Source organism: Pectinophora gossypiella, chromosome 3 (genome assembly GCF_024362695.1).
Source record: "Pectinophora gossypiella chromosome 3, ilPecGoss1.1, whole genome shotgun sequence".
In the NCBI taxonomy this organism is placed as follows: Eukaryota; Metazoa; Arthropoda; class Insecta; order Lepidoptera; family Gelechiidae; genus Pectinophora; species Pectinophora gossypiella.
In genome coordinates, this window is record NC_065406.1 from 7,301,793 (window position 1) to 7,590,150 (window position 288,358).

Here is a 288,358-nt window from a genome sequence, read left to right on the forward strand (position 1 = left end):
CAGTGGTTTCCCTATTGCCTTCCGCCCCGCAGTACTCTGTCTGACGCGAGCGGGAAGGCGCCCAGAGTAGTCTATTTCAAAACCGGACTCCTGTCCTCCGCCTCTGAATAGTACTGACAGTTACTAGTGCCCTCTGTCAGACATATAAGTCTATATATAAGGCACTTGAAAATAGTAACCAGACGCCTATAAATTAAAGAAAATCATCGTAAAATTATGAATTCACTTTTTTTAAATAAGTACGTATTTCAGGTTCTCTAGCACAAGGCGGAACCGCCACTGTGAATATTACTCTCAATACGAAATGGAGTTTCGATGGTTTGAATTACGAGTATATGTATGAATACGCTGATGTTCATAGCAAACGTGAATTACGCACATGCGCTGGTGAGTGGATCAGGTGCACACTCAGAATGTAAGTTTGTATCACTACAGTAACTCTGTCTTGATTGGAGCTTAGATAGATATGAGACCTAGGCAAGAACAATAAATTTATCCCGGGGATGGAAGAAGAAACTTACGTGTCGTACAAGTTTACAGAAGTGGCGTGTGAGAATCGCCTCACAGGAACCGTTTATAATGTCGCGGGAATTAGACCTAGGCTTACATAAGCGACTAAACGCAATCTATAATTGTTCTCCCCTTCTACTCAAGCAGTGGCTATAATATTTTCATTCACAAAAATATTTTTTTAGACCTTATCTGCAAAAAGTATGCGCCATCGACTATTATGATAGAACGTACAGAAATTACTACAGTATATGCGAAATCGAGTACGTGAACTGCTACGATATCATCCGAAATTGGTACAGTTACCCTAACAGATATACTTTAAGTAAGTATTATTTTATTATAAGTATTTATAAACGAGTAATTATAATCCACGCAGTTTTATACAAATACATAGACTCGTGCTAGTGGTCCAGGAGTCGAGTCATAACTTCATATGTAAGTAATCAGGATGACAACTTACAACTAATGGACCGATAGGTAGCTCATTTAGAGGAACGTTTGATTCTCACTGTAAGGTCGCAGGTTCCAATCCTAAGTGTTGGCCTAAACCAATTGTTTTCGAATTCATTTTTGGATACATGATTAAAACGTTCTCAGCGGCGAAGGAAAACATCGTGAAGAAATGTAAACTGTATTGGGCTTGTACGGCCTCCGTGGTCCAGTGGTTGAGCGTTGGGCTCACGATCCGGAGGCCCCGGGTTCGAATCCCGGTGGGGACATATCGCAAAAATCACTTTGTGATCCCTAGTTTGGTTAGGACATTACAGGCTGATCACCTGATTGTCCGAAAGTAAGATGATCCGTACTTCGGAAGGCACGTTAAGCCGTTGGTCCCGGTTACTACTTACCGATGTAAGTATGTAGTCGTTACATGAGTCATGTCAGGGGCCTTTGGTGGCTTAATAATAACCCTGACACCAGGGTTGATGAGGCTGGTATTCCACCTCACAATCCACACGATAAGAAGATTGGGCTTGTGGTTGTCACTTCGCGAGTGGAAGGACAAACAGTCGCTTCTGTAAAAACATGGACCTGTCGAATCTTCGGGGCCTGATGATTTGACAGCAGAACTGGGAAGCTAATGCTCCATAATAAGGAAATAACGGGTGACGTAGAATTAAAAACAGCTGAACCAAGTCTTAGATAATTGATCGAAAAGTTTGTCTATAAGTAGACAAAAATACACGCTTAATGTGTTGGTAAGTACTTACGTTACAATTTTTCTACGTGTGTGTTTTATTTTTGTCTACAATTGGGCTCAGGGTTCTTCAGGTGGGTGACTGAATAAAGGGTTATGGATCATACTCCACCAAAACGTCTGTGTGTTGAGTAATTATTTTATTATTTTAAATATTAACCTTTTTTCAGACACCCGGTTATTTGAAGGATATGGCAATAATTGCGCTGAAGGATGGGCAATGAACAGCGGTCGCCCCGCTGCCAATGGCTGAACTCTATCGAAGCTTCCTTATTACATTCTATTGAAAAGAAATCGGTGCTAATTAAACATACATCATTTAAATATATTACTGTCCCCTAAAAATCCACATTGTCGTTAGAAATACTTACTAAGTCAGCCGCCAACAATAAAATGAAAAAACTATAATCAACTACTTACATACCTTGAATGAGATCGACAAACATTATATTTACATAATTCAATTCAGTTATTATTTGACTTCTACACATGTAACATAGATGTAACATAGATTCAAGGAGTAAGCTTCTAAGCCGGTAATCGGTAACTGGCGTATAAGCTGTATGTCCATTTCACTGCCATGTGTATTCCCGCCTTTATTATTTTTCGCGAATCGTCACATTAGGTGTGGGTGTGATCGCGATGGCTGTTCGTGTAATCAATTATTTAGCTTTTGTAATGTGCATAGAAAATATGATACCAATTTATTTATGAAATCACTAGATGGCGCCATCAAACGTTACGTGTATGTACAGTCATAAGCAGTATCATGTATCCACTTTAGAACCCTGTCGCACTGTCATATTTGACATTTAATGAGACTTACGGTTTAATTTGTCAAAAAAGTTAATGTGACATGGTGTCAAAGTGTACACATATTAGTACTCGTGACCGTAACATGACATCCATCTAACCTAGAACCAAACAGGATCTTTGTTTCGGTGATGTGATTTAAGTCTTATTCACAGACTTTTAATATAACAACATGAATTACCTACGCTAAAATCTAAAAATAATATTTGCATTCTCTCACATCACTTAAAATACCTACATAATGAACACCTACCGTAGTATCTTGTAGTATTTGGGCAACCAGGTAAAATAAATAAGAAAATAAACAATGTACAAGTATATTTCATTAAATCATTGTATAAATTAGAACTAATAGTGAAAAATAAATACGTATGTCCATATTTATTTTTAATACTATGTAAAATAGAAGTCTCAAGTTGGGTTTAGAGAAACATTCACAGACAGGGCTAGGTAGATAGCCAATTATTAATTTCTTGCATGTAATATCGACTTCTTATGATATTAAACATTTCTGCAAAACCCAACTGAAAGTTCAGAAGACATGCACAGAGTAATTAAAGAATTCGGCGCCGTATAAAAAGTAATACAAAGTATTTACAATAATACGCATAGAACAAGCTGACACGTAAGTCTAAAATAAATAAATTATAAGTTATATTGTATTCATTAGTAATATACCTAGGGCTACATTACAAAAGATTTTATACTTCGTCAAAACCTGATTCAGAATAATCCCACGAAATGACCCAGCAATGGGCTCGAGGGAGCATTTGTAGGGAGTATTCCAAAAGTAAATATTATTTTAGATGAGTATCGACTCAATAATTGTACAAAACACTGGTACCTATTATAATAAATAACCTATAAACTACAATTAATAAATGCATTACATTTTATTTCTAGAATTACACTTAATTGTCTGCCTATTATTTTATTAGACTTATTGTAACTTAAAGTGTGGAAAATCTCCAAACATATCAGCGTCAATTGGCAATGATAGCAGATACTATTATAAAATACATAAGAGTTTGATATTCAGTCCATCATTATTATTATTCTGGGAAAAATAAATAAATGAGGGTATCATCGAATTTCGTCATCGATTGAATGAATGCGATGAGATGACCATTATAAAAGTTTACAAAACATATTGCAGGAGTAAAACCTTATTTTCCTACTACCTGCGCATTTTCAAACTTCATATTACCTTCTGCTGAACGACTTGTAGACATGCACGTTCGTATATTATTATCTACTTTAATATTAATAAATGCAATCAATAAATGCAGTCAATTATACCTATATAAATGCATAAGACGCGGTGGTTATACGGCAATCAGTGCCATAGCCGCATTTGTACAGAACACACCACGGCAAGTGTGTATAGATCTTAGTGTGATAATGTTGAACGGAAGGTTATGTTTCCATGGAATATTTTAATAAACATCATTCATTATCACAAAAAGGACGGAAGGGTTATATTGATACAGACTTGAGGCGGGAAGGCGATAAATGGTCCTTGGCTTCTGATACTTGAAAATTCTTAAAGTTTGACAAATTGGATTTGTTGTTGAATCACTAACTATAACTATAGCATGAAATTATACTGACCCACATAATAATAGATGGAAGCAACGAACTGTCAAAAACTGTTTTACGAGCTTGGTCAATCTTAAACTTGATTTTAGCGGTATTGTTTTCAGTAACTTTAAAAAAACAAAGTTGAGTTTAAATAGAAGAGAAGGGCCACACGTCGCCTTAAAAGTATTGGTGGTACAATCGCCTCTTGAGTGAGAATGTTTACGACAAATGCTTGGGTGGTGCCAGCCACTTGCGCATGTAGTAGCAGAAGATGGTCGCGATGTACATCAGGACCAGCAGCGCACACGCAACTCCCAGCAGTAGCACCGACGCCTTGCTCGGACACGGCTCCACAATAGTCACTGTTTTTTCTGAAAAAAAATAAAATAAAATATGTTTAAGTTGTATGAATATAATGGAAATTCAGGAAACAATAATAAATTATAATTTATTTATATTTTAAAGCAAGCAGTGGCTGCAGTCGTCTTTGATTACTTGTGGCTCTGCCCACCCCATTAGGGATTACGGGCGTGAGTTTATGTATGTATGTATGTTATATTTTAAAATATAAATAATTGCAATGTGGCTCTTTATACACTGCACAGTATTATATATATATAAAAAATACAATATAAGTGTGTCTTTTTTTATTTTCTGTGAATAGTTGATGCAGAGATCACTCATGATATTATAATGAATATAGAATACATTTTGTTAAGTCTGTGTGTAAAAGTAACGGCAATTAGTTGATAAAAATATAAAAAAAAACTCGCATTGGCTTAGGCTTACACAGTAGTCGTCGGCCCTGTGTGCGATTTTTGTAAATGAGTGTATAAGGTCTCTTACTCACGACCATCACTCTTCTTACTGGCAGTTAGTATAAAATGAATTAACGGCCTTGGATTATTAATGGCCGGGATTGGATTGGACGGCCTCTGTGGTCCAGTGGTTGAGCGGTCGGACCACAATCCGGAGGTCTTGGGTTCGAATTCCGATGGAGACATATCACAAGAAACACTTTGTGATCCATGCAGTGCCCTATTGCGTGCTGATCACCCGATTGTCCGAAAATAATATGATCCATGCTTCTGAGGGCACGTTTAGCAGTCGGTCCCAGCGACAATTTCAGTAAATAAGTAGTCGTTACATGAGTCATGTTAGGGACTTTTGGCAGCTCAATAGGAGCTCTGAGGCCAGGGTTGATGAGGTCGATCACTGACCGCACAACCCATGCGAGAGAAGTATAAATTGAAAAAAAACTGATCAAAGGCTTTTATATTTTACCTTAGTAAGTTTTTCTTTTTAGAAGTACTTAATTAACATGAATGAAATGAGAATGTTTGTAACCGACAGAGGGATTGTGTCATCTAACATGATGGACTAATGTTATGGGCGATAGGCTGATCCCTTATCACCATAAGGTTCATCATATCCAGCTTACGACATCGTATCAACAGTGGCTGCAAGTTGTCTTTGATTACTTGTGGCTCTGCCCACCCCATTAGGGATTACGGGCGTGAGTTTATGTATGTATGTATGTATGTTAATTAACAACTTACCACCAAAGCTAGTTTCGGAAGCGGTGCCACCCGGTTTATCAGAGCGAAGGAAGTCAGTGCTCTGGCGCTCGTCGCCGAAATCAAGCACGATGATCTCTTGCGAGATATTCATGTCTTCCTCTTGCGCGTGTGCCTCGCCGGCCTCTGCACGCGGCACTGAACGCTTCCTCCTACCCCATGACTCCACAGACTCTCTGCCCCATTCGCACACCGCCTGGAAATCAAGAGTAAAATCGTCTTGTCAAATAAAGTCCATTTGTTATAAAATCTTTTTGTCGAAGAAAGTAGACTTTTTAGCCTTAACTCAAAAAAGAAATAAAAAATACTGTCATTAGATAATTAATGAAAACACGTGTTCAATACCAGCTAAATTTTATAAGATCATCCAAGTTTCGCAACTCTTAAGGCGCGCTGGAGCAGCATAATTATGAAGAAGAAGAAAACAAACGAGATGGAAATCGATAAATACTTGAAGCTCCACAACTCGTTATTATATACGAGTGGTAAATAACCAAAACTCGATATCTATATAAATAAATTAAACGCATGCTGTGGGATAATATTGCAGAATGTTTGTAATCGTCTATCAGTAACAAAATATAGAACACAGGTACCTACTTAAATATTTCAATCAACGTAAGGTGTTCCATGTCTGCTCAGGATACTTCAATAATAATGAATCCAAATTAAGATGTGTAACTAATAAGCAGGTTTCTTTTAATTTGTAATTAGTATAGTAAGTCTTGGAATGTTATTTAAAACTACTATATGAAAGTGATTGTTTCTCAATAAGCGAATCAAACGTATTCTTTTGAGAAATAAAGTATCTTAAACCTTAAAATAGAATTGACGATTCAAAGTGTAACCTACTGAATAAAGATATTTTTGAATTTGAATGAGTAACAAAATATAACCCCCGTAGTCAGGTTACATTAATTACATTGCGAGGTTTCCAGATAATTCGTTTAGGATAGATACTTACAGGCTCACAAGGCCCAAGACAGTACTTGACGTTGCACTGGAAGATGACGCCGTAGGACTCCGTGAATCTGAAGGCTTCGTATACCGACTGTAGGGCGTTCCCGTCCGGAGTGAAGGCCGGGAATATGGATGGGTCCACAGGACAACTGCGAAACAATATTTTAATTAGTACCTTATCGATAAATGAACTCACGCAAGGCCCTATCAACCCCAATAGGAAAGTTATATTTTAAATGGCATAATTATTTTATTTTTTTTTACTTAAAATGCGCCAACGTATAGGTATATAATACTCGTAATGATCAGCATGTTCAAAAGTCAACTTTTATAACAACCTCATCGAATATTCAAAGGCTTTTTCTTCTGCCTATGACTGTATATCTGTTTATTGTATAAAATAAATAAGGAACATAATAATATTTAAACAGTATTATCTCATAGCCATTTTCCACACTTACCCCTCATCATCAATAATCTGGAATGTACTCTTGGAGTCCTTAGCCATCGCCACACAGCTGCGGGCGAAGATGCCATATGGAGCTGTGGAAGATAACAAGTTTCTAATAAGTACCTAGATAAGTAGGTTAACAGATAGCACATCTTTTTCTTACTTACATCTCGGGATATTACCGGATAAGTTATAACGACCATCTCAATAGGTAATCGGTAGTTAAAAGAGTTGTACTCACTGTCCTCTGGGATCTCGATGCGGAAGGTGAGCCGGTCCCCAATGCGCACTGTCTCCACCTCGCGCTGGCGACCATCCAGGATGCGGATCCTCGGAGGAGGTGCCTCCGGAGCCGCTGTGATCGAGATCATCTCCGGGTCCCTGGGGGTAAACACTTCGTTAGTATACGTCCATTAAGAAATGCCCAATATCTCAAATTAGCTTCTAAACGTTTCTCCAGTTCTGCTCCACAATGTCCAAATCCTCTGGTAGTTGCGGCTACTGAATACTGGATTAGGGACAGTACTTAAATATCGGCGCCCGAAGAACGTAATAATCTTGGATCCTGATGACTAGGTCCATAGACGCGACCAACCAGCTTACGACAGCAAAAAATAACTTCAGGACCCCAATAAAGACCCCGCCGCAGCGGTCGAAGTTTTCGTACTTTCGGAGCCTTCTGGACGCCCAATAGTTAAATAACCCGGATTTCTAGGACTTACAACACACATAACAGAACAAGAATGCCAACAACTTCGATTACCTGATGGGCACCATTCCGAAGGTAATGTTCTTGGAGCTCATGTCGTAAGTGCACTTGACCTTGTAGATTTTGTCCGCCTTGGTCATTACCACGCTGTGGTGTTGCAGCACCACTGTGTTGGAGTATACTCCAGTCTGAAATGAAATTACTAGTCAGTGAAATTAGTAGTCAGGCTAGTTACTCCCATAGTACTTGGAAAGTTAGGATAATTCCTGCAAACGCATGACGACGTAAAACAAGTGACACTCCTCATGAAAAACTTAGCATCACCAACGTGTGTCAATGTGCAACGTTTCCTAAGACTGAATCGACAAAGAACACAGATGTTCTGCGTCATCGCGCCATATTGTAACAGCAAGGACATGGAAACACATCCGTCAAATGTTTGGTTGTTATTATAATAGTTATGGACTAGAACTTCCATTTCATCTTAAACCGCGTTGAGGTCCAGTCGGAGGAGGTTGCTCCTGCACGTCTCTAAGCGACCCTACGTGTATACACGTCCGTTGGATTGAAGGGCTTTTTTGTAAATGATGACATAAAACTTACAACACTCTGCATGGTACAGTCTTGGCCCGTTATCTTGAGATACAAGTGGAAGTAGTCGCTCCATTATCCAGGTTTGCTATAATAATAATTAAAACTTACAACACTCTGCGTGTTACAGTCCTGTCCAGCCATGGTCAGGTCCAGTCGGAAGAGGTCGCTGTTGACCACGTCAATGTTGCACGTCTCGGAACGCCCCAACGCGTATATACGTCCGTTAAACGGCTTGTTTGTTCGCACTTGCACTGCGATTCGCGTATCCTTGCAGTGGACCGACACTGGAATAATATTATTTTATTGGATCATACTCAATCATATTATATGAGCAGTAATTAATATCATAAATCTTGCATATACCTAACGAAACAAACACATGTAAACCTACAGATTTTAAAGTAAGTAATTTATAAATGAATGAGATATTCTACAAAATTGTAGTTACGCATCGTAATTAAGTAGTGTTGTTTCATGTCGATTTTAAGCATTACATTTTGTAACAATAGTTTTTATTACCATCGTAACAAGTGCCAGTTTTATCACAGTTGGCATCATTCCTCGTAAGGTTGCTGGAAGTGGAAGTGTCTTGCTGATGCTCAATGGTCACAGGCAGCTCGCCACTCGGGTTGCTATTACTAGCCGGCTCTGGAACAAAAACACTAAATTACACCCTCCATCAAATTAGTCACATTACCTCACTAATGAAACACAATTACAAGTCGTAAATCCAAAGTAATCCACACTTTAAAATACGGATTACTATTTATAGGTTTCTGATTAGACAGTAGAGTCGGTACGTGGTGCGTGCATCGTCATAATCGATACAAGATTGCAGAGATGCAGCCGAGGGTTCGACGCGCAACCAACTGCAATTACGGCCCACTGCCGCTCCGAGCAATCCCAGATTTTCACACGCAATTGATAAGTACTAGACTTCGACCAACCGCCCTCTATTTTCCCGAACGAGAGTAAACTCGCATTATCATTAACTTGGCAACCGCGTTCCCTACGTACATAAACAGGCTTTACTTCTAAACTTTCGCGTAGACGTTAATTTACTGCAATTAATTACCCGGTAGAATCTAAACACGCTTGAAAGTTCCTAATGGCAATTATTATGAGAACATTCTAGCTAAATAAAAATACTATAAAAAAGTTTATAAAAGCTAATCTTATTATGAACTGATTATTATAATAACACAGGTTTTAGCCTCACCTTATGGTTGTCTAAAAGATAACCTTTATGCGATAATATTATTTGCCATGTACTTATATTTTCCTATATCTCTTCTTTTGGTATACTTAATAAAGTTATTTTTATCGTACTTGTTTTGCTGGGTCTTTCTAATAAGTCGTCGTCATACAGCTCTGACTCTAACAATGGTGACGTCACAAAGTGCTGCGATTTAGGCCGTTGACCGTCAGGCATCTCTGGACAAAGGACTGGTCGTTTTCGCCTACGATTGGTCTGTGCTTGAGTTTGTTCAGATATAGCACACAATAGCCTTAAACGGTCATTATGTGATGCTGGAGACAGTTGACCGTTGCGATGTTATCACTGTGTTGTGCTTTTCAAAATTCGCTCTAAAAGAAGGAACTATATGAAGTATATAAGTAGTTGACCTTATAGTTTATAATACTCAGTTATAGTGTGTGATATTGATAATAGTCCGTAAATATCACAAGAAACTACAAACATAATTTTCGTTAAAAACGAATCCCGTAATAACCGTAACGGCTGGAACAATGAACAAAGATTACGTATTATTAGCTGTATATTTACCGTACTAATCATTCCTAATCTTACATATTGTAAACAATAGTTCAGAAACTCTCACAATTAGCATACTACTTTTTTTCATTAGCAACTTAATGTAAACCTCGTGAAGTCGTTGAGATAACTGAATTAGTAGCCAGGCGTATGTGCAACGCTTCAACGAGTCACAGGAAGCTATTGACCATCAGATTCTCACACTCACATTGCTTTAAAAACTATAAGTACTCGGAAATGCCACGAGAACAAACTGTCCAATTAAAATATCTCAACTAAGCTGATGTGTGAAAAACTAGCGTACTAGAATAGAAACTTCTCACGTAATACAATTTATCGTCTTTTAATTTGAAATTAGACAAATATGGAAGGACTGACGCATGCCACGATGGTTGCGCTTCAAAGAGAGCGGCGGAATAAAATAACTTAGGAAAAACTATATAAGTAGGAACATAGTGACACTCACTTTGCGACGAGACACTGACCTAAACTGTAGCGGTTCTTTATGCGTATTTAGTTTCTCTTATCCGCCTTTTTATCTCAATCGTCCCTGCAAATATCCAATACCTACAATAATTCCAACGCTCAATTTCTTCGTGTCAAAGAAGATAACAATAATACACAATAAAATACGAAACATTCAATACACATTAACCCCATTCTCGCTTGTACATATCACTGTTTATCACGTCCGGCTGTGACAGCAGTTTAAGCTTAATTGCATCATAAATTGAACTATAACAGCCTCCGTGGTCTAGTGGTAAGAGCGTTAGGCTCACGATCTGGAGGTCCTGGTTCGATTCCCGATGGGGACATTGTCGAAATCACTTTGCGAGACTGTCCTTTGTTTGGTAAGGACTTTTTCAGGCTTGAATCACCTGATTGTCCGAAAAAGTAAGTTGATTCCGTGCTTCAGAGGGCACGTTAAGCCGTTGGTCCCGGCTATTAGCCGTAAAAACACCTCCACCAACCCGCAGTGGAGCAGCGTGGTGGAGTATGCTCCATACCCTCTTCGGTTGATTGAGAGGAGGCCTGTGCCCAGCAGTGGGGCGTATATAGGCTATTTATGTTATGTGTGTGTAAATTTAACTATAATCTTAGCGCTAAGATGACGAAGTGCTGGAAAAATGAACAGTGCACCAAATACGGTGGCATGACTTCGTGGTCGGAAGTGTCCGGTGCTGTATAACGGTCGACGGGATCGGCTATCGAGGGTCTATACTCAATTACTAAGACACAGCCCGTTACCGCCTGACTGGGTTCCACGGTAATAGATAAAATGCTCTTGCCTGCCTATTTATAAACTCGACGTAACCTAAGTAGGCAACAACAACGGATAGGTAATCAATTATGTGCTCCATTTTGTATTGACACATATCTTACTTAACTACCTAATCGTATACGTTTGTACCTAATATCAAATTATAACCAAGACAAAAAACGAATATTTATCGATGAACAACCGTTGTTCTGTCGAAGAATTTCTATTTGTTCCTGCTACAAGATAAAAACTTGGGAAAGGCTCGTTATAAAAAACGCTTACGTTTACTACCTAATACAGATTTATTAGGTACGGTCGTGGTAAGTAAAAGAAGTTATTGTAACGAATTGGCGAATAGAAAAACGTGGGTGTACCTACTGTGAAGATGCAAATGAATCGACAGTCGATTAACAACAATCTTGCGGCGGGCAGTGACCCGCGCGACGGGCAAGGCCAACCAAGGCCGTTATACAATCGCGATTACCCACACCACATGCATACTATTAAAGCCACTATTAATATCCACATCCAATCTCGCTTAACGATGTGTGAATCGATGGACTTTTTAAGCAATCTGCAATGATTATTACACGTTGATAGGGTAGGGTAATTAAGAGCTCGCGCCTTGTTTAACAACGAAAGCGAATTTGGTTAAAATGGAAATTGCATAATTTATCTTCTTTTTGTATCAGGTGAAGTTTTTTGAAAAAGTTCTGTTCTTGTGTTTATTTTTACATAATTTATATAAATACCTACAGCATTACACGGACACGGCTATTATGTACCGTGATTCGATTACAGGCAAATTAGTAGTGGAGCACGACGAAACCGATCTCACGGGGGCTGCAAAAACCCTATTGAATTTGTGTACGACCACCGTTAGGAAACTCTAGGCCGACGGTAGCGCCGATTCTTATTTTTTTTTTTCAACTAAATACATTTACTTCTTTCGGACTTTAAATGCGTTTCGTCTTTAAAACAGAAAATAATTTAATCCACTTCTTATTTCACAAAGAAATTCATTTATTTTCAAATCAGATTTTGAAGCGATCCTGTGTAAATACATGGAATAAGTAACTATAATATCGCGAACGATTTTATCTGACTGTTCATATTTACGATATAATTGCATTACATTGTGCGAACATTGAAGCTCTAAACAATCAGATCCAGCACGATTGCTGAATGGATTCCCACATTTCAATATTCGCGACGCGTAGATTAGATCGAGCCACTACTGTTTATTTGATCATTTGATAACCGTGTATGTTGAGGTAATTACGTTTCTCCATTACTGCGAGGAAATGCAAGGAATTGGATTTGTGCGTAACGGTACTTGGGAAGGAAATATCTGAGTAGATTGAGCTGTGTAACATTCCGTATGGATTACGCACTGTTTTGATCTGCCTAGAGAAAGCACCGCACATTGAGAGATAGGTCTTAAGCTACTCTACTTTTGTAACTGCTTTATTCATTCAAAGTCAAGTTGTAATCTAAAGAACACTGAAGCTCATTGTTAAAGCTTAAGATCTTTCATCAATTATTACCCTCAATATAATGTTATTACTTGATTAGTTTTATCAACGGCATCTGAACTGTTTAAATATGTATATGTAGCTGCAAAAGAATAAATGTAGGGAATAATTAAAATATATTCTAACAAAAAAGATTACAGGGTTGAAAAACGTAGGTAGGACGGTTTTCAACACACTCAATAAAATGACAGATGTGATGTCAATCAGTCGCCGTTCGGGGAGTCGCTGTCAACGCTAGAATTATAGGTCAGTAATGGCCAGTAATTAGATAAAAGACAGAATTTTAGGCTCTTAATACATTACATTACATTTTATACTTCCAAGTTTCATATTTATCCACAACTATGTAGATTGCCCTGCCGCTAGCTATGCAATATAGTGTCTCGCATCCTGCTAGTCTCGCCGGAACAGCTAAGCTAGATAGTGTTATAAGCTAGATAGCTAGAAGAAGCCTCCCAGCTGCCATGTTGTATTAACATTCCTCCTCGGCCTCTCATACAGTGCATTAAAAACTCGACTCATGTCATATGACTTCCTTGTCTTGCGTTTCCGCTTTCCTCGTTCTTTTAGATAAACCTTTTATACTTTGTAGTTCATTTATAGAGTGCAGTGTGCGTGTTTTAACTTTACAAATAATCTTGATGGAGACGTTATACGATCTTCTTAAACTTGTGCCATTTAGTAGAAAAAGTAAACGAATTAAATTAAAGATCAGTTTGTTATTTTTGTGGGTTATTGTGAACACATTTTTTTTTCTTATACGTCATTTTGAGGAAATATAATTCATAAGAAAAAGAGATGTTTTATGGTCGTGACTTGCTGCGTTTACTTAGTTACTAACTAGCGAAACATTTTCCTAATGTATAAGAAAGAAGTCGGAGGAGCAAAAACTGTTTACTTACATAAAGCAGTTCTCACGGACACGTTAGATGGGAATTATTCATAACCACATAGAAACGTCTAGCTACTACTAGAATACCGTTCTGTGTGGAATAATTACTAAGAAGATTACTCTTTATTGTGTTAATTGGGTTTTAAGAAAATAGGTGTATCGCACGTTGCAAGTAAGAGGCGATAAAAGACGAAATGCAAAAGAGTAAAATAGATTACTGAATGCAATAAAACATCACCCGAACCTAATTAATTGTTACTTTTACCGATACCTTTACGTGCCGTAAAAAAAAAGTATTGAGACGCGCGGAACCCAGACCACCAACAACGGTCAATGGCGCAACCTTCATTGTGCAACCCACAATACACAATCAATATATGTATTACGTTTCGACTGTAACTTAATTGTAGTGGCCACGACTTTGACTTTTATAATAATATAGTTATCTACGACTGATCGTGAATAATCGTGATTGATATGAAATGGTTTCCAGGATTTGTGCCGGGTTAATGGCAATAGGCTCGCCGGTATTACTAGCACTTAAACATAACTGGCTAGAAGTGCGTATGTATACTATACACCTCTGCCTTCCCTGTCCCTTCGAGGATACAAGCGTGAAGCTATTTTATTATATATTTGTTATGTTGGCTAACCGTGTCAAGAACTGAAGAAAAGGGAAGCAACTGCGGCTTTTGAAGTACTCAGTTGAATCTTCACGTTATGAGGACTTGATTTTTTTTATTAGAATCCTAGCAAAAACGTTGTGTTCCCGAGTAAATTGCCCACCTACTCGGCATCTTATCCAGCCACCGAGGCATTAAACCAGCTAAAGCCCACGACGTAACTGTATTCTGCGTTGCGCTGATTGCAGCTGCGCAAAAACTGCGCGGCGCATGCGTCGCCAATCCAATGTACGCGGCTCAGCACTCAGCTCAGCACATGGCCATTCCTGCAGACGACAAGAATGCCTTCACGTCCATCTTATAGATTAAAACTGTTTCTACGACGAGTAATTTTCAAAATAGACTAACTTTCTTCATAATGTTTCATTACAGCTTTCAGATTATGACACAAATTCTTTTCAGCTATGTAGAAAGTTGATAAACTTTTCCGTTTTTGTAGTTCTCGTATAAAACGGACGTTTATTTTGTTTTCGTTTCGGGCTGTACGTGACAAAAACCTTGAAAAAACCATCACAAATTTAGACTATTTTTATTCGAATTTGTGTCTTCATTCAAAATGTAGGACGTCGATCGTAAACATCGCAATGTAGCGCTGTAAAATATTGCGATTAATTTATTTTATCTCCGACGTGTATGGCTTCTAATGATAAAATTGACGTTGAAAGATTCACTGGGTAGAAACGAAGTCATGACATTACTAATCGAGAAGAATGTTGGTAATGGGTCCGATATCGGTCGACAAGCGCACATAAGGTACGTATCTCCGGTTCTCACTGCGAGCCGCGGCCGCATCCCTCAAATGATATGGCAATAGAAACCATATACGGTGACAAGTTATCTGATAAGTTCTTCTAATAAGTTCTCTGAAAAACACAGCATTAAATTGCTTTCACGTTCTATGGACGTCCCGCCCACATAACGTACGTGTGTGAGAAATATAAAGTGTAGTATCCCTTATGTAAATACCTGCTTCAAATTCAATAGTCGTTCTCGATTCATTTAAATGATAACAATGACAGGGTCGCTTCTGCCAACTAACTGTGGGGAATGTAGATAACTACGAGTACTTATTGGTTACGTTCTCACACCTTTTAAAAATAGAACTATGACGATTATCTCTACTTATCTAAGTAAGAACAAGAATAATAAGAATGTACGCAACTTTACAACTCACGCATGCAAACATTGTAATAATTTTCAACCACATAAAGATGGGATTCATGTACACAACGTCACTCAAACCAAAACAAAGTATCTGTAGAACTCGTTATAGAAGTTAATAATTATATGGGGACCCCCTAGGGTGTCATTAGGAAGGTTGGACGTTTCTGTTTTTGTACGTGGTCGAGGTAAGAATGACAATGTTCTCTACTTCCACGCCGCGGCCGCATAATTATTACCCTCCGCTAATTCGAAAGTTACGTGAATAATTTATATAATTATATGCTGCCGCATTAACCCTCAAAGAACGTAAAACTGTCTCTATTAAAAACAATAACTCGATACTTGTCACCGTTCCACGCTAGATAACATTGTATTCCATACTAAGAGTACACTTATACACTGATTCTTTAGACCATAACAGATATTGCGTAATTGTATGGTAATTAAATGAACCACGTAAGGGAAAACGTCAAACTTACAAGCAGCCATTATCGTTATTACAGAGCCATACTCTGACAAAATATATTGTGCTATCATGGCGAAACACAGGCAATAAATAGTCTTACATCCCAATAATGCACCGATCACGATCTCTTCCGTAATTTAGTCCCGCCTGCCCGCAGTCAGCTATAAACTGCCTGGCTAGGTCTACTTAGATACCTCTATGCAGCTACAACCACGACAAAAATACTTGCTTTATTGTTGATCTTTGAACTGTGTGTATCGATTAGAGAAAGGAGTATTTAAAGTTCTGATATTCAATACTTTACCTAGAACATCATTATTTAGTTTTGATGCGTCAAAGACTTAAGTAAGGGCCTGTTCACATTTTGATGTTCATGGCGTCGTAGCGCTGAACTCTTATTTATGTAAATATCAATTATCTTTTAATATTTTTAACACCTAGTCATACAAAAAATATTCAGGCGGAAGTTTTTTTTAATTTCTGTAAAATTGGCCCGATTGCACATAATAGTTTTACTTATCTATAAAGTTCATAGAGCTACACGCACTTTTTGCGGGCCGAATAAAGTTGCTAGTCAAAAACAATAAGTATAAAAAAATCAGTCAGTACTCACTCTCGCAGAAGTTCTCGAAGTATTTGCCGATAGGTTCACCATCGTCGATGAGTGGTCGTTCCGCGTTCAGATAAGCTGACGGCCCATCCGGCAGGGTGTGGTGGTCCAAGTGGTACAGCCTGCAGTTGTAGGCTGCCGAATGAGGGGCGCCCATGTACAAGAACGAACGACAGAGGAACTCTGATTCGATCTCGCAGGCCAGACGACAAGCTGCTTCTGACGTCACCTACAAATCCCAGAAGTGAATAGGCGTATGACAATAGATACCAAATTAAATCCTTTCTGATAGTAAACAATAATATAGTATCTTATAACAACTTAGTTTTGAAGTATTTATATCCAATCCAGAGATAAACGGTGAAATGTGATACTCGTAGATAAATATGTTGTAGGTATAGACAGGTTATAACTTTATAAGTCCATCGCCTAATAAGCCTATCCCGTGAATACATCACTATTCCTTATTCCACTTTTACGACATGTCTGGTGTGATAAACATAATAGAACATTTTAAATATGGAACAAGTATTTCTTCTAATCCCTTGAATGAATTGTCAACAATCAATTAGTAGTTCGTTTACTGTGTTGTTTTGCAGGAATGCAAGGGTGATTCGATTGCCGGTTAGACAAACATTTACGCAGGGCCCGGGAGTGTTTGTGTTCGTCTTTAGTACCTCTGAGCCATAACAGAGAGAATCCGAAAGTGCCATTAACGTACGCCGCTGGTACTTAAACTCCATACAAACTTAATGTAGATAGGACTAAAATAGTGTAAACACTTTTGCTCTTGCTTTTTGAAAGATACGGGCATGTATTATTATTATTATATTATATTATTATATTTGTTTATGTACACTAGCAGCTCAGAGCTGATGCGTGTACTTCACTGCACTTGTTTTTAAGATTGTTATTTTCATTAACTACATCAATTTCTAAAGAATATCCTACGTAAAAGTCTACATAATCTGCAAGCAATTTGCAATTTGAAACTATTTTAGCCGGTAATGGAATACATTTTCTAAAAATAGTACCCTTATGTTATGAATTCACGAAGCTAATAATGAATTTCCATGTTCGGCTTTATCAATTCAAACTTTAATTCTGGACTGTCATCGGTGCACTTTTCTTGAGTTGTTACAAAATAAACGCAGCGAATGTTGATTGCATTCACGGTCACGCCACAGAGCTATGTTTAATCTGTATGTTAAAAGATGGAATAAAAGCTGCAAGGTTACATATAAATGATAGGATGCGATGTAATTGTCTAGTACTGACTGGGAGGACCCATAACTCTGTTAGTGTTTTGCTTTCTATCGTAAGTGCAAAGCTGACAACAATACGCTCGCTTCTAAAATTGAATGAGCAATGTAACTTACAATAGACGCCCGAGGGTTGAACGATGAATAGATATCATTATCGTCATAAGTAAGTACTATTTATAAGTCACTGAGGACTTTGCAAATGTGGTATAATATGAGACCAAGTAAAACTTTCAAGTAAAAATATCATATTTTCAGTACAGGCCCCCATTTTATTTCTATCTTTTGTTATCTTTCCGAGTATACGCGCGTTGAAGGAGTGTTTAAAGAACCTCAACTGAGATCTGAGTGACCAACTTATACTGGAAAACGTATCGCTTAAGGCGAGTTAAAATCATCACTGGTGGTATCATTTCTCGCGAATAAAACCATGATTCTCTAGTGTAACATACCTGGAGCTCCTTGTCGGTGTAGTAGTGAAGGCCAGCATATTGCGCCACCTTGTCTTCAGCCACGCCCACGCGCGGCGCAGTGAACACCCTCTGTCCCTTGCACGCCTGAGACGCCTTCAGGCACAGGTTCTGCACGACCACACACATTCACCATCAAATAACGCAATACAACCATTATAATGGACTTGTTTTACACGACTGTTCAGTTCCGAGAACGAAATTGTTAGTCCGTTTCCATTTTGTCATTTAGTTACCCACTTTTCTAAACCCCGAGGGCATAGTGACCCGTTTAGTGGTGAAAATGAATGATGTTTAATCTACTTCATCAAATGTTATAATGTTTTTGCGTAAACATCTATATAAGATATAAGAATAGATAGAACCTATCCTTTCTGTAAGTATATGAAACATATCTACAGAGCTGAAAAGTTACAGTATCGCTTGCGGCTTTAAAATAACGGAGAATCTTCCAAGTTTGTGAATTCCAACACGTACTCGGTACTAAAGTGAAAGGTGATAAGGGAAACCAACAATACCATTCTTTATAATGACAGCTAAGTAGGTATTTTCTGATTGTGATTTACAAAAATGATATTTATTATCCCTTTGAGAAGGTTCGGCCAATCTTGTAAGACATGTTTTTTGTTGTCTCGCTACTGAGCATCGGCTCCCTTAGTTTATTCAACTATAAAAAGAAATGCCAGAATGCACATTAAAGCGTCTGCGAGTCCCAAGATGACAAACGAGACACATTTATATCGAATTAAAACTTAACTATTTATTTTTTCTATACCAAATATACATACCTACAACACGCGCGCATTCTCTAAATTCTTAGCGTCAAAGGTTGCAAAGGCATTTAATTAGCCATTATTTACCGTCCGCCTGATAACCGACTGTATCTTGTTGATTCGCAAAGAAAGAAGTTATATACGTAATATTTAAATACTTACTACTAAGGAGTATCGCCGTGTATAATGGTCGAGCCAACTGTTTTAAGATAAATTAATAAGTGTAAAAAAAAATAATAACGAAAAAAGATTTATAATTTTACCTCAAAGTAGTCAGTGCCAGGCGTATCGACGAGCTGTACGAAGTGTTGAGCGGTGCGACGGTCAGAGTCGCTGAGGGCACATCGCATGCTGCCGTACTCGTACTCTGCTGACCGACAGGGGAACCGTTTCTGTACAAAAAATAAAACATCAGTTTCAATATTAAGAATCAGAATCATTTATTCAACGTAATTATCATGGATAAACTTGTTGAAAGTCAATGTAACATTTTTGAATGTTAGTCATTTCGCAAGGTGTTATGGCTGAGGAGCAGAAATGACAAGAAACTGCAACAACAACACAACTTTTAAATCAATGAGGGTACATTACAAGTTATTTAATAATTAGAGGAACACATTAAATACCAGACATTTTTATCATTTAGGTAATCATTAATCTAATAAGATTTTTTACAAAGTAAGCTTGACATGATCTTTAAATTTATTATCTGTCAAATTTAAAATATTATCTGGTATTTTATTGTAAAAACGTATACATAACCCCAAAAAAGATAGGATATATTACACTCGTAAGTGCAGGTAATGTCATTTGCGGAAAATGTACAATAAGCAAAGTAAAAAATAAATAAAATAGCACCTTAGGGTGAATCTCAAAATTTCAAGTTTGGTGGCGAAGTTTCATATTATTTTTTCGTGAAAAATTGGGTTGGACATGAAAAAGATCCAAAAGGATCTTCTGTTCCGACATGAAAAAGGAATTTTTCAATTCCCAATTTTCCCAATTTCCCCAATTTTTCACGAAAAAATTATATGTCAGTCGCCACTAAACTTGACACATTTTGATATTCGCCCCTTACATAAAACCAGTATAAGTAATCATAGGCATAATAACGTAACACATAGCATAAGCCCACGACCATCTTCTCAATTGGGCTGGTCAGACCGACATCCATCGCAAAGTGAACTGAGTACCCACTCTTCACCGAGTAGGTATTATTATTTATTCTATGACCGAGATTTCCGTTAGACCAACAACATGTAATTGTGAAAAGAAATACACAAATAAATCTCTTTTTAATTTACTGTCTATTGTTTGTTTAAGTAAAATTTAATCTGCAGTGCAAATGATAAATCTACTTGCAATTAAACTAGGTACTAGGTGTGAATTGGCAATAGTGCGCGGCAGTATAAGGGGCACCTTTTAACCAGATACTAGAGGGGGCGGTATTATAAATTGACCTGCATTGTTTGTGCAATAATTTAATGTTTTCATTAAGTAATTTTAATTTTGAGTGACTGAATTTTATTTACTTTATTATAAACTAGCTTTTGCCCGCGACTTCGTCCGCGTGGCGTGTTATATAAGAGAGAGATCTTTGTGTGTGTGGGAGTGCATACTTATGCAGTTTAGATTTTTTCATACAATTTTTTTCCTAATAACTCCCATTTTTCAAAATATTACAGCCAAAAATAAACTTTATATTTACTAAGGTATGCATGCATGCTAGATTGAATTAATTGATTGAATTGATTTTTTTTTTTAATTGATTGTTCATTGAGTTTTAATTTTAATACACACTTCCTCTCTTCCCTTCAACTATGCTGTGCCCTACAGGGTCCATGTTTTAGTTCCTATGCCTATGTAACACCCCATTGTACTACATGGAATGCAATAAATAATTTAATTGAATTGAAAACATCTATCTTACGCGGTTTCGATTTTTTCATACAAATGTTTTTTTCCCGCTAACTCCCGTTTCCGTGGGAATTTTGCAATAACCTGTTGCAACTAAGCTTTAAGTTAACTAAGGTACCTGCATGCCAAATTTCAAGCGTCTAACTTAAGCGGTTTAGATTTTTCATACAAAAGGATTTTCCCGCTAATTTCCGTTCCCGTGGGAATTCCGGGAATTCCTTTCTTAGTGTACCTCTACGGTACCTAAGCTATGTCCCTTCCAAATTTCAAATGCCTACGTTTAGCCGTTCAGGCTGTGCGTTGATATGTCAGTCACTGAGTCAGTCAGTTTCTCCTTTTATTTAGATTTGATTTTTTTCATACAAATGTTTTTTCCCGCTAACTACCGTTCCCGTGGGAATTTTGTAATATCCTGTTGCAACTAAGCTTTAAGTTTACTAAAGTACCTGCATGCCAAATTTCAAACGTCTAACTTGAGTGGTTTAGATTTTTCATACAAAAGGATTTTCCCGCTAATTCCCGTTCCCATGAGAATTTCGGGAATTTCTTTCTTAGTGCACCTCTACGGTATCTAAGGTACCTGCGAGCCAAATTTCAAACATCTAACTTGAATGGTTTAGATTTTTCATACAAAAGGATTTTCCCGTTAATTCCCGTTCCCGTGGGAATTTCGGGAATTCCTTTCTTAGTGTACCTCTACGGTACCTAAGGTACCTGCATGACAAATTTCAAACGTCTAACTTGAGTGGCTTAGATTTTTCATACAAAAGGATTTTCCCGCTAATTCCCGTTCTCGTGGGAATTTCGGGAATTCCTGTCTTAATGCACCTCCTCGGTACCTAAGGTACCTGCATGACAAATTTCAAACGTCTAACTTGAGTGGTTTACATTTTTCATACAAAAGTATTTTCCCGCTAATTCCCGTTCCCGTGGGAATTTCGGGAATTCCTTTCTTAGTGTACCTCTACGGTATCTAAGGTACCTGCATGCCAAATTTCAAACGTCTAACTTGAGTGGTTTAGATTTTTCATACAAAAGGATTTCCCTTCACTACTCTGCTCCTATTGATTGTAGCGTGATGAAAAGTATACTATAACCTGTCCAGGAGTGTGAAGAATAATTGTACCAAGTTTCATTAAAATCCGTCCAGTAGTTTTTGTTTCTATAAGGAACATACAGACAGACAGACAGACAGACAGACAGACAGACAGACAAAAATTTTACTGATTGCATTTTTGGCATCAGTATCGACCACTTATCACCCCCTGATAGTTATTTTGAAAAAATATTTAATGTACAGAATTGACCTCTCTACAGATTTATTATAAGTATAGATTATAAATACACAAGATCTTTCACTCATAGAATGTATCAGTTTACGTTAGGCCGGGTTTCCACTGACGCGAAGATGAGCGGAGAAGAGCGGAGATATGCGGATTTGACCAATCGAAGACGCTCTGTCACTCTCTCCCTCGGGGAGATTGGTCGATTCCTGCACATCTCCGCTCCTCTCCGCCTAGCTCCGCGTCAATGGAAACGCAGCCTTATACTCAGCTATCCCTGAAATAAACATACCCCTATCATTTTGCCTATATCTTGCATACCACTGCAACTGGGGCAAAACCATAAAATATAAATTGAATAGATAACTGGGAGATTGTTGCGCAGGCATTCCCACACTTAGTGCTTAAGTCCAACAGAAACCTGCATAATAGACCGTGTATTTGTAACTATAAGATATATTATACATTGTGCAGAATAGCAAGACAGTGGTGTCTGTTCCCTATGCTTTCGAACATGAATAATGGAATTGAAAAGTCTCTTTCACATGAAAATAAGGACGGCAATAACTTTGAACGACCAAGGAATTTATCACGTAATTAATTCGTCCAAATAGCTTGTTTAAATCACATCAATTTTCGTTTACCTTCACGATCTTACATCCACTTAATATTTATCATTCTGTAGAATAACTATAGATGGGATTCCATATTTAACCAAAAAATGCCATGATAATCTTCGGGCGCAAAACCTAGAAAATCTATATAGAAAGCATATACTTATAGAAAGTTAGACGTTATGAAAATGTAAGTAAGTAACTAAAAAATGTACGCAAACACAAAAAAAAATCACTAGATATGTTAAAGTGTCTTAAAATAAACCGTAGCACACACCTCATTAAGACAGGCTGCAAGACAAGCTTCCTTGGTGGAGGTGTAGATGATGGTGTTGTCTAGTCCACGTAGTGCCTTGCCAGGTACACGCTCGAAAGCCCACGGGCGTAGGCAGACGCTCTCCGTCCTCACTTGCAGCTTCACCATGTAGTACGTGTTCACTGAACGCTAGGATAAAAAAAAATGTTTATTAGTAAACAGCCTCTATCGTCTAGTGGTTAGAGCGTTGATAGTTTGCGAACTGGAAATCCGGGTTCAATTCCCGAGTGATGGGGACATTGAAATCATTGTGAGACTCTTCTTTGTTTGGCTAGGACATTACAAGCTGAATCACCTGATTGACCGAAAAAGTAAGATTTTTCCGTGCTTCGGAAGGCACGTTATATTGGTCCCGGGATTGCCAGCTTAAACATCTCCATCAACTGTCAGTGGAGCAGCGTGATGAAGTGTGTTCAATGTTCCCTCCGGTCACACCACACGGTTGATAAGAAGAAGCTTGTGCCCAACACTGGGAGTATATAAGCTATTTATGTTATGTTTTATTAACATAGATCATTTCAGCACGCAAATGTTAAGTATAATTTTCCCATGTTAAGTTCAGTAGGCAGGTATCCAAGTGTAGCGGGATTACGTTTCGGGATTTCAGATTTCTGTCACTGTAAAGAAGACACAAACCGGTGCCCTCGACCCATTGTGTCAGTTCATTAGGTCTGAAAGCGATTAATCTCACCGGGCGTGCCTGAACAGTTAGAACGCAGGCTAGATTTACTAGATTTACCTGCCAGTGACCGATTTAATCTGAATTGTTAATCCTATCGTGGCATCGCGCAGCTAATTGGCAGTATGGAGGGAGGCTGGATGCTATCTAACGAGAGATTTATTTGGCTATTAGCAACTCCAACATCAGAAGTCGCGTGTCCAGACACGCGCATTACAGAAACCCACGCTGAATGTGATTTTAAAGGCATTGATCTTCCTCCTACTTAATATGCTCACTTAGTACAGCGGTGCATAGATTTATAAAATGTTTAGAATATAAACACATCACAAGTCGAGTTTTTACGCGATCGTTAACGATCTGAGATATTAAAATGCATTCGTTACGCATCATAAGACAATTGTAATTAAAAAATCAGAGCAGAAAATAGCTCGGGTATATATTTCTATTTTAATCTTCAAGTTTAATGGATCTTCTATAAATTCTTTGTTGCCTAAAATAAACCATATTTTTATACTGAATTCATACTACCATAATTTTGTTAAACACCAAATATTTTCAAACATTATTTGGACGTGTAGACTTACTATTTTAAGGGTATTTAGAACTTTATGTGTTACCTGTGGTGTAGCCATAGGGTTATTGGCCTGCGTGTCATTCTGCAGCAAGCACCGTGTCTCCTGCACTGGTGTCAGTGGATTCAGCACGAAACTGCAACAAAATATACATTGCATTATACGGTACTACTTGCAACGTTTTAAGGGTTCAATTACAAATTATACTTTCGCCGCCGTCCTAATTCTAAAATCGTAAACATGTCCATCGTACACACGGCAATCTGCGATGCGATAAGCCCTTCACGAAGTCTAGAATGCTTAATTGCATTACTGCTATCTACTCGTTAAGTATTCAATTTGAACGTAGCGATTATCGAGTCGGTATTACCATCTGACTACAGCTATATAACTGTCGAAGTCTGTAAGTAGTTGATTGGGGTGGTAGGCTTAGACGCTTGTCCACGAGACTAGTGCTTAGTTTGCAGATAACGGGTCGTTTACCGTACGCCCTGATATTTCGCGTTTTATTTCAAGTTAGCTTGACGGAAGTACGTCTTTAAACCATTAACTTGTTGCAGCGATGCAAAATGTTGCTCTATTAGGTAACGCGGTAGCCGCCTGGTAAGGTAAGCTTTACGTAATCAAGGCCGTCTGATAGCGTGTATACTTAATGATGGTTGATATTCATATGATTACTACATTATGTTAAACAAACAGTTCAACTATGGTATTTATCTATGAATTCAGTGAGCTTTTCGCCGAATAACATTCTAAAAATATAGGTAAGACTGGAACGGTAACATTTATTTTTTGACGTGACTTATTGTAAATTTGCCGCAGATGGCATTAACTACTTGGCCGGACAAATGGGGAGCGCTGAAGGCTCTCACCCGGTACAAAGTTTAAAACAACAGGCCTGAGGGTGCCCAGTTGGGCGCGAATCTCGGCTCAGGGCTTCGTCTGAGAGGAAAAAATATTTGAAAGAATTAATCGACCCTGGCGGGTCGATAGTGATAAGCGATGATTGAGGGAAATCGTCGACCACGCTGGCGGGGTCGGTATCGGGGTCCTGAAGTGTTTGGTGTCGCGAGTTGATTGGCCGCCTCTATGGCTAAAGTGAACGGTAACAACATCTCTATATTTAAGCACTACCAACAGTTTAGGTAATGAGAGACGTATAGTTGTTTATAATCTGCCTTTGTACGGTCACGAGCATTAATATGTTGCATATTGAGTATACACTTTGGTACCATGTCACATTAACTTTTTTGACACATTGATCTGTTAGTCTCACTAAATGTCAAATATGTTAGCGCGACAGAGTCCTAAAGTGGGTACATTATATTGCTCATGACTGTACATAAATTCACACTATTGGATGAATGATACCAATGTTACTAAAAAGTAATGAAAAGTCAACGTGTGTACTGTGTTTCTGAATCGGATAGCCAAATGGTCCGTGTGTACGTGCCAAAACTTCATATCGCTACCACGTTAATATCATACAAAATAAATCAAACACACTTTTACTTTTGAATGTTCTCTTTCAGAAAACAGTATTTAACCCTGATTGCTTTGGAAGATATAAACATTTCTTCTCGATAGTACATAGGCAGGTACTACTAACAAAAAATGTATGATTAATGCACTGATAAAACCCTTTTATACTAATGACATCGCATTTCGTTTCGGTTTCCCAACCTACATATGTAATAAATCTTTCGAACCGTGTTATGTTATTAAAGTAATAATTAAACGCTCGGTAGGCAGGGCTTCTATGTGATACGCAACAAATTCAGATACGCCGAAGATAAATAATTGTAAGTAGCTTCAAGGTACGATGTGATAGCTCGCGATCAATCATCGAAAGAAATGCTCCCACCGTGAAGTGGGCGACGTAAAACAAATTAAGTATGAGTAGCTTCTGATGATGCGAACCACTGAAGCTACCCGTTGGAATGCCAAAGACTTGTCGTCAACAGAAGCCTGTGGAAAAGTACGTTTCACTAGGTGGTCAAGGTTTACTCTGTCAACTAGAGGAATCTCGGTGAATACTCCTCGGCGCTACTCTAACTATAATAGAGAAATGCAGACTAATAAATACCGTCGAAGATCTTTGAAATGCTATCCATCATCATCAGCCATTAACGTCCCCACTGCTGGGGCACGGGCCTTCCCTATGGATAGATAAGAAGATCGGGCCATAAACCATCACGCGGGCCCAGTGCGGATTGATAGTTATTAACGACTGCTAATGCAGCCGGGACCAACGGCTTAACGGGCCTTCCGAAGCACGGAGGAGCTCGAGATGAAAACTTTCTATTTTTTTGTGGTCACCCATCCTATGACCGGCCTTTGCGAAAGTTTCTTAACTTCAACAATCGCAGACCGAACGCGTTTACCGCTGCGCCACCGAGCTCCTCAACCGAGCTTTGAAATGCTATCCATCGCCTTTAAAACACATAAATACTTCCTTATTATTTAATCGGAAATCCTCCTAAGGATTAACGAAAAAAATATAGACAAACTTTCTCAAGCATTAAGGAAACGAAAACGGCTATTAGTTACTACTAAACTGTTAGTAGTGAATCGCATTCTTGTTTACATCCGGCGCCTGATTCACCAGCATTATCAATCACGCAACGGGCCGAGAAGATCGTTAAGTAGCCCGTGAATCATATCGCTGCATTTAATCTCGCTAACCCAAAGCTCATAAATATTTCGATCAATAAATTAATGACTGGTTACACAAAATGAAAGATTGCAGATAATATCGTAAACAGAATTTACTTACATGAATTTATTTAAAACGGAAACTATCTGTGGACATAGAAAAGGCTGATTCCGACCTAACCCAAAAAATACTAAACATTCTTAACGGAGCGCTACGTTCATAAAGATTTTATCATTCTGACAGCATCTGATACGAAAGATCATGATCCTTTCGAGAATTTAAGATAATTATTTTCTGTGATTTATTGCTACGAACATTTTCAGGCTATTGTTGCGTGCAGCAATTTTGTCAGTACCGTAAACTTTTGCAGGTAGATATGATAACTGCTCAGTCTTTTGAATTGATTTTAATAATCCATCTATATTGGGTTCAACGACCATTATCAAAAAAAAATAATTTGGTATTTTCCGAAGTACTCGGAGTTATTGATAATGCATTGAGCGATTTTATTAAAACCACAAAAAAGTTTATTGGTGAGGAATATCTGTTTTCTCAGCGCTATTATGGCGAAGATCACGGATTGAGCACAGGCCAGTTGCAATATGAAGCTAATCGGAGTATTTCGAAGCAATGCGAAGCACTCACAGGCACTCATTTGTCTTCCAATACCGCTAATGTTTTCAATCCACTCGCTCTCGATGGTACCACCGCGGTAAACAGTTAGCGATTGTTATAGTATGTAATATCGATTCCATCCCATTCTTTTGTTGGATTGCTTTTCTTTGGACAGATTGGTTCGAGAAACGAAGCCGTGTTAATACAGTACAATGCTAGATTAGAAACGCGGGAGTATCCTCGCTGCTTAATTGCGTATTGAATTGAATGATCAAATCCGTTGGAATTGATAAGAGGTTGATAACTAGGGCTCACAAAAGAGCAATTGACTAGGTATCATAGGTCACTAATGACTGTTGAGTGTGGAAACTTAATTATTTGTTCTTTTCCATACTCAAATACATTAGCTAGTGAGGAAAATAATTATATATTTTCTCTCAACCAACACCTTTATAACAGAACCTGTCATCATAGTAATATTATTTATTTAGATTTGAATAAGTTTATTCGAAATTGTATAATAACGACAGATAGAATATATCTATCTAAGTACTTTAAAAAAATTATATGTTCAGTACTAGTTTTTTATATTACAGACACTTCTGCCAGACCAGGCAGTAAACTTATTGACTGTACTGTCTTTTACAGTACAAAACTTTTTATTGACGGTAGTCAGCCATGTACCACGAATGGTACTTCATCTTTAAACTAGACAATAAGACAAAAGAGAAGCTTGGAATATTAAAACTAGTTCACCAAAATATTCAAGGCTTCTCTGGCAAAGAATTAGACGTAGAATTATTTTTAGAGACATTTTTTATTGACATTTTATGTATTACAGAGCATTGGTTGAAGGATTATGAATTGTTATTCGGTTTTAAAAATTATCATTTCGCTAGCGCTTTCTGTCGAAAGATCAAATTACGTGGTGGCTCCCTTATTTTTATCAGAAATAGTTTAAAATATAAAGAACGCAAAGATATTACTGGACTTTCGATAGAGGGCACTATGGAGATTTCATGTATAGAAACAGAGAAACATATTGTTGTAGCCGTATACAGACCCCCATACAGTGTTAACTTCACAGTTTTTGAATCAGTGATGGAAAATGTACTGAAGGTCATATCTAAAAGTAATAAAGCCATTATAGTGTGTGGAGATTTTAACGTTGATTTATATGAAGTAGATTCAATTACAACTAGATTTCTAAGTTTGTTTACATCTTTTAACCTTGTTAATATATTTATGGAGCCAACTAGAATTACAGAAACAACTGCCTCATGTTTAGATAACGTTTTTTGCAATTGTGACTTTCAAGACAACAGTATCCTTAACTGTTTTAAGTCAGATCACAGTGGGCAGCTGGTCAGTTTTCCAGTACTTAAAAATGTTCAGAAAATTAAATTTCGTACACGACCCATCACTGATACTCGGATAGAGAAATATCGAAATAGTCTTATAAGTAACTTACCTTGTCCAAACTTTGATACAGACAATCCTGACGATTTTTACAGGGATTTCTTTACTATTATCCATAAAGAATTTGAAAATAATTTTCCTCAAAAGGTAGTTACCAACAGTCAATCATTCAAGTTCAGTGACTGGGCTACCGTAGGCATTCGCAAAAGTAGAAATACTCTTTATTCTTTATATGAGGAAAAAACGTATACACACACTGATAGTTTTAAAAGCTACGTCAAAAATTATTCTAAAATATTTCGAAAAGTGTGTTATACAGCCAAACAGATGCATATTAGTAGTAAAATAAAGACCGCGGATAATAAAATAAAGGCAGTTTGGCAAGTAATAAATAGCGAAACAAAGGCTTCGAAACCGCGTGAATTAGAATATAATATAGAATCGAGCACTGGGTTAGTTAAACAAGATAAAGATGTAGCTGAAGTTTTTGATAAATTCTTTACGAACATCCCTGTAAAAACTACAGAATCTCTCAGGTCCTCTCCTGTTCAAGCTGATATATTGTTGAAAAGTAATGTTACTGCTTGCACTGAATTATTTGATTTTAAACGCGTTGATCCGAGTAGTATTGTTAAAGTATTCAAACAGCTGAAACTTAAAACCTCGAAAGATTTATGGGGATTGTCTGTAAAATTGATGAGCTCTGTTATTGATATCTTAGCACCATATCTAGCTTACATTTTTAATATGAGTGTTGAAAATAGCACTTTTCCAAATTTAATGAAAATCAGTAAAGTTATACCTCTTTTTAAATCGGGCACAAAATCAGACCCCACGAATTATAGACCGGTTTCTATTCTACCAGTACTTAGTAAAATTTTCGAGAAAATTATTCTCGACCAACTGCTATGTCATTTTAATTTAAATAACTTACTTCACAGCCAGCAGTTTGGTTTTACTAAGGGTCGGTCTACAACAGACGCGAGTGTCACATTTGTTCGACACATTTTCGATGCTTGGGAGAAGTCGCAGAATGCCGTAGGAGTATTCTGTGACTTGTCTAAGGCATTCGACTGCGTGGATCACGAGACCTTGCTTTTGAAATTGAGGCACTATGGATTAAATAATGGAGCTCTCAGTTTGTTAAATTCATATCTAGGTGATAGGATACAAAAGGTACAAATCAATAGTACGACTTCTTCGGGCTCTCATGTTCAAATGGGAGTTCCTCAAGGATCCATTTTGGGGCCGTTCCTTTTTTTAGTGTACATAAATGATTTACCTTATGTAGTACAGAACCAAGCTGACATTGTACTGTTCGCGGATGATACTTCTCTTATATTTAAAATCGATAGAAAGTTAGAGGAACTTGACGAAGCAAACAGCGCTGTGTCGCAGGTTCTAAGCTGGTTTACAGTAAATAACCTAGTTCTAAATGCTAAGAAAACGAAGTGTATTAAATTTGTTCTACCAAACGTAAAGAAAGTAAATAATAACATTAAAATTAACGACGAGAAACTAGATTTTGTTGAACACACCGTTTTCTTAGGAATTACTGTAGATTCAAAACTTCAATGGGGCCCACATATTGTATCACTAGCGGGCAAGCTAAGTTCAGCAGCATATGCCGTCAGAAGAATCCGACAACTCACAGATGTACCCACTGCTAGACTTGTCTACTTCAGCTACTTCCACAGCATAATGTCTTACGGTATTTTATTGTGGGGTCGAGCCGCTGATGTAGAAACTATTTTCATTATTCAAAAAAGGGCAGTTCGCGCTATTTATAATCTGCGTTGTCGGGACTCTTTAAGGGAGCTGTTTAAAGAAATAAATATACTGACGGTCGCAAGTCAATATATTTATGAAAACATTATGTATGTGCGTAAAAATGTATCTCTCCTTCCGAGAAACTGTGAAAGGCATACTTACAATACAAGGAATAAAAATAAAATTGTTGTTCAAAATTCTAGATTAAGTAAATTAAATTCATCTTTTTTGGGGTTATGTATACGTTTTTACAATAAAATACCAGATAATATTTTAAATTTGTCAGAGAACAAATTTAAAGCTCACGTGAAGCTTACTTTATGTAAAAAAGCCTATTATAAGATTAATGATTACCTAAATGATAAAAATGTCTGGTATTGAATGTGTTCCTCTAGTTATTAAATAACTTGTAATGTACCCTCATTGATTTAAAAGATGTGTTGCTGTTGCAGTTTCTTGTCATTTCTTCTCCTCAGCCATAACACCTTGCGAAATGACGTAAATTCAAAAATGTTACATTGACCTTCAACAAGTTTATCCATGATAATTACGTTGAATAAATGATTCTGATTCTGATTCTGATACTAATAATAGGTAAGTCTCGGAATTGTATGAATAAAACAATATTTTCGCTTCTTCTTCTATCGTGTGGATTATGAGGTGAATTAGCAACCCCATCAACCCTGGTGTCAGGGTTATTACTGAGCCGCCATAGGCCCCTGACATGACTCATGTAATGACTACGTACTTACATCAGTAAGTAATAACCGGGACCAACGGCTTAACGTGCCTTCCAAACTAGGGATCAAAAAGTGATTTTTGTGATTTGTCCCCACCGGGATACGAACCCTGGACCTCCAGATCGTGAGCACAACGCTCAACCACTGGACTACGGAGGCTGTTAATATTTTCGCTGATTAACCGTAAATCTAACATCGTAACTTTAATGTCTTCTTTTATGGATAAAAATTTAGATTAGAATCTAGACTTCTCTTTTCGCACGTCTAGTCGTTAACTTTTTTGATTCTTAACCTTTATATTTCATGTTGTGACTCATATTCGTTCTTAGAGATTCAAACTAAGTAGGTACAACAAGAGCTGTGAGGCACTAAAAAAGAAAGTTATTCAATTTCCTAAACAGCATGACTCGAAAAATATGCAACATTCAACCTGCGCGATACTTTGTTTATACATAGACGAGCAAGTTCAAAGTCACTGCCACCATAAACATATTAATATTGGTTTCGCGTCGAAATTAAATTGCATTCAAAACCGCCAATAGTCATGAAAGTCGATGGTAGAATGTTCCGCGGCAATAATCTATTGAAGATGTATGCGATCACTTTTACTGTTATCCAATTTGGAGCGAGTCGAGGTTGGTTTCCGCTTTTACACGGTTTGTGGCTCTCGAGACACATTGTTATTAGCCGAGAGCGTGTCATTGGAATGCCTGAACCGCGAAGTGAGGACGTGTGGCAGACTGACACACTTCTACTTGACCTTACGAGCCACATGCGTCCACACTAGGTACACCTAATTCCACGAAAACGTTCCAATCTACTGCAAAGTACGAGTAGCAGAAAAAAGAAATAAATGATCGACTTTTCAAGTAAGCTATCATCTTCATTTTTACGATCCTATTTATGACTACCCGGTAATCTTTCTGCCGAGTGTAATTGCATCGTAACTGCATGGAGATCTTATTTTCATGGAAAGTTGCGCCTGTAGCAGTAGTTATCGTAATCAATAAGACTTTAGGATCATAGGTGGTTTTTATTTGATTTCTTTGACATTTTCGCATTCTGTTTTAGATAGTGGTGGCTTCGACATTAACATTATCACAGTCATTGAACGATTCGTAGTAAGTATATCAAAGAATTATAAAGGATGTGTCTGCACATCTAACAGCTGGTATTTTTATAGTGAATAAAAGCTTGTAAAAACCAGACCACATCTATAAAATTGTACTTGCACACTTTAAAACTTTAATTACGAAAGATTAAATAAAACTCGATGTATCTGATTAATTATTTTGTTTGGGATGCCGATTTTGTGACATAATCGTGTATCAAGTGATAATGCCTTTTGTATTATAACTATTTGTAATTTTAATATATTCCTCTGATACTGTTTTATCCGTCTGATATTGCAAAACGCAGACTGTGTAAATAATTGATGTTACTAGAAACGTTGTGGTAGTAAGTGACGATTTGATCCAGCCATTTAGCAGTAAGTGTTAGGGCTGCTGTTACAGCACCAGTACAAGTGACAATTTCAGTCTTCCTCTAAATTAATGGATCTTCACGTCAATCCGATCTGTTATCTGAGACATTTGGGTTAGGAACGTCGTCGTGACCACAGATACGACATGTTGATTTTTATTTATTTCGTGATCAGTCAAAGAATGACGAATCATGGCTTTGATTAGACGTGATTCGATGTCCGAGAACAAATTCGATTTTGTAGGTCAGATCAGAAAGGTTATGTGTAGATCTATTTTATCTTTGTTACATCTATAACTGCATTTCACCCCTGAGCTATTATAATTCCCGATTTGGTCTTTTGATATTTATTAATTTATATGATCTATTACTGTTGTTATATATTATCACGAATGTAGTGTATTTTTATTAATGTTTTTGAAGAAGAAAATGTGGTTCCCCCTTAAAAAAAATGGTTATTCTTCAAATCAATATCTTGGACTATTTTCAAGTAATATACACAATTAATAATCATTATTATTACATACAGCAGTGGACCAGCGTGGTGGAGTATGCTCCATACCACTTACGGTTGATCGAGAGGAGGCTTGTGCTCAGCATTGGGACGTACATTGGCTGTTTATGTTATGTAATTCAAGCTATATCCGCCCAAAATTAAAAATATTCGTGGTTCTCCTCACTTTTCGAGCCGCACGTGAGTATAGATGCTCTACAGGCTATGCAAATAACTAGGAAATCAGGAGTAATCAGATATTGGGGGTGTTTATTACCTACACTTTATAAAATATGGAAGCTATGAAAGTATAAAATTTATATTTAAAGTATAAAAAGAAAATCTCAATAATGGTTTAAATTTTTATAGGTTTCCTTAAAACAAACGAATTAAAGCTAGGCACGTTAAGCCGTTGGTCCCGGTTACTACTTACTGATGTAAGTAAGTAGTCGTCAATAGTAACCCTGCCACCAGGGTTGATTAGGTTGGTACTCCACCTCACAACCCACACGATAGAAGAGGACGAATTAAAGCTGTCGGTACTTGTCAATCCCTGTTTCGCGGGTTGTATTTTAATACAAGAGTGCTATCCATAGCAACTTAAGGCAAATAAGCGCCCCAATATTCAATCACTGGTAGTCATTTAAGTTATGAGCTCACCTGAAAGCAGCGGCCTGGCAGTCAGGCTCTTCTCGACACCAGCCCTGACACTCGTACAGTGACAGGTTCCGCACTGTGTAGTACGCTGTGCCAGAGAAGTCCACATCCGTCAATTTCTCGAACGCGATCCGGCCTGAAACATAATAGTCACTCAGTTAAAAGTTCAATTACCTATAATCACTAGAACGGCAAGCCTTTTATGAAGACGCTTCAAGTTGCTGTTTAAATTTCCTAGAACAATGACAAAGAGAAAAATATAATGTTCAGTTTCTTAATTCATTTCCAGTAAAAATAATGAAATAAGACCTTATCTATATAGACACGTGTATTATTTCATTAAAATTAATGTAACAGCCTCCGTGGTCTAGTGATCAGAGTATTAGGCTCACGATCTGGAGGTCCGGGTTCAATTACCGATGGGGACATTGTCGAAATCACTTTGTAAGAATGTCCTTTGGATTGTCATTTGTTTGCTAAGGACTTTGCTGGCTTGAATCCCCTGATTGTCTGAAAAAGTAAGATAATACCGTGCTTCGGAGAGCACGTTAAGCTATTGATCCCGGCCGTAAAAACACCGCTACCAACCGGCAGTGAAGCAACGTGGTGGAGTATGTACTACTATCTACATACCTCATCCGATTGATTGAGTGGGGGCCTGTGCCTAGCAGTGGGAAATATATAGGCTGTTTATATTTTTAATATTAATTCACTGTTTATCTCCAGAACGAGTTTAATCGTCCTTGTGACTGGCTATTCATAATATCCAATCTATTCAAACACACTTTCTAATTTAAAAGTAATATTTAATCCTTACAATTATTTGCTGTTTCACTTTGCCGTCTTTTGTATACGTTTCTCTTCCTCCATAGCTTTTATTTACTACGAACTACGTACAATAAAACCTGATACGAATATCTACCTATAGTTTATGATAGCTTGCCACGCTATCAAGGAAGTCATATCCTTAAAGCTGTGATGACAAAATAATGATATTTAAGTAATAGTAAAATAGTACTTCATATATTTCTTTAAAGAAAATTATGGAATAAAAGGAAAGAGTTAAAAACTTACCAAAGGCAACTGATATGTGCAGTAGTAGTAGCGCTATCCGCGCCAAGCGCAGCGCTTCGCCCCTCATACCGACGGAGCCACCTGCAGACAACAACGGTCATAACTCAAGTGCACAGCACTGACATAATGAACACCACTTGAAAGAGGTTACTTCAGAAAATACAGAATTTTACTATTGTTCTCTATAATTAACAGTAAAACAGCAAGAATTGAAATAGCCTGTCATGTAAGCTTTTACAAATATGCGTTGGCTAACTCGGACAATAATGCGTGTTAACTGATGAGTACGCTTTTATTCCTAGGTGCAAGCGACTGTGAGTTATCAGCCGCTATTTATTTTCACGTCCTAGCCTCGATGAGGGTCACAGCGCTTAGTTCAGGCCCAAGAAAGCAGCAGGAAAGTCAGTGACACGAATTTTCATTTACTTTTTTGCATCGCAATATCGCTTTCACTTGAATCTTTTTATGAAGCAGAATGAATGACCATTTGTAAACGTGAAAGTACAACGATTGTTGTATAGAACTCTCTATATAGAATGACGAAATCGCTCTGTCTACATATTTAATGAATGAAACGTTTTCAATTACCATTTTTTAACGTATTCACGGTTACAATGAGAAACGTGTATTATTTAAATTGGAGCGAACAAGTAAAAGAATGTCACGTTCGATGAGTCTGGTATATAAGTAAATTAAAGCTGCACTCCCGTGTACCGCTACAGTAATTCAGGTTGCTTTCTCAAAAGACACAGAAAGTAGTTAATTCCAAATCAGAATCCGTTCGATTTCGGTACCAGCAATTTGTACAGCAATATGGAAATGTGAGGCGTGTCGTGCATCAGTTTCGGAATCACATACTTTATCAGCTGCCAACTATTACCGTTTTAAAACAAGCCTAAGCTATTATTCTCAGTGAGTTTACAAATTGACGGGGAACTTTGCGGTGTTTACTTCTCAACTTTTTAACGTACCACAAACTGCACAACTGTCTTGTGGCGACAACAAATTTGAAAACGTCTATCTCTTTCTAAACGGTTATTACCGTAGGCTGCAGTACATTTGAGTGGTATCAAAGTGAGCTCGCAACGGTAGAAACAGAATCGTTTTCTAAACTAGATGCAAGAAACTAGCGGCAGCTAGTGACATTTGAATCCGTTGGCATTTTCTCACCTTGTATGGTAAAAGAGCGGAAGGAGCGAAACAGTTAGTTCACCTATAGCACGAACTGAGTTGGCACGGCGCCGACACCTTAGCCGCGATAGCCCCCCAGCGGAACCTTTGGTCCGATCTGCTGCACAACACGGACATTCTGACATTGTATTCTAATACGATCGGAAGCAGAGGTCACTAGACCACAAACTGGATACACACAATGCTTACAATTCGTATAAATTGGAGATTATTGAACTATTACTCTCGTTTAAACTCGGACTTTTCATTTAAATGTCCTACTCTATTGTTAACGTTACCGAGTCCTTATAATTTAACTACATAATATTAAAATAACTGATAAATAATAATAACTTTAACAGATAACACTTGCTGTCAAGAGCATGTGAAGTTTTCACGATAAAATACAAAATATTACGGCGACAAAATGTAGATTCTGTTATCAAAGCCATTAATGCAAATAGAATATAAATGTATGCAAAGAATGTGTGTGAAGAGCAAGATGCATGCATCTGTAAACAGTCTGATATAAATCATGAGCGAGTTACTGTAATGTGGAAGCCGTTAAGTTGTGCGCAAGTGAAAACTAAACGGGATGTGACAAGAGCGAGTCTGTGCTGTAATTAAACGGTGACGCGATTCATATGTCACTTCTCAAACATAATGATTGTAACAGTTATATCACGATGCGCAAGAGCGTGACGCCGCGAGTGCGCCGGCGCAGCCACCGTGCCATATGCGTTCACAAATTGTCCAATTTAACGGTGAAGCTTACACGTTCAAGTTCTGCGATTCTATCATCCTAAGACTTTCCAAGAATGATTCACGTACACATGGTAATGAAAACTCTACGCTTCCGTAGCAATTGTTTCAACTAACGAGCACCACATCATCGGTTCTCGACCTTACATAGTTGCGGCGCGGTGTGTCATTTTCTTGTTCGATATGGAACTAGAGCGTCAAACATAACTGTTGTGACGTGTTTTACGTCAATTGTGCGTTACACATACACTATACGGAAGTGCTAAAACCTAAAATGTTGTAAATAACTTTGTAACAAAAGCATAAACCCATTTCTTAACGTTGAACTTATTGTCAACGCCACAAAAGCACCTAAATTATAGAGCGTTTACAATGACTCATTAATGTAATTTTCTTTTGAATCGAGTACGCATTGATGAGTGGTGAAACGTATGCAATTATTAATTATCATTTAATAGAGCGTGGTGGTCTTTGAAGGAATTCCCATTGGTACACAATAGCTCTCTCGAGCTCCCATGCCGGTGCACGAATTAGTACCCGTCAATTCATGCACCGGACCTGTGTAATTATTTACATCGAGGCTCTATACTGTGAAATTACTCTATGTGTGTAATATTTCCTGTTCTTTGTTCAACTAACGCCAAAGGCGTATAATTGACTTGTATAAGTAACCCCTTGCGCTGTAAAGGTCTAAATTAGTGCACCTGCTGAAAGAGTCATTAAAGTTATTTTTTGAGGTATTTATCGATTGCAATTGACTAAGATGACAAGCGTCTGTCTGCCAAGCTTATATAACATAACATAAACAAGCCATCACATGAGGCGGGCTATCCTGAGGGGAGGCTCATTCTGGAGGGGATATGAAGCAAACTACACGGCGAAAGAATTTGTGGAGATGTTGTGCCTACTATGCTTAAAATATATAATTCTATTATTAAACATAGAAGCAGACAAAAATTGCATATAAAGTCCGGTTTTTAGTTTTTACTTATCATAGGAGCATTTTGTTCCTAAATTGAATTAAAGCGTTTCAACATGTTATAATGAACATAATATAAATGTAAAACGAGATATGATCTGATCGCGTCAAATCATTTTGTTAATTAACAAGCGTGACAACCGGGAGTAGCGTGTAGTGCTACGTCATTGCACAGAACAATGAATGGCTTAGTGGTCATTAGAGATGGCAGGCAAAAACTGCAAACGAGTTTAGAGAGCGACTTCATGTCATACGCACTACATCTCTTCTGGGCGAACGTTGACATACACTTAAAAAACACACAATTCAAGCCCTAGCAAGGTAAGTACGACCACTAGTCACCAAGAGCTAACTATCAGCTTTTGGTACTAAAGTCTCAATTCGGATAGAATGCCCCATTCTGGTGACAGATTACCCACCACCTTTATAAACACTTCAACAGAGGGCGTGTTTAATAACATTACATTTGTAAAATACAATTACATTTTAATGGTCATTGCTTCACCACCATGAAGGTACAAAATATTTATGATCAAACTACAGACTCACTCTGCAATGTGCAATAAAATTGAATTATATTTTACCCTTGTAATGTTTACTGAACAGACCCAAGTATATAAGTCTCTTTTGCTACATGCCAAGTATGCTAGAACAGCACAAAGCAGATTTTTCTCAAAACTAGACAAAACTCTCCCAAAAAGTTTATGTTGACATTTTGAAAAGGTAAAATGACCAGAGGGGTTAAAAACGCAACATCAAAGCAATTCATCTAAAAAAGCAATATTGCTATTTGACATTTGTGTGCATTGCAACTAGCAATATTGCAAAACTAAGTGCTACTTTTATATGCGCAAATGTCAAATTGCTATTTTTAGATGAATTGCTTCGATTTGGCCTTTTTAACCCCCCTGATATAACTTAGATTTTCAATGTAAGTAAGTACAGCACATTCCTAACCATACATACAAAACGTATGCATTTCCTTTAATGGAAGTCAGTGAATTTGTGTTAATGTTAAAGCTCCGAAGTAAGTACGAACCACCTTTACAAGTGGCTAAACAGTTAAGGATACTAAGTTGTCCAACCTTTAAAACTCTATATGGATAACCTGGCCATAACTCAAGACCATAGACAGAGCAATCAGTGTAGGTAGTCTAGAGAACTGAAGCCTGGCTATGTTACTGTTAATGATGTCAGTTGTACAGGAACAACGATATTAATCATCTATTTAGGTTTCCGGGATGCCGAAGCCAGAAACATATATTATTGTTGCTATTACGAACAAAAGATCTGCCAATCATTGCAAATGCTCATTCATATTACAAGGCAATAAAGCTTAGAAGGCGTTAACTTCACTAATGATTATTCGACTTACCTAGCTTCTCTATTATATTACTGTTCATGAGAAAAATGCATGAGTAATGACTATCAAATGCCTCTGACGAGGGCATAATGTCCACTTACAATGCAATATAAAGAAGTCTGCTTGTAATATCTGTGTCAGACACGAACAAAGAACAGCCACACAAGTGGAAGTTATGCGTAGGCATTAAGATCTTTGATGTTCCTCCGCGGGTCAAAGGCGCACGCGCTTATCCACTCACCGTCGCCATCGTAAATAAGAAGATCTAGCCGCCCCGTGTCATAAAATCATGTTTGCATGTTTCAACACTAATGTACAACGACCACTGTATCTGATTTCCATCTCGAGATGAATAGACTTTATGAGCAGTTGAGATTAGCCATAAAACTCGTAAATCATTACACAAACACGGTCAACGAGTTACGCTGAATCTTTTGGCCGTGTCTACAAGCGGAGTATAAATCAGTACGTAACAGGCTGTCATTTCATCCATAACTTTCCTAATGACGTGTAAATATATTTATTATCATAGGTTGCCTACCAATATTCAAATGTATGATAGTAAAAGTACTCATCAGTTAGCAATGGGATTACACTTAGCCACTCAACAAAAAGATAGACTCTGTGAAACCTAACCGTATTGCTATGTCGTATTCGCACAATTTCTTAAGGCGAACATGCCGCGTCGTTGTTTCTAATGGATAGTTGTTAAATCCGTATATCACAAAGCAAGTAGCAGTCACGTCATAATGGGCCGAACTTGACCGAGCGCTAACGGTACCGAGCGGCGCGGGCGCACCGCCACGCGAGACAATGCGTGTGAGTCGACAGGTTGCTCGCCTGACCCAATTATCTGCCACAACTGGGCCATCTCTTTTCGAATGCGTGTGAATTTGTTTGTAACTTTCTCACATCGTGTATGTATTACTCTCGGACGATCGACTCTTAATTGCAATGGACGACGCAGGGAAGTGATTGTTGGTGTCAATCAACACCTTTGTTTAAAACTGGTGACTTCATTCTTTAATCATAGGCTTCACGTTACATAAAAGTGGACTAGATAATCGTATTAAAATACCCCAACGGAGAAAACTGAAGAAAAGGAACATGAAATACTAAAGCATTGTTCAGATAGTAGTTCAAGAATATTGTCTATTCTATAGTTCAAGTTCAAGCGCCCGCGTTAATCTATCAATCCATCACAAAAGGCGAAGCGTTGACAATTGTGAGTTCATTGTAACCAACATTACGTACTGCCATTTCACACTATTTTACGACCTCTAAATTCTAATGCAATCGTAAAATATTTGCCACACGGAACGATGCGATTAAGATGCTTGTCAAAATTCAGTAGTGAAATATTGCTGTCTCGTAAATCAAAAAGAGGGTTCACATTAACACAGTTTGTTACTTATGGCGTTTATAGAGGTAAATTATTTGCCCAGCAGATGGACTGATATCATTAAGAGAATCAGCTCTGTCCAAACAGGTATATCTGATACTACATAGCTTCTAAGTTACTTGAATAAATCCAGAGCTACTCTTACAAACAGCGAGTAAATCTGCATTTAAGTCACTAACGAGGATTCAAGGTAGTGTTTGTTTAAATAAATTCACTGGATTAAATAAGGTGCGAGGTTTGCGTGTCTGTTTATCTCAGAGCAACCGCGGGTGGAATGCAGAGGTCTTGTCTTGTCGGGTTGGAGTCCACTACATCGAAATGACCCAAGGGTTTCTTTAAGCAAGAGTCGGAAGCGTTTCACATAAGTAAGTACATTTTGTTTTTAATGTGGCGGGCTTAATACAGCCAGCAAAGGTCTATCAAATAAGTAATTTAAGTTTTGGCTTTTTGATATGTTTACTGCAACAACCCTAAATTTAAAATAATTATAATATACGAGTAAATGGCTGAATGTCTAGATTTGTGATATACTTTATTATCTACTTTTCACGACTTTTACTAGTTATGTGTGCCAAATAAATAAATAACAAAAAATAAGTCATAGCATTAAAAACTTAGCAAATATGTCTATTACTTTATTATTATTTTTAAACAACGTATTTTTCTAGCAGGGGAACATAAAATATAGGTCGAATTACCTAAATATAGGTATCTATTATTCCGCAGTAGTAATTCATAGTATAATGTGAATTATAAATATGTGCTGCAGTTTATGCCTTGCTCCGTATGGTAATAAATGCAGCTAGACGTGGTCGCAAGCGGTCGTGAAACCCGCAATACAAACACGCTGCCTACCCGGGTACAATCAACTGACAAGCTAACTCTTGGATAATCTTCAAAGTAAGTACTAAGTCATGGAATTTTATAGCACATAGTTGACGTCATGCGTGGACGCCTGTATTATAAATTATTCGCGCAAGTGTAGATGATGAAGATAGACGAAGCGACAGAAAATAAGGAGTAAGTATGTGTCTTCAAGTTTTTTTTTTTGACGTGACTTATTGTAGATTTGCCGCAGATGGCATTAACTACTTGGCCGGACAAATGGGGAGCGCTGAAGGCTCTCACCCGGTACAACGTTTAAGACAACAGGCCTGAGGGTGCCCAGTTGGGCGCGAACCTCGGCTCAGGGCGTCGTCTGAGAGGAAAAATATTTGAAAGAATTAATCGACCCTAGTGGGTCGATAGCGATAAGCGCTGAATGGGGGAAATCGTCGACCACGCCGGCGGGGTCGGTATCGGGGTCCTGAAGTGTTTGGTGTCGCGAGCTGATTGGCTGCCTCTATGGCTAGAGTAATCGGGTCATCGGGATCGTATATTACGTCCTTCGGACGCCGATACTTTTCAGTACCGTCCCTAAGCGGGATGTATTCGGAAGCCGCAACTACCAGGGGATTTGGGTGGTGCGGAGCAGAATCGAAAAAACGTTTGGAAGCTAATTTGAGCCATTGGGCAATGGTTGGCAGACCTAGATCAATGTGCAGATTTTCATTGCGAAGGAACCACGGAGCTCCCGTGGCTTTCCGCATGAAACGATTTTGTATTACCTATAGACGATGGATTTGAGAGGGACTCGCATGAGCGAAAACTACCCCTGCATAGGTCATGATCGGACGGGTGTGTCTTCAAGCATAGTTACTATTATAAACGAAATAAGTAACCAATACAATTTCACTTGTAGAAATCGCTATAACATAATATGCAAATTTTACGACCTTAGCCGTTAAATCAGAATTGTGTTCCCACATATCAGTGGCTGTTTCAGACTACCATAAATCGCAGCTAAAAACAATAAAGTTTAACAACATCTACAAATGAAATCTACCAAGTAGCATGCAAAGCCTTACTCAGAAGAGACATGATAGGCACGATTATGGCCTACAAAAAATAGCGCCATGTATTTTCCAAGTGTTTAATACACTAACGCCACCGAAATTGCGTGTGTTCCGATGTGGTAAATTCAGCCTAACAAAGAAAAAAACTACAAAATGCAACCCAATTTGAATCGGAAAAAAGAAGAATAAGCGAGCTAAAGAACCGAAGACACTCCTTATACGATAAAACAACAAACTTGGAAAACGATACTTCTCTGAGTCAGCGATCAAGTTGGGTGGCCTCGAACTAATATTTCATTGAAATTCGCAGCCTTTGATAGAAAATTCAACACTCATGAATTCACGGAGGAAAGCCGGCCACCGAGTATTACGGCCAATCATAATTTACCCTCAGATTATAGCCTATAAGTACGTGACTTTAATCCACAAGAACTCTAAGCATCATTCGCATGTCAACAAGTTTCACTGGGTATTTCCTATATTAATGAATCATAAAAACTTTATGTTGCATATGTTGGGAATATAATATTGTGAATTGGTAATTAATACGAGAAGGAAATCTCAAAAAGCTGTGTATATTACAACTACTAAAGCTGCTCATGCATTTCAGCAGACCCAAACATCTAATGAAGCTATTTAAATACTTTCCATTGAAATTCATTTTGGTTCAGTTTCGCAATTTAGGTCACATATGGAATGTACTTTCTTTATTCACGATTTCCTGATAAATAAATACGCGTATTAATAAAGTTAATATCGAAAAAAAATCGGTCAAGTTGATTTCAAAATCCTCTTTTCTTTTAAGTTCCGTTACAGGATTTTTTAGTGAAGAAACGTCACACAGTTTTTTCTACTCCTTGAAAAAACATCGTTCTCGGAAATCGCCAGGTTTACTGGCTGTAACATAAGCCCGCGTTGTTCTTGTTACACGTTTAGAGCTTTATAAATTACCCTAACAGACATGAGAGCAACGAGGAAGCGTGGAGAAATGTGAGAAATGCCACCGACTCAACCACATCTTACACCTGGTTATTTGATCAAGGCGACCACGACGTACGGTACAACCCTACTTAATTACCCTTCACATCATACTGATTGCATCTTCCATTACTTAGAAGTTGACTGTTAAAGTCCATATAAGAACATAAATGGTGCTATGAATCGTATGACGAGATGGCGTGTTTGATTACTGACAGATTTGGTCAACATTAGCTAAAATAAAAAGTAGGTAATTAAGTAGCATTTTTGTTACAAACGATTCGAGATAGCAATATTGATAAAGGTGGAAAGACGCAGCTGTGTTTTAGCAGACACGTCTTAATAAATATAAGTAATAGGGACAATCCGTGACAAGCACAATATCTGCAATACGCTTATGATAATCTTCCTGTGATCATATCAACGAAAGAAATAGCAAGAAACATTTCAATGCGAAGTTGTCACTCCTATGTAGAGCCGCCGTGTAACGTTCAATTTAACGTTCCCTCAACATCTTAGCACGAAGCATTCCGTCCCGTTTGAACCGTTTTATTCAACAAGAAACTGTCAAGCTATATTAAATTATCTGTTATATAATGAGGCATCGACGAAGTAAACTCAAAAGTGTACCATGAATTCAGGGCGAAATTAAAAAAAATTGCTTCAGCTTTTGAGAACAAAAATCGGGTTCGTACTTTCCAGAATTGAAAAAGCTATTTGTAAATACATCCGTGAACTTAGCACGCTAAGGCATATTGTCACCTCTGAAGCGTTGATAACCAAAAGTAACGGCTTGGTAGCTCCACAAAAAAGTGGAGTTCCGTACTGCTGTTGGTTATTGACGACTAGGAACTTAGAATAGCTAGAACTAATCACAGACACGCAATTGGTCGCGCTCGAGCACAAGTCGAACGTTCGACAGAACAAAAAGGGTGCCGGGCAGAGTTCACCGTGGTCCCACGGACTCGCTATTATTGCACTCGTGTCAACTACCGCACACAACTCTCTAATCATGGTAGGTATGCGCCTCTGTATCTATACGTATTTATGTATAATTGTATACATTGCTGAGATGCAAATTGTAGCAGAATATTTTCCAGCTCCGTCAGACTTCAATCTCTGCCTGGCCGAACGCTGATCCCCAAGACACAGGCCTATAAGCTTAGTTTGGAGATCAGAGTTCAACAAATAATTTGTACACCTTCTATATAGGCACTTAACTTAATTGCACATCTGTACAAATTCTTGATAATAAATACATTATTATTAAAAATATTATTATTATTTGTGCTTTTAATTTTTTTCAAATATTCAGAAACCAATAAACGGAACTGATTACATTTCTTCACAAAAACTAACCGTGTTCCACATATAAATTAATATTTAAACATATAAATGAATAAAAACGATTCGTACCTGGCAATGTAGTGTGAATTTTGAGTCAATGCGGACTCGGATACCCAATCCTGTAACAAAAACAGATGATTTAAAAAAAAAATTCTATCCTCTAAACACCGTAGCAGAGCACCTTAGTGGTTTACATAATTCACAATACCGCACCAACAACCGTTAAAAGTAAGCATTAAGCAGGCTAGCGATATTGACATTCAGCATCGATACGAATAGCAATTGGTGCAAACGATTTGACATTACTTTCTACTGCTCTCAATAGTGTGGTCAAATAAAATCGTTTGTAAACCAAATATTTGAACGAATAAATCGAAAAAAACAAGTGAGCGCATCAATATTCATAGCGAAATTGCAACCGGCTGTCGCGGACGAGTTCGTGTGGAAGTAATCTAGTCGTGCCACTGCTGGCGCCAGCTACTCGCCCCACTGATATTGCCATTTTTTGGACACCCACAAACAAACACGCTGGTCACTCTCTCCGATTGCACACAAACACAAATTCTACAAAACTTTATTTCTACCTACCTTGATATTCTTTTTTTCAATAAAATAACTGAGTTGTATAAATAAATGAGATTCTTCCGAATGAAGACACCTATCACATTACCATAAAGCAAGATTAGAAGCCAAAACATGGGACATTATGAGACATGATAACGGAATGCGCGAATTAATTTGTCACATGTCGTGCCAGTTTATATCGATGTGGTGAACAGTTTTTGCAAATCAGTCGTAATCTTCTCAATTTATTACATTTTAAAATGTGGTTTTGGCGCGTTAACCTTACCACATGGTCGCCGTTAATTCCGTCGTTAGTAGGAAAAATTATAACGGTCTGGTGTGAAAGTGCGTATTTATGACCATTTAAATCGTGCTATAAACTTGATGTTTCAATATTAATCTTCACGAGTAGAAACTTGAGAAGTAAATTGCAGTACGACGGAGGCGGTGCCGGGTAGATATGGCGAGGGATAAACGCTAGTCAGAGTCGGCAACTTAAATAAACCAAGACTGAGTTCGGGTTCGTCTTTTTCTTCGTGTCGGACCTTAGAAAATGGCGTTAGAGCAAGGAACAATATCGCCGCCGGCGCTCGTGCATTGCTTGAGAGCGGACGGGTTAAATGGAAAAATAAAAGATGAATTCGCATTGAAATGGTTCCTATCGCCTTTTGGCTCGGTCGCTTCCCCTTTATCCGCAGCTGATCGCGCTAGACAATGTGGTGGTCGCGGGCGCGGGCGTGGGGCGGGGCGAGGGTGCGGCGAGGTGAGGGAGGTGCATGTGCATGACCGCGGCGGGCGCAATGACCTTGCGCGCACATTCCGCCGTCTTCCGAGCGCTCCCGCTCACCTCCTGCTCTCCCGGCCATCCCGACCCGACTCTAGCCTCCAGCCGCCCGCGCCGCCTCTCTAGCGCCGCGCCGCCGCCATCCTTCCAACATGCAAATTGCCTATACACGCATTTATCTGAATCGCTTTCTCGACTGCTGTCTGTTTTAAAGCATTTATCCTTAAGATTAAGACGTTGCACACATGCCTGGAGTACGTGCGCTAACGCAGCTAACTCGTTAAAGCATTACTTTAACTATTTTTCTTCCAACAGACAAATGAAAAGCAAAGAATATTATAATTTATCTTCATTATGTGCGTTTCATTTAACTTCATATCTACAGTTACGAACGTGAAACATGTTTAACATAAACTGAGTTTACGGAAATGTTATGCAACAGAACAAAAATCGAGATTTGAAGTTAAACATGCATCGTACCATACTTGTGTTCTTAAAAATGCACTTAGTAAAGTTGGTCAATAACCTTTGAGAGCACCATAATGAACATTGTAGAGCAAACAAGCCGGGTAAATAGTGAAACATTCACTATGTTACCATGCAGCGAGCGCTGCGAACGACCAACTAAACGGCGCATAAAGGGAACACCTAATTCTACATTGTAAATTACCAATCGTATCGCGATCAAACGTTTCCACTTTAACAAACGCGAGAAAGTAACAAAGAACAGTCGGTATAAATGAATGAAAAAGTCGCTGGACATGGTTCATGAGTCTCCCGGCAGCTAATGGTCTCCCTCCTCAGTCCTCGGCAAGCGGCGCGCGAGCGACCTTGTTCTACACCTACTAGGGAAATAACGGGCCTCGGACCAAATTATCGGAAAACCGCGAGCGAACGTCACGAAAACCGTTTTTAGTAACTCCAAATCGGCATTATACCCACGCTGGGAGCTCTCTGCCCACAGAGCGTAACATTACACACATAACGAGTTCATTTCTTCACTTATTTGCCTTTATTCCGCCTACGTTGTTCCATACAAGGCTCGTTATTTACCTTTTTACTCCAGTGAGCGGGTTTTTCTTCAACTTTTAGCGAAACTGCCATATCTGTTGTAGTATAATAAGCACAATGACGTCACGTTACACTAGAATTCAAAGTCAGTCTTTGTTCAATTCGTCCAGCAAAGTTTTGAAACTTTAAGCACGACCGCAGTACACGTGCACAGTGTGTACCTTACCAGAAACCTTACTCATAATTTCAAAGAGCATTGACATAGCAAATCGTGGCTTTTCAAAATATTAAACTACGCTTGAATTGATAGATACTTTATGGATGAGTTCCGCTTTGCTATTTTTATACTTTGATGCTATGCTTTTGTTAATTTAAATAAATGTGCAAACTCCCGCGTACTGTGAAGCTCAAACCGATAAGTCGATAAGTTATTTGTTTTTATTTTTATGACGCACATTAAATATGTGTACTTACACATTAGTACTATGTCACATCAACTATATATGTTATGCGACCAGGTTCTAAGGTGGGTACGTGATAATTATCTAGCTTTTAATTAAAGCCTTCCGATCTTCAGCCTATTCTAAAATATGACATCGTATTTTAAAGAGCCTAATCGAAAATAGAAAAAATAGCTTGTTGTTGGATTATTTTCTAACTACTACTGCTGTTTCTATATAATGAACTTAGCATTTAAAGTGGCAAAATGGAAAAAATACGTAAGTATTCATAGTTAGTTGATAAATAAAATAGGAACAAGACATTTCCTGCGTGGAGCCACTTGAATGTACCAGTCACGTCGGGTTGTGTCCATTACGTCAATTATGCCGATATAATTGCCAGACTACTGCTGCACACTCTACCTGGACTAGTAACACCTTATTTAGAACAGCGTACAAAGTTACTCCCGACACTATTTCAAATGGAGTTGTCGAGTAGAAAAATAAAGAATAAGTAAGGATGAAACCTAGTCGTGATTCTTACACTGGCAATGAAAAAATAATCTTTATTATTCAAAAGAAAACTTCACTCAAATTAAGTTGCAATGAAAGTTCTATCAGAAAAAGTTTTAATTCATTCCTCATAACAATTAACCCTGGCCGTAGCTGACAAAAAAATCGAATGACGTTTGCGGCTATAATAAAAAATAAAAACATTATTTTTTCATAACATTACGGCTTTTAACAATAAATTTATTGACATTTCGGCCAGTATTCCCCAAAGAGAAAATAAAATTAAAATCTCTTTTGTCACTAGAGGGAGAAGATAACAAAAAATATGTTATTTAATCACTCCAAATAAACATTCAATTATGAAACGAAATCCTCCAACGTAGTCGTGAAACAATCTTTATAATTTTCTCACATATTTCACTTTTCACCGAAATGCCGTTCGTTATACACGGGATGCGTATTTGCTTTTATCTAATTAAAAGCAGTGTTATAGCGACCGTTAGCTTAATGAATTCATTCCCGCGTTGCTATAAAGCTGGTATAAAACATGCGCTGGCGCCGTCTCCGTGAGAAATGTAGACCTCCCTGGTACGGTAACGAAATTATACTATTATCTATGGGTCATAAAATATGTATCATTAGAGAAACTGTAAAAGTAAATCCTATTCATTGTTAAAGAAAGACCTTCTCCGTCAAACTGCCGTGGCTCAACGTTTGTCGCTATCGGGGAGGTGAAGTGTTTGCTCCCATGAGCTGATTGGCTCTCTATGACTAGAGTAATTGGTTCCCCGGTATCGCATATTACATCCTTCGGGGGCTAAGTCGGCGTCAATTGTCATATTCCAATAAAAGATTCATGGGAAAGTAGTTCCTATACAGTCATTCTTTAATAAATTGTTTTTTTGTATTACTTGCTTCAAGTTATGATACTAACTCTAACCACTTTCAGTACTAAAGAGTTCTGCAAAGCTTGCAAGTATACATAGAGCAAATATCTTTAAGTTAGTTTTATAACAGAGAGCGATCAATAAATAATTTGATATTCGTAATATTCATAACATAAACGGCCTATATACGTCCCACTGCTGGGCACAGGCCTCCCCTCAATCAACCGGAGGGGATAATATTCATAATTACCTAGTAAATGTAAATTGTTACTGGCAATAAATTTATTTGATTTTTATTCTTAAATGTAATGAATTCTACTACCTTAAATGTTATGCCATGTTTATGATCACTCTATAGAATTAACCTCCCAAGTTCTGCGAAGAGATGCCAGTTTGCGCTGACTGTGTGTCTTGGTGAAAAACTTAAATTATGTTTCATTTAAACATTATTTTGTATTAAGTTTCTGTAGTTGACAATGTCAGTGTGTAAACCTGAGGTCTAAACCAATCTAAACTGTACATTTTTACAAATAAATAGACAAAAATACGTAGGTATGTATATATAAATATCATAAAAGTACAAACTGGCAGTTCAGCAGTGTTTAAGTGAAGAAATTACCTTGAGCGATAGTATCTGTATACATTAGTAAAGTTCTGTATTTGTTATCCCCTTTACCAGCACCGGCGCCATAAAATATAACGCATTGTATCCCATTTTCATAACACCTGTTTTATAACACATTACGCGTACGTAAATGACTCAACAACGCCATCATAATGCACCGTACACACCACCAACTGAGTGCATAGGAATGATCTACACTCGAATAAACGTAGCTGGAACGGTGATAAGATCATGTGATATAAACTTCTTTTATACGCCATTAACAACAGTTACCTACTACGTGGTTGTTTAATGTCACAGCGGCTTGCATTGCTTTTAATGAAACCACAGTTCTAAGAACGGGGAGCGTTTAGAAGCGCACGCGCCAGTGGTGACTGCTAAGCCTACATGCTTCGCAATACTCCCTGGACAGAGTAGCTAATGGTGCGTCCCTTGGCATGGTTTCTGTTTACATAGTACTTACACATATTCTAACAATAATGTTCCTAGCTAGGTGGTCTAATTGCTTTATATTATTTAAATGATTTTTTTTATTTTATGTAGTAATATACTACTCTGGGCGCCATCCCACTTGCGTCAGACAGAGTACTGCGGGGCGGAAGGCAAGAGGGAAACCACTGCCCTATTTTTCCCTAAACAAGTAGCATAGAAAATGCTGCACCAAGAGCGTGGCTCTTAAATTGATGATGACGATGAAAGTAATATAAATAATAATTTTCCGGCTCTACAACAATTAGATCAATGGTAGTTTCGTACGTATGTTATGTCAGTGAATCAGGTCAACTTAACATGTATTTTTATTACCTGTGACAGGTCGCAGATTGTGATCACCACCAACCGTCATAAACGTAACGTAATACAAATAAGTTCCTTAACAAAATAAAAAATAATATTATATATCAAATAATTCCATATTGTTAATGAAAACTGTAAGTGTATTCTACATTGTAATGAGAGTTTAAACAACCGTTTCAAAGTCGAAGCAGTATTCTTATTCTATTAGTTCAATCTAGACGGGAATTAAGTGCTATAATTGCTTCTCTGAGAATGTGTAACGGATTTTTCTTTGTTCCAAAAAGTCAATGAAGTCACTGCCTTTATGCAATCAGCCTCTTCACACGCTTTTATTTGGTTACGAGCTGTTTAAAAATAATGTTACTTAATTAATGAATACTTGTTGCATTCTTCATATTCCAGAGGCAATAATTTAATTAATATAAAGCATTCCGAGCTGCGCTCGCGGTAAATATCTGAATAATCTAAAGCGACATGGCAGTTAAGTTAATAAAAAGGTAACTTGCTGATCTAGTAAATAATCAGCATTATCAGTGAGGTCTCACGCACATAGAGCGGCTGTACAGCGGCCACAAAGTCGTTATCATACGACGAAATACTAAACTCTAGCGGTTTCAGCTTTTCGTATGAGAGTGACCGACATTGGTGTGATTATTATCATGATGCCGCGCTTTTTCCCCGCGATCTTATCTGCCGCCAATAAACCGTCCAACATGGAAGTGGTCCGTTAGCATTCTTTTTGCAAACAACTGGCGACGACACGCCTCGATACGCTATTATACCAAATTTTACGCCTATAATTGCAAATTAGATGTAGATAGGTATGTAACACAATAGTAAGCTGCAGTAGGTTAACGATACCCCATTTTCCTTATAAGGTTTCCTGCTTTTTTGGAACGCTAAGTCGGATCTGGTCGTTTAAAATGCTACGTTTTTATACTTATACGCGACTACAGTAAGAATAAGAAGCTGTGAGAAAGTCTTCTTTCAAAGACAAACAATAGTATCTACAAAGATGGCAAAATGTAGGTAACAGGATTATGAAAGTTAGAATATTGCGACCCACATATAGGTAAAGTGTGTATTGTGCGCGTAGCAAGTAACGCGTTGATGTCTAAAGTACGCATGCGCGTTGCGTAGACCGCGCTTCACAGTAAAATTATAAAAAGTTTTAAAGCTTTCTATTTCAACTAAAATCGCTATTTAATACTCTTACTTTCTATAAAATCTCCCCAAGTTTACGTGTCTATTTTTATTGATTCCACAACACAATGATAGAAAGTTTGTGTGCAATTTGGCAATTCCGCATCTAGACTCGAATTAAAAATAAACAAAGATTTCACCAATAAATGCGGAGAACAATGCTCAATTTTATAAATAGTACGAAACTTAAGTATTATTATTTCCGATATTATAATGCACATTTATAATGCGAACTTGAATCTGTGTTTAAGCTATGAACATTTTACCTCGGATGGAATTTCAATACACAGAAGCAGCTATCTACGAGTACATTTCAATTTCAGTAACACTGAACCCCACCTATGTAAGCCTAGGGAGCTAACGGACTCTACCATTTACTAATACAATTTCGAAACTGCTCCAAAAATTCAATTGTACGACAAATTCGTGCTATAGAGAGTGGCGTTCGTCTAAAAAATGTCCAAAAATGAGTTGGCAAAGCGTGACTGTTGAGAACAGCGCGACCGTTGACTGCGTGGATAATGTCGTCTCATTGTCTCCTCTTGAGAACGACTTAGCCTTAGCTCCCAACCGTTCGCAGCCACGGTCACTAGTACCAGGATCACATAGACAAGAGACTATTAATAAGAACTCTTGTCAAAGTTACTTATTAGTAAAGTATTAGTACTTCCATCCTTAGAATACCCAATTCTTAGTAAAGAGAGTAGTGAAATTGTAAACTAAGTAGGTATGTTAATTTACACATAATGTTTATAGACTATAGACGTTTTAAACTTTCATTGGACATGAGATAATAATAAAAAGTTCAATCAACTAACAACAATGTATCTTTAGAAGCTTTTCACGTACTTCCAGACGTAACGTGTACGAGCATTAATAGGTATGTATACACTTTGGTACCATATCACATTAACTTTTTTGACAAATTGAACTGCAAGTCTCACTATATGTCAAATATATTTTAAATATATTTATTAGTGCGACAGAGTCCTAAAGTGGGTACATTATATTGCTCGTGACTGTACCCAGACGTCCTTTACAAAGAAAATATTTGATCGACAGGGTTTTTGTCAAGATTTGAAAGTCGAACAATGTAGGTTGAGCGTATCCTAGTTAGGATAGTGAAGGGCGGAAGCGGGATCAGTGAGGCAATCCCAATAGCAGAGGGAGGGGGGTCCGAGGTCGCCGACCGACGCGCACGACGTCCACACAATTATTATGCAATAAAAAATAAACAACGACTAGACCCAACCGCGGACAGGACTACTTCATCCAACACCGACTGTAAATTCCCCCGCTTAGTGTTATACGTCTTACAGATTTATAACTCACAGCTCCATAAACATTAATCTAAGTTTTTTATTGTCTACCGTTTTGTTTATCGACAGAAACAATGACGGTCACGATGTAAAACTGTTATTAATTGGACTCAATGAATGAAAGCAGACAACGTGTCTTATTCATTCACTACATTTGACAGCTATTTAGCGAACACCGTGTGCTATTTTATCAGCAACACCTGTTTAAAAACTTGTTACACGTTCTAGATATCCGTATCTAATATAGTATTGGCAATAACACTTCGCGACCGCTCGCGGCCGATGCCGCGCCGCGCCGGTGAGACGAAACAAAAGCATAACGGACACCCGTCACCGGTTCCACCTTATTTGCATCTCAAACAAAACAAACACGGCTATTATCTGTTACATCACCGGACTCGGCCCATCAACAAGCATTACGACGATTATCATACGTGATACAGATGTCAATGTCAACATACATCAAACCCGATTTGGCTGTGTAATAATTGTACCTCCGTGCACTTGACCGGATATAAACGCGTTTGAACACAGCTACCGATCTAGCTGAGTGTACCTAATAATGACATAATAATGACTTCAGCGTTGAGCCTCTTTCCTACGTTTTATATTGTTTGCAGATTAAAACATGCGCATCGCTTGTATCTACTACGCAATTCAATAACATTTTCAATAATATCTTAATTATTGTAACGAGCATGCCCATTGAATTTTATGATAGTCGTAGTTGCCTTTAATAGCGAGTTCACTTTAACAAATGCAGTTTGATCTGATCGCACTGCAATATTGGCGTATTTATAACTGCTCAAAGTACATGTATCATCCGACTATTGTAATTTTTTAACAATCAATTACATTTATACACTTTCAAGGGATCTATACTTTATTCTGAAAAGGGCAAATTCCGATAATATCCGAATCCAAAGCGGAATCATTTAAATTAAATTGTACGTACTTCATGACAAATATTTCTCTACGCTTATTACAGTACAGTTAAAATATAGCGTTACGTTGACTTTACTTTTCAAACAAGTATGAAATAACTATTGGGGTAAACGTGTTCTTAAGCGGACATCGTGGCTCGGTAAACATGTATGAGTAATCTGTGTCCTCTTCGCATAGAGCGATTGATAGCAACTGGATAGCGAATTACGATAAGGTATATCGTTTTTGTAGCGTCTGGAAGTGATCAAATAATATTTTTTTTCTACGACTGATGACAAAAAGTTCAAAGCAGAATATTCCTAGTTACTATTGTTGATAAATGTGACAGGTATCACGGTGAGTTTGTAGTGTGAGAAGTTCCGGATGGCTGAAGTCGTCGACTTTCACGGTCTACCTGCTTCGGTCTGAGGACTTCTAAAGTGATAGACATAAGTCCCTAGAATAGGGCGCTTCTAGCTTTAAAGTACAAATATTTTCCATACAGTCTTACTGTACAGTAAGACCGTACGGTCACGAGCATTAATATGTATACACTTTAGTACCATGTCACATTAACTTTTTTAACAAGTTGAACCGTAAGTCTCATTAAATGTCAAATATGATAGTGCGACAGGGTTCTAAAGTAGGTACATGATATTGCTCATGACTGTACAGATACCATAAATAAGGTAGCATTATTATACATGGTCAGAAAGCGTTTGTTGATCGAAATTGATATAACAGTAGTCTTAAAAGACTACATACACATACCATAGAGTTTTGTTGTTTCTGCCAAACTCAAAGGAGATTCAACTTGACTATTGTGAGTCGCTAACGCCAATTGGCAGTCACGTTCACCTGCCGCAGAGCACCCAGCCGATGGAATCCGAGGGCTGAACGTCACGCGTCAATGTACCGACATCGTTCTCATACGCGATGCACCAACGCCTCTCCCGCATGCGCTCACACGAGCGTCACACTACCCTACATATTGTGACACTGATCGCATTGAAACGCACTTAATGCTCATTACTAATAAACACGCACCAGGAAATAGCCGTAATATAAGCTTAAAAGCACAATTTGCATTAACTTCGAAACATTGATACAGCCGATCGAATGGCTTTTAACTTTCTTTGCAAATAAAAGCAAAGGCACTCGCGGTCAAGAATTGCTCCGATAAAAACACCTCGATACTACTGACCCAGTATCGGATTAAAACAGACATGTAAAACTTTTTATGGCCTAATAATGTTTATTGCCTCACCGGAAGTAATGTCGACGCGTGAGGAGTGCGGACTTTCTCGCTTATTCACAATTTTAGTGGGTCGCGGCAGACGTGCGAGCACGGCGCACGCGCAGAACCTGGACCCGCCAGTGGTAAATCCATTGTACTCCACAATGCGCCCCTGCCTCTCCTAACTACGTGATCTAAACTGTCAGTGAAAGTTACATTCGCCAAGTTTTTGTTTCCCTGTGAAACGGTCAAAGCGTTGCTTGTAAACAACCTCTTGTTTTTACAAAGAAGATGTTGCACCTATTTGCTTAATGCGAACAAATAAAGCACCATACGTAACGGGCGACGCCCACGCGCATGCGTTTTGACGTAAGTACTTCACGGGCTCTTATGTCGTCGGCCGAATCGGGCGGAATGTCAAAAATTTCGTCTAACTGTAGTTGCACGAGCGAGGTCGGCTGATGCAAACGATAATGTTCTCGTCGCTTCTTTAAGCGAAGACAACGGAGACAGCACATAAATAAATGCATTAAACATTCATGCACCGGATTTGTACAGTTATACCGTAGGTCTTCCAGTTAGTTAGGACTTAGCATGCGTAAATAGTGAATTTATTTGCGTCGTAAACAATATTTCATTACTCTAGCAGTGACTGCTGGGGAAATTTGATTGGAGTGCTTTCTACAGTTTTACCACCGCCACTGCTCCAACATACTCCACTGACATACTCTTCGGTTATTGTATCCGCACTCTTCGCTAATATCCATTTGCAAAGCAAAGAAGCACGCACGAAGAATATTAGATAGACAGTTTTACTTAAGTTTAGCTGAAAATTATACTGCAAACAAACATGTTTAAATAATATACTTAAACCTGTAAGTAAATAGGTACCTAAATTGAAAATACCACAATAACATACAAATAAAATTAAACGTAATGTTATTATATTATTACGACAACAAGAACGGTAATCATTTTTATTATTATTACTAAACACGAAATAGCAATATAGTAAAAAGCAATCCATCATACTAACGTTGCGGATGCAGTTTTGTTTATCGTAGCGGGAAAATAAACCATTTTTTCCTGTTAGCGGTCCAGTGGCGGGCAAGAGAAGCGTGATTGAATTACACGGTTATTAGATCACATTCGGCGGTGCGCCCGCGCCGCGCACGTGAGCGCCGCACGCCGCCGCTCATCTGAATAACATCTCCGCAAGTAAAAAAGCTCCCCATTGTGCACAAATTTTTGCCGTCATTGCCTCACGATGTTACCGCTCCTCACTAAATGACTGTCCTAATCTAATATTTCCCGGTTTCTGTGTTCATTTATTTTACTAGCTACTTTACACGTAATTTGTATTCGTGTGTGAACGTCCATAAATATTTAAATTACATTCGACCTCTGCACGTAGGTGTCGAACATTACTTCTTCATAAAACAAGGAAAATAAGAAAGGTACATTACATGGCACTTTTTCAAGCAAATATTAATCCCACAACATACTTTCTAACGTTATTTTTGTCTGAAACATGAGCAATTTTCGATCACGTACAAAAGCAAATGAAGGTTTTTGTGCACTTTTATCAAAAGCTGGCGAGTTTAGACCAATTCGGTACAGTAATCGGTACTTACATACATACATACATAAACTCACGCCCGTAATCCCTAATGGGGTGGGCAGAGCCACAAGTAATCAAAGACAACTTGCAGCCACTGTTGATACGAAGTCCAAAGATGGATATGATGAACCTTATGGTGATAAGGGATCAGCCTATCGCCCATAACATTAGTCCATCATGTTAGAGGACACAATCCCAATCACAATCGGTACTTACAATCAATTATGGCGTGAGTGTTCGATACGAGATGTATTATTATTTTATATAACTGTATGTGAGAGGTGTAATGAGCCTCGGCAAAAATCAAATAAAATGCGAGACATTACGGAATCGTACGAGGCTTGTGGGTCGGCGCGGGCGCAGCGCAGAGAGGGCAGTAGGTCGAGGGGAAAGTAGTGGGGCCTATGTACGCGCACGGTGCATACCGGCAATTACACCCAACCACGCCGATACAATATGTCGCTGTCACTAACCGATTTAGAAATCGCATGTCACACCTAATCGCTACCTTGACCATCAGCAAAGATTTAATAAACAAGCGTCGCGAAGATAAGTCTCAGGCACTTTCTTCAAATTTAATAACGCGAACAAGACTTAAATATCGTACCTACAAACGTTAGGTATACTTTTAGGGCAGGCAGGCTTTCAAGGCCCTAGAAAGGAATTTTGCTTTTCGTAGTTTCATAATTATTTAGCATTACATTACCAACCCCCACAATCACTTAGTGCGTAGGTATGTTCTTAAGAATATAATCAGCATAAAAGATTCTACTTAGGTTTTTCTTTTATGATATAATTACGTTTACAATTAAAATGGCATAAAGAGTACGAGTAAAAGAGTAACTTAAAGTATTCTACCACGAACTCAAAACGAGGTAAGTAAAACGATATCGTCGTATATTATTATCTCATTAGTACCTATTAAAAGTGAATTTTTATCTGCGAACTTTGTCATAAAGTATATATGATAATCACATGTAAATATTAACTGACTCTTTACTGGTTTAAAATAAAGACTGACATTAACTAGTCGTTGAATCATGTTCGGTATAATTGTGTATTTAAAGTGTAATTTATGTCCTAGAAACTGACAGGGATCACGTAGTCTGGTATAACGTTATAGATGTATTTATGAGCTTTAGGTTGATAACATATGACTATAAAGCTATGTAAATATATTTGTCTATACGTACACGTATCCTATATATTACATGTCAACAAACGAATAATTGGTTACGATATAGATTTGATGTTTTATGGTACTTACTACCTATTCCATGGAGATTATGAACACGAGTGTATAGGTAGGTACACTAACTATTAAATATATAAAACTTTGATGATTATTCCACTTACAGTATTGTTTATGGTGAGTGTCTATCAAAGATAATGCATAATATTCGTTTCAAAAAGCTTAAGCGGAGCACCACTTTATCGATGACATTCAAAGGTTTAAATACCCTTTATCATTAGAATAACTTTAAACGTGGCAGTGATGGGTAAAGGCGTCATTGCTTAAAAGAGTTTGTTCCGGAACAGAACGTCGAGAGACGACCATAAAAATCGTGTTTCATACTATTGAAGTATATGTTACCTTCATTGGTTTCATTATGTCACAAAATCTTAGCTTTGAGCTTTGAACGGGCAATCGTAATGCAAAAAATGTGGTAGAATGTTGTATTATTTAGTGTCGTATTGTTAGTTATTCGAATAGTCTCACATCGTAAAGAAGAATGTGTGTAAAATATGTGGAAAAAAAGTATGAGAAAAATAATGTGTCAATTTGAAGTGATTTCAGCTTCTTGATGCGATCCCGGAGTTACTAATCGTAGGATCTCATGTCTAAAAAATTGAACATTTTCCTTTGACTTAGAAGATAAAGTGTAATAAGACGTGCTTATTTAATTGACAGAGATTGATAGACCGGGCTAAGATTATGTATGTAAAACTTTAGTAGCACCTACCATAAAAAGCGACACTGGTTACTCCCGCTTGGTACCCGCAATCGCAGAGTGATATTATGACAGCGCTGTCGGCATCTGAACGAATCTGACGACTATTCGCGATAGCTCATCAATCAATCAACTATGATGAACGTGAATAACACAACGAGCAATTAATCTTTTAAACAATTTGTTGGTAAAAACAAACTATGAGAGCGAAGACCTTATTGACGCAAGAACTGGTAGGTCCGGGAAGGGTCATAGAGTCGCCATCTCATCTATCTCTCCATTGATAGATTAAGAAAATTATAGTGACGGATATGCTAATTTTATAGTAGTAAAATGAAACAGAATACGTGTACCCTCATACGGAACAAAAATAGAAAGTATGTGTCTTTCTAGATACTTTTTACGAGTATTTTAAACACTATCTCGATGCCCTTATTCGCAAACCAAATAAAATACAGTGCACGCCGCGATACCATTCAGTAAGTATCCAAATAACTTTTAAAGAATTTCTGAAGATCTTTGCCAGAGTATACAAACGGCATTTAAAAAAAATACATTCGTAAAAAACATTTTGTCACAAAAAGAAGCTCGAACTAATCGCGCGCCATCTTTACGACTACCTCGAAAAAGTATAAAGATTAGAAGACAGATAAGTTTATTTTCTAACATTTAACCTAAAACATTCCGTATTCAATACTATCGATGGTAATCTATAATTGAGTGTAAAGAAAAAAAACCGCGAAGTTGTTAATGCATAATCGCATATTGGGTGATTCATAATCAATTAGGTATTCATATGTGAATTGGGCGGGCCGGGCGGGGCAGGCACACCCGGTCAAGGCCGTGTGCACTTGACGGCAAAATCTCGTAAGGTTACTATACGTATGTGGTTATCATTAACATATTTTTTTCGCTGTCAACATCCGCAGTGGAAGACGGTTACAGTTAGGTCTCTTGAAATGAATTTAAACTTTTTGACTTTTGTGAGATTTTATTTTATTGACACATTACTTTTATAACATTTTTCGGATTGTCGATTGAAAATAGTCTTGTTGTAGGAATCTAGAGTTTAATAAGTGACCTAACCTCGTGTTACATACAATAGTTACTTAATACATAACATAATATGCAAATTTCCTTACTTATAGACTCAGCAATAGAATGTTGGAGCAAGTATACGGTACCAATCCATGGATTCCATGGATTTTGTCCTTTTTTTAAATCTACTGCGTCATCGCGACCCATTCGGCCATTGATCTTGTTTCGCGCTCCTCTTATTATTACCAATTATTCGCGTCCAACAACGCTAAAAACTGGTTAATTTAAAATCTGCGATTTACAGTTTTATTACTCAACTATAGGGACCGCCCGCGATTTTGTATCATAGATCCTAGTGCTATAAAATAGATGTTTTTAGATATTTTTATTATTTTTATAGCACTTTCTGGTGCTTTAAAAAAAAGAGTAAGTATTTTAGAATTTAAGAAAATATTATAATTCCTTAGTCAGCTTACCCCGATAGGCGTGAATTTCTAAGCGTTTTCGTGTTTCTATAAATCCCGTCCGACTATTTCCTTATCTTAGAGAACTCTTATTACATGTACTATATATATAGATGTATTATATAGATGTAAGTATATATCTGTGACAATAGTATGATATAACTAATAGCAATTTCGAACTTCCTTTTTTCTTTATAATTTCCTTACTAACATTTATAACGATTATTCTAAATCCAAATAACACTAAAGTAAATAAGTGTAGTTTCTATTCTATTCTATAAAGTTTACATTAGTTTTTTAACAAGACTTAAGCGTTCTTCCGATAGCATCCACTACTTGGAAGAAATCTATACTTGGTAATTAGGAAGATAAGATCAAAGTGATTATTATAAAAGATATACAATTTTATATTTCATTTTATACTTCCTCTGTATTTTTTTTTATTCAAAAGAGACTAGCGTTTAATTATATAGTACTGGTCCTACTTAACATATAGCAATAAGCAAGCAAATAATATTATGGCGTAACTAAACACTACGCTACAAAAGCTTACAACCTGACTGTTCATTGAAAAGTAATACCTACCGTGATTTTATAAAATTATGTTCGGAATTTCAATAGGGTCTCTACATATTTTCTCCCTACCATAGAGTTTGTTGGAGCTGTTGAAGATGTTCTAAAATTATAGTATAATTATTTTTATTCCACCTCTACCGTTCTACCTTTCACATAATGGAGCATAATAAACGTCAGTCGATTTAGTTGTAACTTCTGAAGTTGAACGTCAATTTTTACAAGCTTTTATTATTTATGCACTCCTACTGCAAGTAATATTCTTTTGAATGGCACGAGAAAAAAGGCGCTTCCATTTGCAATTCTTCGTATTCAAGACTTGTAATTATTCAGGGTAGTAATTTTAAATCCTTTTCTGGCTTAGGTTGCATAAAACTGCAGGACTAGTCTGTAAAGCTGAGGGATATTAAATTTTTAATAACGAGTATCCTGCAGCCACGGCGCCTTAGAACCAGTTTCCAACAAGGCTTAGGCCGGGAATAGTGTGTTTAGTTTCCAATGTCTTTAATCTATCGAAAGCTAATTAATACGCATTAAATGACCATTAGAATAATACAAAGAAATACGTGTATGGCATAGAATAGGACTGGTTTCAAAAGCGTGTCCGTTTTATTTGAAGCCTCCGTTGTAGACCGTAAATCAACTCGATGTCATAACAAGTTTAGATAGGGAATGTGCCCTAGGCCGCGGCAAGATAATATCTAGGTTTAAACAACGAAGCTAGTTATAGAAATAAGTAGATTCAACTCGTGGCTTTATTGTTTCAAATAGTAGTTTAAGTATGGAAGGTCCTCCGAGTACATATTTAAGCGCAGCGCCGGCGCTCCCTGATTTGAAATATAATTGGCAGTCCGTTTAGGTTGGAACAAAAAGCTAGAGACCACAACAGTGGGCGCGAGTATCTCACGCGAGTGCATATAATGGAGGAGGCAGTCTCCGTAATTCAGCCGTAATGACGGCAATCATTTTATCATCTTCGTACCAATGACGTGGGTTTGCCTAGCCATCGCATTGGCTACGTGGGCACCGTGCGAATAAAACTTATGGCATCGGGGGTAATTTAGAAAATGTAAGAGTTACTGCACCAATGCATCGCGGAGGTATCTTAGGGTTCGCCGGCACTCCTCCTTCGTTTACCACGTTTAAACCGTACTTTCTAAGCGGTAGGGTACAAGAGTGTTTTCTCGACGCGACTGTACCGAGTTGAAGGTAGGTTAATCACCCTAAAGGCTAGTATCATTTGCCGTGCTGACCCAGCAAGCCATGTAATTATAGAATTCAACTTTACTAGACATTTTTCAAAGTACTTACTTTTTTTTCAACTACCCACATAAAATGTTTTCCTAAAAATATGTTTCTGAGTAATTATGCATTGTTTTGAATAAATGTAATTCCTATGTTGTCGAGTTTTTACAAAAAATTATCACAATAAATAATAAAGTGTTTCCGTTACATGTCCAAGAATAGTTGTTCTAAGCAAGTTGTTAATTGGAGGTGGTTGACCACTCAGACAATGGCGTTGTCATCGCCATACCCCAGCGAGACTAGAATAAATATTACCCAACGCAAATAATGTATTAAAATATGGTAATCTGCTAAGATATGCGGTAATCTAACATGCATATTAATCATAACATCCTGTCATTACTATCAGTTGATCGGTAGATGTGTTTCTTTTGCTTATAAGCAAACCATAAACTAGATGTATAGTTAAAAAGTAAATTAATTCGATTTAAAAAATAATTTTACTATTATTGTAATTTAATGCACATAATAATCTAAAATTTTCCCATAATATGTATTTAATACATTATAGTTAGTAAAGTTTCAAACCTGATAACTTATGTTGAAAAAGTGTTAATCTACGGTCATAATAAGTTTGCTTTAAGAGTTACCTCGCAAAGGATACAGCGTGAAGTTAGGAAAGTTATAATGCAAAAGTTAGAAAGTTTATTCAAGGTAAACTTTTAAGCTACTTTACCCAAAGTAACTTCATACAATTAGTAATTAATGCATGCATTACAGTACTTGTAAATACTCCTAAACTACTTTTCATAAATTAGAAATAGTTAGCACATAATATACCTGAGTTCTGCTGCAACTTCTTTTACAACTAATTCACGAGAAATGTTCAACAGTTTACACGAAACTGAACCTGGTCCGGATACAGCACAACGCGAGCACTGGAGCCTCACGAGAGGGTGGAGAGTACGGAGGGTGAGGGTGACGAAGACGAGAGTACGAGAGTATCGCGGGCGCCGGCGCGGGCCTGATCGCCGGACAGACAGTCGTCCAGGCGTCTCAAACGGAATGAAATGGTGAAGAAGACGCCGCGGTCTTATATAGACGTGACCGTAACCTGACGCCGGATAACGGGCTCGCGCGGGCGCCGGCTGCGCGCCACTCCCGACTCTACCACGCCGCCGCAAGACTCATACTCGACCCGCTAATAAACCCTTCTCGCTGTAACAGATAGATCGAATTTTCAATAAAGCGCCCCAAGCTGAACACTGCAATTTGCCAACGCTAACGCTCGCAAACCTTAGCTTAGCCTGAACGGGGCGACAGGACAACGGCACTCGGAATGGCATCGGACTGCGCCATCGGTCCCGACCTACACAGGCCCCCGCCTCGTCCTACCACAAGCAACATTAAGGAAATAAGAAACCATCTTAATACCACATAAGTTTACCCGACCACGGTGAATCAAAAAGATGGGTTATGCGATTGACCGCTATTTATAGACGTCCATTACCTTTAAGTTTTAAACCACTTATCAGAATTTAACAAATAACAGTCACTAGAAGCGTCTTGATTAGCCTATGTGATGTTACACTAAATTCAATGTAGCGTCCTCTAGAGGTCATAAACACTTAGACATTAGCTTTTATCTCCAATCTGTCCTCTGAGGATACGATCACGGCTACCTTCATAACATCACTAGATATTGAATAAATATCGACCTATTAAATTTGTTAGGTAAGTATATAAAATAAATAAATTGTCTATTAATTTAAGGAATAATTAATATCTAGTTTTTAAGCTTTAGTGATCAAAAATAAGCTATCTTAATATAATTTACTTAAACGTATAATTCTTTGTTTATAAGTATTTTGGAGAAATATTTTTTTTGTTTCAGACTTCTTAAAGCGCAATTTTACCGAAGTCAGGTTTTAGATTTTTACAACACAAAATATAACTACTTAGGTACCTATTTTAAGGAGAATCTATCCATTCCATCTGATCCAACCCATTGTTTCTTTATTAACCTAATACAATGATACAATACAATGATAGTCTAATACAATGATAGTTTCAAACAAAAGTGTATACTTACTCGTAATTTCATTTCAATTGATATTACGCTATTACCTATTAATGGCGAAACCGTGAGAAGGAACCATCGAAATTCATTTGAAGTTTCAATTTACTATCAGCGTTATGGAGACATGCGAAGTAATTATCGCCACGAGTAAGAAAGGTTGGCGAAAAAACTGAACGCCATAGCGATCGTGAATGAAGTAAGTACCTGCAAATTCCGTAAGTGTAGCGAGACACTCTTTATGTACATAACAGTCCTCGCACACACAAGCAACGTGTGAACGACTAGATGAATAATGCGGAACAAAGCATATCTTTATGTGGGAAACTATTTTCTTTCTAACATCAACTATACATGAAGCCTAATGCGAAACGGATTCAAGTTCCCGCAGAGGAGATGACACTACATACCATACCTACAGCAAACATTGCCAGAAGAAACTACGACTCCTTAAACCTAGGCCAACAACATTTTAATGAAAACGCTACTGTGCAAAGAACACCGTGAACTAATAGGATAATAGAGTAATAGTTTCGTTTCGCGCCGTATCACTTTAATGGCTTTTGCTAGCAATAAAAACAAATGTTAGACAAAGACGAGCTTTTTGATCTCACTTCCTGCGGTTTCCCAAAGGAGGCTTTAAGGCCAACATTGAGACGTCGTAACAACAGTGAAAGTTAATGTGTTGATTCGCATTGCCGCTCATTATCTACGCGATGAAAATCTTAAATTACATTGCACACGGCATCTCTGGCTAGTTTTATTTGAGCAAGATTCAATTACTCGGCGCCCGTGATGTATTGCGCCGCGGGCGTCGGTTTAACAAAATAACATCTTGTCTTTGCAAAGTAATGAGCTTTCGGAGCCAGACAAGAAACAAACCAAGAAAACGCGACACTGAGACGATATGACTTCATGATTTATAACAAACAGGTAGGCCATTTATCTCCCCTTGAGTTACGTGTTAAAAGTAATAAAATGTCATCTAGTGTGTGCAGGTAATGGAGCAATATTTGCAGCTTATAAATAAATTATGCTTGAAGAGATTACTAACTAGATACATCATTGATGTAATTCCCGACAAGCGTTAGCCTGCAGAATAAATTGCAACGACTTGAACACGTATAGCCCCTAGGTTTCATTTTGTTCAGTTTTTATTTACAAATCAGTAACTCAATACATTAATCTTTCTCTCACCTGCTGGTAACTGAATATCTCACTTGGAACACGGTGCGGCTGGAATAAAATTAATGATTAGAACCCCACAATCACATGTCCATTCTGCCAAGTCATTGTCATTCACACAAGAATGCCTAGTCGTGAAACAAAGTAAGTAAGTCACATTAAGAGCGTATCAGTTTTTTGAATTGTGCCGTGGAAGTAATTTTCTGAATGGTTTTAATGTAAGTACACGATGTGGGTTATTGTGCTAATGTTGTGACCACTTAATCCATTACAAAACGAACATTATGGCGAGTGTCATGGCGAGGTCGTGCGCTGGCGCATGATTGCTCGCCGCCCGCCTATCTGTCTGTTTCACTTCGTTTTCGCACCTATTATTTGCAGTTGATTCGGAAGTTTTTGCCTCTGCTGCCACTCGACCGCTCATCGATATAATAGATCTGGGTCGCTCTCCGAACGCTGATAATACTTAGCACTTTTACTTCGCTTATAAGTAGTTGCAGATTATTAATTTCTACATCAGAAAGCACGTTCCGTCAATAACACCCGCCGTCATACCGCCCAAAATTCGATGGAGTGACGTGCCGACATCGCTGACTTGATTAAATCTGCTAATTGAATTACATTAACACCTGCGAGATGAGACACGAAAAATGATTCTATGTACTTATCTGCTATTTCGATCACGATGTAATTGAAACTCGCGCGGCTAAAACATTTGCGACAACTCTCAGAGAGAGAAAAATGAACGGCTTATGCTCATGAGCAGTTATGATGATGACAAGTGCATGGGCGTTGCAAGCGCTGGAGGACGGCGGCGCGGCGCGTGCGCAGCCTAATCGTCGCGTAACGGTGGAGAACTGTAAAGCCCGCCACGGCGCTCGGGCCGCGTGCTAAATTTGGCGAAACACCGCGCTCTCTACCAGAAAAATCTTAAATCACTCTAATTCGTGTCGATGGCCGCCTATTAAGTAAAAAGGAAAATTAAAACAAAAAGAAATACTTACAACAAAGATACCCGCGGCTATTGAAAAGCGATCAAGTGCATGGACTTTCATTGTGCTTTTTTGTTGGAAGCATAACAAAACAGTTCAGATTATCACTGGCATTTTTCATAACTCAATGGAGTGTGGCCGTTCCAAAGCTACAACAAACACAATGGTGGTTCTCACATGGTTACAATAAAAACACGTATTCGTGTAATTAGTAGGCAGTGATTGTAAACAAGCGACGTATGTCCGGCGCAATGTAGCTAACAAGTTAAGGCGACGACACACCAGAACATATTTTCTTCTGCCAGGCCCATAAATGGGCTTTACCCAAAGAAGCTAAGTTTTAACAGCCTTATTTCGCTATGATACCATGGTACGTATATTCATACATACCACGGTTGCACCACTAACAAAATGTATGCAGTAATGAAGGACACCCCACCTAGTTGCCAACCAATTTGTTGACGACAACCGAGTCCCGATTATTTTCGTGCTGATGGTGCGCAACCATGGTGTTCTGGTGAGACATAGCCCTAAAATCCATTCATAACCGCTAAGTTAGACATGTTTATTTACCGGAGGGGGTATGGAGCATACGTTGCTCCACTGCGGAGTGGTGGAGCTATTTTATGGCTAATAGACCGGGACCAACAGCTTAGCGTGCCTTCCGAAGCACGGAATCATCTTACTTTCTCGGACAATCAGGTGATTCAAGCCTGTAATGTTCTTACTAAACAAGGGACATTCTCACAAAGTGATTTCGACAATGTCCCCATCGGGAATCGAACCCGGACCTCCAGATTCTGAGGCCATCACTACTAGTTCAAGAAGGCTGTTCATTTAACCTGACTAAAAGTAATATTAATTGAAATGGAGATCTTAATACATATTTGACGTCGACCCATATCGTATGAAATTCATTTCTTGTCGACTTCGCGGAGTGTTAAAGTTTTACAGTCGGAGCTGATTGTATCCTTAGCTGCTCATCTCGGACCGCGTTTTATATGCATTGTTGGCACCTACACTTAATCTTAGTGAATAGAGTTGTAAAGTAACTAGCAGTAAAATTACACCAATGTGCATGTACTTTAGTAATGAACATGCAAGCCGCGTGTGAAAGACGCACGTCCACTCAACCTGCAATAAACAGCTGCAATGCTATCGCTACATTTGATCAAACACCAATCTGTATATCAATTGTCCATCACTAAATAGGACACTATAGAATTTAAAAGGTACAGCTTTTATAAATGGATTTCTACTACTTACCCATTGTAAACGATCAAGAATGTTAACCTTATTTTGATTTAATTTCGAATAGTAATTCTTTCAACATATTCAAACGCAAACTAGCTCAGCATATTTCACAAAATAAATAAATGACTATGTGGTTTTTGTGATGTTTTTCGCGCGGTGGTTTCTGATCTAAGCAGTTATACCTATTGAGCGAAATCTATTTAGTATGGCGGTGCGTACGACACTGCATAAATAACTTAGTTATTAAGTTAAATTATAAGTTCTCTTCTCATGTAAGTGACTGTATGTCTTTTTTTGAGAATAAAGTATCTTTAAACCGAATCTCTCTGTGATTTTAAAGAACGGTTTAAGCAATTGACACATTAAATAAGTTTTAATGCTTTGAAGAGATCTTGAAGACTTATAAACTCTAACAACTAGATCTTCTCAGACCCCCAAAGAAAAACAGTAGATCAACATATTTTCTGCAATCAGTACCGATTGGATATCCAGTAGGTACCATATTATATTTAATTCCCTTAACCAGATTTCATTAAAAACGGCCTCGAAAACTTTAATTCTTATTAAAACATTTAAAAACAGCCATTAGTTTGTACGTCAGTTTTATTCCCTTCGAGTTGTAAGTATAGGGTGTAAAGCAGTTAGTCAGTTCTTGTCAGTTAGACATCTGAGTTATAAAGTTTTCCATTTAAAATTCATGTGGTCCGCCCTTTTAGCACTGGATTTGTTAAGTTGTCGGTATATATATATTGATGTGGTTTCATTTATGGTTATTTGAAGCGATCATGTCGGGATCAGGGCTAGAGCAAGCGGAGAGAGAGATTGATAAGTCTTTGCGTTTAGGTAAATTTTGTATGCGCTTCATAGGGTTGTCGTTTAACCCGGCGAATAATGCATCGGAATTCATGCAGCAAAAGGTGATGCTGGTTCTGTCTGTACTGGGCATCTGCTACCACGTGTTCAGTGAAATCGTGTACATTGGCCTCACGTTGTCCAATTCGCCACGGGTGGAGGACGTCGTTCCGCTGTTCCACACTTTTGGCTACGGAGCGCTCAGTGAGTATCTACAATTTACCGCAATTCGCTATTTTTAAATACAAAATTTTACTTTTGTTGACAGTCGTCAAAAGACAATCGTCTTTTGTTGTTTTACCAAGGTAGTTATTTAAAAAGATAAAGAAAGAGAGACAATATTTATTAACAAAATTTACAAAAAGTGGCTACTATAAAAAGTGTCAGGCATCTCATAAGTTTACGTAAGTACTTAAAAAAAACATATTTGTGCTTGATGGGTGGACTATATGCATATCCCCTCCCCCTACAGTTGATCGAGAAGAGACCTGCGCCGGCAGTGGGATGTATATTAAGGTATTTACTTGTAAATGTATATATAGGGTATTTACTTATAAATGTATATACTTACAAATATATAAATATAGTTACATATAATATTGTATAAACACAAAGGGCATTGAACATTTCACTATGGAGGCTGGCATAGCCTGGTGGCGCCACCTAGCGGATTTTTTAAAACTGCGGCGCACGATGAAACCTGTGCATATCGATAGGGGGCACTTTTCTGAACAAAAAAGCTTTAATGAACCTATGCTCTAAAGCGTCACGTTTTCAAGATATTTAGCTTGAAAGTTCCGAAAAGTGTTGTATGAACAAATCGATTTTACTTTTATATGCAATTGGAATATAGTGACTAAGTGATTATGCATGGAATATTAGTGTTTAATATACCACATATTTACTTTATTGAAAAATAGAAAATAGGTAAAATAAATATCTATAACTTACTTTTATGTGTAACTTAAAAGAAATCCAGAAACGCGTCGTGAGATGTACAGCTCATGACTTATTCTCGTGGTAATCACGCTCAAAGTTATTTGCTATGATTGTCTAACAATTTCACACTTTTTGAGTTTTTATGTTTATTCAATGAAAGGCAGCTTAAATGTCTAATCACAGTGAAAGCAGGTGGGGTGTGAAAATTCGCTTTTAGGACTACTTTACTTTACAGCAGTGTATGGAACATACCTAGTTCGTATAGACACACCAACGGGGTGTGTGCCTTCAATGCAACGGGATCTTAAGCTGTTTAGTTCATAACAATCATATTACATGAACACATTGTTCAATTATTCATCGATTTTCTTAGTTGTGTTTTTATAAGTATGAAATAAAACATCGTAAAAGTAGTCATATAGTTATTTATATTTTGCTTAAAATGAAATCAACACTAATTGTTATTGAATACATACAGTGTATATACTTATAACAAATAGGCTTTTTTTATACAAATTCGTACCTATTAGGATAATGAATATCAGTCTTCTTGAATAATCAATCTTCTTCTTCATCAGAAATAATAACTTGATCTAAAAAGGCAGCAGGGGGTTGAATTTCTTGGTGCCGAGCCCATCCCATATACCAAACTATGCACATGACATGAGCACAGCACCCGAATGTCCGTTTTCCAACTATACAGCTGCAATAGTGACCGACAAGTTTATTTCTGTTTTTCAAACTATTATTTAGCAAGATATATACAAAATAAATTCTGTTGCTCTGGTGCCTCGAGAGTATTTTAGCTCTTGTCAGCCAAGGATCACAAACTACTATGTTGTATTGATTTAAATTATAGTCAACTTCAAAATCTTCATACACTTCAATGAAAAACGTTCCGTTTTCTTTTAGGTGTTCGCCATAGTAGCTTCTTGCCTGCGTCACTTGATACGGCCCCAGAGACATTATCAACAGATCCTCATATGATAAGATGGGAAACTGTTGAAAGTCTTCACTTGAGTTCATAGCTTGGAAAGCGGCTCTGCGTTGATTTAAATTGTTTTGTATTACAAACTCGCACAGATAGTTTGGGGCGTCGTGCTTAAGGTATATATCGTTGATTATTTCATTTACGAGTGGGTGATCTGTCACCCGTTTTCCGAAGGCATTTATTAGGGCGCAAGCAATCCTCACTTCCTCTTTTAAATGTGGCATATTCGGTATTGCGTAGTTAGCTGGAAACGATAAGAATACTGTTCCATCAATAATGAAGTAAGTACGTCACATTTAGACTGCGTTTCCACCAGTAACATGCTAGATGCTACGTTGCATACCCTACAATCGGGTTCATTGTGCCAATCAGAATCAGACCCAATTATATGATTGGTGGATATTAAACCTAGCAACGTAGCACATGTCAGATGAAAAAACAGCCTTACCGTTGTGGTTGCATTAATATGAACTGATTACTCTCTACTGTTACAAAAAATGCAAATATCATTTATTATACATAATTAAGTGGTAATAGTTGGCTATAAAATCTATTGAAAGCGTAAGTCTGGTACACAAGTGATACGCTTGGCGTAAGAGCTATCTCTGGCTAATTATAATAGAGATAAGTTGACGACTTTCTGTTAAAAATGTTTTGCGTTGATTACACTCCGTCTAAGACGCTACATAATGAGAGCTTCGATAAAGTAGGATATATATTATTTTCATACACGAATTTTTTTTCATATGACATTTCGATTATGAAAAGCACGATTGAGAAACGAGCCGAATTATACATTGTCATTTTATGTATTATACTGACCAGGGACTATAATATAGATACCAGATACACTGCATACTGAGATTTTTAATTTTTGCAATGTTCAAATAAGATTACTTAGCTCTCGATCGTCAAATAAGTGGCGAGCATAATTCAGGATGTTGGGGTGCCTACCAATATAATCTTCAGTTGTCAAGTAAGACTATATAGGACGCCGAGATCTTCGGCGCGGGCCACGAACAGTGCTTACACCACAACAAAAAACATTGCTTGGCACCAACATGACTGGACATCTTGCCAAGACAACAACAACAAATTCAACAATAACACTAACAAAGTCAACAAAAATACTAACAAACTCAAGAGGAATATTAACAAACTCAACAGTGGTAACAAATACAACAGAATGAACAGGATAGAGTCTCAGAACAGAGAAAAGCGCGTGCGCACGTTGAAGATGAAAGTGGCAAACTGACTGAAAGTTCACCCGGCTGCCAATCGTCCTATTGTATTTATTGTATGATGTTGTCTCACTCACACTTATTGTATGGCTATTCGCTATCCTTGTTGATTCCGCCGAAATAATAGAAATTCGTGCAACTTTAAACAAAGGACCTCGATTTTCGTAGTTCCTGGAATTAAACGAGAAAGCAAAATGGCAGTTAATAAGTACACCATTTTGTTTCTCTTACACAGATTTCTTAAACTTCGAGAATTCTGCTTTTTAACGAGTACTAATGATGCCGCACTAAACGCATTGCGTTTATAAAAATGTAAACTTTATTTTATATTTCATTAGATCCTATCGTTGTGTCAAGTAAAATCAAGTTAAGGAGTAAATGACGCCTATATCATACATAACACAAACTGATAAACTCAGTTTGCAATTAGTAACCTTAGATAAGGTGTGCACAGTTAAGTACCTATGTACTTCCTATATAATGTAGCAAAGACAAAAACCATTAATGTTGTTGCAAGTATTTATTAATTTCATTTTTTCAATAAGATAAATATGTTGTATATTAAATAATGTTTCATGTATAATCAATCACTTTGTCACTATATTACGATTGTATATAGATAAATAGTAAAATCGATTCATCCAACTTTCAAGCTAGATATCTTGAAAACGTGACACTTTAGAGCATAGGTCCATTAAAGCTTTTTTGTTCAACACAAGTGTCCCCTATCGATTTGCACAGGTTTCATCGTGCGCCGCAGTTTTAAAAAATCCGCTAGGTGGCGCCACTGAGATATGCCAGAAAGGTTCATAGCCCTTTACGTTGTTTGTGTTTATAAAATATACTGAGGTGATCCATATGATACTTCACGTAGGTACGTCGAGTGTTGCCTCTGGCGTTCATATCTTCTAATTACCAACTAGCTGTGCTTTTTTGTTATTAATATCTTTATTTAGCTTTGGGATTTTTATCCTATTGGATATGCCAATCCCAAAATAATGCTAGCTGTGCTGTTGTAGTGACATCTCCGTGACAAACAGGATAACGCTAGGGATGATGACACAGACACACAATTTCTTGTTCTTCCTAAGGTATTGCAAAGGTGTTCGTACTTTGGTACAAGAAGGACGTGTTCAGCCAACTGATCAAGGAGTTGGCGGTAATCTGGCCGGTCCCGCCGCTGGATGAAGACGCGCAACTCATCAAGAACAAGAGCCTGGCCGCGTTGAGCATCACCCAACGATGTAAGTTCATTCTTTGGTACAAGAAGGACGTGTTCTCGCAACTCATCAGGTAGTTGGCGGTAATCTGGCCGGTCCCACCGCTAGATAGTGACGCGCAACTCATCAAGAACAAGAGCCTCGCCACGTTGAGGATCACCCAACGGTGTAAGTTTGTTCTCTAGTACAAGAAGAACGTGTTAAGCTAGCTCATCAAGGAGTTGACGGTACTTCACGTATCCATCTAAACCTCCGGAAATGTTGAGTTTTCAACCCGCCTAAGTCTTCCGATTTGCTTTACCTATACGCCTACACCCGCGCCCGGCTTGGTTGTAACTTTGTAACAATGATAAACCCATAGTGGCTGGCATAAAATACTAATAAAAAGCAAAATTATCTTCGTTTATAATGTATTTTATAAATAAAGCAGGTTCATGATCAGTCGTAAACTTTATCTTAAATTACGGTATACACTCAGTTAAAGTAAATTCTTCTATCGTGTGGGTTGGTGGTGGATTACCAACCCTATCAACCCTGGTGTCAGGGTTACTATTGAGCCGACGAAGACCCCTGACATGGCTCATGTAACGACTGATAACTTACATCAGTAAGTAGTAACCGGGACCAACTGCTTAACGTGCCTTCCAAACACGATCATCTTACTTTCGGACAATCAGGTGATCTACCTGTAATGTCCTAACCAAACTAGGGATTACAAAGTGATATGTCCTCACCGGAATTCGAACGCGGACCTCCGGATCGTGAGCCCAACACTCTACCACTGGACCAAGGACGCCGCAATTTTCAAATTTTGAGAGTGCCTATCCAACAGTAGTGTATCTATTTATTACCCGTTATTGAGTCAGAAAACTCTTTCATCTCCTCAGGAACTGCATTTTACCAGTAACCATACTAATAAGAAATATAAAACGCAATAACAAGCTTTTCTACTCGAGGCGGATCTAACTCAAAGACTCCTTAAGTAATCTAAAACATTTCTCCGTTTGGTCCAAAAAACAGACAAGGAAACTATTTAAAATCCATTCGAATCAATCTGATTTAATCGTTCTTTATGAATATTATCTATCGTCCTAATCCAAATACATATAAATTTAAAATAACGCATATTAAATACCGGTAGCGCACCGGATTTCCATCTTGATTGAAATATTTTTATTTTTTAATGATTGATATTTGTGCTAAAAAATAAAACATGTATATTAGTGACCTACATAGCGGATTAAGTTTTATTGACGTCAATCTGCTCTCCTGTTATAATAGGATCGACATCTTACCTTCAAAGATGATTATAATTATTATGCTGAGTCCAGAACTGAAGGGCCAGCCGTTACCTAAAACACACCTGTGGGTGGCGTTGATGTAAATGGTAGTGTGTGGGTGAGTATGCCAATAATGTCACGAACGCAAAACACACAAGACGTGCTCTACAAGCCACAGATCCAAGCCAAACATCTCATGTTAAACAAATGTTTGTCCAATCGAGAACCGAATTCATCAATTCTAAAATATACATGCATAACGTAGACTATAGGCTATAATAAAATAGGTACCGGCTTTTGATAGAAAAAAAAGAAACGTTATGTCGTAATATATAAAAATAAAAGATACTTACGTCTTTTCCTCCGTATAGACCTAGAATTTTCGTGCTTACCTTTTTTTGGCTTCAGTCGTTTATACTTTACGAGCCATGGTAGCCCAGTTGGTGGAACGCTTGTCTCTCACTTTGAGGTTGCAGGTTTGATTCCAGCACATGCCTTTGATGACAAATGATTGTCGAATTCGATTTCGAATTCATGTTTGGATCATAAATGATTATCACGTGCTCACCGGTGAAGAAAAACATCGTGAGGAAACCCACATTCCCGAGATTGTATTTTCGGAGGTATGTGACCTAACCTGAATTGGGCTTGTTTTTCCTTCGCGGGTTGAGAGGTCAGACAGGCAGTAGCTTCTGTAAAAAACCGGACCTATCAAATATTCAGGTTAGGTAAACGGACCCTGTGAAAAACGCGATAGTGCTAGGAGGATGATGAGTCCTTTACGCTTTCATCATCATAATTCAACCCTCTAGCATATGTCTCCGTCCTTTAAGTAATAATAATTATTATTAAAGTTTACCCTTGCTTTCATGATCCTTTTCTTAATGTGACTTATTTTAGACGCATTAATGATACATGAAGGCATTAAAAAACCCCGTGGCCGTAATTCAAAAACCCCTTTTTGTTGTAGGGTACTTCGCAATAAACATAATAGGGGTATGGTTCTACAACCTGACTCCAATCGCGATATACTTCTACCAGCGGTTCCAGGGTATGGAGGCTGTCATCGGCTACGTCTGGGTCTCCTGGTACCCCTTCGACAAGCACGAGCCGATTGCTCACGTCGCTGTTTATATCTTTGAGATATTTGCTGGTAAGTATATTGGATCTTCAAAATCTTTTAACAGTAAAGAAATATAATATTCATTTTTTGAGCCAATCAAGACAAACCACCTTAAAAAAAAGTACTTATTGCGTTTTGTGTGTGTTGGTATCTTATAGCGATAAAGGTGTGAGCAACTGAAAGGTTCGATTATGGATTTGTTTCTATATTTTTGAAAAAGTAATCAAAAAAAAAAGTGTTATTACATTTAACATGCCTATTTACATAATATTATTCGAAAATAATATACAGAATGAATAGGAGTACTTTGTGGCGTCACACAATTAGCGTTAAGTTAGTTATAAGTTAATGTAACGTTAATAGGATATATAAAGCGCATCTCTATTCTTTATTATTCTATATATGAATATGAATATCCGTGTTCGTCCCTAAAATCCATATTTTATTTAAATTCCGATACCAACAGACACTAAAACTTTAAGACTATTGTAAACGCTGCTATTTCAATAAGTACTACTATACTTACTTATAACAATATTTCCGCCAATTAATCTCGTTAGCAATATAAATGAAATCCTTTGAAATCTTTGACCTAAAGTCGTGCTAGAACTTTCCACGGTTCTCTCAAGAAGGGTTATGACTTAGCCTCGTTTTGAGGTCATTATCATATCACCTCTGGGACGTCAGTTGTAAAGTATATTATTACGTAGCAATTATAACTAAGTTGCCCGTCAATTACAGATAGAAATGTTTATATCGAAGTTTGTTTTATCGACATATAAATGCTGATGTGAAAGTCTTTCTTTTCTGATTGTATAGAATTATCACAACACGTCTGATTATCTGATTGAGTTCAGAGTTTTAGGTTAGTCAAATGTAGTTAGGCAGCAATTAATCTAGTTTAAATGTTTGATTGTACGGCGCATGAGTCTACAGTAGTGAGAGTAATCACGATTGCATGATGAACTCAAAACAAATAGCTCATTTTGTTGTTACAATGTCAATATGAGGTGTTATTCCGTGTTAATGGCTACAATCATTGTGATTCTATTTATAGCAAGTACTTAAAGAGAAATTCAGCGTTCGTAGCGTTCAAGTGAGTAATATTTACCAAATAAAATATAAAAATTTAGGAAATAACGATCAAATATTCCAAACACTGTTGTTTGTAAATATCTATGCCAATGTTCTAGCAAATAAACGTTACTATGTCTATATGTATGAAGATTTTGATAACATTGGAAGAACGGAACGTACTTAGTAGGATGTGATAGGTGATAGGAATTTATTGAAATAGAGAATAAGCATATTGTGTATATAGGAAATAAAGGCGCCTTAGGGCTATTTACGAGCCCATATATTATATATCAACTAGGAATACCCATCTTAAAAAATTGCTCTGGACTGTGGAGGTAAACTCCAACTTATGCAGGTCAGACTTGCGTGTGGATAATGATCTGCACGGACCTACTGTTCTGCACGATGGCGAGCCACATCGTCCTACTACTGCGGCTGCTGCATCGGAGGCTGGAATCCATTGCCGTTGTTGACCAGCCCGAAGACCGTTACTACTATGACATTATCGAGAATATCAAGTTGCATCAGCGACTTATTAGGTAGGCACCTAGAGGTTCGTGATGCTCTACGGTAGATACCAGCTTTAAATTCGGCTTCTTTTTCTGTCTTTAGGTCTTCTTTTTCTGTCGTAACTTATAGATGTTTTATTTTTCATTTTATTTCAATTATTATTCTTCTTTTTAATTTATTAACTTTATTTTGTACCTATTTCTTATTAATATTATAATCAGTGTTGTGTGCGTCTATAATTGGCAGATATACCTGAACTTTTCCTATATGTATTTTATTTTGTGTGTTTGTGTATGTACTACTGTTGATGTACCATAATAAATAAATATGTTACTATTTGGTTATAGTTACCATGATCCCTTACATGACTCCCATACTTATTTAAATAGTAGCTGGGACAACGACCTAACTTGTCTTATGACTAAAATCCGGGTTTCAGACAAACTCCACCCTGTCCTGCCCTGAAATACTCCCGGGATCGCATCGCAAAGATTTCCCCACGCTATCTTGTTTTGTTGAAAGGCATTTTTCTTTGTATAAGAATACATGAATGTCATATCTCGTAAAATTTAGGCAGGAAACAATCTTGCGAACAAGATAAATTTGGAATTGAGAATGAAGATTTTTATTGTTATAACGTTTTCAGATACTGCAACGATTTGGAAGAAGCATTCGCTTTATCAAATTTGGTCAACTACGTACTCAGCTCCGTAAATATCTGCTGCGTCGTATTTGTTATCGTGGTTTGTACATTTGATAACTTTTATAGCTGAGTAAAATACTTCTGAAAACAACCAGTGACCTGATGACGATGTCCTCTTCTTCACCGTGTCCGACAATACCGCCTCCTTAAAATTTCTTAGTCCAGGTTATAGGCTCTGATGTGACGCAAAAAATATCCCGAAAAAAATGTGTTAACATGAATACACCATGGAAGTAAGAAACATCTGTTTGTCGTATAAAGACATCAAAGACATAAAAATTTGTAAGTACTTACTGTGTTTCTTTATTTCAGCTCTTGGAACCGTTTTTGGCGATAAGCAATAAATTGTTCCTATCATCGGCCCTCATTCAAATCGGAATGATATGTTGGTATGGAGACGACATCTTACACGCGGTGCGTAATACCCTTCCACTTCAGCACTTCAACCTCGTTACGCTGAGATTTCCAGACAATAGTTAAAAAAAATAGGGTCTGTATTTTAAAAGATAATTGAGTCTACCGATAGAGACATAACTCATGGTAAAAACTCCCAAGTAATTATTGCCATCTTAGGCAAAGCCACAATAAGTCACGTAGGCATAAAACCCCGGGCTATCTGAGTGTACTCAGTGATAAAAGAATCTAAAATAGGCCTACTCTATACCAAATAATAAGCTTTCTTAAAACCCAAAATTAAATAAGCATTATGTTTCCATGGAGGAGCTCGGTGGCGCAGCGGTAAACGCGCTCCGTCTGCGATTGTTGAAGTTAAACAACTTTTGCAAAGGCCGGTCACAGGATGGGTGACCACAAAAAAAAGTTTTCATCTCCAGGTCCTCCGTGCTTCGGAAGGCACGTTAAGCCGTTGGTCCCGACTGCAGTCGTTAATAACCATCAATCCGCACTGGGCCCGCGTGATGGTTTAAGGCCCGATCTCCCTATGCATCCATAGGGAAGGCCCGTGCCCCAGCAGTGGGGACGTTAATGGGTTGATGATGATGATGATGAATTGAAAATAACACACCTCTAAAAGGAGTGCCGTCTTTTTTATGGTAAGTAGAAGAAAGAGATGCTCAGAGCTACTTTTAAAACTGTCAAGATAAAATAAAACTAAATCGTCTGCCACTATTGCATTTTAATTTATTTTAGTTAACGATCGTAAAACCTTTGCAATTTGCAGTAGTGAATAGCGAGGTCGTTACAACCGCAATTTGTAGACATAAAATGTTAACATAACACAGTACTACCTATTTGCCCAAGTTAATATCCTTTTGTAACAACCCCCCCTTTCTTAAGAATACTTAAATAACCCCACACACTCAACTCCACGACTAAACTGACCAGGATTCGACCCTGGGTTATAGTCAAATTAACTGATTAAAATGGCCATTATTATTGTTGTGATCGTCTAGTATAAAAGTAGGACCTTATGTTGTGTTTTGTAGTAACTCAAATTCTTTTATATGAAGGTAGCTGAGTCAGATATGAATGCATGTTATTGAGGGCATGTAAATAAAGAATAATACTAACTTAATATACTACATATATACTTAATAACAATACAAATAGGTTATAATTATGTCACTATTGTAAATGAGAAAGTCAAGTAAGTATCTAAGTAATAGGGCAATGGAATGGAGGTTATTATAAATATTTATAGTTTAAAAAAACAGTCAAGTCAACGCCAAGCAAACCTAAACTTAATGACACTGATTAAAGCTTATAATTAAACAAGAGAGACTTACAAGAAGGTAAGAAATTAGTTAGTTATTTAAAATATGATTAGGAATTAAGTTTTATTATTGTAAAAGATCTAGGAACACAGGAAAAGGATTAGAATACCATACCAACAATGTAATAGTATAGGGTGCCGTTTCGAGCCCCGACCACGCTCACCGGCGAATGAGGCCCTACCCTGATTTAGGCCCCTCTCCGAAAGAACATATAGGTTTTTTATGGAATGATAAGCACATAAAATATGTGACATATCAGGAGCATTTGGTAAGATAAGTTGGTAGGTAAAGGGAAGAGCTTCCCAACACCAATTTCACATATGTCATAAAATTATTTAAGTTAGACAGATTTACATCCAATCTAACAACACAACTCATTGTGATGCATAGTTAGCACCATAGCCATGGCGCAAAAAGGTAAGTATGTGAGCGACTTAGCAACCGAAGGCAATACGCAGCTACTCATCACTGTCCTCCCCCCAATACACCACAGTGCAAGAGGATCAACAGAAGCAGAGACTACCGAACTGGATTGACCCCGAGTATACTAAGCAAAAATGTCCCTAACGTCCCTACTATGGCTTCAGCGGCATTGCAATAACACCAGCCATAGGAATAAGTATGAGTGTGAGATGGATGGTCATGAATATGACACCAACCATGAATCACAAGAATATATGCAGTCAAACTGGATGTAATTGTTATGCATAAGTGCATTATTGCAATAATATTGCATATTAGTAAGCAAACAAGTTGCATAGTGAAATTAGGCCAGGTAAACCCCTGGACAAGGTATAGGTTGTAAAGTTAGGTATGTCACTAACTAGCAGCAGTGACATTAAGGTATTATCAGGTAGATGAATAGTAAAATAACACAAATAAATTGTGTTGAATTGGTTTGTATATCAGTGTAATCAAGCCAGGCAGGCCCGGACAATACAGTAAGTATATAGAAGTCATGTTAAGTCACATAGGTGAAATAACAACACAGATTCAGAGTATATAAGTTTATTCAAAAGCCATTATCAATACCATTACCTTCATCTCATGGTATCCAGACTTTTATAATTCAATTCAAATTAGTAATTAATTGTATTATTTACATGGCTTGATAAGCCACAATAAGCTGATAGGTCCAGAGTGGGTCATAATAAATTTACATTATAACACAAGAGGACAAAGTTGACCCATACCATACAATACTGATTATATGGCATCGGCTAGAGTCTTCATACTCGAAAGCATCGCCACGCACAACCGCTCATCAGGAGGAGGCAATCCAACCTGACTATCCAAGTCGCAGCGCTGGCTCGATACTGATTATCTAGCTTCATCTCATATTGGCGGATGGTCATCCTGTCCCAATATCAGAAAGAAGGTCATGGATAATAATATCTCACCGCCCCACTCCTGTAGATAGCTGTATCTCCCAAAGCACCACTATAGAACAATCCAGAACCATGTTACAGTGGTAACAACAACTGTTCCTACAATTATTCTACATTGACACAGTGAGGTAGCAGGCCGTAAACCATAAAGGTTCACCCTGTGTAACTTCAGATTGGTTTTCGAATAGAATCCTCAGGGGAATTCTAACTACAATAAAACACAGCAAGATTACAATCCAACCTGGACCAACAGTCTAGGTTCACAATATAAGGTAAAAATCTAAATCCATGAGGTTACCTCTAAAACAAGGATACCTCATTCTGCATACTGATCTCCCCATTTCCAAGCAATAATTATATTACCTCGAAATGCGGATCCCAACACACAGAACTACAAGAAGAACATTTTTGTTCAGTCTATGTGGCAATATGTACAATTTTCATTGTAAACATTGACACACAGCCCAAACATAACCAATAAGATAATAAAATCCAGTCAGAATATATCGCAAGCAGTCATTCCCTACGCGTCAGTAAAGTGTCAGTCAAAAAGTTAAATAGATAAACATACATAAACTACATAAAATAACATAAATAATAACAAAACACAAACAAAGGTAAACAATCACAAGTAGCACATGATCCCTACGTTCGCAAGCTTCCCTACACACTTTTGACACATCCTACTCCTATCGGGCCCTATCTTTAGCGTAAAATTGTACCTGTCGTCTGAGATCTGATGATCTCAGACCTGTTTCCAACGATGCCTGTAAGAAAAAGGTAATTAGTACACTACACTTCCTATTTTAATCCTAACAGGGTCCCTACAGCGCACTCCGCGGACTTTTGTCGGACAAAACCTACATATTTCACGTAATCTACGCACGGAAGCTAATTCTAATCCCTATTCTATCGCGGTAGACGACCAGCTACACCACGGAAGGTTCGGATAGCTGATTAAAGATCAAATTTACATGTTTTGACAAAATAACAATCGCGCACTGTAATCCTGAGCTACGGAGCTCTCAGAAGTCGCGACAGCTGGTAATCCAGCAGAACGGATCCCTACCGACTTACAGAAACTCTAGTCCGACTTGAATTTTCTAAAACCGGCAGCACCTCCTGCTGTTCTTGCTCCGAGCGAAGTCCCCAAAAAATCGTGCAAAACCCCTTTTATACCCGTTATGCTCCGTCCCATCTCTCAGGCAATCGCGATATTGCTACCACTAGCGCCTCAAAAACATCCAAATGACATTTACCCGACATTGACAATCGAGGTATTTATTGAAAATCTCATACTTCCTATTGACATAAAAATATTCATTAAATTTTATTTTTATTCCTAAGTAGACTATAATACTAATGATGTTATTTATTTAATCAAATTCTATTTAATTTATCAAATCAGAACTGCAGAATTTTAGATAAAAAATATATCCAATTTTGTAGAATTTCTAAAAAGCCAAACACTCGCTCGACCATTTGCCTGACGTTTCTCGCACACATCTCTAATTTACATAATCTACACAAACCAAGCTCCTCAACCTTATTGGCTGTTTCTCTGTGTACGCGAAAAATGGCGTGACTTCTGGATTGTTCTATTTTAGGGTCTAAAACGCGTACAATACAACACCTTGTCAACAATCCAAAAACGGTTCCGTTTTTGGAGACAAAAACCATGAATAATACCTAAATTCCTCTATATCTCTTAAACTGTGACAATTAGGTAGCTGAAACTTTCAAAAACAATGCATCTCCATTGCCATCACAACTACAAATTCAAAGAAACACAATAAATCAAACATTTAAAAAGATCCCCCACTCTACAAACCCGATCCTCCAATGCATGTTTTGGCTTGTCATTAACAACGACAACATACTAGCAATATAAAATTCACGATCAATTCACGTTCATGTTTTTGTTCACTAAATGTTCTTTCAATTGTAGGCACGGAACCCCTCAAAATAATGCGATTCACACTTGGCATTATTTTAGTTTTACTTTTTTTTCCATGATTTTTTCAATTTTCACGAATTACAGTTCTAAAAAATTAGAATAATATTTTAAACGATAGGTACGAACTTCGTATGCTTTATAAATCAATTTCAACAAGAAATACTACGTAATATAGCTATTATTTTCAATTTTGTAAAATATACCAGCTCAAAACCCTTCATTCATATATTTTTACATCGACACCCTTTTGGTGCTTGCTACTCCCGCGAAAATTCAAACTATCCTAATGTCTATTTTTGTATTTTAAATAATTTTATTCCATAAATTCGTACATATTCTTCCAAAATAACATCCCTATCTCGAATCCTAATTAACAAACTCTAAAATTTCGTATACCTTTTTATAATCTATGTATTCCTGTGACGTAAACTGAACATATCCTTCATTCGTTCTCACAGTTAAACAAAACACTTGAATCAAGTAGTGTGGTTTGTATTGTTTGGACAATTAGTGTACTTTTTGTGTTAAATATAATTATGAAACCTTTCAGATCGTGTTTAATACGACTACAGAATAGTGGGAAACATAATGGAAGGAAGACAAAATAAGATGCAACGTACGGGTTTTAGCTACAATAATTAGTAAGATTGAAGACTTCTTGACGATGTTTATAATGTATCCTATAAAATATTCACTCGCCAGGTAAGAAATTAATAAATACCTTTTGTATTCGTTAAGTATTTTATAGAGAAATTCGTAGTGCAAAAAGTCACTGTTTCAACCATTTGTTCCAATTTTTCTTATGATAATTTCAACTATCAAACAGCAATCAAGCAAAATTTTATTACTTAACTCCATGTGTGGAGAGATAGTTCTTATCAGGACTACAAGAATTATTTGAATCTGTTTAGGATTTAATGAGATATTAACAGATGAAATTTTTCAAATATTCCTTAGATTCCTACACATGCTCAGTCACTAACAACCTTGTTTTATTGATGAGTAATATAATAATTAGTAAATTACATACCTACCAGACATGAAATCAACCAATAGTTTCTGGACTGATAAATAAAATATAAAGTTATTAGCAAAACGGTTTCGGTTAAAACTGGCTTTCATGATGAGATTTGATCTCCCTTCATAATGTTTTAAGAATAAGAATGAATCCTACTCCTATTGTACTTACGTGTTTTTATTAGTTTATTAGAGTCCTGTGAGTCATAAATAATACCTGTAGAAACAATAAGTAAATGCAAGTCATCGTCTTAGTAGGTACTAGACAGTGATTATGCTCTTACATAAAATTTACCCCTAATTTCAGTTATGAATTACTTTCAGAATCGTCCAAAGATCCAGTAGAGACAGATATCTACTCCAAACCTGGAATCTGTTGCAGAATATTAAAAAATTATGGGAAAACAAATGTGAATGACGGACAGATTTAGCAAGATGAAAGATTTAAGCCTACAAGCACGCTACTGTTTCTCACATCAAAGGTACATTGTTAATTATGAACATCAATAGTAAATAAAGCAGTTTTGGAGAAAAATAGTATGTTTCATTAATAATACCCTGGTTGATTATTTTTATTGATATCGTACAGCTCCATCTATTGGCAAGCTATGGTACTACAATGACTTCTAGCTATCAAGCTGCCTAGAATTGAAGTCCTGCTTTTCACAAATGTCAGTCCTTTTCCCACTCCATCTATGTACGAGTAGACGCACTTATCCAAATCTATTCCCTAATAGATGGCGTTAAATTTATAAATTAATAAAAATAGTTGGCTTATAGAAAACATTAGATTCAAATTAAGAAATAAGTAGTTTCATAATGGTATACATAAACATAAACAGCCTATATACGTCCCACTGCAGGGCACAGACACACATAATGGTATAATCACTAGAATATCATTATCACTTCCATATAGGTTTGTGCATACATACACACATACACAAACTCACGCCTACCTCCCACCAGGGCAAGCTGAGACCACTGAATTCCTTTTGTTTGTAGGTCTATGAAATTATGAAACTTAAAGGTGAAACAAAGCCTACATGTTTCTCAAAGTTCTAATTATGTTTTTCCTGTCTAAAGTCATAAAAACAAAAGAATATTATAATAATAAAAATATAAATTCAAAAAGACGAAAATAATAAATAAATGTCGAAAAAAATATTTCACCCCATAGCCAAACCTTTTAGTTACTGTTAAGTACTAAGTTTTAGACAAATATTTGAACACATTATTGATGTACATTAAAGTTTATTGAAAAGAACCTAGATGATTCCATCCGCGACGATTATTGTGGTGCGTTCTGTTACAATCGCCCCCTAAATTATTACGTAGTTTATCGTAGTGATAATTTATAAAAAATAAAAGAAACGCCACAATAAGCTAGCTTTAAATAAATAAAGCAAACATCTTATTAAACCTTTATTCAATCTTATATACCTACAATGACAATTTATCTAATTTCCCCCCAGGAATGACCGTCAACTCAAGAGTAAATAAATACTAAAATAATAGCAATATTTGAAAATAAAATAAGTAAATAGAATATTTTATTCAAAAATACTGTAACCATAATGATATACAAGAACTCTCATGTAAGTATACAGGTATACTAAAATGTTTCCTATAAATAAATAAAATTATTTACTACTGTCTACTCCTATGGGAACACGAGCGTGATGTCAAAATATTACTATATATAAAAAAAAAACAAAAATATCATAATTATACATCAATAATATTATTAAATAACCATAATAATTAATAATATACTAATTATTTTAGTAATTAAATCCTTATTGAATATGATTATTTTAAAGATAAATTTAATAAATATCTCTTATAACAATTCCCATAATAACAATAAAAAAGAATATATAACAAAACAAAAATAAATAAATAATTACTCAATAATTGAGTAATAAACAAAACAAAAGTAAACTATTTAAAATTATTTAAAAGAAATCTATCAAATTCAATTAAATCTAAATATAAAGATAATGATTTCAATACAACTAGCGCCATCTATGAGAGAACATTGGAACTAATGGAAGTAGGTCAAGTCAATAACCTAACCTATAATCCGGTCAACGACCACTTATCCCTGACCTCGATCAATGACCTCGACTAATGACCCCCGGTATCAATGACCTTGACCAATAAAACCGATCAATGACCCCGTGTCAATGACCCGGTATCAATGACCTTGACCAATAAAACCGATCAATGACCCCGTGTCAATGACCCGGTATGAATGACCTTGACCAATAAACCGATCAATGACCCCGACCATTGACCCTTCCGATTATTGACCTTGATCAACACTAACCCTAGCTAAATTACCTACCTTGGTCAACAATAACCCTATTTAAATTACCCGCGTATCACAACCGCGGTCATCAACACGTTTACGTTAATAAACTAAACATACAATAACAAGCAAATAAAACATTTAAAATCCCTATCTAATTTTAATCTAACTTATTATATAAAAAATAATAATAATACGATATCAAAAACAAAACAATTAAATAATACATATCAACGCACTCTAGCGGTGAACAATGGAACTAATAATTTGTCCGTCGATATGAGACTCTATGCGAAGTCTATCTAATAAAATGTCAAACTAATACTCCTACTCGTCACCAGATGGCAGGCAAAATAAAGCATCTATACACGAACCGATTAATATCGATTTTAGTTTAGATCGATCGATTTTGTTAATTATTTTTTTTTTTTTTATAAAAGTAAGATAAACCTACATCAAAACGTAACAAATTACATTCTATAGCCTTAGATAAATTGTATCTATAAAAATACTAAATAAACACGCTTATTTAATAAAAAAAAAAAAAAAAATGTTTGCCTTTGTCAAACTATGAACTTAAAACAAGGCTGTATGTAAGATGATCCTTGTCTACGTAATAAGATGAACCAAAAACAAACAAATTTAATGTCAGATTGACAACTGGAGAGAACCATTCGTTGTATTACGATTATTTCGTCGTGATTATTAAAGAGAATTTGCTTGCTTAGGACTGCGTTAGGAGAAGAGAAGGATTGCACACGAGTTCTGAGTTTGTCTCAAAATTTTTGTGTTAATTGTGTATTATTCTCCCCTTTGCATTGTTTAATCGTATTTGTTCTGTCCATTGGTGTTGGGTAAGTGTTTTGTGCTTATTTAATGCCAGGTATCGTCGACGATGTCGTCGATTCCACCTAAACCACCGGACCCATGTGCTCGCGTGCAGGATAGTGACTGTTCTGGCCAGGAAGTAGAGATGGCTGATATGCCGCCTCCAAGCCGTAAACGCCGAGACGATTTAGACACTAATATTGATATCCCCAAAAAAACTAAAAATTCTCCATCTGACTCACTGCAAAACATTTGGGTTCATGAAAGCTTCGCCGACTCGAAAAAATACACTGATAATGACGACGGTCCCTTCATTGTCCATGTATCTCGTCAGGAAACTCACCCCAAAGCAGGTACCACCATTAGCCCAATCCAATTTGGCAAGTTATTAACTCATGCAAAAGTCACTGATGTTGCACGAAATGGAGTTAAGTTGGCGGGTCGCAACCGCATTTCCATTGAGTTCTTGTCCCCAGAGGCGGCAAATAACTTCCTGACAAACCCCTTGTTAGAGTCAAGTAGATTCTCTGCCATTATACCTACCTATAATATCACAAGGATGGGAATTATCCGTGGTGTTCCAACAGACTGGAGTTTATCTGAGTTTGTGGACAATGTTGAACTCCCAGATGGCTGTGGCCACATTTGTAAAGTCCGTAGACTAAACCGGAAAGTCTCAAAAGATGGTAATAATGAATGGGTCCCTACAGGCACTGTTGTTGTTACATTTACGGGTCAAACACTCCCTCAAAAAATTTTCTGTTTTTATACTTCACTTCCAGTGGAAGTGTACGAGCTACCCACCATTCAATGCCACAATTGTTGTCGATTTGGACACATTGCCAACGCCTGTCGCTCCAATAAACCTAGGTGCTTCCGATGCGCCCAACCTCACGCTGGGAACAACTGTTCCGTTCCAGAGGCAAATGCTACTTGTTTACTTTGTTTAGGTAGACACTTTGCCACAAGTAAATCTTGCCCAGAGCTTGGTCGACAAAAAGTAATTAAAATTACTATGGCTCAAGAGAACATCTCCTTCCCAGAGGCCTCAGCTAAGGTGCCACCGGTTCGCCGTGCGTATGCTGACGTGGCAAAAACTTTGTTTGCCCCAGTAGCTCCTCCACAATCTCCTCCATCACCCCATAGATTTATATCATACTCACAGCCTCACAGCCAATCAAGTTATCGGAAAACAGTTTTTACTCCGGTAGTGCGCCCAAGAGCTCCCTCGAGTCCGGGATATGATCGTGTAGCCCATCAGGCCTTAATTTCAGATAGAGATCCACCAGCCCCTAATAATGGGGTTTGTTTAAATAACTCTCCTACACCGAGAGGAGATAATCTGTTGGACCTTTTAGTGTCAATGCTTGTCAATATATTGAATAGATATAGTGATTTTTCACCACCGTCCCACGTTGCCAATTTGTTAGGAGACTTGTCAAATGTTATTAACAAAATTCAAAATTATTCAGTGGAACGCTCAGAGTCTACGTCCTAAGAAACATGAAGCCTTACTCATGATTAATTCTCACGATCCAGGAGTCTTTGCTATCTCGGAGACTTGGTTTATACCGGGATCCTATTTTAGGCTACCGGGCTTCTCCTGTCTCCGGGATGACAGAGCTGATGGATATGCTGGTGTTGCATTGTTTATTAAATCTACATTTACGTACTCCCGTATTCCTCTTCCAACTATAACAGGTATCAATGCCATTGCTGCCAAAATCCAAAATGTAACCATTATTTGCATTTATATTCCTAATCCCAGTGTAATTTCAATCTCGGACATTGAGTCAATTTTCTCCCACGTCTCTGGACCTGTTATTATTGTAGGGGATTTTAACATGTCACATTTAATATGGGGTGGTCCTGATTATGACCCCATCGGCTGTGATCTGGTCGACTTGATGGACTCCAGGAATCTTTGCCTCCTTAACGATGGCTCTCCAACGAGATATACTGCTCCGGACCGCAGAGTCAGCGCTGTTGACCTATCTATGTGCTCACCGGATATTAGATCTATGATCTCTTGGCAAATCCTACAAGAGAAATTTGGAAGCGATCACTACGTTATTGTTATTTCGTTTGACCAACCATCCCCTTCCCTCAGGTCTTTCGAACCCTTATTAAAATATCGTCTGTCTCGCGCAAATTGGGATAATTATTCTATTGAGGCTGATGCCAACTCTCATTCTGTCCCTCTCATCAATAATTCCAACGTTGAGGAAGGCTATAACCTTTTTGTTGAAGGCATTTGTAAAGCTGCAAACAATAACATCCCAATTAAAAAGTCTAAGATTGGTAGTAAAGTGTCTCCCCCTTGGTGGGATGTTCATTGTTCTGATATGTACAAACGCCGTAAAGAGGCAGAAATTAACTACTGCCTTACGATGACCATAGAGAACTATCTGCTTTTAAAAAAAATTTCAGCAGTTGCCAAACGTTTTTTCAAAAAAAAGAAACGGTCCTCATGGGTCCGATTCTGCCAGTCTCTTTCCCCTCGGACTCCTCCTTCCTTGTTATGGAGATCCATAAAACGTTTTAGGGGTTCTTTTTCTGGTCGTAGTTGCGACTCGAATGATTATTCAAAATGGATACATGAATTCACAAACAACCTGGCTCCTTTCTCGGCTGCTAACCATGACTGCTTATCTTCGCCATACCCTTCTGCTTTTCCTCATCACTCACTCAATGATCCATTTTCTATGGTAGAGCTTCTATCATCCCTTCAATCCCTTAGGGACTCATCACCTGGTATAGACGGTATCCCATATTCCTTTCTTAAAAAATCTGGCCAATTTACAAAATCTTTATTCCTTTCAATAGTTAACAAATTTTTTGAAACAGCTTTTGTTCCAGAGTCTTGGAAAAACCAGATAATTATCCCAATTTTAAAACCAGGGAAAAACCCTTCGAAATGCTCTTCCTACAGACCTATTGCTCTTTCATCAACCCTTTGCAAGACCATGGAACATATGTTAAAAAGAAGGTTGGAGTGGTTTGTTGAAAGTAAGAATATTTTAGCTAAAACTCAGTATGGGTTCCGTAAAGGTTTGAGCACCACTGATAGTATAGCTATTCTAACCACAGACATTAGAATTGCCCTCTCCAACAACCAGTTCTTAGTGGGAGTATTCCTTGATATCTCCGCTGCCTATGACAATGTCCTGCTTCCAGTTCTCAGGCAGAAACTGCTCAATCTGAGTATCCCTGTGAGGCTAGCATATTTCGTATGTAACTTGTTGATGGAGAGATCAATACAGGTTCGCGTTCAAGGTTCCCTTCTGGAACCAAGGCGTGTATGGAGAGGTTTACCGCAGGGTTCTGTTCTTAGTCCCCTGCTTTACAGCCTTTATACTTACGACCTAGAACTATGTGTTAATTCTTTTTGCAATGTCCTCCAGTATGCTGACGATTTAGTCTTATATGTTTCGTCTGACTCGTTAGAAGAGGCAACTACCAAACTTAACCAAGCTCTCTTATACCTCGAAGATTGGCTGTCAGATCATGGCCTGTCCCTGTCTGTAGGGAAGAGTTCCGCGGTTGTATTTACTAGAAAAAGATCTTTTCCGGACGTTGACATATCCTTTGCGGGCGAACAAATCCCTGTCTGCCAAGGTGTAAAATTTTTGGGGATATATTTGGACAAAACTATGTCAGGCAAAGACCATCTAAATTATATCGTAGACAAATGCGAAAAAAACATTAATATTTTACGCTCCCTATCAGGTGTATGGTGGGGTTCTCACCCCTACTCTCAAAAACTAGTCTATAATGCTATTGTCCGTTCAATTTTTGATTATGGGTCTCTTGTTTTGGAGCCTTGCAATAAAACTGCGTTAAGAACTTTAGATAAAGTCCAATATCAGTGCCTGAGGATTATTCTGGGTGCAATGAAAAGTTCTCCCACAAATGCCCTTCAAGTAGAAGCCTTAGATCCCCCTCTAGACACTCGTAGATCTTATCTCGCTGACAGATATTTTTCTAAAGTTATTCAGTATAACAATCACCCTTTATTACCAAAGCTAGAACTTCTCTCATCTATTATCCCACGCAACAATTATTGGTTCCATAAAGAACATCCATGTCTTATTAAGAGTCTCCAAAAATTTAAGGCCCTTGAGTATAAATGCTTTCAAACAAATATAAACCCTCTTTTCTTGACTTCATTTGATTCTCTCCTTTTTAAACCGAATATCATGCTCAGTTTTGGAATATTAAAGGACTCACCTGGTGCAAATGCTATCTTTGATGACAAAATTAATAGTGCATATAATGATTGGTTGCATCTTTATACAGACGCTTCAAAGGCAGATGATGGACGGGTTGGTGCCGCTGTCTGGGCACCAAAGTACTCAACCCTTTTAAGCTTCAAATGTCCTCCAATATGTACCGTGTTCACAGGCGAAGCTGTTGCTCTATTAGAAGCTGTTAAATTTATACGTGCCCATAACTTCCAAAAAACTATTATCTTTTCAGATTCTTTGAGCTGTCTTTATGCAATCGACTCAAACCAATTTACCTCCATTTCTAAATCACCTTTAATCTTACAAGTCAGAGAAATCTTATATGATTGCCACATTAATAACATTGAAGTAGTCATTGCCTGGATACCAAGCCATACGGGAATCAGAGGTAATGAAGTAGTTGATTCATTTGCTAGGGAAGCAATAACGTCCGGATGTGCCGATCATTATCAGTTTTACGCGCTTGATCTCGCGTGTATGGCGAAAGTAGATTTAAATAAAGCTTGGCAAAAAAGTTGGGATCGTTCCAAGCAAGTAAAAGGGCGGTACTACGGAGATATCCAACCTGAAATTCCCTCAAAACCATGGTTTTTCCGTTATCGCTCGGCGGACAAACAAACCACATCGGTTATATGCCGGCTCCGTATCGGCCACGCGTGCACCCCACTAAATTTATTTAAACTGAAGATACGAAATTCTCCCATGTGTGACTGCGGAACTGAAGAAGGCTCCACAGATCACATTTTCTTCAACTGCCCCTTACAACCTATTTCTTTGTATGATATCCTGCCATCGAAAATTCCCAGGCCCATCAATATGAAATCCCTGCTTTTATTCACTAACACGCCTTTCATTAGACTATTTTGTAAATATATTCATAGATGTGACATTAAATTATAATTATCTGTTATACTGACCAAATATTAAATTACTGTTATTAAGTGTGCATTTGTGACGTTTTGTTTTGTCTGTCTGTGTGCTTAATATCGTGTTTTCCTATTTCAGGTAATACAATACTTATCCCTGGAATTGACTTTGGATAAATTTATCAGACATTCTCTATGGACAAGTGTCTTTTCTATACTTGACTCTGGCAGTAATGGTTGTCTACTATACGACGACCGGTTGCCATTAACCATAAAGTTGAAGTTGAAGTTGATTATTAAAGAAATCATTGTAAATAAGAAGATTCTACCTAGTAAAAACATATAAAAGATGACACAAGGTAATTATAAAAGTTTGGTTACTTAAAATAATACGTTATTACATTGGAAAACCTTCACTTGCATCTTGTTCACAACACGCTTACAATGCTATTTTGTTTTGTTTTCAGTTACGCGCATGTTTCTACATAACCTACAGCTTCGGAATGATAATATAGCCCTGCCTAACTATGCAAGAACGAAACCCTACAATGCTAACAAGTCAAAATGCCTATCGACCTACAGCCCTAGCCCTAGCCATACCTACACAGAAAATATATAATTAGATACATAGGGCGGGATACCTGCACCATGAGACCTAAGGCAACAGGTGGATAGTGGAAAGGAGAAGGTGTAGGAAGGATTTTCTTACTGCCAATCACACAGACTCATGTGACCGTGGTTAGGCTAAAGGTGTCTTGGCCACAGTAAGAGGATACTGAAAGTGACACATAGAAAATAATATAAGCATGCACAGTGAGATAAAACAAAAATGATACGGACACATTTCACAGTGAAATTAAAGTGAAATAATAATAAACAAAAACAAGCAGAATATGACAACTGTACTTATTATAATATGAATTAATATTAGAATGTTGATGATAACCAGACTCTTATTTATAATAATTTGATAGGTAAACCATAAGATTGAACCGTTTTAACATAAACTTCACCCCTTATGATATCAGGGTTGGTAGGTTAGTCTCAAACCCTTACTATTCACAAAAATAGAACGCCCCAGCTGGACATTTAAAATACATACATAACTTTACGCCCCCACATAATTCTCTAAGTACATACATAGCTTTACGCCCCCATATAATTCTTGAGGTACATACATAAGTTTACGCCTCCACATCATTATTGATGTACATACATAACTTTACGCCTCCACATCATTATTGTTGTACATACATAACTTTACGAGTCCTCATCATTCTTGATATACATACATAGCTTTACACCCCACATAATTCTTGAGGTACATACATAACTTTACGCCCCCTCATCACTATAAAGATACATACATAACTTTACACCTTTCCTAGGTTACATTAATACATACATAAACACTTCACACAGTTATAAACCCTAGTTTTACATACATACATATCAAATTTTCACGCCCCCGCATTAATCTAACCATACATACATGTCTTTATGTTTCCCTTAGATTTCATTAACACATACATAAACATTTCACATCTTTATAAACCCCTAGTTATATACACATACATATCAATTTTCACGCCCCCAAGACATCCAATCTTTTCCCAGCATTTGAGACCTCATAATCCTGGTCACGGCACCAAATTGTAACAACCCCCCCTTTCTTAAGAATACTTAAATAACCCCACACACTCAACTCCACGACTAAACTGACCAGGATTCGACCCTGGGTTATAGTCAAATTAACTGATTAAAATGGCCATTATTATTGTTGTGATCGTCTAGTATAAAAGTAGGACCTTATGTTGTGTTTTGTAGTAACTCAAATTCTTTTATATGAAGGTAGCTGAGTCAGATATGAATGCATGTTATTGAGGGCATGTAAATAAAGAATAATACTAACTTAATATACTACATATATACTTAATAACAATACAAATAGATTATAATTATGTCACTATTGTAAATGAGAAAGTCAAGTAAGTATCTAAGTAATAGGGCAATGGAATGGAGGTTATTATAAATATTTATAGTTTAAAAAAACAGTCAAGTCAACGCCAAGCAAACCTAAACTTAATGACACTGATTAAAGCTTATAATTAAACAAGAGAGACTTACAAGAAGGTAAGAAATTAGTTAGTTATTTAAAATATGATTAGGAATTAAGTTTTATTATTGTAAAAGATCTAGGAACACAGGAAAAGGATTAGAATACCATACCAACAATGTAATAGTATAGGGTGCCGTTTCGAGCCCCGACCACGCTCACCGGCGAATGAGGCCCTACCCTGATTTAGGCCCCTCTCCGAAAGAACATATAGGTTTTTTATGGAATGATAAGCACATAAAATATGTGACATATCAGGAGCATTTGGTAAGATAAGTTGGTAGGTAAAGGGAAGAGCTTCCCAACACCAATTTCACATATGTCATAAAATTATTTAAGTTAGACAGATTTACATCCAATCTAACAACACAACTCATTGTGATGCATAGTTAGCACCATAGCCATGGCGCAAAAAGGTAAGTATGTGAGCGACTTAGCAACCGAAGGCAATACGCAGCTACTCATCACTGTCCTCCCCCCAATACACCACAGTGCAAGAGGATCAACAGAAGCAGAGACTACCGAACTGGATTGACCCCGAGTATACTAAGCAAAAATGTCCCTAACGTCCCTACTATGGCTTCAGCGGCATTGCAATAACACCAGCCATAGGAATAAGTATGAGTGTGAGATGGATGGTCATGAATATGACACCAACCATGAATCACAAGAATATATGCAGTCAAACTGGATGTAATTGTTATGCATAAGTGCATTATTGCAATAATATTGCATATTAGTAAGCAAACAAGTTGCATAGTGAAATTAGGCCAGGTAAACCCCTGGACAAGGTATAGGTTGTAAAGTTAGGTATGTCACTAACTAGCAGCAGTGACATTAAGGTATTATCAGGTAGATGAATAGTAAAATAACACAAATAAATTGTGTTGAATTGGTTTGTATATCAGTGTAATCAAGCCAGGCAGGCCCGGACAATACAGTAAGTATATAGAAGTCATGTTAAGTCACATAGGTGAAATAACAACACAGATTCAGAGTATATAAGTTTATTCAAAAGCCATTATCAATACCATTACCTTCATCTCATGGTATCCAGACTTTTATAATTCAATTCAAATTAGTAATTAATTGTATTATTTACATGGCTTGATAAGCCACAATAAGCTGATAGGTCCAGAGTGGGTCATAATAAATTTACATTATAACACAAGAGGACAAAGTTGACCCATACCATACAATACTGATTATATGGCATCGGCTAGAGTCTTCATACTCGAAAGCATCGCCACGCACAACCGCTCATCAGGAGGAGGCAATCCAACCTGACTATCCAAGTCGCAGCGCTGGCTCGATACTGATTATCTAGCTTCATCTCATATTGGCGGATGGTCATCCTGTCCCAATATCAGAAAGAAGGTCATGGATAATAATATCTCACCGCCCCACTCCTGTAGATAGCTGTATCTCCCAAAGCACCACTATAGAACAATCCAGAACCATGTTACAGTGGTAACAACAACTGTTCCTACAATTATTCTACATTGACACAGTGAGGTAGCAGGCCGTAAACCATAAAGGTTCACCCTGTGTAACTTCAGATTGGTTTTCGAATAGAATCCTCAGGGGAATTCTAACTACAATAAAACACAGCAAGATTACAATCCAACCTGGACCAACAGTCTAGGTTCACAATATAAGGTAAAAATCTAAATCCATGAGGTTACCTCTAAAACAAGGATACCTCATTCTGCATACTGATCTCCCCATTTCCAAGCAATAATTATATTACCTCGAAATGCGGATCCCAACACACAGAACTACAAGAAGAACATTTTTGTTCAGTCTATGTGGCAATATGTACAATTTTCATTGTAAACATTGACACACAGCCCAAACATAACCAATAAGATAATAAAATCCAGTCAGAATATATCGCAAGCAGTCATTCCCTACGCGTCAGTAAAGTGTCAGTCAAAAAGTTAAATAGATAAACATACATAAACTACATAAAATAACATAAATAATAACAAAACACAAACAAAGGTAAACAATCACAAGTAGCACATGATCCCTACGTTCGCAAGCTTCCCTACACACTTTTGACACATCCTACTCCTATCGGGCCCTATCTTTAGCGTAAAATTGTACCTGTCGTCTGAGATCTGATGATCTCAGACCTGTTTCCAACGATGCCTGTAAGAAAAAGGTAATTAGTACACTACACTTCCTATTTTAATCCTAACAGGGTCCCTACAGCGCACTCCGCGGACTTTTGTCGGACAAAACCTACATATTTCACGTAATCTACGCACGGAAGCTAATTCTAATCCCTATTCTATCGCGGTAGACGACCAGCTACACCACGGAAGGTTCGGATAGCTGATTAAAGATCAAATTTACATGTTTTGACAAAATAACAATCGCGCACTGTAATCCTGAGCTACGGAGCTCTCAGAAGTCGCGACAGCTGGTAATCCAGCAGAACGGATCCCTACCGACTTACAGAAACTCTAGTCCGACTTGAATTTTCTAAAACCGGCAGCACCTCCTGCTGTTCTTGCTCCGAGCGAAGTCCCCAAAAAATCGTGCAAAACCCCTTTTATACCCGTTATGCTCCGTCCCATCTCTCAGGCAATCGCGATATTGCTACCACTAGCGCCTCAAAAACATCCAAATGACATTTACCCGACATTGACAATCGAGGTATTTATTGAAAATCTCATACTTCCTATTGACATAAAAATATTCATTAAATTTTATTTTTATTCCTAAGTAGACTATAATACTAATGATGTTATTTATTTAATCAAATTCTATTTAATTTATCAAATCAGAACTGCAGAATTTTAGATAAAAAATATATCCAATTTTGTAGAATTTCTAAAAAGCCAAACACTCGCTCGACCATTTGCCTGACGTTTCTCGCACACATCTCTAATTTACATAATCTACACAAACCAAGCTCCTCAACCTTATTGGCTGTTTCTCTGTGTACGCGAAAAATGGCGTGACTTCTGGATTGTTCTATTTTAGGGTCTAAAACGCGTACAATACAACACCTTGTCAACAATCCAAAAACGGTTCCGTTTTTGGAGACAAAAACCATGAATAATACCTAAATTCCTCTATATCTCTTAAACTGTGACAATTAGGTAGCTGAAACTTTCAAAAACAATGCATCTCCATTGCCATCACAACTACAAATTCAAAGAAACACAATAAATCAAACATTTAAAAAGATCCCCCACTCTACAAACCCGATCCTCCAATGCATGTTTTGGCTTGTCATTAACAACGACAACATACTAGCAATATAAAATTCACGATCAATTCACGTTCATGTTTTTGTTCACTAAATGTTCTTTCAATTGTAGGCACGGAACCCCTCAAAATAATGCGATTCACACTTGGCATTATTTTAGTTTTACTTTTTTTTCCATGATTTTTTCAATTTTCACGAATTACAGTTCTAAAAAATTAGAATAATATTTTAAACGATAGGTACGAACTTCGTATGCTTTATAAATCAATTTCAACAAGAAATACTACGTAATATAGCTATTATTTTCAATTTTGTAAAATATACCAGCTCAAAACCCTTCATTCATATATTTTTACATCGACACCCTTTTGGTGCTTGCTACTCCCGCGAAAATTCAAACTATCCTAATGTCTATTTTTGTATTTTAAATAATTTTATTCCATAAATTCGTACATATTCTTCCAAAATAACATCCCTATCTCGAATCCTAATTAACAAACTCTAAAATTTCGTATACCTTTTTATAATCTATGTATTCCTGTGACGTAAACTGAACATATCCTTCATTCGTTCTCACAGTTAAACAAAACACTTGAATCAAGTAGTGTGGTTTGTATTGTTTGGACAATTAGTGTACTTTTTGTGTTAAATATAATTATGAAACCTTTCAGATCGTGTTTAATACGACTACAGAATAGTGGGAAACATAATGGAAGGAAGACAAAATAAGATGCAACGTACGGGTTTTAGCTACAATAATTAGTAAGATTGAAGACTTCTTGACGATGTTTATAATGTATCCTATAAAATATTCACTCGCCAGGTAAGAAATTAATAAATACCTTTTGTATTCGTTAAGTATTTTATAGAGAAATTCGTAGTGCAAAAAGTCACTGTTTCAACCATTTGTTCCAATTTTTCTTATGATAATTTCAACTATCAAACAGCAATCAAGCAAAATTTTATTACTTAACTCCATGTGTGGAGAGATAGTTCTTATCAGGACTACAAGAATTATTTGAATCTGTTTAGGATTTAATGAGATATTAACAGATGAAATTTTTCAAATATTCCTTAGATTCCTACACATGCTCAGTCACTAACAACCTTGTTTTATTGATGAGTAATATAATAATTAGTAAATTACATACCTACCAGACATGAAATCAACCAATAGTTTCTGGACTGATAAATAAAATATAAAGTTATTAGCAAAACGGTTTCGGTTAAAACTGGCTTTCATGATGAGATTTGATCTCCCTTCATAATGTTTTAAGAATAAGAATGAATCCTACTCCTATTGTACTTACGTGTTTTTATTAGTTTATTAGAGTCCTGTGAGTCATAAATAATATCTGTAGAAACAATAAGTAAATGCAAGTCATCGTCTTAGTAGGTACTAGACAGTGATTATGCTCTTACATAAAATTTACCCCTAATTTCAGTTATGAATTACTTTCAGAATCGTCCAAAGATCCAGTAGAGACAGATATCTACTCCAAACCTGGAATCTGTTGCAGAATATTAAAAAATTATGGGAAAACAAATGTGAATGACGGACAGATTTAGCAAGATGAAAGATTTAAGCCTACAAGCACGCTACTGTTTCTCACATCAAAGGTACATTGTTAATTATGAACATCAATAGTAAATAAAGCAGTTTTGGAGAAAAATAGTATGTTTCATTAATAATACCCTGGTTGATTATTTTTATTGATATCGTACAGCTCCATCTATTGGCAAGCTATGGTACTACAATGACTTCTAGCTATCAAGCTGCCTAGAATTGAAGTCCTGCTTTTCACAAATGTCAGTCCTTTTCCCACTCCATCTATGTACGAGTAGACGCACTTATCCAAATCTATTCCCTAATAGATGGCGTTAAATTTATAAATTAATAAAAATAGTTGGCTTATAGAAAACATTAGATTCAAATTAAGAAATAAGTAGTTTCATAATGGTATACATAAACATAAACAGCCTATATACGTCCCACTGCAGGGCACAGACACACATAATGGTATAATCACTAGAATATCATTATCACTTCCATATAGGTTTGTGCATACATACACACATACACAAACTCACGCCTACCTCCCACCAGGGCAAGCTGAGACCACTGAATTCCTTTTGTTTGTAGGTCTATGAAATTATGAAACTTAAAGGTGAAACAAAGCCTACATGTTTCTCAAAGTTCTAATTATGTTTTTCCTGTCTAAAGTCATAAAAACAAAAGAATATTATAATAATAAAAATATAAATTCAAAAAGACGAAAATAATAAATAAATGTCGAAAAAAATATTTCACCCCATAGCCAAACCTTTTAGTTACTGTTAAGTACTAAGTTTTAGACAAATATTTGAACACATTATTGATGTACATTAAAGTTTATTGAAAAGAACCTAGATGATTCCATCCGCGACGATTATTGTGGTGCGTTCTGTTACACTTTGCTTTGTACAGTTTTAATGAAAGTCCATTGGAGGTAGCTCTTACTTTCCTTTCATACAGCCGAAACGTGCTCGTTATTAACGACTGCTAATGCAGCCGGGACCAACGGCTTAACGTGCCTTCCGAAGCACGGAGGAGCTCGAGATGAAAACTTTTTTTTGTGGTCACCCATCCTATTACTGGCCTCTGCGAAAGTTGCTTAACTTCAACAATCGCAGACCGAGCGTGTTTACCGCTGCGCCACCGAGCTCCTTATTTTCAATTGTAAAAACAAATTGTCCGCCGAAACTGGTACCGACTCAATGCACATATTTATATTGGCTAATAAAATATAAAAAAATACTCGCCCCACTGCTGGGCACAAAGCCTCCTCTCAATCTACCGGAGAGGTTTAAGACAGGTACTCCACTACGCTGCGGTTTCGATGCTGGCTATCTTGAAGGTATTTTGGGTTAGTAGCCGGGACCAATAACGAGTAAATGTATCGTAATAATAATAACAACCACAAAACGTAACATAACATCACGCCTGTATTCCTGAAGGGATAGGCAGAAGTGTATGTATAGTATATTATAAACACCCACTCCTTGCCAGATAGGTATTAAGTTTAAGTTCCATGTAATAGTAAACCAAGTGATATAATTTATCTGTCATGGTAAACATGAATTCAAAATTATAAAAAACGTAAACATTTACAGCCTATATACGCTGCCCGCTGCTGGGCACAGGCCTCCCCTCAATCAGTCGGAAGGGGTATGGAGCATACTCCACCACACTGCTCCACTATGGGTTTGTGGTGGTGTTTTATACTTCTAATAGCCGGAATCAACGGCACGGAATCATCAGGTGATTCAAGCCTACAAAGTCCTTACCAAACAAAGAACAGTCTCATAAAGTGATTTCGACAATGTCCCCATAGGGAATCGAACCCGAATCTCCAGGTCGTGAGTCTAACGCTATAACTATTAGACCACGGAGGCTGTTAAACTCATTCAAATAATAATTATTATGCTTTTTCTTATGTTACATAGAATGCCGATGTAGCTGCAGCTGCTTATAACAGTGGTTGGTACCGCACAGACCCTCGCAGTCGAAAAGCTCTTATGTTCCTCATCATCAGGTTAGAATAACAATTTACTTATTATTATGCCAGTAATACACAAAAGCAGCAATAAAAATCAACAAAAAGAAGCAAGCAACAAAAGCACAGCAAAAGCAAAGATGGTAAACAGTATTGAGCAGATTGACTGAACCTCTCATCTGTCGAGAAATCAGACATTAGATTTTACATTGTGTCTGGTCGAGATCTGCGTTCTGGCAGAGATTGAAACATACTTGTAGATGTATCTACTTAGAATTTACTGGCTAAATATCCAAAATGATCATTATTATATTGATTTTACAGAGCCCAAAAACCAATTGCATTTACTGCAATGAAGTTTACCAATATATCACTGGTCACCTACTCTTCGGTAAGTCCTATGAGTCAAGTTCCGTATACCATTCAGGCATATACGTAGTAGATTTGAATAATTAGTACAATCTAATTTTGAACATGATTTCAAAATTAAATAAGTAAAGTATATAGGTAAGTAAGTAAATGACCATCAGAAAAGGGAACTCAAACAAGAAGAAGAAAAAACGAAGAAGAATGAGGAAGAAGAGTTAAGAGCGAGTGAACGAAGAGTTCCTGTATCAGAATCTATACAGCAAAACAATACAATAAGCGATATTTTTTGTTACAGATTCTGACGAGATCTTATTCTTACTTCGCTCTTTTATATACTATGTACAGTGACCGTTAGGTTATGGTATATTGTGTTAGTTAGTAGACAAATCAAAGTAGGTAAATAAAAATAAATAAATGAATAATGATTGCTTACCTAGTGCTTATTGCATCTCTATATTTATAACAGCCATTATCAAGGTCTAGTTGATAACAATAACACAGTAATGGCCCTTGCAATTCTAATGAAAAGGTTTACCGATATGGGCGAGATGTTTTGCACATTGCGAAGACGCACACTGTTAGATAACTGAGACTCGGAGACTATAGCGAGCTCAGGCACTTAACAGCAGCTAAATTTTGTGAGAAGTACTAGTGAGTATTTACCCGTTTGGATCGGCATGTTGCCATAGAGCAACACAGGCCTGTGCGGCATGTTGCCCATTGTCCGAAAGAAAATCGGTACTTTGTTCCTATTTATCTGAGTAAGTATGTAAGTATATCTACAAAATTATTGCCAAACGTAAAAAGATTTTATTCTCTTACATAGATAGTTTCATATCAAAGCGATAACTATATTCCTGAACATAGCCTCTTTATAGACTTGTGTCAGATTTATAATAATAAGCATATTGCTGATATTTTAACGACTAATAAAATATTGTACAATCATTTTAATAGATAGTAAAGTAAACTATACATATTATGTTAAAATATATACCGACATATATTACGCTTCGGATTTGATGCAATGATAAAGATTCGAAATAGCACAGATGACACGATGAAATGCAAGTCTACATGTATGAGCTCGTCACATAGGACTAAGATGAAAAGACAGTCTTCCTCTGCGACTTATCATATACTTGAAAAGGTAAGCATTTCACGATTTACTTATAGGGACACATGCAGTAACCTATTCATGATTAGGACATAAATATATGCCAATATTTAGTGGTTACAGATTAGTCTTACCGTAAAGCCAACAGAGAGATTGTATGATTGATGTGTGTTTTTAATATGATGGACCATTATATGGATACTGGTCTCATCACATGACAGTATACAGTTCATCACTTCCATCTCAAGATTAGTACAGGCTGGGGTTACAATCGTGCCTGTGGTTAAAAATCGGGTATTCATTTTGTAAGGAAGCTTTTAGTATTTAGATAATCACTTTTATTTTCTGTTATTTGTCATACTATTGAGTACATTATTATTATTTTATATTTTTTTGGCATGACGCCCCTAGCATATTCGTTTTCCGAAAATCTGGAGGCAGGATATAAGATTTTTGCCTTCATACATAAACTCAAGCAAGTAATCCCCAATGAGGTGGGTAGAGCCACATATAACCAAAGACAACTTGCAGACACTGTGGATACGAAGTTCTGTGATGGATATGGTGATCAACCTTGATCAATACATTGCCCAGACTTAATTTTTCAATCAATTTCCACCTCAAGACTTCGTATTAAAAGTGTCTGCAAGTTGTAGTCTCATTTCAGTCATGACTCCGACTTATTAGGGATTCGAGACATGAGATTATGTATCTATTTACTACAATTTTAGTTACAAGACAGTCATAAAACCGAAGACGAAGGCATACTGTTACCAAAGCTGCAACCGAGCGAAGCAAAATTTTTGCGTTTAGTGTCAAAAGGCGATGTAGATGAAGTTTGCAAGTACACTACGGAGCATGAGAATTTAAACTACAACTGTATGGATTATAAGGTTTGTGGCAGCACACATAACATGAGCTGACGACTATATTCCCAATTGGGGTAGTCAGAAGCACATTCATTGCAAGAAAAATACCCAGCCTCGCTGAACTTTCTGTTAAACCAACGTGATAGATGGTGAGCCGTATCGCCGTCTATAATGGACGAGCCAACTTGTGTTGTTAAATAACTATATTAACGCTATATCTAGTATCTACGTGCCTATAATGACTTCGTGTCTAACGTGATGGACAATGATCGGTTGGTACCTAACCTCTCACTATGAACCCCGATAGAGTATACCAATTAAGTTACATGTTCAAATAAAAAGGGACACCTTGTTTATACACCATACTACAGGTACGGTACACATCGTCGCTTATGTCGCGAACTGACGTATCTGCAATTTTTGGCGAAACTGATCTGTACCTTTTACAATTGTCAATAAAGACACAAATCACTTTAGCAAAAAATACAGATACGTCAGTTAGCAAAGTCAGCCACGACATGTACCCTACATGTACCCAAGGGACAATCAGCATGTGCCTATGTATGTACCTACGTGCCTACGTAAATAGGTAATATATAAAATACACAAAACGTACCAAGTATATTTTGCTACACAACAATACAATCCATGATAGTCCTGTTCGGTGAAGGCGCTTACATGGTCTCATATCGTAGATTCAAATCCCGGCTCGGATTTTAATCCACTCAAGTCGACTTTATGAGTTTGAATACATGTTTGCATTATAATTGATTTCACGTGGTTTCCAGGATATGTGCACCGTTAATGGCAATAGGCTGGAAATATAGTTACCAAAATTCTTTTATTTTCATTTAGGGTGTTACTGCACTCTCTGTGGCTGTACTTAAAAAAAATGCTGAAATGGTGAAATGCCTTCTTCAACTACCGAATATAGACATCGGTGACAATGCTCTGGTTGCCATAAAGAGTAACAATATGAAAATTGCAGGTAATAAGATCTATTGAATCCACTCAAAAATGTAATTATCCATTAGAGGTATCAGCGCTTATTTAATTATTTACTTATTCATTATAACTGACACTGGAAGCTTGAAATAGTTTCGCTGTAGAGTAAGTACCTACTTATAACTTCATTATGTACCGTAATAATACGGAAAGTGGATGCAAATTCGTCTACTTACGACTTCAATTGAGCGTGAAACATTACCCAAACACTCCGTCAAACCAACTGCCCCTACTTTCAATCGTCCTGATGCAACTGACCAAACTTTTCAATCAAAGCAATCACAGTAAAGACAGTGTTGCCAGTAAAAAAGAAGTAAGTAAGTATTTAGCATTCAGAAGACAAGAATGGCCAGCTTCTTGTTATACTAATAATATTATCTATTTTTTACTTCATATGGATCAGTTACAGCTATGCACATTATAACATTTAGTCACGGAATAAAAGAAAGAGGTTGTAAGGGCCATAAGTGAGCTCGAAACGTGCGCCATACAAGTATGAGCAAATAGTTCATACTTCAACTTTGCACTCCACTCGTCCGCAAACTTTACGACGCACGGAACTCCGTGATAGTATATTAAAAGGTAGTCTTGTGCCTTATATCCTGCAGGGCAAAAAATCTAATATCAACTATCATTCAAGGAGATCCCTACTTATCACAGTTATCACAGGAAAGCTAAAAACCTTAGAATGATAGGCTATTTATCCAAAAAATACTTCTGTATGCAGTAACGAAACGTAATGACAAGCCTTGATAAGCTTCGTATCACATAAATAAAGTGGTTATGGCATTTGAGAAGCAGTAGAGCTATCGTAATTATCTGTTTGCGGGAGTAGTAGTAAAAGAGAGTGGGGTAGGACCGGCGAAAGCGGTTCCTATACAAAATGCGCATTACGGCCTTTCCATTATCTTTCTTCTTCTTCTTCTAGTTAAGACATATTAAACAAAGTAAAACAAGTGAACACAACATTCATCATAAAAAACAACATCTAGTCTGTTGAAACCAACTTCTCAATATTATGTTTTATACAAAAGCAATAAAATGAGGTTTTAATCAAAGCAGACCTGATCATCTGGAAAAGATATACTGAGGCTTGTTGATGATAATGAATCGAAACTAACAGTTGTGTCCTTAATTTTATTAACCTTCGAATATTAGATAAATAGGGTGACTTCTATAAAACATCAGCTTAAGGTACACCGGAGCCCGAACCAGAAATGAGGCGTAACGTCTAATAAATTGACAATAATACATATTATTATTAATATTATTATTTACAATTAAGCATATATTATTATTGTGCTTAACGGAATTGTATTTGTCCTATTTTATTTTTACAAACCACCAACCCGCATTGGAGCAGCGTGGTGGAGTATGCTCTATACCCCCTCTGGTAGATTGAGGGGAGGCCTGTGCCCAGCAGTGGAACGTATATAGGCTGTTTATGTTATGTTTATTTTTACACTTTATGTTTTACCATTTGTTTTCTGTGTTGGGTTTAAAAAAGAATTATTATTAAAGTAAGTAAAGTAGGTAAGTATGTATAAAATGGGTAACAACGAGTGTTATGATGAAGAGAACGGGTACGAAACTCAGCCGTAAGTATACTGTAAATGGTAATAATGCATACGGTATACATTATATTTATTATTAATTTGAACCCGTTTGAACGAGGAGGTCAGAAGGTATTAACGTCTGCATAAATCCAAAACAGGAAACTTTTATTGGCGTTAATAATCAAATAACTCGACAGTCACATCAAACTGGTAAGTGATAGCGACTTAAAGTTAATTGAGAGACTTAAGTCATGTCTTTACTGATTTGAGAGATTTACACTTCCTAGCATTTGCTATTCCAAAATAATTTTGTGATTGGCTAATAATTTTGACTATCTGCAACTGAAGAAAGGTTTAAAAGCTTCAAAAGTTTAAAAAATAAAATCAAATGTTTATTACTTAGCATTTAGAAAGGTAGATCTACCTTTTAAGTTTTTAAGCTTGTGTAAATCTCTCTGTAAAATACCCAAGAATAATTCGAGTAGGATTTCATGGATTTCATGGATTTTTTTTTCGTGGTATTTCATAAGAGGATTTCAATGACCTACATCCAATTACATTTGTGCAGTATACCTACTGGACGCCCTAAAGAAGCAGTCTCCTGGGTTGGAGTTCGCAGGCGCGTCGCATTCCACTGAGTTCCCCAGCCATGTGACCCCGTTGATTCTCGCCGCGCAGATGGGCCACTATGAGATGGTGTGCCTACTCCTCGCGCGAGGACACACCATCGTTCCACCACACCCGCCCAACTGCCACTGTATTACTTGCAGGTGAGTACGGAACATATATCAGTCATATATAAATAGTATGTACAGAGTTAGGAGACAAATAATGCTATAGCGAACCGTAATCGAAGTGAGCGAAGTGAGGATGCTTCAAAGATATCAAGAGCGTAGCAAGTGGAATTCTGTGGTCTGCCTAAAATACGTAGTACTTATATGTAGGTAACAATAAAGCCAATAAAAAGTGATATTTTTAATTATTCGCGCGTACGCTTCCTACTCCTATTGATACTTACTTAAATACTGGAGGGGACCCCCCCTATAGCGATACATTATACAATTTGTAGCACTACTAAGGACTTTGAACTACTACTTACTACTTTAAAGGTATTCAAAAATACCTTCTACTTAAATGTTCAAAATAGAAATACCTCAGTAACATCAGGGGCACACATCTACTTATGTTTCTAAGATGTCATAAGTCTACCAGATAAGAACTCACCGTGACAGTACCCCGTTAGAGCAGTTTAATTTAGCAATTATCAAGGTCTCTTCATCCGACTTCCACGCACTTCATTCCGTTTTCCGTTACCATTTTACAATGACAGACTTTCCGTTACACAATTACATATAAGCTGGGAGGTGGAGATATTACTTACATACTTGCAATTAGCTTGGTTGTCGTTTTAAATAAAATAATAAATTATCGTTTCGCATATACCAAGGGCGTTCTTATACCCAAGGTGTAAACTGAATTAAGTTGTCAGTTTGGTAAAATCCCGTTTCCCAAAAATAAAATCCGAATTCTTTATTCTTTCTAAGATTTGAGGTATTGTGGCAATAATTTCTTTTAGTTTCAGAATGATCTGTAATATAATTTCCTTCTTCTTGTACCTACTCTTCTTTTAAGTTATTAGCATCGAGAAAACTTAGTACTAAACTTGTGCCTACTCATTTTATTAGTCGTCTAAGCTATGGTTACATTAAACATGGTTTCCACGTGAGAGCATTTCTCGTACGTCTGAAGCGGTAAAGCCGTGTTTAGCGTGTCACAGTCACGCAGAGGGCCAATCATCATCGATCATCTAATGCTAATCCACTGCTAGGCGACCAAGAGGCACAATTACAGTCAATCCTCGGATCAGCTTATTCATATACTTTCCATAGCTGCACTACCTCGTTTCTATATTATGCCAAGCGATGACCGAACAAAAAATAGAATGTATGTGTGTATCTAGCTGCACTAGACCTGAAGCACGAAAGTCTTAAACTTACAAGCTATGATTTTAGGTAATTCATTATTCAAGATCTTTCTATCATTTGACAGGACTTGGCCATGAAAGCAACACAATGTGATAGTCATAAGCAACGCCAATTTTATTCCACCAAAATAATTAATATACTGAAAGGTATAAAAACAGTACCACATCTTTTTATTTTCAAGGAAGTCCCTATTAGATGACCCTCTATACACAAGCAGCGCGCGCCTGTCAGCTTACCAAGCGGTGTCTTCCCCGGTGTTCCTGGTGCACGAAGCATCAGACCAGATCCTCGCCGCGTTCCTCCTCAGTGCAGATTTGGTCGCCAACGCCGAGACACACATACACCTCGCCTCGTCGTACTTACAGCTAGCGAAAGACGTTAGTGCTTACGCTGTTGATCTTATGGGTAAGTGAAGGGTATTGGTAGCAGCTAAGAAATAAGCTTGACTGAGGAATCGTATGTCAGCCAGGCGTGGAGCTGGTAACAGTGTTAGTGACACCATACCGAATAGAAAGATAGAAACATTTATAAAAATAAAAATAAATAAAAAAGAAATATTTAGGGAGATGATTCAGGTAAATAATCAACTGGAATTTTCCGTCGCAAATTCATAATTCATTTATTCGCCTTAAAATGGTAGGTACAGTTTGCAGATGGTCAGCATTTAGCTTTAGGTCAACATTTCACTAACCCTGTATATTTTATTTATGTTAAGGTCAGAAGAATAATTATTTGTTTATCTTAAGACACACAGAAGTAGATGTGTCTAAATAAGTAGCTAGAAGATATGAAATATGTACCATGTAGAGAAATTAAACTTAAAAAGGCCATTATTTCACAAATTATGGATAACGTGTACGTAAGATACTTACCCGTTGCATTGCATCGCAGCGGCCTTTAGGATTTCTACATACTTTTGCCAATCTATATCCTTCTAGGATGCTGTCGTACGTCTGAGGAGGTGGAACTGATTCTAAAGCAAACATCTGGCTACCTCGGTAGACGTCAGTTCGAGCTGCCTAGGCTGCTGATGGCTGTGGACTATAAGCAAAAGGAATTCGTTGCTCACCCTAACACTCAACAGGTAAACTGATGTGAAATATGTTTGGATGTTCAACATAACACAATATAATATAAGCTCGCTAAGTCTATCGCAATTGGGTAGTCAGAGGTACTCCATCGCAAGGTGAACTAAGTACCCACACCTCACTAAGCTTTCTTCTTTCTGTTAGACCACCGTGATACGAGTAGGTGGAGAACAGTTTCGCCGTCTATAATGGTCGAGACAACTGTGGTTTTGAAAACTGCACTTAAGAGAAAATAATAATTATGGGTGTAAACCCGATGCATTTGAGTAAAAACTTGATAAACTCTCATAAGAACCCATCCGACTTCAAAAAAGAAGGAATGTTGTATTGTTGGATTTGTACAATCTCATATAATGTTAATCTATGTGGGATTCTAAACACTACATAAGTACTTACATCTAATTCCACAGGTTTATGTTTGTCCACGCATTTCTCAGAAACTACTAATCATAATGCAATAATTATTTTAAAGCAAGTTTTATTAAAATCGCCTTTAGTAGTAGTTTTAAGGTTATGGTCAAAAAACATTATTGCCCAATAATTATTTCGTTGATGTCTTTTGTATTAAGGAATATCTTATCAGTGTTAGTAGAGTTAGTAGGAAACATGCAGTACAATACGACTGTCATTCTAAGTGCGTCGACTTCAAAAATCGTATTCAAAAGAATATTATTTCTTACTTCTTATTAGACAGTTTTTGGAGTCGGTTTATTTTTTTATAATTACTTACTTTTTCATTAATTCGAGTAATTATCTAGTTTTTACTCAAGTACCTACTCGATGGGTTTCCCGTCTAAGCGGGCATGTCATACTTACAGGATATAATAAACAGAAATATGTATTTATATGGCGTTGCGTCTACTGATTATCTATATTACAAGCATTCCAACTTAACAGTAAGAATAACATACCATAGCAAATAGCATCGCGACTGTAAATTATACTATACACCCACTACTCGCCAGTTATGTTTATGCGAGCCTTTTTTCATTACATTTGTAAGAATAACTACTGTTTATTACATTACACTAAAGCTTGTGACACAGCATATATGTACCTACTAACTGCATAGCGTTTATGCCCGCGTTAGTTCATGTAATATTTCCCCTATCTGATAAGTAAGTACACGTAATGTATGTATTTTTACGATATATAAACGCTAACTAAGCAGTACCAATTAAAAGAAAATAAGGGAAGTAATATCAATTCAAATTTAATTGGTAGGTTCGCCTCTTAGATTGCTTCCCGGCACTAAGGTGGCCAATAAAACGATTATACTATTAGAAGTATTAGAGATATCGGTATTATGATAATTATCATAATATAGGAAGCATGGGAACAGAAACTCACCGTAGTAGGAAGAATCGCTGTCAACGCTATAATACATAATTATTATCCATAATAAAAGTATCTCTCTGTGTGTAAGAAGACCTAGAAAAACGTACATTTATCAAATTGAAGATGTCTTTAGGAAAGGTTCAGTACGATCTACTCCGAACCGGCGTGCGTCTATGAAACGATTGATAAATGTGGAGGATCCAAGAGAAATGTGTCAGCATCGAAGCAAATGGAATTCCATAGAATCTGCTTATCCCCTTGGGATATCAGCGTGAGTTTATGTATGTATGTGTCTGTCTATCATAACGTTTTCAGACCTAAACGGCTGAACCGATTTGGATGAAAACTTGCTCAGAGACGGGCGAGGTACTTTCCTTCTGTGGAATTCGTTTAGTTTCCGCAAGAACGAAAGTTAGTTTCCGTTTCTGGAAATCTATGGAAAAACGAATATTATATTTTCAGGTTCTGGAATCACACTGGGTTGGAGACTGGCACGGATGGAGCAATAAATCTTTGATTGGGAAAATATGTCTTATTCTCAGTCGAATCGTCATCACTCCTTTTATTCTTTTTATGTGTATTGTGAGTGCTTCTACTAAGAGTCCGCGACATGAAAGAAGTCTCGCGGCCGCGTCGCTGTATCTGCATGGAATAGGCTACTTGACAACCAAGTCAAATAAGATACGTTTTACGTAATTTGAAAACGAAAGCTTTCTTCGGACTTTGTATGGAAATACTATCCTGTGCCGACTTCAATAAAAGCGGTCAAACGTCGTACTCATTATTACTTAATTCATAAATAAAATTCGAAAATAAGTCGAAAATTGAAATGAGATTTATTTTTGATCATCTTTGACTGGCTTCTATTTCTAGCTTAGCATTTTATAATTTATCTTCGACCCAGTCAAATACCCTATTATTAAGACTTGTCATTTAGTAAGTAAGTACCATTGAAATCCGCGCGACTTCTTTCGTGAGCGTATGTACGCTATGATACAATCTTGTTGAAATGAAGTTTCCGAAAATAGCGTTTTATGTAAATTGACAATGCGCTAAGTACAGTATGTACCCCTAATTACTCCTCTGGTCCCTTAGGACTACTTATCCTTAGGTCACATTTGCTTTGTGTAACTTAATGTTTATTAAATAAATATTCATTAAAATCATAAGCAAATCATGGGCTGCGCGAAGTGTCTATTAGATGTTAACTCAATAGATAGTTAGTGTTAGTGAGGTACCTAAGTTATTCTTCTAAATTCATGTTCAAATTTTGGCCGATTGCATTTTAATGTTATGAAGATAGCTTTCCAATAAGATCCTTTTCGATTTAATGTTTATTTTTTAAATTTATTGCATACAGGAAAACACAAATCATCAATCAAATTTAAAAACAAGAAAAGACACAAAAGGCACAACTTCTTTCTAAAAGTAATTTCTTTCAGCGGGCCTGAGAGGGTAACAGTTTAACGAGGAGAGGGCAAATAGTGTTTTTTCATACGTTTTGTTGCACAGATAGCCCCCCGACACCGTTTGGTCCGTCATTGGCGAATTCCACTGAACAAACTAATTACTCACGCGTCAGCCTACTTCGTATTCCTAGCGCTGGTGTTCCACATCTCCAACCAGGATAGAAACCAGCAGTCGAGGGGACCACCAGACACAGGTTTGTACCTATCTATATTGTACCTAACGTGGTACAGACGTCGGCAAATAGGAGGTGGACGGTGCGTTGATTTAAAATCGATATCTATAAGTTAAGGTAACTTTGTACAGCCTCTGTGGTCCAGTGGTTGAGCGTTGGACTCACGATACGGAGGCCCCGGGTTCGAATCCCGGTGGGGACATATCAAAAAAAATACTTTGTCCCTAGTTTGGCTAGGACATTACACGCTAATCACCTGATTGTCCGAAAATAAGATGATACGTGCTTCGGAAGGAACGTTAAGCCGTTGGTCCCGGTTACTATTTACTGATGTATGTGAGTAATCGTTACATGAGCGATGTCAGGAGTCTTTGGCGGCTCTATCATACATAACCCTGACACCAGGGTTGATGAGGCTGGTATTTCACCTCACAACCCACATGATAAGAAGAAGGTAACTTTGTAGAAGTAACATAATAATGGCCTCGGTCTGGTAAGCCTGGCCACAGCACAGAACATAAAGCTCACATAATGTGCGTAAGAAGGGCAGTGTCAGGGATAATCTACAATCAAAATATGAAGACCACCAAATAAGACCCCAGAAATAGAAGTACGTACTCTTTATTTGGAATTGAAAAATTTAAACCTCTTCCCAGACTGCCACGATCTCTTGTTACTTACCTTAGGTTTAAAGACTTTCCTAAATTGAGCACTATTCCAGGAGCAATGACCCCACTAGTCCTGTACGTGTGCGGCTACACGTGGTCGGCCATCAGGATGTGCCTGATGCAGGGCCCGCGGCGGTACTTCACCAAGCTATGGAACTGGGCAGAGGTGCTGATGCTGCTGCTCTTTGGACTCACTTTCGTCTTCTGGTTCGTCGCCGCTGTAGATATCGGCAACAATGAGCAGTTCGTTGGTAAGAGGGGTGTGGAGGTTAAATAGACAGCAAAAGTTGAGGCTATTGGTTGAAAATCACGAAATTTGCCGCATCGCGCCTGTTGTAGCTACTCTCATGCTCATGCTCATGTCAACTGATTATTTCTTCTCTCGTGTGAGTTGTGAGGTGGAGTACCAACCTCATCAACCCTGGTGTCAAGGTTACTATTGAGCCGCCAAAGGCCCCTGACATGACTCATGTAACGACTACTTACTTACATCAGTAAGTAGTAACCGGGACAAACGGTTTAACGTGCCTTCCGAAGCACGGATCCTCTTACTTTCGGACAACCAGGTGATCAGCATGTAGTGTCGTAACCAAACTAGGGATCACAAAGTAATTTTTGTGATATTTCCCCACTGGGCTTCGAACCCGGGACCTTCGGATCGTGAGCCTAACGCTCAACCACTGGACCACGGACGCCGATACTTACTATTTCGCACCTTAGTATGTCTGCTTCAGAAGACCCCAAATATCTTGCAGGACATTGCATTTATACTATTGTTACTTAAGGCATAATAATAATAAATAAATAAATAATAAAATAGAATAATTGTTTATTTATTTTATTCTCCAGAACGAAGGTACTGGAATGAATACGACCCAACTCTGCTCGCCGAGGGTACATTCTGCATAGCGACCATATTCGCATACTTCCGCCTGATGCAGTTCTGCCAACTCAACTACCACCTGGGACCCTTACAGGTAAAAAAATACTAAAATATTATTTTGATATTCTTCCTAAGATATATATAATGAACCGCCCAAATACTCATTACGTATCATACCTACTTACTTGGACTAAAACTCCTACCTATCGCATAAATAGCAAGACACGTTGTCGCAAAAGAAATCGAAGTCTTCTTCTCCCATCTCTCATGTGGGTTAAGAGGTGGATTACTAACCTCAGAAACCCTGGTGTCAGGGTTATTATTGAGCCGCCAAAGGCCCCTGATATGGCTTATGTAACGACCACGACCCACGTACTTAAATCAGTAAGTCGTAATCAGAAACACGGATCATCTTACTTTCGGACAATCAGGTGATCAGCCTGTAATGTTCTAACCAAACTAGGGATCACAATGTGATTTTTGTGATCCTATCGGGATTCAAATCCGGGACCTTGTCGCTCGCTCAACCAACGCTCAACCACTGAACCTCAGAGGCCGTTTAATCGAAGTTATTATAGGTAATGTAAGTAGGTGCATACCTACCTCCTGAAGTTCTAAAACAGATATCTTTTCCCAGGTTTCACTAGGGAAAATGACCATAGACATATACAAATACATAATAGTGTTCACGATAATTATCAGCGCTTTCGCAGCGGGCCTGGCTCGCTTTTACCAATATTACGATGGCATGGTCTATGAAGACGAATTTGGAATGAAGACCGTTCAGGTATATTAATGTACTTACATCTATTTTTTTTTTACTCTGTTAGACCTTGGGTTTATTTATAATTAAGTAAATAGGTACGTCATTGTTGATGTACACCGACAACATTCGTCTCCTCTCCTCACATTGACTAAAACGACCTTTTTATATCCTCGATTGAGAGACTTCAATCAAACTCTTTATTTTTCTATCGCAGTAATTTATCAATATGCTAGATTAATGTAGATATTGTAGATGATACGCTCCTACAAGAAGTCTTAAATAAAATGTGAGAAAAAAAGAAAAGCCGCGACTCCTGTCAAAAATCCACATCATTAAGTTTAAAACACTTCTTTCCAATAATGCATACGACAGGTGTCATCATTCACAAGCCTACCAGACACGTTGAAGACGTTATTCTGGGCCCTGTTCTGCATGGCGCCCCTGGAGAGCGCCGACGTGGTGCTAGCCAATACTCACGAGCGTCAAGGCAATAGCGACAACAAACATGGGTACACCGAGCGCATCGGATACTTTTGTTTTGGATGTAAGTTTATAGTTAAACCCAATATTTATACATTGGTTATAGGTCCATCTGAACTCAAACCAAAAATAACCTTTAGATAACCACTTGACTGAGTTGTGTTTTGTTACACCCATATTATCATATAATTTTATCTTATTTTATATTTACTATTGTACATATTTTGCGAAAGCCTTTCGGGGCTCTAATGAGCCTCTCGGATCAAGGTACTGGATGAAAAACCTGACTATATTGCCAATAAATATGTCCACGCTTATAACTAGTTTTCCGTTTTCCCGAGATTTCTCAGGAAACGGATCTTGAGAACGAAAACCCACCTAGATATAACCGTCTCTCACATAATGCTGACTTACTGCACGAACTCTAAAACTTGAAAGTTATAATTGGTTATTCCAATTTCCGACTTAACAAAATAATTTGATTTCAGGTTTCGAAGTGATATCTGTGATAGTGGTGCTCAACATGCTGATCGCCACCATGTCCAATACATTCCAGCGGGTTACCGACAATGTCGCCATCGAGTGGACTTTTGGCAGGACAGAGGTAATGTAGAAATTGTATACAAGGTGTTAGTGACATCGTAGCGAATACTTAAGGGGATGATTCAGAACATGATTCTAAGTTAAATATGTCCACGCTTATAACTAGTTTTCCGTTTTCTCGAGAATTCTCAGGAAACGGATCTCGAGAACGAAAACCCACCTAGATATACGTGAGTTAATATCAAGTGGAATTTTGCGTCGTCGTCGTGGGTGTTTCACCATCAAAGTTTTTGTTACGGTGGCCCTAACACTCTGGACCCATCGGGGGAGGTGAGGTAAATCAAGCTCGCTACAAGCTCATATTGGTGCGGGGCGGAATGTCCCTTTTATACAGGGTGTTAGTGACCATAATTCTGAGTTGATATCAAGTGGAATTTTCCGTCGCAAAAGTATGGAACGGAAAATAATTTAAATAAGCTCTAAAATTTTCATGACTTCAGTATTCGTTACAGTGTCACTAACACCCATACCTACTTGTATGGCTACTGTATGTACTTGTATGGGGTGTAAGTGACATCGTAACGAATACTGAGAGGGATGATTCAGCTGATTATTCTGAGTTAATATCAAGTGGAATTTTCCATCGCAAAAGTATAGAATTGAAAATAATAAAAAAAAAACTAAAAAAATAACATGAATTTTGCGACGGAAAATTCCACTTGATATTAACTCAGAATCATGATCTGAAAGATCCCTCTAAGTATTCGTTACGATGTCACTAACACCCTGTATAGTATGATTATTTGAATTAGGTACCACCAAATCGTCTTACGATTTCCAGAGAATTGAAAACAATGAGGGATTTTCCAGGGTACGTTCCCCAAAAAATATACAGATTTGCCTTCTTTTAACCGTCTAATTTCATGGATAACAGACATACCTATGTCTTTTATCTTTGTTTTTGGGTATAAATGATGACCCTCGTTATTACACCCAGGCACAACAGATCTTCCAACCATTATTATTCTGAACAAAATAAAAAGAAGCATCATAATTCTATACATAATCTGATCCAAATATCAAACAATAATTATTTCTATGAAAGCTTCTGCACAGTATAAGCTACATAATATTTTTTAATAATTATGTAAGTACCTAATTATTATAAGAGAAAATATAATTATAATTATCACGTTTTTAATCTGTACAACGCCAGCTATATTGTTTTTGGGGAACGTAGCCAGGAAAATCCCTCATTCAGTATCGGATTGGTTGTGACAAGTATATGAAATGTACTGTACCTATTTATATTTAACGTACATACCTAGGTACCTTTAAGATATAGAGGTGATCACAGAGACACCATTGATTGATGAAGAAAGCACTTAGAAAAGGTGTATAATATAATTAAGTAATACGTTGTAATAGCTTTAAGTATATACGTTTTATTTGCATATTAGCTACATGTTTACCCCACAAGCAGCTCGTAACAAACAGTTACATGGTCAGAGGGAAATGTTTTCGCTACTACTCTACTTTCCGCCTTTTGGTGCAAAACACGTTATTTTAAGAATCTTCAAAACTCCATATAAGTGTCCTCGTAAGGAATTCGGTTCAACACATCAAACCCCAATGGACTTGACATCAAACCTTAGCATATTTTTGGCAATCGTGCCAAATCTTTATAACTCGTGGGCGAGACCCAAAGTTCAATGGACCATACCTAATAAGTACCTACCTATAATATTCACTTATATGGTACGGATGGAAAGTTTATGAAATTAAGTGTTTTGCCTTCAAATAAGTAGGTAAGTACCTAGTAGATACCTAAGTTTATTTCGAAGCTATCAACATAAGTACCTATTCTAAAAGATTACCTGTCGGTTTTATCAATGTTTTAAGCTATATGACGTAGTAAGTACTTAATAAATTAATAAATCATGTTGTATTCGCTTCTTATTCTTATCGTGTGGGTTGTGAGGTGGAATACCAGCCTCATCAACCCTGGTGTCAGGGTTATGATTGAGCCGCCAAACGCCCCTGACATGGCTCATGTAACTACTACTCACTATTTTTGTATTCACTAGTGTACTACTTAATATGTCAGCAGCGATGCGACAAATGACGCGGACATATTCAACTATATTCATCAACTATAATAGACAAAATTATATGTCGATAATTTATCTACGCAGACAACATTGTTGCGTATCATAATATCGGCCATAGGTAACAGCGGCTAACCTAGATTTACCTCACCCCCCTCGGTCTTACTTTAGTCTTTAATCGTAAGGGCGTCACACGTCACATACACAGATGCGCGTGTACGAGAACATCAACGTATGGTGTCTTTTTTGTATGAAGTGTTCGGAGTTTGCCTCAACCTAAACACCAAAACTGTAATAGCAAGTATGCGGCCAAGTATACTTAATGGTACTTAGAGTACCTAACTACCTACAATAGTAGATGGTTTCCCAGGTGTACGTGGACTACATGTGGCAGACGACACTGCCGTCTCCGTACAACATGGTGCCGACTGCTGCGGCTATGAGCAGCATGGTGGAGTGGATCAGGACGAAGATCTTCACGGTTCCCGGCGCCAGCGCACGGTGGTCGCTCGCCTTCTGCTTTTATATTGTAAGGAGATTATCTATTGCTTATGGTTTTTTTTATTTATTCACTTTTCGGAAAACCAACATCTACATTAAACGTTGTAGAAGCACGGCGAAGGTAGTAGTAATTGTCCCGGCAAGCGGTAATTGCCATCTGAGCCAAATCTACTTAAGATAACGTCATGTCAAAGTAGTATATATTATAATAATGGTGGCCAAGAGATGATCGACGATTGCGGGGAAGACCGCCAGTCGGTTGATCAGTATTTTTCTGGTGCCAGGGTTATTATTGAGGCGCGAAAGGCCCCTGACATAACTCATGTAACGACTACATTACATTGCTCGGGTGATATTGGAAAATTATTAACCTACCTACAATGAATGAGACTGACAGGATACGACTTACGGACAGTATCGAGACGTACCCACCTTGTAATTCGAATGAAAGAAAACTTATGCCCGTCAGTAGGAGCAAGGCGGATACAAACTCATTAGAAATTATGTTTTAGTCTCAACTGATAGAGAACAAATCACCAAAGATATTAAAGTGTCGTCCTTATTTCAGAAAGTTGCTTTATAATAAATATATTTATATCCGTTTATCGGTTAACGGTTACAATTTAATAACTTATTTACAACCTGCAATCGAATGTTATAATTACTAAACCTTGCCGAAGAATCATAAAATAGTATCTTTATGAACCATGCCCCAAATTAAACTCGAATAAATCGCAAAAGTTAGTGAAAGTTTGATTCGTGTACCGATATCATGCGAGACGAAACGATGCTTTTATGAACCCGAACACGCGTGAACTTTAAAAAAATCGTATCAAGCAATAACGAATCATTTTCTTTTCAGGAACGGGACCTAGAAGCTAATTTGCAGAAAGAATATCCAGCATTAATGTCGGTGCTCTTACAACGATATTTCAGACGTAGAGGTAGTAAACAAAAATGTCCAGGTTTAAATTAAAAATAATCGTAATATACTTATAACTTTTTAATATTATATTAAAACATTTCAATTGAGACATTCTTAAGATAAACTGTGACTATACATTTGAATAAAGAGATTGAAGTATAACAGTCCGTTTTACATTGGTTGGTGTGGGGACTCTAGGCCTGTCCAGGGGCCGTCGTCGCATCACATTCTGACGTGGAATTTGCCAGCCTTGGTGATATACTTGACGCCCTTGAAGGGCTTATACTTGGCTCCGTACATGTCCAGGCGGCTGACTCGTAGACCGCTCACCGCTAGTTGTGGGATCGTGAAGTGTACGTTGATACTTGGGTTCGCGCCTGTAGTGTCCGCGCCTGACGTTACGGATACCTAGTACGACCACAATTTAATGTTATTAACACAGATCAATCTATAAGTATCATGGGTCGAAAAAAAATATAAGTATCATGGGTTACGAAAATAACAGTTTGTCAAAGTTATATTTCAAATTCAGCTTCGTTGTCATCGGCGACTGCGAGTTCATCAACAGTGAATATAACACATACCTATATTACACGCTTAGATCGAATTTAAAACACAACCCATATGCGTTTAAAACATTCTAACCGAAAGACTTAAAAAAATTCAAATAATAAACTCACCGATCCTCTAATGTTAGGTAGTTTCGGGAGCTCTATCCTTCCAATGTCCCAAAGCAGCACCTTACTGACTGGATCGTAAGAATATTTCCCCTGGTTTGCCGTCAGAGAGCAATTCAACACGCATTTTGGCATACAAATCTCTAGTGCCACATCTGGAAAATATAGCACCATTTGAATACGAAAACAGATAATATATAATATCAGTATCTACTGTTACGTCAATCAGTGTATGTATGTCGTTATCTAATTTTATTTTAATACATTTATGATGATAAATAAGCAAAATGTCAAGATTCTGCATTATTTAAGATAAACAATTATTCCGTAATTACCATTCAATGCGCGTAACTATTCCATTGTATATGTTTTGGTTATCTTAAATGAATATTATTTCTTTTTTGGTCCCATATGCCATTTTATCATTCATCCGATTCCGATTCAAGTTCTGAGTTACAACACTAGATTCCTCGTGAACGAAGTCGGAAAAAACGTATGAATGTAAATACACATACTTCTACTATATACTTACTCTCTAACACTCTTCCCATAGTCTGCTTCGGGCCCACAGTTAAATCTAATCGTCCCTGGTCTCCGTTGGACTTCAACAAGAGACTGTGTCGCACGTATATGGGTATCGCCACCACGCTCTGTGACCCAATGTGGTATGACATCAGACGGAAATTGCCGTCGGGCGGAATGAACGATAATATCCGCTCAGCCTGAAAAAAATTATATTTGGCGAGTTATCATTAAAACGATAGCGAGTATGTATATGGCCAGTTAAAGATTTGCATAAAGCGCAAAGTATTTGCCTCATAAAACACCCAAGTTCCTTGGCAAGATTTGATAAGGGGTAGGTAAAGAAGGCAATGTTTCTTTTTAATATTTTTAAATTCTTACCTCCCATCGTTTAAATCGTACGCAAGGATGGAATGAGACGTCGTCGAAGAGCCGCGGGTTGACAAACGTTAGGGTCAGATCTGGCATTCCACTCAGTATTATACAGCAATCAATCTGGAAAAATTTCAAAAATATAAACATATACAAACACTATGAAAAAAGTATACCAATAGATATGTGGAGTTGTTAACATTTTTATTGAAAAGCAGTCGTTAGTTCCAGTTTCGGCAATATTCAGTTGACCTAGGTTAAATAGAATAGCGACTTTTCACATTTCTGAAAAATTAATTCATCTGAAAACTACTATAAGTGTATCCTTTCGAAAACACGCAAAATATTCGCTGCACGTGTTCTTAAATGCAGTGAGAGCGCGATTAATAATTACATTTATTATATGTTGAATTACAACTAATAAATATTTCTTACAACTCATAATAAATACCTAATATGTAACGATTTATAATACATCTCAGTTAATAAATAATAAATCTTTATTATTTGATGACTTCCGGTTAATGTAGGTACAGTTTAAAACTGCACCTACTGTTCTGGTTCTGGTTGGTAATTCACCTCACAACCCACGATAGAAGAAGAGAAGTTCAAAACTATTTTTTTAAACTTGTTTATCCTTTCGGGGAAAGGCAAAGAGGAAAACTAATATAAAACACTTACATATCCCTGAATCTCAGCGGAGACAGTGGCGCCGCTCTTGTCGATAATGGCGTCGACTTCTTCAATGACGTCGAAGTAAGCCTCGTTGTTGGCATACTTCACCCCGGAGCGCCGCCACGGCACGTTCGACAGCTGACCGGACGGCAGAATGGATGATACACTGTAATTGATGCGATAACTTGATTGTCCCAATTTCTAGAGCAATTTCACGTTAGGCGGTTGAGGAGAGCGGAGAGCCATATAAAAAAGTTGCGCGGTTGCAGCGCTGCTGAAGCTTCTAAAGTGAAAATGTTGCCACACTTTGTAACAGATAGTATTTGCAATGGTTTAGACCTCACTCTATTAGGATGACAATATCTTATTAGTATACCAATGGACCAGGCATTTGTCAGAACTTAAAGTTATTTGTCAGAAGTTAAAGGTAGTTTTATTGTAATTACAATAATAACTGATTGTAAAATTAGGTAAGTGCTGAGACTGTACCATAGAATAAGGAATAATACACACATCAATCAATTCCTCGTCACATTCAATTCCTTTATAATTTAAAATTAATATTTCAAACAATACACACTTTGACTTTCCAGTGACGGTATTTGCAATGGTTCTCAATATATTTGGTGGTTTAATCAGTTCCTTCAAGATGTTACTCTCTGTGGCGAGTGGGAACCCATTGTCCAGCATTTCATCTAGAAGCTGAAGAAATATAATATTATTTACAATTTGATGTAATATTCACTTTATTTGTCTAAACAAATGGTAAATAAAATGAACATTTACCTCATATACAACTACATAATTTTCTTTTATAATACTTTCTGTACAGTCTGAGAAATAATCCTGTAAAAAACAAATAGTTTATTTAATATTTTTAAATAATTTATGTGACAAACAGGAAATCAACTATCAGTAAATCAACTAAACAAACCTTGAATGTGTCTACAACTCTGTGCAAGAACTCTATAACAAATAGAGGGGCAACTTCCTGTTTACATGCTGCCACGAGGGCTACTCCCCCTCTTTGTATGGATATTAGATAGTGGTGGGGAGCGGCCAACACTGGGGGCACATCCTGCAATATGATAGCAATTTATTTTTTTTATTTTTAAAGATGTAAAACAAAGTAGGCCCGATCTCCCTATCCATCCATAGGGAAGGCCCGTGCCCCAGCAGTGGGGACGTTAATGGGCTGATGATGATGAAAACAAAGTAAATAATCACTACCAAATGATTAATAAAAAGTATTGATAAGATTTTTTTTACTGGTGCAAATATGCATAGCACCTTAGATAAGATAAGATAAGATATTTATTGCATTCCTGATGTTTTACAAAGGTCTTAAAAATAAAAGAAAGTACAAACAGGAACCCTGTAAGGGCACTACAACAGCTTAAAATTTAAAGAAAAAATAGTAAAGATCACGTTAAAAAAATAAAATAAGAATAAAAGATAGCTACATTTACAATTATCAGTATTTCCTAGATTCGTTAAAAAACTCATGCAGCGTATAGAATGCTTTTCCAGTTAAGTATTTTTTTAACGACAATTTAAAGAGATGTATTTTGTCTATTTCAGTTATGAATTTAGGTAATTTATTATATATTCTAACGGACATTGAGTGAGGGCCGGAGTCTACAAATTTTAGATGGGAAGGGAGTTTGGCCAGTGCGTTGCGAGGTCTTAAATGATTTGGTCGAGTATATTGGGGGAACATGTTCATGTTATTCCTAACGAAAATACACATTTCGAGTATGTAGAGTGACGTTAAGGTTTCGATTCCATATTTAATAAAAAATGGTTTACAGCTGGTCCTTTGTCCTATATTAGCTAAAATTCTTATACATTTTTTTTGTAGTATAAATAAGTCATTTGCATCCGTACTATTGCCCCAAAGAGTTATACCGTAGCGGAGCCAACTGTGCGCATAAGCATGGTATGCACAGGTTGCTGTTTGCAGGTCTGTGGATCTTTTCAATTCATACAATGCATAAATAAAACTGGATAACTTACTTGATATCTTGTTGATATGGCCTTTCCAATTCAAGTGTGTATCTATATTGATGCCCAACAATGAATATGTATTTACACATTCCAGTATTGTATTATTAAATGTATAATTTATATTTAAAGAGCTATGCTGGTATGGCCTAAACTGTATAATTTTTGTTTTTTGAAAATTAATCTCTAGATTGTGGTCTTGTAACCAATTTCTTAATTTAATTAAGTTTGAATCTAATACTGTTTGTAGCTCTAAATTATTTTTACAAGGGAATATTAATGATATGTCGTCTGCAAATAGTATGGATGGTGTTTGTATGATTTTAGGCAAGTCATTAATGTAAATCAAAAACAGTATGCATCCAAGTACGCTGCCTTGGGGTATAGATTTCGTTAATTTTAATTTATTAGATCTGATTTTGCTTATTTCTCCAGAATCAAAGTTATGGTACTCAATTTCTACATATTGAATGCGGTTTTTGAGGTATGATTCAAACCATTTGTAACAAGTCCCCCTTATACCTATATCGTGTAGTTTATTTAAAAGTATTTCATATATGACACGGTCATAAGCTTTGCTCATGTCCAACAGTACTCCCACAGCGCAAAATTTATCATTTATTACTTTGAGTACTTCATTTATATATTTGTAGACAGCTGTTGAAGTAGAGCGGCCCTTCCGAAAACCATATTGATTTTCATTGAAAATATTGTACTTCTCGCAAAAAATATATAGTCGTCTTTGCATCGTAGATTCTAGAATTTTAGAGAAAGTTGTCAAGAGTGCTATCGGACGGTAATTGTTGCTATCATTTTTTACACCCTTCTTAAATAAAGGTTTGACGATGGAAATCTTGAGCGCATCCGGGACAACTCCTTCCAAGAAGGATTGATTTATCAGATATGAAAGAGGAGTGGCAAATTCAAAAGCGCATTCCTTCACTAATATTGGTGGAATATCGTCATATCCATGACTGCGTTTATTTTTCAATGAATTAATTATCTTACATATCTCTATAGGATCAGTTGGTGTAACGAATAATGAGTTAGTTATACGATCCTGCACTGGGCGGCCAAGAGGATGTGGAGTGTGTGGTGGGGGGTTGCCAGTTGATGTGAAAAAAGTATTGAAATGATTTGAAATTATGTATGGATTTTCTGTTAGTGTATTGTTTATAATTATATTTATGTTATTCTTAATTTTATTATTTACTTTGTTTGTTTTCTCTTTAACTACCTGCCACATTGCTTTCATCATGTTATCGGATTTTTTAATGAAGTTTTTGTAATATAGCCTTTTTTATTTAGCCACTGTTCTTTTCAAGGTTTTTTCATATTTCTTATAATAATTAGTTAAAATTTGATTGTCAGTTTGTGACACGAACATTTTTAATAGACGTTTATTTCTACACGATATTTTCAATCCTCTCGTTAACCAGCTTTTTTTATGCATTTTTTTAAGTATTAATGTTTGCTTCGGGATATTTTTTCAAGTAGATATTGTATTTTTTGATGAAATATATTAATGTTACGATTTACATCATTGTTAAGGTGTATTATTTCATTCCAATTTATTGTATTAAGATCTCACTTAAATTGGTTTATGTTTTGTTTGCTATATATCCTTTATTTTTTGTTATGTCTCTAAACCTAATATATGTACTTACAAAAACAACAATCTTAATACATACGTTAGGTGATGCTCTTTGTGCTTCCAAATAGTAGTCACACACAGATCTGGGAATAACACTTCTCCAGTGTTTCTCTAGAAAAACATCCCTGGAATAGGTAAAGTTATTTATGTTTCATAGCAATCTAATAAGAATCAAACAAGCTGTAAATAATTTATGTACTCCTAATTGGATTAAAGAATGGGACATATAGATTATTGTATTATTATGCATTGTAACTCTTTCTCTCCACCAACAACAAATAAAGAATCATTACAATTTTCTAGCGTAAAGTAGAAAGTATGCCTGACCAAAATTTAGTAGCAGATTTATTACAAAATGTGGCTTTGTGTGGAACAATACTTACCCAGAGGGGTTTATAATAAATAAACTATGTATCATGTTATCGTTTAAAGACACTTGTGTGTTGTATTTATAATTATTTTTGCACTTTCAAAAAACAGAAAGCTTTTATGGTGACATCAATGCCAGTGACAGATGACACAAGTGTGAGTGAATGAAATAAATGGAAATGAATTTATGAATGTACGAGGAGTGATTTTTATTTTTTTTTAGTTGGTTTTCCCCGAAGGGTAAGGCAAAGGGAACTATGCCCATACAGCCATGTCTGACGTATTTTTTTTTCTTGATGATTAATGAAATGGTGAAAGGTGATGAATGATGATGATGAAACCTAAGCCCCCACCCTCGGAGTAGACTCCTACTCCGAACCCCAAACGAATTAACTCAAAAGTCCGCATAAACTTTTGAGCTATGAAGCGGCTTCCTAGCACGAAGCGAAAATAGGCAGATACACTTTGTTTATTGAATACTCCAATGTAATAACACTCGCGAATGTCTTCCGACTAACTTAATGCGATCATTAACCACAAAACACCACTTCGTATTAATTATTTAGATTATTCAATGAAGAAAGCAACTGTCCCGTTCCCGTTTCCCGCTAAAAAGCCGTACGAGGAGTGAAACGAGTGAAAGAATGAAGTGTAATGAAGTTTTTTTAATTTCTGGGATTTTTGGATTCTAATACTTGGTCTTTGGCCATGGTTTAATTTAGTTTTCAGTCATAACATATCGAGTATTTAATCAAATATAACATGCGTTGCTTTCTGTTCTCCGGAAGTTCGTGTTGCTTGCTCTACTGTTCTAGTAATAGTTAAGCAGCTCGACTGAGTGTAGGCACCTCTCTCAATCAATTTAAAGCATTGCTCTAGGGACACTTTTTACCTCAAATAATAGTAGGTATAGTATACACCAGACTTCCCATTGCCTATATTGCGCTAAGCTCGCTGCAACATGCCAGTCTCTTTGGAAATCAACTATATTAGCCACATTTTTCCATTAGTCCGTAAGTACATTCGCACGTTTCAGTCTTTTTATGTCCCAAGATGTCGCAAGCGAAGCTGCGGGCAAAATCTAGCTAGTGTAGGTAGGTATATATAAAAAACAAAATATTTATGAAAAGATCACTTTATATTATTATGCTATTTCCAAATCAAAACTGTCCAGGTTATTTGTTTTCTTTCCACCTCTCTTCTTTTTACCGGGTGCACTAAATACACTTCCATTCGGTCTACCTTCAGCAATCATTCGTCGTATGGTAGTGCTAGGAACTCCTATAAACAGGTCACAGGTTAATAACTAATAATATAGGAAAAATATATTCAAGTATTAAGACTAGTTAGTCCTACTTACCGGTCAACTTTGGACGCGCTTTAAAATCGAAGATTGCGGTTGATCTCCAACTGCTTCTTCACTAACTATATTAGCCACATTTTTCTGTCCTTTTTTTAGAGATAAGGTTTAAACTTATTATTTTGTTCACCACTCTATTCTGTGTACCTACCTTATTTCTAAAAGAAATGATTTTCTTTATTTTCATCAGTCAACAATCAAACAAGTACCCACCTACTTTTTGTTAATGGAGCTGGTCCACAGGAGGGCCTCCTGCCCATGTTGGTCTATAATGGACCATTAATTCTATCATTACAAAGTGGATAGAACCACTATGTTTAACATTCTACCATAACCATCCATGGGTTATGTGTATAATCCAAATTGATCCAGCATTTAAGTGTGATGAAGTAACAGACAGTTACTTAGCATTTATAAAGACAAAGTTATTGTTTTTTTATACTAAGTTATAATTATACTAAGTTATACTCTCAAACAATATTTTTATTTAGGTACTTACCCTTATAGGTAGCAAACTGGAAAAGATATCCTTCACAAAACTAGCTGGTATCTATAAGGTATTGAAGACAAAACAAGGAGGACTTTTACCCAGCAGTGGGGAAACTCTAAGCAGCCCATCTTTTACCAGTCTTTTATAATAGAGAAATCAAGACATAAGCATATTATTCAACCCCCTAATTATTAAGGATTACCTGAGAAGTATTCAATTTTCATTGAATAGTTGTCTAACATATCATTATACTACATAGGTATGTAGCAAACAAAAAATAATTGACTATGACTTAAATACAATTATGGGTTGTTCAGGTTTTACATCTAATTTTATAGTATTTTAGTTATTAAAGAAAAGCTAGCTAGCTAGCTAGGATATGGGTTGGGATAAAAGCTACTTTCAATGCATATAAAAAAAATAAGATATAATCAAACATGTAAATCCATGAATTACGTTTAACTTCACTAGGTATATGACTTGATATATTTATTTCAGTAGTAAATATATAAAATTATCTAAAATTACAAACCTACTAAATTATTGATTAAAGAAATTTTAAATAAAATGCTTACATTTTCTTACTTTTTTATTGAGTGTATCCCTTATAGATTAACGGTTGGACTTAGCAACACGCTCAAGTTCGTCCTTCTTCTTAATGGCATACGAGTTAGATGAACCCTTAGCAGCATTGATGAGCTCATCAGCCACACACTCAGCAATGGTCTTAATGTTCCTGAAAGCAGCCTCACGGGCACCAGTGCACAGCAACCAGATAGCCTGGTTAACTCGTCTCAGGGGAGAGACATCCACAGCTTGACGGCGCACAGTACCAGCACGACCAATTCTGGTCGAGTCTTCACGGGGGCCAGAGTTGATGATAGCAGTCACCAGAACTTGTAGAGGGTTTTCCCCAGTCAGCAAGTGGATGATTTCAAATGCGTGCTTAACAATTCTTACGGCCATCAGCTTCTTGCCATTGTTACGACCGTGCATCATCAGAGAGTTGGTAAGACGCTCGACGATGGGGCATTGAGCCTTGCGGAAACGCTTGTGAGCATACCGCCCAGCGGAGTGTGGCAGGTACTTGGCGTACTTCTCTTTTACGGAAATGTAGTCTTGGAGAGACATGTCAGAAACCTGGACATCATAACAGCTCCATCTCCCGAACAATTTGATTTCGGGAATGTCAGCGGCCTGTGGTAGCGGCATGGCCTCAACAGCCATGCTGCCGCCTTCCATGTTGTCGTCGTTCCAGTTTTCCTCAGCCATTGCTGCTTCCTACAAGAAAAACAACAACCACTTAGTAACAATCACTTAATCCCTTTGACTTGACAAATTTCTTAAAATTTACACTAAAAACACTTACTTTTCTATCGCAAAATAGAAATTATAACCTCGTGCTGTCAAAAGAACACGAGAAAAAGGAAGTTGCCACATCAAAATGTCATGTTGGTACCATTTGTTCAATGTCCGTTTTTGTATTGCCATACGTAAAAAATATATTTTACATTACAGTCTTAAAAGAAACTAAATAACGACAGCTTTACCAAAAAATGCTGTATTTGATTTAGGTATGTATTTGTAAAGCATGTTTTCCGTATTTTTTATTATTAATGTACCTCTAAAACCGACATTATCCAATAAATATGTAGCAATAATTTCTAATGTTGGTTACCCTGAAAGCGACTGTCACATTTGACATACCTAGTGCTGCCCATGCCCATCTAATTTCATAATCGTCAATAATAATCGTTTCGTTTATGTTCTTATTTTCATGATTCGTGATGTTCAATTTTGGTGTAATTCTTTTTCGTCGTCTTATTGATACGACTTCGATATTTTTTTCTTCTGTTATGTTCTTCTTTTTCCATTAGCCACAGCACAACACCCGAATGACGCTCAATTTCGATATTCTTTGATACACCGACAACACTAGATAGTGTTGTGTTGTTGTGTGTGTTCATATTATGTTGTGTACACACAGTGTACAGCAGTCAGCAGCAAAGAGTATAGGTTAGTGTTGCCGAAAAATCGATAGTTTTACTATCGATAGTAAACAGCCAAAATCATCTACCCAATCGATAGGCCTATCGATAGTATCGATACTATCGATAGTATCGATACTATCGATAGTATCGATAGTATCGATAGCTCTTTTTTGGCGATACTATTGATAAGCAACGATAGTATCGATACTATCGATAGTTAAAAGAAGAAAAACTATCGATAGTATCGATACTATCGATAGTTTTTCATCTTTTAGCTATCGATACTATCGATAGTATCGATACTATCGTTTTTTGGAAAACTATCGATAGTTCGATCGAAAACTATCGATATGGCGCTATCGATCGGCAACACTAGTATAGGTATTTACAGCAGTATATTCATTATCTTGTGGTGGATAACGTTTTATTTATCTTATCATTCCCAATTCTATTCACATCTTGCCAAGTTTTGACAATTATTAAAGTACTTGGATGTAGTTTTACTGTGTTAGTACAATTAGACGTTATACTCTGCCGCGTTTGTTCCGACTATAATAAGGTTATATCTCTGTTTTCACCTTTGATCTTCAGCATGGCTGCTTTAAAGCAAAGTAAGAATATTGGAATGCTGTCCATTTTAACTCCTAAATATCGCCCACAAATAAATTTAAGAAGAAACCTTAACCTCCAGGAATATCATAGCAAGGACTTACTTCGAAAACATCAAGTTTCTATTCAAGATTTTCGCGTTCTTGATACGAGTTTGGATACAAAAGTTTTGTCTGATTTTAAGGCAAATGAATATGTAATAAAGGCACAGATTTTAGCCGGCGGTAGGGGTAAAGGTCATTTTGACAATGGATTCAAGGGAGGTGTTCATCTTACGAAAAATCCAAAGGAAATTATGGACCTAGCAAAGAATATGCTTGGACACAAGCTTATTACAAAACAGACACCGAAGCAGGGTCTTCTGGTGGATAAAGTGATGGTGGCTGAGAGTGTTAATATCAAACGTGAAACATATTTGAGTATTATAATGGAAAGGAGTTACAATGGTGCTGCACTGGTAGCCTCACCAGCAGGAGGCATGGACATTGAGACTGTTGCTGAAGAAACCCCACACTTACTGAAAACAGTCCCAATAGACATTTATGAAGGTGTCACAGACAAAGTAGCTAATGAAATAGCAGAGTTCTTACAGTTTAAAGGTCCTCTTAAGGAAAAGTGTGCTAAAGAAGTGCAGAAGTTATGGCAATTGTTTTTAAAGGTACTCAATTCTTTAACTATTTATTTTTATGAATGCTTTAGAATTTATGAATATTGCAACCACTGCAACTTTGGTCAATTGTCTAAAATTTGTTTGAATTGTTTAATTGAATTTTTTTTAGGTTGATGCAACTCAATTAGAAATCAACCCATTAGTAGAGACAGATGATGGTCGGGTAATAGCTGTTGATGCCAAAATAAACTTTGATGACAATGCTGAGTTCCGGCAAAAGGACATATTTGCTCTTGATGATGTATCAACAACAGACCCGAGAGAAGTAAGAATTTAGAATCATTTAAATCATATGAACAATACAACTTTTACAGTACTAATCCTATAATTCCTATATCAATATTTTAGGTATTGTTTGTAGCTGATTGATAACATTAAAGGCTTTTTTTGGTGTTCCAAAGACTTTACTGCTGATGAAATTTCATCATCTATTAACAAGTAAATAGATAAATGCAATGGATGGCAAAATAATATTTAAATGTAAGTGGGTTACAGTAAACATGGTGGGGTTATCATTTCATGACTAAAAGATAGATTGTTGACACAACTGAATTTGTTTATGAATGTTATATAAAGCAAGTGGTGTTGATTCCATGACGCACCATCTAATTAAGAGTTACACCTGTCATATTGTTATCCGCTGAAAAGGAAGGGGATGGGTAATTGTATCGACAGGCATTAAATTTATGGAACACATATAATTTTAGGCAGAAATTTAAAAAACCCTCCTAAAATTTTACATTGGCCAATAACCCTACAGAATCAAGAAAGGGGTTGTAGGAAGTGTCCAGGTATGCCTTCGATACAATTCGCGTCGGCTGCCTCGGGATTTGATGTTAAGATGGCCTGAATATACAAAATTTATTCACGTCAGTTAATGACTTTAAAATCATATATTGTTGATTTTTGGAATAAATCTTTATTTTTATTCTATTTTCACATGAACAAATGATGCACTTGACATTTATGAATTGCTATCGTGTTTTATAAGTCCCATTTTATATCAAAATTATTGTTTCAGAGGGAGGCGGCAGCTCTGAACCTCACTTACATAGACATGGATGGAAGTATCGGCTGCATGGTGAACGGCGCCGGTTTGGCAATGGCGACGATGGACCTGATCAACCTGAGCGGCGGCAAGCCTGCCAACTTCCTCGACCTGGGTGGTGGAGTCGGCCAGGCACAGGTCTCTGCTGCTCTAAGGATACTAGAGTCAGATCCTAAAGTGAAGACTATCTTCGTCAATGTTTTCGGAGGTATGTGTTTCGTCGCTCTTATTGTTGTTGATATGGAGTTAGCAATAAGGCTCCAGTCGCATCGCCGACACTCCGCATCTAAAAAAGTGGTAGCTACCCCATAATTTTATTTTTCTTGTTCCAGGTATTGTAAATTGCGCGACGATAGCGAATGGTCTGGTTGCGGCGTGCAAGCAAAGCGCCCCAAAACTTCCCTTAGTAATCAGACTTGAAGGAACCAATGCTGGAGCCGCCAAGAAAATACTAGAAGAATCTGGTCTGCCTCTACACATTGTCAATGATGCTGATGAAGCTGCCAAGACAGCAGTGAAATTAGCTCAAAGAGCTTGAACTCGTATGAAATATTTTTTTTTTATTTGTACATACAAATCTTTTGGTGCTAGCCAATGTTTGAATTGAATGTAATGAATTGAATTTACTTGCACAATACAATGACAATATTAACAATGTAATGCTCATACTAACAGAAAAGTACGTAAAACCAAGACTGAGTTAGCTTTTATGAAATTAATTTTGCTAACCATGTTTTGTTGTTTTGTTTTGACAGTTGTTACGAATTTAATTTATAATCTATATCTTGCAATTGAGTATTTATTTCATTTTTGTTGCAAGTTTGTTTTTAGGTTTAAGACCTGTACATGTAGAATAAAGCATGAATGTTACGTTTTGTGTTTCATTTTATGGAAAAACATTTAGAGTTACGGGTTGAAATGGGTGTTTCCGGTTCGTCTGATAAGACGACCGGCCAACGGCCCAATGACATTTACGAGAAATAGGTAGTCTCACTGCATCGATTGATCGGGCGAATGGCAAATACCCTATCCTTTTTCTTAGAATGGCAAAAGAGAAAAAGTCACTAGCAAATGGTGATCCAAGGATACTAACACTAGAGAGAAAAACTAACACGAAAGCAAATAAAAGAACCAATGGAAAAAAGAATTACTATATTATTTGTAACAATAACATTTACTATTAAAATTTAAATTATTTAGAATGTCTATAGGGATCATTACGGAGTGTCACTAGACGCGAAAGAAGTCGAGGCGGCGGTTTTGTGGAGTAGGATCAGCTTTGGAGGAGTTCATGTTAGCCTGGATCTCTTCGAACGAAGGTATGTGCGCGAGCTTGCCGCGAGCCGCGATCGCTGGCCGAGTGCTCAGCATGCGCTTTGCTACTCGCACTATGTCGTCAGCTGTTACTTTCTCTGGAAAAGAAAAATCAAATTCCATATATTCAAAGTTGAATGGTGGTATCAACAGCAGGATAACATTTTTGTGTTTACACAAAACCTATATGAATAAAAAATCTATCTCTCTTTTGGTATTATCACAGTTTCAGTGTTTATTAAATTCACAGCTAGACATGTTACAGTATTTTTACCCGACTGCGGCGGTGTTGCCATTATACGTCAGTACTAACTACACATTCTTTAGTTTACCAAGGGAGCTGACTATGATACTCACCTATTTCGTTAATGAAGAAGGAAGGAGGCTTCCTCTTGCCCGTGGCGAGCACTTGTCTGCCTACGTCCTCGAAAACCACAGGTCTAGCCTCCAGGTTCATCAGCAACATTGATTGCAGTTGAGTCTTGGCTCTCTGAAAATGTGTCATGGATTGTAATATACTTTCAATTTCTTGGTGGGTGCTACGACCTTTTGACGTACTCGGCTCTGCCTGTCTTGATAAGATTTACAGGAATTAATCTCCACATACATATGGCTCTCTGCTGGGTAAGAGTTATAAAACAGCATAGAACTCAAAATTAAAAAAAATAATTCATGCAAGCATGTTACCTTGAGTTCGGTCTCGCCGACTTTGCCGGCCATGTTAGCGAGTTCGCGCGCGATGACGAGGGTGGTGTCGTAGAGACGGTTCGGCGGCGACGCCGAGTGTATACAGAAGAGACCCGTATCGCCGTACGCGTGGTTGTACGCCGTCGCGTTGAACATCCAGTGGTACCTGAAATATAATAAATAAAGATAAATTAATGAACTGTTTATGTTAGATAATGCAAGATACAGCCACACACATTTACAAGGAAAATAATGAAACTAAAGTGGAAAAAAGACAGTCTGCTTTGGTCATGTGTCAAAGAGTAACTGGATGCGACACAAATAGGAATGTTATTTTGGCATCACCCAAACCTAATAAACTGATACATTACTAATAGGATTCAACATGGTTATTGTGAAAGAGGAATGTCCAAACTTAACATTTCTAAATAAAAGTATCGAATGGAATTAAGAAAATAAAACCTTCGGACTTTGGACTACATACTATTTATACACTTACGTCATTTCGCATTTATTACATGTTTCTTATCTTTGGTTTTGCAGCCACTCGAAAAATAATACCAATAATATACCTGTTCAATGTGGCAGACGACTTAGACGCTTTCCTAATTTCCGAAAAGCCTGGCAGGAGGAAGCAATGGAGAGAGAATCCTGGAAGAAATTGAGGGAGACACCTCTGTCAGGTTAGTTAGACAAGATAAAACAAGACAATATATACCTGTTCAGTACGTTAGTGTAGAGGCGAGTGTACATCCCCTTGCCGGGCCCGCCGGCGGAGAAGGAGCCGCCGCCGCCCATCATCATGTTGAGTACGCACGTGGCCACGAAGTCAGGATCGCCGTGTGAACAGCCTACAAAACAGACAAACATTTTCTATGAAACTTTATTAAAGTCAACAGGACTCACGGAAGAAAGATCGAATAAAGAATACTATTCATATACACCTAACACCACCACCACCTTATTTTTTTGACGTGACTTATTGTAGATTTGCCGCAGGTGGCATTAACTACTTGGCCGGGCAAATGGGGAAAACGGAAAAATGATAATACAATGGTCTAACAGAAAGCTCAGTGAATTGTGGGAATTTTCTTCATCTTGCAATGGATGAAACTGACTGGACTATTGTACCTGATAGTACCTCTGACTACTCCAGGATAGTCGTGAGCATATTATGTTATGTGTTATATACGCCTACTGTTTGTGCTCTAATATTATAATGTACGTATAGAATAGATACATAATGTAATCTACCTATAATGTATCTACGAATGCGACAAATCTACAGGGGTCTCGTGCAAGAGTGGACATACGACGCGCCGCGTCTACAACCTGCTGTTTTATAGTGTAAATAAAAATAAAACTTACTCTCTAATCCAATGACAATATGTGACAGCTCAGGCAGGTCAGAGCCTGGATAAAGAGGAATCTCACATTCTTCCTGAAATTCACAAAAAGTAATTTAGGCAAACACTTATATAACTTGCTATACATACATACATAAATAGCCTATATAACGTCCCACTGCTGGGCACAGGTCTCCCCTCAATCAACCGGAGGGGGTATGGAGCATACTCCACCACACTGCTCCACTGCGGGTTGGTGGAGGTGATTTTTACTAATAGCCGGAACTGACGTCTTCACGTGCCCTCCAAAGCATGGAATCATCTTACTTTTTCGGACAATCAGGTGATTCAAGCCTTACCAAACAAAGGACAGCCTCACAAAGTGATTTCGATAATGTCCCCATTGGGAATCGAACCCAGACCTCCAGATCGTGAGCCTAATGCTCTAACCACTAGACCACGGAGGCTGTTATATAAAATCATCATATATAATTTGCTATATGTATAAAATCTTATGTCTGATACTTTGTGAACTTCGCCATGCTATCTCTGTAGTGTTTGAGCTTATTTTCATTCATTAAATGTAGGACTCACATGTTGCGATCCTCCAGTGTATTGTGCAATGGACTTATCCACAACTGGTTGGAAGTTTGTCTCATCTCCCTCGGAATGCCACGTTGGTTTCATATCGACAAAGTATTTCTGAACATACTCCACAAACGGTTCATGGTCCACCTGCAAAAACATAAACAATGTGTGTTGTATTTGGCTTTCATTTCTTAGTAACCAGCTTTTCCCGCGGCTCTTCATCGATCGCAGCTTAGATCTTGGTTACAAGTTACATAGTCTATTGAATAAATGAAAAATCTTCACAACAGAACCACACAACCAAAGAGGAACAATAGAAAGAATCAGCGTATAAACATTTAACGTGTGTTCTTACCCCAACAGCAGCTACAACCATTCTGTCAGGAGTGTAGTGATGTTTCAAAAAGTTCAGGATGATACCTCGGTCTATTTTGTTAACATTTTCCTTTGGACAAATTTTTGGTAATCCAAGAGTGTTTCCTCTATAAGCAGCCTGTAATTTGAACATATATCATCAGACTCCAGTAAACAGAAGCATGTAAGCAAAATTAAATTATGACTATGATGTAAAGAAAACATCACAATGGATTTTTTCATGACTTACTGTATTATCTCTTAACTGATATGCTATATTACACATTCTAATAAAATAATATTACTTTCAACAGTTGATATTCTTAAATTAATGGAGAACAACTTACAGCATGTATCATATCCATCAGTATGGTTTCCTGTTCTGGTCTCATGGAGAGGGTCTCCAGCTCAAAAGCAACAGCCTGCCTTGCTGCTTCTATCTCATCTGCAGACAGTTGAGGCCTCAGGGTTACTTCTGCCAGTACCTATAGAGTTTTCAACAAAATTAAAATGGTACAAATTGAGCCTAGCTTTTTTTCTCTAGAAATTTATTGTATGTATATTTCTACCATTTATTTTTTACTACATCAATGTTCTGCATCAAGCATTATTTTATTACCATATACTAGAAAGACAATGGCTGAGAAATTAATTAGGAATAAATAACATATTTTTAGTATTTGCCATTAGCATCAAAAAGCAAACAAATAATCTTAACATACATATAGGTATCTCATGTCACGCATGAATAATATGTAGTTCTAATATTATGTATAAGTGATTTACAAGGCCAAGTTTGTTTATATAAAGGATTTATTGTAAAAAATCAAAGATTGCACAATGATTACTAGTTTACCTGTGTTACAGCTTCCAGCCCTTTGGAGTCAGCACTAGTAGCATATACTGTGGTGTCTCGGGAGCCCTGGCAATCACAGATGCCGCCATGTCTCTCCAACTCACGCAGCATCACATCTCTAGTTGCAAATTTGTGGGTGGCCTATGTGAATAAAAAATCATACTGTAGTAAATCCTTCTGGATGGATGTTAAAATTCACATTTTATATTTCTTTGTACTTACTCCAAAACTCAACTTCTCCAAGAAATGACAGATTCCATTTGGATAAGCAACCTCATATCTCGGGCCAGAATCAATTACAACTGAAATTATAATGTGTATTATGTACGAGTATGATGATTGATTGATTGTAATATGCAGTAAAAACTATATATACGCAGAATCGTGTCAAGTAATGATTATTTGTCAAGTAATATAATTTGTTACTAACCACCAGCTGTGCAGAACTGTCCAAACTTTTTTTCTGATGCAACTCTTAGACCATTGCTCAAAACGGTAACTTCTGTGAGGGTGTCTTCAGATTTAGCTTTAGAGTAGGCTACAGGAGGTAGGTTTGGCATCGGCTCAGAAAGAGGTGGTAGAGGAGTTACACTAGTTTTAGCATTCGCAGTTTTGTCAACTTCTCGAGATAAATTTCTCGATCCCCATCGTATATTACTGAGCCTGTTGAAACAAAAACGCAACTTTGAAATATTACAGTATCGAAGAAACCCAGTTTGTAGTCGTTTGTTTTTTATTAAAAAAGAAAACTCACCCATTTTTCAAAGAAAATAACCTAGAAAAAACAAGTTTTACGTCAGCGACGTGAGACATCTTGTACAATAACTTAAATCCTCACTCTAAATACAATCACGTAAAAAATAGGTTTGTTACTACTTTATATATAAAATAATTATTTCTACATCAAAAATCAGAAATGCAACAATCCCGTTTTGACAAATACAATAGCGAGTTGCATTTTATGTGATTTTTATCTAAGCGTATGACATTGACAGGTAAATGAATGTAGCCATAATAAAAAAAATATACTAAAGTATGGGTTATAATTTGGTTATAATATAGAAAAAAAAAATATGACATACTACACTATCAATAAAATTGATCAATAAATACAAGAATAAATATTAAATCTGACATTGCAGACTGGACCAAAAAGATACACTTTTAATGATAATATCGTGGAGTAGCTAATACACAGTAATATCCAAATGAATTTACCATTTCTAAGTCTATGTAATAGAACAGATACAGTATATTACCTAGTATGAAAGAGATATGTCACTAATCATGTTAGGATAAATACGAGACTAGCCTATACTGTCTAGTCCATTTACGTTGATTTTAACGTTAATGCCCGGAATGATAAGCAACTGAATAATTAAAGTTGCATCATGCATTCCGTTATTTTACGCTGAGTCCAGCATAGAAGTTATTTACGCTAATTTAAAAGGAATATACAAATGAAACACATTTCTCCAAAATATCCATTATTGTAGAAACAGTGCCGCTTTGATACATATTTTGATGTTACAAATAAAAACGTATAACACAGTTTTTACAATCTTACTTCAAAGGTAAACTAGAAATGATAGTCTGTCATTGGAAACTTAATTCCTTGCCACATTTAATCATAACAAAAAAAAATCTAGACCAATATTGCATATTTTCAAGACAGTAGGCTCATCTAATAAAAATAATAAATGTACAGCTATCATTTCTCTTGTTCACAATTTATTAATTCATTTATTTATTCTATTTTATGTACTTATTATTTGTCAATAAACTTCATTGATTAAGTTCAAGTTTCATTATAAAATATACTGTAATACAGAAATACAGAATCGGAATGTAACGATTTGCTGTGGTCTAAAACTTGCCCCAAAAATGCAATACAATGTTATGGAGGGACTGTAATTGTTTCTTTACAAATAAGTAGTGAAAATAGGGCTCAGAAATTCTTGTTTTTAAAAATTATTGCTTATACCTAATATTCAGTCAGTATATATCAAAGATTAATCTGTAGCACGATCTTCACTACATATTTGCCATTTAAATGGTTATTGTCCGATTTCAGCACACATGGACAACTTAACATTGGTTACTTCGGAAACAATTTAAATAATAACTAATCATCATCAATACAAGCTATCGCATACAAACAACATGCAAAAGACATCAGAAAGAAAACATATGATTTGTTTTATTTTTTTGGGACAATTTCACTGCGATTGGTATATTATATCATGGTGACATAAAACTATATATTTATAAAACTAAACGAAATTCATCAACAATAGCAATAAGACATTATTCGAGGAACATACGATTGCTGCATACGTGAATACAATCCGACCGATCCAATCATTACAGGTGAAATTTTGGCACCTAATAAGTTATGAAATAATGAATTAATGTTTAAGTCGCTTCAAGGTTCCCCTTCGCCGATAGGAAGATGCTGATTATTTTAAAGTCATAATTTCATTACGAATAATAAAATGTGATATGATATTAAAACTAGTTCTATAACCGCTTTTTAAAATAGAAGCAAGGGCGCAAACGGAGCCTAAAAGCGGTAATTATACAAGCGCGGTGCTCTATCTATACTCGTAAATATGAATTCATTCATTCAAATAATTAAATATTATTATATTACTCATATATTACAGTGTTATATCACAAAATAAATCTTTTTATAAATATTACCTATAAAATTTTAATCCTACTTCAATCTATTATTGATTGGATAACAAAATAACACAAGAGAACCATTAGAGATCGTTCATGGTCGATGAAATTGGTGTTATAATGTGCCCGCAATGTAATGTACTTATTGGAGAAGTTGCACCAAAGGAAGCAGAAAATATAACTTCGACGAACGATCCCCAGCATTGTTCACCGAGACGGGCGTACTTATGACGTTTAAAATAAAATATGAAACAATGATGCTGCATGCGCGGCTATCCTAATAAATAACTGTAGATATAAAATATTTCATGACACGAACGCAGCATCTTCGTTTATCGGATAAAAATAATAAATTAAGATAATAAAACTTTGGTATTGGTGTCAACATATTTGAAAGGCATACGCTGCTGTGGTTAGCACTCGTCTAAGGCTGCAAGCGTTTTCTTAACTCCAGGCGATACTACGGCGCGGCGCTTACACCACCATTCTAACGCTACGCGGGTTACGTGTGGTACGCGGGTCACTCGTCGGGAAACGCTCACTTTGAACAGCCATTCCGTGATGTAGGCACAGAGATTCAACTCGGAACTGTTTTACATCGGGGTTTGAATCAGTCCATCAGTTTCTGTGTTCATCAGTCATCGTATGGATGATGACGATGAGTGGACAGAATGAGCACCGTGGTGGCAGCGTGCGCGGCGTGGGCGGGGCCCGGGCGAGGCTCGGTGTCACGTGGGCGCAGCGCCGGCCGTGCTGCGGGGCTCGCTCAGCTATGACGAGTCCTCGTCGTACCACGTGCGGAAGTCACTACTCTCGTCATAATCCTCCTGGAATAGACAACTGAGTTTGAGAACAGCGAATTCGTTTGTTAGATCAACCATAGTGCCGCAATTCGGAAAACGATAAATGTGTTGTATTACGTTTTGGGGTCATGCTGCGGATATGAACAGCATTTTTGTTCTGCAAAAGCGAGCCATTCGGGCGATTTACAAATTGGGACCCAAGATGTCACTTAGAAATAAATTTAAAGAAATTAATATTTTAGCTAAATTACTCGATTGTATACGAATATTTTATGTTTATTTTTATTTTTTTAAAGAACGTCTAGGGCCCTGTGCCAAGGTTTTTCTTGCAGCTTCTTTTCCCCGGCTATACAGGTTGTGAGAAGCTGCAGTAGTTTTAGGCGGATGAGACGTTCGTTATGTAAAAATTGACGATTCAAAGTGTGACTATGTTACCTACTGAATAAAGATATTTTTGAATTTGAATTTACGCTCATTGCCGCGGTGGGAACGAACGAAGCGAACGTAGAATGAACGCGGAACGCTCGATTGCGTTACCTCTTTTTGACTGAACTAGGCTGTAATACTAACCGCCATCCAGGCGTGGTCAAGCACGTCTTCGGCAGCAAACCGTAGCTCGGGCTGAGGGCGCAGCATGTTGGCCACCAAGTCTATAGCACCAGCAGACACTCGTTCCCAGTGCGGCGCGGGGAACTCCAGCCGCGCAGACAGGATCGCATCAAACAACTTTTCCTGGTCGCCGTCCGGGGAGGAAAACGGCGGGAACCCACATAGCAGGATGTATAGGATCACCCCCGCTGCCCACACGTCGATCTGAAGAGGCAAAGCGAGTTAATTTCGTGACTATTCATATCGGCATTTTCAATGACATATGTCTAGAACTAGGGAGATGATGACACTGTAGCTTGATAATAACCTAATTAACAAATTCCCAACATAGTTTTGTTTCGCGCTTACTAGTGATTAAAAATACCAAGGGTTGTAAACATTTCCTCTGATTTCGTATAATATAATATGTGGCTGTATATTAGATAAACCAAATTGTACAATAAATTATGTATTTATCTAAGTACTATTTTCGAAAATACCTTAAGCCCATATCCAGTTTCGAGCAGGATCTCCGGCGCGACGTAGGTGGGAGTGCCGCAGACGGCGTGTAGCGGCCGCCACACTTCCACCGCGAGGCCGAAGTCAGCCAGCTTCAGCCCGCGGATACTGCCGTCGGGGCCCACCTCCACCTGGTTACGTATATTTTTTATTTTCACCATGCGACTGACCAGGATGTTTAAAAAAGTACATTGAGCATTTCATCTAAAAAACAATATTTATATTTGTGCAAACAAGAGTGAGCCTCATGTTATACAAACGTAGAATACGTTACGACCTAAGTTGAAACTCGCGCACGTGGTAAATGCCTAATAATGCCTATTAAAACTATAGGTATGTCTTACGAAATACACGTTTATAACAGGCCACTCTGTTTTTTAGGTATAAAAGGTTAGATAAACAAGTTAGTATCAGATTTTCGGTGATAATAGATATTTTTAGTTCGCTGGAAGTATTCGACAGGTAAATATAAAGTAGAAGAGTATGCAAATGTGCATTTAATCACCGCCCGTCTTTGGGTGTTTTATAAATATCTTGTTGTTAGAATAAGATATTTACTAAATAAGTCAAGTGTTTCGCAGTATTAAGTGCAAACTTGGCTGATAGTACAATTGGTATAAATTATGGTCTTGTCTAGTCAATCCAAACTCGTCCTCTTATTTCTACTTATTCGTTGAAGTTCGTGTCATGGAAGTTTGAATAAAACTTATTACAATTAAAACATGTAAAAAGATGAATGAATATCCAAGAATGTATGAATGTCAGAAACTGATTACATTTCAAGTGACGATGTGAGCCGTGAGTTAGTTGGTTGCTTACCAATAAGTTTTCTGGTTTGATGTCACGATGCACGATAGAAAGCGAGTGTAGGTATGCGATAGCTGATGTTAAGTGGCCGATTAGCAAACGCGCTTGTGGCTCAGAGAATTTGGAAGCGGCCGCGATACTATCGAACAAATCGCCACCTAGAAATATAAAAACAATTGCGGCTGTTAGACTAAATATTGTTTTGTAATAAAATGTTATGGAAGACATGTTCGTAAACTACCAATAGCGCGTTACCTATAGTAGTAAATAGGCAACACTGAAAAAATCACTGGAATTATTAGAAATAATATAAAAGTTACCAATCCAATTTTCATTGGCATGCTAATATACAAAATATTATATGTTTATAGCACGAGGAAAAGTCGATGAATGATTTGCTAATATTAAAGAGAAAATATTAGTTATTGATAGCATGGATTGATGTCTGACTGATAATGATTGATCATGTGATACATACCGCTGACAAGTTCCATGACTAGGAACAACCATTCAGGACTATCCTGCTCCTCGATGAGAGACACGATGCGGGGGTGACAGAGCTTTCTCATAACACGTACCTATTGTAAGAGATAATAAAACTTTGTGAGACTAGGATAAAGTAAAAAGTTAACGATTTTTATTCATTTAATTAGCGCCTTTGAACCCGCTATCCGCGACGTTGAAGTACTTAATTCTGTCTTAATGTATTTTTAATAAATGTCCAGATTATGGTTTTTGCCAAAGACACTTCAATGGGTGTGTTGAACATTCTTTAGGGCATTGAACTATGAAAATTAAAGTTCGTGTGTTACTTTGTTAATGTTCATCCATTCATTCATTATGTTTAGTGCAATGACCCAAGGTGACCTCTTACGTTCAATGCTGTCGGCTCACAGAATACCTTTTCATACACGTGACAAAATATGAATTTCTTAATATGAAACTTACCTCTGCTTCAACATAATGCACCATGCCCTTGCATTTTGCTTTGTCTATGATTTTAAGCGCGTAGTCTTTGCCGCTCGTCTTATCTTTACATAACCGGACTACGGCGAAATTACCATCACCTAGTGAAAGAAAAACATCTGTAGTACATCCTAACTCTTAGTTAATATTATAAATGGGACAGTGAGTTACGCTTTCACACTAGACTAAAATTGCATATACGTTGTGAGAGATACAGATAAAAGATATGAGCTAGATTCATATACAGGGTGTTAGAGACATCGTAACGAAAACTTTGAGGGATGATTCAAACCATGATTCTGAGTTGATATCAAGTGGAATTTTCCGTCGCAAAAGTATGGATAGGAAAATAATTTAAAAAAACACAAAAAAAAATCATGAATTTTTTGACAGGAAATTCCACTTGATATCAACTCAGAGTCATGGTCTGAATCATCCCCCTCAATATTCGTTACGGTGTCACTAACACCCATACCTACTTGTATGGCTACCGTATGTACTTGTACGGGGTGTAAGTGACATCGTAACGAATACTGAGAGGGATGATTCAGCTGATTATTCTGAGTTAATATCAAGTGGAATTTTCCATCGCAAATGTATAGAATTGAAAATAATATAAAAAAACTAAAAAAATAATACATGATTTTTGCGACGGAAAAATCCACTTGATATCGACTCAGAATCATGGTCTGACTCATCCCTCAAAGTTTTCGTTACGGTGTCACTAACACCCTTTATGTTGTGAAAAATTTAGTTCAGTGCGGAGAAATTTACATCGTAGTGTTACAGGGTCGAATCCCGGCTCGGGCTATAAACCACTAAATTCGACTTTATGAATCTGAATTCACGTTTGGATCATATTGGATAATTGACAATGGCAATAGGCTTATCCCTTAATACATGGGATAAACATAGCTGGCGAGTGTCTAGGTGTAAGTGTATTTACTGTACACCTCTGCTTACCCCTTCGTGAATATAGGTGTGTTGCAATGTTATGTAATATTGAAAAAAGTTAAAGTGTTATTTGGCACATTTCTGCCTGCCAATTTTTATTTCTACATGTTACATTTCTATATACAGGGTACTAGTGACATCGTAACGAATACTGAAGATGATTCAGACCATGATTCTGAGTTGATATCACGTGGAATTTTCCGTCGAAAAAGTATGGAATTGAAAATAATAAAAAAAAACACCAAATTTTCATGAATTTGCCCAAAGTTATCGTTACAATGTCACTAACACCCTGTATAAGATAGATGTTATAGGTAGTAGACTCGTCGAAATACAGTATTCGATATCTGGAACTATTATTCTAACAAAAGGAGTTTTATACATAATTAAACAGACATTCGGTTCTACAAGGCAACGATTACGAACGACTATCGAAGGACTTTTGACACTATCTGTCAATCAATATTTCGAGCTCGATAATCAAGTGTATGAGTCACTCTTGAATAAAACTACTGATAAAAGGATAGCTTATTTATCTACAATGTTGTCTATAGAGCATTTGTAATCACGGTTGCGATGGAAAAACTTGACGGTTTCGTTAAAAATCACAGTTAAACTACTTCAAAAAAATCCGATGTGTGTTGTTTCGGCAAACGTAAATTTGAGAACTCGCTTGCATACTTAATTTGTTTATTTATTATGTATATATAACAGGTTACCTGTTATATACCTATTTAGGTAATGCATTTAAAATTCTGACTATGACACGAAATATGTATACAATAAATAAATTGCTTGCAAATTATGAGTACCCCTCATTTTGTCATCTTGTATCGAATGAGTTGTGAGATGGATGACCACCCACAGCAAACTGTCAGGGTTATTATTAAGACGCTAAAGGCTGTCTTCCGAAACACGGATCATTTTACTTTCGGACAATCGGGTATTCAGCCTGTAATGTTCTAACCAAACTAGGGATCATAAAGTTATTTTGTGATGTACCCCTACCGGGATTTGAACCCGGGACCTCCGGATCATGAGCTTAACCGCTGGACCACGGAGCCATTAACACGTACATTAGCTATTTCCGCTATCGATGCTCTAATCATGCTCCGTGGTCGAAATACGAGACGATAAGTATCATAACGTAATAATTATGTAATTACAGTAGTATTGTTTAACTAGCTGAATAAATTACACATATTAACATACATAAGTAACCTCGTGCCAGTGATCATTAATGGGGTGGAGAAGGCAGTGGTGTTAAGTAAAGTCTTCCATCTACCCTCAAGACTAATAAGAGGCTCTCCTCTTCCTTGTCCAGGTTTTGCCAATCCTTTTCAAAGGCATCCAGATTGCTAGTAATATTATTGCTAAAACACATTATGAACTCACACTGCGAAGTTTCTTTATCTTTATATTTTTGCTTTTCTGTCTCACCTATTACTTCTATATTGTCGCTATTTGTGGGGATCTATAATTGGCTTTGTGTTACTAGTATTAGCCAGTAAGCGAATGCTGTTGATCTCCCAAATACATACATACATAAACTCACGCCCATTTCCCACCGCGGTAAGCAGAGACTATAGAATTCCATTTTCTTCGATCCTGACATACCTCTCTTGCTTCCTCCACATTCATCAATCGCTTCATACACGCACGCCGGAACAGAGTAGATCGTACTAAACTTTTTCTAAGGACATTTCCAATTTGGTCAATGTAAGTCCTTCTAAGTCTTTCTCTGCCAGCCCTACCATCAACTGATCTCCCAAATATACAATAAATAAATGAATACGACATACCTATAATTTTGCCCACGTTATACTTGAGCCGGAGCGGCTGCGGCAGTAGCGGCGCGGCGTCGGCCTCCGCGTTGTCCCCGGCGGCGCCGCCACTGGGCTCGGCGGAGGCACGCGCAGCCCCGCCGCCCGCCTTCACTGGCATCCGGGGCTTCGGACCCGTTCTGTTTTGTGGAGATACTATAGTACTTTGACAAAACAGTATTAACCCTAAAGTCTTAGGATGGATATGGAGGATACTATTAGTGTGGGTTTTCACAAAAGGCGAGTCGGGCGAAGATGTACAGATATGGAGTAATCCCCGCGATAGAGCGACGACGGAGCGTCTCTTCTCTCGCTCTCACGCGTGCTTTGATTGGTTATTCCGCACGTCTCCGCTCCTCTCTGCTCAATTTAGGCGGAACCTACCCTTACTGTGTAAATACTCCATCATATTTATTATACTGTATCATACATCATGTTATACTGAAATGACTAGATAACCTTCTGAGCGAGCTCGCTCCATCTTAGGCCTCGTCAATGCCTTCGGGGAAGTCTGGGCCCAAGATCAAACCCATCAAAGGTAAAAAAAAACCCATATAAAAGTAAACTAAGTTTTTGTACAGAAATCGAAGATTGCTTATCAAAGAATTTTAGTCATATCATGCGAATAAAATAGCCTGTAAATGTATACATCATCAGTATTAGGACAAAACAATCGAAAACAATACGTTGCGGAATTTTGTTGTTGCAAAAAGTTATATTAATTAAAACACGCGTATAAAATGTAGGTCACCAAAGTTCGATTACATGGACAAATATTTACGTGATGGTAAACAATAACATCCAATTTAAAAAATAACACGTATGTAACTCACCTTGAATTTCTAGTAATTGGCGTTTTCCTACATTGTAATACAGCCTTGCTCTCTTCAAATTCTAATTCAAAGTCTTCCTGATTGACCCTGCAAATGAAACAAACAACAATTACACAATTTTAAAACGAAATCTCAGTAGGTAACGAAATAAAAAGAATTATGTTTTCAAATACTTTATGCAACATGTATGAAATATTTGAAAACAGAATTCTGTTGGATTTTAGGATATTTCTTTTTTTTTATTTTCTTAGGCAATATTGTTTAAAAAAGAAAGACCGATTTTTTCCCTGTAATCAGCTATAATAGAACAAGAAATTTGAATTCGTTTTTGGAACAGCTGCGGCCCCTACCTTTCGTTCCCATACGCGAAGAAGACATCTTCGTCCTCAAAGAACTGGTGTAGCGCGGTTACGGCGGACCCGGACTGAGTGAAGACCTTTCTGACACAGCCCGTGTCCAGCTTGATGCAGTCGGTGATCGCGGCCAGCGCGTGCTCGAGTGTCGGGCTGTTGCGTTTGTTAAGCAGCAGTCGACATACCTGATGGCAACATTCAAAAAACTTACATCATACATAAAAGGACAGTTCACACTTTCAAGGACAGAACGTCTACAGACGTTCCGATTCCAAGGTGTCATACTACCTATTATGAACCACCAATGACCCATGGTATCTGTCCGTGAAAGGGTTAACATAAGCTCACGTCTATATAGTTAGTCAGAGGTACATCCATCGCAATATGAACTAAGTACCCACACTTCACCGAGCTTTTTATTAGACCAACGTGATAGGTGGTGAGCCGTATCGCCGTCTATAATGGCCTAGCCAACTGTGTTAGTGAAAACTGCACTTAAGATAAATTAATAACTCATTGGTGCAAGTCCGGTACCGGGGTCGAACCGGCGTTCCCCCGAATGAGAAGCAAGCCCGTGTACCATAAGACCACTGTAACTATTACAGTGAATACTATACATTACATTTTTTATGAAGAATTCAGCGTTCCGCAACTTAACTAAGTCCGTGATGAATAGAACAACGACTTACCATCTAAACACGGAATCATCTTACTTTCGTAATGTGTCCAGATTATCAAGAGATCTTTGGTAACATATCGCCACCGGGAATCGACTTCTAGATTGTGAGGATTATGGTGCCCACCAACTACAACTACCAGACCACAGAGGCCGTTGATTATGTTACCTACTAAATAAAGATATAAAGATTTGAATTAACCCCATGCAATGACTTAGTTCATCTTACATCATCGTTCACTGCAAGTTGTGGATGACTTTATTATACACACCGCGCGGCACAGCAACCGTACCGCGGGTGAAGCGAATTATATCGAGTGCTTGGATCAATAAGCGTAGGATGTCTGCGTAGATTGCATTCCCTGCGTCTATTGCCACGGTTGCCGTGCAGACTTCGCGTGAGTTAATGTTTGCAAGTATATATCTACGAAAATAGAAAACCACTAAATGTCCAGATGAAAGATGTATAGTATAGTGCATGAAAATAGATGAGTTGTACCTCATACGAAAATTAGCCCCAATTCCTTATATATACTTCTATACATAATTGGTTCACGTAAGTGGTTTGTAACGTAGACTACGTAGAAAATCATATCTAACTTATCGCCTTATGTACTGGCAATTTATAATGTTGTATCATCACTGTTAGTTACTCTAACGGGTGTGCTCGGAACTTTTAAAGGTTTTCGATGTTTTATAATTAAATTATTTAGTACTTAGAGAGAGAGAGAGAGAGACATACACACAGACAGTACTGCGGGGCGGAAGGCAAGAGGGAAACCAGTGCCCTATTTTTCCCTAAAAAGTAGCATGGAGAATGCTACATCGACAAGAGGTAGGTCTTAAATTAGTGATGATGATGAGTACTTATAATTATTCAGTAATAAAAAATAACTGTAATAAAAATGTTGCCAATTAGTTTCAAGGTTCCGCGTGTTTTTGACATTACCTATCAAATTATCACATGTCTAGTCTACTGACCCTGCAGTAAATAAACCAGGTCAGTGACCTGTTATAAGGGTGAATGACTGGGTTGGTTCAGGTGATAATTGTAATTAATCAAAACCTGGGGTGTACAATACAATACACAATACTTTATACCACGAATAGAACACAGGAATACAAATTAAACAACCGTATAATATGCGGCCTTATTGCTATTGTAGGAATTTCTTATATCGCATACACTTTTCGTAGATAAAGGAAGAGTTTTTACTCAGTATTATTGGCACTTAATGGTGAGACTAACACGAGGTTATGGTTGATAAAGATACCCTCGCGGCCTCGGTGAAATATATAAAAAAATATAATACTTTGTCATTTGACTTCACTAACACATTATAAACAAAAATACTCACAGTCGCCGAGGATTTTTTATAAAAGAGCGTCCTTGTCGTGTTGTAAATACGTATACATTATGTAGGTAGTATAAGTTATGTTAAAATAAAGAGCAATATCGGTTGTATTGTCATTACGTCCATTGCGGCTAAATTCGATCTTGACACGCCGTCGCTTAGAGAAAAGATGCGCCACGGACACTTTTACAGAGATTGGTAGTCTATTTGTTTATATACGAGGCCAATGATTGACTTGTATATTCCTAACTAATATGCAGTGGAGCAATATGGTAGATTATGTTCCGTATTACCTCCGAACGATGAGTGGCTACCTGAAAGCAGTAGTGGGGCGCGCAAATTTATATTCGCATAAATGACCGAATTATATTTCAAAAGTTTATGATACGTTACAGGAAATTACATTCTTATTGTAACCAAATACGCCATTTAGCGCGGATATTTAGTAACTGATATCATCGCACACCAATGACGCAATTGTCATTTTCCGCATTATATAGACTTGCGGCGACAATAGTTTCGATAGTAATTATTAATTAACATTGGTGAGTCGCCTGTGGCGCTTGTTCATTGAATCCGGTCAACAAAATAAGGTCGCGTTTAAGAAGACGCGGCGAGGTGCGATGGGCGTCGAGTGACGCGAATCGCGGTAATTTCAAACGTAAGGGACCAGAGCGCTCATGAAGAAGACTTATACATTAATATACATGTCAGACGGAGCCAGTCTCCTTATTGTCAGATTTATCTCGAGAAGCGCTAAATTTATTCAGATGCGATTTTTACTATTATTATCTGCATTTCTCTAAAAACAGTATTAGTAATAATGTTTATTGTAATGTATATTATCTTACCTTCCGAGGTTTGACTCCATTCCTAATAACTGTAACTATTCGCGGTCGCACCACGTTTTCGCCGGCGGGGCTCACTCGCGCTGTCCCGTTGCCAGTAGCGCTACTACCATTTGCCTGTAAAAAACTTAATTTATAAGTTCCACAGGGTTGTTTTGGGATCTAATTAGTACTCAGTGAGGAAACAATGGTTACAAAATGTATCAAGGGCATCTGAAAACCTGAGTGTTTCCCTGGAAGACAAGGAAATAATCAGCTAGCTTTAGCAGGTAAACAGACTATCCATATAGTTATTCACCAAATCAAGTTGTGATCTGTGGCTAAAATATAATTGGAATAGGATGACATTCTGAAATAAACAAGTTCTAATTTTATTTATTTATAATTTTATGAATTCTTGGTTGTAAAGAAAGTACTACACAGTCTAAATCATATTCTTATTAGATACATTTTGGATCGTAATTCAAAATAATCTAAGTACGAAAAATGTGAGGGTTACCTGCAAATACCGGGACAGCCTGTTATTGTTAGCCCTCGCAGGGGATGGGCTGGCGCTGTCAAGGGACTCCGGACCACTCAGCCGGAAGGACTGCGGCGTCACAGCGCTCGCCTCGTAGTCCAGCCGCTTGAACGGCTCCCCAAACCCACTGCATACATATGACTGCCCATCTTCTAAGTCGTCCAATTTTCCTATCTAGAAATGAGCAAAATTTATTGACCCAGAAAGAAAATATTGCACTAATTGAGTACCAAAATGGGAAGGCTACTAAATATTAACTCATAAGTTGCTCTAACATTAAATCAGGCTAAAAAAAAATTGTATCGGCCCAAAACTTGGCAACAAGCAGGCTTCTTGCAGGCTAATCCTTTCTCCCCTTCAGAATAAATATGAATGAATATAGGCCACATTCATAGCCTGGTTGTAAATTTTATTCCACACATAGCATGACTGACATTTAGCTATTTTTGTCATTCATCTCGATACAACAAGTTTTCTTTTTATTATCCATTGTATTACAGGCTAAATTACTTATACTTAGTTTAATTCAGTAGTTTAACTTTTTGTTCCGATGAGCAAGAATTACGAAAAATGCAATAACCACAATAGGTACCTATTGTAATCATAATTTGCTTGCTTCTTTCTCCACTTCGAATCTTCAACACCTTACACAACCAGTAGGATAAACACTGACTGAATTCATCATTAATTATGTTATGTATTAATTATGTCATATAAATTATTTCTGATGCTTATTATTGTTATAGGTTTTTCACATTTATAGACAGAGCAGATTAATTTTATTACGATATACCTACCTAGTTGAAATAATAAAGCATAATGTTTTTTGTTTACAAATGGAAACTATTTTACAACAACATGTAGGTACCTACCCACAACTATAATGACTGGTTTATCTAATAATATTCTTATGTACTAGGAAATGAAGTCATAAGATCAAATGGTAAACTGACTGAAGTTGATTTTATGCATCTTGTACTGTTTATATGACTTCAAATGAGGTCTGCCACATTACAGTCATTACACAGAGACAAAGCACAATGGTTGTTATTGACAAACACATACATATGATGACTTCTGAACCTCTGAAGCTCTGCTTAATATGCAGCATGGAAAATAAATACAATAGATTACTGGCAATACAAATTATGATTAAGAAAGTAATACTAGGTAGGTACTTACAACATTTAATTATATCAGTCATGCTGTAGTAAATGTTTTATCTTATAAAGACTAGCTAACCAACTATTATAACTTATATTATGGATGGTATATCTATATACCTATAAAAATGGGATGGTGTAATTGAAAGGGTTATAAGTAGGTACACACTTAACTAGTGAGTAGGAGGATATTGACACCTACTATTGATCTAGTTAGAACTTTACACCTAACTGGTTTTTGACAATACAATGGTAGGTTGTGAACTAGAAATTAGTAAATGTTTAATAGATTATATACTTACTTTTCTACCTTCTAGTGAATAAATAGTCCTCACTCCACTGGGCAATGTGACATTATCAACTAGGACCCTTGTCAAATCTGCAGTTAAACTATCAAAGGACCTGCAACAAATATTTAAGGTAAATACAGCACAACAAAAGTTATTGAGTTTAATATTAATTAATCAATACCAAGTTTAATAGATCGAGAAAATCTGATTTAGTCCCATGATAGGTACTTGAACATTCAAGTTACTGTACTAAATAGTTTGATAACATGTGGAATGTAGATAAACAACAGAATTTAATATAGTAGGTTTGCCATAGCAAATGTGGATACTGAGCAATATTATATTGTTACAAACATTGTTCATTGGATGAAAATTTAATTATTAATGAAACACGTTTGTCAATAAATTAGCTCACATACACAGCTACATGATTGCAAATAGTTATAATAAAAAATATCGATGTGCTCACAACGGAACTGAATGGAAGTGAAAGTTGCTTAAATTCTTTGACAAGAGTAACTTTAGTGGTGATTATCTATTTTGGTTGCAATTTTCCCGTATGGCACTCACCTGTATCGCTCTGGCAAGACTGGGATTATTACCCCAGAGTAAAATTTATCACCGTTTCGAAAAAATCTAATTCGTTTTGCTTTCCGCGCAGGTGGTGTTCGGAGCATCACGGTGCGACGGTTCGTCCTAGTTTTCAAGATTTCCATTTCGTTGAAATCTTTTTCTAGCTCGCAGACGGAGCTCGACCGACTCCCACTGCGGCTTATATTGTTCTCCATCCTTGAAAACGTAGAAAGTAAAAAGTTATTGCCAACATCTTTATAATAACGGATTATAAAATGTTGGCGAAAATCAACTTCTCACCTAATTTTCCGTCAGTTTCACGGGCTATGACGATGATTAACTTTATTTATCTAGGATTCATCACTTCAAATCTAGTCCCATTTCTTGCTGGATCAAACGGAAATTGGGACAAAATATTTAATTTCTCCTATCATGAATCACACCATCTACTCTACGGAACAAAAATCCAGAGCGAATGAATGAGTGAATAAAAGTGGCAAAAGATTGAATATTGGAATAATCAAATAATGAACGAATGAATTTGGGACTCAATTCTGATACATCTTGTCAAACGTTAAATCGATTTGTATTGTAAACGAATAGAATAGAACCAATACAATCCAGGGCGATGACAAGAGTTATAATATCAGTAAAATGTTATTGAAATAGATAAATTTTTATACACTTGACATTAAGCACAGACTTAACATTTATTTTAGAGGATTTTAATGTAATCGCTTGATTTAACTGTTAGTAGTCTAATAACTAGGACGTCACTATAATATTATATATACGGTAAGAAAAAAAATTGTGATTTTTCAAATGTGGTAACACTTTATAACAGGTGACGCATTTATCAAATCCGAATTCATTCATTTTATGTCAAAAAATACAGACAAAGAGTGGGCTAATTATTTATATTATTCGCAAGTTTATAAATTTTTTTGTGCAAGATGTCGTCCCGGAAAAAGGTTCTTTTGAAGGTAATAATCCTGGGAGATAGCGGTGTAGGGAAAACATCGCTAATGAATCAGTTTGTGAACAAAAAATTTTCCAACCAGTACAAGGCAACAATAGGCGCAGATTTTCTCACGAAGGAGGTAATCGTAGACGACAGGATCGTCACCATGCAAATCTGGGATACTGCTGGTCAGGAACGGTTCCAGTCGCTAGGAGTGGCGTTTTACCGTGGGGCGGACTGTTGCGTCTTAGTGTTTGACGTAACTGCCCCCAACACGTTCAAGTCCTTGGAGAGTTGGAGAGATGAGTTCCTGATACAAGCGTCGCCGCGGGACCCTGAGAACTTCCCTTTCGTTATATTAGGTAACAAAGTGGATCTGGAGAATCGTGCAGTGTCCGCTAAACGTGCACAGCAGTGGTGTCAAAGCAAAAATGATATTCCATACTTCGAAACGAGTGCCAAAGAAGCAGTGAATGTAGAACTAGCATTCCAGACCATAGCCCGCAATGCGCTGGCGCAAGAAAAGGAGGCAGAGCTGTACAATGACTTCCCTGATCAAATCAAGCTAAATGCCAATGAGAATGGACGCAACCGAGATGGAGATAACTGCGCTTGTTAGGCCTCGAGAAACACTCTTCAGCACCAGCATATATTAGTTTCTCATTTTTATAAAGTAATAATTAATACAATAAAGTATAATATTGTAAGTAATATTAATTTTTTTTATATCATTATTATGTAAAAATGTAAAGAAATATTAAGACCACATGGGTGATTTGTTTGTTAAGCACTTGTATTTAAATTATAATATTTAGTGCACTAGAACCATGATACATTTGAAGACAAATCTATGTTCAGTTTATGCAGGCACCTCGTAATTGTGAAGAAGTACAATCTGTGAACTCTGAAATTATTGTTGACATATAAATAAAATAAAAGTAATAAAAGGTAGTTTCAAAAAAGAAATAAAATATCACTTGATGTCCATTGTAAATTGTTATAATAAAGCTTTATGAATAAAGCTGAATAATAAAAATAATGTCATTGTAATGCTAAATAACATGTAAAAATCAGCTCAACAATTTACAATCATATTGTTTAATTGAAAATTATAATTAAATTCTAGCTGTCTATTCTAGACAAATAGCTGTAAATTATGATTATGAGTTCTTTATAAAAACAACAAAATGTATTTTTTAAATCAAGCTATACTAGAAATCCTTTAACTTATAATTATCACACACATAAATTGCATCATGAACAACAAATTATTATAGTTCTTGGATCACATAAAACAACACAATAGTTTTGTAATAATTTATTTCCATAGTATCTGTAAGGATTTCTGAATAAAGAGTTATTTGTTTCTTATTATGTTAACTTGTTGTTGTAACTTGTTTAAAAACACCCAATCTGAAATGGAAGTCATAAATTGATAGACTATTACTTGTTTGCTCTATAGGTACCTTCAATGTTCAAAATTGCATATTTCAAAATTGTATACCTCCATTTGCATATGTTTATGTACATTTATTCTTATATTGTGTTCAATCAATTAAAGCAATTTAGTCAAAACTATAAATTGTTTGTTTGGCACTAGCCTGCATGTAACATTAACATAAATGTATTACTGTTTCTGTATATATTTGGATTATAAAAAGTTAGTTTGTAAGTAGTTAATGATTACAGTAACAAGGAAATTGAGTACTCAGCATTTTTTATGTCACTCGAAGACAGAGCCAAGTGATACATTTAAATAGGTCATGTTGTGATATCTGTCTCTACACATTATACTTGATATTGTAAGGCTATATCAATCACTCATAACTAAAAGATGCATGTTTCGGAAACTGGTGTAAATTCATCGTCATTTAGTAGCTTAATTGCCTGGAGACATTTGGTCAGATGTGGCAGTTCAATACAGGAACTTATGTACCTTATGTATACAAATAAAACAAAGAATGTTTATTGTGTACAAAATAAAATAATACGCCCGTTGCATCCGGCAGCTTCTTCAGCTATTGTGTAGGTTTGTGTGTTGTGTAGTACAGGTATTGCGTATTGGCCTAAATGGTTTTGTACCAGCGAAACTCAGTTTGTTATCTTGCCCTATACTGTATCTCAAATTATTATTTGTACTGTTATATTTCGTTAATATGTTTATTTACTGTACGATTACTACATTATTTTACAACGTAGGTAAATTATAAGAACTAATTAAAGGACGGTAACAAAATGCGATGTATGCTGTAATAATGGTTGCTTTTAATTTTTTTATCTATAAATAAAAAAAACACTCAATATTAATGTTTTATTTTAGCTAACACACGCAATTAGGGAGAGTTTGTAGGAGCTTGTTGAGGTGCCTCCCGATTTAGTAGGTAGGTACCCCACAAAAAAATATGCGAATAGTGAACCTATACTACTTATTCGTATCACGTAGTAATATAATAACGTACATACTTACGTCACCATGACTCACTAATATTATGACTAAGTTATTAGATTTATTGTTAGCCGATGATATTAAAGTGTGCCTGTGTTAAGTCCCGGACAAAATCCGAATCTGGATATTAGGTAGGTACCCACACACACCTATACAGGGTGTTAGTGACATCGTAACGAGAACTTTGAGGGATGATTCAGATCGGAATTTTCCGTCGCAAAAGTATGGAACTGAAAATAAACTAAAAAAAAAACACAAAAATTTTCATGAATTTTCCGACAGAAAATATTGATAGCAACTCAATCATGGTCTGAATCATCCTCCTCAGTATTCATTATAATAATAATAAAAATAATAATAAAATATATTTATTTACCAAAAACATTTTTAACAAGTTACACAAAGAAACAATATAAGTTGAAGTTATACATAGTCAATGCTTTCCTGCCTTCTAAACTAGGGGAACCTGTGTCTTAGGAGGCAGTGTTCATCCGTGAGCTTGTTATTAACTTACAAGTTTATGCTGTTTATTCATTACGATGTCACTGACACACTGTAATTATGTTCTGTATCTACTATGATTACAAATAAGATTACAATAAGATGGATAAGTTTTATAAAAATTAGTACCTACTTACTGTTTCCTTGTTCTGGTCCAATGAAGTATATTTGTATCACGCCTGTTTTTAAGAATTAAAGGCGGCGCCACTTTCGTTTCCGGTTTACAGCGCTTCTTAACTGGTGGTCCCTGAAAGCATCCTAAGTGACCCGCGAAGTCATTTACCATCAACATTATAAAAGCTTTAAAACATAACATAGCATCATGTCTATATGTATCTGTGAAGGGGTAGGCAGAGGTTTATAGTAATACATTCTACTCGTCAGCTATGTTTTAGTCCGATGTAAATAATAGGGGGCGAGCCTATAGCCATTACCCAGGCACAAATCCCGGAACTACTTGATTACTGTGATCCAATAAAGAATTTGAATTCATAAAGTCCAATTCAGTGGTTTTGAGCTCGAGCCGGGACCGAATTCGAACCCGCGACAGAATGATATAAGTTTCTACGTTCTCCGAACTGGGCTATCAGGATTTCAAAAGCTAAATTATGATAACTAACCGAACCCGTAGGACAGCGGTAGGTACCTAGACCTACCCACTCCAATTCGAAATTGGATAGTTTCTTATTGGCTTTAACAACTGCCCACGTAGCCTAATAAGATATTAAGTAGTTTCGTTCTAACTTTGCTACTAGCATGTTGTGGAGTACTTAAGCGAAAGCCTCAAGAGGCTGGTGTTGTGGTAAAACGAGCCATTCATTATGAGATAAGTAGTTGGAAACGTGAGTGGCGCGCATGCGGGGAGGGGAAGCGGGCGCCGGTGTTTCAGCCGGCCAGTCGAGCCACACTTCAGTCTCGTCTGTGACATGAAAGGGCGCGATCCTTCACACGTAACACGGTGCTTCGAGAAATGCATCACCATGAACAGCCGCCAGGGAATGCATGTAACGGTAAGTCCTTTTTCCTTACCCACTCTTCAACTTCAGTAAGAATTTTGCGCAGTTTTCGTCAGAAGGAAATTGGAAGGCTGATGCAATTACAACGTGTTCGAAACCTCTTATATAGATATGTAGGTAGCTGTACTTATATATCCTTTAATTTTTTTGCAATTTCAAAGGGTTGGGAATATAATTTTCTAAAGTTTCACCTATTATAGTAGTATTATATTATGTACGTATGTGCAGGAATTAGTAGTATAGATGTCACTGGTATTTTCTGTCTATAAAACATTTTTCTGCCTGAAAATGGCATGAAATTTTCTACAAATAACTAAAACACATACCACGGTAAGTTTATTTTTATTTTGTCATGCTCAAAGTACGTAATTGAAACAATTTAATGTTAATGATAGGGTAGCATGCCACTAAGGGTGCGAGTCGTTCAAGGTCAGTCTACGCCACGCTAGCCGTCCGCCCGCCCTGGCGTGCAGCCCGTCCGCCCCCGCCCGTAAAATTAATGCCATTATTTATCAAGTTGACCCTCAGGCCTTTCACCAAACGAGGCGTTATTTAATGTAAATTCCGTCTGATTTATAGCTATAAACTTTTACCTTATGGCTTTCTTGTTAAATTTATTTTATAAGTAGGTTAAGTGAGTATACGAAATATGTTACAGAAGTAAGTAAGTATCTATTCGTGTTCCTCACGTTGTAAAAGGAGGTTAAGTATAGTAAATCAATAGGTACACTATAAATAGTATTTTAGCACATTCAGAAGTTTGTCGAACTTTCTTAACAGTCTAAATAAAGACTACTACAGGCTTCTAGTGGTATAAAGGAAAACAACTTGCTATATAAGAATAATAAGAAACCTACTTTTAACAGTCACGTAGCAATTTATATCGCGCATATGTCTTATGTGCCATGTTTCTTTTAGCCTAGCAAGTATAAATCAAATTGAGGTCCCCTATTGTGTCGACATTATTCATTGGTGTCGTTGTACCAATCAAATTGTCTTGTCTTGTCGTTATGTCCGCACTCACATACCTACCTATCGTCACATCACAGCTCGATTTGTTTGATGATTTGCAATCGCGACGCAGGGGAGAATCTTTTGAAAGTATTCTATTTATAAATTAAAGCTTCAATAAAGACATGTCCGGCCAAGTAGTTAATGCCATCTGCGGCAAATCTACAATAAGTCACGTCAAAAAAGAAAAAAAATAAAATAAAATAAAGACATGCAATAAGTACTTACACTTTTGTAAATGTTTTTTAAATAATTTGCACGTGTCACATTAATTTGCTGCGCTATCAACAAGCTTGAGCCTCTAAACCGCTCTACATTTTTGCGAATGGGTCGTGTAGGTACTAGGTTCAAGATAAATTATGAAATTCTGATTACTAATAAAGACAGATCTAAAACTAACGAAAACCATTTTCATTTTTCTATTTAACTTATTTATGAATTGAACTCAAGAAATATGACATACTTACTTAATAAGTCCGACATTTTATCACATTTTTCTATGACGTCACAGTGTGCTTTTTTATACAAATTCCATAGTAATTTCGTGTTTAGACGTTTAGTAAAAACTTAAAAAGTAACTGATATGACTAGTTGGAAACTAGCCTATTGTTTTAGGGGGAATTATTATAACTTTATAAAGAAAGAAAGAATTTTAGAATATTTGTTATTATGAATCACATATTAGACTGAATTCTAAGAAAAGTAGGTAAGTACCTACATAAAAAAAAAAAAAATATTTCTGAGTTGCTTCCCATCCAAATCAGCGCCAGGACGGAGCTTTCTACCTACATAAATATTGTCTATACGTTATTACACTCAATAAAATACCTACTTACTTATAAGAGCACGTCCAGTACTATTTTAGACACGTAGAAATAAAACACGAGCCAAATTACCACTGACTAATTGAATTTGTTTATTAGCATTGTTCGGGCGCGTGAAACTCGAAGCGTGTCTGTGGTCTGGTTGACCATGTCGTCTTCCGTATCAAGAATACGCACAATACAAGACCTAATATTTGGTACTAAGTAGGTTCATTCTCTATGTGGGTTGTGAGATCAATGACTGATCTCATCAACTCTGGTTATTATTAATAAGGGTTATTATTTAAGTCGCCAAAGGCCTCTAACATAGTTCATGACTAGTTTTATTAATACCTACCTACTCTTACGCACTTTTTCCGGGTTTAATATAATTCTTAGTTCAACCACTTTCGATTCATCGTTTTATACGCTCGTCGGTTGTTGGTACACCACATTATCGAGCTTTTCTGAAGTACGTCTCCAATTTGGTCGACGTAAGTATCCTCGATATTGCCTTCTCTGCCAACCCTTTTACTATTATTAGCCCTATAAATAGCTTTCGTAATTCCACTATCACATCACATGCTCTACATGCTGACCAATTTTCTTGTAGGTACTTTCACCGAATTTTCCGTTATCACACTTTGCTAGTCATATCGTTAACATTATTGTGTACTATTTCCCTAACAGAGACAAATCGGGCTTGTTCAAAAAATGTTATTGGTTCAAATCTTACGTGAGATTATTGAGTAATTGTAATGTGATCACTCACAATTGTGTTATAATGCGGCGACTCTACAAAAATAATGATAAACTACTGATTCGTGAAGTAAATTATTTAATTCCATTTACATTTCTCATAATTGCCTTATCGATATCAATCGTGATTCACTTTATGGCATCAAAATCCTCGCAACTATATTTGTCCTTATACCTACCAAAATAATTCCGCCTGTATCATTTTATTGAGTAGATTAGATTAGTCTGGGCGCTTTTATTGAAACTGAAATTATTACAATTGATAGAGGATTAGGTAAAGGTTACGGGAAGAGTAAAATGATGTCTAACATATTTTTACGTCGCATCTTTTACTGAAATAAATCTTCTCTACTGTACCTACGTACTGGGAGTAAAGAATACACATAGATGCCTTCCAGCTGATATCATACCGTGCCTACAGAACAAGTCGACTAACGCTTATGATACTCCATTAATTAGTCTTTGTGGTATCTCCATTACAGTAGTTCTTATTAATAGATCCATTAACATACATAACAGTACAGTGAATATCAATACGTGGACATTATAGTATCTCGTGACAACAATCATGAAAGAAACGTCTTTCAATAATTGTCCGCACGTGAAGTCATTGACTGAACGAATGTTTTGATTGATTACCTATAAGGCTCCGGCTATAGGTACGTACAATCATTAATGCTTAAATTGTACACAATATGTATTTCTCATCTGTGTACAGTCATGAGCAATATAATGTACCCACTTTAGAACTCGGTCGCACTAACATATTTGATATTTAGTGAGACTTACAGTTCAATTTGTAAAAAAGTTAATGTGACATGATACCAAAGTGTATACATATTAATGCTCGTGACCGTACGATACTTTAGGTGACATTAGCAGCTATGTACCTACTTCTGAACCCTGTCGCACTAATATATACATTTAGTAAGTCTTGTCAAAAATGAGATATGGCAGCAAGGCTGCGCGCCGCCGCCGCCGCGGTGGATTTCAGGGTAGGTAACCTAGTGCATACAAACTCGAACATTATAAAATATCGTTAGCTGGGTTCGCTCCCGGTGCCGTCTTTAATTGGGGTGCTACTAGTTCCTAAATAATATAGCTTTGTTTGTGTGTGCCGAATAACTACGTGGAGCGACGGCGGCAACCAAAATTGCTGGCAGTGCCGCGGGGCCGCACCAACCTGCTTAACAAATTGCCTTTAATCCGCGCGCTGCACACACTCAATGAGGTTGCAACCAGGATCGACTTATTTGTTTGTAGTCTGAGCGAATTTGAAAAAGCTACCTTGTATGTATTGTGTTATTTGTCATAAGTAGATATAAGTGCTGTACTATCGGATTAGGATGGTCCTGTAATGTAGTTTTAAGTTTTGGTAAATAAATAAATAAATAAGTAAATAAATATTTTAGTAATCTGCGATACGTGGAAATTCCGTCTCAATAGGGATTAATGCCGTGCGGTTACGGGTAACATACTTACATAATATTGAGTTGGGCTGTTAATTAATTCCACTTGATGTTAATTCAGATGCACGGTCTGAATCATCCCCATCAGTATTCGTTACAATGCCGCTAACACCCTGTATTATACTTACCAACATACTGGTTGGCAGAGAATCATAATTTTCGAACTCTACACGTTAGCATAGAATAAGGAATAATAATACTACGTTAGTCTTCTATGATCTCTAACTCTATATTTTTGCTTGTTAGATGAATAAGAGCAGACTGTAATTTGATTACACATACAAACAAGATCACGCTCATTTCCCGTTGGGGTAGGCAGCTACTACGGAATTTCGCTTTTCCACTAACACCAAAGCCTTCATTCATGTTCGCCGGGTAATTAGATTACCTGCTTTAATATTATAATGCAATATAATATTCAGAAAAGTACTGATATTATATAAAGTTACTAAGTAATTTGTTATGTATAAATTTTCAAATAGAGCTAATCTTTTTGATGTAATAGGTCTTCAATAAGAGTATTCCACTAAAGCCCGAAATAGCGTATAGGTAAATAAATATCCATAAATTTTAATAATTAAGGTTTCTAAAGTCAAATCTTTTTTTTGTTCCAATATTTGCATACGCAACATTTTATTCAAAGAGAGACACATTTTTGTTTTATATAAATGCGTAGCGGTTGCGAATCTTAATATATCTCGAACTGATAGAAAAAGCGGCGAAAAAATTATAATACTGATAGTCGATAAAAATGTTTACATGAGTTTATAAATCAATTTCCCTATGAAACAATCAGCCGCCTACGCTGTTCAGTTCCCAAAGACGTTTAAAGTCATCGTGACGCATGCGTGGAAATTATTGATTCCTCGACGCTGATTCGCGCTGCTGGGAAGATATTCTATTAAGCGAGGACGTCACATCTTCAGCGAGAAGATGCAGGAGCCCTGAAACGTGAAGGTCACCTTCAGACTCCAGGGCTATGAATCAATAAACGGAGCATACCTACCGCCAACACGAGCGTGCCATCTCGTTAATTGTCAATTTACTACAACGAGGCTTGTTCTACGATACAACTAATTAGCCCATGGAATATTTGGTCTCAATCAATGACTCTACCAGATACTAAGTGTGAAAATTTGCACAATACCCCAATGTTGAAGTTTTTAAATAAGTTTCATTGTATACGCTGTCATGTGACGTCGATGGCAATCTCAGAATAACTGACGGTCGAGTCTAATTATAATACGCGCATCTCTGCAACACGTACTTTTGGTATTCAAGCGTGGAATTTTGGCAATTTTTATGTACTTAACTCTTCTTTTACAAAGATAAGATTAGTCTTTGTATTTCTTTTTTATAAATATATGTAATTATATATATAGTTTTATAATGCTTAGAAAATCGGTTGCTTGCATTATATTTGCAGTAAGAAAATATCGAATAATAGGTAAGAATCAGTCACGTTTTGCTTAGATCAGAGTTAAAATCCTGTATTTAGTAAACACAGCTCATTGTGGGCTGTGAATCAAGTACTTATTACCATAAATATTCAGGCACGTTTTCGAGACCAAACGTCATAAAAGTGTGTTTAATGTGAAAATTAGGGGCTCGTACCTAATAAACGCATATCAGAGTGAGTAATATTTTTGTATAAATATGATGAAATATGTTCAAATGTTGTAAAATAGGTACCTACAGGCAACTATACTGTAAGTTTTTGCGAAAAATACATCTTATTCTTAAATATTTTTTTAGAATTCACGTTTAACTAGGTAATAAGGATACATCTTCCGTACGTACAGTATCAATCTTGGTTTATACAAGATAAATAAAGCAAAAACCAAAGGAGCGAAGTTCAGAAGTTGGCTAAGGTTGTTTGAAGGGCAAGCGGATCCTGCGGGCGACAGACTGTCCCCAGTGCTCCACCCCCTAATATAAATAGGTACCTACAGAAATACCTATCTGGTCGCAGGTAACTGACCTGCTACGACACGGCAAATTACTAGGTTGAAATATTTTATGAAGTTTCTTTGTAATTAGGTCCCCGCTATATTTAAAATTCGGGTCAATTGCGTACTGTAAGATGTACTGTAGTTTCTTGGATTTGTGTGACGCAGTTCAATCGTAAATCGTAAATTTAATAACTTAGGTAATTGAATTTGTAAGTCTTATGGTCTTCACGCATCCACATATTTTTTATAGGCTTCAAAACATAGATGCGTAAGCGCGAAAAAATCTACAATAAAATACCAGATAATATTTTAAATTAAGTAGTCAGAAAATAAATTTAAAGTTCATGTGAAGCTTACTTTATGTAAAAAAGCTTATTATAAGATTAATGACTACTTACTTAAATTATAAAAATGTATCTCTAGTTATTAAATAACTTGTAATGTATACCCTCATTGGTTTTTAAAAGATGTGTTGCTGTTGCAGTTTCTTGTCATTTCTTCTCCTCAGCCATAAAACCTTGCGAAATGACGTAAATTCAAAAATGTTATATTGACCTTCAACAAGTTTATCCATGATAATTACGTTGAATAAATGATTCTGATTTCTGATTTCTAAGTCAATGGTTCAAAAGGTTGGGCATGTACCTAAGTCTCATTGTGCGAAAAACCATTATTTTCATTTCGCATGACAGGTACATTATTTTGAAATTGATTCGAGACAGAAATAACTATGTACTTACTTACCTTTGAAAATAAATATGAAATTATTTTCTTTATTCTCCATGCTCCATGCGGTTGATTGAGGGGAGGCCTGTGCCCAGTATTTGGTCTGAATAATAGGCTATTTATGTTTATGTCCTGTATTATAATTTTCTTATAAAACGTACATAACATAACAAATACTTTATTAAGTACACAAAGAGGAAATACAAAATACGAAACAAAAAGAAATAGAAAGAGTACAATAGGCAGCCTTATTATTAAATAGCAATATCTACCTCATCATCACCAGCCCAATAACGTCCCCACTGCTGGGGCACGGGCCTTCCCTATGGATGGATAGGGAGATCGGGCCTTAAACCACCACGCGGGCCCAGTACGGATTGGTGGTTATTAACGACTGCTAATGCAGCCGGGACCAACGGCTTAACGTGCCTTCCGAAGCACGGAGGAGCTCGAGATGAAAACTTTTTTTTGTGGTCACCCATCCTATGACCGGCCTTTGCGAAAGTTGCTTAACTTCAACAATCGCATGCCGTGCGCGTTTACCGCTGCGCCACCGAGCTCCTCAGTAAAAATGTATTGTAAATATCTACCTATTTCTTTAGATTATTGCTTTGACGGCCTCTGTGGTCCAGTGGTTGAGCGTTAGGCTCACAATCCGGAGGTTCCGGGTTCGAATCCCGGTGGGGACATATCACAAAAATCATTTTGTGATCCCTAGTTTGGTTAGGACATTACAGGCTGATCACCTGATTGTCCGAAAGTAAGATGATCCGTGCTTCGGAAGGCACGTTAAGCCGTTGGTCCCGGTTACTACTTACTGATGTAAGTGAGTAATCGTTACATGAGCCATGCCAGGGACCGTTGGCGGCTCAATAATAACCCTGACACTAGGGTTGCTGAGGTTCCCACAACCCACACGATAGAAGAAGATTGCTTGGAGGTTTCATACAAACTCTGACCCGCTTGTCTCGTTTTCCTAGCTCTGTGTGAATCAAGATTAAGAATATCTAATTTCAGTGGGTGACCTTTGACATTTTCCTGCACTCCGGGCACTAACAATGTTACGAGTTTCCCTTTCAGGTTGTAATAATACTTAACAGGAGGAAAATAGACATGCCATCCCACTTCATAATAATTAAAGTATTTATCCAAATATATAAACTAATTGAATGGTGCAACCGTTGAGAGTAGAAATTAAAAATTCATTTTTATGAAATAAAAAAAATGTACTTATTGTAAAAATGTATTGTAAAAAGTTATTTAAAATTATTAAGTAGGTACTATAAATACATTCCTGGAAATTGGTACATTTAATGATCCTAACTAGGAACAAGGCACTTATAGCTAAAACAGAAATCAATCTGAGCTTCTATTTGTAAATCTATAAATCAAACTTGAATGATTTATGTCCACTTTATGTCACAGTAAGTAGATAGGCACTTGTGCTTTTATGACTCCTATATAGACTCTATTTTGGCATAGGTACTAATAGTTTACTCCACGTGTAGATATAATTTTTAGTCAGAAGAGCCATTAGCGCCTTCTGCAAAACGTTAACTACTAGGGATTTATTAGAAAACAAAACAATTGCAAGGCAGGGAAAGGTAAGGAAAAATAAGTATTACACTTATACTATGTCACTACAGCACGGGTGAAGCCTTCAGCGCTCCAAATCTGCGGCAATCTACTATAAGTCACTTAAAAAAAAGTCACTACACCTCGAGCGGCAATAGCTACACATCAGAGGGTTTTCCTCCGGTTCCCTGATCCATAAACCTAATTTGTCTTGCGAAAGGTTTTCGTGCATTTACATTTATTGGAACACGCGAACTCTTTTCGACATTCAGATCAACCTCATGGATCAGGGAATTGAATTAAAGAAACTGATGTGTATTGCCGTTCTAAGCCGCTCCCAGTTGGTGGCAAACGGCCTAGTACTTAGACTGTTTATGTGTATGCACTTTAGTACTTACGCAGTTTCATGTTTATAGTACTAACAAACGTATATCTCTATTGAATACACTTAGCTCATAAAATTAATGGGAGGTAACAAGAGCCAGGCACTCGGCTTGGTATGCTAGGATCGCATGTTACTCACGTCGGCAAATGATAGACGCTCAGTTTACTAATTGTTTCACACGACTTTATTCTCCAGATATAAAGTTGATATTGAACCAATCAAAAACTGCTACTCGTATAAGGTACAAAGTTGTGAAATTATACTCTGTGCCAATGCTACGTACAGTGTGTTTATGTAGTCGAAGTTTATTTTTTGGATAAAAACCGGTCCAAAAGTTAGTTAGGCACGTATTTTATTTTTAATGTAAGTAATAAATATTTTTATAGTTTTAAGACACATCTTTAGATGTGTTCCTTTCAGAAACATATTTCAAGTAAATAATTTTATAGTAATTTAAATGCTAGGATCGCATGTTACTCACGTCGGCAAATGATAGACGCTCAGTTTACTAATTGTTTCATACGACTTTATTCTCCAGATATAAAGTTGATATTGAACCAATCAAAAACTGCTACTCGTATAAGGTACAAAGTTGTGAAATTATACTCTGTGCCAATGCTACGTACAGTGTGTTTATGTAGTCGAAGTTTATTTTTTGGATAAAAACCGGTCCAAAAGTTAGTTAGGCACGTACCTATTTTATTTTTAATGTAAGTAATAAATATTTTTATAGTTTTAAGACACATCTTTAGATGTGTTCCTTTCAGAAACATATTTCAAGTAAATAATTTTATAGTAATTTAAATGCTTATTGCAACCTCTTTCGATGAAGAAACCTTGAAATGAAATCTCTTTCGTTATTTTTTTATTTTATTTTGTTTTTATAAAATTCTCCTTTAATAAAAACAAAATAAATCAGATTTATTGATGGCCGTAATCTTTGAAAAAATAAATGTAATGCCATTTGAAATACTGAAGAAAAATAAAAATATTTCTTTATTTTACATATGGCTATAATTACGATTTTATGTTATCATTTCGGCCTGTTAGCAATTACTTAAGCTTAAAAGGGTTTTGAAGAAAAAAGTATTTGAAATGAAAATTGTTTTTGTTTTTTAACTAAGATCTTTTTTCTAGGATTCTGAACTGGGCTTGCGTGTACTGCTGTTATACTTAATTAGATGTAATGTTTTATAAATGAACTATACTATTTCAGTACTAGAATCCCAATGAGTAGGTAGGTGCAATTATAATGCTTGGTACACTATTGCGCAGTTGCATATTGCAATATTGTTACGACGTCCTCTAGGCGTGTAGTTGTGGCCAAAAGTTAATGTCCATGTAATGGATTGTTAGGTTGGAGTTATTGTTTATGTGACAAATGCGTCATTACAGTAGTGAGTGGTATGTGGAGAGGGCGCGAGGCTCAGGTGTCGGATCGCCCATTGATCGCGGGCGGCGGCGGCGGGGCCCGCGCCCACGTGCTCGCTCGCGCCGGGAATAGACAGTACATCCCGCGCCGTCGCCCCTCGTCCACATCTCTACCGACATCACGCTACATTTTCCACGCCGGAAAAATTCAACCCGCAATTCATCAAGCCAGCTCACTCTCTATAAACCAAACCTCATGCAATAAATAACAGATTTTCACTCAACCGCCAAAACTGCGCTAGTTAAGTACTTCCGCGTTTTCATATTTTTTAAAGGTCACGGTGTATCAGTTCGAAACGTAAGCAATATAGTCGTCAGTAATTGTTGGTGTCGTTGCTAATTAATCGTACGTGTTCGTTTTGCAAACGTGATACTGTGATATTGTTGGAGTGTTAGTTTGACATTGGGTAAGGCAGGATTGGCTCGTGGGCGTGTGTAACGACGCGGAATTTATTTTGAATTTAGTACGATTTAATTTTGGTTGGCGACGGGTGTTGATGGTTGGCGTGTGAAGGCGGGAAGGCGGTTTATTCGGCGCCGGCGCCGGTGTCGGCGGAGCGCGGCGCATGTGCGATGCGATGCGCGAGAAACTGGCGGCCCTCCTGCGGGGCACGGTGCGCGGTTCGCACCACACTCCTGACAAACTCAACAATGGCACCATATCTCCAGTATTCACTGATGAAGGTTACTATCATAAGTTCTGCCTTGGATGTATACTCAAACGCATAACATTAACTTTATATTAGTTACTAATTCATCAATAATAGTTCGGAAGCTGCACAAATATTTTACTTTATAAAGTCACCTTTTTTAAAAATTTAAATTTTCCTTGTTTGGTTATAAATATACAGTCACTGGTTTCTTTAGACATCTATCTAATTAACTTACTTTACTTTAAATATGTACATAATTTCATAAGTATTTAACATTTTAAGCTTAATTTATAAAATATATCGCTTGGACCTCCGAACAGTTAATACCTGAACCATTTTTACGACTATACACGTGACACTTACTTTGTTTGTATTAGGTACTTATGTCCAAACAAATGTAACCAATGTATAATAAAAAGTTGAAAGAACAATGCTCAATATGATAAAGCGCCATTCATCATAACCAAAATAGGAATGAAGAATGTTATATACTTAATAAAAAAATACATGTACTTATTGTGACTTAAAACCTTATCTTTAGATTTAATACTTACTTACTTAAAAATTGCTTGCACTTACATGCTTACGTAGGAAATTAAATTTGTAACTCTACATTCTAACGAGAATAGAATTACTTAGATGATTTTAATATTGTCGTATGTAAGTAACACTCGTTATTAACTCGTAACATAGTAGTTTCATTGTCACGACCTTTAGTTTCTTTCAAACACCAACTTATCTCTCTGAATGATTGTTTTGTAAGTAACTTTTAGGAACAAGTGTGAAAAAGTAAGTTTCTGCGCGCGAATTTGCAGACTGTTCTTAGAAACAAGTTCACGATGAGTGTAGGTACTTACGAGGAGCGTCTGAGGTTTATATTTAAGAGGAAAATAACTTGTCTAAAACGTTTCATTCGAGAGTGACCACTATATTGTGTTGGTGTCCGTGGGAGACATGAACCATGCAGGTATGCATGCACTTTATTAATACTTACTTATTAAAAAATATAGGTAAAATTTAAAATTATATTCAATTTATTCAGCATTTTTTTTAATAATGATTACTTACTCATAATTAAGTCCTTAGTTTTCAGATTTACGATTTCAGGTTTCATATTAAAAGGATTGCACTTACATCGTGTTGAATAATGCGCTTTTTTTTTATTTTACCCTTACAATTTGTTTAATAATCTTAGTTAGTTACCTATAGGTAGGTAGAAACTAGTATACTGATTCATGTGTGTAAATAAGGTATTCCCGGCTTTAGAAACCTGAAAGCGGATATTGCAGTTATACTGATCATTGATATCATACCTACTTACATGCTAATGAACTTTGGACGATTTTGGTTTTAAAGTATCAAATATAGTACCTACAACTATATAATAAATCATATTTGCCAAATAAATATCTACAGCAACGAATGGATTTTCTATGTATTGACGTAGTGTTAATGTTTATTCTATGGTATCGAGTTGTTGGCAATTCGTACCACCGATTCTTCGTGAAGTCCATTATACTTGAATGTATATTTTTGTAAGTAGGTACTTATCGATTACTTACGTAGAAAGCCGTCGATGTTGGAAAAGGGTACTCTTTGGTTCTGCCAAGGGACCGGCGGTTATGAAAACTTGAGTTTGCGATATGCTTTGGAGCTTACTTGAGCATACTTGAATAAATTTCGTTTTCTGAATTGAACGTTCTATTCTTTAGACAGGACGAAAAGTTTTTTTTATACCTAATTGGTGTAAGTACTTAAATATTTTCCTGTTAGCCATATTGATGACATAAAAGCAGAAAAATGAGGGTTTTACTAACTCAAGTCGAACAATTTTGTTTGCTGAAGTGAGTGAAACGAATCACTTGAGTGCGTAATAATCGTAAAAGTAGATTAGGTACCTATAATATGATGATAGAATAGCGTGAGGGTCGCGGTAATCTAGTCTAATCTCTCAAGTTATATATCTATAAGAGAATGAGCCGCTAAAAGTCCATTTATTTAAGCGAATAGAGCATTCATTTAAAAAAAAAACACGTTATTTTAAGTTAAATAAAAACTATTTAAATATTTAACGGTTTAGCAAACGTTATGCCGTAGAACAATCTTACTGGTGTAACATTGTGTAGTCGAGATATTCCTGTGGCGCACGTGACTGTCTATGTGCGTCATTTGCGTAAACTTCGGATACCTAAATCTTTTTCTGTAAAATATTTCTTTCGGCCAAGGCATCTTTATGACAGGTTTACTGTCTAGAAATGTTTAGCGCTGCACTTGCAGATTTCTAGCTCATCTCTCGTTGCATCTAATAATAGTTATGCCTTGTAACAGTTTTGAAACAACAACAATAAACATGATTACGAGCACAACATTGTATAATCTTTTGTCAGGATAAATATATTTACTGATTTTCGCACACAAGTTGCGTAAACTTCTAAACTTTGAGAGGAGTCTGTTTTTGTAAGGTCATTAATTAGCTCGCGGTATACTTAGTAAGTTTTGAGTAAAAGTGTTAATAAACTTTATTAAATATTTAAGGAAGGTGTATAATAAAATTATTAACCTATGAGCTTCATCTACGTCATTATCCAAAAATATATTAGTCTCTATATGAATCTCGTTTGAAATGCTTACCTATGTACTTGTGACAAATACTTATATTCCTCAAGTTGGGGTTGTGGTGTACGTGACATAGAGCAGACGTTGTTTTGATACGTTGTCGCGTCCGGTGTCACATGAACCGCTTCGTTACACCGTACACGGCGGCATGCGCACGCGTCATCCAAATGGAAGAACCTGATCACTTCACAATACCTAAGTCGTATAGCAAAGTGTGTTAAGAATGAAGTTGTAACTCTTCAACCAATGAAGCACTGTAACGAAAGAATTCTAAATAAGTCGGTGCGTGGGGCTTTTTCTCTGGATCTAACGCGAGAATGATTTCGTATGCTAATTGTCTCGAGTTTCTGTCTTTAATTCGTTGAAATGCGTGTAGGTATCTACTCGTATGCACAACTGTAGGTACAGCTGACTACAACATCTGACTACCCCAATAGGATTATATTTGCGCTTATATTTATTTTATTTAAATATATTTAAGTATTTCTTACGGCGATCGGTCCTGCGCTGCCCGCATCCAGCGGCTTCCCGCGACCTTTACCAGACCGACCGATCGTCGTGGAGATCCTTGGGGGAGGCCTTTGCCCAGCAGTGGGCGTCGTACGGCTGATGATGATGATGATTTCTTACGGCCCGCGAGACCTGCTACGTTCAAATGTTTATTAACAAAATATTCTTCACATCCAACTAATGGTGACACTTGTCGATAGGTACATTAATACTCTTAAAAAAGAACATCTATTTATAAATAACTTGGTAAAAGAAGGATGGTCATTGAATGTCGTTGTTGTTTGGGAGCCGGTGACACTGACGTAGTGTCTGTAGGAAGCGCAAGTATGTCGTTTCGATTGAGGACTAATATTTTGGCAACGATCAGAGACCAATCGGTAAGTGTAATGGTAATTGGCATGGCACCTAAGGTTATTCTTACGCTGTTTTTTTGACACTTCTGTCGTTATTGGTGTGTTTATCAAGACAAAATCACCAATTTAGACGATATTTATTAGTATTTTGCTTTTAGGAATGTGTAAAATAATTAAAGCACATAATAACGGTTTCTTACCGCGTTTCATATCCCCATTTAAACGCGGTAAGAACCCGTTATTATGTGCTTTAATTATGATAATAAACTCACCCCGTAAACTTAAAACAATGTGTAAAATACCTGAAAAATATCGAAGTACAGTCGATAATTCAAATCAAGAAACTGTGTTTTCTAAACTGTTTTCTAGCTAATTTTGGTGTTTATATTCATTATATTATTTATAAATGAACAAAACTATTGAACCTACATTCAGCATATCATTATTGACCGCCAATATAGATGTCTAGATAGACTAGATGTTCAAGGCCTAAATGCAAGGCCGGGTCGACACATGTTCGCTGAAATATGTTCACACAGTACTAACACCGATGCGGTTAAGCAGAGGTTTAGTTATATAAATAGTAAGTGCATATAAGTAGGTAACATGCATTCAGATTTTAAAGAACGTCTAGGGCCCTTTTCTGTGTTTTCTTGCAGCTTCGCCTCCCCGGCTATACAGGTTAGGAGAAGCTGCAGTAGTTTTAGGTGGATGAGACGTTATGTAAAAAATACGATTCAAAGTGTAACTAAGTTATCTAGTGAATAAAGATATTTTTGAATTGGAATTTGAAAGATCTTAGTTCTAATATGCTATGTTGGAACATGTCTAAAGCCAGAAATAAAAATTTCCACTGAACGTATTGGACAGAAAATAAATAATGCTAAATAATATAATGTTATGTCGTAGTTAGAATTTCGGTCGCCGTTCTATACTGCCTATGTCTCTAGCTATTAAACCGTTTATGTCCGAATAACAATCTTTCTTGCCAACTGGTTGTGGTACGAGTATATTTGACTCTTTTTAATCCTAGACGGGCGTCTTACTATAAAATTGATGTAAATTATGACGTCGATGTAGCGGAATTAATAGCATTCCTTCTTATAAAATAATACAGTGCGGGCGTGTCTCTGATTGTTTTTTAAACACGTCTCCGCCCCTGAAACTAAAAATACAGTTATATACTACGTAGCAGCATTGTTCTGCATTGAATAGAGCTTATAGAGACGTCGTGCCATACAATACCCTTAATTGCACTCGATCTTTGATAACATAACCACGTGATCACAAGAAAAGTATTCTAACATGGGTACGTAGAGGACACACAGTAGATATATGTATAATAGTCAATATTATCATAAGCTCTTTGCAATATTACTTAAATTCCCCTTTGTAGTCAGTATCTACGATGATGCAAAACGATGGGCGTATATCATCAAATATATATGTTACCGGCCAAACCCGATTTTAGGCCAAACTAGTTTTGCCTAGGCTAAACTAGTTCATCCTATGTGCGATCGGATAAACCGGTACAGACTAGGCCAAACTGGTCTGTCCTAAGGGTGATAGGAGGAACTAGTTTATCCTAGGAGGAACTAGTTGAGCCTAATAAAAATAAGTTCACTTCAGGATAAACTAGTCTGGCCTAGGAGAAACTGGTTGGGCCTTCTATGAATGGGTACACGTCAAGAAAGCTACGTAGTTAGCTTAGCCTATTTTATGCTAACAGGGAATAATAAAATACCAGAAATACTAGTTATAAAATCAAGATGTATTTATCATTTGTAATTTGTAAATTAAGTACTTTACTACCTGACTTTACTACCGAACAATCAAAGCTTATTTTGCCATAAGTATGGCTCGACAATGAACACAACGCATTATACACTTTGTGTCTCGTTCGTAAAGACTACTTTTGCTTAAAACATAACTGTCATTCTAGTCCAGGTAAATACGGCGCCGACTTTAAACATTTCTGACTAGGAAATATTAGTATAGACTAGGCCAGACTAGTTTATCCTGAAGTGAACTTATTTTTATTAGGCTCAACTAGTTCCTCCTAGGATAAACTAGTTTCTCCTATCACCCTTAGGACAGACCAGTTTGGCCTAGTCTGTACCGGTTTATCCGATCGCACATAGGATGAACTAGTTTAGCCTAGGCAAAACTAGTTTGGCCTAAAATCGGGTTTGGCCGGTAACATATATAACGGAATTTTACCTGCCTACATAACTTCCTAATATTAAATTGTAACCGAAAAGCTTTGTAACAACTTTTTGTCCACATTTTGGAAACGTCTCCTAAAAGCTTTCCTCATTCTTTTATGCATTCACTCTCATCTCTTTTAAGGTCTAAGGCGAAACCTTTTACTCGTATAGCGCTACCTAATGCGCGGTTTTTACTGGAGCATTAGGTGGTCTTTTCCGACTGCCATTTCATAGAATTAATAAGTTCGCTGCCACTTCAACTAATGATTTTTACAGTCCGAATTATATAAGAGCTCAACTTCGAGTTAAGTATGTACAGAATCTCAACATATCTTGAAGCTCTCCCATAGATATTTTCATCATCATCAATATTTTGACAGATTTACTTATAGCAGGAATTGTGTAGAGAGTAGTATACTTAGCTACTCCAGTTATAGCAACAATTTAATTCAAGTTTAGGTAACAATTGGCATATGTTACAAGTACTAAACATAATGTTTGTGTTACAGGGAGCGCACGCGAAGGCGGATTGGTATGGCGCGGGTGCTCCGCCGGCTGCGACGCCGAAGACGGCGCGACGGGAGCGCTCGCCGACGGCAACATCAACCCAGGAGACAAGGTACACTCTCACATACCCTTCGCATATATACCAGTCTTACATTATCCTGCCCGAACGCAGCACTATCTACTGATTCGAATTGTAAATGATGGCTTACCATGGATGCTAAAACGCACACAAAAAAATATCTATCACATCAGCATTCGAATGCAAGAGGGATACAAGGATAATCAAATTCTGGTGCACTCTACCAGCTTTAAAAGGGTTGGTTGTTTGTATAAAATTTTCCTAGGCTTTTAACTTTTAAATCTTATTATCTATCAGAAGTAGTCGAGAAAATACGATGATGTCCCTAGGGAGGACGGAAACTTATTTGAATGAGTGCTCGACCGCACTCGAATTATAAAAGTAGGTATGTGCATAGCCTCTCCGCTATCGATTGGATCGTCTGCATTGATGAAAGATAAAATTGAAGTATCTCAGAGCTTCACCGACCAAAGGCAAGACAAGGAGGCTTAAGGTCGAGACTGAGAGGCTTAACTATCTAATTACGCATTTATTAATTTTTGAAAATTCCTTGTAGCGATCTTTTTGATATTATACAGGATGTTAGTGACATCGTAACGAATACTAAGAGGGATGATTCAGACCAGATTCTGAGTTAATATCAAGTGGAATTTTCCGCAGTAAAATTAATGTATATTTTACTTTTTTTTTTTAAATACTATACTTTTGCGATAGAAAATTCCACTTGATATTAACGCAAAAACAATGAGCTGAATCATCCCCCTCAATATTTGTTATGATGTCACTTACACTCTGTACAAGTACATACAAGTAGATAGGTTGTTAGTGATATCGTAACGAATACTAAGGGGGATGATTCAGTACAATGATTCTGAGTTGATTTCAAGTGGATTTTCCTGTCGGAAAATTCATGAAAATTTTAGTGATTTTTAAATTATTTTCCGTTCCATACTTTTGCGATGGAAAATTCCACTTGATATCGACTCAGAATCATGGCCTGAATCATCCCTTAAAGTTTTCTTTACGATGTCACTAAAACCGTGTATAAATTTCAGAAATGAGATCCTGGTTTGCTATTTTACGTCTTTGTTATTATTTTATGGTAAGTATGACGATAGGGTATTTGATTGGGTCAAAGATAAATTATAAAATTATAATAGTCTAACATGATCAAAAATCGATCTTATTTTACTTTTCGACTTATTTTCGAATTTTATTTATAAATTAAGTCACAATGAGTACGACATTTGACGGCTTTTAATGATGACGACACAGGACAGTATTTCCATAAAAAGTATCTTATTTGACTAGGTTGTCAAGTAGCCTATTACGGGAAATTGCATAGCGAACAAAAGACATCAACGCGCATTAACTTTTCATCATAATTTATGTGCCATGAAAAACAGTTCTATTTACCCAATCTATCAAGTAGATGGTCTATTAGAAAAATTCAATAACTGAGAGTGATATCAGTATTTTGGTGTTATCAGTCAAACGACATTATGAAGTAGAATAGAACATCCACCTATAGTGGTTCAGAGAGGTGTGAACATAAATTAATTTGAATTGGTTTTACAACGTAATACAAGAACATAAGCTTACGACAATATCCCAATGGGGTAGTCAGACATCCATCACAAGATGAACTATGTACCCACACCTGTTCGAGCTTCCAAGGTGATAAGTGATGAAACGTATTACCGTCTATAATGGTCGAGCCAGTTACCGGGTTTCGAACCCGCGCCTCGTTTTTGTTTTATTGGTGTTAAAGGTATTTTATGAATATTAGTAATTATAAACGCTGTGGTTGTTGCAGTTGGAGGGGTCGGACGCAGCTGCGGACGACCCTGTTCACCTCAAGAGACGGGTGGGACTCTTCAGTGGGGTGGCTCTAATCGTCGGTACCATGATAGGTCAGTATCTTGTTTTCAGATTAAGTAAAAAATAAAAGAAATACGGAACCTCTTACAGATGATAATTATAACGTACACGTGCAGTGGACTTTAATCATTTCACATTATTTATGCTTCGAAGAGCACGTTAATCTAATAGTTTGGACCTGTACTGATCGTTAAACTCAAGCATTGTCATGTGGGTTTGATGTAATGTTAATCTCTTTGGGGTTCAGCACGAGCACATACTTTCGTAATACAAAAGAAAAACGCAACCCATGTCAAAATGTAGGTACATACTTATAAGAAGATGTGTCAGAGGATAAAGATTGAGAAAACCGTGACAAATTGTACACTTCTAAGCGTGCTAGTACCGGTCACATGCTTATTCGTATTTATACTGGACATAACGTCATTTACTAAGTTAATAGGTACCTACCACTGAATAAATTTAACTTAAAGTAAGGCAAACAAACACGGATTTTCCATTAATTAACTCATTTGAAACTTTATTTACTGTAGGTAAAGTGTTCATAATGTCATTCACTATTGAACTTCATCCAATCCTGGGTACCTGTAGTCTCCTGGATACACTCAAGGGGTTTATAGCGATCTTACTTTATTATCTGTGGTTCGATGCTTTCAACAGTTTCAACGAATGTAAAGGTCTTTTCAACTTCTGAAAACATTGTTCAAAATGGTATAGAGCTGAGGTTCTGTACTACAGTTAGAAATATTCATAATCCATTATTAGTTACTTACGATAATAGTCACTAGTGACTGTCCACTAACAGTGACTGGCAACAATATGGCGCATAAAAAATATTTATTTTAATATAATAATTTGGCTGTTTATTTCAGGATCAGGAATATTCGTCTCGCCCTCTGGGCTTTTGGAGCGCACGGGCTCAGTGGGCATAAGCTTCATCATATGGATGGCATGTGGCCTGCTCTCGTTGCTAGGTAAGACAATGCACCTTGATATAAGTACCTACATAATTATAATCCAATGCCAATGGTCTATCATATTAGATAGGGCACACTCCCTCTGTAGATTTTTACATTCGGGAAGATAGCGGCTGAACGGATTATATATTTTCCAATAGCACCCAATTCAGTATACCTAGATTCTAATTATAATACCGAGGTAGATTGTATTATACTTGTGGAGCCACAAGTCGTCATTAGGACAATCTGCAGCCTCCTTTGATTTTGGCGTCCACTAGTAGATAGATATGATAATCTGTATTGTGTATAATTTTGTAACACAATACAGCAAGAAACAAGTCAAATTTATAGATATCTATAGATTGTAATTTTATTGTACTTTACACTGTTTATCAGGCATTAAGAACATAACAAATAAAATGCTGATGGAGATTGCTTGTTTATTATAAGTATTATCTTCACATAAGTGGACATGAAGTGTTTCATGTGTTGACATATACAAGGACATATTACTTTTTGCTGTGATATACGTAGTAAGTATTATCTACTTATTATATTAATCTGAGTGGGAGTATAGAGAGTAGAGACTTTGCAAACAAAAACGTACGTACCCGCATTTTAATTAAATTTTATTTACGACTTTTACGAGAGTACGAAATTAGTAAACAGCCCTTGCTGACATAAAAAGCAATTAAGTATGATATGAAATTATTCAAATTGCAAGTTCCTTAATAATAACACAACCAACATTTGCAATAAGAGCGTTTTTTGACTACACCGAGCATATACTTCCAATAAATTACAGTTGGACGACAGAAAGCATAACCTAAATAACTTAATTAATTTGGTCGGACATCACTTTTATATGTGACTTACATAGGTCAAAGAAGTAACATATTCCTACTAAAATAACGCTAACAACATCTAGAGCACATTCTTGCCTATTATTCTGATAAATAACTAACACCTGCCTAGTTTTAAATCTCAGAAATCGCTTACCAACAGAAATGAAATGAGGCCAGGCTATTAATTTGCTGATGTTTCTTATACGTTACAGTAAGTATATGCAAGATTGCTCGATGTTCGTACACTATCGTAAAAATAATAAACATTTATTTCCGTATATCAGATCTAAGTATGTTATAACGTCATTTATTGTGAGAAAAAAACAGAGAGAGTTATAGCAACTAAGAAGTAAAAAAAATTACACTTATACATAGTACCTAAGTAATAAGATGTTGGTAACGAACGAGTGGCATCTTATTAGGTTGGTCTCCTAACACTGTAGCTCTTAATGATGACTTGTGGCTTTGCTCACACCAATGTAGTATGGACACGAGTATTAATATGGATATATGCTTTAGTACCATGTCACATTAACTTTATTGACAAATTGATCTGTAAATCTTACTGAATGTCGAATATGGTAATGCGACAGGGTTCTAAATTGCATGGTATTGCTCATGAAATGATATTGCTTTATCCAGGGGCGCTCGCGTACGCGGAGTTGGGGACAATGAACACGTCTTCAGGTGCTGAATACGCTTACTTCATGGACGCGTTCGGGGGGCCGCCGGCGTTCCTCTTCTCTTGGGTAACTGACCTACAACACTACTCCCATCGCTAACGTTGTCGTATACACTAGCTGTACGGTCGCGGTGAGATAATTTTCGATGAACGCACATATAGCTAGATTAGCATCGCTTGTATCTTAACTGATCGGCAACTTGAAACATCGCACTTTATTACTACTACTTACTAGTTACTATTCAGTAACTTTATTCAAAGTCTGTAGATTCCTTTCTATCATCATAAGTATTGTAATTATCTATTGATTATTATTAAAGGTACCTACTTCTTATGTGTAGCATGGTGACTTTATTGTCTAATTCTATCGCATTATTCTCAAGTATGTCAATGCGCTATCATTGTTCATCAGTCGTCAGGAACTACTAATTAACGAGTTACCAAAATGAAATTTACTTCTACTTATAGAAGAATGACTTCCTATTATTAATTTCTAGGTGTCTACATTGGTACTGAAGCCTTCGCAAATGGCAATAATCTGCTTGAGTTTCGCTAAGTACGCAGTGGAACCGTTTGTGTCGGAGTGTGAACCGCCGGATGCCCTCGTCAAACTGGTCGCGGTCATATCCATTGGTAAGTTGATTCCAGGTCGATTTGTCAACCAATTAATCGTTTAAATGTGACAAAATACGTTTCATTGCTGTGACACAGAACTTGAGACGTTATTGTTGTACTTAATTAGGATACTTGACAACGTAGTCAAATGAGATACTTCTTACGAAACATCAAAACGATACTTTTCTTTGGAGTTTGAATGGAAATACTGCCCTGTGACATAGTCAATAAAAGCGGTCAAACGTCGTACTCATTATTACTTAGTTCATGAATAAAATTCGAAAATAAGTAGAAAAGTAGAATGAGATTGATTTTTGGTCATCTTAGACCGCCATCTATTTCTAGTTTAGCATTTTATAATTTATCTTTGACCCAGTCACATATCCAGTTAGAGAACGTTCACTTATCGCTGGTGCAATTTTCTTTAGATTGGCGATTTCTCTAAATAATACCTAAATAAGACCTTGATCACCAATAAATATGTTTTTTTCTTACTTTAATATATTCTGCTCACTTCTATAGAGATACAGGTGTGATTTTATGTATATAGGTAAATAAATAAATAAGGGAGAGCACGCACGAACTACCTGTCTCGCTCGCACTAACGTTGTCTAACGTATGAAAATAATATTACTTAATTATTAATATAATATTGACAGAAAGAGCCCTCGTTGATGTCTTTTGTATGAAATTTTCAATGTACTCTATTATTTGACATTATTATAGCCAACGACGCTAAATGTTAAATTAATAATATCATTCCGACTATAATATTCTAGTTCTAAATTTAAATGAGGACTTGAACTCTCTTTTTCAAATTATTTACTTACATTAACGTACTTCTTTTTCTTTTTAGTAATGATATTAGCGGTGAACTGCTACAGCGTGAACCTGGCGACCAACGTGCAGAACATCTTCACGGCAGCTAAACTGGTAGCGATAGCCATCATCGTGTGCGGCGGAGCTTACAAACTGATATTAGGTAATAAACGCTACAGACTGCAACCTTGTAGTCAATTTTCATTATATTATCACTTGTTAATGACATCTTAGAGACCATTGTGATGTTTTATAGTACATTTATGACGTCTTAAAGTACATTTTAGCGAACATTTTGACATTTAGTGTACATTTATGACATTTTAGAGTACATTTGTGACATTCAAATTTTATGACGATCAAAATTATATCAAGCAGCGATCATAATCATGTTTATCTACATCGTACATAAAAGGTCTATCCATCAACTCACGACATTCACGGGCATTCGCATTAGTACCCAATCATTTAGTCGTAATGGGATGTAAATATTTGCGTATACAGACTGACAGGTGGTTGTGTCCGTATGGTGCAGGTAATACGCGACATTTACAGGAGCCAAACTTCGCCAGTAGTACGGCGACTCTGGGCAACATTGCCACTGCATTCTACACCGGCCTGTGGGCCTACGACGGTTGGAATAACCTCAACTATGTCACTGAGGAAATAAAGAATCCATCCAGGTAAGTCAACTTTTGTTATGTGAAATATTAACGGCCTTCTCGGCCCAGTGGTTGACCGTTGGGCTCACGATCCGGAGGTCCCGGGTTCGAATCCCGGAGGAGACACATCACAAAAATCACTTTGTGAACCCTGGTTTGGTTAGGAGATTACATGCTGATTGTCCGAAAGTAGAATGATCCGTGCTTCGGAAGGCACGGTAAGCCGTTGGTCCCGGTTCCTACTTACTGAGTTCGTAGTCGTTACGTGAGTAATGTCAGGGACTTAGGCGGCTCAATAATAACCCTGACACCAGGGTTGAAGAGGTTGTGGTAATCCGCCTCTTAACTCACACTATAGAAGATGTGAAATATTTAGTCTATGTAGATTATTTATGTGTTTAGCAGGGTCAAAAATGTGTTACCGAGCGGAGGTTCTCGAAGGAGTTTGCTCCATATCCTATTCGGTTACATTACAGAGAGAGTAATGCAAAAGTAGCCCCTGCCGCTGCGGAATGTAAATTAGAATGTAATGAGATACGTCCAAATAAGAATGTCGATTGTCTTCATTTGAGTTATAGTGGAAATCTCCTGAGAACGATCGACATTCTTCTTATTCGTAATAACCCGCTTTTTCTCACGATAGTTGATAGATAGGGGCGCAAAGTCGATAATAGCTAGTAAGTAGATTAGTAGCAAACTATTTATATTTAAAGTGGAAGATGTAAGTAGTAGAGTTAGGTATTAGTAATCAATTATATATCAACAGTATAAATAAAAAAATAACTGTTTGAGACCTTATATACAGCAACAATTTATAAGAAATAATTTCTACAAAACGACGAATTTCTTGTGTACTTTTACCATATCTCTTACCTCAAAACAAAGCATATACAGCTCTTCGACGCTTCTTAAACCTTACGCCTGATTATAGAAACCTTCCAATGAGTATTATAATCGGGATCCCCCTGGTGACGCTGTGCTACGCGCTGGTGAACGTGTCCTACCTCGCGGTGATGTCTGTGAGTGAGATGGCGGACAGTGAAGCCGTGGCCGTCACCTTCGGCAACCGCCTGCTCGGACCCATGGCCTGGCTCATGCCGCTCGCAGTCACGATATCTACCTTTGGATCCGCTAACGGCACCTTATTCGTCGCAGGAAGGTACGTCAACGTATTTAAAACACATCGAAAGGCTATTCACTAAAACTCTGAGTCTCAACTATCTCTACATTAGAGTAAGTGATATAGTCAGTGCACTAATATAAGATTCAGATCGGCACTATTTACGGCAAGTGGTTGCTTATGTTGCATTAAGTGTACGAATGTAGAGTCAAAGTTTATATTTAGCATATATGAGAGGTAGCTTTCGGTTTAATGAGCGAAATGTTTGTTTCTGAATGAAATGTTTGATTTGGTTTCAGTATGTTTGAAAATATTACTGAATTTCTTGTTCTATAGAACAACGCAAATCTTGAAATTTTAAATGAAGCAGTGTAGGTACTGAAATTGTCCTTCATTTGCAGGTTGTGTTTCGCAGCTTCGCGAGAAGGCCATTTGCTGGACATCCTATCATATGTGCATGTGCGCCGCTTTACCCCTGCACCTGGACTGATATTCCATGTAAATATTATTTTATTTCAAGCTAAGATTTATATTTTAATAAAAGTGTATTATGCGCAAAGTGTATTAGGCGTGCATGAAACGAATGATGAATGTGGAGGAAGCAAGAGAAGCAAGTAGGTATTTTAGGGTCAAAGCAAATGGAATTCCATAGTCTCTGCTTATCCCGGTGGGAAATGGGTGTGTTATGTATGTGTGTATTATAAAAAAAACAAAACCTACAATAAATAGTTTTCGTTACCTAAGCGCAAAAAATTGCAACACGATTTTAAACGCCCGTTTCTTTAGAGGCGGCGCGGCAGATTTCTATATCAAAATGTGGATACACACTCGAATATTACAGAAAAATCGCCCTGGAACATTCTCGGTCCCACTTCTGTGTAGCGAGTTAAAAGTGAAAATCCCTGTGCTTTGTTTGACATTAATTTGTAGTAACAAATACGTAAATAAATTTCAGTCCCTGATAGCGGTAGCGATGGTGCTCTACGGGACGATCGACTCTCTAATAGACTTCTTCTCATTCACGGCGTGGATCTTCTACGGAGGCGCCATGCTCGCTCTCATTGTCATGAGATACACTAAACCACACGCACCGAGGCCTTACAAGGTAAGTCTAAGTTCAGTCAGTTTTGCTTTTAACACAATTTTTGCAACTAACTTTCACGATGTCCGTTTGAAAAACTCTATAAGGAGATTGTATCGTATGATTATGGTCTCGTGGCTCCAGATTAGATTAGTGTGAGAATTAAATACTTACTGAAAGGATGATGGTACTAAGTAAGGGAGGCTTATACCCTAGCGTGAGATGATGCAAGCAGATTGGATAGATATATATGATTTGCTCAACATACTTAGTTATTTTTCAATGAAACCCGGTAATACGGTTGTCAATGATGAGTACAAAATTAGATCCAGTTATATCCAGATATAGCTAATTCAAAATAACGATCTCTCTTCATGCCAGGTGGACAACGAAACGGCAGACTGAGTATCAACAGAATACGTAGTCTTTTTTATAAAAAAAAAAAGTACTTTTCTAGCTTTATACTTACGCAAAGTTTCAAATTTCAGGTGCCTATAGTCATCCCATACATCGTCCTGATAGTATCAACGTACCTGGTGGTCGCCCCAATAGTGGACAAGCCCCAATGGGAGTACCTGTACGCAGCCGCGTTCATCCTCGCTGGACTGGTGGTCTACATACCATTCGTCAAGTGGGGATACTCTCTACCTTTTATGGGTAAGTAAATGTCTTTTACAAGTACGGTCACGCACAACTAAAGTATAAAGGTACACAAGTACCTATATATAGCAATAGTTTGGAACCCTTTCGCATTAACATTAGTGAGACTAAATGCGATATTTCTCTAATGAGACTGTACATATAAACTTTACAACTTAGTAAGATTTTTCTCCATTCCGCCTAAACATTACATCAATATAAAGCTTGTAATGTGAGCTTATAATAAGTGCTAAGTAAGTTTTAAATCTAAAAAGTTAGAAGTAGTATATTTTGCCGTAAAAGTGGTGTTAGAAGATAAAACGTGTGAACATAGGTACTTATTAATAAAAATATATATTTTATTTCAGATAAAATTACAGTTTTCCTGCAAATGATCCTGGAGGTGGTCCCGACATCTACCACATTTGAATATTAAGACGTCCCTGCTGGACTTTAAAAAGCATTTGTGAAATTATTTTTATGTGTAGATAGGTATCTTATCATCGGATCATGATTCATCAATTTGTGATTATTTTTATCAACGGTTGAGTACATTATTATTTTAAAGGCAATATTGTCTTGTACAAGAACCGAAATTTTATAACAGCCTTTGGCAACTTTTTATATTAGTCTGAAAAATTGTTCTTAATGTTTTTTTGTACATTACTTACTTTTAAATTATTTTTATACCCCTTTTAATGTAGCATGATTAGAATGACAGCAGGGTAGAGATATATCGCCTAGCGCGCAAGCGACGAGAGATATATGTCACTCTAACTATACTACATTAAAAGAGGCATAACAACCCTAATTCGCGTACATTGGAGTATCGTGGCGTGCTAAGCAATACTTATAGAACTTAGAATGTGTCTGTAATAGATTTTGTGAGGCCAGTCAGTGTTAAATAGTGATTTCTCATAGAGCAATACGGGCTTCCAGCGGACCGAAGGGGGGTAAGTAATAATGTTTGCGGGGCGGGAGAGAATCTGCGACACTTTAATTTGTAGTTGTACCAATTGTCGATAGAAGCATTTATCTATGAATTCGAAACGTCGTCAAGGGAAATTAGGTTTAGTTATTATAATCAATATAGGACTAATTATTACTTTATAATTTGACAAAATAACTGAATATTTATATATTTTTACATGATTGTATACACGAGAGCCATGACTCCTTTCTCTTTGACATTTCTATCGATAACTTTCTACAAACTGGTAAGCACTATGGCTCAGTGACAAGATCAGTCGCTAGGATACTAAGTAGTTTTCCATTGTACAAATCACTGTGGGCTTAGCACCGTAAGCGTGCGACTCTTTTTTGCCTCGACATACGTCACCCGTCACTCTCTCACAGTACTTCACAGAAAGAGACAGATGATCTCTGTCGCGGCGAGAAAGAGTCGCGTGCTAAGCCCACGGATGTGCAAATACAGAGAACGTATTGATTATGTTCTCTTTGACGTAGACCCGGAGGGGAACGCCCACAGAACACTAGTACTCTCGGAACGCCTGCGTATGACTACTCTTCTCCTCGTGTTGCTCTAAGTAATTATCTAGACGATTCCTGTTATTTCAAATTGAATGTTTTAGATTCAGTAAAGTAAGCGTAATAAGAAAACTAAAATTAATAGACACTTTTAGAATAATATGGGTAACAATGGACAGAACAATGTATGAAAAGCCTATCCAAAATGGTCTAATCCAATAATGTTAAATGGTCTCACCAAATTTAAATTTCTAAGATTGATACTCGTACCATTCACATAACGATGTTTTAGGTAAGTAATTGTAATAAAGAAACAGCCAATTGATACTATTTTTGTGAGAAATTAGCTAAATATGAAATATGTAGTAATTTCATGGCTCATTTCATTAGTTTGCACGAATCATTCCTCTGCAGGGCTGCGCCGGCGGGAACAGTATCCACTCGCGGCGTCGAGTCCTTTTCGCGTCACTATGAGTGATTGTGCTAAACTCATAGTTTCTTAGCTCATCGTCATCTATAGTCAACCTTAGACTATAACGTTTAGTATTAGAATTGTTTGATTTTGATGATAAATATTTTATAAATAACTTTTTGCAGTAACCGTAACCCTCGTATGGGATAGTTTGTACATTTAGTAGCGTAACGCTCAATTTTACGCGAGCTATAATTAGGCGGCAATGGGGAATAATTTCGCAATACTCTTTGGCAATGATATCTTGGTAGAACATATAACATCACGGTATAAAGGTATTGGAAAAGCGTATAGTAGGTGTACCTTAATCAATTTCTTCGTGTGATAATAAAGTTAGCATCTATTGGAGCTTGTATAAGTACTGTTATCCTAAATTATGTAGTCAAGAGTGTATTTGCCGTCTACCTATCCCATTTTCAAAGACTAAAGTGTGTTTTAACAATAATAACATGTTTAGACAGTTAGAAGTTTGCGACCGGTAAAATTTGGTCCTATCATTCCTTACCGGGGCAGGCAGACACTGTTAGCATTGTGTTTATTGAAGTTATTTTATATTATTATTGACTGTTATGAAAATTTTGACAAAAGCGTTTTACAAATTAATATATAGATGAACCCTAGTACATAGATACATATTATCATGTATTGTGCTTAGAAGCGCTGGCCCATCTTAAAAGGTCATCAATGATGGTATTGTATGGTTTCTATTATGGTAAATTCTAAGCAAACACGGGCACACAGTAAGTACACACCTAACGATGTGATATTGTTATGGGTAAAACGGATGGTTTTATTTTGTGTACAAAATAATATCATAAAATTCATACATATTTAAAAACCAAATGTACTTATCTCTTTATGAAAGAGAGCAGAATTATTATTGTTACTATCAATGAATTGAATGAAATTTTAATAAAGACAAACAAAATTATTGGTGTTTCACTAAGAATTTTCTGTATCCCACTGTTGTATGTATATTAATAGTGGCTGCAAGTTGTCTTTGATTACTTGTGGCTCTGCCCACCCCATTAGGGACAACGGGCGTGAGTTTATGTATGTGTATGTATATGATCATTAAATAAATAAAAACAAAAATGTAAGTCAACAATTTCATTTATTGTTATGAATAAACAAAGATCATCTGTCAATAAACTAGACCTCTGCACGTTACAATACAATATGAAAATAAAGGAAAATTTTTGACATATATATTTACGTAGCCGTAATTACTCATTATCTAGATATGGACATTAGCTAAGGAGGTTGGAGGCACTTACTCGAGATGCAAATTATGAGTGGCTATTCTCACAAACGCAGTCCAAAGCCGTGATTAAACAAAGGTATCTTAATGTACAAGGGACTCGGGTTAAGTTACTCACGTACTTCAAAAGCGCATAATCACGGGTTTGCAAGGCACCTGTGCGACTATGCCCTATAACACAGTTCACAATAGTTCAGTAACTTGACGTGTGTTTTCTATAACTTATATATTTTTTAAACTATACGTGTACCCACGTCTATCCTATGAGATAATTACAAGTTAATGTAAACTTGTCTCAATATTATACATATGCGACATAAATAGTAGTAATAATTGTAAAATATTCAATATCTTCATGATATTATATGGTCAAAGCTACTGTACTAATGTGAACTATTCAAGTAAAAACATTAAGTTAACGGAACAATGAAGAACACCCAAAAAAAATGTGTTTACTAAGCTTGGTAATAAATTACGACTTGATGTACAGTTACAGGGAATCAACAAGGAAGGAGAGAAGGCTAAACACATGTCATATTTCTCGTATTAACAAAGCTCACGAATAAATTCCCAATTAGGCTAGTAAGAGGTACATCCATCACACGATGAACTAAGTACCCACGCTTCCCCGGGCTACGCTGTTTCGAAATGTCTTGCTATTACGAATACAACCTTAGGCCGCGTACTGGTCAACAAGCGGGAGGGTGGCGGTAGTGTGACATTGTCGCTGCCAGCACCGTTCTGATTCTCGCTGTCGTCCATCACAAGGCCTTAGCGCTAACAGATACTGTCACTGAGTCACCGAAAATCGTTACAAATAGTCGTCGATTGCTGCCTACATCTAGCCATACTTGAGAGCGTCAGAGTTCGTCGGCTCTCGGAGTCACGGAGCAATAAGAAAGAGTTGGCGATAGTTCATTGAGAAAGCAAAATTACGGGGCGGAAGACGGGATTTTGCGGAAGACTAAAAGTGCACGGCGCGGCGTAAAAAGAAATTAATATTAAAGTAACCAAACCACGACTTTTGGGCCGGATTATTTGAAACGGGTAACATTCATATGCCAACTCTTTCTTATTATGTGTTAGGAGTCGACTGTCGTAAACGACATGCAACGACTATCGATAAAACAGATATATATTTATCTTAGCACTCTCTCTTGACATTTCTCTTCTTTCTATGCGTGCCAGCCCTATTGAAATCCACCGGATAAGAGTATAAGGTTATTCAATGTATAGTTATGCATGTACAATGTTTCAGCTCAAAGCTGTCGGCCATAATTCATAAAAAGTTAGTGTTGACTTAGATAGTTACCTTCGACAAGCTCTGGTAAGCATTCTTCATAACTAATTAAACTATAGGAAATTATATGATAAACCTTTATAGAGCTACATGTAACGTTTAAAACCTAAGGTGTGGTTTATTCTTCATCATGTGCCTGAAACAAGGAAAATGTTGGTAACTACTTCATGTATCATATCATAAAATAGGTAATGAATAAATAATAAACATAATCACATCTATCACCGTTACCTACTCAGCGTAGGGTACACATTCAAAAGGTGATTGTGAAGGTAATAACGACGTATCGATTTCTCATGCGAACTGTGAAAGCCGAGATAGTTACGCCTAAAACATTTGAAGTAAAACCTAAGAACCATTTTTTTTAAGTTATTTTTTTTGTATTTAGGTAGTCCCTGTAAACTTGTGATCTCAACGCTTATTGGAGGGATTGACCGAAGTACACACAGGACGTGAAATCGTGGAAACGTGAAAAGATCAAGGGCAAAGCCTTTCCAGCAGTGGGATCGGATAGGCTAAATAAGTTTTATCTCAATCTGTATGCAGCCACTGGGGGATATAGGTCTCCTTTCTTTCACGCCATTCCATTGCTCTCCGGTATATTTCACATGTCATCCGACCATCGAGCTGGTGGGTGGTTTCGAAATTGTATACGAATAAGTTGAATAATTAGTAATACTTACTTATCTAAGGTCTCCCAGAAGCTGAGCAGTATGGCGCGGTCGAGATGCCGCTTGGTGCGGCTAAGGTTCAACACGGTGACGGCCCAGCGCGCCACGTTCGCGTCCAACTTCATCTCGTCGAACTTTAAGTGAAATGCGCATACTGAAACAAACGACTCAATATGTGATGCGTCCTTCGACGACTTAGGCAAGCTGTGGTAAAGTTCGTTTTCGTTAAATGAGCCAGTCAGGGATATCTGGCGGCATAATCATAACCATAGCCTGGACACTATTAAAAATGTCGTTCTTACCGTGTGTGCGAGCGACACAGACAATACACTCGCGTTCCTTTACTCTTTGACAGTTTTAAAGACCATTGGTTAGGTAAATCAAGCTCGCTCTAAGCTCGTATTGGTGCAGGGAAGTGTCCCTTTTATACATTTATTGTAGTATTATCATTTATTCTTTGCCATAATCATAGCCTTATATACGAATAAGAGCGTATTTGCGGGACTTTTTTGAAGTATATAAAATAAGTTTACAAAACTAAGTTGTATTGTAGCAACTGGACTAAACAGTAGGTCTAACTCCCTCATGGATTATTTTTATTTGACGAAAAAGTCTGCCATATAAAGGATCTAACAATGAACAATATACAATGCAATGCTACTTACTATGAGCGAAGATCTGCACTGGGTTGCCGTCCCAGGGCCAGCCCTTGAACTGCCACGCGGGCCCCTGCACGAACACCGCGACCACGCGGTCCCACTCCGCCGCCGACAGCCTCGCCGGGTTGTCCACCACTCTGTATGGCACCTGGGTAAAAAAGAATATATAATATAATAATCATTTTTAAAGATTCGCGCACTTTATTCATACGTTATTAAATGTTAAATAAGTTAAAAACAATTACCTTTGTACAATACAATATAATTTGTTATTGCACAGAAGGAACATACATAATATGTATAGTATAACACAAGAATATAATTTGAACAAACATAAAAAAGGCGGCTTTATTGCTTATTGGTAAGGTAGGTGGTTATATTGGTAGGAAGCCTTTAAACGTTTTTTTAAGTACAAGTTCTTGAAACGGAGCGGAGACATGCGGAATCGCGCTTGCGCAGATGGTCTGTCGTTCTCTCTTTCGAAAAATGAATACTATGATAAGTTATACATAACATATACGATAAAATTCTATAGCAATGACAGATGAATGATAACGATAAAAGTCACATAACGCAGTTGTGACATATAAAATATTATTTATAAAATTTATTATTATTTATCATTATATTAAATTATATATATATATATATATATATATTATTATTATTTATAAAATATTATTTATAGAATACGTACCGTAATGGAAGCAGCGGTGTTTGGAGCATGCTCCCCAGCTGGGCCTTTCCTTCTTTGTAAAAGTACTTCGTTTTCACGTGCAGCGCCTTCCGATTTCTTTTGCTCCACTGGCACAAATCTATGAACAAATTTAATAAATTGAGTATGCTTAGAAAAAAGTAGTTGAAGTTGTATTATTATCTGACGATGCTCAATTTAATAAATAAAAATGTTAATAATAATAATGTATTTAATAAATATATCATTGACAGAAAATCTGAAATTTCAATTTTAACAATTTCAGCTACTTCTGTCCCTACATATTCAATGGTGTTCATCCATTTGATTCAATTTAAGACTAGCCTAAAACATTACACCATGTATCGTAATATACGAGTATGTAACTCTTGTAACGAGTTATTACCCAAATTAATAGAAGATAGATTGAGAATAGCTACATTTTCTTTTTTTTTACCTAAGATCCTATTTAAACTCACTTACTATCGTAACGTGTTACGCCTAAGGAAAAGAAGCAGCACAAAAAAAAGGTGGTACGAGTATGTTAAAGTAAACAAAATTCGACTAACTTGAGATCCTGCAGCATGTCCTTGACGTTGTACATGGAGATGAGTGAGGTGGCGGCGGCGGGGATGATGATGATGGGCGTGCGCGAGGGCCGCTTGCCGCCGCCCGACGGGGGCCGCGCCGCCGCCACCGGCAGTAGCTCGCGCCGCGGCGTCGCTGACATCGCCACCGACCCGTTTTCTGCATGGAAATCGCATATTTATCTTTTAAACGCATGACTTATAAATAAAAAACCTTCCCCAATGCGTCACATCAAGGCAGGCAAGGTTTAAGTTGAGCCGTACTTCCGCTTACTCCTTAGCGGCTTACAGCTATTTAGGCTAACATAAGACTCGGAGGGAGTAATGCAAGTCTAGCTCGGCGCCCGATACCAATTGGTGCGGAGAGTTACTGTTCTATACATAGTATTATTTTGTATATACGGTAGCTTCAGTTGTGACTGAAGATGCTTCAAAGTGATTCTGAATCCAACTGCATTTTCACTAATTAATATAACTTACGTGGCATTTGCCGTGGATGATTCGGTGTCTGTGGCGCACGCGCAGCCACCGGCACGCTCGGGCCTTCAGTCACCGACTTCAATGTCATACCGTGGTATGTACCCATAGTGTCGATCTTGAACCCTTCAGTCTCTGTAACAGTAAAAAATATAACAATAAGTAATTTTGATACTTTAAAATGATGTCACACTTTTAAATCTTTATAATATGTCTGAGCAAAGCAGACCAATATACATAATATAATGAACTAATGAAATTACAAATTACAACATTCCATAACTTAAACAGCCCATATAAATCCCTCACTGGGCACAGGTCTCCTTCCAATATGAAGCATAATCCACCCTGCTGCTCCATTATGGGTTGGTTTGGACTTACACATCATAAAATTATATACATTATGCAGCATTTCAGAAGTAGCCAAGACTACTTTACCTTCTTTCTGCCTAATGAATCGCTCCTGATCGTATCTGTTGTACTGCGCCTGTTGCGCCGGCAGGGCGGTGGGCTGTGGCATGACCACGGGCTGGGGCCGCGGCGCGCCTGGCCTGCCTTCCTCTCGGGCCCTTATACTGCCCAGCAGAGCCAATATACTTTTGGCAAACATCTGCAATGATTTGTGATTTGGCAATTAGTCTGTCAGCTAGTCTTTTAATAAAAATAATAATGCTGCAAAATACTGCTATTGTTTCTTTTAAGATTCCCTACCCACTTCTCCATTTACATTACTTACCTTTCCATTGCTTTGTAATACTGTGGTTCTAGTCCTCCATTGCCGTTCCCGGCTGATGATATCTTTGGTAAGGTCCACATCGTAATCCAGGATAGCCCTCAAATCTGACCCGACCACACCTAATGTGTCCGAGTAGTCATTACTCTTTATTGTAGTTCTCTTCTTGGCTAGACGTTTTGCTTTGATGGCAGCAATTTTCTCAACTGACATAGCCTCTGACAGTGATCTAAAAAAATTATATCATCATTACACTGAATCACTCATCCAAACATGTCAGTCTTAGAACTTGGACACCATACTATGCATACTATGCTTAGCTAGACAATAATACTAAACATAAACATTAAAAATAGATAATTATGTTAGAAAATGACAAATATGGAACAAATCATATTTATAGGAGTCTTGTAGGCAGTTGGTTTTTGCAATACAATACAAAGCAGAAGCTCTCATTTGGTAATTTTTCTTATTCATTTGTTAAAATGTATGTAATTGAATAAACATGGCCTTCTAATTATAATCTCCAATACAGTGGTATTGCATTGATTATGGTGATTAGTGAATCATTACCACTGTATTGGACGGTGATTAGTGAATCATTACCACTGTATTAGTTAATGACCTTAAGCAAGTACCTAATAGAAAGCTTAAAGAAAGTCATTAGTTAATGCTCACTTGATGTTATCAACAGTCACAGAGGCTTCTTTCGGTGCATCAAGGCGAGCAGCCAACTGCTCACGCACTTTCTGCACATGTGTCTCCTCAATACGAGGCTTCTTAGCCGCAGATTCTCCACCTTCATTGTCATGTGTGCGTTTTACCTAAAAATGGATTCAATACAATCAACTGTCACAAATTTTAAAAGATGACTTCTACAGATTATGCTAATTGAAGAGTGTTATTTTTTTAATTTAAATTGCCAATATGGTAGCAGTATGGGTGACAGCTTTTTATGTAATCAAAACAACTCGTTACTTATATACAAATATCTAACAAAATGAAAATCTTACGAAATAGGAATAACCCCTGCTTGCACAGTTTCATTACCTGAGTAGGTATTTCCAATGGGGCACTCTTATCTATAGATGCACAGGTAGCAGTTTCTCCATTCAAGTATGCCAATAGCTCCTTTCTGTCTGGGCGGCGTACTGCAGGGATGTTTGCAGCCTAAAACACATGCATAACAAAATGTAAAATCAAATATAAAATTTCTAAGCACTCACAATAAGCAAGTGCTGGGCAATATACATGTATCGTCAATAAATCACAGCAATCAAATGTGAGTATACTTACAGCAGCTTGTCTAACATACACTGGATGTGTCAATTGTATATTCTTGAGAATGAACAGCAGGCATTCTAAAGTATAGTATTCCTTCACACTGCCCTCCTTTCCAGAACTAAAATAAAGTTTTTATTATTAACTTTGTAATTATGCATATCTTGTCCAAAATTTTTAAGTGCAGAATTTGGAAAGTACACAGCTTTTATATTGAAAATAGAACATTAATGAAGCATTAACTTACCCCCACATGAGATAATTGGTCTTAACATTTTTCGGCCAAGAAAATTCACCAAATATTATTTGATTATCACGTTCAATTATTTCTTTTTTATTTACATTATACTGGCGGAGTAAACTCAGCGGGTCCGCCATGATTACGTAGTGTGGTAAAAAACACTTTTACTGCCTCAAAAATCTTCTGAAAATCACTTAAATGTTACAGAACAATACTTAACACACGTTTGAAGATACTGTTTCCTCGAAAAACATAATGTATTCGTTTTATAAATCACCACGAAAATAGAAAGAAATCATTTCTCTATAACCAACAGCACGCACCAGAGTTGTCAAATAGACTGACCACAGATAAAAATAAATTGACATGCACATTGGGCTGATACTTGCAAGATACTTGCTTCCCCCCACCTCCCAAGGGCAAGGCAAAGAGAACTATGCCCATACAGCCATGTCTTATGTATTTTTTTCTTGATGATGAATAATGAAATGATGAAAGGTAATGATGATGAATGATGAAACCTAAGCCCCTACCCTCGGAGCAGACTCCTACTCCGAAGCCCAAACGAATTAACTCAAAAGTCCGCATAAACTTTCAAGTTATGAAGCGGCTTGTTGGCACGAAGCGAAAATAGATAGGTACACTTTGTTTATTGAATATTCCGATATAATAACAGTATCGCGAATATTTTCCGACTAACTTAATTCGATCATTAACCACAAAACACCACTTCGTATTGATTGATGATGCTTCACAGTCGATTTCGACTACAGCGACAGCAGCTGGTGGATTCATTGACGGTTGCCATTCAAGAGCTTGGTAAGTCTGCTCTCTGGTGTGCTCTGTGATGGCTCGTATAGCCAATTTTATGTGAAAACGTGCGCCCACATTTTGGACACGTCAGCACACCCCCTACGTAATTATAGGTGATTGCCGCAGGTGGTCGGGCTTTCAGATCATCACGTTTTCTATCCAGATCTGACCTTCTTTCTTTTTCGAAGTCAGACACCTTTTGTTGAACAAGGCGTCTCCACTCCGGGCGCTGGCTTGCTTGCGCCTCCCAGCATGAGGGCTCGATGTGGCACTGTTTCATGTGCCTTTTCAGAACGTCCTTGTAACGCAGGTATTGGCCACCGCATTTTCGTTTGCCCGACTGGAGTTCTGAAAAGAACAAACGTTTCGCCACTCTCTCGTCTGACATTCTCGCCAAGTGCCCACACCATCGTAGCTGACGCCGCATCAAATATGCCTCGATGCCGCAGACATTCGCTTTCCGTAGAACGTCAGTGTTCCTGACTCGGTCTGACCAATGGATGTTTAAAATGTCGCGGAGGCATCTTAGATGGAACCTGTCTAGCATACGAATGTGCTTTCTATAAAGGCACCAGGTTTCCGCAGAGTACAAAAGGTTAGGCAGAACTATCGCCATATATACGCCGATCTTTGTCGCTACCTTTAAATCGTGGGACCGAAAAACCTTTCGTCGCAGTTTGCCAAAAGCAGCCGAAGCTGCCCCTATCCTGCTATTTATCTCAGCGTCAAGATCACATTTGGCTGAGATTGTGCTACCCAAATACCTGAATTTGTCCACACACTTAAGGACGTCATCATCAAGACCGATTTCGAAGGGCAAGGAGCAACGCGACTCCAAGACCATAACCTCAGTCTTTTTGGCACTGATCTTAAGGCCAAACTTGTAGCATGTTTCATTAAGTGACGTCATCATTGCCTGCAAACCTTCACGAGTATCCGCCACAAAACAAAGATCGTCCGCGTACATAATCTCCGTAATGATGTCATAGGAGACCTTTGTACTAGCTCGAAGCCGAGCTAAGTTAAAAATACTGCCTTCCATTCGGAAGCGAATGCGAATGCCCTCTGTAAGATGTTGCAATGTTTCCCTTATTACTACGGCAAAGTACAGAGCAAAAAGAGTCGGTGCGAGCACGCATCCTTGCTTCACGCCGCATGTAACAGAGAAAAACTGAGACTGCTCTCCGTTGACTGTAACACAACACTTCATATCGTCATGCAGAAGGCGTATCAGTCTAACGAACTTGTCCGGGCATCCCAGCTTAGCCAGGAGCATCCATAAAGCTTCCCGAGGGACGCAGTCAAAAGCCTCTTCCAGATCGACAAAGCATAGGAACAGAGGTCGATCTTGTTCTCTGCTTTTCTCCATAAGCTGACGGACGGAAAAAATGGCTTCGCAGGTCCCTCTGTCCGGTCTGAAACCGAACTGGGTTTCTGGCAACAGAGTTTCAGATAGAGGCAACAAGCGGTTGAGAAGGAGTCTAGCGAATACTTTTCCCGGAGTTGACAGAAGCGAGATGCCCCTATACGAGTTACAATCAGAGCGATCCCCTTTGTTTTTATACAGAGAACACACGCGAGAAACTTTAAAACAATCGGGTACTCGCATTTCATTCCACATGCGTGTAAAAAACTTCCACAAGACCTTATGTAGCTTCTCTCCTCCGTACTTAAGTATCTCCCCACAGATATTATCAACACCAACCGCTTTATTGTTTTGTTGTTGTCTGATCGCAGCGACAACTTCCTCCAAAGAAGGTGGTTTGAGAAGTTCAGTAGCTGGCGCGAGGTACTCTAGATCTGCTGATCGATCCACATTAAGTAAGGTGTTAAAGTGCTCAGCCCAACGTTCGAGTACATCTTCTTTGATGGTCAAGAATTTGGAACCATCCGCAGACTTTATAGGCACGCACTTATGGTACGTCGTACCAATTAACTCGCGCACTTCACCATAGAAAGTGCCAAGTTGGTTAGTATCAACCAGCCACTGCATATATTGTATTTTGTCTTGCCACCACTTATCTTTGATATCGCGGGTAAGCTTTCTTAGAGCAGCACCACTCATCCTTACTTGCTCAGATGCGTTACTTTGGCGATTGTTGTTACGTGACTGGCGAAGGAGAGTACGATGCTTACTGACGGCTTCAGTAAGTTCCCTGTCGTTAACATCAAACCAGTCTTCATTTTTCCGCGTTTTAAGACCCAGAACTTGATTGCTGGTGTCAATCACATGTGACGATAAGGCCTGCCAGGTGGTGTTCAGATCGCCATTCTCAACATCAAGCAGATCAAGCGGGTCACTTAACGCCTCCACATAAGCCTTCCGAGTCTCAAGTTGGCTAAGATTTTCAATATTTGTACGTGTCTGCTTAACACGGTCTCTTCTGCGGGGAGGCTGTAACTTGAGTCTAAGTTTGGTTATGACGAGTTGGTGGTCCGTCCAACAGTTGGCACCGCGCATGACGCGTGTTATGTTCACCTGCGAAATGTCTCGTCGTCGTACAATGGCATAGTCAATGAGATGCCAGTGCTTAGATCGAGGATGCATCCAAGTTGCCTTATATTTTGCCGGAAGTCTAAAAATGGTGTTAGTGATGGTCAGGTCGAATTGACTACAAAGTCCTAGCAAGAGCTGTCCATTGCTATTCATATTTCCTATACCATGTCTTCCGAGAACATCAGGCCACGCTTCAAAATCACGCCCAACTCTCGCATTAAAATCCCCCAGCAACAGTATCTGTTCGCAGGGACGTATTTTGGTGAGTGTATGCGTTAGTTCCCCATAGAATGCATCCTTGATCTCATCGGTTTTGTCCAACGTTGGTGCATACACGCTAATTACATTTAAGAATTTATTATTCTCCACATGCAGCCGAATGGAAATAACTCGGTCCGAGGTGTAAATTGGACACTCTTGTAATTTTTTGGCTATGTCATTTCTAACTGCGAACCCAACTCCAGAACGCCTTGATTCAGACGCAGCAGTCCCCTTCCAATAGAAAGTGTATCCACCACCACGCTCAACCATCTCTCCTTCATCAGCCAAACGGGTCTCACTAAGCGCAGCAATAGCCACGTTGTAGCGGCCTAGTTCTCGCGATACAATGGCTGTTTTGCGTTCTGGACATTGATTCTTCTCACGATCCAGGAGAGTGCGTACATTCCACGCAGCAAAAATCAATTCCGATGTTTTTATTTTTCTTTTATTATGTCGACCGCGAGAATAGGTTGCAAAGGCAGCCGCGGTTGCTACCTCCCTGTATAGTATAGTTGGGGTAAACATTTGTTTAGGGCACCTTTTCTAGCCCCTTCCCCGGCTGAGCGGGGGAAGCAGTGCGTCCCTAAATAGGGCTGCTCCGACACTCGGAGCGCTGCCGAGTCCACGCTGTTACCCCGGGTCAGCGTAGAAGCGACCATCGACACCCGAGCCGCCTGTGTGTAGACCTTAGACAAAGCCCAACCTGCAATACAGCCAGACCTCTCTACCTCAGCCCATCGCCACAGGACTTTTAGAAGTTTCAGAATCCATTTTCCAAAAGCCGTCATCTGCGCAGGACATATTTAAGTGCGTAAGCGCGCGCGCATACACAGACGCACTCTCTCGTCCGCCCACTCCTTAATCCGATGGAACGGATAGCCGCTACGACCGGAGGAATGTTTGGATGCAGTGTCTGGCCGACGGTCTCTCTTGCCCTCTACCGTCGCCCTAGGCCATTCACCTTGCCTTGCTGCTTCACCGGGTCCGCCAAAGCCCGTTGCATATCTGCGGTGGGTTGCCTTCCCCACTGAAGCAGACTTTGTGCAATGTGCGGGAGGGATCCGCGTAAGACCTTACCGCTCAGAAAACAGCAGGTCCCCCTCTGCCAGGTTTAGCCCGCGAGCCGACGCGGTTTGCCGGGATGTGGCCGCTGCATGCATTACAGCTTCTTGGAGCCACTGGCGAGAGATTGCAGAGCACTCACGGTCAGCGAAACACCATCACCCTCAGTGGGTCGACTAATGGCGCTCCTAAAGTTACTACCGACAAATGCTCCACTACATTCCCATCGTATTGATTATTCAATGAAGAAAGCAACCGTTCCGTTTCCGTTCCCGCCAAAAGTCCACAGACTAGTAAGAGATACTACGTATCAGACGAACATCTCTAGTATTGGAAAAAAAACGTTTTGTTTGTTTCGTTCTAATGATATATGACAGTTGTTTTTTTTAATAATCGAATTTTACTTGGCAAAGGACTACCCGTTAGGCGGCCTAATGTACAGAATCGGGATGTTCAAAAGATCAGGTCTTGTAACCGGGATCGGTATTATTCCACAGATTTTTAATTCGAATTTGAAACATGTAAGTACTTATTTCAAACTCCCAGATAAACGTAAAAACTGTAGAAAATAATACCAAACCCGGAAACAAGACCTTATAACCTTTTTTTAAGTTAGAGCTTGGTTAGTAAGGTTTATTTTTGGTTAGATTATTCATTAAATTATTTATTTTTTTACAATATTTTTTTGATAAATCCGTACCTTTTAATATGCGATTTACACACAAATGGATTTAAAAGTTCACTTCTAGGTGTGTCTTTTAAATTAATTTAGTTTTCGAGACACTTCCGCCACTTATTGAGTCTCTTCTCGGTGCATGGAAATTGATGCAAAACAGCGCCTTGTCGCGAATTTTTGCAAACACAGCACTCGGAATACATTTTCGAAAGAAAATACATGCGAAAAGACTCACTGGGCTTTGTTTGTATTACAAGATAAAGTGGAGAAGGTATAAGCACAAATATACTTCAATCGATCACACAGTTTGCCACATTTTTGACAGGACGCCGATAAAGATGGCTGTCACCGCTAACCAATCACAGGCCAGCGCAATTGTCATACATCATTAAAAAATATGGCACCTATCGACAACATTCGTTCCACGTAGATTACACGGCGTGAAAAAGTCCCCCATGATACTTTGTCTTTGACAAGACATCATTATAAGTTTTTTCCTTCCTTTAATGGCTTTGGATATTTTGAAAACTAGTCTCAATTTTTGTTTGCTATTTATTCACAAAGATAAATAAAGAAAGCAAGGAGTTTATTTTATTTATCTATATGGCTGTACTCAATGATATACCTTTGTCGGTGTGATGTTAGCTATGTAAAAAATATACTACCGAACAGGGCTGCCAGATGTACGATTTAAATCGTACTCGTACGATTTTTTGGCATTTCTACTCATGTACGATCGCAAGACTACGATCGTACGGAAAATGTACGATTTTTCGGTACCTGGCAACATTTCGTAATAAAACAAAAAAACAAATGTGTTACTCCGACAGCTTTGATTTTTTTCAACGTTGCAGGCATTTTTTTAATCACAAGTGCAGAAGAAATTAAAAAAGATACGATTTAGATGGCGCCATTCTATCGGAACTGGACTGTCTTGAAACTACCATTGCTGTTTCCAGTAATTACATTAAAAAGTACCGACGTTACTGCCACTCATGATACTGATTCCAAGAATAATAAAACCCGACGACATGCAAGTGATGCAGGCGATAGATGACGAATAGCGCAGTTTTCCGAATAAAAAAAAAATAAAATTAACCTCAGAAAATTAGTATAAGTCTAATAAACAGTTTTATTGCATTATTTTTCTGATTCTTAACGAATTATTCTCATTTTTCATAAAAACTTTGAACTTTTAAGTTGTACTATCTTTTCATTTCAAAATTTCCTTGGAATACGATTTTTTTGTAGTTGACGTACGATCATGCCTTTTTTTCATCTGGCAGCCCTGCTACCGAAACATCAAAAATGGCCGCCGGTTGGTTCACCTCATCATAGTGTTTGTTATGGTGATATATTTTAAATACAGATTCTGTTCAGTTTATTGTATGGACTTAAATATTTGGTGTAATATGCCGTAGTAGTTTGCGGTACCGATTACAATGACTTCTACTCCAAAGACTGACAAATGCGGGCAAGGTAAGTTATGCGTAACAACACCACTTTTTCATTCCTTTGAATACATATATCGACGTGGATAGAAATACCTGAATGAACCTAAGTCAGACTACATTTTAAAAATAACCAACACTCAAGTCTCTGAGGTTTTTAATTTGTAAACCTAATTTACTGCCCATTGTACAGTTCGTAATTTACTATGTCCTGTCGTTGTCTCTGTGAAATCTGTGCATTGGTAATGATTTTCTGATTACGCTTCATATCTTTCTTTCTATTATTATTACTTTATATAGACACAAATTAAAGTTTATAGCTATTGTCTTCTCTACTCTAAAGTTGGTAGGTTCTTAGCTAGGCAATTAATTGATATTAGGAACCCACATCCATCAATGATTATCATCATCAATTTCCAACTAATTAACTAAGTTATGGACATCGGTCTCCATAGCTAGGTATGTATTTATACTATCTATAAGGAGAAATGATGTTTGTATTATGGAGTACCTATTTTGTATTAGTGCCTATTTCATTATTTGCTATGGATTCTCCATGTCAGATAAGTGTCTCAGATAAGTGTCTAATTAGGTCTGAGTCACAAAAATACAACCTTATATTGGGATATTTATATTGTAAAATATTACCAGACCTTTTTCTCAAAGACAATGAAGAACCATGTTAAACCCTATTTAAAGTTTTGTAAAAGTGTAGACATACCTACTATCTAAGATTTGAAAGAAAAGTTTTATTTACTTCATTGCAGCATTGAAATTAAAAATTCTCATAAATGCTTATTAAAAAAAAGGGCTCGCCCACCGGAAGGGGGTTGTTAATCAACAACTGCAGCCCCAATTCAAAATCAAAATCATCCACTTGTATAAAAATTTTGCCAAAATAAGTCAAGCAGTTGACTCCGGTTGATTGAGGGGAGGCCTGTGCCCAGCAGTGGGACGTATATAGGCTGTTTATGTAAGTCAAGCAGTTTTCAAGATTTTGACACAGCAATCGAATTACTTTCGCATTTACAATTTTAGTAGGGATTTAGTGTGACTTACATCTCAATTACTCAAAGAAGTTAACGCCATACTACATTAGAATGGATAGATTTACCTCACTCACTCTGGGTGTTACTTTAGTCTAAGTTGCTGTAGGCCAGTAAAGAGTAAGGGAGAGTGCTCGCAGACTGTCTGTGCCCTCATGCGGTACAATGGTGCATGGTAAGAATGAGATTTTTGTATGGAGTGTTCCAGGTTTGATGGTATTAAATTGTATTATGTATTGTATTGTATATTGTATGAATGCTCGTGCATGATCGTAAATGTGAAACCTCGAGTATATATATTGAACAAATATATTCGAGGAGATGTTAATGATATGCCTGACTTGAATTCCTTTCATTATTGTGGATTAAAATGTTCACAATTGCCATATTTATTGTTACCATCATCGCGTCGTAGTAGTTACACTACGTAATACCAGTATTTTCCGTGCTATTTAACACTTCCTGGACAAACAGATAGTTGCGAAGTTTATGGCCAAGCTGACCTGATCGACACACGCCGCGTCCGGCGAGTCCTCCTTTTTCCGTCCCACATCTGGCAGATCCGTATTTCGTCGTAATCCTAACGATTAGGTACCTATCTGATTACATAGAAAATAAAGTTTTATTCTTAGATTTATAAGCAGTACTTGAGTTTTGGGTTACATTTGTTGAGAAATAGGAAGACTTACTACTACATAGGTATATGTATATTCGTTGTAGTACGCTTAGATCTCAAGTGCTGTATGCTCAAATATTTGTTTGAATTCGACATACCTACCTACCTATATCGGTCTGTGCTCGATACGGTCGTTCTTACAGAAGTGAAACAATTATATATGCCATTCGCTTAGTCGCTGCGCCATTCGGCTTATTTTATTAATATTTCGTCGCATTTCGCTGAAGCATTCAGCTTCTAGTCTACACTGGAAAGACGAACACGTCTGTTCGTTTTATACGAGTAGGTATAAGTCATTCTCCTTGATTTTATAATAATGTTAATATAACATGCTCTCGTGTAATACGAGAAGATTATTTTGTGGTATTTATACTCAACAGTTCATGAACGAGGTCGGAGAACTCATTATCGCTCGTTATTTTCTACCTGTTCAAAGGCATTTATTTTAATAACGAATGAATTAAATATTAACCATAATAGGTAACTATCCAAAATAACATTTTGCATTAGATAAGAATTCTTACCTACCTAGTTAATTTGGTTAGAAATAATTCAACGCGGAAGAAACATTTTCTGCTATGTGATACTCGAGTTCAAAACGGTTTAGCATTAGAAGCCCGTCGATTAGTTATAGCTATTTTTGTGTAGTCGGTAGTATGGTAGAGTTTTGTACACGTTCAAATCTGATCTATGAAGGCAGTAACGGTACTACGATTGCGTCGCCACTGCACTACGTGCTTGCATGCTTCCATTTTCTTCGTAAATTCTTGTTTTGATTGCTGTTATTCGATGCAGAAAATGTATGCAAATGCGTATTCAGTTCGCGGCAAGATTCATTCTAAAAATGTTTGCTTGTAATGTGCCCGCCTATTTGTCTTTTAATGTTATGATGTTCCTTGACGGAGTCAACCACAACCTGTTTTTAAAGCATCAAAAAATGTAATGAAGTTATGCGCAGCTATTATTAAGTTCACTTCAGTATTGTTGATATCGAGATTCCGCTACCTATAATGATAGATGTAATATTCCTTTGAATGTTGGATCCCGTTATGAGGAACCCATTTGCACATGTTTCCTCGATCATCTTTAGCTATTTGCAAAGCATCTTTCATGTGTAAATGTTTTTTGAATGCGTTTCAATTCATAGATAGCCGTCGGCACGTAGATTGCCTTGGCCCTTGAACATATCGGTAGTTGCAACAGTGCACCTGTTCACTTGCGCACTGTCACACTTATGAAAGGAAAACGCACATTCTATGTTGGTATTTCTATGTTGGCTTTACGTGAATTAAATATCCGTTTTTTACTTGCGTGATTGAAGGTCGGACTAAAAGATTTGTTATTACAATGATCTTGTACGTAATTACAGAGGTCGTTATCATATTTAATAACTTGTTCTCATGCATTTCAAACATGGAAAACATGTACTGCGTTTGAGATAATCCATCATAATCACACATTAACAAAAAAAGTTGAGTTTTATGCATCGTGTTTATGTTCGTGTTTGTGTTTATGTAGGTAGGTACGTACATTAGTAGGTATATTTTGTGGATGTTTTTTTATTCATAAACAGTCTAAATCACGAAATGAACTACGAATTTGTTATTCTGATTTCTTTATTTGTGTCAGTAAATTGTTATTGTATCGATTATGTTCAGTGGTTTGTAAATTCACGTTCCAAGCAATGGCCATTAGTCTTTAAATCATCATTGCTCTGTAGTTCTTGGCCATAAACGTTTGCGCAATCATAACAGCGAATGAAGCCGGCCTCAACCTCCCTTTGATAGAAATCAATTTGCTCCGCGATGAGCGAGCGTGATACCGACGGGCCTCTCAAATATTTTCAACCTTCAGTCTTGCACCACAGCCAATTTGTTTCGCAGGATGTTATCATCTAACTTTTTGAATAATCACTACTGCACTCTTCGTTTTACGTCTATTTCAATTTTATCAATAGGCCCACTGTATAGAATAGACGTGAGAACATGCGTGAGAATAAATATAATGTATACCTATTATGGTCAATTATAGGAATTGATAAATTGAAAGGTTTTCGGCCTTCATCGATGGCTATATACTTTAATGTTCAGTTTGTTGGGATAGTATTCGGTGTATCCTCGCAGTTGAAGCGTCTGGCCTTCCTGTTATTGATATGATTGATGGCAGCTATTGTTGCAACGAGAACGCGAGATGAGAACGCGGAACGATTTGCGAAATGTACGTCGTACATCATAATACTTATGCACGGGCTGTTCGACCCGAAGAGTTTGATTATTTTGCCATTTGCATCATCATCATACGTTTTCGTTCTCTATCTTTTGCAGATGATTTGTACAATGTATTTAACAGTTCCACAAAAACCCTCATAGAATAATTCATAGCGCAAATATTTCGGCGTGGTACATTAAAAAACATTGTTACAATATGATTTAATGGTTTGCTAGTTGATCACGCCTATTTTTAAACGGTTCTTTTTTATTAGCTTGGATATTAAGGCACGCGATCCAATCCAACATCATCTCTAGTTTGAAAGTACGGGACATTAGACATGATGACTTTTTTACGCTGGTTGCGGCAACAAGACGGCCCAAAGAACGGTGTAATTCGTTTATCATTACATTTTCTTGCTGCAAATAGTCGTGATGAACTGTTCTGTCACCGCAACGTTGAGCAAACTTGAGCACCACGATGCTACTTTCGTAATTCGTTAAATGTATTTTGTGGCTGGAATTTGAACAAGATTTATGTTTTAATATTAAATGAGGCATGGATTATGTTTACAAAACAATCTAGCATCTATTTAGAAATGGTTGACACGCTCTTAGCCGGGTGTAGTGCTCAGATAAACTAGCTACAAGTATAATATCCCGTTAGGCTAGGTATCACGATCGGGCTAGTTTATTGGAAAGTAAGTTGCATGGACCGTGGCCGGTGGTCGAATGCGCCCGCGCCGCACACCGCAATCCGCACCTACCTTTCTGCAGTCGGAAGAAAAGGCTATAAACGATAACTATTGGAACACTGATTAGGCGTTAGCTTTTATCGTTAATTGGTTGGTTTCTTCGAAGTATCTCTACGAAATTGTATGCAATTACTACGCTCTATTTAGGCTATATCGTTAGTAAGTTTCAGATATACTACTATTATATTATGTAAGGTATTATGCATTTCATATGATTTAATCGTACACGATACGTGTTATATTTCAATGTATTTATTACATTTTGTTTTTTCTATTGACTGATTTACCATTCCATCTGTAGAAATAGTTTCTACATGTGTTTAATATATTGGGTTGTCTCGTATTTCTTCGAATGCAACATGCATGTCATGCTGTTAATGGTCAAGTGACACAGATCTTTGACACACTTCACTTTGTTGACCATGGTTCATGTTAAATGCTAACTCTAGGATCCGGCACGACTTCCACATCTTTTGTGCGTTTTCTCGATATCTTCAACGCTTTCGCTTATGAGTACAATTAGAAGAGTACAAATAACTCTGGAACGTGTGATGAAATGTTTTTTGTTTGATGTCCTCAATATCAGCAGTTTGTGTCGTGTTGTCCAATTGTTCATGGTCTGTACTGTGGTTAATGTTGAGCATGAATAGTTTAGTCAAATGCGAACAAAAATAATATACTAAATCGCGTTTTTTTTTAATTGTCTTTACTGTGTTCTGCTCTAGGTCACATGTTTTACTTACTTTCAAATTCTTTAACGATACGGTATTTGGACTTGGCTTTGTTAAAGTCACTTACCTATTATCCAATTTTCAATATACCTACCTTGTTTTCATATCAGATATGCGTTACATAATCTCAGTTGAACGCTTAGGTGATCTGGTCGTATATGACAGTGATTTGTATTGTGTAGGAAGAGATTATAGTGTTAGGTAATGCTGATAGTCACGCGTTAACATGTTAGGAGCGACATTTGTCAGGGCTGGTGAGGTAGAGCCGTAGAGGGCAGACGGAGATGCGATGGAGCAAACACTTTCACTGTCGGTGTGACAGCCGACCGGCAACCTGCCAACCCGCGCAGTGCCGCCGCGCAGCCGCCGCCGCGCGCACCACTCTCGCGTATACACCGTGCCTCAACTCTCGGCACCCCGTGACAATCGCATGCCCCGCTGCGCATGAGTTCGTCTGCTCGTTGCACTGATGAATATTGAGATCGTGTTGTGAAAAAAGCGCTAATTTTAGACTGTATACTTTTCCAATGGACTTACACGAAGTGATTTTGGCGAAAACGGTTTGATTTGGCGGCTACTTGTTACTTGTGTCAAATAATATATATAAAAAACCGGTTACATTGACAAAAAGCTGCTGCACTAGATTACTGGATGTAATTGGAATTGCAGAAAATTGGATTGGTTTCGCTGAGATGCCCATTGAGTAAACACAAAAAAGATAAAAATAAAATATTACTAGCCAAAACCAACCTCGTGTTAGAGAAAGTTGTAAATTCCGATGTCCAAGTTTCCCCCTAGTGTAAATATTTATTGAAACTCGATTTCGTAACTTTCGTTCGAATCCACTCGTGACTTATTGCTCTTTGCTAATTACGTATCTGTGACATTTGCATTTCGTAACGCGAGTGCTTCAGGTTATAATTTCCTACGCATGGAAAAATAAAGACTTCTCTCGAGGTCGTCTAGGAGAGAAATTAATAACCGATGTCAATCAGACTATATTAAGCTTGAATTTTAATGCCAAGGTTGACGGGGAACCCTGGTCGGACAACAGGCGCGTGATGCGCGCACAACGCGCGTCGCTAGACGTTTACTGTAAATAAATAATGACCTAATTGTATATACCTCGCGTATTCGCTATTTCGGATTCTGACTGATACAACAAGAATCACATTCAGAGCGATCCATGAGGCAAGTTAACAGTGACGTACAAAAACAATAAGGCAATTAAAAATTTCATCGAACATCAAAGAGAAACGCTATTTAAGTTTAGTGGTTGCTTTCGAAGATTTCTAGAGGGCCTTCCCTTTCTCTACGGACAACTAGAAACAAGCATGCAATCTCCGGTTGCTATGGAAATTGGAACCAGTCTTAAGAGAAAATCTGAAGAGGAATAAATTATAGATGTAAGTGCATTGTCTGTGTTGGCATAAGGTGTACCCAAGAGATCACAGCAAATGAAGCCCAGTAGCATATTACAAGTTGAAAATTTTCTGATTTATACCGAAAACATTTACAATGCCACATTACGATGAAAGTTTCATTCATGATGATAATAAAAATCAAAGGAAAAACAAACGAAGCTATCGTGTTTATAAGAGCGGCTTAAGCCCTTTGCACTTTCTGGAGCGCAGCGCACTGGCTCTTGAAGAACGAGGAACATCGGTTATCAAACGTAACATTAAGAATATCAAGCACCGTGGTAACCGTTACAAATCTGTATCACCTACTGCACAACGATCCAACCAGGCTAACTACATCACACCGGATATTATAGTAGACCATTGTCCCCGCATAAATGTGTTGGAGACTAATAAATACAATGACATACGGAACAATAACATACTGTCCCTTGCTCCGTGTAAAAGTTTAGATAACTTGGCACTGAATCGAGCTAGTCGAAAGGATAACATAAGGAATGGGTTCAGCTTACAGAATCTGGCTAATGATGACATTTTGAAGCATTATGCGTCGCCTTCTGGAGATTGTATGTCTTCAGTGCGTAAGGAAGATACAAGGAATTCATATTCGGTAGCGGAGGCTCGACGCCGGCCGATGCAACGGTGCTACTCGCGCAATACCGCCGCGCCGGGAAGTGGGGTTTACCGACAGATAGCCTGCGACACCGACAACAAAAACGGTACGACGGTTTCATAACATGCCATCATTTTCTCATAAGTGCACTTTTTATTGCTTGAACGAATCCAAAATCGCGGTTCCATTTAAGAATGTCAGAAGTCAGAACATTGAGTTTACCTTCGACCGTTACTTGTTAAGTACAGAAATGTTAAATGACACAATAAACTAGTGAACGTGACATCTGGGTATTATTTCTGTGCCACATACGTGAAACGTGATATGTAGTTTCATGGCCGTATTGTAAAATAATTGAAAGTTAGTAATCTAATATCTGTGTTGTACGTACATCCACGAGGCGGGACGGAAGAAAAACTTTCTGTCTTCCTCGTCCGCCTCAATGTTACGTTGTAAAAAGCTAGTAAGTGTAGGTAATGAGATGTCTGATCTTGTGTAACGAGACGTAAGATACGCGGGAACAGCATTGTGTTCTTATTGTTGTGATAATGTTAAGGCCGCCCGCAAAAACGCTGTGACTAATCACTGCGCTGTTTGCTCTATTAGCAACACATAAACATTGAGAGTGTAATAATGTGCATATCAAAAATTAAGATGATTAATTAAAAAATGTAAATCAAATTCGGTTTTATTTGCACATTTTTGCAAATGAATATTCGTTGAGAAATGGAGAGCTGTTTTTTTCCTCTACAGTAAAAATATGTATGAAGCTCTGTTGATATATACTTATCCTTATTAAAAATATGCACATGTTTAGATTTTTATCTAGTTTCTCGAAAACTTTCATTTTTTACTCAATTTCCACTCGTTATTTAAAACTCACGTACATTCTTAAATAATTTCTCAAGATATATAATTTCTCAAGATATATAAATAGAAAATATCCACGTCTAGGTCATGGCCAGATGAATTTGTGAATGTTTTGGTTTCGCTCTGATAATACTTTCTATAAGCGGCGTAATATTAGCTACAGCTTTATGAATATTTATCACAATTTTATGTGTTTGGCATTTAATCATAATTTATCTGTTCACCAAATCAAACTTAGTTAATGCCTTTAAGTGTTTCTGAATAACTACTGTTAAAGATTTTGGTGATTTAACACGGATTATCCATTAGGTTTATCTGCAAGAAACGCGACGCAGGAAATAATTTCACATGGTTGTGTCTAAATTCATTTGCTATAATATGCTTTCACGATTAAGTAACTTTTGTTTAGCCCTGTGATACGCTTCCTTTGTCGTAATGTGCACGAATTTCGGAGGCGACGGGCGGCTACCGATGGGGCATGCTAAGTAGGCGTTAATATCGAGTGTGTGCTTATGTTATGATGTGGATGACGCACCGCGAGGCGCTCGCCTTGTCGCGGTCGCGCGTCGCCAGTCTTCGTGCGCTGCGGCTATGGGCGCGTCCTGCTGTCGCCTGCACGGTTATAAATAAACTTCCGCGTCATCGCAGTGATAAAAGTAGGAGTTCTGTCTCAGTACTACTCCCTCTACAATTCTAAAGCCCATTCATAAGTCAACATTCCAACTGATATCGGCGGCCATACTTGCTTCTTATTAGAAGACTTAACGTAAGTTACTAAGGACATAATATATAATGTAATCCGATGACCAAATCGGCAACTCCGTCATTGTTCACAATACCCAAATGTAAAAATGCGCCCAAACAGGTTTCCTTAAAAGTTTTTATGGGTACATAAGTTTATTTTGGTTGTATGTACATATTTATGTACGTTATGGTTAAGGCGCAAAATGCTTGATATAAACAAACTTAAGCCACTATGGAACAATGTAAAGTTCTGTTCAAGTAAGTAGGCATCGGAACAGACTGGACTAACAAAGAGTAACAAAGAGTAAAGATAAATAAGTTGTAAGTACAAGTTTTACTTCTTTCATTCTCATCTTAAATCATGTGATTACGCTGCATTGTATCTATCTAATCTTTAAAATGAATAAACGTTATGGTTCAAAATGTAAATAATTACTTATAAGCCGTCAATTATACATGAATTACGTTATCTCTTACCTTATACTGACGTCCACTGAACTTCGAGTTGAAATAACTATAATTGTTTGTTACATAAAGTTGTCCATACATTTAACTCAAATGTATTACTCATTAGCTGAAGTGTGATTCGTATAAGGACATGTAACCATCACCTTTTCCTTATTGGGAATATAAGCGGCTCAGTCTGTGAACGGTTGCGTTACGCGAACCAAACGGGCCGTTGTTATGTCAAACTTTAAGAGAAGAAGTAGTTTACCATTTCTCTTCGGTGACCCGTATCGACCAAATGGGGATAACCAATCGTCTATTTTAGGGATAATATCCAGTATCGGTAAGTGGATGGGAAAACTACGTTCAATAAAGTATAGGAAAAATTGTGACTTATTATGCTAGTTAGTTAAAACAAAATGGCAGAGATGAAACAATGCGCCTGCAGTACTACGCAGTTTACCAGCTATTCAATTAAGGTAATCTGTGCTTCCTAATCTGTGCCTGTGCGGATGTGCCTGGCTCCGGAGTTGCGATACAAAGATTCGCCTCCAATTAGTACTTGTTTGGTAATTGTATGTAAATTTTGTTGCGAATAATCGCTATACAATCCGATACCACTTTAGAGTCGCAATGTAGTAAGATGTTTCAAAACTGCAATAATTTAAATAGTTTTGAAATCGGTTTATTTTTAAATCTTGAAATATTTGATATTGGTACATTTATGTTACCTACTTGACTGATTTCCAACTTTATTTAAAATGCAAAATTGGAAACATAATTTAAAATGCAAAATGTCCACGTGGTTTTGGAGTAAATTCCGAAGTAATTACGATAGCTAGCTTTTTTATTAGCTTAACGCTCTTGTAGAGTTCTACCTACTCGTATATCCCTGTTTTTTTCTTTTTTCGTCTCTAGGGAGGAACACTTCCAAGAATCGTTATAATTATCCTAAGCTAACAAATAGTTCTAATTCACATTGGCTGATTTCGTGATTTCTGCTGGGATTGTAGGCATGTATTTATTTATAAAGGCTTTAACTGTCTCGCAAATAGTGTAGGTCGCACGTAATACCTCTGCCAGTCGTTAAATAGTTTTGTCGTAAAAATGTATATAGCCCATTCACACTTCAAGACATTTTTGTTGCTTGTACTGTTGATTACGATGTTGCAATGAACGTCGCAAGTGTCCATTCGGCGACGTAGTGTATACGCGACTTAAGTCCCTGAACATTATGTACCTATTTGACGCTAATGAACCTGCCACCATACATCAAATGCATCTTGGGCGAATATGGGGAGTGGCGATGGGTGATGATAATGTCTCCCCGACGTATCCGTCTATGTCGATACCCTTAGCTAGTGCCAGCTTGTATGTATATCTTCTTTCGAATGCGTGGTATTCCATGTTCTGCAACCGGCCTAACCAACTCGACACGTGCACCTATTAGATATATGTTTAAAGCTAATGAAGGTATTTGTTTCCGCCAGAGAGCGAGTCAAGCAGCGAAGCGGGGTCCGGACACCGCGGCTCGTTGCGTGGCGCGAACAAGCTGGCCCGGCGCGCGCGCTCCTTCAAGGACGACCTGCTCGAGCGCATCTCCAACATGCGCTCCCCGGCGCAGCAGCACCATCCACCGCATCTGCAGTCTGCGATCAGGTAACCTATTGTCCATTGTGTTAATGAACGTATGTTTCCGTACGTATCATCATATCAGTCTACATCGGACGTTTTTGCTTTGAATCTCCTTTCTCGCGTGATACTTCGATCCCGTGTTATCTTTAAATCAGTGTCTTTCCTCAATGTCTACGATATTTTGGCCATCAATTACGCGAGTACCTACTGTATCACCTACCACTACAGTGTTTATGGGTTACGTACAAAGCGACGAAAGTGTGAATTATTGACGTGAGATTGTTACAAAACGACTTGTTTTAGCGTAGTTTCACCATGGCTCTCTTCACCCACGTCAACTAACCTTCTTCCAACCTTTATTGCCCATTGCGGATCAAATATTGTATTATAGATTATACAGAGTGTCCCAAGGAGTAGTGTTAAGTCGAAGTCCAGAGATAGTTCACCCCTAGGGGTACCCGAAACATAGTTATGCATGTTCAGCATTAATTTATTAACGGTTTAGAAGATATAACTCATGCTGTGATTTTTAGACGTAACGTAATTATTAATAGGTAATAGCGAAACCCTGCGATAGTGGTTTACTGTAATAAATAACGTTAACAGAGGAACTGTCTGGATAGTAACACGTGAATTTGGTATTGCGGTCAGCAAGCAAAGGCGTGATGAATGATGAGTATTGAGAAGACTTTAATGTGGCATTATGCAGGCCTATGACCATAATCTGTTATGGTATAAAGCTGAATGATGAAGCAAACTTCGATATTATATTAGGGCTGCCATTGTCAGATACCTATATGTCTTGTATCATTCGTACTCATTAGTTTTACTTCATCCGAAATTCTATACAAAAACCGTTGTAAATTGTGTTTAATGTTGTTATGTTTTGTTTTCATAGTAGATACCTAAATAATATAATGTTAAAAGAGGTGCCCTTATGACCCGCAATTAATAAGTCATTAACTAATACGTTTTCTAAAACTCGTAACCCATGTCGAAGTTACATCTCACTGAGAAAATTTGGGGAAGCCCGATCGAAGTAGCCCTAAAACGAGATAACGTAACAAGTTTTTACACCGCGCGCTAACTAAACGTGGCTTGAATTTGTAAAAGCTCATACAATTTTATTTAGGTCAAACAGTTCTTAGGTAACAAGTTAACAACTAGTTTTAATAATAATCTCACCAATATTAAATTTTACTTTTTCAAGTCGTTACTTTAAACGTAATGACTACTTTATACAATAATTATACAACTAAATATAACATTACGTAAAAATAGTGGTATTTCTGTTTATTACTATAAACTTAAATGGTCAACAGGGAAAATATTACTTCATAAACATGTTAGTTATTTATTAATACTTGTGTGAAAGCTGCTAATGTGTTACATGTTGAGTAATATAGTTATAAATGAGTGTAGTGTAAAACACATATTATTTTAAATGACTTCACACGATTTGAATAAGTAGTCTTAATTTGCATTGAGCCCACAAAGTATGTAGTAATTAGCTTAGGTACTGTTGTTTTAATTTTTTTTTGTTTTATTATTAGATTCACAAAATAATGTAATTTTAATTATACATATTAACAAATTGTTTTCCTGTAAGATTCTATGCCTACTTGTACTAATAATTCATACCGTATGCCTATTTGGGGATCATCCAAAGACCGAACAACAGTAGTATTTGTAATGCCTACAATATACAACACATTTTTTTACTTTATAGTATTTATTTATCATACTAGAATAGTGAATTGTTCTTGATTTCTATTTTGGTACTCCAACCCGCGTTTGTTTACAAAACTTATAGCAAGATAATATAAATGTTTTATATTATCACAACGTTATCTGGTTAGTTTGTACTGTAAGGAGGAATCTAACAAACTGTATTGTTTCTTATCTAAATTGATAAATTTACATGCATAGCTCTGCTATCTAGCTGAGTGACAGCAACGTAAGAAAGTGTCGCTCCTTCAACAGTTTTATCTCGGCCGCTGGTGAAAGAACATCGATGTTGCGTTGCGCCACACGACTATTTAAATTTCTTTAAATAGTTCCGCAATCGTATCCGTTGCGCTTACATCGAACGGTGTGAAGTAAGGGAAACAATTAGGCGGTGTCGCGGCTGGCGGTAGTCGTCGGGCGCGCGTGGACATTGCACTAAATGTGGCGGTGATTATGACTCACTATCGCGAGTGTCGCTCTCATTAGTGTAGTGACATTGTCCGCTGAAATCTCATTAGTTAGTGCGTGCACTGTTAAGTGATTACATTTCAATGTTCGCGCTCGGTCTGACGACATGACGTAAATTGCTTTAGGTATTATTTATTCTGTCTTCTAGACATGATTTAAAACACCTCAGTAACGTTTTGAAAGTGGTTCGAGTTGCAAAAGTAATTAGTGTGATCAAGTGTTATCTGTGTATTGTGCCTAAATGTCGAACGCAGTGCGGACGCCTGTCGGTGACTGGTTTAACAAACACACAAACAGACTTCACAGAAGATTTATTAACGATGGAAAACGGTACGGCATTGAGTTAGATAGATAGATAGATATCTATCTATCTAAATATCTATCTATCTATCTATCTAACTCATTGAGTTACTTATCAAAATTGTATTATTATGAAAATATTGTTGAAATATCTAATTGCGATACTAAATGATAATGTAATGCAGAATGTAATATGAATGAGTGCCTGTACGAATTGATGACGATTAAATTTTAATAGTCGTGTTTTGTTTGTACATGCAAAGTGCGTAAGGTGAACCGGGACCTCCTACTTGAATATCTAACAAATAGCTTGGTGTTGTTATTCGCGATGTGGTGTGGGTTTGCATGCAAAACAGCTCTTTCGCAACTTAACACATTCTTCACAACGACATTTTTAAGTGGGTTTTTAATTATGTACTGCAATAAACATTAATAAATGACTTGTTTAAAACGAAGTACCTCAAATACATTTTGTAGCGCTTACATTATATAAGGCTTTACTACGATGTTGTAACATAACGAAGCTCTTTTGGACTTGTACCATGTCGGAGAAAGTTGAATGTAAGTACATAACACTAGCGATAACATTAAAAATATCTTTTTACACATCTAATCTATAGTGCTAATCATGATTAGTTTATAATTTATTGATATCTTTATATTTTATTTATAGTTGTAGTTGAAAGTACTCACATAATTCTCAGAAAGGAAAACATCTGTTGCTGTTGTTATCATTATGGTATTATCAATCGTTTAACAATACAGTCGGTTCGTCAGCTGTACAAGTATGTCAGGACATCCACGCCTTATCTGGGCCTTTTTTATAGGCTCCGAAAGTGACTGGTCATCCATCATGTTACTTAACACGGTTGCGCAAGTAAACATTTTTGGCACAGTGCTTCATTTTATTTTTGTAATAGTGCAAATGTAATTCAATTTTATAAGGTCTACTTTTCGTATTCAATAATAGATATTAATTTTACAGTGGTAACTTCCAGAGTGTAGTATAAATTCTTGAGGAATGTTCATTACATTGATTATTTATTTAGTTAAAGGACTTTCCCTGAGGGTGGATGGATTTTTTTTACTTTCAGAGAACATCCCAATTACGAGCAAATCGGTAGGTACTTAACCTTCGGCACTCTACTTACACTACTTCTGACAATCAAGTAGGATCAGTCATAAAACTATGCAATGATGTCGCCTATACTCATTTAGTGACTGTGCTACTGTAACTTTGATTCGCGTCATATTTATGGCATACTAATATTCCTGAGGGCCTTCAGCGCTCCCCGTTTCTCCGGCCACTTAGTTAATGCATACTGAGGGAAAAAACTCGCATCTTGTGGTTAAGTCTTTATAGGTTTTTCTTATATTGATTTATCCGGTACCTACCTAATTAAATGTATGAAGTGTTGATGACTGATGTAGGTGGAGTATGACTCAATTTAACCAACAATTTTTTTTATTTCAGATCACATTCCCCGCTTAGTCCGAGGCTTCGGAACATGGGGACGAGGTCTGCAACCGCGGAGGAGGGGGAAGTCACGCCTGCCAAAGAACTGGAACGGCTAGTCAAAGAGGTCGGTCTAAACCTAACATTTCTTTTTATCGTGATCACCTACAAACCATTCATCCGGCAAATTACGTCCATTGTTGTCGGCGAACTAACTATTTTTTATCAATTACAGGTTACATTTGGCTTGAAACACTTTTCTGATGTTATTACCAAGAAGAAGCTGGAAATGTTGCCGGATAATGGCACCATCGTTTTCGAGTCGATCGCTAATATCCACAAAGGTACTATTATTAATAATTGCTAATTCGTTCAAGTAAGTTCAATGGTTACTCAGTTGGAAGTACGGGTGACTCATAAAAATCTAGAAGTACTGAAGTCGCGCGTAACTCTTTTGGAATTTAAAGAAAATGTACATATTTTTTAGGTGAAGAAAAGTATCTTTCAAGTTCAAATGAACTAGTTTCTGGAAAATAAACCACCACAAAAGTGTCAAAATAGATTGTAGAAGTTCCAGAGTCCTCAACATTAGTTTTTGCTCGCCCTTGATTAAGAAAGTGATTTGTGTATGATTTCTAAAGTGACGTATTCCATTGCAGCCACAAAACCGTACTGCGGTAGATCGCCACAGCTAACAAGCGCAGTGAAGCGTTTGTGTGGGGCGTTGGCGATGCTCATACGTCTGTGTGACGAAGTGACGGTCGTCAGTTTGCGCGCTGACGCGAGTCACGAGGAAATGGACACGTCTGCCGAAGCCCTGTCTACTGAACACGTGAACTCGGTTGTCAAGGGGCTGACGGCGGCCGTGGACGAAGTCGCAGCCCTAGCGCAACAACACATGACGCGGCCCGCGCTCTCGCCGCGACCAGCGCTTGTTTCGCCCCGCGCTTCCACTCAGAGAAACTCTTTGCCCGGTTTGTATTTTGTCTTTTTCTCTGTATATGTATAAGAGTGCGAAAGGGAGTGGTGGAAGAAGTTCTTATCTAGTATTTTTATAACTTATTAATAACCAGTAATTTATATTCTAGTAGTTTTGTTTATTACTTGACAGACAAAATGAGAATATAATTAATTCAAAATGGACAGAAATGCTGACACACCATTAAACAGTATGCGATGACATGTATATTCTGTTAATTCAGCGTAACGTCCGTTTTAAAGATGTATAAAATCTTCGAAAATGCAAAAAGTAGGCAGAATAAATGGAATTTTAAGTAACTTACTAATGTCATCGCAGATATCCCATTGACGCCGAAAGAAAGGTCGCTATTGACCGGTGAAGGGTCTAATGAACCAACCGGCGTGCGAGCGTCGCACTCCTCGGAATCCGTGCTAGATGCGCCCGATTCACCCCCGCCAAAACCTGCGAGACCTAACAGGTACGTCGCTATACGATAGTCTGGTATAATCTTCCATAATGCAATAGGTTGGATAAACATATAAAATATAGTTCATGACCGTAATTATCGGAATAGGTAGAATTATAACTGACCGCAAGTCACCCGTTAACACACTTGACATTGAAGTTGTAAGATGTGGTCTCAAGTTGCATGTGGTTAAATAAAACTTGTACTATTCTAGGGTCCTTAAATAATTTCTAAAAAAATTAAATATTGCAACTATCAATAACACAGTGAAGTTTAATTTAATATATTTTAAAGACGTATTATTTGCTGCCTAAATGACGATAAAAACTAGAAGCTCAAATGTAGGCGGCAGCACTGTTGAGTGTTTTGACAGTTCTCCATACTGTTCAGCTAAAATTTGTGATAAATTGCTATAAAATGTGGAGTAACGTGGAGTGTATCCCGTCTGAAGGATGAGATACGATAAAGAAAAGCAGCCATTTGGAAAAGCGCAGATTTGATTGAAAATAAGTTTTTCTAAGTTTTCTTTCCGTTATTTAGTGATCACTATGATTTTGCAGTTAAACACTGTACAAGCGGGTTACAGTGTAAAAATTTTACTCAATAGTAGAGACACCAGATGACAGAAATAGGCAGTTTTTATCCTCTTTGAGCAACGGCCCGGCTAAACTGATTTTGATGAAATTCCTGTCAATTGATCAATCGGGTGTCAAACGAGTTTTCTCCATTATAAATATTAATACATGAGAAATTGCTGTTACAATCTAGTAAGAATTATCTTAAAATAGTTTCTAGACGGTTTGATAAAGTTACACTCATGTATAATTCATTTTATTCGTAACAGCGTAAGAATACAGGTTTCATGGCAATATTATGACATCTAGGACGTTAACTTTCGGGTTGGCGTTTATATTTTTATAGTTATTGCTGTATCGATAGTAAAAGTGTTTACATCTCTGTTACAGGAAAATCGAGTTAGCCCCACCTCTGCCTCCAAAGCGCAAGTCTGCCAACGACAACTCCCTTCTAGCTCTGTCTATCGACCGGTTCGTTGCACTTAGAAAGTTTATAAACCCTGATTTCATTGCCTTATTGCCTTGTTATAGCAACATTTATCAACCTGTTCTTGGAAATTTAGTTGCGCTTATCAGCACGTGATGAATAAACTTTATATGTTTGAAGGAATCACTCACTTTTGTTTGTTCTATTTATCATATAAATTACAAGTAAAACATAAAATAGCATCACGCTTTTAACCCTGAAGGTTAGGCAGTGGTGTATAGTATATAGACCCACTCCTCGTCATCCATGTTTAAGTCCCATGTAATAGGCGGCGAGCGTATTGCCATTAACCGAGCACAATGACGTCAGTATTGTGTATCATACATACCTTATGGTATGACCAAAAGCGGCCACAAGATGTTCATGAATTTTGGCTCACACTAAAAAAACACTTAGGTTATTACTTAAATTTTAAGTATCCACAATGTGTTGTATTCACTGGCCATAATGAAACTGACTGGTGATGATTTGTCTAAAACAACTCAAATTAGCACATTGGAAAATTAGCGAAGTGAGAAACAAAGACGGCATACCCCGCTTTCATATGGAAATATTGATGCCAAGGAGAGAGAGAGAAATATAATGTGCGAGAATTGTTGATAATTAAGTAATTTACAGAGTTTATAGTATGCCATTGTTTGCAGGCTATCACTACAGTCTCACAGCAGTGGTTCGCTGGACTCCATGCTGAACGTGTCCAACGACGAGACGAACAACCACGACTCAAACAACCACGACCACGTGTTCGCTACGCCACCTAATTCGGACATAGGTATGTCATACGTTTCTTATTGTCATATTTTTCTTTCTGGAAACAGGGGGGTTAAAAAGGCCACATCAAAGCAATTCATCCAAAAAGCAATATTGTTATTCGACATTTGTTTGCATTGCGCACTTACTTGTATATTCGTAAATGTCAAATTGCAATATTGTTTTTTTTTTTAGATGAATTGCTGCGATATAGCCTTTTAAACCTCCCAAGTTGATGTCCAACGCGTTATCAGGTGACATATTATCTTGATCTGATAGTGAGAATATTTTTGGCGTATGGTGGAACACAATTTCCAAATTAATTGCTAAGTCAATGTCGCCAAGTATTTGACGAGGTTGAAGGCAGTAATAGGGCAGCGGTTATTTATTGTAAAGTGAAAATTTATGAGACATAAAATAGTGTGTTGATTTGTCCATAGGTATTTAGCATTACATAACATAGCATCTCTCTATCCATCCATAGGGAAGGCCCGTGCCCCAGCAGTGGGGACGTTAATGGGCTGATGATGATGATGATGATGATGAACATAGCACCACACTTGTATCCCCAAAAGGATAGGGTAGAGGCGAATATTATATACAGCCACTCCTCGCCAGTTAAATATGAATTATTACGTTTTTTAAGAACAAAATTTGTATGTATGAAGAAATGTAAGTTAAAAGAAGGCTAATGCTTTCACCCGTAACATCCTATCGACGTGCACTTTAATATATTCAAATAATACAAATATATTGTTAAAATTGCAGGCATAATGTGCAGCTGTAACAGCGGGAATGAGCTGCGCGCGTCTCTTGAGTCGCACGAGTCTCAGCTGCACGCGCATGCGCATGGCAACCACAATCGGTATGTCTACCAGTATGTACGCACACGTTTTATTTTATTTCGCGCTTCTTACATCACCACTCTTCAGTATTTCCTTTACGAGTCGGCCGTACCTCAATGCACCAATTTCACATGCCATTATGAAACTGGTAATAACGATTGCTTTTTAACCAATTGAAGAAAGAGTTCTTCATAAAAAGAAAAAAGAAAATTGATAGTGATAAGTTTTATAGAGGCCGTTCGACGCCAATATATTTTTTTTTTGAGGTACTCCAGGCTTATTCTTTTTCTATTCATGCATGTTTATTTCTTTGTTTTTTTTTTAATGTGCAGTTTATATTAGACGTGTTTTTTTTTTCTTAATTTCCTGTCCATTTCACTGCATGGATGGTGACAGTGAAATCGTCGTTTACGTTTCATTCACCTGTCTATTTGTTTTATAGATTCTCTAATGAGTCTGGCTTCGTGTCAGTGGGTCACGCCGAGATGTCCACGGAACACAGTTTCACCTCCTCGTTCTCTTCACACCACTACACTAGTCATACTGACAGGTATATTTTTTGTTTACACATTGTTTGTTCTTGTTTGTTAAATGTTTGTTTGTTCACGGATTTGTGGTGACGCAATTGACTACAGATTCGTTTGTTTTTAATGTCTTCGTATATTGTTTATAATTGTGGTTAATGTATGGTTTTCACGATGTTTGTCACCGTTTGTTGCGGTCTGTAGCCACTGGGTTAACTATATACCATCCTCATGTTTTCACTACACATCAATACTTTACACATTCTTTATTCTTCTTCTATCTCTAACTGTTTTGTGTTCTGTCTTCAAGCTTTATGTTATTGTTTTTGCAGTACTTTTGACAGTACAGACTGTGTGAGCGAAATGAAGTGCACTCTACAAAGCTTTGAACGAAGCATGAATATTATGAATATGAACAGTTTATCCACGCACCATTCGTCAAAGTAAGTGTTTGATATGCACACGTTGTTTGTGTTCTATTTCATAATTATAATACTATTACTTAAAATTGACATTAAACAACCTGTAAGGAATATGTAAACAGAGTTTATTCACAGCAATAAAATAAATTTACGTTTACTTAACATAATCATGAAATATATCTTTTAATACTGGTTGCGTAATACTTGATTGTTGTATGTTGTGTCATTACCGGATAAAATGAGAGGTGTATTACAGATTTTATTACTCGCATTTAATTTTTGATGTCACAGACTTAATACATCTCACAATCGTTGTTTCTTCTTTATTAGAGGTTTTCACTTAAACCGGTAGTCAATCATGACGCCGCGGAGCGAGAAGAAATACAATTGACCGATGCCTTTCGCTAAGTTTGTTTCTTCCACCCGGCAGACTGTTGAAGGACGACTGACATAATTTGGTTGTTTTCGTAACGTGCTTTATGTTTGCAGTAGACTGGCGAGCATAACGTCAGACGAGAGCGAGACGCCGCCGGAGCTGCCGGTGAAAACGCGCCGGAACATTCGCGCGGACGTTCAACAACATTTCCCCTCTGTCGAAATCAGGTGATTATTACCCCATACGACCTCGACTGTCTTATCGTAACTGAAGTCAAGGTTACCCAACTACCCAAGTTAGACAGAGTGAGACGTGTTTTTTCCGTTATTACCTTTCCTTGATTTAATTACTAAGCGTGAACGCCTTGGTAGTGCGTGCCAGTGTCAGTGAGTTTATCATTGCGCGTGCAGTATTGTGATACGTTTGAGTGTGTAAGGAAGTAGTGTGTAGTATAATAGACACTTCCTCATTGTAATTTTGAAGTCAAGGGGAAGGGTGACCTATTGGGACAGTTCCATTGGTGATCAGGACCAGTTTCTCATTTCATTCGTACTGATTGATTGAAAGAGGTAGAAGTAATATAAGTTCCTTTATTATTCAAGTTGTTGCGAAAGTGAGACACCTGCCAAGGTGTAATGTTAATAAAGAAGTATATAATAGGCACAGGTCTCCCCTCGATAAACGTTGGCTCTACTGTAGATTGATGGGGGTGTTTGGGCTAGTAGCCGCCTAACCCAGCAGTAGGACATATACAGGCTCTTTACAATGGGATGGATTGTATACGAAGTGTGTGTGTTGCAGACAAAGCCCGGTGTGTTCGCTGCACGGCGAGGCGCGGCCGCATACGCTCGCGGACCACCATCCGCCGCGCCCGCCCCCGCTGCCGCTCAAAAAGAAACACAGTCAGTATCTCAAATACTTACCCTTCACATAGTACACTACACAGTAAAAATATTATTATACAGTTCTCGTATTACACTTGTGTGTATAATAATGTTTTTATTATAACACAAAATTAAAGGTTTGACCAAAAAGAGCACAAATTATCGTACGTAGTTTCCCTATAAGTTCTTCTCTATAACCACTTAAAAACTGCTGCAGCTGTTATGGTTTCTTTTGTGACCTCTTAATTTTTTTGCCAGGCATAAAAGTATAGATCTAATTTGTTGAAGGAACATTTTGAAGTTTAATTATAGGCTCCAATATAGATATTCTGTTGCTCTAAGCACTTACTAGTCGCAACTCCACGCCAACACCCACCTTGCACACACTGTTTAACTTGACAAGTTAGTAAACATACAACTAAGATGAAATGCTAATCTATACAATGTTTCCTTCACAACAATAAGTAAATTCTATAATGTGAACTTCATTGGAATATTAATGAGATAATGATGTATACAACAACATGTTACAGTGATGTCCTTTATTAAGGTTAAGTTATATTGTGTGACTTTGAATCTATAATGTTTCCCTTTAGTTTATTTATCATTGCTTAAAGGTTAATCTTATCGTTCGTACATCATACACTTTACCTCCTTATAAATGTATGGAGCGTTCACATTAAATCGATAGTCAGCCGGTCACTTTGAACGTAATATGGATTCGTAAATTGCCGTCATACTAATTCGATAATGTACTAAAATGTAACACAAAGGTACACTTTCTGCAGGTACAAATATCGCTCATAGTGGCTTGTACTATACTTCTAATGTGACCAAGTCAAAACTATATCATGCACGATGCTGTAATTGATATTGGGATCACGTAGCACATGTATATAGCTGTGGGCGCCTGCCAGTGTCTGGTAAATTAGGGAAAGTAATGGTACAGTAAAATCGAGGTAGCCTACTTCAAGTTTGACAATGCCACCTGCTACCGTAACGCGTTTTCTGTTTGTGTCCTTACGTATTATTTTAAACAAATAGTGACGTAATAAAATTCCTAATGTGAAATTCGGAGTAGTATACCTGTGTTGTACCATGGGAGAAATAATGGCATGTTTGTCTGTTGTGTCGGTGCGGCGCCGCAGTGTTCCAAAGCGTCGCGTACAGTGGTGAGTGGATGCATGAGAAATGCCTAGTGTACGACTAGTCGATGTGGAGCAATGACGCCTTACTGCTCGTTGAGCGACCTCCAAGCTGCAGACCACTGGAGACTCGGACGCTTAAGCAGCTTCAATCACACAAGCGAATTTTGAGCTTAGGCGTCATCGTCGTGACATTTCGATTTATTGGGATCCTCAACTTGTATTTGTATTTTTCATACGTCGAAAACACTGCCCAATTCATTGAAATATCCAACGACATAGTTCGACTCTTACGCTCGAAAAACACTTGTAAACCTTTACATTGTTAGTTAGACAGTGCTCACGGTCAATGTTACAGCTTGCTTATCACGTGCGAGACGTTCACCCATCTCTTGTATTATTGGCTTACGCCGCTTTAAATTCTACTTGTTAACAAAGGCGGCATACAGTAGTTCATTATCGCCTGAAATGATGAATCTCATTAGTGTTTCATACGATCATGCTGCGCCCTTGTTTAGTTTTATTTCGGCAGTCAAGTGGCTGCTATCGTGTCTCATTTAGCATCCATAAGATCATCTACGAAGATTGTTCTTATTTTCATTATTAACATAGGTTCGCATATTTTCTCATATTCACGTTTTTTTTTCGATTGAAGATTACACTGTGTCTGTGACTTAGTATTTTTGCGAGTTTAGTTGTGATTGTGTTTGAAGTGGAGTGTAATGTGTTGTTTGTTTTTAGTAATGGCGTATATGGAGATGTTCGGGAATTGCAGCCATCCGCCAAATAACGCCGCCGCGCCGCCTGATATGTTCCGACACTCCATACATACTTATAATTTGGCCAGGTAAAGTATACTCTTTCTTTTATTTGTATTTGATTGCTGTCATTATTTCATTGTAATTGTGATGTATCTGGAAGTGTTATGAATGTAACATACATGTATACTTTATTTCTTCATAATCGAATAATAGGTAGCCGTCACATCTATACTACAGACTATTCGGGGCAATTTTATCAAAGGCTGTAACTAAACATAATATTTTAAATTTATTTACTGTAATATTGTTTATAATTACAGCGCCCAGCATGCAATTGGAGGGATCAGCGTTCAAAGGCAACAGCAAGTTCAGCGCTCCATCGCCCAGTCGCTCACAATACAACATTTCGGCACCCCTCCACTCAGGTACGAAAAATACTATGCAAACGTTTATTATAATTAGCGGTTAGCTGTTCAAATAAAAAAAAATCGGCAAAATATACTGACAAGATAGAAAAAAATACAGAACGCGGCAAAATAATGGGCATCGAGCTTTGGAAAGACATAACCGGCTAGTTTCGGCTGTATTGAGCGTCAATGTGCTTGTAGTCCATTAGAAGTTACTAGAGCTATGATTTAATGTGTTTATGTTTGTGAACAGTGGATCAGAAGACAGCGTGAACATGATTACGTCGTCGGGCACTAGTCCTGTGCCACCAGAGCCCCCGGCGCTGCCGCCTAAGATGAAGAAACAGGTATTTATTATCGATTACTTGTAACATTCTTTCAATATACACTCGTCTCCCCAAAACCAAAACAGTTGTACATACGACCAGGGCGGTTAAAAAGGTCACATCGAAGGAATTCATCTAAAAAAGCAATATTGCAATTTGACATTTGCGCATATAAAATTAAGTGCGCAATGCAAACAAATGCCAAATAGCAATTGCTGTTTTTAGATGAATTGCTTTGATGTGGCTTTTTTAACCCCCCAGTCCTGTTTCTGTATTTCCGGTCCATATAGGAAAATTTATTCGACGACATTGATAATACAAAATTAATTAATATAATATGTCTATATGTGTATTCATATTTACAGCTTCAGATGCATTCGAGCAACGAATTGATACCGCCGCCGTCGCCGCGACCGTCCTCACATAACAGTTCCGCTGACGAAACTATTATGAACAATGTTGTAAGTTAAAAGTTTTTTTATTGTTTCATATTTGTTTTGTATTCGCGCATGAGCCATCTCTACCTTTATATAAAAACTGCACTTGGATTAGTTAACAATAATTTCTAGGGAAACTTTATTAATATGTCGATTTTAATGTTTGTTTTGTAATTTGCAGAATTCAGATGACTCGTTTGGGAGAGGGACGACACCATGCAAGTTTCCGCTTGAAGATGAACTGGAGATGCTTGTTCAGCAGCCGACACCATCGCCCGTACCCTCACAGGTTAGTGATATGTCCGCTTATGTATCTTAAACTTATTTTAAGTTGCTGTGCCCTAGCAGGGTCCATGATAAGGCCTTTGTCTTGTATGTATACCGCTTCACCATATCTATGTACCACATGGAACGCAATAAAGGTTTTGATTGGTTTATTATCTTGTACATGGCATAACATAAACAGCCTATATATGTCCCACTACTGGGTACAGGCCTCTCCTCAATCAACCGGATGGGGTATGGAGCAAACTCCACAACGCTGCCCTACTGCGGGTTGGTGGTGTCTTTTTACGGCTAATAGCCGGGAACAATGATGCACGGAATCATCGTACTTTTTCAGCAATCAGGTGAATCAAGCCTGCAATGTCCTTATCAAACAAAGGACAGTTGTGCAAGCCATATACATCCAATGTTTAGGCTTTATCTGCAACTCCTGCAGTTTAATTGTTATTGAGCCTATATTGATAAACATATACTTTTATTTAAATACACTAACAACAAAAACATTTGGGAAACTATATCCAGTTCAAAAGGAAGAGGTTATGAAATGTTGATTAAATAGAAATATATTTTAGCATATAATTAATGTTACAAAACTTTGGCGTAACGATCTTGATCAACACTGACGCGGAGGGTGTTATTTACCTCATTAGTAGCAGTGTTTAGTCAAGGAATTTTCTCGCAATATTATGTAATAGAAGAAAAGAGCCTAACACCCGTTTTATAAGATGTTAACTTGAAACTTCCTCCTGAGGGTTTCTTCTCTAACAAAGCGGATAATAGAGAGATATCGTAATATGAACCAATCATGGTGGAAACCACCCTTATTCCTTATTTTAAATTCCATCACAAAACATAATATTACGCATGCAGTTGTATAGCAATACACCGACTTCTCGCCAGGTATGTTTAAGTCGCATATAACAGGGGGCGAACCTATTGTCTGGCACAAATCTGGGAAACCGAGTGATATCAAAACGTATAACCTAATGCCGAAATTTCCAGACAATAGCTAAACAATGGGGTTTGGATTTTAAAAGGGCATTCAGTCATACGAATATAATATAATTTTATAATATTCGGTCGTTACAGAGAAGCGAAAGCAGCACAGAGGCAGTGCAATCGACAAACAACAACAGCGACAGCAAGCCGGCCCCAGTACCGGATAGTGACGACATCATCCTGCACACAGACATCGCGCAGCACCTACTGCTGAAGGCGCCCAGCAAGGACGGGCCTGAAGTGCGCGGCGGACACCCCGACGCGCTCATCGTACTTGCCACCAAAGCAACCAAAGGTAAGCATGGCCTATATACAGATCTTTCGACTAATCACATACCCACTAGAAGCCATTAGTGCCGATTACTATAGACATCAACTTTTTTATTTTAGTCTGACAGGTTTAGTTACGAGTTTTAGTGGCGTTCTTTACTTACGAAGTCTGCAAGAGACAGTCCTGGTTTTAGAACTATCAAACCTAAATGAAATTGAGTTTGTTTACCAGAATCTACACCAAAATTATACATCAATGATTACAACTATGACTCGTAGGTACGAAACACATAAGTTGATAATTTGATATTATGCATTTCGCTTAATGCAAGGTATAGGTTACATACTAACTACAGCCGCAACATGGCAGGCGAAACGCTACGTAACGCGGGATCAGACCAGACCATCAGACGAGATTTCTCCAGGAAACATATGAATTTAAATGTGTAGAATCCTTCGACTATGATAATAACCTGCTTCTAAGTTCTAGTGGAAAAGCTTACGTAGACAACTTGGTAAAAGCTGTACACTGTGCGTCGAAAATATTAATGCCAACATTTTCATTCAGCTAAATTATGTGACAAACTATAGAATAAAATCTTTTAAAATATAGTCGTTAAATAGAGGGTGATTTGATATTTTGTCGCATGATTTATTTAGAAATCATATTTAGTATCATGCAAGTTAATGGTATAAGGTTCATAATGTGTTTGTCCTGCCTTAATTTTAAAGTTACGAGTGCCATCACATCTAACCTCTGACCTTTCATGCGTTCACTTTACAGAGACGGACGAGTGTAAGTCATTGGATCATTGTCTTGGGCTCACACATTGCTGTTGTAAACTTGACAGCTTCGCTAATATTTCTGTGCTAATTGTACCATAGTTTCAAAACAGAACATAAGCAACTTCATACCAATTCTATAACACTGCTTACTTAGGGTTTCTTTGATTTTCGCCTGACTTCACAACTGATTTTGCGACTTTGTGCTTATGAGTGTGTTTTATTTTGAACAAAATGTTACCTCCAAGAAAGCATGCACAAAAAATTGTATCTATACAATACAATCAATTGGCAGTACGACATACGAAATTCATGATTTATGTTTTTTACGCCTAAAGCTTTATCGACTTGGCTTCGCCGTGAGCGGGTGCGGGTGTACTTGACATTGGACTTCACAATAGGGTAGATGACAGGGGTCAAAGAAAATAAATAAAAATAGCAATAATAATATTAATTGTAATAGAATGCTAATCTTAAAATAGAAGCAAGCTAAAAATGGTCAAGATACAATTCCATTTTTTACTTTTACTTATTTACGATTTTCTTATTTAAATGTAACGTTTCACCATGCTTTATCACTTACGACACTTTGTATTTTAATACTTAATAGGAAATTCTCGTTTTGAAAAAGTACCTATTTAATTTGACTACATTGTCATCTAGCCTATTCAAAAAAAAACTGCAATGTAAAAAAAAACCAACGAAAAAATAATAGTTGTCATTCGTCACCCGCACTTGCTGCCCGTAACCCTGTAGGCTGTAGTTGACGTTGCGTTGTGTGCGCAGACTTCGCGTACCAGGAGGCGTTCCTGGCGACGTACCGCACGTGGGTGTCGCCCAGCGGGCTGGTGGCGCGCCTCACGCGCCGCGCGCACCACTACCGCCCGCGGCCGCACGAGCTGCGCTCCACGCTCAGCCTGCTCACCAGGGTCGTCGCTGATCTTACGTGAGTTTTTTTTTAAATATTTTATAGAGTTGACCAGAAGAGATATAAATTCCCATCTTCGAATTGTTTTTTTTCTTGTAAAATATCGGATCATTTTAGTTTCCGTCTGTCTTTTAAACGCCTTTACGATTGGTTGCTTTATCGGCTTTGAAAGGACATATGGACGTGAATTTTTGTAATATAGATTTATGAAAGGAAAAAAAAGCTATAAAATCAATATACTTAGCTGTAAAGCGTTACGAAAAATACATTTTAACAATCACAAAATTATAACAACAAATATTTAGCTATTACTAATACCTAGTTCTCCTTGCACACAAAATGTACAAAATTATACCTTGTTTTGCCCCAGGATGGCCGACCTAGACAAACAACTGATGCAGGAAATAATGAAGTTCATCTACTGGCTGGTGGAAGCCGAGGAGTTACCCATAGCGAAGGCACTCAGACAGATTCTAGTCGACAAACAGAAACAGATACACTTCCAGCAGGTAAGCCAATTCGTACAACTTAATAATTGTCGAAGAAAATTCAATTAAAACTGATATTCAAAATACATTATACTTTTACACTCAACAACTAAAGAATAAGAAACAATTGAAATTCTATAAAATTGCACTACTTCCCGTTGTTTCTATTTCGCGACATATTTTTTCGTGTCATACACTTGAAAATCTAAATTAATTGTAAAAGAATTATGTTGCTAATTTTTAAATTTTACATAGACCTAAGTACTTATTAAATAACTCATTTGTTGTATTCCAGCAATCGAACAACCGCTACGAGTACGACACGCCGTGTTACGGCTCAGTGTCGCTGCGTCGCGACACCCTCCTAGACTTCAAAGCGACGGAGCTAGCGGAACAAATGACGTTGCTCGACGCCGCGCTGTTCGTGCGGATCACCACCGCAGAGGTGCTTTCGTGGCCGCGTGACCAGTCCGAGGAGAGCTCTCCAAACCTCACGCGGTTTACCGAACACTTCAATAAGATGAGCTACTGGGCGCGCTCGAGGATACTTGAACAAGTGCGTTGATTATAATTCGTTTTCTTTTCTATCCATATCTCACTGTCATCGAGCACAAACTTCCTGATATAAGTCGACGAATGGTATAAGAAAACCAGGTATGCTCTAAAGTGACAGCTAACATTTCAAGGTTAGCCCAGCTTACGTCATCCCACCCTGGGTTGCCATTTGGTAAAAAAAAAATTACCCACGACCAATGTTTTTAATTTACTTTGCAAGGAAATTTTGAACTTTTAGTAAAAAAATGTACTTACAGTTTTAATGATTTTTACACATGAGACAAGTAATAGTAATTAAGTTCATTACTCAGTAATTCATCTTATTTTCAATAATAAAATTTACGTCCTTGGAATGTTCGAGATACCAATTTAATGGTAACACTTACGTCATCAAAGGGCTAGCAATGGTGGCTTGTCATAAGATTGAGCATACCTGGTTTTCTTATACCATAAGTTGACGTAAGAACATACTTTACAATGCTACTTCAATGCTAGTTGAGATCATGCATCACCGTTCGTAACCACCGAACCATGAGCAAATAATCTTACATCCATATGACAAGACACCGGATATGACGTCTAGTCTTAGTTCATTTGTAATTCATCGTTGTTCAATAGCTAGGTGTTAGTAAAGAATAAATTAAAATGTTTAGTTAATGACGCTCACAAGCAATACCATAATTGGTTCCTCTATTTCCACGATAATTACATGCTTGTTCAATATGCTTTTACTAAAACAAAACTCAACGAACTGTATGAAAACATGTGTTGAAACATGTTATTTAGTTATGCTAGAATGCTATTAAGAAAGAAGTTTTTATGGCCACACCTTGATATTCCTCCTTCAAATATTTAATTTCAGCCGGCGAATTAATTCAAAACCGATAGTTTATTCTACTTACTGTATATGCTTTTTTAAAAATAAATGATGTAAATAGAATGCCCGTGTGACGTGTAAGAAAAACACGTACGAACTCATTACCAGGCAGGAAAGGGTGGGTTTTCACCAAAGTGGAATCGACCCATCATAGCAACAGAGCGTCCTCTCTTCCACGGTATTTCCGATCCTCTCCTCTCGGCTTTCGTGCAAATTGACACGTAAAAGACGCAAGATTTTAGGAAATGTTTCTATCTCTCTTTCTCCTTAACAGGATGAGGCGAAAGAACGCGAGAAATTCGCGAACAAGTTCCTTAAAGTGATGAAAGCGCTGCGCAAGATGAACAACTTCAACTCGTACCTAGCGCTGGTGTCTGCGCTGGACTCGCCTCCCGTACGACGACTCGGCTGGCCGCGCGGTATCGATGACGCGTTGTTAGACCACTGCGCTATCATCGACTCCTCCTCATCCTTCCGCGCGTACCGGCAAGCGCTCGCGGAAACGCAGCCGCCCTGTATACCTTACATGTATGAACTGTTTTAATTATATTTTTTGTTCACTTCACATATTGACCATGTGTCCATACTGTAATACATACATAAACTCACGCCTATTTCCCACCGGGGTAAGCAGAGACTATAGAATTCCATTTGCTTCGATCCTGACACACTTCTACTACTGTAATAATTCATAATAATATACTGTATAGAGAAATATACCTATATAATGTCTAGCAAAATAACATAGTGTATCATGTACAAATGCGAGCTTTATTTATGCTAATACAATTTTACAAAAAGCCACTTGATGTTATAGTATAATGTTTTTGTTGCAGTGGTCTAGTCCTCCAAGATCTGACATTCGTGCACATCGGCAATCCCGATCTGTTGCCCGACGGAAGCATTAACTTTACCAAAAGATGGCAGCAGTACCACATTATGGAAAATATGAAAAGATTCCAAAAAGAGTAAGTAACATTTTCTAGTGAAAAGTTATTACGCTAGTTAGACGTAAGTGTGTCATGTCATGAAATAAAATAACGTTACTTGTATAAACATGTTACAAAGATGAAGATACGTTATCAAATAAATTCGATATACTAAGAATTTCTCTCCTTAGCTTATTAATTCATTTCCCATTATTGATTGCATATGGTAGCGGTCGATCGCTCACATGCGTGTGTGTGTGGAATTGAGTAACAGCATCGCGTTTTGTTTCTCAGCAGACAATACAAGTTCAAGAAGAACGAGCGCATCCACGCGATGTTCAACGACTTCGATGACGTGCTGAGTGAGGAGACCATGTGGCAAGTGTCGGAGAGCATCAAGCCGCGCGGCGGCCGCACGCGCGCCAACCCGCCGCCGCCGCCGCAACCGCAGCCGCAGCAGACGGCCGCCTAGCGAACACTTACACTTTGCATTGCGAAGTAAGTCTCACTATACAAACAACGACGTTATCGTCCCCTTACAGCGTTATTATCTATCGCACATGCTATGTTGAGATATATGCACGGCTCGATCCTTGTTTTCCAAAACAAGTCAAATATCTGCTTGGGGTGATATAGTGACTATGACAACAAGAAAATTTTATATCTGTTTCACCTCAAGATCAAATTTCTCTCACTAACATTGTTTTCATAACTCTTCTTTGTGTTCTTAATTTTGCATTTAATATGGCTGCATGATGACCATGTTGGTAGTATTTTTTTACTAATTCTATTACACTATAAAGTAGATTACCCGTATTGTTATAATTCGTATTAAAACGTGCGTTCATTTTTTACAGGTAAAACAAATCCAAAGAAATGAAGAAAACGAAAGTAGCGGATATAGAGGTAATGTTAATGTCATCGCGTGATAGTGTTGGTTTGATGAAACGTGATTATCTGTCCTAAAAAGGCCTAATTAATGTTAGTATAATTATTCGTAATTGTGCGATTTCTCAACTGTGATCGGTCGGAGAGCGAATGTGGCGTGTGAGAGGGGACGGCGGGGCAACGAGACCGCTTTAACTCGATTAAAAATTATAATGCTTTCTATGTGACACGAGTAATGTTATTCCAATTTCCAAAGCCAAATATTATTCTCATCAGTATTGGAGTCGAGTTACTGTCGTCTTTTACATATCAGCATGTGACTTGCATAGTGTACTGAACAATCGAGTGACGCCTTGGTGTTTAGGGTTAATGTCTTTGATATTCTTCTCGTTGTTGTATTTGCCATTGATGTCAGTCTATAGTATACATTAAAGTGTAAGCCAGCTTCGTTAAAACTAATCAATACATCGAATTAGATCTATTTGAGGTAGTAAGGCTGTAGTCACACTACTATTTGACTGTCTTTTCAACGGTAGACGTTTTAGTGTTGGATACTGCACTTTAATGCTGTGTACGAGTAAACTTAGCGTGCGTATACTAAATGGGACATATTATTGTTATATGTTAACGAGTTCAGATTATGATCGGTGGTTTTAATGAACCACGCGCCGCAAGTTATTCATATAGTCTGGGCTTCCATAGTTGTTAATTTAAAGCAATAACTACATCCCAAAGCATTACTTACATTGTGTAGGGTGCATCAAGCGTGATAGATAATATTTTTGTATTTTTTTCTATAGTCAATAGACCGATACATATCATGAGGAGTGTGCCAAATATTGAAAACAGTAAAATGTCTCATTTGTGTGTGCCTTCCTAGATACATGGAGCGTTAATATTATGCTATTTGTAATCCGCTCGTTCACTTTACTCTATAAGGTAAATAGTACAAGTGACTAGAACGTCTTTGAAAACTTTTCGTGCGAGAGAGTGGCGCATTTAGAAGAATAATATCGAAATTATATACATACTCCGGGCAGTTGTAACCTAACATTAGGTTAACGAATATTAAAATGATCAAGTACAGGCAATGCCAGTGCTAAAGAGCTCAGCCTCTACATATTCTAGTATTTTATGACATTTTAAATAGTGACGCAAGTTTCTAATAATATATTGCGTGGATGCGTCTTTGCCATTTTATTCGTGTTGAAGTATTATGCAATATTTTTGTGTGTATTGTGAAATCCAATGCAATGTTTATTTTTGATATTCAGAAATTATATTTTTCCTAAAAGTTGCTACCTACAAGGTAACAAACGGTTTATGTATAGCATACTTTTGAGACGTATTGATTATATTGTTCGTCAAGAATTTTGTCGTTCTTCTTGATACTAATACTAAAGTTAAGCTTTACATTCAGTACAAGCTTCGGGGCATTGGTGAGGTGTTATGATGAATTTTTGGGACGTATTTACTAGAAGTTCACTTGGTTGGATAGCCTCGATATTAACAATAATCGCATTTTAAAGTAATTGTAGGAGAGATAAACAATAGTGTATTCAGCATTTACTTTGCCTTAAGACGATGATGTCTTCAATGAAATAGCAATAATTTTTGATTGTTGGTAGATTCGCTGCACATTTTGTGATACTATTCATGTAGCGTGCCGCTTACTACTCAGTCTTATTGACGTCCTCTATACGTAGACAATTATATTAGGCAAATTTTAGCCCGTAAGAGTAAATAAACCCCAGTAAGTATATCTATTGCCAGAAACAGTATTACTCGTATCCGTATCGTGACGATAATACGAAAGTTATTGAATTTTCTTGTGGGAATAGCATTTTGCTAAGAATATGTCCATGGTATATTGTTGTTATTCGGCGCGCGTGTCACATAATATGTGCGTCATGGCTACGGAGGTGTAATACTGCCCTGACAAAATTAATGAGTAAATAATGTAATTACATCGATCTGGTAGTTCGTGTATTGTTTGAAAAGGGACATTAGTTCCATGCAATAACTAACTAGACCAATATTTAGACACGTTTTACAATGCTTTACTGCAATTATGTGCTGATATTGTATTTTGTATGTATGATAAAATAATTTGGATTGTTAGTTAAGTTGGTAGGTTACCATTTTTTCTGGTATTATTATTTATTTAATGAATTGTGAAGTTTATTATACAATGGATTGATATAATTATTAATTGAAATATATTAAAGACTGCCTAAATTAATTATTCAGTATATTTGACGTGTAAATTAGTGTCAAAATTTGTTAGATGTCCCGTTATGTGTTTGGTTTAGGGTAGATCTGCATAGTGGGTTACATAGCATGAGGTTTGTCACAATAATCACTATTTATTACGTCATTAGAATAATAAAGGAAGCACGATTAGTAAACAGCGTACATATTTGTGTTGTATTAGCAAGCTCAGTATTATGTTATGATGAAATGCCATAATGTATCAAATGGATTGAAACATTTATTTTGTCGTTTATTCAAGAATAATTAAATCTTTACTTTAAGTATTTTTTATATTTGATAGAATACATTTTATTGTACATTACGTTTATTGAGTTATACATAAATCCATATTATATCTGAATTGCATGCATGTACAGTTTAATTTTTGTGTGTCAAGTTTTTTTGTAATTATTTTGTAAAATAAATATAGCACGTTATTTACAACATAAACTTTGTTTTATTATAAACAATGAAGAGAGTAACAAGCGATGGGTTTTTGTAACTGGTAGATCAAAGTTTCACGAAAAACTAGATCAAGTAAGTTGTCAAGGTAACAATTGCGGAATACCTAATTGATTAGTGTTGAAGGGCGCGCAGTAAGTACATACTTAACCCGTTAAGAATGATATTATCAGAAGAAACTCCCGTCGTGAACCCAGCGTGTCTCACTAGATAAGATGCGTGGCGCAATAAAACTACTTGTACTGTCTTGAAGCGTTGTTTTAACATTTAACTATCTAATTAGGTGATCGATAGCTAATCCTATTGCAAAGAAGCATCCCTTCGGTATCACCATGTTTTATTAGAAAATTAGGTGCGTTCTATTTATTAGAGTGAAACTTTTAACAAAAAAAGAATCACGTAAAATGCATAACTGTAAAATCTGTAAATTAGGAAAAGCGATAGAAACTAATCGCGATTTAGCACCACGCTTTTTTATAGTATTTCAAATAATAAGCTTATATTATCGCTATTATGTCGCAACATTTAGTGGGCTTTGAATGTCCATATCAAGTCAAATATTCGCTTTATAATTATTTATTTACTTAATTTTATACAGGACACTATAATACACAATTTGTTAACAAAATGAGAATAAATGGCACATCTTAATAAAATATAAATGTTAAATATCGACTATCATACGACTGTCCTAGTACGGCTTTGAAATAGATTACTCTGGGCGCCATTCCACTCGCGTCAGACAGAGTACTGCGGGTCAGAAGGCAAGAGGGAACTCACTGCTCTATGTTTCCCTAAAAAGTAGCATGGAGGATGTTACACCGACAAGAGCGTGGCTCTTAAATTAGTGATGATGATTTGACTGTCATGCAAGATCCCTCCTTGGCACAGGAAAGCTAAAAACCTTAGTATGATCGTCTATAGCCTAGCACATAAAATATACATTGCCGATAAAACGGCTTTGGAAATTGAGACGCAGCAGAGCTATCGTAGTTATCTATTTGCAGGAGTGAACTAGTAGTGAAAGAAAGCGGGGTTGAAATGGCGACAGTGGTCCTCATACAAAATGGACGTTAGGGCCTTTCCATCTTCTTCTATTCCGTGATGGTTTTCATAATTATTATTCAGCCTTGTCTTCCACCCGACAATATACATACCTTCTACCGCTTTCATCTCTCTCTCTCTCTTTATTTAAGAGCTGCGCTCTTGTCGGTGGAGTAATCGCCATTACTCCATAGATAGGGCGTGTAGAACGGTGGTTGCCCCAATCGCTTACCGCTTTCATACCGGCCCTTATTAACTTTGTATCTTCATTTTTGATAAAATGAGAATTTTAAAAATGACACAGCTGAAGTGGTGGCATTATGTACGAATATATAAGTGTTTATTTAAAAGCCTGGGCAGAAGACTTGTAGTGCACTGTTACACCTGTACTGGTTTTCGTTGTTTTAGTTTTATAAGTTACATCTAGTAAGTGAAACATGATGCTTATAGTTCTTTGGGCTGTTTTGGTTGTTGCGAACGGAGCACCTGTCATCGAGGAGCAGAATCTTATAGAAGCTATGAAAGAATTCAGAAATGAAAATGGTAATTAGCACACTATTATTATCTTATAAACTCCGTAGTGCTTACTAATGTAGTTTCTTAGATTCATAGTTCTGGTTATATTTAATAAGTACATAATGCTTGTAGTTTATTGGGCTCTATTGATTCCTGTATCGGAAAAGCAGAATCACAAGGGCGAAGAAGACTTCGAAAATGCGGATGGTAACTAAACTAAATAGTTAATATTAGTTTACGCTTTAAACAAACGCTACACATTTCAGTATTATTTAGGGATGGTAAGTATATTATTTAGGCTGTGTTCCCACTGAAGCGGAGCGGAGCGCGTGTAGGTATCCCTTTTACGACTCCGTTTCGGTGAAATTCACTCTTACGCAAAGGCTCGCTTCGCTTCAGTCGCTGGGAGGATCTGCGAAAGCTGACCAAGCAACGGCTTTTTTATATTCATAATTGCCCTTACTTGGGATTTTCCTGGAACTATTAATACTCTCTTTTACTAACAAGCTATCCGCTTATTCTTTTTAAATGTCTTCATTTTTAGTGGGAGAATTCGGCAACTACTTCGAGGGAGACATGATACTGACAGAAGAACAACAAGAGACTTTGGCGAGGGGTGATAACGACCGCAATGGACTCGTCAACGTCACCAAACGTTGGCCGGAACGCACACTCGTCTACTATATTGAGACTGATGACCTTGGTAAGTCTCGCAATATCCTGTGGTGATTAAAGCTCAGTGTAAACCAAGGTACAGGGGACCGTTCCCGTACGCGAAATCGGGAGTTTTCTTGTGTCGAAAGTACGTAATTTATCTACCTCTACTTACTAATTCGAACATTCTTCTTCTTCTCTTGTGTGGGTTATGAGATATTATCAATGACCGGCCTCATCAGCCCTGGTGTCAAGCTTATTATTGGGCCGCCAAAGGCCCCTTATATGGCTCATGTAACAACAACATACTTATGTAAATAGTATAGTCGGGACCGACTGCTTCACTCGCAACACGGTTTCATCTTATTTTTCGGACATTCAGGTGATTTCCGCCTGCAATTTCCTGACCAAACCTGGGACACTCTCACAAAGATATTTTTCGTCAGACGTGTCCTCTCGGGAATCGAAACCAAAACCTCCGCATCGTGAGCACAACGCTCAACCACTAGACTAAGGAGGCCGTTAATTCAAACATCGTAGAAAATCCCGCTCCCGGAACGATCCTATTACTCTAGCCGTAGAGGCAGCCAATCAGCTCGCGACACCAAACACTTCAGGATCCCGATACCGACCCCGCCGGCGTGGTCGACGACTTCCCTCAATCAGCGCTTATCGCTATCGACTTTCCTCCCAGACGAAGCCCTGAGCCGTGGTTCGCGCCCAACTGGGCATCCTAAGGCCTGTTGTCTTAAACGTTGTACCGGGTTCTCACCCTTCAGCGCTCCCCATTTGTCCGGCTAAGTAGTTAATGCCATCTGCGGCAAATCTAGTCATGTCAAAAAAAAGGAACGGCCTATCGTGTTTGCGTGCATTGAGTTTAGTTTTAAAACCCATTTGGCTGTGTTATCGGTTTTTTGGACCTACTTGCAGACGATGAGCAAGTAAAGATGATTCATTTGGCAATGGAAGACATCGCTAACAAATCGTGTGTAAGATTCCGGCCGAGAGTTGACAACGAACACGCGGTTATTATTCAGGTATCGTAACTAGTACCTATCTAACTTTTCACATACATATTAGAGTGACAAAGTGATGACAAATGACTGAAACGTGGATGAGGAAAGACTTGTATAGTTTATACCTAGTATATTTGTGGATTTGATATGAACAGGTTGCGAGTTTCTTTTCTGAATGCCAGAAGAAAGTGAACTGACGACTTTTTTTGGATTTCTCCATTAACCTTTCACCTATAAAATTGACTTTATATCCTTGCATGGTTAAAAATATATTTTTACGCATCTTCTTAACTTTAATTAATCAATTACTTTTTAAGCGTCTGAAGGGGTGGTTATTTGGATTTTGGAGTTCTGTGAAACCCTAGGAGTAGTTTCCACTTACTTCAAAAATAAATGTTTTATAAGCAAATAAATAATTTTGATTTTTTTTTGAATTTTTGAATGATTTTGTTAAAAGGGTTCGCAGAACGGATGCTTCTCCAGCGTAGGGTTCACGTCTTCTGACGATGATGATGCTGACTCCAACGCCAGTCAAATCCTCAACCTTGCTAACGGATGCTTCAGACACGGTACTATCGTTCACGAACTGCTACACGCCCTCGGATTCTACCACATGCAGAGTACCTTCAATAGGGATGAATACGTCAAAGTTTTATGGAAAAACATTAGACCAGGTAGGCACTTTAATCGTATATTATAAGTACGTATTATATCCTCCTAAGGCCGAGATTTCCAGACACAATAAATAAACAATGGGATTTGGATTTTAAAAGAACATTCGGTCTTACGACTATATGTATCACCGACGCGTATCATGATCTGATCGCTAGTGTGGAGGCAGCGATGACATCCCGTATCTAATACAGTTGATACGATACGTCATAGTCATATGCAGGTGTTAGTGAAATCGTAACGAAAATTTTGAGGGATGATTTTAAATAGAACACTAAAATTATCATGATTTTTCCGACAAGAAATTCCACTTGATATCAACTCAGAATCATGGAAAATTACACTTGATAATAACTCAAAATCATGGTCTCAATCAGTATTCGTTACGATGTCACTAACACTGTATAACAATGTGGTCCAGCTTTAAAACAAAAATGTTTTCCTTCTAGGCTACGAACATAACTTTGCAAAATATACATCAGAGGCTGTGACGAATTTCGGAGTACCGTATGACTTTTCTAGTGTGTTGCACTATCCTGCCACTGCCTTCTCTTCAAATGGAAAACCAACAATTATTCCCTTGCAGGTAATTAACTAAATACCTACTATTTACTTCGGGGGTTTGCTGAGAGTACTATAGTCAGATTTTTACAGAAGCGAATATTATCTATTCTTCAACCTGTGGGCTTAGCACTGCAAGCACACGACTCTTTCTCGCCGCGACAGAGATCGGCTGTCTCTTTCTGTGCAGTACTGTGAGAGAGTGACGGGTGACGTATGTCAAGGCGAGAAAGAGTCGCGCGCTTACGGTGCTAAGCCCGCTGATGGGACAACTATGCCAATTACGTACAAAAAAAATTTCACCCGCATACGTACTTACTGAAATTACTTCTATTTAGTGAAAGTATTATTATCTACAATGATTTTTTTTTCTAGGATGACGTGAAGATAGGACAAAGGGATGGCATGTCTGAGAGTGACGTATTGAAGCTAAACAAAATGTATTGCGAGGTTCGCGCTGATTATGAGAATTAAATCATGTAATTACAAATCAGACACGGTGTTTGTTTGTGCTTTAATTCGGCATGAACATTGCTACTATTAAGTACTCAATGAAGTTTCTATTAAATACTCAATAATCAATTATTTATTGCATTCCATGTAGTACAATGGGGTGTTACATAGCCATATGAACTAAAACATGGACCCTGTAGGGCACAGCAACGTTGAAGTGAAGAGACGAAGTGTGTATTACATTTAAAAATACGTCTACAGTATACCTAATAGCTCTTTTTAATTAGCATTAAATAAATGACACCCAGTGGATCTTGTACGTACCCTAAGACAGCTAGCATACATAAAATATGTACTTAAGTGTCTTTCTATCATGTGGGTTATGAGTCTTGTGAGGTGGATTACCAAGCTGGTGTCCGGGTTAAAACTCAGCAGCTAAAACTAGGCCCCTGGCGTGACTCATGTAAAGACTACGTACTTACATTAGTGAGTGGTAACCGGGACCAACAGGATTAACGTGCCTTCCCAAGCACGGATATAATGTAAGTAGGTATATTTCAGAAATTGTAGTGTCCTATTGTAGATTACCGACTTTGGTAGGTAATTAGTATCTTAATCATTAATCACAGAAACAGTACTTAGTGTTTTTAAATTAAGTAGCGTCATTATGAAAGGATTCCGCAAAAAAATGTTACACCTTTGACACCTTTTATTGGGATCAAATGCAGTTTAGTAATGGGTTGCAAATTAAGGGAAAGCGAAACAGCCTTCAAAGTTTTTGCAATTGAACACAAAACCAGATTTTATTCTTCAATTTAAGTTCACCACTTCACGGAATACTTGATACGAACGATCTGATTTCGGTTTATGTTTTTTTTTTAAATAGCAAGCATGGTCATTGCGGTGCACTCAAGCAAATCATAAGTTTGGCAGCTTGACTCGCCTCGTTTACCAAAACTAAATTTTCCCATCGAATAGGTAATGTAAATATAAGAAAGAGTATGCCTGGGCTATATTTCTACCACCACTCATTATAGCGCACGAAAAATGATTTGCCTTTTCTATATGTCTTCGACATTTAGTTACTTTGCCTCGCATACACTGCATTGTGTTCCGCCCGATAACTAACCCTAACCAAGGACTATGTCTGCATTGATAATTAGAAGCAGCTAAGTTCATTGTAATGCCCTAACTATACCGAGTGCTCAGTTACCCTATGTGACCTCACCTCTTCAACCGGAGCGAAGAAGAGATTGAGACACCTGTTAATGACAATGAACTTGATGCTAATCCATTAAAAAACCGGTGTGACCAGATCGGTGATCACGATAACGTTGTATAATCTTCGCTCTTTCTGTTTGGTTTTGCTGGGTTTGTGTAAGCGACGATTCTCTACGCAACGGTGGCGAGAGTTTAAATTCAAATACCCATTTAGAAGCGTTCTTTTTGACAGGCAAAAACAAATGCAAATAAGGAAGTAAGCAGATGATTATCACGATATTAAGTATGGTCATTAAGTTTCGACAACATGTTTCTATTAAGTTTAAAGCTATTAGAGAAAAGGCTTATTAAGGAAACTGTTTTTTATAACGCATAGAGCATTATATTATGTTTATGGTTTCCGCTAAAACAAAACAGCACAGATATAAACATAACATTTTATTGAAGATGGTAAATTATAGCCTATACGTTATACCTTTATATTATGTGTGCGTATTACGTTGCCACATCCGGAAACGAAAAACAAGTACTTAACACAAATGATTAACTAAGTCGTAGGACTTGTGCAGTTAAGGTGTGTTATAATTGTACAATTTTACGGTTAAAACGAACTTTTGCGCCCGCTGTTTTCGATTGGTTTCTAACCGTAACGGACAATAAGTAGTGTCGCTTTACCTTTCCTATTTCACCCATCTTATTACAATAGTAAACTATAGTCTCATTCGAATGAAATCATGGTTTGAAATGATAAAATAAATCAGCCGAAAAATTTAGCAATTTGGTGTTGCACGAGTTATGTTGTACGGCGCGTTGTTGCTGTCACCGGCGCGGCGGCGCGGGCGCTGTCGCAAGCTACCGCGCAGTTGCGGCCCACCACCTTGTGAAATGGTCGTATCTGAAGCTATATTAAATCCCGTCGCACCCTGATGGGTTTTGTTACACGGAAAACTATCGTGCGCCACTGATACATCGCTCTTATCAAATCCGCTGGCTTCTATCACACACCTCGAAACAATGTCAATACAATACCGTTAATATGGCATACTTTGTTGCGGCTGATGCGACAGTTACCATTTAGCAAGAAATTATCGCACATTCGCATTGATGTAGTCTAATTGTTTTGATATAAGCTCAATACGAACAGTTAACATGGAGTGGTTAAAAGTTACAGTGATCTGTTTACTTGTCTGTGTATTGAAGTGTTCGGCGATGTCGCTCAGTGAGATTGAGGAGTTCAGTAATTTCCTTGAGAAGACCGCACAATTGGATGAGATCTTGAAGAGTAAGTGCTCATTAGTTTTAGTGTTAGCATACCTAAGTGAAAATAGCTTTTATAAACAAGTACTTAGAATCTAGCGGCCCGTAGTTATCTATTTGTTTATATAGACTTGCTCGTAATTATTTGGCGAAAGCCTCTGTCGTGACGCGCTTTCGCTGACTTATATGAACCGCAAGTGCGGGAACTGTGAGCTACTGTGACTGCTGCATAGGTATAATAATTATAATTTATAATAAGCCATTGTGTAGCGTAGCTTAGGTACTAATTTACATTTTTAGAAGGAAACCCAGATGACGATTACGACGATGAAGAGGCGGTGTCCGATGACGCTTGGGAGCAGAGTGGCAAGTTCGAGGGTGACTTGATTCTCAATGACCGCCAGCGACGACTGATCGTCCAGGATGTTGTCGAAGGTCTCTCCAGGAACGGCCTGAGAGACAGCACCAAGAGATGGCCAGACAACGAAGTTATTTATTACATCCAGAAGGAACATTTTTGTGAGTCCATGTATTAAAACTGGCAGCACTTCTTATTTTATTAAACGGATGTAAGGATATGGTGACAGTGTGATTCTGTCTGTTGATATGGCGTGTGACTACAAAGTAGCCAAGCAGGTGCCCTTCCCTTCTTTGAATACCTAAATTATGCATAGGTCGTAATTTTGTGCACACCTATTTTCATTATGTGTCTCACGAGTCCATGAACACTGGTTTTCTAGGCACAATAGTAAAACAATGGAGATAGGGTTTTATAAGAACATACAATAAAATTGATATATTTTTTTCAGCTGGGGATCAAGTGCAAGCAATCCAAAATGGAATAGACGACCTCGCGCAGGCATCCTGCATTAAATTTAGACCTTACAGAAAAGGAGATCGCGATGCAGTTGTTATTCAAGTACGTATTCAAACCATTCTTAACAATCTTTAAAGTTCAGTATCTTCAGAGTTCTGAAGAAAATTTTCCTTGAATATTTTAGTCCTGCAGCTTTAGCTTTAAAGGTTTTCTAAGCCATGAATAAAATAAACTCGTCTCGTAACTCCATTGATAAATATTATTAGTACCTACTCGAAGCATCGTTACGTTCCAAAGTCCTGCTTACGAGCAGTGCGAAAGGCAGAATAATGCATATCAATGAGTTATTCCTACTAATCGCATTCCGTAAGTTGCCTTAAGTCAACAAATAAGTAAGGAACAATTTTGTTGGTTCAATAAACTAGTAAAATCATCTCATAGTGGCCCCGATTCCTGCAGACATCTCTTAATTTTACTTTAAGTTATACCTGTCATTTTCTTATCCGCCGAAAAGGAAAGGGACGGATGATTGACAGCTCTTAATTTTAGGAAGAATGAGTAAATAAATGAATAACCCGGGCGAATTTTTAGACGGTTGTTTTAGATATGTGCTTAAAATTGACGTGTGTTCCATAAATTTTATGCTTGTCGATTACCCGTCCCTTTCCTTTTCGGCGGATAAGAAAGTGACAGATATAACTTAAAATAAAATTAGATGGTGTTTACAGGAATTAGCACCACTGAGTCTCGCTTATAATCGCCGTTGGGGTAGGCAAGGACATCAATAAGACAACTCGTTGCCACTCCTGATATTCATACCAAGATGGTTATAAGTAAATCGGCCTCATGCCCAGAAAGATTGCTTTAGTTAGGTACTACTTAGTTCAATGTTTTGGAAAGAAGTTTTGCGGCCACAGTTCTAAATTATTGCAGTTTTAAACGGATATAAATGATAATACCTCACAAAAATAATATTAACGAAAGAACAAACTCAATCAGGCTCAATTTTCCTGTTCACTGGTTTTAAACTAATTTTACCTTATCCTGGAGATCAAACTAAAATAATTTATGCAACTGACGACTGATCGATCCATCGTTGCGGATCGATCGTTTCCAAAGATTTTGAATTATATAATAAGAAATGCTCCATATAATAACAAAGTGGAACGTAACATAATACAACCATCAGTGCATCCAAGTGAACTAATAGTAGACGATCTAAATGGTTATCCTAACTAAATACGAAGTTCGGTATCTTTTGAATGTTTTAATTTGTATGATTCTCAAATAAAAACCACTTTATTTTCCTGATATCAAAGCTAAGGCTAACCGTAGTTTCCACTAGATGTGCTTGAATAGATCATACTCGAGTGATACCTAATACCTATTACAGCCAAGTAATTAATTATGGAGATCGTCGTGGAGATCCTTGGGGGAGGCCTATGCCCAGCAGTGGGCGTCATACGGCTGATGATGAATTAATTTTTACGAATCTCAAATGTGGCTAAATAAAAGAAGCAGTGTATTTACTTAGTGCTTTTACAGGTCTTCTGCTACTACTTATTTCACTCGTGTGAGTTGTGAGATCAATCTCATTATTCTACTAAGTAAAAGTTGATTAATATACGGCTTTTCTATATGTTTATCATTACGATGCCTAAGGGTGCTATCAGACAGGAAGCGGTCACGCGTTTGCATTCTCCATTAATAACTGTGTTGTATTATTTTACGTAGACATCCGCAGGCAATGTACCTAACGTACCGCGTGGTTGACCTTCTGCCCAATAGAACCCCAACCGTAATATTTGTACCCGTTTTGGTTAGAATAGCGAACCTTTAAACACAAAAGTACCAATACCCTACTAGTAGATATACCAAGACTTTCTCTAACATATCTCTAAGTAAGATGTCGGTTCCAGGGTAGCAGGCGCGGCTGCTTCTCTCAAGTGGGCTACCAAGGCGGGTACCAGGTGTTGAACCTGTCGGGGCGGCACCCCGTGGGCCGCGGGTGCTTCCGCCACGGCACTGTGGTGCACGAGCTGCTGCATACCCTCGGCTTCTACCACATGCAGAGCAGCCCCGACAGAGACGACTACATCGATGTTGTCTGGGAAAACATCGTTGACCGTAAGTGTTTGCTTTATCACAAAAGCAATTGCTTTCCCTCTTCAGTTAAATAATTATTATCTTTCATCATGGTACAAAGTTGTCGTAATTTTAGTAATAAAGAGATCACGCACAGCATATTAAAAAAATTCCATTTAAGTACGGTAATTATTTTGTTCACAAAGCGTTAGTTATCAGCGTTTCTATAAAGGCAGCCGGTTATGTAATAAAGTAAGTATACTGCCTACACCAACCTACCTGCTCCGCGGAGGTCCATGTTGCTCTATGACCTACCTATCATCATATCATGAATAGGAGGAACTAAGTGTACAGAACAATTTACAGTCGAAAGTCTCTATCATCAAACAAATTATTACTTTATTGATTTTGTCATCTACTTAGCACCAATAGTAGGTTTAGAATAGTACCTAAGCAAAGCATTACTTCGCAATCTAAAGGTACCTGCATCAATAGAAAAAAAAACGATATAACGCAGAACAGTGGGAAATGGAGCGTGTATTGGCTGGTAAGTACTTATATTACAGGCACTGTTGTATTCTGTCTAACTAATAACCCTAAAAGAGTGTAGAAATGTTCATACCTCTGATATAAAACGAACATGTATCTAAATGGTGGTAATGTCGTGGTGGAGTATGCTCTATACACCCTCCGGTTGATTGAGGGGAGGCCTGTGCCCAGCAGTGGGACGTATATAGGCTATTTATGTTATGTATCTAAATATATTGGGGGTAGGTAAGAAAATAAGATAACTAACACAGTTAGTTTAGGGTTAACCGATGATCAAAATATCAAAGGACGGAATTCGAAGACCAGAACGCTTATATAGATATTCATTGTGACAGAAGAGCATGGACACACTATTGCCAGTATTTTCCAGGTAACATAACATAAACAGCCTATATATGTCCCACTGCTGGGTACTGGCCTCACCTCAATCTACCGGATGGGGTATGGAGCATATGCTGTTTTTACGGCTAATCTCCGGGACTAAAGGCTTAACATGCCCTCCGAAGCACGAATCATCTTACTTTTTCGGACAATCAGGGGGGTTAAAATGGCCACATCGAAGCAATTCATCTAAGAAAGCAATATTGTTATTTGACATTTGTTTGCATTGCGCACTTACTTTTATATATGTCACCGTAAAATTGTAAATAACGTTAGATTATAATCTATCTCGCGAGATTGTGAACTGTCGATTGCGACTGCTTACAATTTAACGTATTAAAAAAGAACCCCGGGACAGAATCTGATAGAACTTTGCCAGATTCATAGGGAAAGCATAAGCTTTCATTACATATAAGTCTCATCAGTGGAGGTTCTTGGACCAAATTTCATACAAAAGTGCCCATTGTCATTTCAATATTGCTTTCGGCTATTTTAACCCCGCAGGTGATTCAAGCCGGCAATCTCCTTACCAAACAAAAGACAGACTAACAAAGGATAAGCCTCGGTATTTGCCGGGCCAAAAAACCTAAAACTTGTTGACCAGGCGGAAAGACAGTATAAAGAACATTGTAGTAGACCTAAAGCTCACTTCACCATGCTAAAATGCGATAACATCGTAGGTAAGTACCTATGATCTACCGTTACAATACGCAATGCACCTTACACAAGTTGAATACAAATTACCCCGTCATCGCAATCAGGTTTATTCTTTTCAATAGAAATAGAATGTTACATGACACAATAATCTTAATCTAATTGTGTTAAAAGAAATCGTTGCACCTTTAGTCAGTACGTTTCCGGAAAATAACAAACCGGCAAATTACAGTTTAGATCAGATTGCCTAAGAGTCAAAAGAATACTTAGTATTGAAAATGACGCGTTTTTTAAAAGAGAAAACGGAATCGATTTTCGTTGAAAAATTACATAGTTATAGCCATTTGAAATTAGGGAGTTGATGTCTCAACTGAAAATAATATTGCTCGTACGTATTTAAAACTAATTCTGTTTATACTACAGCGGCGAAACACAACTTCCGCAAGTACAACACGTTCTCGGTGACGGACTTCGGAGTGGGCTACGACTACGACAGCGTGCTGCACTACAGCCGACGAGCCTTCTCCAAGAACGGACAGGACACCCTGGTGCCTAAGAAGGTGATAACCTTTTCATTGACCAATACAACACGTCCGCTTATAGAAATATAAACGTTAATCAACATAACTTTTTTTTCAGGGCGGAGCTTCAATCGGACAAAGAGTTGGACTTTCCGACAAAGATACTCAAAAACTTAACAAAATGTACTGCGACGCGGATTCTGACAATGCTAGTGCCGACGAAGAGGCTCCCCAAAAATCTCCCACCAAAAAGAAGAAGCCTAAGAACAAACCGTTTCAAGGACATGGCATAGGATACCATCAAGGTAAAACCATCGTTATAAAGATAGCGCCTGCGGCTCAAACGTATAAATTGGATGACGAGCCAAAATTTCATGTGTTTGATCATTTTAGTAAAACGCCGCAAGCCGTGTCGCCGGCGGTTACTGAAGGAACTGGAGTTGGAGAAGAAATAACATACCACCACGATCCTTATAACTATAACATAGAGGACTACAGGAAATTTTCAACCAGGCTCATTCAAGATACAGACAAAGAGAAGAAAATTAATCAAAACGAGTATCCGGATAAAGCGGTATCTGTAGTTACAAATGATGATAACAAAAATCTTAACTCTGAAAATCCAAAATACACATCTCAAGAACTGGCTAAAAATGTCGAGTCAAACAATAACAAAGATATTAATGATGCATTTGATAGATTAAGTAGAATTTTAAAAACCCACGTGTATCCGTCTCAAACACCTGATCTTGAAATATACAAGACACAATCAGATTATAGTGGGTTATATAGACCAGCAATCAAATATAAACCTACACCGGAAGTAGCGCAAGATGAGAAAGTATTTGGATCTACGTTAGTACAAGCAGACCCAGTCCATAAAAGCAAAGCAGTCAGTAATAATGCACGTGAGACTGATAAAAATGCCGTAGAATTATTCGACGAGGAAGGGCGATACAATCCTAACTATTTATCAAATCAATTTGATTCATCGTATGGTATATCCTATCCTCTCAACAAAGTGCCCAAACTCAATCTGGAGAAGTTCAAGACACCATCTTATGCAACATTAGAACGTTTAGCTAACAAACATGATTACAGTAGTTATTACAAACCCAGAGAAGAAGGCGACGCGCCAAATGGAAAGCATACCTTATTTGGTTACGTCGTACCCGTGCCCAATAAATGGTATAATAATGACGATATTAAAAAAGACAATGAGAAATATAATCAAGACTCCTACACTTCTCTGGCAGAAGGAGAACTACGTGAAAATGTTTCAGCGAAGCTACTTCAGCAGATACCTGCAGAGAATCAGAAAAGAACTCTACTTGGGCGTGATCCCTCTGGACAAGCATATTCAATATTTGGCGTCCTGGTTCCATTAACACAAAAATGGTACAAAGTAGATTATGATCCGCATACGGGTTCATATTTAATAGAAAAACCTGAGTCTAGTGAGGATTACAGGTAATGCTAACGGGGACCTAATACTACTAGATAAGTAAGTAGTTAGAATTTGTAATGGTATAAATAATATCTTTGCAATGTGTTTGCAACACCAGCCGTAATATATAAAGTGAAATATAGAGGATCTCGATGTCCAAAAGCGATTAACCATTGATGTTTATTATGTTACTATATATTAACAAATAATATGGTCATGTTTTTTATATTCTTAATTTACTGTTATTGAAAATAAATTGAATAAAATAAATTTCAATATATTTATTTTTTATCCAAGTTCCAGTCCCACCCGAGTTATTTCTATAGACTTGGCTTAAAGGTCGTAACATTAAAAAGATATAATATGTATTTTAGCCACAAACATTTAATACTTTATGTAGAAATAAAAAGCTGGTGTAAATTATAAATGGACTGTATTTTAAAATTAAGTTTAACAAATTACAACCATTATGCAGTGAGTTGAGGAGAAGAAGAAAAAAATACAGGCAACATACAAAAACTTAGATTATGGTGTTACCATTAACATAAAAACGTTTTGTTATTTTTTATTTATAATTATGCAGAGTATTTTATGAAATGAATGAAATTAAATCTTATTATTTATAAATTGAATTATACACATTATTTATTATATATTTGATGTTAATTAATTTAACATAGTTGGGCCGGGCCCATGAGCAAGTAAGTATGAACAGTTATATTTAAGTCATAGAAGTTTAAACATATTTATATCAGAATATAAGTAAATCATTTTTAAGAGAGATTTATGATGAATTACAAAAAGTTAAACTTTGTTTTTAAACATTTTGATATTTAAGTTATGAAAGGCTAAACCTTTTTACGAATTTGAAATTATAACAAACAAAACATGTTTAAGAATGTTGAAGTTATAAAATATTAAACACAATATTATTATTGAGCAATTGCTCAACAAGTAATCAATATAATTGGAACAAGCAGGCACTCTTCAGCCCTACGACTGTATGGAGGTCTTGGGTTCAGTTGGTTAGCACATAGTGCACTAACCAACTGCTAAAGAGTACCTACTTGCTCATTTATTGGCAAGAGACTTAATTTTCTATAAGATCTCAAGTATATCTTGTTGTTAGGCATTTTTATTTCAGCTACCCTGACTCTACCATCTGGCCCGGGAACTATCTTCACAATTCTGGCCATGGGCCATGTCATTGGTGCAGTGTTATCACTGCGCACAATGACAAGGTCTCCTTCTTTTAAATTGGGGTGGCCTTGTTGCCATTTTGGTCTACTTTGTAGTAGTGTTAGGTAGTCCCCTGACCAGACCTTCCAAAAGTCTTGCTTGATTTTAGTTAAAACTTTCCAAAATTTCAATCTATTGATAGACTTATCAGAGAGATCAGGTTCAGGATAGCTTGTCAGAGCACTGCCTATAAGGAAATGCCCAGGCGTTAAATATTCATAGTTAGAAATATCAGAGCTTATAGGAAGCAGAGGCCGCGAGTTTAACACTGCTTCAATTTCTGTAATAACGGTGTATAGTGCTTCAAATGTTAAGATAATGTTACCAACAATTCTTTTAAAATGAAATTTAAAGCTTTTTACCCCCGCCTCCCACAAGCCCCCAAATTCTGGTGAATAGCTTGGTATGAATCTAAACTTGATAGAGTTAGGAATACAATAATAGTCAACAGCATCTACATGCTTTTTAGATTTAAATAGATCATGTAGTGCATTCAACTCATTGGCTGCGCCTTTAAAAGTTTTAGCATTATCACAAAATATTTGTTCTGGCATTCCACGTCTGGCAATAAATCGTTTGAGGCATGCTAAGAATGCGTCTGAAGTTAGGTCACTCACAAGTTCCATATGGATGGCCTTTGTTGTGAAGCAGACAAAGAGCGCAACATAACCCTTGGTCACTAATGGCTTTCGCAATCGAGAAACCTTCACATTAAACGGACCGCAAAAATCTACACCGACAATATTGAATGGCCTAGCGGCAGTAATTCTTTCCTGTGGAAGAGACCCCATGAGCTGTCTAGCTGCTGCAGCTTTTAGGTGAAAGCACTTAACACAGCTGTTTACTATCTTTTTGACTTCGCGTATGCCACTCACTAACCAAAATCGCTGAGATAAGGAACTGAGCACCAATTTGGCACCAGCGTGTAGAAGGCGTAAGTGTTCATTACGTATAATAATATTTGTGACATGACAAGATTTGGGCAAAATTGGAGGGTGCTTCTTATCAAACGGGAGTTCTTTAGAATTCTGGAGCCGACCTCCAACACGTAGTATGCCGTTTTGGTCTAAAAAAGGATGAAGATTCAATATGCCAGACTTTAAGTTGGAATTATTTTTAAGACATTCTATTTCCTTAGAGAAATATCTTTTTTGAGTAGTACGAATAATTACTAATGTAGCATTATGTATCTCCTGTGGTGTCAATGAATCACTATTTTTGTTAGTATTTTTCTTGCAATTATTATAGAATCTGTAAATGTAGGCAACAACTCTTTGTAATTTATGAAAGTCAGAATATTTATCAAGAAAATTGTATGGAAATGTGTCATCTTTGCTAGAGTTACAAGTGGGTTCATTGACATCACAGACATTGGCCACCAATTCGACCTCATGAGAGGATGGAATGGGAAATTGTATTTCACTTATAGAGTGTTGAAAATCTTTATCTGATAAGTTCTTGGGGCCATGCCACCATTGTGCATTTGATTCCAGCTTGTGTGGATCACATCCCCTGGAGAGCAGATCAGCAGGGTTTTGAGTGGTGCTGACATAAGACCACATAGTGTCATTAGTCAATTGTTTTATTTGATTGACTCTATTAACCACATAGGGGTTAGATTTTAAGTTTGAAGACTTGATCCAAGCAAGTGTTATTTGAGAATCACTGTATAAGTAGACAGAAAGAGTAGGGAATCTACCTTTTAAAATATTTTGAACTCTGTGCGCAACCTGCGCGAGAAGAAGAGCACTGTTTAACTCCAACTTTGGAATGGTGATAGACTTATTCAATGGGGCGATGCGGGACTTAGAGCACAACAAGTTAACAGAGACTGTGCCATCAGAGTTAACTATCCTTAGGTAGAGGCAACATCCGAATGCTTTCATAGAAGCGTCTGCGTATCCGACAAGCTCCACAATGACCACTGTACGTGAATTTACACATCTTGGTACACTAATCGTACCCATTGAAGTTAAGTTGTTCAGAAATCTATATCTACTAAAAGCTTTGCTACGGGTATTACTGATAACGTTAAATGTGTCTTTTGTAAAGGAGAGCACTTCATATTCAAGTGCAAGGATTTTCAACAGTTGGACATAAATGAGAGGAAGGACTTTGTACAAAAGAACATGCTATGTTTCAACTGTCTTAGAAGAGGCCATTCAGCTTACAAGTGTTTACAGTCCACTACATGCAAAAAATGCGGCAGAAGACATCACTCCTTAATACATGGATACATCACAACTAAAGAGCCACTGCAATTGGAACACACAGAGTCACAAGAAGTAAATGTACAAACAACAACAGCTATACACACGGAAAACTAAACTTTTTATTGTCCATTCATAGATTATACAAATTGACCATAGACAACAAACTTATTATTTTTTTTAAATATTTTGGCGATGTCACACAAAACAGTGCGTTTGGTGACTTGATTGCTAACAGGTGGGAGTGTTATTTGCAGTTCAAACTTATCAGTGTGACCATTCCAGTTTATTCCCAGTATCTTGCGAGTAGTTTGCTCTGCACCCTCAATATTTGGAGAGTTAGAAGCCCATTTGTGTAGTAGAAATCCTCCTTTCTGTAGTAATAAGACAAGATCTTGTTTGAGAATCTTGACACTCTCTTCAGTAGAATGACCCGTCAGAAGATCATCGATGTAAAAGTCATTCAATGCCGTCTCAATAACTTCTTCTTTAAAGTTTGGCCTCTCATCTTCAGCTATTTGCTTTAAAGTTTTAATAGCCAAATATGGCGCACATGATGTACCATATGTCACAGTAGTGAGTCTGAAGTGTTGTATTTTGTCGTGAAATCTATAAAGAATCCTTTGATAATCGGTGTCTCTAGGGTGTACTTGAATTTGACGGTACATTTGTCTAATGTCACCAATCAAAACTACTTGATGTTTTCTCCATTTTAACGTAACATCTCTGATATCATTCTGCAAGGCTGGACCGATCATCAAATTCTCATTAAGTGACTTTCCATTACTCGTCTTCGCTGAACTATCAAACACGACGCGTAGTTTGGTAGTGAGATGCTGTTCATTCACGACAGCGTGGTGTGGTAAGTAGCAAACTTTATCCTTTTGTATCTCTTCCTCTTCTTCTATAACTTCCATATGCTTTTGTTGTAAATAGTCATGCATGAATTGATCGTATCTCTCTTTTAATTCTGGTTTACTCTTGAATTTCCTTTCTAAGTAGTTTAGTCTCTGTGTAGCTAGTGTAAGTGATTCTCCGAGGTCTGGCGGGTATGTAACGAAAGGTAGTTGAACTCTGTAACGCCCATCCTCTAATCTCTTATGTGTCTCTTCATAAAACTTTTCACACCGTTTCTCTTCATTGGTTTGTATTGGTGTCTCTGTTTTCTCTTCAATCTCCCAAAATGATTTAAGAAGTGTGTCCATCTCTACTCTTGTATGATGTATATGGATTTAATATAGCAATTTTAGACCCATTTACAGTTCTCTTTAAATTAACAAATTTGCTCTTCCCATCTGTATTATTATTAATTATATCAATCTCTTTTTCAAAATGTATGTTCTGTGATAATTTTAATAAAATCTCCAATGAATTATTTAACTCTTTAGTTGGTAAGTATTTAGGAAATAGCAAGTTTGTTTTAGTTTTTTGTTTCACACAATTGTAAAATCTCATTACATATGCTATAACGCGAACTAATGTCCTCAGATTAGAATATTTTTCAAATATATATTGTCCAAAACCGTTATCACTGTTATCACTTTTATTTATGATTGGCATTTTATCACTCACAACACTGACATGCACTTTAACTTTCATTTCTTCTTCTGTAGGTTCTATCTCGACATCTGATCTTCTAGTCGGCAATGCGTCTCTCTCGTTGAGCCAGCCAGGCCCCCTCCACCAGAGGATGTGGTCGGGAAGCTCGGTCGGTGAAATCCCTCGCGATGCCACATCAGCAGGGTTGTCCTGCGATGTCACGTGATGCCATCTCTCCTTCTCGACGACATTGATGATCTCGGTAACTCTATTCGCTACAAAGGTAGTCCAGCAGCTGGGAGTACGTTGAAGCCATGCCAACACAATTGTAGCGTCTGTCCAAGCGTAAACATCTTGATTTGGTATAGTTAGCGCAGATTGAATTCTGTGCAACAACTTGGCTAACAGAACTGCGCCACATAGTTCTAGCCTCGGTAAAGAGACTTGCTTTACCGGAGCAACTCTCGTTCTAGCTTCAAGCATAGTCACCAGTATAGCAGTGGGTGTGATGACTCTGCAGTATACCACAGCTGAGTAGGCGATGGTAGATGCGTCGGAGAATCCGTGGAGCTCAATCCTCTCGACGTCATCAGTAATGCCGATCCATCTTGGCAACTCTATAGTTGGCATTTTCTCTAATTCCTCTCTATATCGAAACCATTCGTCCCTAAGAGTCTCTGTTAACTGGTCATCCCAATCTAACTTATTGAGCCATAACTTTTGTAGCATACTTTTAGCAACAACAACCACAGGTGCAAGCCAACCTGCAGGATCATAGATTTTGGCGTGATGTCAAACTCTACCTTTGCTTTTGTAGTACTCTTGCTTGAGCCAACTCCGGTGACATTACCATAAATAGGCACTCTCTTTAAACCTAAGTGTTGGCACGCAGCCTCTGTAATTAAGCATGCCTGCGATCCCTGGTCTACTAGAGCTCGCAGTGTAGTGTACTCATTGTCCTTTCTCTGAGATCTGTAAAAGTTGTTCAGAAAACTATTCCAAACTATTCCAAACTATTCCAGAAAACTATTCCAAACCACAAACCAGCATGTAGAAATAAAAAGCTGGTGTAAATTATAAATGGACTGTATTTTAAAATTAAGTTTATCAAATTACAACCATTATGCAGTGAGTTGAGGAGAAGAAGAGCACTGTTTAACTCCAACTTTGGAATGGTGATAGACTTATTCAATGGGGCGATGCGGGACTTAGAGCACAACAAGTTAACAGAGACTGTGCCATCAGAGTTAACTATCCTTAGGTAGAGGCAACATCCGAATGCTTTCATAGAAGCGTCTGCGTATCCGACAAGCTCCACAATGACCACTGTACGTGAATTTACACATCTTGGTACACTAATCGTACCCATTGAAGTTAAGTTGTTCAGAAAACTATTCCAAATTTTGAGTTGTTCTTGGGGCAAAATTGCATCCCAGTCTATTTTCAATGACCATAGGGTTTGCATATAAAGTTTGGCCACAACAATTATGGGCCCTATCAGGCCGAGTGGGTCAAACATCTTGCCAATGAAACTCAGAACTTTCCTTTTGGTTTGAATATCATCATTGTTAATCATTGGACAAGAAAATGTCAAGGTGTCATTTAAAATATCACATTTTAACCCAAGTGTTTTAACTATATTGTTGGTATTGATGTCCAACTTTTCAAAGTACTTATGGTCATTGGGGAGATCGTCGATCACTGGAGAAAAGTTGCTGCACCACTTGTGTAGTGTGAAGCCACCCTTTTTCAAAAGTGCGATAAGCTCATTTTTGAGTTGAAGAAGCTCTGAAGTATCATCAGATCCACAGATGACATCATCGACATAAGTGCTTTGCAATATAGCTTGAGTGGCGAGTGGATATTGATCACCGAATCGTTCAGTCAATTCAATCAGGCAGCGGGTAGCCAAGAAGGTAGAAGCCTTCAGACCATAAGTCACGGTTTGGAGCTGTAAACAACTGATAGGCTTGTTTACATTGTCACGCCACAGAATATTTTGAAGACATCTTTGGTGTGGATTGATAAAGACACTACGAAACATTTTTTGAATGTCACATGTAAGTGAATATATGAAAGTCCTCCATAAGAGTAGGATATCGAATAGCTCACTTTGGACCATTGGACCGTTCAACATGACATCATTCAGTGATATGCCAAGCTTGGACTTCATGCTTCCATCAAACACAACACGTAATTTGGTGGTTAAGCTTTCCTCATTAAAGACTGCATGGTGAGCCAGAAAGTAAACATGTCCATTTAGGATATCATAGTCGCTCAGATCAACAATCTTAGCATGCCCCAATGCAATATACTCTTCGATGAAATTTTTATATTTTTCCAAATACAAAGGGTTACGTTTAAATTTTCTTTCCAGTGTTAAAAATCGTTGTAGTGCCACTGAGAATGAATCCCCAAGCTGCAACTCGTCCACTTTTGAAATCAAAGGCATATCAACATGTAATTTATTATCTTCAAGTATTATAGTGTCCTGAAAACATTTCTCAGCCTTCTGAAATTCTTTAGTGGGCATTGATGCAGACTGAGGAGCACTCTCAGAAAGCCAAAATTGTTCCATCACATTTTCTAGTTTTCTAGTGTCACAAATTGCCAAGTTGGAGACTAAAGCATCATTATCATGTGATTTACATTGAATATTTCCACCAAGGGTATAGCCAAACAAGGTATTCTGCAAAAGCAAACCGTCCCCAACCTTCACCTGTCCATTCTGTAAAATGTTGAAATAGATGTCAGCACCTAAAAGAATGGAAATCTCAGCTGGAATGTTGAAATCAGGATCAGACAACTGAATGTTCAATGGAATATTTAGATTGGAAACATCAACGGTTTGCTGTGGCAGATCAGATGTGATGGAACCTACAACGTGACATGAAATGTCAAACTGCACATCATTTACTGGAGAGTGAATGGTCACATCAACCAATTTTGTCATTTTATTGCTTTTGTTTCCTATGCCAATAATATTGGTGTTATGACATTTAGGATTTAATCCCAGTTTAGCAACAAGGGATGAGGTTATAAAAGAAGCTTGACTTCCTGAGTCAAGAAGCGCTCTGACACATAGCTCTGAGCCCCGATAGGTAATTAATTTCACCTTGATAGTAGGTAATAATATACTCATTGATGAGTTGGTTGAATGCAATGCAACTGTATTTTTTGAATTGCAATCAGAATTGTCTTTATGCAGAAGAGAATTGTGCCCAGCTTTACAAGTCTTGCACTGAAAAGAAAATCGACATTTTCCAGTGTGACATTTTAAACATATTGTGCACAATTTTTTCAATTGGACAAACTGTTCACGGTCTTGTATAGAAGCCGTTTTAAATTTAGGACATGCATGGAGTCCATGGCTTGCATTTTCGCAAAAAGAGCATTGATGAACATTTTTAGTGACAATGTTGGTCACTTTATTTGTAGTACCCTTCATATTGTCAGGAGAACTATCTTCGAGGGCTATAGCACGCTTCTCAAGAAATGAAATAAACTCATCCATAGTTGGGAGAGTGTCTGTGTCTCTATCCAATTGATAGGCACGATTGGTATAGATATCCAATTTTTTAGTCAATATAGAGATTAAAAGCATGTCCCATTGATCGACGGGCTGCTGAAAATTTTTTAGAGCATATAGCTGCTGCTGAACTTGTGAAATAAAAGACCGTATAGCGGCCGCTGTTCCCCTCTGCATAATGGGCAATTGTAAAATAATATTTATGTGATTCATGATAAGCCTCGCTTTGTTGTCATATCGTTGTTTCAGGAGACCAATTGCTTCTTTATAAGATTTATTTACCAAAGGCAAATTAACAATGACTGACAAGGCGTCATCTGTCAGATATTTCCGCAAATAGAAAAGCTTCTGCACATCTGAAAGAGAGCTATTGTTGTGAATCACCGCTGTAAATAAATCCATAAATGGAGTATATTTAGTGAAGTCTTTACCAGAAAAAACTGGGATATCTATATTGGGCAATTTAGATGTGTTTACATTTATACATTCAGATGTGCTTAAGCCTTTGTACACAGAGTTTAGTTTTGATATAATGTTGAAGTATTTATCTTCCATAATAGCTACATCTTCATCATCATTTTCATCAATGCACAAGATCTCTAGTTGAAGCCTTTCATAGTCTTTAAAAGTTGTATTAAGTTTTTCTATTCGCGCCTTAATGCTCTCCGCGTTAGCTGACTCCATAGCTTTAGTGTCATTCGTGAAAGTATAAATACGAGTTACAGTACCTTTCAAATGTCCACGGGCGATTCGCATCTTTTTAAGCCTATCGTCTTCCGTCACTGGAGCCATAATGAAGCCGTAAGTAGTTGTTATCACTTATCTTATCACTTATCTTATCACAAGTTACCGCACTATTACGATATTACCGCAAAGCCGCACTTTATTATATTTTTGACGTAATTCCGCACTATTTGAATTTTACCGCAATGCCGCACCACAATTCCGCATCGAGACGAAGAAGACCGCCGTAGAAAAGCCGCCAAACAAGCCGTAAAGCAACTTTGAATACATACAACAGCTGTCAGCTGTTATTGACGTGACAGTGAAGTGACAGTCGCTGTCAATGTCAATCCTTGCAGTAGGGCCAACACGATATGAACACGACGTTGTTGATGACGTATATCCGAAACTCCGACGCTGCCGACGACTATAGCGCCCCCGGGACGCCCGACGGAAAAAAGTAGAAGTATTTTGTCCAAACGTTTCAAAGTTTGGTAATTTGAAGTAAATGCCTTGTCTGCGCTTATTGAATCGCAAATGCAATCATAGCTTGCAATCCACACTTGTTCCAGGTCGTGGTTATGCTCAATTATGTTCACACCTCACTTGTTCACTATATAACACCCTATAGCGGGTCGCGAACTCAACTTGAGATTTTACGTGAAATACGCGACTATGACACTGCACTACTATCATATAAGTCAGAAGGACCACAAACCAGCATGTAGAAATAAAAAGCTGGTGTAAATTATAAATGGACTGTATTTTAAAATTAAGTTTAACAAATTACAACCATTATGCAGTGAGTTGAGGAGAAGAAGAAAAAAATACAGGCAACATACAAAAACTTAGATTATGGTGTTACCATTAACATAAAAACGTTTTGTTATTTTTTATTTATAATTATGCAGAGTATTTTATGAAATGAATGAAATTAAATCTTATTATTTATAAATTGAATTATACACATTATTTATTATATATTTGATGTTAATTAATTTAACACTTTAAGAGGAGCAGACTAAACATAAAATTAAATATCACACAACATTGATATGTGTAGCATAGCAATTATTGTATTATGCTCACGATACAAGCCTAGCTAGTATTTTAGAGAACGCTAATTTTGTAATCTGTGACTTTTTAGCGGGAACGGGAACGGGAACGGGACGGTTGTTGCTTTCTTCATTGAATAATCTAAATAATTAATAAAAGGTGGCGTTTTGTGGTTAACGATCGCATTAAGTTAGTCGGAAAAATTAAATATAAACAAAGTGTACCTATCTATTTTCGCTTCATGCCAAGAAGCCGCTTCATAACTCGAAAGTCATTCATCGTCATCACCTTTCATCATTTCATTAAGTAATCATCATTAAGAAAAAATACATAAGATATCGACGGGGAAGAAGCAAATACTCCTATCTTACACAGACCTAACTTTACAGGAGGAGGAAAAAACTGAATAACTTTTTTGTTAATAATTATAGCGCGACGTCATGTTCTGAAGGTAGTTTTGTTATTTCAAGAGACATTTTTTTAAACTAATATTAATTTTGTATAAATAGAGGAATTAAAGTTAATGTAAGTTAGAGCCTATTGGTTTCTGTGTTGGGTCGAAAGTTTTGACGTTAGACGGTTTTTCCACTTGCAATTAATCCTTCAAATTCCTATTGTTTGACTTATTTCTCTTTGTAAACTATTCACTGTAGCTTCAAAAACCTATTAATAATTAAAAAAAACAATAACTATAAAACTAAAGTAAATTATACATGATTTTGTAAGATAGGATGTATTGCTTTGAATGAATTTCAAATTATGTTCAAGTTAGGAGATATTATAAAGCAATGCCGCAACATTTAACTAGTAAATATTTAACTGTAAACTATTATAAAGCATGCAATATAATAACAAATAATCGTATTTTTTAAAAAATACTGAAACGACAGCTTTTTTAAAGAAAGTGCTACGCTTAGCATTTTTAATGAAAATAAACTTTGATCTTAAACAAGGTTTAACAAATTATTTATTGATCATGATAAAGTAGGCACCTTCGTTTTTTAATTGGCATTTAAAAAAAATATCAATATAGTACGAATTATATATTTATTAAGTCAATAATCAACTGAGATCAACAAGTAGGTACTTATTAAAATCATTATCAATAGCCCGGTCAATATTTGGTTGGCGGTTGTAGAGTATGTGGGAGGAATCCTATGATTTTTCTTCAGGAATGTGTTCCGGAACACATTCCTGAATGTGTCCTTATTTATGGAGTTAACATAGTAAAAATTCCCACGTTTACATGGTGTCATTTCCGTAACTAAATGTTTACCAAACCATACAAAAATATAAAATATCGATATTTTTGTATGGTATTGGTCGTTCGATTTACTTCTCACTTTTTATTCTAAATTCCTCTCCAAAATTAAAACTGGGAATTTTTTTGACAAAAAGATAATTATAAATAATCCAGTTATCCAATATCAAATAATTAACTTGTCAAACAATTTTTATTAATAACTGTCTTTAAAAAAATGTTTCGTGTTGCGGAATGGGTGTAGGTCAGAGATACCAATTTTGAGTTTTTCGCTGATATCTCAAAAACGATGCGTCCTAGAGAAAATAACTTTATATTAATTTAAAGAACATTAAATTGTCTACAAATTTGTTAATATAATATTTTTTTGATATTTCGCCCGTTTTCGAGCTACACGCTTAGGAAAAAAATAATTTAATATTGAAAAGTGTCAGTGATCGAATCACCCCAAAAAGTAGATCTTGGGTCCATCATCTCTTATTTTTGAAACAAAGACACATTTCGTGCCATGCCCATTGCCCATCATCATCCATCGACCTCCATCATCTTCCATTAAACAAAAAGACTCATGCTTGATTCTGAAGATAGGAGCTATTATCGATTAAAACATGAGATAGGAGTTATTTATTTCTGTAGAAAGGAGATATTTTTATAAGAAATATTGCAACATATAAAATCTTTATTTTAAGAGCTATTTCTATTCATCGAAAATCACTCTAAAAGTAGGAAATATACAACGGAGATCTTGCCAGCCAACGTAAAATTAAATTTCGCAACGAACTACATCAAAAAGTCGATTTGCCTAAAAATGTAAGATAGGAGTATTTGCTTCTTCCCCGTCGATATGCTAGCAAGCTGTATGGGTATAGTTTCCAGTGCCTTGCCCTTCGGGGGGAAAAAAAAATCCGTGACATAATGACATCTGACGTCTGTCTCTGTCATAATGTATTGTCAAATTATATAGGTACATCGTAAAAACAAAATGATTGTGAAATGTGATTTTAGTTGGTGAAATAATGTTTTTAAATAAATTGTACGCTCAACGCACAATAAAATAGTCATAAGCATTTTAGAAGAATAAATGCAATGTATTTCCAACGCCGGTGACAACGGTAACATTAGCCAGGATTATCGAGACGTCGCTTGTTTTAGTTTTATTTCATGGGTTGTGCCGTATCATGCGTACACCAGACAACAATGGCGTTGTTTGGTAAGCACTCCAGTACAAATAGTAGTGATACTCGAGCAAAGCTAGAACGTAAATTGTACCTAGCCAAAGAATCCCCAGAAAGTGATTTCGATCTATCCGAGTGTGAACTGCGACGAGTCCCATCCGGTATTTATTCAATCTGCAAAGTGTACAGGAAAGAACACTTGCACTTGCACAAGAATCATCTTGAGTCTTTAGATAATGGAGGACATTTATCTGATTTATATCTCATAAAAGTTCTCAATTTGAGTTACAATATATTTTCCAAGATTCCTGATGATATAAGACATTTAATCAGCCTGAATGAGTTGTACATTCAAGGTAATTTAATTAAGGAAATTCCTGAAAGTATTGAATGCTTGCAAAATCTTCAAATTTTAGACATTTCGAACAATAGACTCACTAGGCTTACCCCTGCTGTAGGTAAGTTAAAAAGTCTGCGAAAACTTAATATTACAGAAAACAAAGGACTAAATCAACTGTGCCCTGAATTATGTTATGTTACTAACATAATACAGATTCATTTAGATGGTGAACAATTTGTATTCCCTCCCTCAGAAGTGGCTACCCAAGGCACTACTGAAATAATGAAATTTTTGTGTAATGTAATGGATGTGGATTATTGTCCACCTGAACCTTTTGAGTCCGAAGTGCCTGTACAAAGTCCAAATTTAGTTATAGACCCATTTACAAGACGTAGTTCGATTACATGGGAGGAACATGAGGCTGCCATAATAGAGCAGGAAAACAAAATACATGAAGCTGCCAAGCAACAAAGAGAAAAGTTCTTGTCAAAAATTTTACAAGAGCAACTAGAATTAGATTCAGAAATAGCAAAAATTCAGGAAGTTAAGGATGCAGATCGACAGAGGTTGATTAAAGCTATTCAAGATGATGAAAGAGAAATTGAATGTTTAGTTAAAAATTTCATTCAGTCTGAGAACTTAAAGCCAGAAGTAGTACAGCAACAACTGGCCCATGAACAAGCGGAACATGATCGTATATTGGAAATTACTCGTCAAAACTATGATAACATTAGGAAGGCTGATATTTTAAAGGCAATGGCAACACTCATTGAAGAAGATTATGTTCTTCAGTATTCTAAAAAACATTATGAAGACTCTTTTAATTCTGTTAAGGAAAGTATGCTTATGCAGGAGCTAGAAGGAGCAGAAAAATTACATGATCTACTAAAAGCTAAAGATGATTCACGTTCAATTTTGGTGCAACAACTTCTGGAAGACCAAGATATACAGAAGGCAGTTGTAGCATCCTTAGTTGAGAGAGTTGATGCAAGAAGTTGGAGTTTAAATGAAGAAATTTCTTTAATTTCAAGTCATTTGGCTCGACTCAGTGTGATTGAGCAAGAGAAAAAGAAGCTACAAGTTGCTTACAATTATAATGAATTACTTCATCAGAGAACTCAGTTAGTTAATTTGTTAGATGATCTTTTGGACCAACAGTCTTTAAGAAGAAAACAACTCATAGATACATTAAAGGAAATGGAAAGTCAAACTGATAAGACTACAGATTTTTGGCTGAAAAATTATCAGAAGTTATTAGATTCTGCACCAAAATCTTTACTGAATATTGGAAAACATCTTGATCCAGTATTTGCAAATTATCTTTTACAAGAAGGGGTGATACATTGTTTGCCATTTTTAGTCAAATTTATTTTTTCTGGTGAGTCCTTATTGAATGTCACCCTAGAGGGATTGAAAGAAAATGGGGTTTTGTTGTCTTCAGATAGGGAAGGAATTATAAGAGCAATTGACAATTATGTGGGAGCAAAGAACCAAAACTTTGAGGAAACTGAAAATGTAACTTTACAACCTACTGCTCCAACGGATATAGCTGAGACAGAGCTGCCATATTCAGGGGTAGTAAATATTGTTGAAGGGGGAACGTCAATGGAGTCAGAATGTGTTGTCTGTATGGACAGTAGATGTGAAGTGGTATTTGTACCTTGTGGACACATGTGTTGCTGTCAACCTTGTGCTTCCAAAGACATGGATTGTTGTCCAATGTGCAGAGGTGATATTGAAAGGAAAATTAAAGTAATGATTGCATGATTACTTTAGAAATGTAGGTTTGCATTTAAAGGGTGTATATTCACCAACTTTTATTACTTTGTTACAAACGCTCAAAACATAAATTGTTTAATATTTATGTTATAGATTTCTTTTATCTGTATATAGGTATAAAATCACACAGAACACATCTGTTGCAAATGTGTTATTTATTTGGAATATAAATGTATCCAACAATATGTATATTATACAATATTTGTGTACTACAGAGGTAAGGACATCATCAACCTTCTGTGTTAACTGGTATTTTTTTATTAGATATACCTAATAATTTTATTATTAGTGGGTACAAATAAAGTGTTCTAAACATTTCAAATAAATAGGTAATTAGTTAGCAATAATACGGAATTTGGCCGAAAATAGCATACTTTACACAATACGCTTTAGCACCGTTTAGGTGATAATAAAATAATGGTAAATAATCGAATCAAATCCGAACATGTGTGTCAGTGTGATTCAGACTGAAAATGAGATTTCTTGGATCTTTTGAGTATTTTTTATTAGGTTTCATATTATTAATGGAAACAATAATTATGCTATGCTACTCAGCTTACAATTAAGATAAGAGTTTAAGGGATAATTGATTTGCAGAAATAAACATGATTCACTGCTATTCTGGGAACATTACAATATTGTTTTCTACCTATGTATGTTTATCACAATATTACCTATTATGTTGGTTTTAAGAGTAGTGGGTATGGGTGGATTACTCGTCTATCAACACTATCTACATTACACAATAAGAATTGTCAATCTAAAAGATTGTGCCTTTATGTATGATGTTATTTGTATCGACTTCTTGTTCACTATACTACAGAAGTATGTTGTTTCATGTTTCAAATGGTGGCCAGAGATTTAATATTTACTGTAAACTCATTATATTAACTGGATTAGTTTTCCTGTTTGGCCATTGTTTGAAATATGTTGGTGGTAACACTTTTGCTATAAATAAGGTATTGCAATAACCATTATTAATAGTCGTAGGTATAAAATTGTTTAATCTATACTATAAATTTCTATATTTACGCTAGTGTCGTGAAGACGAACAAATACTTTATTAATTTCATATTGATAGGCAATAAGGCTGTGATTTACTAATCTTAATGTACTGTTAATTTGTTATTACTCTTGTAGCATAGGTATACTATTTAACCCGTTTGCATGTATGAAATGGGAACAGTTAAATTGTGGTGTTTCCGAAACCGATATTTTCTGTACCCTTTATTATTTAAGACACAATATTATTTTCGTTCATACATTTGGTAGGTAGGTACCTGGGTACCTTATTTAATGGTTAACTCGTGGTATACATGGGTTAACTCAGGAGAGTTTATTTTCTTTTTTTACAAATGTATGAAAATATAGTGTACCTATTATGTATTTTGTGGGTACTCTGTATTGTGTGCCATTTCAATAGATGTACATAGTAAATAGTGCTCTTATATGTATAATGCCATTAGTATCGGGTAACCCAACGAACAAACATCGATAATCGATGTCAATGCATTTCATAAGATTTTTGTACCAAATTTCTAGCATAGATTACATATAATTCTCTTATTTATATCCTACAGCATTTAGTTCCTTCTCTTGCTATTAAATTATTGTTATTGATTAGCCTTAAACAATTTTGAAGTCATTTGACGTCAACAGTGTGCAAATTATTACACCTACGGATTGTTATTCAAGCTTGTTGGATTGTTATTTCCACATTTTAAAATACACGATTTTAGCACATTTGTTTTTAATTATTTTTAAAAAAGTAGCGGGACTCTATGATGGCCGTTTTGACCTGTTTGAAGAGCAATTAGCTGTAGCACTTTATTATATTCATCAAGATTTGTATTCATATTATGTATGTATAGCTAGAAAATCCATTGATTAACTCTCTGACACAGTTGTTCTCCCAGAGTGAGCATTAGGGGATAAAAAATATGTACTGGAAAACTTTATCTTCGAAAACTGCACTGTATCAGAAAAACACCCTACGGTCTGATAAATACATGGATATTATTTTTTCGTAAAGGTTTTTTTGAGGTTGAAAGGGCCAAGTGAGGACGTTACGCGCGAATATTTCATACTTCAACTTTGCACTCCACTCGTCCGCAAACTTTACGACACGTCGCGCCTGGACCTCCGTGATAGTATATTAAAAGGTTGTCTTGTGCATTATAACATACTGGGCAAAAGATCTAATATCGACAATGATGCAAGGAGATCTCCCCTTATTACAGGAAAGCTAAATCTTAGCATGATCGTCTATTAACAAAAAATATATATATATATTGTAGGTATGCAGTATTTTACGAAAAGTAATAATATAATTGCAGCCTATTACAAAAAATATACATTGCCGGTAAAGTTGCTATCGAGTTTGAGAAGAGCTATCGTAGTTATCCGCTTGCAGGGTTTCAACCGGCGACAGCGGTTCTCATACAAAATGAGTGTTAGGGTCTTTCCAACCTCTTTCTTCTATTCCGCGCGCTGGAGCGATGATTTAAGTTGATCCATTAATTGCTGTACTTTATTAGGTATGTCAAAACGGCCGTAAATCGTAACGTGCCGATAGTTTAATTTGTTTTATACAGAAGCAAATAGGTACGTACCTCATGCCCGTAATCCTTACCCAGGTTACCTTATAGTATTTTTGACGTAAATTGGTATCGTCGAGAAGGTAGAGAGGGCGCTCTAAAAGTTTTAAGCTAGTTCGTAAAATTATTAATAGATGGAGCCATAGGTACGGTTTTCGGCAAGTTTTAAGAGCTTTTTCATGTTCCGATTCCGAGAACAGTTTACGACTTAGCATTTCAATGAGCCGTTAGACATTTTAAATACAGGTACTTAAGTAACTGTTAGGTTTATATTGGTTTCTTATAAAATATACCTATAACAAATCGTCAATTTTATAGTAAGACTTGCTTCTACTATCGTGTGGGTTGTGAGGTGGAGCACCAACCTCATCAACCCTGGTGACAGGGTTACTATTGAGCCGCCAAAGGCTCCTGACATGGCTCATGTAACGACTGCTAAGACTAGTAAGACTTGCTAATTACATAGTATCGGGATTTATTGTTCCTCATCCAACCATACCTTATAGGTACCTATAGTAGATATGTTACATATGCCTACTATAAGACTATTGCCGACGCAGCAAACCCTTCGTTAGCGTTAACATCTAGATTGAGGACAAGCGACGACACGTTCCGCAGACTCAATATTATTTCCCCACTATTTCGACATTTACTTTTTGATGTATAATTTTAGATTGTCACTACTTATTCTTGTATCGAACAAGTTAGGTTCTTTTAGTTTTAATTAATATAAGTTTAAATATTGTAATTTCAATCACTGAAATTAAATAGTTTTATAAATCATTTCGGTTTTTTTTTCGATCCTCCGGCAGCAGCCTACGTAATTGGCGCAGTCAGTAGGATACTCACGAGTAGATCCGTGGGCACCATAACTCTTCGCACATCAAGAGTGATCGCCGCAAATCTCTCGGGTAGCTATTGAGCTCCGTTCCTGAGTATCCTGAATCTACGAACCAGCTGCCGCCAAGAGGAGAATCCAGACTTCGATTCAAGAGAGGAACCAGAGATGAGATATATGTGAGTACACTTGAACTGTTCTCGTGTTGCTTGCTATTTTTACCCCCTAGTTCTCTTTAGTTTTACACAATTTTTCATCCATCGAAAAATTCCCTCCCGCGGGAACCTGCATCTCGACAGGCTCGCCGCCACGTAGTAGATAGTAATAGGATAATAAATCTAAATTCATTAGGTAAGGATATAAAAATGGCAGTCGATAGAGATAATGTCTACAAAGCACTGCGCATGGTCCCGGAGTTTGATGGGAACCCGAATGTGCTCACAAGATTCATTAGAATCTGTGATCAGATAGTAATCGAATATATGAGCAATGATCCAGGTAGTGAATTAACTAACTCGTGTGTATTAAACGGAATACTTAATAAAATCACCGGTTCCGCAGCAAGCATTATCAACTCCAATGGGATTCCTGATAATTGGTTGGGTATTCGTACGGCGTTAGTTAATAATTTTTCGGATCAACGTGACGAGACAGCACTGTACAATGACCTCTCATTAGCAACGCAGGGTAATAGAACACCGCAGGAATTTTACGCGGAATGCCAAACCTTATTCAGCACGATAATGACTTACGTGACATTACATGACTCTATACAGACGACTATTGAGGCAAAGCGAACTTTATATAAGAAGGTCGCTATGCAGGCATTTGTTCGAGGGTTGAAAGAACCCTTAGGGTCCCGAATACGGTGTATGCGTCCCGAGACCATCGAGAAAGCTCTCGAGTATGTGCAGGACGAACTTAACGCTATGTATTTGCAACAGCGTAGTGATGTACCAAGGTCCCAATACAAGCAGTCCACCCCGTCTAATCAGAATTACCAAGCGCCGCCAATACCATTCAACTGGCCAGCCCCTATGGCACAACGCGCTATGCTACCCGCGCCTCAGCCGTTTAAATTCCACGTTCCACCAAATCAGCCGCAACTTCGTATGCCTACTCGTACGCAACAAATGTTCCGCGCTCTACCACCTAATTACAACCCCAATAGTAACGTGTTCCGGTTACCACCCAAAAATCATTCACCGCAAAACTTTCCTAAACCCATGAGTGGTGTACAGCATTTCGTCCCTAAACAGTTACCCCATACTATGATGACAGGACATGATTGGCGTAAATCAGGCAATCCACCACCAACAAGTTATTTTAAAACCCGCGAAATGAACATGAATGAGTGTGCAAGTCCCGACGATTCATATTACAATTCCGAGTACTACTGCGAACCTGAGTACGTTTACTACGCGGATTACGATAATACTTATCCCGTTGAATATGACACCAGTGCATATCGTTGCGATACGACAGACAATCAGCTGAGCGATGAAGGTCAACCACAGCCAGGCACCAGCCAGGTTGAGCAGGATTTTCAGACGGCTTCGATATTAAAAAAGCCAAAATAGAATTAAACTTGCAAACTCAACGTCAACTGCCGTACATAAAAATTTCAAATCCACCACTTAAACTTTTAATAGATACCGGTGCAAATCAATCTTTTATTAGTCCCGAAGCTGTTGAAAAATACTTTTCGCAGTTTCCTCTCAACTACGATCCCTTTGAAGTTACGAATGTTCACGCCACAAGTAGGAACGACTATTCTATCACGTTACCTTGTTTCACCGAATTCAATGACAACGATAGTATCAAGTTATTTGTATACCGTTTTCATGACTACTTTGATGGACTTATAGGATTGGACTTACTGACAACTTGGGAAGCAAAAATTGACTTAAAGCACGGTAATTTAGTTACGCGATCTGCTATAAATCCAATAAGAATGTACAATTCACATAATGTTAACCTTTATGAGGATATCATCCCCGCCGGTACTTCCAAATTGATTCGAATCCCCATTGATGCACCCGACGGTGACGTCATCATCCCACAGCAGGTAATTTGTAACTGTATGATTTACGAGTGTCTAACTACTGTATCTAATAACCGTGGCTATTTAGAAGTCGAAAATACAACGTCAAACGACATTATATTTTCACTCGATCACCCCGCCCGAGCCGAGTTGTTCAACGTAGAGTGCACGCGCACCACACAAGCTATGTTGCGCGAGCAGGACGTGGTATCGCGATTGCGTACGGACCATCTTAACGAAGAGGAAAAAGCTAATCTCACTACTCTTTGTTCCCGTTACGCAGACGTTTTTTATATCGATGGTGAAGCCCTAACTTTCACCAATAAAATTAAACATCGCATTAGAACAACTGACGAGGTCCCCGTGTACACGAAAAGCTATCGCTACCCATTCGTTCACCGACAGGAAGTTAGAGATCAGATAGCTAAGATGTTAGACCAGGGTATTATACGACCATCGGACTCTGCCTGGAGCTCACCCATCTGGGTAGTACCCAAGAAAGCGGATGCTTCTGGTAAGCAAAAATGGCGTCTAGTAGTCGATTTTCGTAAACTTAACGAAAAGACTATAGATGATAAGTACCCGATACCCAACATTGCCGATGTCCTTGACAAGCTAGGGAAATGCCAGTACTTTACTACCTTAGACTTGGCAAGTGGTTTCTATCAGGTAGAAATGGACCCGCAGGACATCCCCAAGACAGCCTTTAACGTCGAGCATGGTCATTTCGAATTTCTTCGAATGCCTATGGGACTTAAAAACTCGCCTTCCACCTTCCAACGAGTTATGGATAATGTCCTTAGAGGTCTTCAAAACGAGATATGCCTTGTCTACCTTGACGACATCATTGTGTTCAGCACATCCCTTCAGGAACACATGATTAACCTGGAAAAGGTTTTCCAACGCCTTCGAGAATCCAATTTTAAGATCCAAATGGATAAATCGGAATTCCTTAAACTTGAAACGGCTTATTTAGGTCATATCATCAGTAGTGATGGCATAAAACCTAACCCGGACAAGATTTCAGCCATACAGAGGTATCCAATCCCAAAAACCCCCAAGGAAATTAAGCAGTTCCTAGGTCTTCTCGGTTATTACCGTAAATTCATCCCCGACTTTGCTCGCATAACAAAACCTTTTACCCAATGTTTAAAAAAAGGTAGAAAAATCACGTTAGACTCCGACTATGTTAACTGCTTCGAGAGATGTAGAACTCTTCTCACTAATGACCCCATACTTCAGTACCCTGACTTCAATAAGGAGTTTATACTGACCACAGATGCTTCAAACGTAGCTATTGGAGCTATATTATCCCAAGGGCCTATAGGATCGGACAAGCCCGTGTGCTACGCTTCTCGCACTCTTAACGAGAGCGAAATGAATTATAGTACCATCGAGAAAGAACTTCTTGCCATAGTTTGGGCTACAAAGTACTTCCGACCATATCTCTTTGGACGTAAGTTTAGGATACTGACTGACCACAAACCACTCCAGTGGATGATGAATTTAAAAGAACCAAATTCACGCCTAACTAGATGGCGACTAAGACTTAGTGAGTACGACTTCACAGTTGTATACAAGAAAGGCAAGCACAATACTAATGCCGACGCCCTTTCTCGTATTGAGATCCATAATGAGGAGGTTGAGTCCTTAATTAAGGAAATTGAGGAGCTCAGTTCACTCCTAGGCAACCCTTCTGAAAAACCACCGACTCTAGCTGACTCATCGACTAACACCGTACATACTGCTAACGAACATCCCATCTTAGAAGTCCCAATTACAGACGAACCCCTTAATAAGTTTCACCGACAAATCCGTTTCACTGTAGTTAGTGACGTTAAACGTAAACCGGTAATGACTAAGCCATTCGACACTCACACGAGTGTAGCTGTTCAATTGTCCGAATCAAATCTAGAGAACGATGTAGTTAACGCTATAAAAGAATATGTCAACCCTAAAGTCAAAACCGCAATCTTAATAAATCCACCCTTAGCCATGTACTCTATCATCCCGATCATCCAGGACAAGTTCAAAAGTTCTTCTATGAACCTTGTTTTATCCAAGGTTGAACTGGAGAACGTCAAGGAATATCTTCGCCAACAAGACATAATTCGCCATTACCATGACGGTAAGACTAACCACCGTGGCATTCACGAGTGTTATCTCGCTCTATCACGAAGATATTTCTGGCCTAAAATGAAGGAGCACATAACTAAATTTATTAACGAATGTACAATATGTGGACAAGCTAAATACGATAGGAATCCCATTAGACCACAATTTAATCTAGTACCTCCAGCTACAAAACCGTTTGAGATAATTCACATGGATTTATTCACTGTGCAAAGTGAAAAATACGTAACTTTCATCGATGTTTTCACGAAGTACGGACAAGCGTACCATTTACGTGACGGCACAGCTGTTAGTATCTTGCAAGCGTTACTGTTATACTGTACTCATCACGGTCTCCCTATGACTATAATAACTGACAATGGAACTGAATTCACCAACCAACTTTTCTCTGAATTTACCCGACTTCATAAGATAAATCATCATAAAGTTCTTGCCCACTCCCCAAATGACAATGGTAACATAGAGCGTTTCCACTTGACTGTACTTGAACACCTCAGAATATTAAAATTGCAACATAAGGACGAGCCAATTGTCAATCTTATGCCATATGCAATTATCGCTTACAATAGCTCTATACACTCTTTTACTAAATGCAGACCGTTTGACTTGCTGACTGGACATTTTGACGCACGTGATACCCTCGACATGGATCTTACGCAACACTTATTGCAACAGTACACGCAAAATCATAAAGAGCAAATGGAAAAAGTGTATGAAATAGTTAACGAATCTTCACTTGCTAATCGTACCGCGTTAATAGAGAGCCGCAATAAAGACCGCGAGCCCGAAGTAGAATATTCACCGCAACAACAAGTTTTTATTAAAAATCCTTTCGCGAGCCGACAAAAAACCGCACCGCGTTATACCCAGGACACTGTTCTCGCCGACTTACCCATACATATTTATACCTCGAAGAAACGTGGCCCCGTGGCTAAATCGCGCCTGAAACGTGTTCCTAAATTGTTACAGAATTCCGCTGTTACTGGTGATCCGTCTGACTCGACCTCAAGAGATAAGACTTGAAAGCCTTGACGATGGACCTGGACTTTTACCTTACAAACTTGGAGCTACTAGACTGACAACCCATTACCATACTTTCCTTCAATACGTACAACTGGACGAGATTGAAAACAAAATTAATCTGTTACAGGCTCAATTACTTACCTACAATTCGCGACTTAGTAACGACACTTACCTTCTATACGAGTTACAAATAACTTATCTTACGAGTAAGCTTGGCAAAGTATTAAGTCAGTTAAGATCATTAGAACCAAACCGCGCTAAAAGAGGTCTTGTAGACAGCCTGGGCTCTGTAATAAAAAGTATATCTGGTAACTTAGACTACACTGACGCTTTGAAATATAATAACGCTATCAATTACTTACAGAAAAATCAAGATAAAGTTGTATCCGAGTTAAATAATCACGTTAGTTTGAGTAAAGAATGGATGTCACGACACAGCAGTGCATTAGCCCAGCTGATTGAGAATCAAAATAAAATTAATGCCACTTTAGAGTTACTCTTGGACAAGGAAACCTATAGAGAAAGTAGTTTAATTAAATATGCGAAATTTGCCCAAATTTTAGAAATAGTCACTGAAAATGTAGAGGACCTTATGTCAGAAATAATTAGGTTGGAAAATACGTTAGCTTTTATTCGTGCCTCTAGCACGCATCATTCTATGATAGATGTAGAAGTGTTAGAAACTATGATACGTAAATTAAAATTAATTTATAATAAAGATCAAATTTTAAACTTAGAATTGAGAGAATATTACGATATGATTAAACCTGGGTTTTATTACATAGATAGGCAAATAGTTATCATTTTTAGATTCCCTATAGTTTCAAAAAGTACTTATGACTTGTATAGACTCTCTATAGTGCCTAATAAAAAGCACTTAGCTCTCATCCCCTCTTATCCTTTCATAGCAATCAATACTGAGAATAAGTTCGTGTACATAGAGGCAGAATGCCCGAAGTTAAATAACTGGTATCTCTGCGAGGAGAACATTAACCACCAGATTCGCACCAAGTCTGACTGTATACAACATCTCATTACTAATCAAGCTCTGGAGAATTCCTGCCACTTTACAGAGGTATCACTATCCAGAGAAGCCATGGAGAAGCTCGATGACCAGCACTACGTCGTGTCCTTCCCACAACCCACGAAAGTACGCCTAACCTGCGGAAGAGAAGACATCAACTCACTGCAGGGAAGTTATCTCGCTACTATCCCCGTCAACTGCTACCTGCGAACACCGGAGTTCACTATTACCAATGATAACGATGAGATAAAAGGCCAGCCTCTGAAACTTATGAAGATACCATATGATGAAGAAAAACGCCCTACCACTACATCTCATATTAATCTCCACTCTATTAATCTCAAGGGATTGCATGAGATAGAAGATAGGATCATGATGGAGGCTCCTCTTCAACTGGAACGAGCGCAACCAAACGCCCTGTATCACACCACCATACCCTTCTACATCGTGATATTAAGTGCAGGCGCACTCACCCTCTACATCGTGTTACGTCGCTACCGGCTATGGCATCATAAGACGATTGAGGATCCAGCATCGCCAGCCCCTGGACGACATATTTATGAAAAACCTGGAAATAAGAAACAACTTCAAACCCTGGAGAACGTCCCCGCAACATTTTCACTGAACGTACTAAAATAGTTGCTCATCTTAGGGGGGAGGTGTTACATATGCCTACTATAAGACTATTGCCGACGCAGCAAACCCTTCGTTAGCGTTAACATCTAGATTGAGGACAAGCGACGACACGTTCCGCAGACTCAATATTATTTCCCCACTATTTCGACATTTACTTTTTGATGTATAATTTTAGATTGTCACTACTTATTCTTGTATCGAACAAGTTAGGTTCTTTTAGTTTTAATTAATATAAGTTTAAATATTGTAATTTCAATCACTGAAATTAAATAGTTTTATAAATCATTTCGGTTTTTTTTTCGATCCTCCGGCAGCAGCCTACGTAATTGATATGTATCTATTTGTTTGTTTGTTTTGGCTACTGAATATTATTCGTGAGTAGATATTTTTTAATAATTATTAAGTAAACATTGCTTTGTTTAACGATCAACAGCTTCTTATTGAAATAAGTAGGTAAGTACGTTGATTAAAACTTCATCAGGTTGCCAGTATGATATTATTTTGTGAACTGAACACCAAGTGCGCTGGCATAATAGGCTTTTGTTGCTTGTGATGCGAGCTATAATAATGGAGTTTACAGGCAAATGGCAATTACGAGGCCGCCTTTCATGTCAACCCTCATTCCGTACAGCAACATGAAGGCAATTTTGTAATAAAGGTACAAGAGCATTTAGAAATATTTCGCGAGAATTGTTTATTAGGTAGGTAGTATTTATTAGTAGCCTTCAAGTGACGCCATTTTAGTAATTTGGTTAGGTAAGTAGATATATAATCAATGTCAATATTGATTTGTGACTGGGTGTGTGACGTCTGACGCACATAGGTACGAAGGAAAACTAAAGTAAGACCGAGGAGGGGTGGGTCTAAGAAGTAAACCTAGCTTAGCCGCAGGTGGGGAGGGGAGAGTAGCCGTTGGGTACCTCGGGTGAGTACACGCCGTACCCACCTACCATACTACCTACTTAGCGGGCACATTATTCATTGCCACAAATAGTCGTTACGGCCCAATCCTTAGAAATGGACCGTAAAAGGTAGCGGAGAAAAACTTTTTGCTTACGTCAATATTTTCTATTTGCAAAGAAATTTCGGCACGGGCAAGCCTTGAGGCTGTTCTTTCGGAGTAACTGCCAAGTCAACAGTGCCAGAATAAATAATGGCAACATTTTTATTCAGATCGTGTGCTGCTCAGGGCGTCAACAACGCACGAGTGCCGGAAGCTCAGTTGATGAATGTTTGCTACCTACAGTTTTTAGCAGGTGTCCTTTAATGTAGAAATAAAATTACGCTCGTAACTCATAGATTTAAAAGCAATATCGGAAATTCGGCTCATGCCCAACATCATGCATTTTATGCTGGCACAAATCAACGTCTTTAAGATAAACCTAAGTCCTAGGAAAACCTACCCAATATCTACGTTTTGAGAATTTGAGACACATCGTATAATTTACCGTAGTAGGTACCTATCTAACACATTTGATTGATTTTCGTTGTTGTTACGTAACATAGCTTCTAAGCTCTCTCATGTAGCAGCACGTGTCGATATGCCAATTTGTCCCTGATCTCGGTGACGTAAGGAAAGCCACCAAATACGTGGTGCGGAAATTGAATCGCGGGCGACATATCATCAATATCAGTAATGTAATGAAATGAAACGGAGTCCGGAAGCGGGTTGCGCGCAATCGCTTGTGATCTGTGCCCCGTTATGCTATTATTGCGATCTGCTTCACGTAATCCGCTACGCAGATTATAGGCGAACGCGAACTTACATAATGGTCAGGTTTCGTACATCATGAAGGCTGTCTACATTATATACTTAAGTACCTAGATAACCTGGACAATAATAAAATTATATTTAAGTATAATAAATAAATATAATAAATACCAAGACCATGGTTGTAGAACGGATAAGTGCAGCTAGATTCTTCTATCCGCAACTATAAAATTGTGAAAAATAATGTGAATTTCTATGAATGTGAGATGGACTTCAAATTTCTACTGTAATGTGTAATGAGTAAGTATTTTAGATAGGTAGGTCTGTCTACTTTTTTGGGCGTGAGTAATTGTAGATTTGCCACAAAAACAGCATTAACTACTTGGCCGGAGAATTGGTCAGCGCAGTAAATGTGTTTACGTGAGTAGCAATTATATTATTAATATTATCAGAGTACTTAATAGATACGCTGTCGCGTTTGCCTTGAGTCGATGTGTGTGTGTGTATGTGTGTATGTTACGTGGATCTTGATTCTGTAGCTGCGAAATGTAGCAATCGGATAACTGATAACAAGCGCCGATCGATAAAGAAAGCGGCTTCCATTCCATTCAATAATACCTACCTAAGACCGTTTTGACCTACGAACATTTTATATAATGAAGGACTTTCCAGGCTACGTTCCTCAAAAACATAGATGTCACTGTACAGATTATCCTTCATTTAATCTTCTAATTTCATGGATAACAGACATATGCATCTTTTATCGTTGTTTTTGGGTATAAATGATAACCCCCTTCATACACCCAGGTACAATTACATCTTCCACCCATTATTTCTCAACAAAATAAAGAGAAGCAATATAGGTAGTAACTAGTGATGTGCCGGATCGTTAAAAATGTATATCCGCGGATACGGATCTGAATACGGATATTTAGTGTAAAGATCCGCGGATACGGATACGGATCTTTATTTTCTTAAAAAAAAAAACAGATTAAAGTTTTAGTTGTTTCATTGTTATAAAAGTGATATTTTATCTTGCTTTCATTATAAAGATCTATCTATCTAAATGTTTGCAATATAAAGGTGCCAAATATTTGATTTTAAGAAATAAAAATATACTGAATGGAATTTTATAGTTTTTTATTTAATAATTCTACTTAATCACCTGAAAAAGATCCGCGTGAAAAGTAACGGACTCGGATACGGATACGGATTTTTCTTTTATCTCGGATATCCGCGGATACGGATACGGATACGGATATTCGGAACATCACTAGTAGTAACATAATACTATACAATACATAATGTGATCAAGCAACAATTATTTTGATATATGCTTCTGCCATTACATTGAATTTTGGAATAATTATGTAGGTACCCGAGTTATGAGAAAATAGGTAATTATCTAAAAGCTGTACAACGCCATCTATATTGTTTTTTGTGCACGTAGCCTGGAAAGTCCCTAATTCGAGAAATCAATTTGTATTTTCTGTTATACATATACCTCGACTAGACCAATTCTTAAAGGAAATTCTTGTAGTCACAGAACCTGAAAGTTTTAATTATAAATATAATTGAAATGGAAATCTTCCTATGCAAATAAACCTAAGTAAAGACTAGACGAAGTTTTATAAGGAAAATCAAGATTCAAATTAATTTGCGGTTAGGCAATAGGCGGTTAATAATAACTTTGGAGCGACCGTTAAAATTTGACAGACGTTCAAGAATTTTATTATTTAAGTAAGTAATTAGTTTAAGACTGGCTATTATTCAAGATGTCTATATTAATAATCTGCAATTAGGACTTGCTTTTCTTTAGAGCGGCATTTTTGTTTAATAGGCAATTATGCTTTCCCTGTAAGCAGAGTCAGGCCATGAATATGAAACGGCCGCGCGGTCCCGCACTTGACGGGATATTTCGATAAAGTTAACGGTACTGGGACCCTTGGACACGATATATTGCCTTCCACTAAGCTTGGGGGGTCGCCTGGTCGGCCCCTTCTGCATTTGACAATAACAAACTAAAGCTTATTCAAACAGACGGATTTAAGCTTTCGATTGTGAGCTTAAAGTCCTACCAAAATGTAAAGCGCCAGTCAGATTTCCTGGTTTGCGAGTGCCGTAAAATTGTCTTTAATTTTAAGTCTAAGCTGGCTTAAGGCGATTACTACTCATTTATTTTATACTTTTTTGGTCATTTTCTCACTGCTAATCTGTATTAGCCAGTGGAGAAAGTGAGTTAATTCCGCTCTACATTCTAGTTCAAAAAATCTGCACGAGGTAAATGATGCTGTAGGTACTTTTTTAACCTCGTAAAGCCGAGGTTTCCAGACACAATAGTAAAACAATGGAGTTTACATCTCACTATTTATGTAGTTACTTACCTATACAGTAAGTAATTTATGTGTGTGTTATTTGTCTTTTGATGTTACTATATATATATATATATATATATATATATATATATATATATATATATATATATGTCGGAGTTAGCTATGAATTAAGAAGAGAAATTGATCAAATTAGACACTATAATGAAGTTGCAACACTTCCATCCTGAAGTTGCAACGCTCCGACGAAAGGTGGCGTACGAGCAGAGCGGAGTGAAGTCGGGGGAGTCACTACAGAGTCGTCGTGTCGAGCGGACGTGCACTTTCACGTTCTAGTCGGGCAGTCTACCGCGAACCATCGTCTTGAGCGGACGTGTCGAATAATTACGATCGGAACGTGGAGTGCTATAGTCGCTCACCTATAACTTGTAGGGACGTCAAGAAAGTGTGATCGGAAAAGAGCACCTAGCAAGTACGTTCACATGTCCCGATGATTCGGTCCGAATGTTGGAACCATGGGTGGTGGAGGGCCCCTTCGCGCTAACGTCCTTATGCGCGCTAGATAACGAGAGACTGTGTAACCGTTACGAATACCGTGACGTTGCCGTGAGTGTGTACCTTATGCTGTGACTTTATTTAATCGTGATACAAAAACTATGTGGAAGTAAATAAAATGATTGTGATACTGATGACGGCCATTATTGTCTTCTAACGCCCACCCTCCATTCTGATGATGATGTTACGACGACCCACTGTTACGACATCAGAAGTGGGATTAGTGGACTTGGATGAAGATAACGTGATGCGACGTTCACAACAAGACAATGCAAGTTTCGATTATCACAATCAGAAGAAGATCATGATGATTATCACATTCGTGTGACCAAGTGATGAAGATGTAGTCTACAGCCATGCCTGAATTTGGAGATGGACCTGAATTTGAAGTGACCTGGACCTTGTTAATGATCGACATCACTACACGCCGTAAGATATGATGGCGTGAACATTACAATATTTCCATACTGTGTGCAGTCGTGTTTGAAAATTATGGTACCTCAACTTGAAAACTGTTATTACGGTGAGTCGTTTTCATACTGGAACCTTATTGTTATTGATTTCATTGCTATGTGAATGTTCGTTTCTAATAATGAGGAAATTAATTTAAAATTAACTTGGAAATTACTATTTCCCTTTGTTTAAAAATAAAATTGACGAGACATATTGTGTCAATCCATGTCAATCTGTTTTCATCATCGTCAAATCTTTGTATTTTGGTCTAAAAATATTTCGAATTGGTGTAGACACGCTTAACCTGCGTGGTTAAAGTTGTATTTTCTCACTCCAAGCGGGTGGAGGTTAGTTAGTAACGTGTTTTGCAATCTACCGTCATTCATCAAATGTTTCTTTATTCAATATTCTTTATTTGTAATCTTTTTAAACCGATTGAAAGAAAGTCATGTGAATACGATAATACAGTGAATTATTTTGTTTCATGTCATAACTTGGTTCGGCAATTGGTGGATTGTAAGCGGGGAAGAAAATGGCGCGGGCTGAGCCGTAGCCGTGTAAAGTGATGACATCACGGCAGCGCGTTGTATAACAACGGGACTTGTGGAAGACCTAAACCATGTCACAAGACCAGTGGTTGATCTTTTATTGGAAATTCTTATAAGTCCTGGTGAGTCGTATCTGTTTTACCTGATTTGAAATATGGGAAGTTTTAATAGGATACAAACGAATATAGTGGTCGGGGTGTCGCAAAAAGGGTCCCATACAAAATTAGGACTTAGAAAATTGAAAAGAAAGTTGTCTTTTGTTAAATTTAGTTAAATTGGAAATCGTAATGAAGTGAAGTAAACATTGCGAAGTAAAATGATTTGGATTATGATTACTTAAATGAAATAGGCTTAGAAAATGCCCGAAACAGTAAATCATTAGTGAGAAAATTGGAACAAAACATTCTATGATGATCATACCGAATTGGTAATTGTTTAAGTGCGGTAATATTTCCTCGAGGTGTTGGTCGCTACATTGTGACTTTATGACTTGTGTGTGTGAGAGCAGGGTGCTCTGTCGTTTTGTGGTCGTGGACCATGGTGGCCATCCCGGGAGGGGATGTTGTGACTTATGACTGTTTTGTAGCGTAACCGCAGTTTGGGGAGGAATATTACAGTCTGTTGTGCTTTGCAGTAGATGTGTAATGTTGGTTGATTTAATTGAGCAATGAAAGCTATGATTGACCTGTTTCGGAGCAACTCTGATAGGAAGCTGCGCACTTGTAGTGTTCGGGGCTGCAGCCACTTTTGTGCTGCTCGTCTTAGAAACTACAGGTATGCGGTCGAAGCCCGGATTTCATGTTGACTTTGTATTTGGTCATGACATTGTACCTGAATCTAAGTCATGTTGAACTTCGGTAGAATTACTCAAACGAATTAGAAATTAGTGATGTAGAAGAAATTGTGTAACCCATTGACTTGTTTCGGAGCAACTCTGATAGGAAGCTGTGCACTTGTAGTATTCGGGGCTGCAGCCACTTTTGTGCTGCTCGTCTTAGAAACTACAGGTATGCGGTCGAGGCCTGGATGTCATGTTGACTTTGTATTTGGTCATGACATTGTACCTGAATCTAAGTCAAGTTGACCTCCGGTAGAATTAGTCGAACTGCACAAATTAGAAATTAGTGATATAAAAGAAATTGTGTAACGCATTGACCACTATTCTACCAACTAAAATGTAAAGTTCGTGTGCTGGCTGTGTTGAGATATCGTCACTTGGTGTAAGTGGCATGAGTTGCTGTCGCTCGATTTAGGTGGCAGTGACGACTGTGTTGGGATATCGTCACTTGGTGTAAGTGGCATGAGTTGCTGTCGCTCGATTTAGGTGGCAGCAACGACTGTGTTGAGATATCGTCACTTAGTGTAAGTGGCATGAGTTGCTACCGCTCGATTTAGGTGGTAGTGACGCCTGGTTGTGAGATATCGTTACTCAGCTGATTTTAGTGTAAATAGTAATTGGATTTTCAAGTTTGGTTGTTTATAGTGTGTGAATACTGGTCAATGGTCCGTGTATTGTTAGTTGATGATTTATCATGATGTAATGTGAGCTCATGTAGAGTCACAAGTAGAGCTCTTGTAGAGTCAAAAGTAGAGCTAATGTAGAGCCAAAAGTAGAGCTCATGTAGAGTCACAAGTAGAGCTCGTGTAGAGTCACAAGTAGAGCTCGTGTAGAGTCACAAGTAGAGCTCGTGTAGAGTCACAAGTAGAGCTCGTGTAGAGTCACAAGTAGAGCTCGTGTAGAGTCACAAGTAGAGCTCGTGTAGAGTCACAAGTAGAGCTCGTGTAGAGTCACAAGTAGAGCTCATGTAGAGCTCATGCAGAGTCCTATATAGTCTCATGTTAGGTCAGGAATGACCGAGCGAACTTGGATACTGTGCTGTGGTATATTGTTTCAGATTAACACACGAGGACGTGTGTCACGCAGGATGGCCGTGTCGGAGTTAGCTATGAATTAAGAAGAGAAATTGATCAAATTAGACACTATAATGAAGTTGCAACACTTCCATCCTGAAGTTGCAACGCTCCGACGAAAGGTGGCGTACGAGCAGAGCGGAGTGAAGTCGGGGGAGTCACTACAGAGTCGTCGTGTCGAGCGGACGTGCACTTTCACGTTCTAGTCGGGCAGTCTACCGCGAACCATCGTCTTGAGCGGACGTGTCGAATAATTACGATCGGAACGTGGAGTGCTATAGTCGCTCACCTATAACTTGTAGGGACGTCAAGAAAGTGTGATCGGAAAAGAGCACCTAGCAAGTACGTTCACATGTCCCGATGATTCGGTCCGAATGTTGGAACCATGGGTGGTGGAGGGCCCCTTCGCGCTAACGTCCTTATGCGCGCTAGATAACGAGAGACTGTGTAACCGTTACGAATACCGTGACGTTGCCGTGAGTGTGTACCTTATGCTGTGACTTTATTTAATCGTGATACAAAAACTATGTGGAAGTAAATAAAATGATTGTGATACTGATGACGGCCATTATTGTCTTCTAGCGCCCACCCTCCATTCTGATGATGATGTTACGACCCACCCACTAATTACGACATATATATATATATATATATATATATTATAATAATAATAATAATTTACCCTGGTGTCAGGGTTATTATTAAGTTGCCAAAGGCCCCATAACGTGATTCATGTAACGACTACGTACTTATCTACGTCAGTAAGTAGTAACCGGGACCAACGGCTTATAATCATCTTACTTTCGGACCAACGGGTGATCAGTCTGGAATGTCCTAACCTAATCAGGGCCCACAATGGTTTTGGTGATTGTTCCCACCGGGATTCGAACCCGGGACCTCCGATTCGTAAGCCCAACCTCAACCACTGGAGCCAGTGCTCCAGTCTCAGCCTCAGAAGGCTGTATTGTCTTTAATAAAAACATAGCGATAAAAAAAATCAGTTCATTATTAGAGTATTCTGCTTCTTCTACTGGCGAAGAAGAATAATAGAGTATTATGTAACTGTCTAGGTCACTAACACCAGTCTGGGCACCCTAACCGGGATGACTGGCGATCGTGCAATCGTGTCTAGTCGACAAGCCAATGTGCCTTTTTGAAATAAATTAACATAGATTAAAGTATCTAACGACATATTTATGCAATATAATGAACAATTTACCATAATGTTTATATTTGTAGGTACTTATGCTAACCGGCTTATGCAGGCAGTTATCATTAATCTGTAATTTACGAGAGAATGCCATCAAATATTTAGCTATCGGAACTGAATAATTTGAGATTATGGTACTTACCTCTGCTTCCTTTAAACATCGATTTACATGTAAACGAGGTATGTTGAGCAAATTCACGCGATAAGTTTCAAATCACGAATATGGGCACTTGCCGCGTCGCGTTTTCTTTTATCACTCAATCCATTATTTTTTCTTTTAATACTTATAACACAAGTATCAAAAACTAAAACCCAACTACGTAAAAAGTTGACACTGGAAAGTATCTGCGATCCTATTTAAAATCTTGATAAATGACGTGAGAAACAAAACCTCTTAAGATTTTTCAAATAGTATTATAAAAAGAAACACATTTTTCTTCTAGTTCTTTTCACAGGTTCTTTTATTTTACAGCCGTCATATTTAATAGTAAAATATTATACAATGTATTCAATAATCAAAACAACAAAATACTCAGCCAATGTTACCCGGAACGCCCACATGATAAGAAGAAGATTGATTAATTAAAATCAAATAGGCAATTTAGGAGCTGCGGTGGAACATCCTTAATACATACTTACATTAGACTGTTAAAACTATAAGTAACGTTTCCTTCTTTGCCTTAGTAGGGTAAAATGTAAAGTGTGCCGCACTCGATATACGTAGTTTGTAAATGGAGATTAGGTGATTTATATCGCAATACAGTTTAAAGCTAAATAAAACTGATTCCAAAGCTATATGTATATTATATAGTTTTTTTTCCTTTTGCCCATTTGAGGGTCAGGCTAAGATCATAAGACCATGCTGCCTTGATATATTATATAGTGTGGATTTAAAAAAAACACTTTATTTTTAAAAAGAATATGGCTGTCCAATAATATTTTTCATGCTCTACCTGGGCAGTGTTATTCAGCTTTGAAATGCAATCTCTTTGTTTATTGATATTGTGCGTCCAATAAAATCTCTTTGTTGATTTTTTTTTAAAGAGTACTAATAAACCATCACAATAGTAATAGGAACACAATTGTAACATACAGATACATTAATAAGTAAGTAAGTACTATTGATACATTAATATACCTAACAAGTAAGGTTAAAACATTTACTGTAAACCGTCATCTTTCTACTTAATAAAGTTTATTTATTTTTTATTACTTACAAATATTCAAAAATAACCTTTTAAGATTGCTTTCTTTTTAACCGACTTTAAAAAGCAGGAGGTTCTATATTTTGTTTGTATTTTTTATTTTAATTCGGTAAAGTACTATAGTACTAGGTATAAATGCAATATGTGCAGTTAAAGAACCGGTTTACCGCTTATTCATAAGGCAATAAGCAGGCGAAGTGGCGAGGAATGTAATATGAAGATATTTCCAGCAGTAGAGCCGCCTAATAAGCATAACGAGCGTCGAGTAGTGTACTGCGCTTAATTTAATTTGTCGTAAGGAGGGAAAATATAACTCTAGCATGGCGCAGGCAATTTGCGGTGCTTTTTCAATAATTTTGACGACTTTTAGTTTTGTAGAGATAATCACAATTTTGGTCATATTTTCAGATTAATAGCGAATATTTTTAAGTTGTCTACTTAGGTACTCATAAAATTATTTTTCATTCTTGTCGTCGTTAATACTTACTTGATTTTTGTAGCGTGTGACATTTGATATACCTACTTATAAATGTAGTTATAGTAGACGTATTTTATTTATCCTGTTCCAGTTTTTTATAATATGCGTTGAATTAGGTATTTATATTAGGTATTTGTGGTGAATGCCCCGGTGGCTGGATAGTAAAATATCCGTTCCCATATACCATTGCTGTGCGCGGCGAGGTGTATGATATTAGAGTTTTTATTGCAACCACGACCGAGCCATCGGGAAATTGCTTCCCTTTGATGTTGCTTCCAATTACAGTAGTATATGAATGGATCAAGCTTCGGTACTGGTTCAAAGAGGTTCCGGCTGCGTGATAAACAAAAATACACGAGCGATGATTGCCAGTACAATTTCATACAGAGTGATTTCATTGAATACGAAATAACATATAAGCACTTCCCCTTCGTTATAAGGGTAGCAGGTACCTACGCTTGGCTACAACCTTTGTTTCAACGAAAAACCGATACCTACCTACTTATATTTCTCTTCCAGGTCAACGTTATTGAAACTGCGCCTCGTACAAAATAACCAATGTTTATAATGAATTGAGCAGCTATATAGTAGGCGCCCGGCGGTGAGTCGGTTTGATAAAATAATGATGGTAAGCCAGAGCAGTGTCGGTCCGAGTTTGTTTGTAAGCGAGTTTAAAGCCACTTTATTGAGGTAGTTACGCACTACAACTTTTGGGTCATGCAACTTTTTGAAACAACTACTTAACGAACCAATACGCGGCGGTGTTGAGCGAATTTGTGCTCCATGCTTCCGTACCTGGGTGTGGGTTATTGCTTTAGTTCTGTTGAAGTATTCTCTGAAACCCGCTGGCCAAATTTCGGCTCGGTTGGCGCCAATATTATGCTACATAATGAAGTAGTCGAGAACTATTCGAGCACATTTAGCGGATTCTGTCAGCGTCCAACGTACCTGTCCGGTCGTTTGCAAAGCACTTTATAATTCGGCCGCGCATGAATTTTGGAACATAGACTCAAAAGGTCTGTCGCCACGGCCTAGCTTTAGAAATTCTGTCTGCCCACTCAATGCATAATCACTGAACCAAAAGTAATCCTCACCAAATAGACTGGAATTCCGTTTAATTATTTACTTATCAGTTACTCACCCACCAAAGCAGGTAAGTAATACAAAGATGTTCTGCTTTTGATCAAAAGTAAATGTAACCTTTTTGGGCTTGATACTTGTCGCTAAGGAGACATGATAATCTTTTTCTGCCCTATTAATTACTTATTATGTAAATATCTCAGAGCACATGCGTGCAATACTGCGGTGGAGTACCTATATCTGTAACTGATCCGGTTGCGTTAGGGATAGTAGACTACTTTTATAGGCACAAAAATTTAAACAGCTCTAAGGCCTCGTCAGTTTTCGTCGGATAAGTTGTCCTACTAAGGTATAACATACGCAAGTGATACTGTGAGTATCTACCTTTCCTTGTGTCTCAAGGCGAACATGCTGGACTACTTACTATCGTGTCTTCGTTAGCACTAACAATGTGCTCTTATGGGCCGTAAGTAGAAAATAAGTTAAAGTGGCGTGTGCTTTGCGGACCAGCGACTATGGACGGCTACTAGTGTAATCCAGATAACCGACTAATCTCCGACTAATTGAGTGGATTACTTGTACTGTCGGGTCGTTAGCGTGTTCCCTCAGTTCTCTCATTTAGAGATACGAGCGATAATTATGGAGGGAAATTAATCCTCGATGCTCACGTTGGCAGAAGTTGGCTGCTCTCTCGCCTAGTAACAGATTTAGACGCCTTTGATGTAATCGCAATATGAACTACTCAATATGTTAAATACATGCCACTGAATATTGCAGATGTGGCTTACAAACCATTTACTTAATATTATATTCAGTCTAGAGGAAATAAATATAGATGGTTGAAGTTAGAACACTGAGTGTGATTGAAAAAGCAATCAGAGGGGTATTTCTAAATTGTAACTGATACAATTGAATTTGTGGGCGTGAAGATTCAAGAGACCTTTTATTTTTTTATAGATAAAATCCGTGTGATATAAAGCAAGTCAGGTGGATAACAGCGATAAAAGAGTTGGGATGTGTACGGAGGTACATCAAATTACACATCATTCGGGCGCGGCACGCATCGCTTGCGATACGTATTCGCCTTAGCTTTGCTGGCAAAACGTCGAATTTCCTCGGGTTAACTGACGTTTATCAGCTCCACTGCGTATTTCGAGCTTTTTCATAAGCGTAGATAAAGTTACTGTACAATACGTCAAGGATAAATTCCATTTGAATATTCCAGGATTGTATTGGGAAAAAGAAAAAGGCCTACAGGTTTTTCCTTAATCAAAGAGATAAGATTTTCAAAGAGTCGTGTTAAGTTGTGTTTGACTCCGTTTAAATTGGAAACCAGTAAAGAGCAGGGACGTGTGCAAATCTGAGATAAGACAGTTTTGAGAGATGGCGAGTAATTGATATCAATTAGGCTGCGCCGGCGGCGGTTTGCCGCGGGCTCTTCACAATAGACTATCTCGACCAAGAAAATAGCCTCGGAAAACTCGGCTCTTACTCATCGAGATTGCCGTACTGATAAATTGGTTTCAGTGAAGCTCGTTAATCCGACAGAAGAGCCATTATCCTATGTAAATAGAGATTTGTAAAACATCTCGCGCTTATACTCGGTCAAAAATTGACACACGTAAATGCGGGAAGGCTTTTTACCTGTCCTATATAATAACGGGCTTTGTCTGGCGACGCCCAAGCTCGCTAAAATATGCACAAAGCGAGGCGCTGATCATATTTCGTTGATGGAGATTTAAATGGCGGAAGGGCAGCCGGTCCTCGTGAATATGGAGAGGTAGTTAAGGAGTTTTAACGACTGAGGGCTTAGCGAGTCCGAAGAGCACCGCCTCACGTAATCTACGAGGAAGTTTGTAAATGTTCCTTTAAAATTTTACTACAGTTTCTGCATAACGGTTTTAGTAGCCGCGGCAGACGATCCTAATGATCAACATGACCTAGTAAGATCATAACGCTTATGACATCTAGTCACAATATTATTCACAGCCATTGATAGTAGTTGTATATCAATGTTCACATCACATTTAATACTTTATACAGAACGGAAAGACATGTACAGCCTAGTCAAAGTTAAAGTCAAACATGTATTTATTTCGTAGGTAACATGATTATATTTTAAACAGTCGCTGTGAAAGGTTTTTTTTTGTCAGCAGTCATTATAATGAAGCTATTTTTAACCGGGTATAATCCGACTTTTGTGAATCAGAATTTCATGTAAGTATCATATTTGGCAGCGTGGTGGAGTATGCTCATTACCCCCTCCGGTTGATTGAGGGGAGGCCTGTGCCCAGCAGTGGGATGTATATAGGCTGTTGATGATGATGATGATATCATATTTGGATGCTATTTTATCTTATTTTATACTATATTAAGTAATAATTGAAACCAATTTCAATCGCCTATTGGTATTTCTTTATTAGTGTCTCAAACCCGAAATACCTGAGCCACCTCGCCACTTGAAGCAAAGATTTCCAATCAAATATTGAGCGTCTTGAAAGTTTACAATTGGGTCCGCTACACTCAAGTTTCAGCGGATTTGATTGTAACTGGTGAAAGGCTTTCACCAAACTGGAGGCACTGGGAACATAATGGGGGTCATTAGTTGACAAGTCGTAGTTTGGATCTAGTTGAAGCACTAGTCTGGTATTGTTGGGAATTAGAAGTAGGTAAGGATACAAATGTAAGAACTTCTTATAATATCTAATCGATGTTAGCTTTAGGCATCATTACGGTCAAATATTTAAGACTATCTGTTTCCCGATAAGTACAATCTGGGCGTCTTCAAGGCAAGAGTGAATAGGTACTTTCTAAGTAAGTCCTACCTTCGGTTAATGAGATAATGTTCATATGCTTGCCTATCTTCCATAAAAAAGAAGGAAGAGTAAATAAGGATCGCCGAGTGCGTTATTCTATTCTTCTTTAATCGTCTGAAACAGACGTATAAGGCCAATATATCGTGTGGATTGTGAGGTGAATTACTAACCCATCAACCAATCAATCCATCCATCCAATCCATCAATTCTATTAATACCTAAGTATGCTGGTAATTTAAGTGAGACAGTTAGTGTCTCAAGTTATGCTTCCAAATAGGTTACCACTTGATTACCTACAATATAACCCAATAATAATAGTAATCGTATTTTACCGTATAAAATACGATTACTATTATTATTGTAGTTACGGAATAATCTTGTAATTCTTAGCTGTATTACTTACCTATTATAAGTATTTTTTGATCTGACAATTCGTCATATAATCTTTATAATCTTTTCTAAGTAAAAGTACCAAT

General features: G+C 37.4%; 16 protein-coding genes and 2 long non-coding RNA genes across 38 annotated transcripts; 11 read left to right on the forward strand and 7 right to left on the reverse strand.

Moving 5' to 3' along the window:
- Positions 1 to 2,903: 2,903 nt before the first annotated feature.
- LOC126381758 (uncharacterized) lies at positions 2,904 to 63,712 on the reverse strand. 2 transcript variants are annotated; one of them, XM_050031228.1, is made up of 17 exons: positions 63,508 to 63,712; positions 45,542 to 45,591; positions 35,577 to 35,657; positions 34,506 to 34,638; positions 24,716 to 24,806; positions 23,378 to 23,545; positions 19,550 to 19,678; positions 18,496 to 18,624; positions 16,785 to 17,010; positions 8,916 to 9,044; positions 8,505 to 8,680; positions 7,857 to 7,990; positions 7,335 to 7,474; positions 7,104 to 7,185; positions 6,647 to 6,791; positions 5,665 to 5,878; positions 2,904 to 4,476 (listed from the first exon to the last, which is right to left on the reverse strand). In XM_050031228.1, the coding sequence occupies exons 3-17, from the start codon at positions 35,641 to 35,643 to the stop codon at positions 4,325 to 4,327; spliced, it is 2,115 nt and encodes a 704-aa protein (XP_049887185.1). In that variant the 5' UTR covers positions 35,644 to 35,657; positions 45,542 to 45,591; positions 63,508 to 63,712; the 3' UTR covers positions 2,904 to 4,324. The 2 variants fall into 2 exon arrangements, with proteins under 2 accessions (XP_049887185.1, XP_049887186.1); XM_050031229.1 differs by lacking the exon at positions 45,542 to 45,591.
- A 5,248-nt stretch (positions 63,713 to 68,960) lies between these two features.
- Positions 68,961 to 102,077, forward strand: LOC126382278 (odorant receptor 85c-like). Its single transcript, XM_050032092.1, has 9 exons — positions 68,961 to 69,231; positions 73,290 to 73,442; positions 75,669 to 75,851; positions 77,254 to 77,437; positions 78,055 to 78,151; positions 78,424 to 78,525; positions 101,287 to 101,375; positions 101,661 to 101,727; positions 102,001 to 102,077. The coding sequence occupies exons 1-9, from the start codon at positions 68,961 to 68,963 to the stop codon at positions 102,058 to 102,060; spliced, it is 1,206 nt and encodes a 401-aa protein (XP_049888049.1). The 3' UTR covers positions 102,061 to 102,077.
- LOC126381785 (uncharacterized) lies at positions 87,250 to 92,746 on the forward strand. Its single transcript, XR_007568965.1, has 2 exons — positions 87,250 to 87,374; positions 92,601 to 92,746. It is a non-coding gene; the product is annotated as an uncharacterized LOC126381785 (long non-coding RNA).
- LOC126381771 (uncharacterized) lies at positions 87,381 to 92,524 on the forward strand. The gene is made up of 2 exons (XM_050031245.1): positions 87,381 to 87,701; positions 91,828 to 92,524. Exons 1-2 carry the CDS (start codon positions 87,416 to 87,418, stop codon positions 92,493 to 92,495), a joined length of 954 nt encoding a protein of 317 aa, XP_049887202.1. The 5' UTR covers positions 87,381 to 87,415; the 3' UTR covers positions 92,496 to 92,524.
- A 688-nt stretch (positions 102,078 to 102,765) lies between the features above and the next one.
- LOC126382279 (short transient receptor potential channel 4-like) lies at positions 102,766 to 119,230 on the forward strand. Its single transcript, XM_050032095.1, has 15 exons — positions 102,766 to 102,855; positions 103,554 to 103,715; positions 104,547 to 104,679; positions 106,821 to 107,022; positions 108,419 to 108,642; positions 109,176 to 109,321; positions 111,126 to 111,245; positions 112,176 to 112,326; positions 113,027 to 113,224; positions 113,823 to 113,950; positions 114,494 to 114,643; positions 114,995 to 115,166; positions 115,591 to 115,706; positions 118,124 to 118,282; positions 119,117 to 119,230. Exons 1-15 carry the CDS (start codon positions 102,766 to 102,768, stop codon positions 119,228 to 119,230), a joined length of 2,265 nt encoding a protein of 754 aa, XP_049888052.1.
- Positions 119,231 to 119,242: 12 nt separating this feature from the next.
- On the reverse strand, positions 119,243 to 125,735 carry LOC126381768 (AP-3 complex subunit mu-1). The gene is made up of 10 exons (XM_050031243.1): positions 125,467 to 125,735; positions 125,121 to 125,208; positions 122,360 to 122,503; positions 122,212 to 122,271; positions 122,006 to 122,127; positions 121,432 to 121,591; positions 120,760 to 120,873; positions 120,389 to 120,578; positions 119,860 to 120,011; positions 119,243 to 119,587 (listed from the first exon to the last, which is right to left on the reverse strand). The coding sequence occupies exons 1-10, from the start codon at positions 125,499 to 125,501 to the stop codon at positions 119,402 to 119,404; spliced, it is 1,251 nt and encodes a 416-aa protein (XP_049887200.1). The 5' UTR covers positions 125,502 to 125,735; the 3' UTR covers positions 119,243 to 119,401.
- An 836-nt stretch (positions 125,736 to 126,571) lies between these two features.
- On the reverse strand, positions 126,572 to 126,877 carry LOC126381786 (uncharacterized). Its single transcript, XR_007568966.1, has 2 exons — positions 126,813 to 126,877; positions 126,572 to 126,733 (listed from the first exon to the last, which is right to left on the reverse strand). It is a non-coding gene; the product is annotated as an uncharacterized LOC126381786 (long non-coding RNA).
- Positions 126,878 to 127,878: 1,001 nt separating this feature from the next.
- Positions 127,879 to 128,778, reverse strand: LOC126381779 (40S ribosomal protein S5). The gene is made up of 2 exons (XM_050031259.1): positions 128,672 to 128,778; positions 127,879 to 128,583 (listed from the first exon to the last, which is right to left on the reverse strand). Exon 2 carries the CDS (start codon positions 128,572 to 128,574, stop codon positions 127,915 to 127,917), a length of 660 nt encoding a protein of 219 aa, XP_049887216.1. The 5' UTR covers positions 128,575 to 128,583; positions 128,672 to 128,778; the 3' UTR covers positions 127,879 to 127,914.
- Positions 128,779 to 129,182: 404 nt separating this feature from the next.
- Positions 129,183 to 132,490, forward strand: LOC126381767 (succinate--CoA ligase [GDP-forming] subunit beta, mitochondrial). 2 transcript variants are annotated; one of them, XM_050031242.1, is made up of 5 exons: positions 129,183 to 129,318; positions 129,885 to 130,560; positions 130,682 to 130,837; positions 131,594 to 131,828; positions 131,953 to 132,490. In XM_050031242.1, the coding sequence occupies exons 2-5, from the start codon at positions 129,886 to 129,888 to the stop codon at positions 132,156 to 132,158; spliced, it is 1,272 nt and encodes a 423-aa protein (XP_049887199.1). In that variant the 5' UTR covers positions 129,183 to 129,318; position 129,885; the 3' UTR covers positions 132,159 to 132,490. The 2 variants fall into 2 exon arrangements, with proteins under 2 accessions (XP_049887199.1, XP_049887198.1); XM_050031241.1 differs by having other exon boundaries at positions 129,242 to 129,318; positions 129,675 to 130,560.
- Positions 132,491 to 132,755: 265 nt separating this feature from the next.
- On the reverse strand, positions 132,756 to 137,750 carry LOC126381764 (mitochondrial-processing peptidase subunit alpha). Its single transcript, XM_050031238.1, has 12 exons — positions 137,520 to 137,750; positions 137,196 to 137,428; positions 136,988 to 137,067; positions 136,766 to 136,906; positions 136,257 to 136,394; positions 135,911 to 136,048; positions 135,562 to 135,702; positions 134,990 to 135,062; positions 134,340 to 134,472; positions 133,622 to 133,787; positions 133,292 to 133,424; positions 132,756 to 133,032 (listed from the first exon to the last, which is right to left on the reverse strand). The coding sequence occupies exons 1-12, from the start codon at positions 137,576 to 137,578 to the stop codon at positions 132,851 to 132,853; spliced, it is 1,617 nt and encodes a 538-aa protein (XP_049887195.1). The 5' UTR covers positions 137,579 to 137,750; the 3' UTR covers positions 132,756 to 132,850.
- Positions 137,751 to 138,235: 485 nt separating this feature from the next.
- LOC126381761 (serine/threonine-protein kinase GA29083) lies at positions 138,236 to 153,016 on the reverse strand. Its single transcript, XM_050031234.1, has 14 exons — positions 152,822 to 153,016; positions 152,519 to 152,737; positions 151,961 to 152,060; positions 150,475 to 150,669; positions 149,979 to 150,092; positions 147,094 to 147,281; positions 146,744 to 146,830; positions 145,890 to 146,050; positions 143,116 to 143,234; positions 142,646 to 142,745; positions 142,180 to 142,325; positions 141,342 to 141,491; positions 140,824 to 141,066; positions 138,236 to 140,277 (listed from the first exon to the last, which is right to left on the reverse strand). Exons 2-14 carry the CDS (start codon positions 152,734 to 152,736, stop codon positions 140,221 to 140,223), a joined length of 1,878 nt encoding a protein of 625 aa, XP_049887191.1. The 5' UTR covers position 152,737; positions 152,822 to 153,016; the 3' UTR covers positions 138,236 to 140,220.
- A 328-nt stretch (positions 153,017 to 153,344) lies between these two features.
- Positions 153,345 to 155,783, forward strand: LOC126381780 (ras-related protein rab7). The gene has a single exon (XM_050031261.1). It carries the CDS (start codon positions 153,475 to 153,477, stop codon positions 154,099 to 154,101), a length of 627 nt encoding a protein of 208 aa, XP_049887218.1. The 5' UTR covers positions 153,345 to 153,474; the 3' UTR covers positions 154,102 to 155,783.
- Positions 155,784 to 157,319: 1,536 nt separating this feature from the next.
- LOC126381762 (b(0,+)-type amino acid transporter 1-like) lies at positions 157,320 to 186,675 on the forward strand. Of its 3 annotated transcripts, none has more exons than XM_050031236.1 (13): positions 157,320 to 157,439; positions 174,405 to 174,514; positions 176,298 to 176,394; positions 177,235 to 177,336; positions 178,809 to 178,915; positions 179,346 to 179,481; positions 180,320 to 180,445; positions 180,818 to 180,965; positions 181,876 to 182,103; positions 182,466 to 182,562; positions 183,020 to 183,169; positions 183,634 to 183,802; positions 184,153 to 186,675. In XM_050031236.1, exons 1-13 carry the CDS (start codon positions 157,400 to 157,402, stop codon positions 184,218 to 184,220), a joined length of 1,578 nt encoding a protein of 525 aa, XP_049887193.1. In that variant the 5' UTR covers positions 157,320 to 157,399; the 3' UTR covers positions 184,221 to 186,675. The 3 variants fall into 3 exon arrangements, with proteins under 3 accessions (XP_049887193.1, XP_049887192.1, XP_049887194.1); XM_050031235.1 differs by lacking the exon at positions 157,320 to 157,439 and adding an exon at positions 167,557 to 168,240; XM_050031237.1 differs by lacking the exon at positions 157,320 to 157,439 and adding an exon at positions 168,840 to 169,176.
- A 166-nt stretch (positions 186,676 to 186,841) lies between these two features.
- On the reverse strand, positions 186,842 to 194,007 carry LOC126382051 (parafibromin). The gene is made up of 12 exons (XM_050031737.1): positions 193,655 to 194,007; positions 193,423 to 193,528; positions 193,177 to 193,296; positions 192,805 to 192,950; positions 192,130 to 192,355; positions 191,832 to 192,003; positions 191,397 to 191,528; positions 190,899 to 191,076; positions 190,333 to 190,450; positions 189,642 to 189,783; positions 188,989 to 189,130; positions 186,842 to 188,441 (listed from the first exon to the last, which is right to left on the reverse strand). The coding sequence occupies exons 1-12, from the start codon at positions 193,783 to 193,785 to the stop codon at positions 188,405 to 188,407; spliced, it is 1,650 nt and encodes a 549-aa protein (XP_049887694.1). The 5' UTR covers positions 193,786 to 194,007; the 3' UTR covers positions 186,842 to 188,404.
- A 6,247-nt stretch (positions 194,008 to 200,254) lies between these two features.
- LOC126381993 (guanine nucleotide-releasing factor 2) lies at positions 200,255 to 234,576 on the forward strand. 17 transcript variants are annotated; one of them, XM_050031662.1, is made up of 28 exons: positions 200,255 to 200,436; positions 211,409 to 211,577; positions 215,524 to 215,632; positions 215,741 to 215,849; positions 216,165 to 216,479; positions 216,803 to 216,944; positions 217,898 to 217,978; positions 218,639 to 218,766; positions 219,513 to 219,621; positions 220,032 to 220,139; positions 220,446 to 220,556; positions 221,025 to 221,138; positions 221,713 to 221,813; positions 222,944 to 222,967; positions 223,682 to 223,787; positions 224,022 to 224,126; positions 224,362 to 224,455; positions 224,800 to 224,895; positions 225,053 to 225,160; positions 226,246 to 226,450; positions 227,210 to 227,221; positions 227,995 to 228,154; positions 228,507 to 228,645; positions 228,920 to 229,180; positions 230,331 to 230,584; positions 230,893 to 231,024; positions 231,280 to 231,483; positions 231,843 to 234,576. In XM_050031662.1, the coding sequence occupies exons 1-27, from the start codon at positions 200,400 to 200,402 to the stop codon at positions 231,455 to 231,457; spliced, it is 3,507 nt and encodes a 1,168-aa protein (XP_049887619.1). In that variant the 5' UTR covers positions 200,255 to 200,399; the 3' UTR covers positions 231,458 to 231,483; positions 231,843 to 234,576. The 17 variants fall into 17 exon arrangements, with proteins under 17 accessions (XP_049887619.1, XP_049887606.1, XP_049887607.1 ...); XM_050031649.1 differs by lacking the exon at positions 200,255 to 200,436 and adding an exon at positions 206,188 to 207,963; XM_050031650.1 differs by lacking the exon at positions 200,255 to 200,436 and adding an exon at positions 206,188 to 207,963 and having other exon boundaries at positions 231,283 to 231,483.
- A 1,493-nt stretch (positions 234,577 to 236,069) lies between these two features.
- Positions 236,070 to 239,525, forward strand: LOC126382280 (seminal metalloprotease 1-like). Its single transcript, XM_050032096.1, has 7 exons — positions 236,070 to 236,175; positions 236,281 to 236,355; positions 236,693 to 236,851; positions 237,733 to 237,839; positions 238,276 to 238,492; positions 238,940 to 239,076; positions 239,427 to 239,525. The coding sequence occupies exons 1-7, from the start codon at positions 236,070 to 236,072 to the stop codon at positions 239,523 to 239,525; spliced, it is 900 nt and encodes a 299-aa protein (XP_049888053.1).
- A 2,072-nt stretch (positions 239,526 to 241,597) lies between these two features.
- On the forward strand, positions 241,598 to 248,598 carry LOC126381164 (uncharacterized). Its single transcript, XM_050030689.1, has 6 exons — positions 241,598 to 242,007; positions 242,283 to 242,501; positions 242,792 to 242,901; positions 244,719 to 244,926; positions 246,892 to 247,028; positions 247,108 to 248,598. The coding sequence occupies exons 1-6, from the start codon at positions 241,875 to 241,877 to the stop codon at positions 248,461 to 248,463; spliced, it is 2,163 nt and encodes a 720-aa protein (XP_049886646.1). The 5' UTR covers positions 241,598 to 241,874; the 3' UTR covers positions 248,464 to 248,598.
- A 12,342-nt stretch (positions 248,599 to 260,940) lies between these two features.
- Positions 260,941 to 265,030, forward strand: LOC126382033 (E3 ubiquitin-protein ligase LRSAM1-like). The gene has a single exon (XM_050031721.1). The coding sequence runs from the start codon at positions 261,155 to 261,157 to the stop codon at positions 263,273 to 263,275; it is 2,121 nt and encodes a 706-aa protein (XP_049887678.1). The 5' UTR covers positions 260,941 to 261,154; the 3' UTR covers positions 263,276 to 265,030.
- Positions 265,031 to 288,358: the final 23,328 nt, after the last annotated feature.

Bases quoted from the DNA above. Each gene is read 5' to 3' on its own strand.
- LOC126381758 (XM_050031229.1), bottom strand. From the start codon at position 35,643: ATGAGGGGCGAAGCGCTGCGCTTGGCGCGGATAGCGCTACTACTACTG. The intron at 24,807-34,505 runs GTGAGCTCATAA...ATTTTGTTGCAG, and splicing joins TGCCAGGCCGCTGCTTTCAG to TTTCGTGCTGAATCCACTGA. The intron at 23,546-24,715 runs GTAACACATAAA...TTTTTATCCTAG, and splicing joins ACCCTATGGCTACACCACAG to CGTTCAGTGAACACGTACTA.
- LOC126382278 (XM_050032092.1), top strand. From the start codon at position 68,961: ATGTCGGGATCAGGGCTAGAGCAAGCGGAGAGAGAGATTGATAAGTCT. The intron at 78,526-101,286 runs GTGCGTAATACC...TATGTTACATAG, and splicing joins GAGACGACATCTTACACGCG to AATGCCGATGTAGCTGCAGC. The intron at 101,376-101,660 runs GTTAGAATAACA...TTGATTTTACAG, and splicing joins CTTATGTTCCTCATCATCAG to AGCCCAAAAACCAATTGCAT.
- LOC126381771 (XM_050031245.1), top strand. From the start codon at position 87,416: ATGTCGTCGATTCCACCTAAACCACCGGACCCATGTGCTCGCGTGCAG. The intron at 87,702-91,827 runs GTACCACCATTA...TTATCTTTTCAG, and splicing joins GGAAACTCACCCCAAAGCAG to ATTCTTTGAGCTGTCTTTAT.
- LOC126382279 (XM_050032095.1), top strand. From the start codon at position 102,766: ATGAAATGCAAGTCTACATGTATGAGCTCGTCACATAGGACTAAGATG. The intron at 109,322-111,125 runs GTAAACTGATGT...TTATATTTTCAG, and splicing joins CTCACCCTAACACTCAACAG to GTTCTGGAATCACACTGGGT. The intron at 113,951-114,493 runs GTAAAAAAATAC...ATCTTTTCCCAG, and splicing joins ACCACCTGGGACCCTTACAG to GTTTCACTAGGGAAAATGAC.
- LOC126381768 (XM_050031243.1), bottom strand. From the start codon at position 125,501: ATGATACATAGTTTATTTATTATAAACCCCTCTGG. The intron at 122,272-122,359 runs GTTTGTTTAGTT...TGTTTTTTACAG, and splicing joins GAGTTGTAGACACATTCAAG to GATTATTTCTCAGACTGTAC. The intron at 120,012-120,388 runs GTAAGTATATAG...TATATTTTCCAG, and splicing joins TATGGGAAGAGTGTTAGAGA to ATGTGGCACTAGAGATTTGT.
- LOC126381779 (XM_050031259.1), bottom strand. From the start codon at position 128,574: ATGGCTGAGGAAAACTGGAACGACGACAACATGGAAGGCGGCAGCATG.
- LOC126381767 (XM_050031242.1), top strand. From the start codon at position 129,886: ATGGCTGCTTTAAAGCAAAGTAAGAATATTGGAATGCTGTCCATTTTA. The intron at 130,561-130,681 runs GTACTCAATTCT...AATTTTTTTTAG, and splicing joins TATGGCAATTGTTTTTAAAG to GTTGATGCAACTCAATTAGA. The intron at 131,829-131,952 runs GTATGTGTTTCG...TTCTTGTTCCAG, and splicing joins CTTCGTCAATGTTTTCGGAG to GTATTGTAAATTGCGCGACG.
- LOC126381764 (XM_050031238.1), bottom strand. From the start codon at position 137,578: ATGTCTCACGTCGCTGACGTAAAACTTGTTTTTTCTAGGTTATTTTCT. The intron at 137,068-137,195 runs GTTAGTAACAAA...TTATAATTTCAG, and splicing joins ACAGTTCTGCACAGCTGGTG to TTGTAATTGATTCTGGCCCG. The intron at 133,425-133,621 runs GTAACATGCTTG...ACACATTTTCAG, and splicing joins TCGGCGAGACCGAACTCAAG to AGAGCCAAGACTCAACTGCA.
- LOC126381761 (XM_050031234.1), bottom strand. From the start codon at position 152,736: ATGGAGAACAATATAAGCCGCAGTGGGAGTCGGTCGAGCTCCGTCTGC. The intron at 152,061-152,518 runs GTGAGTGCCATA...TATTTGTTGCAG, and splicing joins GTCTTGCCAGAGCGATACAG to GTCCTTTGATAGTTTAACTG. The intron at 147,282-149,978 runs GTAAGATAATAT...TGTTGCCATCAG, and splicing joins ATGGAGTCAAACCTCGGAAG to GTATGTCGACTGCTGCTTAA.
- LOC126381780 (XM_050031261.1), top strand. From the start codon at position 153,475: ATGTCGTCCCGGAAAAAGGTTCTTTTGAAGGTAATAATCCTGGGAGAT.
- LOC126381762 (XM_050031235.1), top strand. From the start codon at position 168,123: ATGTGCGATGCGATGCGCGAGAAACTGGCGGCCCTCCTGCGGGGCACG. The intron at 182,563-183,019 runs GTAAATATTATT...AATAAATTTCAG, and splicing joins CACCTGGACTGATATTCCAT to TCCCTGATAGCGGTAGCGAT. The intron at 183,170-183,633 runs GTAAGTCTAAGT...TTCAAATTTCAG, and splicing joins ACGCACCGAGGCCTTACAAG to GTGCCTATAGTCATCCCATA.
- LOC126382051 (XM_050031737.1), bottom strand. From the start codon at position 193,785: ATGGCGGACCCGCTGAGTTTACTCCGCCAGTATAATGTAAATAAAAAA. The intron at 192,356-192,804 runs GTGAGCATTAAC...TAATTTTTTTAG, and splicing joins GTGACTGTTGATAACATCAA to ATCACTGTCAGAGGCTATGT. The intron at 189,131-189,641 runs GTAAGTAGCATT...CGTTTGTTTCAG, and splicing joins AGTGCAGATCTTCGCTCATA to TATGCGCATTTCACTTAAAG.
- LOC126381993 (XM_050031649.1), top strand. From the start codon at position 207,342: ATGCCACATTACGATGAAAGTTTCATTCATGATGATAATAAAAATCAA. The intron at 217,979-218,638 runs GTTCGTTGCACT...CATTGTTTGCAG, and splicing joins CTAGCTCTGTCTATCGACCG to GCTATCACTACAGTCTCACA. The intron at 224,456-224,799 runs GTATTTATTATC...TCATATTTACAG, and splicing joins CGCCTAAGATGAAGAAACAG to CTTCAGATGCATTCGAGCAA.
- LOC126382280 (XM_050032096.1), top strand. From the start codon at position 236,070: ATGATGCTTATAGTTCTTTGGGCTGTTTTGGTTGTTGCGAACGGAGCA. The intron at 237,840-238,275 runs GTATCGTAACTA...TTTTGTTAAAAG, and splicing joins AACACGCGGTTATTATTCAG to GGTTCGCAGAACGGATGCTT. The intron at 239,077-239,426 runs GTAATTAACTAA...TTTTTTTTCTAG, and splicing joins CAACAATTATTCCCTTGCAG to GATGACGTGAAGATAGGACA.
- LOC126381164 (XM_050030689.1), top strand. From the start codon at position 241,875: ATGGAGTGGTTAAAAGTTACAGTGATCTGTTTACTTGTCTGTGTATTG. The intron at 242,502-242,791 runs GTGAGTCCATGT...TATTTTTTTCAG, and splicing joins CATCCAGAAGGAACATTTTT to CTGGGGATCAAGTGCAAGCA. The intron at 242,902-244,718 runs GTACGTATTCAA...TGTCGGTTCCAG, and splicing joins GCGATGCAGTTGTTATTCAA to GGTAGCAGGCGCGGCTGCTT.
- LOC126382033 (XM_050031721.1), top strand. From the start codon at position 261,155: ATGGGTTGTGCCGTATCATGCGTACACCAGACAACAATGGCGTTGTTT.